This window comes from Sorghum bicolor, chromosome 2 (assembly GCF_000003195.3).
Source record: "Sorghum bicolor cultivar BTx623 chromosome 2, Sorghum_bicolor_NCBIv3, whole genome shotgun sequence".
NCBI lineage: Eukaryota > Viridiplantae > Streptophyta > Magnoliopsida > Poales > Poaceae > Sorghum > Sorghum bicolor.
Genome location: NC_012871.2, coordinates 76,779,411 through 77,061,868, shown reverse-complemented (window position 1 = coordinate 77,061,868; position 282,458 = coordinate 76,779,411). Strand labels below are relative to the sequence as shown.

At 44.2% G+C, this 282,458-nt stretch overlaps 28 protein-coding genes, 1 long non-coding RNA gene and 1 pseudogene across 36 annotated transcripts; 14 read left to right on the top strand and 16 right to left on the bottom strand.

The window, feature by feature from the left end:
* LOC8078584 (transcription factor MYB2) lies at positions 10,315–12,346 on the top strand. Its single transcript, XM_021452816.1, has 2 exons — positions 10,315–10,794; positions 10,918–12,346. Exons 1-2 carry the CDS (start codon positions 10,629–10,631, stop codon positions 11,778–11,780), a joined length of 1,029 nt encoding a protein of 342 aa, XP_021308491.1. The 5' UTR covers positions 10,315–10,628; the 3' UTR covers positions 11,781–12,346.
* On the bottom strand, positions 20,813–25,272 carry LOC8074473 (importin subunit alpha-1b). Of its 2 annotated transcripts, none has more exons than XM_021452178.1 (10): positions 24,900–25,272; positions 23,895–23,991; positions 23,724–23,815; positions 23,479–23,604; positions 23,211–23,393; positions 22,953–23,116; positions 22,779–22,857; positions 22,036–22,164; positions 21,729–21,856; positions 20,813–21,641 (listed from the first exon to the last, which is right to left on the bottom strand). In XM_021452178.1, the coding sequence occupies exons 1-10, from the start codon at positions 25,194–25,196 to the stop codon at positions 21,245–21,247; spliced, it is 1,692 nt and encodes a 563-aa protein (XP_021307853.1). In that variant the 5' UTR covers positions 25,197–25,272; the 3' UTR covers positions 20,813–21,244. The 2 variants fall into 2 exon arrangements, with proteins under 2 accessions (XP_021307853.1, XP_021307854.1); XM_021452179.1 differs by having other exon boundaries at positions 23,724–23,810; positions 24,900–25,053.
* LOC8074472 (nuclear poly(A) polymerase 3) lies at positions 28,620–33,767 on the top strand. Its single transcript, XM_021452892.1, has 10 exons — positions 28,620–29,141; positions 29,243–29,320; positions 29,442–29,540; positions 30,271–30,333; positions 30,406–30,567; positions 31,239–31,352; positions 31,650–31,712; positions 31,817–32,113; positions 32,805–32,969; positions 33,096–33,767. The coding sequence occupies exons 1-10, from the start codon at positions 28,863–28,865 to the stop codon at positions 33,432–33,434; spliced, it is 1,659 nt and encodes a 552-aa protein (XP_021308567.1). The 5' UTR covers positions 28,620–28,862; the 3' UTR covers positions 33,435–33,767.
* On the top strand, positions 35,942–37,711 carry LOC8078583. The gene has a single exon (XM_002463368.2). It carries the CDS (start codon positions 35,954–35,956, stop codon positions 37,427–37,429), a length of 1,476 nt encoding a protein of 491 aa, XP_002463413.1. The 5' UTR covers positions 35,942–35,953; the 3' UTR covers positions 37,430–37,711.
* On the bottom strand, positions 40,413–44,252 carry LOC8078582 (zinc finger BED domain-containing protein RICESLEEPER 2). Its single transcript, XM_002461193.2, has 2 exons — positions 44,066–44,252; positions 40,413–43,072 (listed from the first exon to the last, which is right to left on the bottom strand). Exon 2 carries the CDS (start codon positions 43,032–43,034, stop codon positions 40,836–40,838), a length of 2,199 nt encoding a protein of 732 aa, XP_002461238.2. The 5' UTR covers positions 43,035–43,072; positions 44,066–44,252; the 3' UTR covers positions 40,413–40,835.
* On the bottom strand, positions 51,630–52,585 carry LOC8078581 (annotated as a pseudogene).
* LOC110432330 ((+)-neomenthol dehydrogenase-like) lies at positions 52,432–56,368 on the bottom strand. 2 transcript variants are annotated; one of them, XR_002449751.1, is made up of 7 exons: positions 56,088–56,368; positions 54,592–54,633; positions 54,232–54,478; positions 54,043–54,120; positions 53,365–53,550; positions 52,814–53,256; positions 52,432–52,570 (listed from the first exon to the last, which is right to left on the bottom strand). XR_002449751.1 is itself a non-coding variant. In XM_021452502.1 (6 exons), the coding sequence occupies exons 1-6, from the start codon at positions 56,276–56,278 to the stop codon at positions 52,876–52,878; spliced, it is 1,125 nt and encodes a 374-aa protein (XP_021308177.1). In that variant the 5' UTR covers positions 56,279–56,368; the 3' UTR covers positions 52,620–52,875. The 2 variants fall into 2 exon arrangements, 1 of the variants encoding a protein (XP_021308177.1); XM_021452502.1 differs by lacking the exon at positions 52,432–52,570 and having other exon boundaries at positions 52,620–53,256.
* LOC8074471 ((+)-neomenthol dehydrogenase) lies at positions 59,592–62,373 on the bottom strand. The gene is made up of 6 exons (XM_002461191.2): positions 62,170–62,373; positions 61,565–61,612; positions 61,241–61,487; positions 61,071–61,148; positions 60,640–60,825; positions 59,592–60,509 (listed from the first exon to the last, which is right to left on the bottom strand). Exons 1-6 carry the CDS (start codon positions 62,223–62,225, stop codon positions 60,129–60,131), a joined length of 996 nt encoding a protein of 331 aa, XP_002461236.1. The 5' UTR covers positions 62,226–62,373; the 3' UTR covers positions 59,592–60,128.
* LOC110432911 lies at positions 62,501–63,222 on the top strand. The gene has a single exon (XM_021454120.1). The coding sequence runs from the start codon at positions 62,567–62,569 to the stop codon at positions 62,864–62,866; it is 300 nt and encodes a 99-aa protein (XP_021309795.1). The 5' UTR covers positions 62,501–62,566; the 3' UTR covers positions 62,867–63,222.
* On the top strand, positions 62,759–64,263 carry LOC8074470 (triphosphate tunel metalloenzyme 3). Its single transcript, XM_002463367.2, has 2 exons — positions 62,759–63,524; positions 63,883–64,263. The coding sequence occupies exon 1, from the start codon at positions 62,856–62,858 to the stop codon at positions 63,498–63,500; it is 645 nt and encodes a 214-aa protein (XP_002463412.1). The 5' UTR covers positions 62,759–62,855; the 3' UTR covers positions 63,501–63,524; positions 63,883–64,263.
* LOC8078580 (ETHYLENE INSENSITIVE 3-like 1 protein) lies at positions 67,833–70,103 on the top strand. Its single transcript, XM_002463366.2, has one exon. It carries the CDS (start codon positions 67,995–67,997, stop codon positions 69,834–69,836), a length of 1,842 nt encoding a protein of 613 aa, XP_002463411.2. The 5' UTR covers positions 67,833–67,994; the 3' UTR covers positions 69,837–70,103.
* Positions 85,676–87,832, bottom strand: LOC8074469 (probable lysophospholipase BODYGUARD 4). Its single transcript, XM_002461190.2, has 4 exons — positions 87,098–87,832; positions 86,640–87,013; positions 86,339–86,541; positions 85,676–86,257 (listed from the first exon to the last, which is right to left on the bottom strand). Exons 1-4 carry the CDS (start codon positions 87,600–87,602, stop codon positions 85,897–85,899), a joined length of 1,443 nt encoding a protein of 480 aa, XP_002461235.1. The 5' UTR covers positions 87,603–87,832; the 3' UTR covers positions 85,676–85,896.
* On the top strand, positions 102,011–113,565 carry LOC8074468 (nuclear pore complex protein NUP214). Of its 2 annotated transcripts, none has more exons than XM_021452477.1 (18): positions 102,011–102,400; positions 102,478–102,695; positions 103,082–103,250; positions 103,890–104,039; positions 104,803–104,927; positions 105,478–105,590; positions 106,105–106,247; positions 106,346–106,508; positions 106,635–106,810; positions 106,918–107,684; positions 107,901–108,053; positions 108,183–108,240; positions 108,591–108,724; positions 108,804–108,928; positions 109,393–109,708; positions 110,022–110,229; positions 110,349–112,292; positions 113,182–113,565. In XM_021452477.1, the coding sequence occupies exons 1-18, from the start codon at positions 102,190–102,192 to the stop codon at positions 113,289–113,291; spliced, it is 5,283 nt and encodes a 1,760-aa protein (XP_021308152.1). In that variant the 5' UTR covers positions 102,011–102,189; the 3' UTR covers positions 113,292–113,565. The 2 variants fall into 2 exon arrangements, with proteins under 2 accessions (XP_021308152.1, XP_021308151.1); XM_021452476.1 differs by having other exon boundaries at positions 110,343–112,292.
* LOC110432320 lies at positions 113,699–116,209 on the bottom strand. Its single transcript, XR_002449746.1, has 2 exons — positions 115,785–116,209; positions 113,699–115,678 (listed from the first exon to the last, which is right to left on the bottom strand). It is a non-coding gene; the product is annotated as an uncharacterized LOC110432320 (long non-coding RNA).
* LOC8074465 (myb-related protein 1) lies at positions 116,406–119,431 on the top strand. The gene is made up of 7 exons (XM_002463362.2): positions 116,406–116,640; positions 116,743–116,944; positions 117,063–117,139; positions 117,238–117,295; positions 117,389–117,476; positions 117,558–117,627; positions 118,487–119,431. The coding sequence occupies exons 2-7, from the start codon at positions 116,743–116,745 to the stop codon at positions 119,048–119,050; spliced, it is 1,059 nt and encodes a 352-aa protein (XP_002463407.1). The 5' UTR covers positions 116,406–116,640; the 3' UTR covers positions 119,051–119,431.
* Positions 127,292–131,034, top strand: LOC8078579 (cyclic dof factor 2). Of its 2 annotated transcripts, none has more exons than XM_021454031.1 (2): positions 127,292–127,514; positions 129,278–131,034. In XM_021454031.1, the coding sequence occupies exons 1-2, from the start codon at positions 127,428–127,430 to the stop codon at positions 130,643–130,645; spliced, it is 1,455 nt and encodes a 484-aa protein (XP_021309706.1). In that variant the 5' UTR covers positions 127,292–127,427; the 3' UTR covers positions 130,646–131,034. The 2 variants fall into 2 exon arrangements, with proteins under 2 accessions (XP_021309706.1, XP_021309707.1); XM_021454032.1 differs by having other exon boundaries at positions 127,339–127,469; positions 129,275–131,034.
* Positions 133,998–136,581, bottom strand: LOC8074464 (WUSCHEL-related homeobox 11). Its single transcript, XM_021452828.1, has 3 exons — positions 135,815–136,581; positions 134,739–134,914; positions 133,998–134,543 (listed from the first exon to the last, which is right to left on the bottom strand). The coding sequence occupies exons 1-3, from the start codon at positions 136,395–136,397 to the stop codon at positions 134,529–134,531; spliced, it is 774 nt and encodes a 257-aa protein (XP_021308503.1). The 5' UTR covers positions 136,398–136,581; the 3' UTR covers positions 133,998–134,528.
* Positions 153,627–158,550, top strand: LOC8078578. Its single transcript, XM_002463360.2, has 3 exons — positions 153,627–153,970; positions 155,166–156,610; positions 158,148–158,550. Exons 2-3 carry the CDS (start codon positions 155,524–155,526, stop codon positions 158,186–158,188), a joined length of 1,128 nt encoding a protein of 375 aa, XP_002463405.1. The 5' UTR covers positions 153,627–153,970; positions 155,166–155,523; the 3' UTR covers positions 158,189–158,550.
* LOC110432174 (thioredoxin-like 1-1, chloroplastic) lies at positions 162,028–163,776 on the bottom strand. Its single transcript, XM_021452123.1, has 4 exons — positions 163,308–163,776; positions 162,898–163,074; positions 162,630–162,794; positions 162,028–162,528 (listed from the first exon to the last, which is right to left on the bottom strand). Exons 1-4 carry the CDS (start codon positions 163,530–163,532, stop codon positions 162,253–162,255), a joined length of 843 nt encoding a protein of 280 aa, XP_021307798.1. The 5' UTR covers positions 163,533–163,776; the 3' UTR covers positions 162,028–162,252.
* LOC8078577 (NAC domain-containing protein 79) lies at positions 175,697–177,990 on the bottom strand. Its single transcript, XM_002461188.2, has 3 exons — positions 177,627–177,990; positions 177,166–177,443; positions 175,697–176,928 (listed from the first exon to the last, which is right to left on the bottom strand). The coding sequence occupies exons 1-3, from the start codon at positions 177,832–177,834 to the stop codon at positions 176,413–176,415; spliced, it is 1,002 nt and encodes a 333-aa protein (XP_002461233.1). The 5' UTR covers positions 177,835–177,990; the 3' UTR covers positions 175,697–176,412.
* LOC110432974 (ricin B-like lectin R40G3) lies at positions 200,628–201,702 on the bottom strand. The gene has a single exon (XM_021454370.1). It carries the CDS (start codon positions 201,598–201,600, stop codon positions 201,010–201,012), a length of 591 nt encoding a protein of 196 aa, XP_021310045.1. The 5' UTR covers positions 201,601–201,702; the 3' UTR covers positions 200,628–201,009.
* On the top strand, positions 205,806–207,773 carry LOC110432973 (protein IN2-1 homolog B-like). The gene is made up of 8 exons (XM_021454367.1): positions 205,806–206,048; positions 206,143–206,290; positions 206,405–206,460; positions 206,677–206,707; positions 206,811–207,122; positions 207,204–207,311; positions 207,428–207,508; positions 207,593–207,773. Exons 1-8 carry the CDS (start codon positions 206,011–206,013, stop codon positions 207,611–207,613), a joined length of 795 nt encoding a protein of 264 aa, XP_021310042.1. The 5' UTR covers positions 205,806–206,010; the 3' UTR covers positions 207,614–207,773.
* Positions 207,738–212,280, bottom strand: LOC8074463 (protein NETWORKED 2B). Its single transcript, XM_002461187.2, has 3 exons — positions 211,658–212,280; positions 208,138–211,539; positions 207,738–208,050 (listed from the first exon to the last, which is right to left on the bottom strand). Exons 1-2 carry the CDS (start codon positions 211,749–211,751, stop codon positions 208,139–208,141), a joined length of 3,495 nt encoding a protein of 1,164 aa, XP_002461232.2. The 5' UTR covers positions 211,752–212,280; the 3' UTR covers positions 207,738–208,050; position 208,138.
* Positions 213,753–220,954, top strand: LOC8078576. Of its 2 annotated transcripts, none has more exons than XM_021454369.1 (7): positions 213,753–214,189; positions 215,881–215,952; positions 216,051–216,123; positions 216,205–216,256; positions 216,336–216,436; positions 216,577–216,632; positions 217,458–220,954. In XM_021454369.1, the coding sequence occupies exons 1-6, from the start codon at positions 213,894–213,896 to the stop codon at positions 216,628–216,630; spliced, it is 648 nt and encodes a 215-aa protein (XP_021310044.1). In that variant the 5' UTR covers positions 213,753–213,893; the 3' UTR covers positions 216,631–216,632; positions 217,458–220,954. The 2 variants fall into 2 exon arrangements, with proteins under 2 accessions (XP_021310044.1, XP_021310043.1); XM_021454368.1 differs by having other exon boundaries at positions 217,441–220,954.
* On the bottom strand, positions 220,694–222,348 carry LOC8078574 (ricin B-like lectin R40G2). The gene is made up of 3 exons (XM_002461185.2): positions 221,984–222,348; positions 221,154–221,880; positions 220,694–221,042 (listed from the first exon to the last, which is right to left on the bottom strand). Coding segments are annotated over exons 1-3 (1,014 nt in total). The 5' UTR covers positions 222,269–222,348; the 3' UTR covers positions 220,694–221,040.
* Positions 226,715–229,805, bottom strand: LOC8078573 (ricin B-like lectin R40C1). The gene is made up of 6 exons (XM_002461184.2): positions 229,438–229,805; positions 229,206–229,328; positions 228,423–229,073; positions 228,154–228,276; positions 227,226–227,454; positions 226,715–227,063 (listed from the first exon to the last, which is right to left on the bottom strand). Coding segments are annotated over exons 1-6 (1,305 nt in total). The 5' UTR covers positions 229,615–229,805; the 3' UTR covers positions 226,715–227,061.
* LOC110432802 (extensin-like) lies at positions 240,930–241,469 on the bottom strand. Its single transcript, XM_021453636.1, has one exon. It carries the CDS (start codon positions 241,467–241,469, stop codon positions 240,930–240,932), a length of 540 nt encoding a protein of 179 aa, XP_021309311.1.
* LOC8078572 (NAC domain-containing protein 102) lies at positions 254,862–257,322 on the top strand. Its single transcript, XM_002463358.2, has 3 exons — positions 254,862–255,217; positions 255,315–255,634; positions 256,220–257,322. Exons 1-3 carry the CDS (start codon positions 255,022–255,024, stop codon positions 256,868–256,870), a joined length of 1,167 nt encoding a protein of 388 aa, XP_002463403.1. The 5' UTR covers positions 254,862–255,021; the 3' UTR covers positions 256,871–257,322.
* On the bottom strand, positions 262,204–266,405 carry LOC8074461 (probable apyrase 2). The gene is made up of 9 exons (XM_002461182.2): positions 265,555–266,405; positions 265,344–265,472; positions 265,199–265,255; positions 264,982–265,074; positions 264,253–264,458; positions 263,705–263,799; positions 263,060–263,274; positions 262,738–262,927; positions 262,204–262,654 (listed from the first exon to the last, which is right to left on the bottom strand). Exons 1-9 carry the CDS (start codon positions 265,858–265,860, stop codon positions 262,542–262,544), a joined length of 1,404 nt encoding a protein of 467 aa, XP_002461227.1. The 5' UTR covers positions 265,861–266,405; the 3' UTR covers positions 262,204–262,541.
* On the top strand, positions 270,794–277,996 carry LOC8074460. 3 transcript variants are annotated; one of them, XM_021452215.1, is made up of 10 exons: positions 270,794–271,646; positions 271,766–272,089; positions 272,480–272,620; positions 272,810–272,992; positions 273,281–273,447; positions 274,319–275,373; positions 275,476–275,595; positions 276,258–276,484; positions 276,801–276,982; positions 277,100–277,996. In XM_021452215.1, the coding sequence occupies exons 1-5, from the start codon at positions 270,999–271,001 to the stop codon at positions 273,389–273,391; spliced, it is 1,407 nt and encodes a 468-aa protein (XP_021307890.1). In that variant the 5' UTR covers positions 270,794–270,998; the 3' UTR covers positions 273,392–273,447; positions 274,319–275,373; positions 275,476–275,595; positions 276,258–276,484; positions 276,801–276,982; positions 277,100–277,996. The 3 variants fall into 3 exon arrangements, with proteins under 3 accessions (XP_021307890.1, XP_002463402.1, XP_021307889.1); XM_002463357.2 differs by having other exon boundaries at positions 276,801–277,996; XM_021452214.1 differs by having other exon boundaries at positions 276,788–277,996.

Genomic DNA, 282,458 nt, shown 5'->3' with positions numbered 1-282,458 from the left:
TCGCAGCATTTTGTCTCCATGAGCAAACAAAATGCTGTCTCGCGTCACTTGTTTTTTTGACTCGAATTACCCTGTTTGTTTGAACGATGTCGCCTGCATTTGACTGCACATATATAGGTACTGTATCGTGTAGTACTGGTTTTCTCTGAACTTGTTGGTGTAGTATATACCAGCCTGTTCCAAGCAAGCTTCTAAGCTGCTGGGGCCCACATGCCAAGTCTAGATCGAGCTGCACCAGATCGATTGCTGCTGCTTGCATTGCATTGCTGCCGATAGATGTGTTGGAGTATTAAACTGTGCTGGACATGACCCTTCTATCTACGCATGCATGCATTTGAACATGGAATGGAAGGTCTAATTCTAAAGATGTGAAAGCAATTCGGGTCAAAGACGCTTGCAACTTGGAAGCAGGCTGCACACCACTGTGGCGCTACTTGGGAGTTAGGGCACTCATCCATCCATCGCCCATCATTTTCCATGCCTGCTTTGCCGTGGTAATGTTGTTTAGTTTGGATTAAGCAGCTAGCTATTATAGCTGATCAGTTCCATGCGGCTCGGTGCTTGTCGTTCTGAATAAGATACAGTAGGTTGAAGTTGAATTATATGCCGTATAAGTATAGCCACCAGTGGCAGTAGGACTACAGTCAATGGCAACGTGTGCGCAGATATGTGATCTATCAACTCCAAACCCTAAGGTCTTGTTTAGTTCATGAAAATTTTAGGGTTTGACTACTGTAGCATTTTCGTTTATATTTAGTAATTATTGTCCAACCATAAATAATTAGCTTAAAAGATTCGTCTCACAAATTACAGACAAACTGTGCAATTAGTTATTTTTTATTTATATTTAATGCTATATATATGCGTCTAAAGATTCGATATAATTAAAAATTTCAAAAAAATTTAGAAACTAAACAAGGCCTAAATAAAAAAAAAAAGAATCGGTGCAAACGGTACATGTCCTTATTGAGCAGCCGTTGCCACTTGCTGCGGATTCATAAGGCGTGTCCATAGGCAAGCATCCAACACCAAGTATCTATTTTCTTTTCTCTTTATTTCCAACTGCTTCTTTTGAATTTATGTTGGATGCTTGCGTACAGACACCGAGACACGTGTCCCCCCTCCCTCCTAATAAACAATAGTCACCATCAAATTAACATATAGGTAAAAATTGGCGTATTTCTTCTCGGAACTGTAAAAATGACTAAGGATTTCCTCTTTCTCCTTGTGCACCAGTATACTAGAAGCCCAAGCTGCTGACTGATGAGGAAAGAAACCTAAGCTGATGAGGAAAAAACTGTCAGTTCACCTGTGGTTCAGCACTACTCTCCAACAGGCCGCTGCCACTTGTTTTGCAAACCAATGGAGGAGAGCACCATCATACTGCCAATAGTGACCAAGGATAGCGTGGCATCCACTAATAATATCTGCAAGGAAGGGCTACTAGCTAATGATAGTGGATGGAGTAGAATGCTGAACAAACGCTGCTTATATTACATATGCATGTTAGCTGATGGTGCCATATCAACTTCACAGTCATCATTGGTGGTCTCACTCGCTTATCCCTTGTAACTTTGGAATGCTTTGCAGGGTTATTGTAGTTGCCAATCGTGCAGACAGGACAACGGTGAAATTCCACATGAAGATAAGCCAGTAGTACCTTTTGCTTCCTCGATTTCTTTGCACCACTAAATAAAATGTATGTGCTTTTACTAGCCCATGAAACAGAAGCAAGACTATATATACGAACATTGGGGCTACTTTTCACCACAAGTGGACTGAACAATCGAAACATGGTAGTTACGAGCTTTGTTCCCAGTTATTAATTGTTTTCCATGAACCCAAAATGATGGGAGAACACCTAGCTTAATAAACAATAATAAAGGAATAATTTGATATTCTGGGTGGAGGACTAACTAACTGTATGTGGTTCATCATAAATACTCATGGAAAGATCATATTATCCATTCCATGCATGAACCAATTCATTGCATACAAAAAGTGCAAAGTTGTAGCAAGACAGGGAATATAGATTCACGATTCATTGTTCTTGTTCATTCATTCATATATTGCAGTGCTGATTGATCAATAAACGGTAATCATCAGTCGTCACCTATCGTTTAGCCATTTACTTAAAGCTTAAGAAGGTTCTTCAAATAGACATGGTAGGCCACCGTGTAGCATTGTCGTCTCTGTTTCGAACAGGGTGTATTGATAATCACCTAATAAACTAGGGGTTTACAAATAAAGTTACTATAGTGTTGGCGCTTTCAAGAACACGTATGGAACCATTGTTTGCTTAAGTTTCGCCGCAATTAGCATGGCTTTTCAGACAGTGTAAGCATCAGAATACTAATTAGTCCAGGTTGATGCTTGCTTAGTAGTGCTAAACTTTCTCACCCAAAGCGTTCCGATTCCTTTTGATTTAATCAGAATATGGAATCCCATGCAATCATGCAATCTGCTGCATGTGTTGCTCCATTTCTTACAACATGAGTAACTAAGATGCTTTAATTTGATGCAAAGTACGTATATATAAACAGATATTCAATAATCACATGGTGTTAAGAAGTTTGTTTACATATATAAATAAACTTGCCGTCATGTAGAAGCATTGCTAGCTTTGCTTTAGCACGGGAACTTGAAACATGCATGGTGGTGAAAGTAGGAACAACTAAGAGGAAGTTTCTTGCAAAGGTAACTTGAGCTTTGTAATAAAGCTAGCTAGAGATAGCAGCATGATGGCGACTAACTAGGAGATGAAAAGGTGACGCCGCACTAATTCTTATCTTGTGCTGCAGTTCCAACCCCTCTAGTTGAGTTAGCATTATTTATATATATCACTGCTGATTCTGGCGAACTGCACAGTTACACGCTCTTTGGTTTGGGGAGACGAAAGCAAACTTAAATTGAGCTTTGCAACAATCTGCCCTGAGGAAGAAACTGGGTGATGTTGGGAATATGTTCTGTCCTTTATTTTCTGAGAGAGAAGAAGCTACTAATTAAGTCTTTTCATGGTTTGGACAAAAGTAGGACGATGAGCATGTACTAATTAAGTCTTGTCATGGTTTCCGACATGTGTCATATTACTTCCCGCCTGTTCCTTTCACTTGGAACTTGGAACGAAGTACTATTTGTATAAACAATTCGAGATGAGTTGTTAGGAGAAAAGTCTTCTTTACTTCCACTCGAATCGAAACAAAACAGAGAACAACAACACAAGAAACCAAAGCATGCATGCCATGATGGTACAAATTAAACAAGCCAAGGAAAGCAACTCTAATGTTATTGTATTGTATACATAGGAGTATGATCATCGTATCAGTAATACGTGTAGGATATATAGGAACCACATCTAAGAACACGTTGCCTTGTCTTAAGTGAGCGCTAATCATACCAACAAACATGTTGTTGCTGCTTTAAGGAACATGTTCTTGAGCCTGTCCTTAAAATCAGGACATGCTCTTTTCAGCAACGTGTGCATTTTTTTTTGTGTGTGTTAAGCTAATAATAAGCAGGCTACGGCTCCCTCGTGTGTCAGATGATGTCTGCCTTTTTCTGTCTCTGAATGTTCATATATTGATATATGCATGGTGCCAAAAGACTTTAGCTTAGTATGTGAGTGAACTTCATCAGTAGATGTGGTGTCCGAAAAGATGGTTTGCTTAGTGAGTAGTAGTGACTAGTATATATATACTTCTTGAGTAACAGTAACAAAATTTGTTTCTAATCCAGTACTAGTTTCACTGACCATGGAGATATAGTCGTCCAGTTAATAATTGTGGATACTTTTGTTTCAGAGAGTTGCTTTTCGTTAAGGGGGGCGATTGATCTATATCATATATGTTACTTTCTAACTTGACCGTGTTTTGATCGATCAGTACTATATATTGTAATATAATCCATCTATGTCTATCCAGCAGCCTCCAGATTTGGAACACGTCTGAAAAAGCGGCGCCGGAGTTGAGCACACACAAGCAAGCTACCTCGCATGCATTGCAGGTGCGCGAGGTGCATGGGAGAGAACTTTATTTCTTTATGCGCGGCGCGCTCTGTGACTGTGAGTCCTTTGAAGCCTACAAACACTGACCCACACGCATGCATGCAGATGCTTCCACGACCACTACAGCTTATAAAGGACAGCGCTGTTTAATCAAAATAAGTTAAACACTAAATAAACCTTAAACCCTAAACCATATTTTTCTAATGGCTTCTCTTAGTTATGTTTATTAATTACCACCACTCTTATTTGTATTTTTAAAAAGAAGCTAGGTTAGACTTGCTTATATATTTTTATCATTTTTTTACTTTATTTATACAGTTTCTCAAGAAAAAGTTTTCGCTAGAAAAACACAAAGTTAAGCAGGACAATTAGGCCTTGTTTAGATATACTCAAAAACTCAAAAAATTATAAGATTCCCTATCACATCGTATCATAGAGCGTTAAATATAAATAAAAAATAACTAATTGTACAATTTACCCGTAAATCACGAGACAAATCTTTTTAGCTTAGTTAGTCTATGATTGAAAAATGTTTGTCAAATACAAACGAAAGTGCTACAGTATCAAAATTTAAAAATAAAAATTGGATCTAAACACCCTCCTTAATAAAATAATTAAAAAGGTAAGGGGGGTTAGCACGCGTCGCACGAAGAAAGCCCCCGGTTTCCCACTCGCTAATCCGCATCATGCATGTGTCCCCACTAGCTAGGCCACTAGCTTAGCTACCTGATGACCCATCATCCTCCATGACCCATTGCAATTAGTAGCAGAATACAATGCACTATGAAAATACTACTACGCATGCTGCAACGGAAAAGCGAGTTAAGCTATGAACGACGACGTGCACTAGCAGCTAGTAGTTTGCAGCTTATTCTTCGTCCATGGATCGGCCGGCATGATTAGTCGTCAGTTTACTTGCTCATCACCGACGTGATCTCTGATTTATCTATGCTGTCTGGTGGCACGCACGCACAGCGCATGCTCTCCGATCCCCATGATGTCCTCCTGTCGGAAGTAGAATAGAAGGGTTATTAGTGGGTTTGGAACACACGTGCCTGCAATGCAACCATCTCAACTTTTGAGTATCAAACTGACCCGCCACGAACACGTCCGAAAGGCTGGGTGGATCGGCACGTTTCGAGAATGACGAAGTCTCCATAGATATATCGCTTAGTAAGACTTGTTTAGAAGAGCTCTAGTAAGTGAATTTGGATCGAAGATTCACCTAGATCTACCGTAGATCTGAGATTAACAAAAATGTTTGGTACAACTCTAGGTCTCTCTCTCTCACACTAGGGAAAAAAGCATGGGCTATTCTTCCTCCAGCTTGCTCGCACATAAGAGGCTGGAGCTCGTGGGACCTATGCGCTACGTGTGGCCGGCTAGGGTTAGGCACAACCACTAGCGAGGCGTGGCTGGCTGCACTGGGTGAGAGTGGGGTAGAGTCGGGGCTAGGTGAGCACGTGGCTCGTCGAGGGCGGTGCACGGCCGGCTAGGCTAGGGCGAGCATGAGGTAGGGCGGGCATAGCTGGGCAGGGTGGCTCGTGGCCAGGCACCGGTGGGGCGCGTCCTCTCGGGGTCGATGTGGGCATGGCGCACACGGCTGAGGACAAGGGTGACGGGGAAGAAAACGTGAAAGAAAATAACAAACCTATTTTTTATATGTAATTAGTGGCATGGTGGCTAATTTTCTGTAAGAATTTGGTGGACCACCCCTTGAGGTGCTCCACCAATTTAATGAATCTGGGGAAGATCCAACGTTTTGGTGGATCCCTCACTCCCACCTCTCAAACCTCTCCAGCCCCTCCCTTCCCCTACCCTCTCGCCCTCCCACTGCACTGGCAGCCAAGTTGGTTTGTGGCTAGATCCATGTTCGATGGGGCCACATCATATCAAGCTCGATCCTTCCTTCTAGGATCTATGACTCCCGTGACATTCGGTGCTTCCGCCGCCCTAGTTCATCTGGTCTTCTAGGACGAGATCTGGCTCTCTAGCCCTATGCGGTAGTGCGGGTTCATGGAGCTCCACAGGGTCATAGCTAGCGTTGATGACGTAGGTTCTGGACGAAACCCTGCCTTAGAATCCTCTAAGAACAGCGAATGTGGTGTCCACGATGGATCCTTAGGCATCACTCCCCTTCCTAAAGGTGTCGTTGAAGAAACACTTTGCGGCTCGTTGCTTGGTCCCCTCAGTCTCTTGGTTGCTAGAGCACGCCTTTGTCGCCTTATGTGGTTGCTACAGTCGTCTATGGTTTCTATCATGCCATCGTTTCGCAGAAAAGTTCCTTGTGTCCGTACGTGCTTTATATCCTTTCTCTTCATAATGGTCATGGATGTTTAGCCACTATGGCAAATGCATAGCTATCATTGGTCTCTTTTCTAGCGAATCCTTTGCCGCCGATGTTGTATCATTCTCCGATGAATGCTTTGCTGCTGAAATCATGTTGGTTTCTTTCATGGTGGACGATTTGTCACCAAGATTGTCTTTTTTCTGGCGAATAGTTTGCTCCTAGGACCGTTCCTCTTCTCTCTCGAAGATGTGTTTGTTGACGAGCCCCCCATCCCCTCACCTTTGTTGTTTTCTTTGGTAATTCTAGGATCACTTGAAAGCTCTTGTATATCTTTTTTCTAAACTCTCTTCTTATTTTTCTAATAAAAAACGTGTCTCATGATAAAATAAAATCAGTTTGGAGGCTGAGTAGCTAAAAAAAACTGGCTCAAATGGCTCATCGAACGCGAGTATCTAGCGATCGAGCGACACCGTGCGCGTATCACGGCGGGCACGTATTTGGAGGCTGGAGTAGCTAGGCCTTGTTTAGTTCCGAAAAGATTTCGAATTTCGATACTGTAACACTTTCGTTTGTTTGTGGTAAATATTATCTAATTATAGACTAACTAGGATCAAAAGATTTATCTCGCGATTTACAGGTAAATTGTGTAATTAATTTTTATTTTCGTTTATATTTAATGCTTCATGCATGTGCCGAAAGATTCGATGTGACAGGAAATCTTGAAAACTTTTTGTTTTCGGGGTGAACTAAACAAGGCCCTAGATTGTTTGGGTACATCTCACTTAGAAACCATTCATTCATCTTTGATTTCCTCTGGTTTGCTTGAGAACGAACAAGACAAGTGCCGTGCGTGCCGACAGCCAAGCAATAAACTTATCGGCCGAATCAGCCAGTTATTCAACAATATTTTTTTACAACAGATAAGCTAGTAATACTTTTTATCATGATTTATGCAGCAACGTACATACGTGTCTGAATATGATGGATGGGCATGCACGTCGTCCGAGACAGATTCCCATGGCCCGGACTGAGACGTCTCAAGCATGCAACTGCATCAGCAGCAGCCGTGAGCGATCGACCCTAGTGTGTTTGTGGTCAAATGAACTCGCGCGGATCCACATACATACATACATACATACATACATACATACATACATACATACATACATACATACATACATACATACATACATACATACATACATACATACATACATACATACGAGTACTCATCTGTGGATATTATATAGCTCTCGTCAGTACGTAAACGCATGATGGTTGAGGGAATATTTTGACCTTTGGAGGCAAAGCAATCAGACGTCCGTGTGGAGGTTTCATACTGATTGACACGCATCGATCGTCACACACCAGTTCGACAAGATCTGGTTGAGTGCTATAGTACGTAGGGACAAGAAGCGCGCAGCTGGCGCCGGCGACCCATGGCAATGGCAGCACAGGCACAGCACTGCACTGCACGCCGGCCGCCACACCGGATCATGATACCATGGATCATGGATGCATGATCCACCTCCAGCTCCAGCTCGCCAAAATGGAAAGATTTGCTGGTTGTGGTTGCTGCTGCCGGAGACGGGCCGGGCGGATAGATCGGCAGGGCAGTCGGCGTCAGAACTCTCAGAGGGGAAGACCAGAGTCCGCGCGTTTGACAAACAGGGCTCCCACCAGGAGAATAATCCCATCCCGTCCCGCATTTCAACGACTCCCGGTACCGTCGTGGACCACCACACGCCTCCGCTCTTACTCCATTGTTTACTAATTTGATTTGAATTTGTGGATGTTTTCGGTTACAGAATTGCCAAGTTGATCTGAATTTTCTGACATTTCTGCTCGATCAGGCTGATGAACAGAGGCGCTATACTCATTTGCTCAACCGCTTGACTTACTTGACTGCTACTAATTGATCGACAGCTTATCGTTGGATAGGATTGGATGGATTATATTCTTCATTATTCATTCGTATACCATATAGGATATGAGTGGTTGAGTGCCTATTTTCAGTAGGACGTCCGACGTCAGTATTATATTGACCAGTGGGTGTATATGCTCATATCATGTCCTGTCAGAATCGGAATCCTAGCCTGAGGATTGGAGTATATACAGTTCGTAAGAAATCTCAATTGTACTTCCCTAGACTTATGACAAGGCCTTGTTTAGTTCATGTTTTTTTTTGATTTGACTACTGTAATATTTTTATTTATATTTGATAATTATTGTCCAACCATGGCCGTCTAACTATACTCAAAAGATTTATCTTGCAAATTATAAACAAACTATATAATTAATTAATTTTTTATCTATATTTAATGCTCCATGCATACGTTCAAAGATTCTATGTGGTGGGAGTCTTGAAATTTTTAGAGAACACAAGGCCTAAATATTAGGTTTCTAGTTTCTGAGAAGGTGTCATTATTGACACCCTGAGTACGTACGCACCATTTGACAACATTTACTGTGTGTTAAAGGCTTTGTTTGGTAGATACTCTTTTTTAATCGAAGAATTAATGACCCTTCATTAAAAATAAATAGCTTCTTTCCTCTACAACATCTCTCACAAAACCATTTTATGAGGTAGCATTTGCTAGGGCTTCCCGAAGAAAGAAACTAAAGTTCAAGGCTATTATCTAAAAACGCTCCCCACCAAAAGTTGTACAGTGGCATGAACTATACTTTAGGGTGTATTTCGTTTGGAGGTGAGAGAAGACGAATAGGGATATCCTTACATCATCCTCATGTTTAACTTAGGGACATGGGGGAGGGGGCAAAGTCATCCCCAAAGTAGAATATTTCTCTAGATTCAGGGATTCTGCCCCACCCGTCACCCCGTGAATGTGAGGTACATGTGCGTTCCTCCCATGACAACGTCGTTTCTTTTTCTGTCTATATATCTCCCCCCTTCCTCTGTGTGTATATGAGGGCACTGGCATGGTGCGGGAGTTAAGCCATGACACCGAACTTGGCCTAACGCAAGCTGGTGGCCTAGGCATGGCGCGAGCTCAGCCTTTGCCCTATTGTGGATGGCTCTAGCCCTGACGCTGATGACCTCGCCTAGCCCGATGAGTTGGACTCCAATGAGCTTGCCCTAGTGAGCTGGATAGGGGTGGGTCGGTGGTGGATGAGGTGGACGAGGCTAGGACAAGAAGAAGGTGAGTGGAAGAGAGGATGACATGTAGAGATCCCACTAATGAATCACAAACGGTGATGTATCCTCTTTATCTCTATCTTGCTACTCAAACACAGAGGAGGGGCGTCCCCATTCTGCGGACCAAACACTAAGCTCGGCCCAGTGCAAGCGGGTGGCCTAGACCTAGGCATGGTGTGAGCTTGGCCTTTGCCCTATTGGGGATGGCCCTAGCCCCGACGCTGACGACCTCGCCTAGCCCGTCGAGTTGGACTCCAATGAACTTGCCCTAGTGAGCTAGATTGGGTGGGGTCAGCGGTGGACAGGCAGCCGAGGCTAGGATAGAAAGAAGGTGAGCGGGAGAGAAGATGCCATGTAGACGTCCCACTAATAGATCTCTAACTGATCACAAACGGTGATGTATCTTCTTTATCTTCATCCTGGCGACCAAACACGGAGGAGGGACGTCCTCATCCTACCGACCAAACACAAAAATAGAGTCATTCCATACGAGAAAACTAGAACAGATCCGTTGAGACCCTCTTATATCTCAATGGGGTCCTAAAAACACCCTTATAGTCAGATTTTTTGTACAGGCATGCAGTAGGGCACTGGTTTTATGATTTGAGTCAGGCAGGGGCCGTGGCGACGGGAAGTAGTATGAATGCAAGGATTGGAGAGGTCAAAGCAGTGGCATCATCCGTCAAAGTTGACGTGTGCCATGGGATTAGCTTAGCATCGCTAGTTAATCTCGCCTCTGCTTTCGGCTTTTTGGGATAAGAAGAAAAAAACGGAGAGCAATGGAGTGCGATGGCATAAACAATTTGTCCACCGTTGCGGCGTGCTCCCTCCCCTCCGATCCCTCACAACTCGCCTCTGCCTGCCGTTTCTTCTTCTTCTTCCTATTCGATCGTCTTTCCAAGTCCACGGCACGGCACACAACCAGCAGTCGATCGGTCACATTACAGCACAACCCAACCAAGCCGTCATGCTCATGCATCTCTCTCTCCTCTATAAAACCCAAGCCTCTCCCGCCCTTTTCGCCATAATCCTCCAAACTCCCCTCTCCCTCCTCTCCCAATCTCGTCGATCGGTGGATCGGCGCTATCTACCTTGCCGTTCTTGCTGAAGGCCTGAAGCTATATAACATCTGCACAGAGCTAGCTGTCTATCGATTAAACTAGTGATCAGTGAAGAAGATGGCGGCGCGTGATCGCCGAGAGCTGAGCAGCGACGAGGAGTCGGCGGCGGCGGCGGCCGGAGACCTCCGCCGCGGGCCGTGGACGGTGGAGGAGGACATGCTCCTCGTCAACTACGTCGCCGCGCACGGCGAGGGACGCTGGAACGCGCTGGCACGATGCGCAGGTATGTACGCTGCTTCTGCTTGCCATGTCGATCGCTGCCGACGAGCTAGCGGAGCTCTTGGCCGACCAAGTGACCAACCAAATTATTAACTAATGAGCTGCGTGCTTGCTTCCTTCCTTCCAGGGCTCCGGCGGACGGGCAAGAGCTGCCGGCTGCGGTGGCTCAACTACCTGCGGCCGGACCTGCGGCGGGGCAACATCACGGCGCAGGAGCAGCTGCTCATCCTGGAGCTGCACTCGCGGTGGGGCAACCGGTGGTCCAAGATCGCGCAGCACCTCCCGGGGCGCACCGACAACGAGATCAAGAACTACTGGCGCACGCGGGTGCAGAAGCACGCCAGGCAGCTCAACTGCGACGTCAACAGCCAGCAGTTCAAGGACCTCATGCGCTACATCTGGATGCCGCGCCTCCTCGAGCGCATCGGCTCCGACGACTCCGGGGACGGCGCCGTCGTTATCGACGCCGCGGTGCACGCCGACGCCACGCCGTCGCCGACGCCGACGCTGCAGCCGCAGCCGCAGCCGCTCCTCACGGCCGCGGCGTGGCCGGTGGACGACGTCGAGCTGTCCTGCACCACCGCCGTGTCCTCGTCGTCCGTGTCCACGGACAGCATGCACCACCACCAGCAGCTCGCCGCCGTGTCCCCGCCGCCGCCGCCGCCGCCGGCTGTGGCCTCCGCCGCCTTCGGCGAGAGCAACAACGACGGCTCCTACTACGGTATCGACAACAGCAACACTGCCATGTCCATGTGGGACACGCTATGCCAACCACCGCACTCGACGACGGCGCAGCTGGCGGGCGCCGGGACCTGCGGCTGGTCCGACGAGTCTCTGCTGGTCGTCCCTTCTGGCCTCCTAGGCGACGGCGGCGTGTACGCCGACATGGGGTTCCCGGACCTCTGCGACACCGACACCATGACCATGTGGGCCGCCGGCGCCGGCTCCAGCGCCGACGACCTGTGGTACACGCAGACAATGGGGCTGTGAAACTAAAGCAAGTCGCCGGCCGCTTGGATTTGACCCCTGCCCTGATGGATTTCTAGCTGCTAGCCCGGTGGAGACGACGGGCGGCGAGTTAAATTAATTAGTAGATGACAAAACACACACAAGCAGCAGCAAAACAAGTCTATACAGTCGTCGTCGAGACGGGGTGGAAGAAGGAGAAGGCCATTATTGGGGTGGCTTTTGACCTTGAAGACTGAAGCCATGCGTCTTCGTCTTCGTCCCACTTTGCCCGCCAATAATTTTTCTTCTCCAGTTCTTGCCCATCGTCTCTTCATTCTCTGCTATATATATACTTTTTCTAGCTAGCTTTATTTAGTATGGTCATGGAGTAGCAGCTAGCAGCACACTAGCTAGTTTACCATCAGTTTGTTTTTTTTTTCTCTTACTGTTTCCTCATCCTCACCTCCATTGATTCTTTGTGGGTAAATATCGGAGTGGTTATTGGTTTGTAACTTTGTTAAGTGTCTGATGATAATCCTAGAAAAAAAATCGATTGGAAATAAAAGCTGAATTGAAACACCACCACTGGTGGGTGTTTAGTTTGTTCATCATTAACAGTAGCTATGAACTGAACTGTATGAGCTAGCTGAATGATATATATATATGATGCAAGCTTGTTTTGTTTGTCGTCCTGACGAGATGACTATATGGTGACTACTGATGAGCGCAGAGAATTGTTTGCTACCGAGAACCGACGACTGCAGTATGCAGTTCTGCAGATATACACGATGAACGACTAGCATGAGACTGACAAGGACCGCATCAGATATATTCAGATCTATCGACGTTCGTATTTGTATATATTCTCCTTTCTAAATTATAGTTTTTTTAGAGTTTTCCAATTAAAAAGATTTCTCTGATTTTGACTTAACTCTATAGAATAAATATATCAACATCTGGAATATCGAATAATAAAATTAGCTATTTTCGCAAGTGTATTTTAATAACCCCACATGAAAATGACTTTCTCCGCCATGAAATAGTCTACTGTATTTTTTAGAGTGATATTTTTCATGGGAGTCAGCTTGCACACCACAAAATACGGTGCCCGCTGAATGTGAATTCATTTGTGAATGAAAATTATATATATATATATATATATATATATATATATATATATATATATATATTACATTTATTAAATCTTATGAATTTTTAATTCAATCTTATTAATATGATGGGTGAAGTACATATTTCAACTTTTAAGTTGCACGCTAGATTGATTTTCAACGTAATTACAAACCCGGTTAACAAACATACTCTCGTGGAAACCCGATAAATTTAGTCCTTTGGCTAGTCTCATTGATGGTATTCAGTATTATATTTACTAAAAAGAATAAAAAAAACTAGTTTGATCTCTTAGAATCCATAACTAAATTTTCTTAAGCCAGAAAATATGAAATTAGTGTCTTTTTTCTAATGATGTTGTCTACCTGTTTATGATCTACTCCCTCCATCTCAAATTGTAAGTCGTTTGACTTTTTTTACCTAAAGTTTGACCACTCGTCTTATTCAAAAAATTTATACAAATATAGTCAAATTTAAGTCATTCTTGAAGAACTTTTATTAATAAACCAATACACAACAAAAAAAGTGATATTTTGTACAAAAATTTGAATAAGACGAGTAGTCAAACTTGATATTAAAAAAGTCAAACGCCTTACAATTTGGAATGGATTAAGTATATATTATAGTTCTTTAAAATTGATTTATTTCTGTATCTATTGCTTTATTACTTGTAGTCATGTTCATTATTTATTTAAAACAAATAAGATTCAAATAAATCTAAATAGGGTATTAGCATATCGATAACATTTCTAAAAGAATTTTGGAGCTAATTTCATATTTTTTTTCTAATTTAAAATAAATTAAATATGAATATAGAGATCAAATCAGATTCTTCTTATTGTTTTTAAACAAATGTCATATATGACCTAATGTATCCGGTTTCAACAGTTAGAGGATGTTTGTTACCCAGTTTTATAGTTGAGGGTTTTGAAAATTAGACTTGCGTAAAACTTGAAGCTAGGTTGGAAAATATATTTTATCCTTTTATTCTTGTACAAAATTACAAAAATTCCAGACCACTTCCTGGTAGTGTAAACCAACTTATGCAATTTAGGACGACTCAGGTATATATACTAATTTGTACCGTTTTGAACGGAATTAAATTGCATGGACCCCAGGGTCAAATTCTCTTATATAGGACCTTTATCCTTGAATAGACGACACGTGTACCTGAAATTAATCATACGGTTGATCCACTTTATCAAAAATAAGGTAATGTTTTGTGGGACCATATTTGTGCATGTAATTGATAGATTTACTTACCACATGATTCTTTTAGGATGTCAGGCGGAGCTAGGTGGTATAGTAGATGGGTTTTTTAAAATTATAAAAATTACATATAGATTTCACTCTATAAATTGGTTTTACATCTAAAATAGATCACCTTTACTCTAGATCCAGACTACGCCACACATGCCTTTCATCAAGGTAGAGGTTTATGTAATTTTATTCCCCTTGAGCTACCTCTAGTGTACACCGTACCAAGTGGAAATTAACAAATAAGCCTAGCACAGTGCATATATGCTAGCTGTGACGACGACGGCACTGTGAGGAAAAACAGTGGTGTGGATCTGATGGCACGAGCATGCACTACCGACATGGCACGCGTACGCATGCATGATTAGCTTGGTCTTAGAGGCCATAATAACCACGTACAGTACGTACTACATATGTAGCATGGGAAACGGGACTAGTAAAGAGTAGGAAAAGGAAGGCCCTTTTTCATTCTCAATTCTCTGTCAGGTCCGGAGAGCAGGCCAGGGAATCTGAACTCTCATCACATTATTAGCCATACCATACATCGCCCGTCTCCATTAGAGATATATGCTGATGATGCATGACTAATTCTCACACGCATTCTCACTGCTGCTAGTGCTAGTGCTAACGCTGCTGCTCCGGCGACGGCGACGGACCCATCGATCGGTCGATGGAGACAACGAGACCGGCCGGAGTCACCTGAGGAAAGCGAGCGAGTGTGCATGCAGCAATGGCGGGCATGCATCGAGCTAGCATCGATTCCCTTTTTCCCTCTCGGCCGGGTTTCGCGGTGGCTAGCTGGGCCGACATCCAATTCCAATGCAACTGCAGAGTGCAGATGCAGATGCAATGCAAGTGAGAGAGTATGAAAGAAGTAGCTAGGTCGCCTGATGATTATATATATTCTTGCACTTTGCAGCATTTTATCCATGCCATGCATCCATCGCCGGGAGACCCGAGATACAGATACTGCAGTATATAGGAAAAAAAGAGAAGCATGCATGCAAGAAATAAAATTGCATTGAACGAGTCCAAAGTTTGGTGCTGCTGCAGTCTGCTTGATGGCGAAGCGCATTAGCCGACTTAAAAGGCTCCACACTAACAATATCTGTTACCAACACAGCTGTCTTGCTTCTTTAATTTTCCACATTATTATCGTTTCTCCAAACACTACTACACAGGCGGCTGCAGCCAGTGCAAGCTGAGGAGGAAGAAGAAAAATAAAAAACAAACAAGTAAATGCTGAATTGCTGATGATGGAATGGTTTTTGTTTAACTGCAACCAGCAATCAGTGCATGTATGTACCTCCCCCGGCCCCAATCAAGATACCAAAAATAGCAACCCATTGCAATCAAATTCATCATGTGAATGCACGGTAGTAATTAAGTAAAGTAGCTTTCATGTCATACATGCACGATCCAAGAGATGGATGGACCTCGTTCTACTCCTTTTTCTGGCATGTATATATATATATATATGCATGCCAGTACTTACTTACTGTAGCTACTAGGATGCAGAAGCAGAAGAGAGGAGGTAATCATCATATCTGTTGGACGAGTGACGAATCTAGAAAAATATTTAGAGAAGTCTTCTGCTACCTTAAGATAACTTCAGCCCATTCTTAAAGAACATCAATGATAAAAATTTGTAGAAAGGACTAAGGAGAGGCTATATAGGTTCTGCGGCCTTGGGCTACAGCGACAGACACTACACCTACACCAGCGGAGCGCCCCACAAGAACATCAAGATTGCAGGCCAGGTCCAGGTCACGGCCGGTCCGCCGGAAGAAGAAGCAGCAGCAGCACCACATCCCGTGACGGTGACTGTTGTGAACGCGCCTCATGCGCGCCCGCGTGCCGTAAGCACCTTTCCTTTTTTCTGCCTCCGGCCGGCGCTTCACACTGCACGTACGGGCTTCACACTGGATCTGGCCAGTGGTCACTGACGATCTATCCTAATCATTTGCTCCCGGCCCGCGTCAGCATTATAATCGTCTTGGCCTTTTTTTTTCTCCCTTTCGAAAGTTATTTTGTCACCGTGTGGCATTGTGTTTGGCTTGTAAATGTGTAGGTGTTGGATGCGCCAAGGTGAGATCCCTTTGCTGAGCATCATCAGCTAGCTAGTCTACCGAGGTTTACCCATTGACAATTGAGCATCATCAGCTAGCTAGTCTACCGAGGTTCATCCCTTCCTTCACACTGACTGCCAGCACAGCACAAGGAGCAGGAAAGAGCTCAGAGCACCCTGCACTGCACGTCTACTACCACCAGCTACAGCTAGCCGCCGTCCAAATGTCCAACGCAACGGCAGTGCAGTGGCAGTGCAGAGATCGAGGTCTGCGACGTGGACAAACTTGGCCCTTGTTTAGTTCCAAAAATTTTTCAGCTGAAAAGTTTTCAAACTGTTCAACCAAAATTTCAGGTACTGTTCATCCGAAAATCTGACAATGAATAGTAAGCTGCATTAATGTTGCAGTGGCATACAGTTGCAACAGCTGTGCATCTGAACATGCAAAACATGCAGCATCTTATTAAAATTTATGAACTTTCAAATGTCCAATTACAAATACATGTCCAAACTGTAAAAATTACATGTCCAATAAAAATACATTGTACAAATGTCTATAACAAATGTAAAGATACAACCGGCAAAAACTGATACATGCCAGCATGCAGTACAAACAAATTACATGTCCAACACTTTGAAATAGAAATCATACAAATCAAGACCTATTGAACAAACCATTTGCGATGGAGTCACGAAATGCATTCATCTGCTCACATTCCGCAGAGGTGGGCGCAGGGACACACTCCGGCTGATCCATATATGCTTCAGGATGCACAAAGTTTGGATGACGGTCAAGGTGATCGAAGTCACTATCAAATGCGCCACTCAATCTCATGAAATTATGGAGAGCACAACAAGCAACTATAATGTGTGTTTGGGTTTCCGGTGGATAGCTTGGGACACTCAACAACATACGCCACTTCATCTTCATTACCCCAAAGGCCCTTTCAATCACATTTCTTAGAGACGAGTGGGCATAGTTGAATACCTCTTTTCTACCTCGAGGTTCTGCGCCGTTTTGAAAGTCTTGCAGATGGTACTTGCTTCCCCTGTACGGTGCAAGGTATCCGGGTCGGTTTGGATAGCCCGAGTCCACCAGATAGTATTTTTCTAGAGCACCACCAAGCTCCTGTAAGCGTCAATGGTTTCAATTAGACAAAAATATTGAACTGTGTACAAGTTGTATACCTGTAGGGGGATGAGGAAACACATCCTTGTACGTTGTCAAAGCATCATCGAAGACTCTCATGTCATGCACTGATCCTGGCCAGCCAGCCAGGACAAATGTGAAGACCATGTCAAAGTCACATGCAGCCAGCACATTCTGTGTTGTTTTGCCCTTCCTACACAGGTGCTGAATGAACTTGTCCGATGGCACAACCATAGGAACGTGAGTGCCATCTATAGCCCCTATACATCCGTTGAAGAAAGGAAAAAACCTACGGTTGTGCAGCCTATCATGCATTGTTCTAAATAGTGGGTCCCGGGGCGCAATGATGTCATCACCAAGCTTAAGGACACACTTCAACACTCTATGAAACAGGTTGTGAACAGTTGCTAGTGATCTCTCAAATCTATCCTCAGCTTGCCTAACAGATTGTGGTGCACCTACCATCCACAGGAACATTCCTAGGGCTTCAATAGAGGTAGTTTTTGGGTTCGATTTCAGGCCATATCTATCTGTCAGTAAGGAATGTAGCCTAAAGAACATATCTGGGGTCATCCTAAACATGTTGTAGCATGAATTAGCGTTCGCAAGCTTCCTTTGTACCCATTCCAACCCAGTTATAGGTGGAACCCTATAAGGACCCCTACTGCAGTACTTCTCTAATTGTGAGGCATACATGTACGTACCAGTCATGAGAACAGTAACTTCCTCATCATCCTCGTCTAACATCAGTAATTTCAACAACTTAGCACGTCGAGACTCCTGACTACCACGGGTATTGCCAATATCTCCAACATCCTCGTGCCCTTCCGGTGTCTGTTCATGTGAACAACAACAACAAACAAATGAGTTCAAATTCAGGCGTTCAAATTTCATGCAGCGCACCCCAAATATGTCTTTCGAACTGGTAATCACCAATCGGCAGGCCAAGTGAAAATAAGATTCAAATATCATTCATGAAATAAAGGTTCAACAAACCTGATACAATACCATACTGCATCCCTCGGACTCACTACAAGTGCTACACAACATACATTAATAAAAACACAACACATGACTACTCTAATGCTGCACGACATATATGCATGCATGAGGAGGACTAGTTGCCGACCGAGGCATAGTGCTCGATGACGGCCAATCTGCCTTCTGGGGTGGAGTTGATGAAGAACTCCATGAGGTTGGGCACTAGGACGATCCTCATGACACCAAGCCACAGTCTTGGGTTGGCCTCCGATGCACCAGCTTCTCGTGCGAGCTGCTGCACTAGCTTGATCTTGTCGTTTTGGTCCTTGTCATCCTTGTCAATCCTAGCCAACAGTCCCTTAATAGTTTCATGTTTAGACTGCATGATAGTGCTCACCTTGCTAATGTCTCGCTGCATAGCCCGTACAGCGCTTTGCTTCTTGGACTTCTTGTTGGGGCTAGTGGCTGTGCTGCGTGAGCTGTTGCTCCTCTTGCTACTCAGGCTGACAGGGGTGAACTGCTCGTCTTCCTCGTCGTCATCGTCGTCGCTGAGGACAACCTCAGTGCGGCCACGTTGTCCCGTAGCGTACGATGTTGTTCTGTTGACTGCTACGCCACTGAACATGCGGTCCAGCTGTGGGAGGTACGTAGGCCACCCATCCTTGAGCTTCTTCCACTCAGGATGTTTCTGCATTGTACCAATCAGCATAAGTGTTGCAATTGTAGGTACTGCATGGATTGTAGGTAAATGGAAGAGCAGAGGCACTTACCCCACACTTGTCCTCCCACCATGAATCTGGTGCAAGAATGGAGCCATCGTTTCTGCGTCCGAGACCCGTGAATTTGGTTCGCAGGTCGTTAATGAAATGCCACATGGCCTTCAACTGCCTGACCCTACTACTGAATTGGTCATTGTCATGAACTAATCTCGTTGCTGCATAGTACCGTTCAGCAACATCCTTCCATCCCCATTTGCTCATGCTACCCCTAACACACTGGCCTAAATCTAATTGCATGCAATAAATATCACAGAAAGTGTGTGTGTTTTCAGAAGTCCAGTTGGCCCTGCTAGTTTCGTGCTGAAATGGACATGTGTAAAAAACATTCGCACAGGAAGAACACATAGTACATGTAACAGCGATAGTGTGTAGTAGACATGCATCAAAGGAATGTAAAGAAGCTTAGAAAGGGATAAAGGACACTTACCGGGATCCTAGGGTTTGGGTTGTCGTCGCTGTCGTCGAACGTGTCGGACGGAGGCGACTGCCGGAAGCGACGTTGTCTTCCACCTCGGGAACGCGGGGCGCTTGGAGGACCCATAGGAACAGGGCGCTCTGGCTCCACGGACCCGACACGACGTCGTCCGGGCCCTCGAACTGCCGTTGTCCCGCCGCGACCCGCGCGGAACACAGGTGCAGCACCGGTGTTCGGGGCCGGCACGCGAACGGGCGGAGGAGCGGAGGTGAAGTCGGCTCCGCCTTCTTCAGGACCAGATCTGAACGTGTCGCCATATGCGTCCACGCTGGGCCACCCTTCGCCGGCGTTGAGGTCGAGGTTGGAGAACCCAAGGTGGCTTGGGGTCGGGGTTGGCGCTGGGGCGGAGCGCTGGCGCGAGGACGAAGGTGCTCGGAACGACGGCGCTTCGGAGAGGAAGTCGCGGGCGGTGCGGTCCTCGACGTAGGTGCCGGCGTAGGTGTTGTCGTGGCCGAAGAAGTCGTCGGCGTTGTAGGCATCGCCGTGGTAGCCGTCGTCGTTGAAGCCGTCCATGAAGCCCTGGATCTGGACGTGTAGGCGGCGGATCGGCACGAAAACCCGATGGATCTGCTGGAGGAAGCGCTAATGGAGCGGCTCCACGGCGAGGGAAGAGAGGGATAGGGAGAGCGGCGGCGGCGAGAGGAGGGGAGAAGGGATAGGGTTTGAGCCGGGACGCGAGTGGGAGAGCGGCGGCGGAGGCGAGAAGGGTTAGGGTTCAGGGTGGACGCGAGAGTGAGAAAGGGGGCCGGTCCACGCTTTTATATTGGCAGGTCAGCACAGTATTTTCGGCTGAACAGTGCGGCCCGAAAAGTGAAATTTTGGCCCAGGCCCGTTTAGATGCGAAAAACGGAAAAGTGGCCCAAGGCCGAAATATTTTCGGTTTTCGGCCTGATCTAAACAAGGCCTTGCATTGCATGGTGGCTGTGCTGGTTGTGGCACATCCGAATCCGATGATCCATCTCTTGCTTGCATGCCACCATCACGCACGGAAACACACATAACAGAGTCCAAGCAAGCCTCGGCGCGTGCAGGCCCGCCCGGCCGGAGTTCCGGTCGTCACCTCAGGCCACTACTACGTACTATGTATGTCTTCGAGACAACACTCCAATATATATTCTTGCTCTTGCGTGCCAACGAAACATACATCCGATCCATTCACCCATGCTTTGCTTCTGAATCTGAATGTGTATCAACCAATCCATGACACACGCACAACCCAAACCACCAACAAAGAAATTGCAAGGGCAACGACGCAAATATGAGATTTCAGTACAACCAAGGAGCACTCCATTCTACAGTCAGCCCAACGTAAAACATGGGGCCATCTTCAACCTTTCAGCAGTACGCAACAGACAATTTTTCTCTTCTCCTAGAGTGTCCTAATAGTCACACACGAGCCAGACTTCTAAGTTGTCCAAGAAAAAAAAAAGGACTTCTAAGATCAAACCTCTCTTCTCATGGCTCAAGTTCTCCATTCAAAATCTGTCTAGTCAAAATGCCCCAATGTCGCCTACAGAAACGTGATGCGAAGATTCTGCACATAACTACCCGACCTTCACGTATTCCTCTCTACATCGACCTGATTATAGTAGTTTTCATACTATATGCCACTAAGAAAAGGAACAAGGCCTTGTCTCCTCAAACACACATCCAATACAATAACTGCCATCACTCGGCTTCATCTGCACCCGAGGGCGGCGGTACAGGTGGCTGAGGTGCATCTTCGGATGCTGCTTCCACGGTATCTGACGAATCGTTTGAACCTGGGATGTTCGGATCATCACTCTCACCTACTTCTTCCTCCCAGTAGCTCTGCAGCAGCTTCATGACTAGCTCGTAGATTCTGTCGCTGTCGAAATCCTGCAGGTCCTCTAGTTTCTCTAGACCTCCGCACTCTAGAATAAACTCGGCATATGGGTTCATCCCTGATTCCTCGCCCTTCTTCCCCGCCTCACCTGCCTGGAGTATATTCTCAAGACCTTCAAGACACGTATATACGAGGTCAGGATCGCTGTAGGTGAGGATGCTGCAGAGGGGCTCTAAACATCCCCGGCTGACCAAATACCTGCATCCAAATAGTAGGCCAGTCATTACAGACAACCATATCCAAAACAATTAAGAAACATTCAGATGACCACAGGCCAGAACATACTGAATTTGATCACTTGAACCACTAGATGCAGCATTTGATATAGCCCAAGCAGCCTCCTTTTTAATATCTGTCTCTGATGTCCTTAGCAAGACAACGAGAGGGGTTATGATGTCTGCATCGATTACTGCCTGTTGGAAGAATCAAGAGCCAATAAAAGTGAGGTAATTCGTACATGATTCAGTAAACATGGGAGAAGCATGATAATGCAACATATGTACATCTAGGTAGGACATATTCAGGCACGTCCATTTGATGGCACAAAAAGCACTTTTACATAGGGAACGCACAAAGATCTGGAATATACTACCTGAATCTGATTCTTGCTACCAGCAGCAATATTAGAAACAATTAGACATGCTTGTTTCTTGATGTTCTTTGGGTAATTTCGTGCTAGCAACTGCGCTAAGCAATTGAGAATGCCACTCTCTACTAAGACCTGCAAAATATTATTTCGTTGCAATTCAGAGGTTAGGTGGGAAAATCAAAGCAGAATGTAGAACTAATTCACTGTGTTAGAGTAGGTATAAAAACTTTTTGACAGACATGAAAACTTTCATTTTAGTTTATGTTCCCCTTTAACAGAAATTGCAGATACATGAGTATTTTTGCAGTGGAGGCTCGCAGAGCCCCTCCAAGAGTCCATTGGACCAAGGACAATACACAAGGCGATCATGATATGAACTTGGAAAATGGAAAGTATGAAAAAGGCACCCAACGTAAAAAAAGAAAAAGAAAAAAGAAAAAAAGAGGTACTGTTAGCATAGTTGCAGTTGTGATGATAGCCGATGAGGTTTATTGGGGGTATCACATGAGGCATAGACCTAATAAAGTAATAATAGCTGCAGTTGTGGCAATAAAATGTTACTGCAAACCAGGATATATGGTTTTGGGTCTTAAAAAGACCAAAGCATTATTACTGACAGCAACCAGCATTTCCATACTCAGTACTTTGGCCATTACATTCTACATTCTAGTGACTGCAGATCACTAGGAATCTGCATCAGTAAAGTAAAGGACGAGAGCAAAAAGAATGCATAGCTATAAAGCTACCTCAACTTGCTTATCATCTCCCGCTGAAATTCTTGCGAGTGCCAAAATGACAGGGAGAAGAACATTAGCTGATGCATGCCTAAAATCATGAGAACAAGCCCAATTAGCCACAAGGACTACCAAGTAGCCTTATAATATGTACAGTACACTAGGAAAATGAATCAGACAACTCACATCAAAAGATTTACAAGTTGAGGGCAGACCCCAGCATCTAATACATCTTGGACAGCATCACCTTTACCGCCACATATGTAGTAAACAGTCCAGCATGCATCTGCCAGTATCTTCTCGTCAGCAGAATAAATAAGCTGGCTGATAATTTCTAGTATTGGTTTCACCTACAGTGCCCAGTCAAAGCAGATTATCAGCAAACCCTTTCTTCACAAATTGAAGAAAAAAGAAGGAACAAAGATGGCAGTAACAAAAGCCTACTTGCACTTCGGCTGGCAATTTTCCAAAACAAAGATTTGAAAGGGCCCACATAGCAGTTCTCAGAACTGGAATCTTCATGTCTTCTCTAAATTGAGAAAGTAAAGGCGTAAGAGCACCATGATCAAAAAGAATGTCTCTGCAGCTAGGCAAGTCAGCAGCTATATTCCCAAGACACCAGATAGCCTGCTTAACATGTCAGAGCCCACAATATCACATACTAAACCATTAAAACAGAAATATTGATCAATATTCAATATAACTGCTTAACCTGATGCCTGATATTTGCATTTGGTGATCCTAATAGTTCCACCAACCTTGGAACTGCACCACATTCTGCAACCAGCAGTGTATAATCAGATGCAGCTATGTTGGTAAGAACCCAGGCAGCCTCCATCTGCAAAAAGGACACAAGGTTAACTACAAAATAAAATAAAATAAAATAAAATAAAATAAAATAAAATAAAATAAAATAAAATAAAATAGGAAATGAGGGGATAAAAGCAAGGAACATACTTGGAGCTGGGGAAGCCCATGTCTTGAAAGAAACTCAGCAAATCTAGGCAGGACATCCGCTCGGATGATTTTTATCACAGTTGAGTTCTTCTCTACAGACAGAGCTAAGTTCAGAAAAATATACAATACAATATAAAAGGAGCTGTATCTCACATTAAACATGTCAAGTACCATCTGAAAGAAGTTTCCTGAACTGGACTGTGGCTTCGAGCTGACTGGTGGTGTCATCTGAACATAGTTTGTCGACCAGCTCTGACAGGCCTTCAAGCTAACTGGATACAAAAGACAAACTAACGAAATTTGAAAAGAAACACAAGTACATGAATGAAACTACTGAATGAAGGCATTATGTTTTTCTTAAACTTTGAAATCTATATCTCTTATATAGATAAACCCCACTAGCTAATTCTCTTAACACGCAAAGCATCCACATCATCATCCAGTAGAGCATCCCACTAACTAATTCTCTTGCCATGCAAAGCGTCAACATCAACATCCACTAAATCATCCCACTAATACATTACCCCGCCATGCAAAGTGTTCACATCATTATCCAGTAATAAATCAAACTAACACATATCATTTATCTTGCATCTATGTTATTCACATTAGCAAACCACATCATTTTCTAACATATATTTAGTTGTCCATGCTAGAATACTAAAAATCATCCACTAACATATATTATGATAGTATAATTTTACCGGTAATTCCCGCAGCAACGCGCGGGGTATTCTCCTAGTACCAAAACATCAGATTCCTTATAAACTACCATAAGCCATTTACCAAGCCATACAAGAAACATGGTATCAGATTGGTCCACGTTTTCAATATAACTTTCCCACTGAGAAGGTAGTGTAAACAGTGTTTTGGTGGAGAAAAGGGCACGATAGACATCTAATTATTTTCAGAACTTCCTTCGGCATATTAATCACGGGATTCAGTAAATTTTGAATGTTTGTGCTTCAAACTAGATTCATCATGCTGAATTTGAATTGTTGGACTCTAAGCCTCATGGATTGATTTATTATGATAGCATGGCATTGTTCGCAAGTTACACAGGAGAATTGCATTAGTGTCATTCAGTTCAAGATGACCTTTGCCCTTTGGCTGCTTTACCGAACTTTTAAAACACTCGAAATAAGTTGAGCGAACCCTAAGCAAGGCTTGCCGCACCTCTGTCTCGGCGGCATTACGGGGAGCCGCTACGTCTGGCGGCGAGGAAGGAGTGAGTATCGGACGGGTGATGCCTGCAGGTGGGGCTGCTTCGACGGGTACAGGAGCCGGATCGGAGGCAGGGACAGCAGGACTGGGCTCGTCGCGGCGGCGCTTGAAGAGCCCCGCGTCGCGGTCGAGGCGGCGGAGGGCGAGGAGGTCATCCTCGCGGCGGCGGCGCGAGCGGCTGAAGTCTACGCGCGACTTGTAGGCGCCCCGGCGCGCCTCGCCGGACTGCCGGCGCGGGGCGCGCGGCATGCCGGAGATGCGAGGTGGATCTGTTCGTTGAGAGAGCAACCGCGGCAGCAAATTCGGCTCCGGCGTCTAGTTGGACTGTTGGAGGGGCAGTTCGGTCACATGTGCTAAATGATGATTTGTGAACTCGGGCCTTGTTTAGTTTCTCACCAAAATCTAAATTTTTTCAAGATTTCATATCACATCGAATCTTTAGATATATGCATTAAGCATTAAATATAAATATAAATAAAAACTAATTATATAGTTTATTTGTAATTTGCGAGACAAATCTTTTAAGCCTAGTTAGTCTATAATTAGACAATATTTATCACATACAAATAAAAGTGCTATAGTGCTCATTTTTCAAAAAAAAAAAAATAGAACTAAACAAGGCCCACCAATTTGGCAGAGCTTCCAAGAGTACAAGTGTCAAACAGATTTTTTATTAAAAGTATTTTTTTTTGCTGATTCTATAAAATAATTCTCTAAATAAACTAGGTGAATGGAACCTAAAAAAACAGTTCCTCTTAATTCACTTCACATACATAATCAGCATGAAATCATAGAGATTTAATTCTAGTAGAATCACTTCGCAAAGAGAATTAGCTTCTACAAAAAGTATGAAGTAGAAAGATCTCTACTAACCTGACCCTTACATTGCTGCAGTTTAGGGCGTTCCTAATGCTAGGTTTCGTTGGACTTTTTTAAGAGTAGGGCGTGAGTGATGAGGTGAAACAAGACATATAGTGTATATTTTTTTTTATTTTACATCTATGATTTAAATATTATATGGCGTTATGAAATAAAATATTTTCGGTGGAGTTTCACTCAATTTTCAATGTGCGAGGATAAAACAAAAACTCTTTTTTAGGACAGCGGCTTCCATGTCAATGTCCTAAATAGCTAATATTTAGATTAAAAGGTAGTACTTTTTTGGTGTTAAAAAGTACTATGACAGTATTCCATCAGTTTTAGGCCACAAAAGGATGAGTATTGATCTTTTATGTGCACTGTGCTTGTGTAATTGATATGGATCGGAACTACTCACCCTCACAACCATCTTTATGTGTGCACTGTGCATCTGCGGAGCAGGACTTGCTCAGCACAAACAACGCACTACCAAACACGCTTTTCCATGAAAATCGATGCACGAGCGAATGCGAAACCTCGCAATTTGGGAAACCAAATACATAGAGAACCGCTACATTATACGAGGGCGAAATAACTATATTCGTCCTAAAACTTTTATCCAAAGCTTAAATTGATCTCTCAACTATTAAAACGATCATTTTAGTTCTTGAATTTACAATTTCGGTTCAATATTGTCCTTTGTCTGACATCGTTAGCTCACACCGTTAACACATTTGTATCTGAGACGATATTTTCATTAGTTCTAGAGAGAAGCACAACTCGACTTGGTTTACACGATAAGTAGATTTGGAGAGAGCGGAACCTATACACTATGAACAGAACCTACTTCACTTAGACGTGGATCAGCAGTAGAACAAAACAGCTCCTCTCGGTAAAAAAAAATAGAAAAACAACTTGATGCCTCAAAAATGAGCATCGTGTAATTTCAGTAGACGTTGACTGTCATGGTTAATCCATTGTGAACAACTTTTTTATGTAAGCTGATAATGAGACACAATACATTTTATTTTCTCGTAAAATTTCAAAATTCTTACATAATTATCTCGGGCCTACAGCCACTTACAACAATTGTGCTCGTGCAGAGTACATGCATTATGCTGACGGAATGAGTTGTAGCAGACGACGTCAGACAAAGGATGAGATTGAACCAAAATTGCAACTTCAAGGACTAAGAGCGCGTTTGGATGCCAGCCATGCACTGCCACGGGCAGTGTGGCGGCAACTCACTTGTGGCGATCAAAATGGCCGCCTAAGCTGCGGCAACTTTTTGAACTGCAAAAGACTGTGGCGGCCACACTTAAATGCTAAAGCAAACAACAGCCATTCATCTGTGGCGCGCCGCAAATTGGACTGGTAAAGTGTGGCGGTCATCCAAACACCCCCTAAAGTGAACGTTTTGGTAGTTAAAGGATGAATTTGAGCTTTGGATGAAAGTTTGAGGATGAATATAGCTATTTCGCCTTATACAATTGCTCTTTAAACCTAGGCACAATATGTTTTATGGTATATAATTAAATGGGTAATGTCTATTTTTTAACTTCAAACTTACAAGATAGTTCAATTTTAAATTCTGAACTATTATTAAACTACTAGGCACAAGACACCCTTCAACCGTCAAAACTTCCACCAGGCTTCGAAGGTGGTTTTCTATTTTCTAAACATATATTTTTCGTTCTTCTTTGGTACACGATGTTTTGTAGTATTTAATGTTTTTCTAAACACTAAATGATAAATAGTCGGTCACCTATGTTTAGCCATTATTCAGGCTAAACAATCCATTATAAGATTAAACGGACAATTAAACGGACTAAATGGGTGATTAAACAGAAACAGAGTACCACTGTGTAGCGTTTACACGGCGTTTAAATGGTCTAAAAAGGTGTTTAGGCAAACAGTAGTAGTATTAAACTCATTTTTATTATTTCTTTAGTAAAAATAAAAAAAAATCACATTTGAAACTAACTAAAGGACCACTTTTCCTGGTTTATATAATAATTATATAAGAGGTGTCCGGTATCTAATTTTGTATTTTAAAGTTTAAAATGGACAAGTTAAAGGTTTTAATAGATTTTTACCTAATGAAATTAATCTACGTTATATAAATGTTGATTCACTTTTAAAAACTAGAAGATAGCTGGGTTTCAACTTTAATTAAAGATATATAAGTTTTAAATAAATATAAAAAAAGAAAAGAATCCCAAATAGCATTCCGACTAGGAATGGCAACGGGTACGTACCCGATGGGTACTTGCCACCTATACCCGCACCCGCCAGGTCAAAACTATTCCATCGGGTTACCCGCGAAAGCAGACGTGTAAGAAATTCATTCCGTACCCGCACCCGACGGGTATTCCATACCCGAAAATATACCCTAGTTCAATAAAAATATAATAACTTTCAGCAAGTTAAATATCACAACTTATAGGAAATTAAACATAACAACTTCCAGCAAATTAATAGTAGCACTAGTAGCACACCAGCCGCTCAACACTTCCCACGTTCAGTCAATCAGTTCATGGGCTATATGGGCTAAATTGCTTAGGTTGCTTACTCATTTTGCGGGTATTTCTTACCCCCAGATACGCGGGTATGGATACTACTATTCCACACCCGTACCCACCATACCCGATGGGTAAAGGATTTCACCCAACAACGTACCCGCGGCTACAAAATCCATTCCATACCTACGTCCTTAACGGGTAAAACCCGTCGGGTTTCGGGTACCCCCGTCCGCCGCGGCGCCGCATCCCAATCCCACCGGAGCAGGACCGCGGGAGCCCAGGAAAGCAACCATTGATCAACAACTATACTACACGCGGCCGCGATCCGCGAGCCGCCGACATATTTAACCGCCGCCCCGCTCTGGCGCTCTCGCCTCGTCGTCGTCCCCTCCTCTCCCCGGCTCGCGGCTTCTTGGTTCTTGCCCATCCCATCCCCTCTCTCGCCTTGCTGCCCAAACCCAACAATCTCCCTAAGAAACGGCCGGAAGTCTCCTCCGTTTCTCCTCGTCCACTGCGACCGTCGCCGGCGACGAGCATGGCGTACATGGCAGCTGTCGCGCCCGTGCCCTGGTGGCCGCCTCCACCGGAGCTGGCGCCTGTGGGCTTCCCCGACGCGTCCTCTCCCGCCGGCTATCCAAAGCCCCAAACCCTACCCTTCTTGCTAGCGCCGACCCCTCCGCCACCGCCGCCGCCGCCGCCGCTGCCTGCGGGGTACCCTCTTCTTCCTCCCCCAGCCCCGATCATCATCCAGCTCCAGCCCGACCCCAGCTTCGTCGCGGAGGTGGATCAGCGTCGCAGCAGTTCCCTTGTGCAGGTGAGCCTCGTCCCGGAGGTTCAATCTTGATCCGGATTCCCCCGCATTCCGAGTTTCCAACTTCTTTCTGACTAATCCCTGCGCTCTCTGCCATGACACAGTTCTTGAAGGATGAGGGGGCCGTTCCGTCGCCGGAGGATGAAAAGAAGAGGGAGAAGGTGATCCGAGAGCTCAAGAAGGTAATGCCGCTCGCCCGCTCGGGGTTTTGTGTCAAAGAAAGCATCTTGTGATTGTGCCGTACGGCGTACGCCCGTACCTGGATTCCTGATTTTTTTGCGTTCTCGCGCTTCTTCCCCTCAGATAGTGATGCATTGGGCCAACGCGGTGGCCTATGAGCAGAGTGTGCCCCAGGGGCTGGCCACTGCTACGGTCTTGACATACGGCTCTTACACCTTAGGGGTAAGCAAGAGCCGCACAACTTTAGAGTCTTGATTTTTCTGAATTCTGGCGCACTTTGTTCTTTGTAGTTCATGTTGTTGACGTGCGGTTATTACACATTGTGTCTAAGTGAGAGATAGGTGAATTTGGACTTTTGATGTGTCTGAATTGTTGCGCTGTTTATGTTCCTCGTTCATGTTGTTTATAGGGATATCCCCAATTTCATGTTTTGAATTCTTTTATTTATATCATTACATTTGAGCTATATATCCTAGGTTCAATGCTTAACATATTTTGTCTTTTATTAAGCTATCCTACATTATAACTTAAGTGCATCCCTTGGGTAGTGCTGATATAAAAGGGTAGCAGATGATCTGAAATATTTTTTTTCCAAACAGCTTTACTGCACCCTCAATTGTTGATATTGCATTGTACATGTTACTGCCCAACACAGTTCTATTTTACCTTCTATTTTGACATAGTTTCTGCTAATGACACATTAATTCCATGAATCCAAATAAAAGAAAAGCATCAGCAGCTGCATTCCCCCCACACTAGCCTTTTCCTTTGAATGAACGCATTGGCCTTTGCTAGACTTGAGTTGTAATGTTTATAGAGGAGATGAGTTGTAACCACTGCTATTCAAGCTTAGGGTCTACGGATAGAAATTAATGTCTATGCTTATATAAAGTAGCATCTAAGATGACATATCTCCACTGGATTTGAATGATCCTTCTTTCTCTTTCTCAAGGCTCATGGACCTGAATCTGACATCGATGTACTTTGCGTTGGACCTTGTATTGCAACACTGCAGGTGGGTATGGTTCTTTCTGTTCCGTATCTTTACTCTGACGTGTCGACATAATAACTTCTCTCCATTTTGTAGTACCATTTCTTTGTTGTTTTGAGACAACTTCTTGAGGGCAGACCTGAAGTATCAGAACTGCAAACTATTGAGAAGGCTAAGGTTCCCTTGATGCGATTTAGATTTACTGGAATTGCAGTTGATTTCACATATGCCCAGCTCCCTGTTATTGATGCATTAAAGGCAAGCAGATTACATTTATACCATAACTTGTCCCCCCCCCCCCCCCCCCTTTTTTTTTTCCTTTTGTAATGCCTCTTATACTATCATCCCAAGTGATCTGTGTTTTCTACTTCTCATGTGATCTGTTGTTATGTGGTATTCAACATAGAAATGTTATTATCTTCTAAAGAATACGAAATGTGCTTGACTAATGACTAACAGCCTCCTCAGCTGCAGCTACAGTGATCTGCGAGAGGGAAAACCCTCACAGATCACTGTAGCTACAGCGCTGCAGGCTGCAGTCGAGCAGGCCTTAAACTTCTGTTTGTAGCGCTATGGAATAGATTAACCCTAGTATTATGGTTTCGCTGTCACTGCATCTTTTCCTTATCTTTGATATATATATACCTCTTTGCTAAACGTGCGGCATATCAGTCAACTGCCATCTGAACTATGTAGTATTCCCATGTAATTTTTCCAGTTAATAGATTGGGTCATAACTGTTTGCAGTACTTATGCATTTCAACTGGATATTCTACATTACAAAACTATGTTTTTTCCAAACGATCCATGTTATGATTGTTATTACTTATACAAACTTAGAACCATATGTGAATATCTTGACTTTGGCGCCCTTCAGCTTTGACATACACTTTACCCAATACAGTCTTGACTTCGCTTTGCTCTTGCAGGCCATAAATACATTTAGCACTCAACTACTACAGAAAATAGACACACGGAGCTGGAGGAGTTTATCTGGAGTTCGTGTCAATGAACAAATTGTTCAGCTAGTACCAAATGCGGAGGTTAAAAACTAATCTAATGAATTTTTTTTTTTTGAGACCATTGCACGACAATTTTATCTTCCCATTGAATTTACTCTGATCAGTTTAGGCATGTTCTTCTGTTTTTTCTGATTTTTCCCCTTGAACTCGTATCATTTTGCTTTTAAGGTCCACTTGCATTGCTTTCTTCTCTTGAGTTGATCTGTGAGCATCTCAACTTGCTCATTATGATAATATCTACCAGACGCTTTAAGTTTTGTTTTTTTTTCTCAAATTCTGTTTCTTTAATAATTTTACTTTACTTGAATTACAATACAGAAGTTTCAAGCTCTGTTGCGATGCATCAAACTGTGGGCTAGGAAAAGAGGACTTCATTGTCATGTATGTGGTTTAATTTTCTCTGCTAACTGTTCAGTAGTCCAACTATATGAAATTGAGGTCATCATTTTGGTCTAACAATGTACTTTTTGTGCCGTGTCATTCAGTATCTTGGCTTCTTTGCTGGGATTCATTTAGCGATCCTTGCGGCTTATGTCTGTCGGAAATTTCCAGATGCCAGTGTCAATGGTTTGTTCGCAGTGTTCTTTCAGACTTTTGCTCACTGGCCTTGGCAAGTTCCAGTAAGTCTACATGATGAGCCAACTACCTCCTTGCATTCAGAGGGGCTTCTCATGCCCATAGTGATGCCTTGTACCCCGCCAGAGTTTTGTGTGTCCAATGTGACAAGAGGCAGCTTCAAAAAAATAAGAGAGGAACTTACACGTGGTTATGCTTTGACAAGGGTGAGTCTAAAATCAATTTAAGTTATTTTGGTAGTAAAGGATGGATTCAATTAAAGTCAAGAAATTCTCTATTTTCCAAGTTCATTGGAGCCTGATTTCCAAACCGGAGTGTCATTTGATGAATTATTGATTTCCATACAGATCTAAATTAGAATATTTGTTTTCATACGGATGATTATATTATTCAAGAGCACTGGGAACTGTTAACTCTCAGTGCTGAATACATAACTGGAAATATCTGTACAGAATTATGTAAGGCAAAGCACTCTTGCATATTTGTTGACATTATTCCTGTTCAAATAATTAGTATTCATTCACCCTAGTGTTAGTCTGTACTTCCTTGGCACGTGAGACTGACCATGATTTCCCTCGTTTCAGTCCATTTTGTATATGGATTCTCTTGGAGGTTTAAACAATTTTTGTAGTTTATTCAAATTTCGGTGTGCATGATCATTTCGAAGTGAGATTGCAGTTTTATTCTGGGAACTTTGTTGGTGGCAAGGGAATCCAGCCCCTTTTTGCAAGTATGCTTTGAGCATGCAACTAAAAATTCTCTCTTGTTGCGCCATGCTGTATTTCTTTTTATGATTATTAGCATACATGTGCATATTATTATGCACAACTGTTTATCACTTAAATACTTGGGTGCTAATATTTGATCAAGTAACAAGTCCATATATCTTTGTTTCAGGATTCATTGAGACATGATTTCCAGTGGACCTGGCTTTTTGAACCCTTTCCATATGATAAAAAATATCAACAGTTTCTTCGCATTGCTTTATGTGCGCCAACATTTGCCGAGCTACGAGACTGGGCTGGATGGGTGAAATCTCGATTCCGTCTCCTGATTCTAAAGGTACTGACTGATGCGACTGTTTTGTTCTTTCATCGTGCTCTTGCTGCACAATCGCATGATTCTTTAATTGCTGGAAATGTTGAACAAGAACATACAAACTCAATCAAGTTTCCTTTGGTTCTGCAGCTGGAAAGAGCTGGCATTGAGTGTGATCCATGCCCCTCGGAGGAAGTTGATCATACAGACAATGACCCTAACGTAGTCTTCTACTGGGGCCTCATCCCTGAAAGAATCATTCAGGTTGACACTAGCTCCCTGAAAGAAGATTTCATGGAAAGCATCACCAATGATGTCTATGGCACGGTGAAGTGCACGCATTCAGATGTGACAATATCTGTGGTTGGGCTGCCACAGTTGCCAAAGAGTATGCGCAGCCATGTTCACTGGCAGTACATGCAGCGTTGTATGATGGCCTACGAGGGCACAGATGAAGGCCAGAGCGCAGGTTGGCTAGGACTTGGTTAGATCGTAACCAGGACTGAGAGGGACATGTTCCCATTTTCCACGGCAACCGTGTACAGAGTTGATGAGGTTTTTTTTTCTTCCCCTAGCACAGGGATCCAAGATCATGGGCTGGGTATTCTTTTGAGCTGAGGGGGGATGCATGAGTGCTTGTGTGCTCATGAACATCGGATCACTGACCAGTAAAAGATCAAAGAGTAGGTGTATAGCATTGGCATGTAAAAAAACTTAGGTCTGTCGGCGCAAGTGTACATTTCTTCTGTGTTCTAACTGTTGCTGGATCCTGATTCATTGAAATTTTGCAATGGCTAAGATGTGTATATATAATTCTGGGTAGCGCTGCATCGTCTCCTATCCGTTTCTTCCTCTCAACGGGAGTTTATCGGAATTCTGTTATCATCAGAATTGGGTTTGGCTGGATGCCATCTGCTGCAATAAAAGAGATTTGCCATTATGAAACCCTAAACCCTCCGTGAGACTGAACTGAACGGTAATACGTCTGCAAAAACGGATCGGCAGAAACAAGGTTTGCAGTAGTCATTCAAAAGCCGCGCGGCGCGTACGTGGAGGCCGGCCGGCCGGCCGGGCCGGGGATCATATGATATGGCGGGCTAGCTCGCTTTTAGCCATGCTTGTCGCGCGTGTGCATGCTTTTGAATAAACATGCTTGTCGTGTTATGGGCATAAGATTTCACTCACCAGCCGGACACAATAAAGTAGTGTCACAAAAATGGTCTTTTTGCCAAAGTGTTCGATGCAAAGCCGTCAGCTCATCAGCGTGGATCGCATATAAAAAAAAGTACAGTACTGGCGAGGTCGCGTACCTATATATTCATAAACTTGTGTACATACGTTCCTTGTACTATAAAAAAAATCCTCATATGTTTCCTCTCCATTCTCATCTACAAGGATCCCCATCCAATTGCATGCCGGCCCCACTGCTCACTTTCCCTCTTGTACCAAACTACCAGTAGGAGCTCGAGCGGCGGGAACGATTCCCTTTTCTTGTCGTTAGCGCTTGATAATATTAGATCATGGTGTCTCCGGACTCCATTTCTACATCTCACCTGCATTAACAATCTTTTTTAGTTAATCATTTTTAAGTGCAATAAGTTAAACGGGTGGTATCTAAGTTGTTCTTTGCCCATAAAAAATTAGACTTTTTAAATCATACTTTTATGTATATATGATTTTAAAAAAAAAACAAGTTTTTTTTAATTAGGATCAAGTATACCAACCAAACGGTTGTGTAAAGTGATTTCCAATATAATTCAAAAACCTTTATGAGAATCTAAATCTAAAACATTTATTTAGACAATCCGGATCTTATACATTTAAGAGAATTTGGATTTGAGGCGCCCGGAGTCTACGGGCTGGGAGCGAGGACATTCGAAAGAATCTGCATTAAAGATTTTAGGAATTTGTATTCTAGTTAGAGATTTTAGGAAGTTGAAAATATTTGTATCTATAAAAATGAAAGCGAAGCAGTTCCAAACACCACATAGGTGTCATTGGAATCCATAGGAGATTTTAGGAATCTATATTCTAGTTAGAGATTTTTTTTAATCTGAATTGTAGATAGTAATAAACATATATAGTTGTTTGGATGCTAGATTCTAGTTAAGATTTTAGTAAGTTGGAAACATTCGTTTCTAGAATAACTTTAAGCTTTTTTAAAAAAAAATGTCACAGAGGGATAAACTATTTCCACCTGAATTTTTATTCCACGGATGCTGGGCAAGCCGTTTTGGTGATACTGTTGCACTGTAGTTTATCTCAAGTTTGTGAACGTGAGCTTTTTAGCCGCACCTGGTAGAGAATAGGGACTTGTCTTTTGATGTGCAGGTCAGCAGGGAGGAGAAAAATCCGGTGTCACTGTATTATGTTAGGGCTTGTTAACTAAAAGTTTTCAAGATTTTCAGGCCTTGTTTAGTTCCCAAAAAATTTTGCAATTTTTTTCAGATTTCTCGTCACATCGAATCTTTAGACGCATGCATGGAGTATTAAATATAGACAAAAATAAAAACTAATTGCACAGTTTGGTCGAAATTGACGAGAAGAATCTTTTGACTCTAGTTAGTTCATAATTGGACAATATTTGTCAAATACAAACGAAAGTGTCACTATTCATATTTTGCAAAAAATTTTGGAAGTAAACAAGGCCCCAGTCACATCGAATCTTGTGACACATGCATGAAACATTAAATATAGACGAAAACAAAAACTAATTACACAGTTTAGCTGTAAATCACAAGACGAATCTTTTGATCCTAGTTAGCCCATAATTAAATAATATTTGTCACAAACAAATGAAAGTGCTACAGTACCGAAATCTTTTCACTTTTCGGAACTAAACAAGGCCAGTATAGGGATTTGGTTCATCATTCATCACCAGCTGATTCCATTATTATATACGTATATAGCTAGCCCAACCCCATTTAGCCCTATATATATACATCATCTGCCTTGCCTTGCCGAACCGAACCAAACCTTCCCCTTCCATCAAACAACCGTCAGCGACGATGGGGAACACCAAGGGTCCTGCGCCGCCGGCTGGCGAGTACCAAGACGACGAGCCGCTGGAGCGTCCGACCGCCGCCCCGGCGCAGGCCCCCGCGTCCAACGGCGGTCTGGTCCTCAGCACGCAGTGCGAGTTCCCGGCCCTCGCGAGGGGCGCATCCCGGGACAGATTCGCGGTGCTCGTGCACGCCAAGGCGCCGTCCGACGTGGCGCGCGCGCCGCTCGACCTCGTCACCGTGCTCGACGTCAGCCTCAGCATGAAGGGCCAAAAGCTGGAGCTGCTGAAGCAGGCCATGTGCTTCGTCATCCACCAGCTCGGCCCGGCCGACCGCCTCTCCATCGTCACCTTCTCTCGCCACGCCACCCGCCAGATCCGCCTCGCGCGCATGTCGGACGTGGGGAAGGCCTCGGCGAAGTTCGCCGTGGGGGCGCTCTGTGCCGTGCGGGGCACCAACATTGGCCAGGGGCTCCGTGTGGGCGCTCAGGTGCTCGCCGGCCGCCGGGAGAGGAACGCCGTCGCAGGCATGATCCTCCTCTCCGACGGGCAGGACACTTCCGGCTGCTGGACGACGGTCAGGCCCGACGGCACCAAGACCTACGCTAACCTCGTGCCGCCCTCGACCTCGTTCAGCAGCCGGCCCGCGCCGATCCACACGTTCGGCTTCGGCACCGATCACGACGCCGCCGCGATGCACGCCATCGCGGAGGCCACGGGCGGCACCTTCTCCTTCGTCGGCAACGAGGCGGCGATCCAGGACTCGTTCGCGCGCTGCGTCGGCGGGCTCCTGTCGGTGGCCGTGCAGGAGGCGCGCGTCGCCGTCACGTGCCTGCACCGGGGGGTCAGGGTCCAGGAGGTCAAGTCGGGCGCCTACGGCAGCCACGTGGGCGCCGACGGCCGCGCTGCCTCCATCGACGTCGGCGAGGTGAGGCGGTTCCTGGTGCTCGTGTACGTTCCCAGAGCCCGGGCGACGGAGGAGGTCACCCGCCTCGTCAAGGCGAGCTGCACGTACCGAGAGGCCGCGACGGGGCATGCGCGCGTGGCTGCGGCGCCTGCCGCCGTGGTGCAGAGGCCGCTGGAGCTGACGACACTGCCTGCTCCGTCCGTGGACGTGGAGCGGGAGCGCGTCCGCCTCGCGGCGACCGAGGACATCGCGGCCGCAAGGGCGGCGGCGGACGGCGGGCAGAACGCGGGCGCCGCGCGCGCGGATCCTGGAGTCCCGGCTCAAGGCCGTGGAGCGGTCGGCGCCGGGGGCGGCCGGGGACGACCCAACGTGCGAGGCGATCAAGGAGGAGCTGCGCGACCTCAGCGCGCGCGTCGGCGACCGGGCGGAGTACGAGAAGACGGGGCGCGCGTGCCTGCTGGCCGGCATGAGCTCGCACGCGCAGCAGCGCGCGTCGGGGATGGACGTGCAGTCGACGAGCAAGGCGAGCGCGTACCTGACTCCCAAGATGGAGGAGATGGTGGAGGTCTCGCGTGAGAGCAGCGGCAGCGCCAAGCGTGGGGGTTGCAGCACCGGGAAGCAGCCAAGCAAACTGGCCAAGCAAACTGGCCAAGGGTCCGCAATTTCAAGACGGCATAATCCAAATTAGCTCAAGTCTTCGACTACCTCTGTTCTGTATGTGTAGGCCTTTAGTTTGTATCTACTCCTACATCTCAATTTGGCAATGCCTTTAGTTTGATCTACTCCTGATGTCGTTGTTATAAACTTGGCATGTCATGTTATCTAATTATTTATCGTCAAGAGAAGGGAAGTTGGTCATTTGACTCAATTGTGCTCATGCTCGTCTATGTTCAAAGTAATGCCTTGTTCTCTTGAACTTATCCACGCATTAGCACAGCTCACGGCTTATCAGTCAAGTGTATTTTTCTCTTATAATAAAAATAAATCAGTAAAGAGCAGTTGTATAAGCCAAATTCCAGTCTTAAACCACATCTTTTAAGAAATACGATTCTCAATTTTGAAGGACTTAAAACAGATTTTAACCAAATTTATATAAAAAAAATACTAGCATTTAAGAGTATAATATAATAAAAATAAGTGCCATTAAGAATTTTAAAATATGTTTTTTTAAGAGCTTTGTTACGGTGCTTGGGTGGAACCACCGGTTCCTCCTGTTTGTAAAAGTATCTGCCGCAGGTATTAATGAAATACTGTAATTAAGGGCAGTTTAGTACTTTGCCTAATATACAAATACTCTAACAGCCTGACCCAATTCCACGAAAGCTGCTCTGTGTGCCGCGAAATCTCTCTGCTCCTTGCGTTGCCGCTTGTTAGCTCGCCGCCTCAATGCTGCAGATTGACATAATCAATGCAAATGACCTTGAACCATTCGGCCAACGGCAAGTGATCCCCATTCCACTAAAAACTACTCTGCAACGGCAGAAGACGCGTTGAGAATGAATACAATCAATCAGTTAAATCGAGAAGCATAAAGCCTACTGGAGAACAATGAGAAGCATTCTTGGGCCTTGTTTAGTTCATCCCGAAATCCAAAAAGTTTTCAAGATTCTCTGTCACATCGAATATTGCGGCACATGTATGAAACATTAAATATAGATAAAAACAAAAACTAATTACACAGTTTGACTGTAAATCACGATATGAATCTTTTGAGCCTAGTTAGTCTATGATTGGACAATATTTGTCAAATAAAAACGAAAGTTTTACAGTAGAGAAATTCAAAATTTTTCAGAACTAAACAAGCGCCTTGTTTAGTTCCCAAAAAATTTTGCAAAATTTTTCAGATTCTCCGTCACATCAAATCTTTAGACGCATGCATGGAGTATTAAATATAGACGAAAATAAAAACTAATTGCACAGTTTGGTCAGAATCAACGAGACGAATCTTTTGAGTCTAGTTAGTACATGATTGGATAATATTTGTCAAATACAAACGAAAGTGCTACTATTCATATTTTGCAAAATTTTTTGGAAGTAAACAAGGCAGTGAATGTAATGTAGTAGCTAATCTCAGATGGAATAGTACCTTCAACGAGACGAATTGCAAGGACAAGATATAAATGAATGTAACAAACAATACAAATCGAATAGCCGCAGAAGGGTCACCCGTTGCTGCTGAGATCCAATAGCCGCAAGCTCAGCTACTGCTTCCTTTCCTAACACAGCCTTGTGCCTTATCATTTTTAGCTTCTGACTGCTGAAGCTTTGTAGTGTGCTCAGGATTTGGAGCTTCTCTTACCCGTGCCTTTCTTCTAGCAATTTCAGCCGACTATTGAACAAACAAGAAGGATCAGGGTAAATGGAAGTAGCAGCAATTGGAATTTGCTCATTTCTAGCGAAGGATTAAAAGCCACTAGTACATACGAGAATCTCAGCCTTCATGTCTCATCCGGCTATAGCGCTGTGCAAGACCACGAGCATCTTCCAGGGGTGCACCCATAGACATTGACCTCAATGGGTCTATAGTCTGAAATGTCAACGAATGTAAGAAACTTAAAATGTATCTCACACACACAGAGAATGGCATATATAATATCTTTCAGAAGGCTTGGACTCAGACTCGCACAGAAAAGGGCTGTTCTAAGCAAATAAACAGAAATTATGCATATGGCGATCAATTCAATATACCATACACAAGCTACTGATATCATATGAATCGGGAAGTGAAAAGCAAAGCAGAAGCAGAAGCAGAATGATATGCTTTGGTAACTTGGATTATTAGTAACAGAAGAGAGTTACCGCTAAGGAGAGTTTCAACATTTTGGTTTTCACTAGAACAAGATGGACTTGTGAAAAATTTACTCAAACAAAAAGGCGTCCAACACCTTGGGTATTCTAGGGTGTCACCACACTCTCCAGTTGCCAATGGCTTCTTTCAATACAAATTCACATCCACCAATAATATCTTCTAGAAATTTCAGGAAGTAAAGCCATGCTGAAAATAAGTCACTTTAAACGCCTGCCTCAAAAAGTTAATCAAATCCATTCCGATCTGTAACTCACTCCATGAATGGTAACTGTACCCTGAAATATGCATTCCTCATAACACCTATACTCCCTGCCTGACAAACAGATAACCAACCAAGAGCCTTCAAAAAACCCCTTACACATAAATTCCTACGAGTGATCGCCAACTAAACAAACCTCATGTGGGAAACTAAGGCCTTGTTTGGATCTAAAAACTTTTTGGATTTTAACACTATAACACTTTCGTTTGTATTTAATAATTATTATCCAATCATGGACTAACTAGGCTCAAAAGATTCGTTTCGCAAATTACAAGTAAAATGTGCAATTAATTATTTTTTATCTATATTTAATGCTCCATACATGTGTCGCAAAATTCGATGTGATGGAGAATCTTAAGAAGTTTTGGATTTTGAGTGAAACTAAACAATGCCTAACTCAAAGATCAGTCAGCACTTGCCTGAGAAGATAAAATTCATGCAGCGCAGCCATCACACCACGACAAGCATCTCAAACACAAAAACAGCAATCATTCAGTAAAACTGGCCACAGGGAGCACACACTTAAATTAGACAATTTCTACAGCTATACAAGAACATGGACACTAATTCACAGTACAAAACAAATTGAACACAAAACGGGGGTTCAAACAAAATACACAGCAACCAGCTGATGCATCCCACGGCTTGTACACGTACATAGCCAACCATGCAAACTCCAACATCAGACGATACCAGAAAATGATACATAAACTATTACATGACAACAGTGACAAGTTCAGCAGAGTTCAACACAAGTTACACACCTTTACGAGATAAATACCAGAATAGATCACAATCAGTTCACAATCTCAGCCTACAATACACCTACAGTTAACTACACTCATAGATACGACAGATGGATAAATAGATTCTTGCTTCCACAAGGCAGGCAGTGATCAGTGGCGACGACAAACCTACGATCCTTCAGCCTTCACCAGTGCAGAACTCGGTGCCTCGGTGGCAGGTGGTGAATACTGGAGCCAGTCTTTTGCACAGACAAGTGCTTCCACAATCTCAGGTCGGAGAGAGCTTCTGTAATCATCGAGCATGTGACTTCCTGTTCCAGCAGAGAATATAGAGCTGCCACTGCTTACCATGGACATTGGAATGGCCAAGATATCACGGGCCATTTTAGAGAGGGTTGGAAACTTTACTGTGTTTAGCTTCCACCAGTTCAGGATATCAAACTCCTGGATACGTGGAGTGAGGGATTCATCCAGGTACTGTTCCAGCTCAGATTTCGAGGGCTGGCTACTTTGGATCTCGGAAAGGTACATATCAAAGTCTAGAAGCCCATCACCAGTGGAAGCAGGCGGGCCTTGACTGTTATTCGCATTGGCTGGTCCATTATTCCCTTCACCTTGCTCAACATAAGCTGGGGTCAGTGGGAGTGGCTGAGCCACATACTCCTTATACAGCTCATGTACAGCATCATTGACCACCTTAACATACTTTGCGGCCTCAGCCCCATAAATTTTTGAGTAACTGAACTCAACAAGCTTCATCTTAAAACGTGGATCCATGACAACAGCAATGGCTAACACGAGGCTGCAATCTTTCCAGTACTTGTCAAACCTCTCATGCATATCCTTGGCGATGCTACTGAAAGCGGGATCTTCATGTCCTGTGCCATTTGCTAGCTCTAGCTGAAGTTTCCAAGCTTCATGGAAAAAGATGTTTGCAGTTGGGTTTGCTGCTGCCATGATGCTATGTGCAGAATCGTATAGCAGTTTCAGGTAATTACAGGCAGCCTCAACTTTCTTCCAATCCTCTGCTGACGGAGCTTCATTGTAGTTATCATCACATGTTTCTAGTGTAGTGAAAGTCTGCTTATAATCCAAGGCAGCTAACAACATCAGATAAGTGGTGTTCCACTGGGTTGTAACATCCAGACAGAGGGTCTTAGTACTGGGAATCTCCAGCTGCAGAGCAATCTCGGCAAACTTCTCTTCACGGGCAGAAGAAGCTTTTATGAACTTTATGCTTTCACGGATGCTGTATACAACACCATGAATCGAAGCAATGACATCTTGTGCAACAGCATTAAGGATATGGGCGTAGCACCTCACAACAAAGAGCTGTCCCTTAAGCATGAGATTGTTCTTGTTGGAGAGATGATCTCTCAAATTTGCACTGTAGATATCATGTGAGGAGCAATCATTATCCAATGTGATGGTGAATAGCTTGTCCTTCATATTCCAGTCAGAAAGGCTCAGGCTAATTGCCTCACTAAGTGCGTTCTCTGAATGAGGAGATGACACCATCATGAAGTTAAGCATCCTTCGATGCACTTTCCACTCGGAGTCGATAAACTGCCCTGCAAGTGAAACATACCCAAGAGTCTGACTAGTTGTCCACAATCCTATAGTGAGACTGATCCTTCCAGGCATAGTGCTGAATGATTGTAGCAGGTTCTCCTTTTCTTTCTGATAAACAGCATACACCTCTCCTTCCATCGTATCAACATCCACAATCTTGAAACGTGGCTGCAGACTTTCAATAAAAATGGAAAATGCCGGCTGTTGGACAATGTGAAGTGGGTAGTCATGCTGAATGATCATCTTTGCCAAGTGTGAGCAACTGCGGTCCTGATCAAAAGCAGCATTTGCATAGCCAGTATATCTGTAGCGTCTCTTGGTTGGGCGCTCGATAGTTCCCTCACCATCATTGTCAGTCCCTCCGGTTGAAGGTAGTGCCAGCCTCTGCTCTTGATTCTTTATCTTTGGACAGGAGCCCAAGGTGATGTGCCTCTTGAGATGACTAGTCCCAGCAATTTTTGAACCAGAGCTGTAAGCAAAGGTTTGCTTGCAGAGCTTGCAGCAGGCCCTTGTGGCCCCACCGGCGACGGCTTCAATAGTGAAGTGCTCCCATACCAAGGACTTTTTTCTCCTACGTCTGGTTCCAGTAGTAGGAGGGGTTGCTACCTCAGAAACAACCAGCTCATTTCCTTGAACCAAATCATCACCTTGGGGCAGCTCTTCACCATGAGCCAACTCTTCGCCTTGGATCAACTCATCACCATGGACAAATTCATCGCCTTGGATTGCCTCATTGCCGGGGACAATCTCGTTATCTTGTGCCACCTGAACTTCATTGGCAGTTTCCTCAGCCATCCTGATAGGCTAGCAGGAGCTGAACTTGTGAGATATATCTGTCAGATATGGCAATGGTAAAAATCAGAACATTGTGAAAGCGCAAAAAATGGCAGGGATTGAGTTGTTATGTTGAGCATAATAATTTCACGATAGGAAGTCCTAGTAATCAAAGGAACTAGAGCACAACTCGGAAGAATAAGTTGTATTAACAACTACGCACGAAGTTCCTTCCTCCACAGCTCAGATTCTTGCACAGGCTCGTAAATAAATCACCAAAATCCTACACTTTGTTTTCCTTGATTATTAGAGAAAATACTTTGGTATTCAATTCGTGCATGAGATACTGGAGCGCCATAGAGCTTAGGTTATAGAGCTTCAAAGCTGCATGGCATGGTTAAGCTACACAGCTTGAGACCACGTTCGCAGTTAAAACGCGGCACATGATTATGCATGTACAAACTTGTGAATCCAATTCACCTACTGGACATGTTAAGCGTTTCCTAGTCGGCACAGCTGAACTACCTGAGAAGCGAAGTCCGCTCGCCACAGAATCCGCCCGAATTCCTGCCATGGCGGGCGCATGAAAAGAGGGAGAGAGTATACAAATCTGGCCCGCGGAAGCGGAACAGAACCTCGTTTTCCCAAATTCGGAATCCTATCCTATTGAACAGAAACCACGGGACGGGAGGGAGCTCCTCGACGGCCTGGAGTTGTAGAGCGCAAACCGATCGACGGGTAAAAATTTCAGAAAGGAAATCGAAAGAAATCCTCGCCGCATGGCCCACTACGTAGGCCCAAATTCGGACGGGCAAAACGCTTTCAAATCGCGCTTAAACGAAACAGAAAAGAAAAGAAGCCCACAAATTTAAACGCCCCCGCACAGATCCGACGGAATCTAGCCCAAACCCGCGCAGATCTATCTATCTATGTATGAACTCGCGTCGCAAGAGGAAAGAAATTATAACGCGAAGACGAGACGAGACGAGGTGGAGCGGGAGGGAGAGCGGACGAGGAGTTTGGGAGGAGGAGGAGGAGGAGAGCGAGCTTACAGGGGAGGTGGAGGTGGTGGTGGTGGTGGCCGAGATCGGAAATCGGGACTAGCTGCTAGGGCTCGGCCCAAGAAGCGCCGAGCAAGGCCGAGCAGGCGTTGTGGTAGATCTGCTGGTGTTTTTGGGGCGGGGGGGGAAGGTGGGTGGAAGAGGAGTGGCAGGCAGGTGGTGCCGAGCCGAGGGAAGGGAGACTTTCCTTCCCAAAAGCAAAGCAAAGCGAAGAAATGAGGATGCGGTGCGGGGGCCGGCGGAGGAGAGCCGGCCAGGGTCGTGACGTTTCAATGGGCTCACCGCTCACGGGTCGCGGCCCATCCATCCCCCCCTCCCTTCCCTTCCCTTCCCTTTCCTTTCTCCCGTGCGCGTGCGGAGAGGCTGCCGGGCCGGCCATGCGTGGCGTGGCCCCCGGGTATTTGATTGACTTTTTTTTACACAAAATTCGCAAGTTGGGAACTACTATCTTTTCCAAAATTTGTTGAACCGTTTGGGCCCCGACCGATCTCAGTCCCCAGCTGCCCTACACTACACCTACAGATCCCACGAACCGAGCCCACCAAAACGGAGCCCAACTCCAACGCGCGAATTAAACCACTCCAATACCAAGGCCAGCTACGACTACCAACAGCGGTGGATTTTTAGGAGGAGAAGACGGAAAATGCTCGCTCGCCGGATGAGAGAGAGAGAAACCGGAGGAGGCCGGTCTTGGTTGCTGCGGTGCGCACGTGGATTGAATGGGCTAGCGGCCCACGTCGATGGGCCTCGTGACCTGACGCGTCCGTGCTGTGAGGCTGCCGGTACGGTAGACCTGGGTGGGACACTCTGCGCGCCAAGTAAAGGCCTGTAAGCATTACATGGTCTGCGTGGAGCATCAATTTCACAAAGGGATGAATCATCTACAAGAAGATTATTGCCGCCAACGAAATTTATTGATTGATTATTCCTACTAGGAAGAAGTCCACTTTAGGTCCCTCAACTTTCGCAAAAGTCTGTTTTTCATCCCTAAACTTTAAAACCGGGTAAAATACATCCCTCAATTTTTGAAACCATGCATATTACGTCCCTGACATGGTTATGAGCGGTTTTGAAGGCAGTTTTATCTTTTTCATTTTTATTTATTTTGGCTGAATATTTGTAAAATTATAGTAAATCACATAAAATTCATAAAATAGTAAATCTGATTTTGTTGGACTCCAGATAAGTAGATCTACATAGTGAACATATAATATAGTATGCTTTAGTACAAAATTTTTATTGTAGCGTTAGAACTGTTTTTTCTATAATTAATTAGAATAATTCATAGCTATAGTTTGTATGGTCCAATTGTGGTGAATTTTTTATGTTAGACTAATTATTATATGTTTAAACTATGGTAAAAAAATTCATACTCATTAGATCATGTATAACTTAGTTATAGATTTATTATAATTTAACAAGCATAAACTTAAATAAATCTATAACTAAGTAATACATGATTCAATATTTTTACTATAACTCAAACATAGAATAATTAGCTCACTATATAAATTTCATCACAATTAGACCATAGAAAATGTAGCTATAATTAGTCTAATTAATTACAGAAAAACATAGATCTAAAGATGTATCAAAAAAATTTGTACTAGAACATACTATATTATATATTCAATGTGTAGATCTACTGATCTGAAGTCCAACAAATTGAGTTTTCTATTTTATGATTTTTATGTGATTTACTATGATTTTTCAAAAAAAAAATCAACCAAAATAAATAAAAAGAAAAAGGTAAAACCGCTTTCAAAACCAGGTCAAGGATGCAATGTGCATGGTTTAAAAGTTGAGGGATGTATTTTGTCCGGTTTTAGAGTTCAGGGATGAAAATCCAACTTTCGCGAAAGTTGAGGGATCTAAACTAGACTTTTTCCTTCCTACTATACCAAACTATCACCTAGCATTTTAGGTTGGGAAATAATTAAATATCCAGATCATCATGACCATAATCTGCGAGATATCGATAAAAAAAAAGTATATAGGAAAATGTAGCAAACCTAATGACAGTAACATTATCAGGGGAATGTGGGGATTGCTGGTTCAAGAAAAAGACTAAGGCCTTGTTTGGATGCATATGTTGTATCCACTTCAATCCACACACATGTGCATCCAAAACAAGTCCTAATGGGGTTTGAATGACACAATTGGGTGGTGACGACTCCAAAAAAGATAACAATGATCGTCCACATTCAGACTCCACAAGGTTATATGTAGTTCTGTCTCCAAAACTTTATGACACCCCGCCTCAAATCATCAATAAACTAATAGCAGGGTGCCAGTAAAACATCATGTCTGAGACACACACACACACACACACACACACACACACACACACACACACACACACACACACACACACACATATATATATATATATATATATATATATATATATATATATATATATATATATATATATATATATATATATATATATATATATATATATATATATATATTTGTTCAGGACGTCGTCGTCTCACTCATACCCATAACTTACGAGGATTCATGCACTGACCAATCTGTACCTGAAGAACATGAACCACGGCTTAATCGAGATGGCTATTAATTCTCGACGATCAGACTTAAGAAACCGGGTCAAAAGTCACAATCAGGAGATTTGCCACACTCAGCAGCATAAAACAAATTAAAGAACCAATACGCTATAATAATGTGTTATTGTTACCATACCAAGCTGACACATTCAGTTAGCTGTATTACATCTTAGATAGAGAGCATAGAGATGTACTAGTTTCTTCCGATCCCACAATTGTTGCACCACCATTCTCCTCCTGCCGTTGCGCGTCGCTAGGTCCCTCCGATCCGTCCTCCACATCGCCGTCGTCGTCGCTGACCTCGATCTCCTCCTCAGCGTAGCCCTTGGCGTAGTACTGCTGCACGATGGCCTCTTCCTGGGCGCGGCATGCCTTGACAGTGGCAGCGACTGAAGCCGTCATGCTGCGGAGCAGCTCCCTCTTCTGGGGATCCTCAATAGTCTTCTCGAGTTCTTCTGGATCACAAGGGAAGGGCTTGAACGGATACACCTCCAGGATCGCGTCAATGTACGCCTGACTCAGCCTCACCATCTTCATCTTCTTCTTCTTCTTCTTGGCCTCCGCCACCATGTTCCCCGCTCCGGCCACCGTCGCCTTGTTACCCGCTCCGGCTCCGGCCACCGCCGCAGCGTCCTTCTCCTTGGCCTCCGCCATATTGGCCGCTCCGGCCACCGCGCGCGGCAGCGTCCTTCTTCTTGGCCTCCGCCGCCGTCGTCGAAACCTACTGCGCCCCTGGAAGAAGCTCGTAGCTGCAGGCGTCCAGTTGTCCAGCCGCGATTCCCTCCCTGGGGGAGGCGCTGGGGCGTCGCCGTATAAATAAAGGGCCGCAGCGCAACCCTAGGGGGTTATCGTGTCCCGTCCCTTCTCCACCTCGGACTCTGCATCCGACTCGTGGACCGCTCCTTCTCACACGGAAACAGCGCCCCGGCAACCAGTGCTACCCCGTCCACCACTCGACCTATTTCGGCCAATTGGGCTGGACAAATGTTTTAAACAAGTTTCACTCTCATTTAATATTGTCACATCACCAAATTTGTTGAGTTCACAAATAGGGGCTTGTTTGAATGAAGGTGGTAAATTTTACCATTCATCACATCGAGTAATTGGACATATGCATGAAGTACTAAATATGACTATTTACGAAACTAAAAACACAGTTAGAGAATATTTTGTGAGACGAATCTTTTGAGCCTAATTAGTCCATGATTGGACACTAATTGCTAAAAAAATATTACATGTTAAACTTTAACAACTCTAACCAAACATCTTCCAGTTTATATACTTTTCGTGTGTTTCTGTTTTGTAGAGAAAGGGTTCTCCGTTAAAGCACTTGCTATTAGAGCATCTCGAGAGTACCTTTTTTCTTTTTCCAATTTTTGTTTTTTGTAAAATAAAAAAATCTCTCTCTGACAACTCATAATCCTTCTAAAATTTATGCACTTAAGGAATCTTCTCCCATCGTGCGTAACTTTGCATGGAGTCGTGGACTCGTGGTCATGCAGATACATGAGTATTATTCGGCTAATTAAAGATGGAAGGGAAGAAAAAAAGACAAAGGATATGAAATAGTCTAGATGCAAATGTATAAAAAAGAAAGAATGTATACATTAGTTAAAATAATTTAGAATTAATATATTATTTTTAATGTAAAATTATATTCTATATTTAGAAGTGAATTATAACAAATTATTGGAGATGGTATTTTTGTTCCGGTATAAATTTTATGAGTTGGAAAACATAATTTTTTCTGGAGAGAAATTAGGATACCCTTGGAGTTACTAGTCTACCTTTTACTCCGTTAATTTATTTTTACTAATTTTCGTTCTTAAATTATTTTTTGTTAGAATAAAATAATTACAAAGTACCAGTCGTAGCCTCTTTTAAATAATGAAATCCATAACGCTTAGTCCGAACCAAAGCTTAATCTGAAATTATAACTTCCATTGCACAAAAAGTAAAAATGTTTTTGAGTAACATACAAAGTTCTTAGCTTCCAATCGAAGTTTTTTCTCTCCTAATCCAAGTTTTTTTTTGAATGAAACTGGAGGGGTTTACACCCCTACAGCACTTTACTAATAAAAAGAAGTTACAGGAACAGAAACTAAGAGAAAAGGTAAAAAACCAAAGCTAAAGGAGCAGAAGAAACAAGAGTGAGCAACTAGAGCTCACGCACCTCAACACCACACCCTTACTTAATTCTAGGGAATAAAGAAAGAAAAAAAGAAGAGCAGTATCAGGACTGCCCAAAACCTTGCTAAGTTAGAGATGCAGTCCATGTTTCAATTTCTGGGAAGTAGCTTTGCTTTGCTCTTAAAAGCAGCATCTTCATTTCAGTCTTGAAGGTAGCCAAAGTCAGATGCACCGCCGGGTTGATTTGCCTGAAGATGAGGTCATTCCTTGCTATCTAGAGTGCCCAGAACATCAGAATGATTATCTCTATAAAGAACGAGACTCCCAGCTGATCTTTGAATTGTTGTAGGATCTAGAATGGATCAGCGTCCAGGTCCACCTGCAAATTCAGATTTGCCCAACACTGTTGAGCGAAATTGCATTCTAGCAGCAGGTGTGTCAGAGTTTCTTCAACCGAACTGTTACACAAAACACATGTGTAATCTGGCAACTGCATTCTCTTCCTTTTTTAGCAATTCTCTTGTGCTTAATCTGTCTCTAAGCACCAGCCAAAAGAAAACCTTATGCTTGGCCTGACAGGAAGATCTCCATATCCAATGAAAAGCCGGGTGAACACCTTGATGACCTTTTAATTGTCGATAGGCCTTCTTAACTGAGAATTTGTTGGTATTCCAGATATATGACCACCTATCCGGTCTATCCTCTGAGTTTAACTGTTGTAGTTCATTGTTTAGTTGCATGAATTGGTTGTGGGCTTGCTGTGTTAAAGGTAAATAGAACATAGAGTGTAACTGGGATTGATGCATGGCATCATATAAGGTGATATTTTCCTATTTCTAGCAAAAGATCGGTGCTCAGGGAATTTTGTACTCATAATTTCAGTTCCCCAAAGATCATCCCAGAGTAGGCAAGTTTTTCCATCCCCAGCGTTTGCTCTGGCCATGCCTTTAAATTTGCCTAGCAGCGAAACTAATCGAAGTTGTTTAGAATGAATGTATAGTTTATTTGAGTGGAATCCAAAATGCTTTCTTTTAAAATTAACTGGAGGGGCTGATCCAAAGTGCTTATATATAGATTTAAAAGGATCCATACATGCATCATATACGTACACATCAATTCATACATTTTTTAAACGTTACTGAACCTGGTACGTCGTGATTTTGAACTGGAGAAAACGGAAACGGGAAGAAGATGCCATGGAGGCATGGACTAGACTAGTCTCTTCAACGCTCAGGGCAAGGCCACACCGGCCGGGGACTGCTCCGCCGCGTGTCCTGGGCATTCTTGGTCTTCTCTGCCGCCGACTCCTCCGTCCGTCCCCTTGGCAGCCTGGCCGGGCTCGTCCTTGGACTCGGCGAGCGGCCTGTGCCTCTCCGTGGTGGGGCGACGCCCACGCCGAGCGTGCGGCTGACGGCGCTCACCAGTGACCTCGCGCCCTGCTGCACGGTCTCCATCTGCTCGCCCGCGCGCCGCGCCTCCGCCTCCTCGCTGCTCCTGCCTCGACGTCGACATGGCTGCGCCGCGCTCACTGGCTGCTCTGCTTGCACTCGACTTTCTCCTGCTCTCCTACTCGCCGCCGATGATGATCCGTGCGTGAACACGTACGATCCAAGTAGGCTCTCTGCTCAAGCTCAACTCGTCTCCGTCCGATAGACACGACACGTACGTGATCCTCAGACAATGGTACACGGCCGGACTGGGCGACACGTACGTACGTACGTACACCTGTACCTGCTGTGACTTGCCACGACACGTACGTACACCCAGGACCAGGAGCGACCGAGCTCCGTCTGATGATGGAAGCAATAACACCCGGTGGGGCCGTCGTGAGGGAGCAGCGCGAGCTGGAAGGCTCCCCTGGCGCCCTCCTCCGGATCCGGCGACCGGCGTCATGGTTAATTACTTCGACACGCTGTACGCCGGCAGCATCGTCGGCCACCCCCTCCTCTTCCAGCTCCTCGCGTTCGGCATCCTCTGGTGTGACCGTACTGTGGTGTGGTGGCAGAGTTGAGTTCGTTTCTTGTGCAGGGCACACAAGACACAACACAACATTAGCTCTGACCCAAGTGAGGTGGTGTTCACAGTCCTTGCTCCTGACCAAGATTGTTTCAGCAGGGGAAGGAGACCTTCTGTCACCCGTCTGATTCCGTACTAGTTTGTGTTGACACATCCTACAGCTCCATCATTGGTTTGTATGACCACACCTTCCAGCAACTGATAACTGCAATCACAAGGGCATTGAACAATGAAAAGCTCGCTGCTGATTTGGGTTGGCGGCGGTGACCAGCGAAAGGTTGTTAAAATCGCTGAACCTGAATATTATGGTACCGAAATTCAGATAATTGCAATCATACATCTTAACCTTGTACTACTTACTATCCAATGCCTGAAGATGCGGGAGGAAGAACAACTCAACTCAAGAAAACATGCTTCAAGTCAACAAGAGTCTACACACCCATGTGCTAGGATCAATATTGTGCGCAGCCGTGTGCCGCTGCTGGCGACCGACGCGAGCGGCGTCAACTTGTAGGGTGTTATTACAATCACCGCACCGGTCTGTATTTTCCTTCTTCTTTTTTTCAAGGCAAGGATATATACAATGACAGAATACGCAAAAGCCAGAAGGAACGATGTACTCTACTATAGAGACGAGTATTATGCACCATCTAGTCATCTACTGCCAACAATCTCTTTTTTAGGATTGTATACAATGACAGTATACAATGACAGTATCTATGCACCATCTAGTCATCTACTATAGAGACGAGTATTATAAGCCAACCTCAACATAAGAACGCCAACAATCTCTTTTTTAGGATTCAATCTGATTGGCTTTCGATGAGGACAGCTCTTTATTGGTGCTTAAAACACAAAACACTGAAAAATTATTCCAAGTGGGAACAGGAACAAAAACAACAACAATAAAAAACAAATGGAAACTGCACCAACAATTCAACAAATCATATCACACGCCCTCAACCATGAGGACATATTACCGTGTGTATGTGGTGTGATCATGAATTCAGGATGTTATAAATGGACCTGAAGGTGTCATTATCGTCTCACAAATTCTGGAAAATAATACCATACAAAACCGGAAACGACGGCCATTCAATCTGATCACCACACATTCACCATTTCTGTCTGATCACCCAGTTTGTCCATCATCAGGGAGCAGAACTCGCATGACTGGCCCTCTTGCACCTTGTTCAGGCGTCAAGACACCAAGATTCCAGTTCATGTCCCATCTTGACAAAGCCAGGTCGCACACAGTTGATGCGCATCTCCGGATACCTAACCTCCTTGCCATGATCCTGGTGTAGAGATTGATGACCATTTTCGATATACTGTAGGCTGGTAGCATCATAGTGGTCATGGCCACCCGGCCTCTTCTAGCCGCCCACTCTTCAGGTCCATCAAGAATGTGTTGAGCACTGCTTCTATTCGGTCCTCGTCCCAGACGTCAATGTTGCTCTAGCTTCTCATTAGGCATTCTCTGGCCACAATACCAAATGCATGAGCTACGATGAATGAGGGTGAGTAATATAGATATCTTCTCTGTTCGTACTTTAAGGGTAGGGGAAAAAAATACAACTGATGCACCTTCAGTTCCGACGCAAGTGAGGAGGCATTGACAATCCTCGCTCCTGATGTAGATAGCTTCAAAAGGGGAAGAAGAGCATCCGTTACCTGTTTGCATCCGTAGTAATTTGTATTGACTATTGAGACAGTTGTATGCCTCATCATTGGTATTCTGGAATACTTCTTTGAGAAGATTAGCAGCCCTGCCAGATGTCTGAAACACAAACATTTATGAATAACCGAGGCACTCATCATTGGTTGTATACCAATAACCTGGTATTTATAACCATAATGAGAAAAACAAACAGTAATTCCAGTGACACAACACAATACAAAAAAGCAAGAAGTAATTAAATCATATAATGAGATTCTGGCTCCTAAAGACTGCAGATGCATTCTGAACCCAAAGTAAACAGCATCAATAGATAAGCACTGGCATTCTCCGATAGACACATACGTGATCCTCAGATAATGATACACGCACTGGGCGACACCTGTGTACGTACACCTGTGACTTGGTCACCAAGCGATCCCAAGCTCCGTTTGATGGAAGTAACACCCGGTGGGGCCATCGTGGGGGAGCAGCGCGAGCTTGACGGCTCCCCTGGCGCCTTCCTCTGTCGTGATGACGCCTGTGTTCCAGTTGATCTCTGTCCTGACAAAGCCTGGGTGCACGCAGTTGACGCGCATCTCCGGCAGCCGCCTCGCCAGGATCCGGGTGTACAGGTTCACCGCCATCTTGGACACGCTGTACGCCGGCAGCATCGTTGGCCACCCCTCCTCCTCCAGCCGCCCACGCCTCAGGGCCTCCAGGAACTCGTCCAGCATAGCTTCGATTCGCTGCTCGTCCCAGGAGCCAGCGTCGCGCAGCTCCTCCCGTAGCTTCTTGTTCGGCATCCTCTGATGTCAGTGTGGTGTGGTGGCAGAGTTCGTTCGTTCGTTGTGCACACAACACAACATTAGCTAGCTAGCATGTTTAGTTTAGAGAACCTAGTAGGGTATAGTTACCTTTAGCTCTGACCGAAGTGAGGTGGTGTTCACGATCCTTGCTCCTGACGAAGATTGTTTCAGCAGGGGAAGGAGACCTTCGGTCACCCGTCTGATTCCGTAGTAGTTTGTGTTGAGACATTTTACAGCTCCATCATAGGTTTGCAGGACCACACCTTCCAGCAGATTGGCGGCTGCACCTGATAACTGCAATAATAGTGGCATTGAACAAATGAAAAGTCTTAACTGTGGTGTAGTGTTAAGTCGTCGCGGGTATGTTTACCAAGGGTTGGTGATACTCTGGTAAACCTTCTTTAGCTATCTCGATCTACAAACATCGCAAATGCTGATGTATTTACGTTATATTTCATAATGGAAATGGGGGATCACCCTCGTTTAGGGAAAAATTTTTTTGAAGGAATGAAAAGCTCGTCAGAATTTGGATTGGTGGCGGTGACCATGTTTGCTAAAATCGTGATCCTGAATCAGATTAATAGAATCGTAGAATCAGCCTGATAAATTAAGATCGTAAAGCCATAAAATCACACCATAGACTCTCAATTTTAATCTAGGTGACTAATGCTATTTGTAGGTCTTGTGGACAGCAAACAACTGGAAGTGTGTATGGATATTATGGCACCAAAATTCAGATATTTACAATCATACATCTTAATAATCAAGAAGAGTCTGTCTACATACCCATGTGTGAGGATCAATATTGAGAGCTCTCATGCCATCCTGGTCTACGACAACTCCTCCCACTCCTGCATTGTTCACCTGCATGCATCAACGACTTCACACTCATTCATAAGTTCTCAAACCAAACCAGTAGGATAGTGAGAGAAACTTGATATGTGCTCGGCTGCTAACAGAAAGACTTCATTTTACCAAAATGTCAAGCTTCCCATATCTGCTCTCAATATGCTGGGCTAATGAGGCAACACTATCATCATCTAGGACATCCAGTGGACGGTAGATAATGTTGGAGAGGTTGCATTCGTGCCTGAGGAATTCGACTGCGTCTTTTCCTCTTTTCTCATCCCTTGCTGTGAGAATGACCATTATGCCCTGTGCAGCAAGCTGCCGGCATACCTCCAGGCCGATTCCCCTGTTTCCACCAGTGACTACTGCAAGCCTGAGGTACAGACCACAATGAGTCAATTTAACATCCTTGTTTATATAGAGTTTTAGATTAGAAGGGGAAAATGGAATGTCATTTACAGAATTACAGTGCATGGAAAAAATCACCTTTCCAGTTTTGTTTCATGCTCACGGCTCACTGGATCAAGCCTGAGGAGTATGAAGTTTGGTTCATCAGATAATAATAAAATAATAAAGGCTCATAAAAATAAAGTTACATCTTTCAAAAAAAAACTGTGAGATCCACGTACATTACAAAATACTTCCCCCATTCCAAATTATAAGATGTTTTGGTTTTTCTAGATATGTAGAAGGTAAATTCAAAAGTTGTAAAAGGTACTACTGTAATAGTAATGAATATCTAAAAATGTACACTAATTTCTAACTCAATACTTGCAGAAAGTCATCATCAAATCACAGATTTGATAGTTTTTTTTTCCATCAAGGGGAGTAGAACAACTTGAAATAACTTGACAATGATAAAACAGTTCAAAACACCTTTTTTGGATGAATTCCGAAAAAAACACTTAAGAGATGCAAATGCAACTCAAGCATGTGGGGTAATGAGTTTTGATGCATCAGATAAAACCATAAAAGGAAACAAAATAAAATAAAATAAGGGTCATAAAAGTGCAGCTGCGGGCTGTGCTATCATGTGAAGAAAATTGACTAGTAGGTAGGCATGCAACTTTAATTATGTGTTTCCCTTATAACATAAAGCAATAATAATATTAATCTAGAGCACAAGAACCATGTACTTAGCACAGGCAGATATTTAGTTTATCTAGTACTATAGATAGAAGTTTATAAGATGGAAAAAATTAATGATGCTGCACTTATCCCTCATGGCTACATAGGAGATAAGTTATACTACAAAATGACTCCAAGTCATAAAAGAAAATAAAATGGCTTTTCATTAAGAAAGCAAATGTTCAAAATTAATTAATTTTTAAAAAAACTTTGATTTGCACCCAGTGCCTATATGCTTACAAATTCAAAAGTAAATAAATGTAAAATGTCTCTAATTTGTAATGAATCTAGAATGGCACTCTAATTTGTGCCCACTGTGGCAGTGTCTCAATGCTTACAGAAAACCATCGCCAATTGTCTATTTTTTCCCATTGAGGGGAGTGGACCAAAGCTGAAATAACCTGACAAAAAAGACATGGAAAGATTAACAACTGCTTGTGCCTAACCGACTGAACACTCCAGTGGCAAGAGTGGGCGACATGTATGCACTGGCAAATTAGGCAAGATAGCAAGAAAGTATTCATGTGGAAACATGTGTTGGTTACATTACAGGATGGATGTACATTGTACTCAACAGTCTCCCTTGTCCATATGTGCAAACTAATGACCGAAATCTAAATCCAAATTGCAATTTATCTTATCCAAAAGCCATGTTCAGAGAGTGCAGACATTTGTATAGGGAAATAGCACCATCTTGTTCAAAAGAGAATCGACACTACATAGCGTGAGGAGAGTACATGTGCAGGACAATAGAATGAATAGATCCATGCGGAAATTAACAAAACGGGGCATAGCCATAGCACATATAGCGACGCGCGCGCGTCAGGGATGTGACTCGGAGAGAGGACGCAAACCTGCGATGCGGAGGCGATGCCCTTGTCGTCCGCACGGCCGTTCGCGCGTGCCGTTCCAATGGTGTGGCAGGGAAGGTGACCAGTTGCTGGAGCTGGACGCAGGAGGGGGATAATGGCGGAGCCAGGCCGCAGGGACGGACGCGGACCGTACATGGCGAGCTCGCGGACGCCCCGACCCCGATGTGGCGCATATCTGGGTCGCCCGTCGCCGGTTGGGTTGGGACGACCGTGTGCGGGAGTGTGGTAGTGGTAGGCTAGTCGAGCGCACAATTGACGGCGAGTTTAGCCGCCGGATCTTCGAGTGTTTATACTTGCAGATATATATGTTCGTACGTCATACGAAGACAGCTACGTCTACATTGGTGCAGGACCAGAGCTGCAAACATTACTCCTTAACAGAAATAATAAGACCTTATTTAGTTGTGAAAAGCTTTTTAGATTTAGCCACTATAACACTTTCATTTATACTTAATAATTATTATTCAAACTATCTAGACTCAAAAGATTTATCTCGCAAATTACAGATAAATGTAATTAGTTTTTGTTCTTGTCTACATTTAATATTAAAGATTCGATGTGGCGTTTTAAAAAAAATTAAATTTTAGGTGGAACTAAACGAGGCGTAAGCACATGTTACCATACCTCCCGCATGTAGGCCACCTATAGTAGGATTAGGCTGCGGGAAATGGGCATTGATGATAGAATCGTTTCACCGTGGCCGTGCCCGGCACCATCTTTAATCGTCCAAGAAAATTAGATTTGTCACCACCAAGAGTGGCTTTGTAAAACTATCATAGCTTTGCAAAACTATTATCGCTCTTAATGTTTTCACAAGAAGCCGCTCATTAGGTGTCTCTCTTATTCCTACCCTTGCACTCTTATTCCTTACTGTCTTTTTTTATTTTCCTTATTATTTTTATTCTTTTTTATTTTCCTTTAAAAGTTATTTTTATTTTTTTCTGTTTTCCTCTTTTTATGAAAACAGTCACTCAGTTAATGTCTCTCGTATTCCTGTCATTGCACTCTTTATTTTTACTACCAAATATGCCAGTGCGTTGCAACGGGAGGAAAAAAACTCTCAATTTTTAATGAAAAAAATAGAATTTGATAGTTCATATCTATTTGTTATCCTTAGTAGGAAACTTAATAGCTATAATCTATTGTATGATCACTATGGCATCCATAATATAAGAGCCCATTTTTTTGGATAATAAACAACTTTATTATTAACAGCAAGAGGCTTTTAGCAGAGATACAGAGTGCAAAGTTATAGAGAAGAGTGCTTCTCTGAGAGAGCACTGAACATGATTTGTATGAGAGCAGGTACAACTAAAAGTAGAAGAAGAAGTGGATTGATTTAGCTTCGTGCAAAGTGCTCTATGATTGCAGCCGGAGTCAAAGGCCTACAAGTGGACTAACTTTTGGTGGTCTAGCTGCGGCCACTAAAATAGATTTAGCTTTGTGTATGGAGGCCAGAAGCGCTCCTTTGTGTGATCTTGTTAACGTGGCTTTGCTTGCTCCATTGAATTAAACTACAACCTTGATACCATTTTTCTCTATTATAAGCAAAAAAAATCTTTACATGTAAATATGTTATAACTTTATTTTTCATATTATGCATATATTAGGTATCAAGTTATTTGGTTTTAGGATCCATAAAAATATGTAATTTTGATATATGATTAAAATATGCAATGAGCTAGTTGTTGTTGAAGACCTTTGACTTCTACATGGCATTATAAAAAATATGTATTCCTAATATTTCATTAGAGTCACAAGGAGTTAGTTGTTGTCAAAACCTTTATTGGTTAAATTGTGCATGCGTACAAACCTGAAGATACATTTGTTTTGATTAATTTAATAAACTACTTAAGATTTTAGTTCAGGGTTTAATTAGACCATCCATTGATCTAGATTATAATAATAATAAGTTTTATTCCTAATCAAAATTACATCAATAATTTAGTGGTGAGAATATTTATTTATCAGAAATGGGAATAGAGAATGGTCAAAGTTTAAATACTCATAATATTGTATTTATTTTTTATTTATTTTTTTTGATGTTTATATAATAAAACGGGAGACCCTAGAAAAGAAAAAAAAGAAAAAAAATCATGGGAATCTGCCAAAGTCACTAGAAGAAGAGTTGCGACATGGAAAAAAAGAGAACGCAAAAAAAAAGTCCTAATTGAGTTACAATTTTTTATTTGGATTAGAAGTCCTAGTTTCTAAAATTTTTCAAGATTATTCGTCACATCGAATCTTACGGCACATGCATAAAGCATTAAATATAGACGAAAATAAAAACTAATTATACAGTTTGCCTGTAAATCGCGAGACGAATCTTTTGACCCTAGTAGTCTATGATTGGATAATATTTGCTACAAACAAATAAAATGATACAGTAGCGAAATTAAAAAATTTCACGAACTGAACGAGGTAACAAATCTTACATGTATGTCTTACATACTGTTCCATGTCTGTCACTATAAAAAAGCCTACAGTTAGTTAGGGAGGCTAGACCAAAATAATGATACCAAAAAAAAGGAAGAGCCAAAGTTTTTTTACAAGAAGTGCCAAAGTTCAAATTCTCATAATATTGTATCTATACCTATATTTTTATATAATAGCACGTGAGATACTTTAGAAAAGTAAACAAAAAAAGAAAAGAAAAAAAACTTGAATGAAAGGTAGTTGCACACGAAAAAAAAAGACGTGGGGATCCATCAAAAAATCTTGTACGAAAGGTTGTTTCACAATTATATATTAGGAAAAAAAATTCTTTTTTATTGTTCCTTATTGTACTTTTCTTAATTCCTTTTCTCTATATTTTTTTTTGAAAATAGCAGCTCGGTACGTATCTCTCGTATTCCCGACATTGCACTCATTTTCGTTATTTTATTTTTTTATTTCCTTATTTTGTTTTTTCTTACTTTTTTCTATTTTCCTTTCTTTAGGTACGTGATGGCTGGAGCTCCGGAACGTCGACGTGTTTTTTTTCACGGAGAATTTCCTTTCTTTTATTTTCCAGGGGAAACGGAACGGGGCTCGGACGGGGCTAGAGCTACGTAATCCCCCTGTGCTCGTAGAAAAGTTGTTTTTATAAGACTTTGGGTCAAACATTAAAAATATAAATTATGAACAACTTTTAAATTGTTGAATTTGAAAATATGAAAACTATATAAATAGATTGTTTTGAAAAATAGTTTCATAAAAAAAATATACCACTTTTTAATAAATATTTTTATAAAAATAAAGAGTTAGAAGACTTTGGAGACCATATTATTATTCTAAACGACTTTTTTTTATGGATACGAAGAGTATTATTTTGGTTGGAACCGGATAAGAAATAAGGATAAGTGCGCACAAACCTTATTTAGTTTCCTCCTCTAAAATTTACTCTATCCCATTAGATGTTTGGATAGATGCATGAAATAGTATACGCTAAGAATAATTAAATACACAGATTTTATAATTTGATAATATGATGTTACAGTAAAACTATAGTAAACATATGCTAATAATAGATTAATTAGGCTAAATAGCAACGACAAAACAGTGAAATACAATCGGGTGCAGCATCTACCTAGGAAATGCTTAGCCAATCCCAACATAAGAATATATCGGCACGGTTTATCAAGCCTGATACAGTGTTTTTCTCTCACAACAAATAAGTATCAACCATCTTGGCTTGTTCGTTTGAACTTATCTGCCGATTCTGTCATCAGTACTTTCAGCTATAACTTTGTAGCCAAACGAACAGGACATGGCGCCTCTTTATTGGTGTTTAAATCCAAATAAACACCCACCCCCACCCCCTGAAAAAAAGGTTACTCCGACTGCAGCATCGATATATGGAAACCAAACAACACTAATTGCTCCAGCAAATCATTAGCATACCCTGAACCATGAGAAGATTTTACCGAGCGTCTGGTTATCTGATCATGATGTCCTAAACTGATCTGAATATGCCTCTTCTCACATAATCTGGGAAATAATGTCATACAAACTGGGAAACAATGGGACCACTCAACCGTTTGATCACCACACGTTCACCATTTCTGTCTGATCAAAATAGCACCCAGTTGGTCCATCATCAGGGAGCAGAGCTAGCATGACGGGCCCTCTTGCACCTTGTTCAGGCGTCAGGACCCCCAGATTCCAGTTGATGTCCGTCTTGACAAAGCCAGGTCGCACACAGTTGATGCGCATCTCCAGATACCTCCTTGCCATGATCCTGGTGTAGAGATTGATGACCATTTTCGATACACTGTAGGCTGGTAGCATCATGGGCCACCCAGCCTCTTCAAGTCGCCCGCTCTTCAGGTCCTCCAGGAATGTGTTCAGCACTGCTTCTATCCGGTCCTCATCCCAGATGTCGATGTTGCTCAAATCGTTTCGCAGCTTCTCATTTGGCATTCTCTAGCAACAATATCAAATGCATGCATAAGCTACAATGAATGAGGGTGGGTAACATAGATATCTTCTCTGTTCGTGCACAAATTCAGGAGTTTCAGGGTAGAAAAGAGAAAAACAAATATAGATGATGCACCTTCAGCTCCGACGCAAGTGAGGAGGCATTGACAATCCTTGCGCCTGACGTAGATAGCTTCAGAAGTGGAAGAAGAGCCTCTGTTACCCGTTTGCATCCATAGTAATTGGTATTGAGACAGTTAAATGCCTCATCACTGGTATTCTGGAATACTTCTTTGAGATGATTAGCCGCCCTGCCAGATGTCTGAAACAAAAACATTTATGAGTGACCGAAGCAGTCATCATTGGTTGCAGTATTACCAATAACATGGTATTTATAACCATAATGAAAAAAACAAACAGTAATCCCACTGACACAATACAGAAAAACAAGAAGTAATCAAATCATATAGTGAGATTCTGACTCCAAAAGACTGCAGATGTATTCTGATCCCAAAGTAAACAGCATCAATAGATAAGCTGCCAAAAGCTAAAGAACAATCTAAGTACCCATGTCTCTGCATCAATGTTGAGAGCTTTCAGGCCTTCCTCATCTGCTACAATTCCTGAAATAGCTGCATTGTTCACCTGTATCACCCATCACATCATCAATTATGTGTGTACTAAAAAACACAAAGTGATGTCATTTACTTCAAAAATAGGAGTAGACTACGATTTACCAAGATGTCGAGCTTCCCATATCTTCTTTCGACATACCGGGCCAATGTGGTGACACTATCATCATCTCTGACATCAAGCTGATGGAAGATTATGTTTGGGAGTTCGGATTCACGGCGAAGGGTCTCAGCAGCATATTTTCCTCGTTTCTCATCCCTTGCTGTAAGGATAACTGTCACACCCTTGTGAGCAAGCTGGCGGCATACTTCGAGGCCAACTCCTTTGTTTCCTCCTGTGACCACCGCGAGTCTGGCGTACTGACCAAATATTAGCATCCATGTTCATTCACGAAAGAACAGCATGGCTGTAGAAGTAAATAGAATTACCTTTCGGGAATCAATTCAGCTGAGTCGTTATGCCTCACTGTGTCAAGCCTGCGGACGAATGTGATTTTTGTTGCTGCATTAGATGAAGCGGCAAAAAAAAACCTAGAGATTTCGTCAAAAAAAAAAAAAAAAACCTAGAGGCTAGAGATGCAATAGCGGGAGGTGGGAACGTAGAACGTTAATCTTGGTGTATGGCCCATGGTCCCAAAATTGGCACAATGTTACATGGATCCTTCTCTCTATTTTCATCCATTTTATGTAAAAAAAATGTTTTGTTTTAGGAAACAAGGATGTGAATGTGTTGTTGTCGACTTGTCGCTAAGAGATCTGAAAGGAAAACAGAATGCTGAACTAGAAAAATTGGCACTGCAGATTGCTATACAACTGCTTTTGGTTGACCTATATGACCTGGCACAACAATTTGCACACATATATGACCATTCAAACTGCACATAAACCATTGGGTCAGACCACGGAAAGACTGTCTTTCGCCCGTATATACCACAGAAAGAATGTATAAGAGTGCCGTCTACAGCTACAGCTACAGCATGAACTGAGGATGAAGCAGAGGGTGAGGAACTGAGGATGGGGGCTCGGGCTACGACCTGTGCGGACACCAGTCCTGCGTCGCGCCGGCGGCAACGTGCGCAGCTTTCTCCATGAGGTTGAGGTGGGATCGGAGCGGACCGACCCGTGGCTGCTATGGGGGAGGAGTGGAGCTCCGTTGAGAGCGGCGGCTGACACATTCGTTGACCAGTGGTGAGGTGGAAGGGGGTAGAGGTGAGCAGAGGAGTGTTGGGCCCAGAAGTCGCGGTTCCTGCTCCGTCCCCTCCCCTTGTATGGTGGTGGGGGCCCAGAAGTCGCTTTTTTTTTTCTCTCTTTTTGGCCCTGCTCGCTATTCCGCCAAGGGCCCAGAAGTACAGTACTATATAGGAAAAATAGGAGAGGACCAGACCAGTGCGGGGAGCCTCCTCGCCCTTCATCGTCTGGATCTATCCGCCAATGCTGCGCCGCAACCCTACCCGCATCGAGCTCTGCTCCGACGACCGCGACGAGCTCGAAGAGCACCGCCGCGCCGCCGCGGGGAGCACCCCAGCCGCCACCATCAAGGATCCGCCCGGCTACACCACTCCGTCCCCGGTCCTTGGCCCGCAGACCTCCAACCCCCTACTCCGCCTCCTCCACCCACCGCCCGACGGCGCGCCGTCCAAGGCGCAACGCATCGGCATCGGCATCGGCCTCTCCACCCCGCCAGCCCCGGGCCCTGCCCCTCGACCACACAATCCTCCCCATGGAGGTTGAGATCAAGCTCCGCCTCCCCGACGCCGCCGCGCACCGCCGCCTGTCCGCGTTCCTCGCGCCCCGCCTCCGCCGCACCCACGCCCAGCGGAACCTCTTCTTCGACGCCGCCGCGCGCACGCTCGCCGCCGCCACCGCCGCGCTCCGCGTCCGCCTCTACGACGGGCCCGACGACCGCAACCCCTTGCGCGCCGTCCTCGCGCTCAAGCGCCGCCCGCGGATCGACGCCGGCGTCAGCCGCGTCGAGGAGATCGAGGAGACGCTCGACCCCGCGCTCGCCCTCGCCTGCGCCGACGACCCCGCCCGCCTCGGCGGCCTCGACTCCCCCATCATCCGCCTCGTCGCCGCCGAGTACGGCGTCGGAGGGGACGACGCGCCCTTCATCTGCCTCGGCGGCTTCAGGAACACGCGCGCCGTCTACGACTACGAGCTCGAGGACGGCGGCGGCGGCCTAGTGCTGGAGCTCGACGAGACGAGGTTCGACTTCGGCACCAGCTACGAGCTCGAGTGCGAGACGGCGGAGCCTGACCGGGTCAAGGAGGTGCTGGAGCGCCTGCTCACGGTGGCCGGCGTGCCCTACGAGTACTCCCAGAGTAACAAGTTCGCCTGCTTCATGGCAGGGAAGCTGCTTCCTTGACTAGGCATACCTAGTCCGTGCTTGGTATTCCCTTGGCTCTGCATTGGCCAACTTCAATTCAATTGGATGTCTGTGACGCTTTGATTATATAATAACAAAATATAAGTGCGGCTTCTCAGATAACCTAACTAAAAGAAGAGTTGATTGAATGATCCCACTTGCTTGTTCTGCAATGAGAACACTTGTTTTTACAGTGCTGTGTTGCAAGTCATGTTTGGGAAATATATTTCTGGTTGGTTGGACAAAGTAGTGGGGACTGATTCTGATTTTGAATCTGTGGCTTCTTTGTGGATAGCTAATAAAAATATATATGGTGTGCAATATTGTTACTTCAGCAGTTATTTGGGTGATCTGAAAATTATGTAATTCCTTGTGTTTTCAGGGAGTACCATGGAGCGGAATGAAAAAGGTGTTTGCTATGGTGGTAAGGTTGCTTGAGAAGTTGGTTGCCGATGTACAAACTGGAGATTGTGGTTTGTCTGGTGGAGAACGAAGCAAGCTTAGCACCGCGGATCAAGTGGAATGTGGATTCATCAGGATTGGATCAATCAATTGCTCAGCCTTTGGTGGTTCAAGAGATGCTTCAATTTTGCAATGTAATAGGGATTAGATCGTTAGTTGTGGCGTTTCTGGTTTGGTGGCCTTGTTTGGCTTGCCTTGCGTTCTTTGAACCGGTGTCCTGGCGTTTGGAAACGCTTCTTGAGCTGTTGAATGCATCTTTGTTTTGTGGCAAATGAACTTAATCCTGAGCCTTAAAAAAAAACTGAGCATCATCAAATTCACCTAAAATCCTTTGGGGCAGATACGGATGGGGATGGTGCTTCAAATGGATATTCGTAGTTCTTCTCTAGCCTAATTTAATGAATCAAATTGATAATTTCTTCTCTTATTTTTTTCATTTAGTTCATTAAATTGCATCCTTAGCGGCAGAGCAACCCATCTAGTGTAGTCTACCAATTTGCTATTTCAGTACAAGAGCCCTTGTCGCACCATGCCACCACCTACTACCTTCATTTTGTAGCTCACAATTGTTATCTTGTGAGAGCAAACTTCGTCTGATGCTAATCTGTTGTTGTGAGTGAAAATACTATTCTTTCTCTGAAACATAGTGGTGATAAGTTAGTAGCTTCATGAGCAATATTATATTGATAGGACATAGGAGACGGATAATCATGGACCGAGATAGATGTAGTTTGTTTAACATAGCTCACAATAGTTTCATGAGTGATTTTTTTTTTACCAAACACTTCTTTTTCAAAACAGCTTCATAGGGAAGCTATTTTTCTTTTCTCACAAATACGTGGGTTGGAATGAAGCTGAAAAAAATTAGCTTATCTTAACTCTTTTCTCCATTTCTTTGCTTGGGTGAAGCTGTTTTGTCAAATAAATTTTCTAAAACAGCTCAGCTTTATTTAAAAAGTTGCTCATAAAGTAAAGCTGAGCTTTGTCACACAGGACCTAAGAGTCAATGCTGCAACCAAAAGCAAGCAAAGTTTGTTAATACACATCTCAGCACCTCATTTGGAAGCTATACACGTTCTTCCGTCGACTGGAACTGCTGTGTTTGACAGGTTTTTTCTGCTGTTGGATTTGACAAGTTTTTTCTGCCGGGGAAGGGAAAGGAGGCCCCCCGAGCCCGTCAACGTTTCTGTAGGAAGCGCTCCATTTCGGGCCGTGTCTCGGCCATTGTATTATGGGCCAAGCCCACAGCAAATGCTTGGCTCGTCCCGTGCTGCCGCACTACTTCAGCAATAAGTTGCAATACTCTCTCACAGCATTTTAGCATAAGCCAAAATTCAGCAAAACGATCATAGAGTTTTTTTTTAACCGAAAGATCGCTCTCCGTGACATTATTACAGTTAATGTAGAAATTCTCTTCAATTGTTGGGTCGAGAAAAGTCCTTGAAAGCTACTAGCGGTTTTGAACGTGCCTGGAGTGCGTGTCTCTGAAGTCTGAAGACAGGGTACGAGATGCTTCTCTCTCGCACAGAAAAAGAAAGAGCTGGTCCCAAATTATGTGACCATGGACAGGTGAATGCTGATGATGATTTGCCACCGGATCCAAGCAACGGCAACGGAGCTCGGGTTTAATTTTTCGTGCGCCCGCACTGCACGCATGGCAACCAGTAGTAGTACGTCCTACTACTTATTCAGTCATGCAGAACTGCAGATGCAGTGCACTGGGAGCTCTGAACGAACTCGATCTGAAGCAATGCAAATGCAAGCAAGCGGGATCGAGGTCCCAAAGGTTTCCCGACGGGAACCGGATCCACCGTGATCCGATGAGATCCTGGCGTGTCTGACGCCCAGGGAGCACGTCCGCCACTTCCTCCGATCCTACACGTGCCCCCGGCGTTCACTGAACCTGTGCGTGCGCTAGCTCCGGGAGCAAGGCGAAGGCAACGCATGCATGCATGTGCGTGCCTAAACGGCCAGCGCTGTTCTTGTTCTTGGGTGCACCGGGCCGGCCAGCCATGGAAGCCGCAAGCGCATGGAAGGAAGGAAGGAAAGGAATAATAGGGCTCCGTTATCTGTAAACTGAACTGAATTCCATCATCATCGGCATGCATGTCAGCATGCATGTGCAATATCTGCAGCGATCGAGCGAGCTGCATGCTGCGCTGCTACATGCGTTGATCCCTCCCAGGAAACATGGCGTGGGTGGGTGAGAGGATTATATATATTCGTCGTTGACAATGTTATTATCAAATGTTGGTTTCAAACAAAGGGAGAGATTAAGAAATGTTATCAAATTAGTGTCAGCTGAGCCTTTCAAGGGAGTCAAGTTGGGCTAAACAAATCAGTGCTCATACTATAGTGTAGTACAGTACATCAGACGAGGCATCATCAGCGAAAAGACTGATAATAATATGTAAAGCATTTGACCTGATCATTGCTGCCATTTATTTATTAACTTTATATATATACTAACACTTAATTAGAGGAGTATATAATATATGATTTATTAATAGTTGATTACAACTTGCAGCAGGCTCTGGTCTGCTAGTTGACTTGAATGAATGAACAAACACATCAAAGGATGGATGGAGCAGACACGCACGTTGGTGCAAATCTCCGTCCTGATCTCTTGCAGACTAGTTTAATTATATCCACTTGGCATGGCCGCAGCATATATGCATGGTTCAACTCAAAGGTAATGTATGTTGCTTAAGGCCTGGGGTTATACTATACTATACTATACTATATACCTTAGGAAGGCTGCATCCAGATTAACTAAAATTAAAATTGCACCGGTGCTAGCTAGCTCTTGAGAATTGATGAGGCAGCTCTCTACTCTATCTGCTGGTTGCCGTTGGCACTACTACTGAATACCGATCGATGGCCGACTCGATCGACTCGACTCCTCAGGCTGAAAGCGATGTTACTTCTGCTGCACATACCCTACACCGTACCACGCACAGCTGGCTGCACTGCCCTGCTGGCCCTGCCGACACCAAGGCAAGGCAAGGCAAAGCAAGCAGCTTCACACTTCACAGGCAGGCACGCACGTCGACGTCCTGATGGTACGTAGGACGGAAAGGGAGGTGGTGTTAGATTAGTGCAGTGTGGGCCTGATCTGCTCAGACACAAACAGATAGAATAGGCCCATCATCAGACCAACCAATAATAGCCATGAGATTAAAAGCCGATGGAGTTAACGTGTGTGGCCTACAGTACCTGGATAATAATTCGAGATCTCCCACAATAATCCAGTCCTTCGCACTTCGCAGGACCCAGGACCGCAGCTTCTCCGCCAATGGCCATGGGACACATGCATGTGGCCGTAGGACCTGCCGTGTATTGTTTTTTATTTATTTATTTTAAAAACAACAACACAATAATACCCTCTTTGTCCTTGTCTACTCTAGATGACCAGCTTTGTTTCATTTTTTCCACTGGCACATGCATTGCTGCGTGTTCGGTGTTCATATATGTATATATAATCTTCTTCTCGGTTCCAGTCCGTGGCCGGTGCTGCAGGTTGACACCCACGGACTGCTGTATATATGCTTATGCTCGCGGGCGGCTATGTTACTACCTGAGGACTGCACGATGCTTGCAAGATTGCGTTTATTACAACCGGCGGACCCATCATCATCACAACCTTGCTCATGGTATAGCTGATATTTTTATGTCAGTAATTAATAACGGCGCTAACATTTCGTCGAACAACAACGGCTTGTGAGCTACTTGTGAATTCGGCCATGGTGAAAAATGTGGGAGAGCACACGTCATTTCAGTTCCTATTACCGCGGCCCATGCAATGCAAATTTGGGGACGTCTCCTTCTCCTACCTCCTAAAAAATACACAGCTTTCACACGAGTCACCTTGCGCGTCCTGCACCGCGGCCGATCGATATATAGATCCGCCGCGCCCGTGACAACTCCACATCTACTACTCGCAACCAACAAGTAGCAAAGCTCCCGCGCGCGCCCGTGTGGCGTGCGTGCCTGCCTTCCCCTACCTCTATAGCTACCTCTACGCTCGGCGTGATGATGGCGGGAGGAGGGGGAGCGCTGATGCTGGATCAACGCATGGCGGCGGCGGGTGACAAGGCCCTGTTCGGGTTCGGGGCAGGCGAGTGCTTCTTTGGAGAGGGCGACCTCGTCTGCCCGGCGCCGGCGAACGAGGAGACGATGGCGATGACCTTCCCCTTGGACGAGATGATGATGATGATGAGCGACGACGACGCGGACGGCATCGAGGAGCTGGAGCGACGCATGTGGCGGGACCGCGTGCGGCTCAGGCGCCTCAAGGAGCAGCAGCAGCAGCAGATCAGTGACCGCCCTTCCGCCGTCAAGCAGGAGGCCAGAGGCGGCAGCAGGCAGGAGCAGGCGCGGCGCAAGAAGATGTCCCGCGCGCAGGACGGGATCCTCAAGTACATGCTCAAGATGATGGAGGTCTGCAACGCGCAGGGCTTCGTCTACGGCATCATCCCGGAGAACGGCAAGCCCGTCACCGGCGCCTCCGACAACCTCCGCGCCTGGTGGAAGGAGAAGGTCCGCTTCGACCGCAACGGGCCCGCCGCCGCCGCCAAGTACCAGGCCGACAGCGCCGCCACCGCCGCCGCGGGAGACGGCGGCGGGGGCATGGCCCCCAACGCGCTGGCGGGCCCGCACTCCCTGCACGAGCTGCAGGACACCACGCTGGGCTCGCTGCTCTCCGCGCTCATGCAGCACTGCGACCCGCCGCAGCGCCGGTTCCCGCTCGAGAAGGGCCGTTCGCCGCCGTGGTGGCCCCAGGCCGCCGTGCCGGGGGAGCTCGGCCCGCCGCCGTACAAGAAGCCGCACGACCTCAAGAAGGCCTGGAAGGTGGCCGTGCTCACCGCCGTCATCAAGCACATGTCCCCCGACGTCGACAAGGCGCGCCGCCTCGTCCGGCAGTCCAAGTGCCTGCAGGACAAGATGACCGCCAGGGAGATCGTCACGTGGCTCGCCGTGCTCAGGCAGGAGGAGGAGCTCTACCTCCAGCTGCACCCCGGTGCCCGCCCGGCACCGTCCTCCGCCGCGACGATCCCGTTCTGCGCCAGCTCCGGCGAGTACGACGTCGACGGCGCCGACGGCGAAGACACAGGCCGGAACCACCAGCCACCCTCCAACGCCGCCGCGTCGTTCGTGGACCTTTCGTCGTCGGCGGCGGCCATGGACGATGATGCGGGCCACACCAAGTTCGTCATGCCCGCGCCCGCGGCGCTGATGAAGGAGGAGGCCGCCGACGCCGAGTTCTTCCAGAAGAGGAGCGCCGTGGAGCCGGAGCTGATGCTGGGCAGCAGCTTCCGCGCCTACACCTGCGGCAACGTGCGGTGCCCGCACAGCAGCGGCGCGCACGGGTTCCTGGACCGGAACGCGCGCAACGCGCACCAGTACTCGTGCAAGTTCAACAACAGCGCCGGCGCGGCCGTGCCGCCGCCCGCCGCCGCGACCGTCTTCCCGGCGCCGTTCGGCCCGACCGGCCAGGCGGCGGCGCTCAGCGGTTTGGACTTCGACCTGCCCGTGGACGGCCAGAGGTCGCTCGCGGAGCTGATGGACATGTACGAGGCCAACGTGGGCGGCGCGCCCAGGAGCCTGGTGAGCAACGTGAACACGGCCGCCCCCGGCGTGCAGGTGCCCGGTCCATATCCGACGCCGTGCCTGTTTGGCGACGCCATCAGCAACGTGATACAACAGGGCGCGGCGGCGTTCTACGTCCGTGACGACGCGTCGCCGGAGCTGAGGTTCGGCTCAGGCCTGAACGTGGCGGGAGGCGCCGCGCACTACGGCGGCGCGTTGCAGGTGCAGCAGCAGCAACCACAGCCGCACAAGTCCACGGGATCCAACGCCAATTGGTTCTACTGACTGCGGCAGAATCATGGATGATGGATGGAATGGACAATGGAGCTTGTTAGTTTAATCTTAATCTTAGGGATTAGAATTCACGAGCAGACCCCCTCGTGAGTTTTCTTCAGACTTGTATTTTGGGTATATTGTATAAGCCTGCAAATGGGCAATGGCTCATGCCACCGTCCAGCCATAAACCACCGCATTCTTAATGGGAGCTTCCATCTTGCTCAACCTATTTAGCTTAATCAAATTCTATCCAGGACCAGCCGTTTGAATTGAGTATACGTATGAGTGTTGAATGGAAATTCTCCATTGGAAATGAGATGGGATGAGCTCAGAAAGCCAGAAGATATCTAACAATTTTAGGACCACATAAAAGTGTGGCAAAATACTAATTTTTTTCTCACTAATTAGTTAATTCGGTTATCAACTAGCTTATTTTTTTAATAGGCAAAGACTTTGTGTTAGGCATTTAACGGAGTGCACCCAGCTAGCCATGCCACCCACCCTTTCTCCTCCGGCACGCGCAGTCCTCGTCTTTCTCTGACCTCTTTCTTCTTTTTTTTCTCGAAAAACCCATGAGAGTTGCGCATCATTATAAGAAGAGAAAATAATAGAGAAGAACTCATACAACACATCCCCAGGCCAGCCAAAAAACCAGCGAGCACGCTCACACTAACTCAACCAACTCACACGACTCTCCAACTCTCTGATCCTTAGGATACAAACACGCCTGTGTCAGAAAAGGGCGACCAACATAAGCTCTAGGATCCTAACTTTCTAAATGGGGGGTAGTCAGGAGGGAAATTCATCGAGCCCTAGCCAGCCTCTCACACCCTCAAAAACCATGGCAGCCAAGGATCCATCGGTGACCATGAGCCCTTCGACGATGATGAATTGAGCAAATCTAACGAGTCGTGCTAGGTTAGTGGTTTGGGTTTCGGGGTTTGAGATTTGGTGTGTTCTCTAGCTGTAAAGGGGGCTTTTGTGGAGGTCGCCAACTGGCGGCAGTGGCCATTGAGATGACAGAGGACGAGGGATGTCATACTTCGGTTAGTGGGACCGGCTAGTTGGACGGTGCCTGCGATGAGTGAATTTGGTAGTGGAGGAGGAGGAGGAGGGGATTAACATTAGCGAGGGCGGCGACGGAGGTGACATGGCACCAGCCGAAACCAAATTAGGAGGGGCGGTTGCGATGGAGCGCGAGAAGTTGAAGACGATGCGGGGAAAAGGAACCATGTGTGACGTGTCACAAGTCTAGCTAAGTACTTTTTAGGCCCTATTTAACGACTGAAATTGTTTGAGCTATTTTATGTCAAATGGGATAAACAAAACATAATCACCCAAAGATCCCCTTATTACAAAGGATATGTGGAGGGGGGAACTGAAAATAGTGGCTTCACCTGCCTATGTGGGCCCTACATGGTTTGTTTTGTGAGAGTATGTTTTAAGCAACGTGAAGCTATTTTGGCAAACGATCTATTAAACGGATGCAACTCTATAGATGAAGCCAAAAATGATTTCACTGATGAAGTGGAGCTATGCCACATAAGATCCATAGTTTTAAAGTAGATATCTATGGATGAACAGTAATCTAGAGTACTTTGTAATTTAAAACATTTAAATATTAGATTCTTTGTTTTTTGAACGTGTCATCGAGGAGACCCCTACCTATATTTTTTTTTTGCTTTTCTATTAAATGAAAGAATGAGCTCTGTACAGGTTACAGGGCCTCCAAGGCCAAATAAAGAAAAGAAAACAAAAGGTAGTAAACTTTACACAAGGCTATCTCTCCAAAGATGACATAGTAAAAGGTTTTTCTCTTCTTTGGCTTTGGCGCATACTATGCCAATTTCTCCCCTAAACTGCAATTTCCAATTGGCGACGAAGGCTTGTGCATTGTCGAAGATGACATGATAGTTTGGGCCTGTTTGGTACAGCTCACAACAGCTTCATGAGCTGTCGTGAGCTGTTTTTTTTTTTTGCCAAACACTTATTTCCAAAACAGCTTCATGGGTGAAGCTGTTTTTTCCCTCCTCTCACAAAGACATAAGTTGGATGAAGCTGGAAAAAAGTAGCTTATTGCAGCTTCTCCCTCATTTCTCTCTCTCAACTATGCATGAAGTAGTTGGTGAAGCTATTTTGCCAAACACTTTCTCCAAAACAGTTCAGCTTCATCTAGAAAGTCACTCATGAAACTATTTTCTAAAAAACAGCTTTACTAGTGAAGTTAAGCTGTGCCAAACAAGCCCTTTGTATTTGTATTTCAGTACTAATAAGGGAGTAGATAAGATTCGAGATTTGGATGATTCAGAAAATCGTTTGCAGGCTAAGTGCCAATGGTTGTTTTTTAAAGTATGATTTCCTGTGCAGCCTCGAAAGGGACTGAAATAGCGTTATTATTATCTTTTTATTATTGGTCATCTTTGCAGCTTTGTGATCTGTCAAAGGAGAGCACAAAAGGCCACGGCGCCTTTTCCTGACGTAAAGGCCGTCCCTTCACGAGCACAAAAGGGTCTCCTGTGCTTGATGCAGGTGCTCGACGAAATGGATCGACCGTCGTGTTGGACGCTCGCCGTCTAGCCGCCGCCGCCGCCTCGCTTCGCCTCCCCACTATCATGGAACAGCAACAGCAACAGCATAGCGAGAGGGACGGTGACGGTGACGAGGAGGACCTTTCACCTGACCTGACTGACACGACACGACAGGCCACCAAAACAGTACGGTGGCGCCGCAACATGGGATACCCTAGGCCAGTCCAAAAACTTTTTCAAAATGGATACAATGGTAATTTTGTTTGTATCTGATAAATATTATATAATTATAAATTAACTAGACTTAAAAGATTCATCTCATAAGTTACATATATAAATCGTGTAATTATTTATTATTTATTTCTATTTAATGTTTTATGCATGTGCCGTAATATTCGGTGTGACGGAAAATCTGAAAAAAATTATAATTTTTTTGAAAACTAACAAGACCCTATATGCTGATTGGGAGGCCTGCTCTGCCGTCTGCCGAAACCTCTCGGATCAACAGCACAACACGCACTCCACGATGCAGCGACACAACGTCAACACCTATGATCGAGTTTGGAGACTTCAGGGAGTTAGGAGTTTGGAGACTTCAGGGAGTTACAGTACTTGATCAAACAAAAGTGCTAAACAAAAGTATTATAGTAGCTAAATCTAAAAAAATTCTGAACTAAATAAGGCCTTAGAGTTAAAAGCCAAAAAAACAATAAATTAGTACATGGTCATAAATGGTGTAGCTTTTCAAAGAAAACTTCAAAAGTTCATTCTTGAGGATGAGATGCCATGCCACCATTAGGTGAACATGGATCGAGATTCTAAGATGATGAAACTTTAGATGATGGTAGCTACTAAACCTTTTGTCTAATTTATGATTCAGTCCACACACACCATACTCACATTGTGCCGATTTTTGGTATGGATGTACATTTTGCCTATCTATGTCCATATTTTGACATAGCTACAAACCAAACAACTTATTTTTGGTCTTGTTTTTATATTTCCTCAGACTGGCTATGGCCAGTATTTGGCTTGGTTCCTATAGGCCACAGACCAGACACGACTTTAATCCTCTTTGTTCTATTTGTCTTTCTTAATCCATCTCCAATCCTCACCAAACTGAACAAAACCTTATTAATAAAAAAGTCCCCAAAGAAATTTTGGTGCCCACAATAACAAAGGAAAATGGTGAATGTGTGGCGTTGGTGCCCCCACCAAGGGATAGTACATCCCAAACTGAATCAATACCCCCTAATCAAGCCAACTTTCTTTACCATGGAGTTATCGTTTCTACTATCACATGATGAAATGAACCTAGGACTAGCGGAAAGCATCTGGTGCTATATGATCATATGAAAGCAAGGACGTCAATTCCTAGACAATAGCTTTTGAAATAAGACCTCAAAACTCGAAGAAAGGGGTTGATTGGTTGACTGAGTTGCTTAAGTCATATCGAACTCTGTCAAATTATAATTTGTTTGAAAAAAGACTATAGCAACTCAAATTTATTTCCTTGATTAGAGAAACTGTCTCCATGCTCATTTTGGAAGGATGAAGTTGTATCTCTCCTTTGCTTTATGCATGGTTGCGTGAGCATGGAAGAATTTTGTTCCTACCTCTCCCTCTTTGATCCATTTTATTTTTCCTCTTTGCTTCCAATAGAGGCTTTGATGTTTAAAAGAATAATTAACTTGCCACGTGGTATGTTTCTGAGATTCCATTCTTAATAGAGAGGTCCCTAAATAGTGCTAGTGTTTCATGTAAGGTTATTGTTAGTTAGGAGGAAAATAAAAAAAAGAATTGGTACATGGTCATATGTAAAGTTATAAATGAAAAAGCAACTCCAGATGAAAACTTTTGAAAGGAAACATCCAAAGCTCAAGTGTAGGGTCTTGGAAACACTTGATTACTTGGTTGATCATATTCCCTATGTCTATAAAATGATGCAACTATGAATTTTGTGTGAGCCAAAGCTTAATGTCGACCAAGCTTTTAGTGAATAGTATTAATACTTAAGTCTCCAACTAGGTTTACTATAAAAAATATTTTATAATTAATTTAACGATACTTATTTTATATCATAAATATGTCAGTATTTTTATATAACTTTGGTTAAACTTCAAATCATTTGATTCCTCGAAAAATAAGAATTGTGTTCTCTTATGGACGAAGGGGGTATATAAGAAAGTACGCACCTACAAAAGTCCTTTTTGATGAAACAAAGTAGCTACAAATTCTAACACTCGCATCATCTTCAAATGCATGACGATGATTACAATTGAATGTGCATAAGAAAACTCATGAGAAATAAAGCAAGAAAATACGCAGACGATTGCAAATTTGCAATAACCATTCACTCATGCACAAAAACCCAAGAAATTAAGGGTGGAGTAAGCTGCTTCCGCGCACAAGAATTCCCTCGTAACTTAGATTGGGTTAGGATATTTGGGATTTCATTGAGTGGGGGGTTGAAATTTTAGACTGAGAATTTAAAGCTTTAAGACTTGTTCAGTTAGTCTCCTTCTTAAGTTTATTTGGTTAATCTCAGGGGATAACTTGTAAGAGATCACCGAATAAACCATGAGACGATAGGAGGGGATGAGAGGGGTTCTACTATAAGGCCTAGAAGACCAAGCAAATGTTGGCTAGCCCTAAACATTTGTCTGATATTTAGTTATGGGTCAAAAATAATGAAGCCAAGCCAAAAAAAAAGTTGACTAAGGCCTTGTTTATTAGTTCCCAAATTTTTTTGGTTCGGGGTACTGTAGTACTTTCGTTTTTATTTGGCAATTATTATCTAATCATGAACTAACTAGGCTCAAAAAATTTATTTCGCTGTGCAATTAGTTTTATTTTTGTCTATATTTAATGCTTCATGCATATGGCGTAAGATTCGATTTAACGGAAAATCTTGAAAAGTTTTTGGTTTTTGAGGTGAATTGAACAAAGCCTAAGAACCAACAATAATGAATAGAGAAAGTTAGCACTGGCATGGGCGAGAGATTTGGCTTGGTATGTCGATCTGGAAAGCCATTCAGAGGATGCATGATGTGTCATGGCACCATTAGGTGCTCATGGATTGAGATTCTAAGATGATAAAACTTCAAATGCTAATAGCTACTGAACCGTGTATGTAATTGCAATTTGTTTTTAGCATGGTATTACTTATGATTTTATCTGCAAAATAATAAGATCCCTCATGACTACTATAGTTCAAAGAAGAAACAATAATGATATGTGAGCCCCACACGTTTTACTCATAGTTATACCGAATTTGGCATGGTTTTCATCAAGCACAACACTTTGCCCATCTAATGTTTATATTCTGGAAACTTTTTTTTTGGCTACGTTTTGACATTGCGCCATTTTGGTTATGACCAATGCAATATCTAGGTTGCATGGTTCATGCAAAGCACAAACCAAACTTGTCCTTAATCCTCTATAGTAATCAGTTTCAATCCTTTGTAATCCATTTCCAATAATAATCCCCATCAAATTGAACATAACTTATTAAACAAAATAAGTCTTGAAAGAAACATTATTGACACCTCATGCATTGACCTCAAAGGATAGCACACCCCAGATCGAGCGAATCAAGCCGACTCGATCTCAGTAACTCTAACCCACCTCCTAAACAAGTCCCTATTCTAAATCTACGGACTTGATTCAAAAAAATTAACTCCAACTCACCTCCTACTTAGACTCTCATTTTTCATGCCCTCCTAAATTATAGTTTCAGCCCCTTACATGTAGAACCCCCTATCCTACTTGTTTAGGAGGTGGGTTAGAGTCACTACACCACAACACCATAATTAGCGTCCGATGATCTGACGCTAAAAGCGGCTACAACGTCAGATGGTCTGACGCTAAAAATATATAGCGTCAGACTTCTGCAGACAGTGTAAGTGCTGACGCTAAAAAGATACAGCGTCAGACCATACTTTTAGCGTCAGACATCTTGTCGCCCTAAATATATTTTGCGTCAGACCATCCATTGCTATTTTTCAGCGATAGATAGTCTGTTACCATACCTACAGCGACAGATGATCCAACAGTCTATGCAATTTTAGCGTCTGACAGTCTAACAGACAATATAAATACAAAAAAAATAAATATAATTACAAACCAGCACATATATGATACCCAGACTCAAACTGAAGTTTCATCACATAAAGATACACACATATATCATATGGAGTTCAATCCATATATAACAATACATTGTCTTGCACACAGTTTGAACCATCCAACAAAGTTTGGTTCCAAAAGGTTACATGAGTGTACATCCCAAAAGACTACTAGTTCATGTCTGAGACAGAAAGGTTTGTGCAGTCACTTGTACAAACTAAAAAACCAAAAGCCATGGATCAAACAACATAGCACATCCATCAAGTTAGGTGTGGAGAACCATTTTCCATGAACTCAAGGCAAAGACTTGTGGCCAGCACTTCCTAAAAAATAAACCATAATTAGGCAATTGTAGGAAAATATGCAAATTTGTACAATACTAGTTTGTAATCAACAAAATGATGCTGAGAGAAAAGCTAATTCAGACTTTAGAAAGATTAGTTACTTATTAACTCAAAATACTTGGTTTTTAACAAAGCCATTACATATTCTGTTCCTAGATCTTTACAAACTATGCATACAGTCTAATATTTCAGTTTACCAAGTGAAACTAAGTCATGTTTTCAAAAAAGATGAAATATATATATTTGTGAGCTAGGTGTCACTTCGCAGTCAAAGTTGAAAGGTCCAAATGGCTAGAGGGGGGGTGAATAGCCTATTTAAATTTTCTACAAACTTCAACTAGACAAGTTAATTAGTAAAACAAAAGGCGAAGCTATTCTAGCACTAGCACAACTAAGCTATGCAAGCCACCTATACAAGTCTAGTACAAGGCTAAACACTAAAGCACAACAACAAGAGAAGGCTAGTTACACTCCTAAACAAGAAGACTAAACTAAACAAGCTAAACAACTAGCAAGGTAAACAAGTAAGTAAAGGAGTGGAGAGTGATTGTTATACCAACGTTGTAGAATAGAGATATAACCAACCAATCACTCACAATTACAAGAGAATCCTCAGCAAGAGATGACACAAGATTTTTTACCGAGGTTCACTTGCTTCCCGGTAAGCTACTCCTCGTTGTGGCGATACACCCACTTGATGGATCACGAGCTAATTGGCAGTCCAAAGCCAAACCCTCAGCGGGTGCCGCACATCCACTCACAAGATGGGGATCCTCCAAGCCACGAGCAATCCACTAGAGTAGCCAATTGCGATCTCCCGCGGGGAAGGCTCAAGAACCCCTCACAAATCACTTGGTGAGGCTCGAAACAATCTCCAATCACGAGCTCAACACCACCGCTGCTCCAAGCCGTCTAGGGCGTCGGGAAACACCCAAGAGTAACAAGAAATCCGCAGCAAACTCAAGAATCAAGTGCCACTAAATGCAACTCTCAAAGCAATGCACTTGAATCTCACTCAATCTCACTAGGATTAGAAATCAAGCAAGGAGATGAGTGGAGGGAGTGTTCTCTAGCTCAAAGTATGTCTCAAGTAATCAAATGTGCAAGAGTGAGCCTCCCAAAGTCGGCCACCTTCTATTTATAAGCCCCTCAAAGAAACTAGCTGTTGGCCACTTTCACTGGGCTGAAAACGGGGGCACCGGACGCTACCAAGTGAGCACCGGACGCTCGACCCCCTGCGTCCGGTGCACTGGTGTTGGCCACGTGTCCTTCTTCGATTTCGCGTGTCAGTTTCTAACGGCTACCTGCAAAGCACCGGACGCTCTGCAAGTCCACACCGGACGCGTCCGGTGCACACCGAACTCATGCGCAGAGAGGGTCGCAAAACGCAGGGTCACCGGACGCTAAGCACCGGTAGCGTCCGGTGCTCACCGGACTCATGCGCAGAGAGGGTCGCAAAACGCCCTCACACCGGACGCTAACCACCGGACGCTCTCAGAGTGCGTCCGGTGCTCAACCCTAGCAGGGTTAAGCACACCGGACTCTGAGGCCAGCGTCCGGTGCCTCCGCACTCAGCGTCCGGTGAGTGTTTCTCACTGAGAAAACACTCCCGCGACTTCTCCAAATTTCCCACCGGCGCAATAGAAAAATATACACTTATGTTTCTCAAAAGCGCCGAATCCCGCCGAGCTTGCAACCTTGGGAACCCAAACCCTTCTCAACCCTGGAAACTCCACCTCCTTTGCAAAAGTGCTAACACCAACAAGTGTCCACCACCAAAGTGCATGTGTGTTAGCTTTTCACAAACATTTTCACCAAAGGAGTTAAGTCAGCACTTTACTAGATCCTAATGCATATGCTCAAGACATAGACCTAGTAGCACTTGATTCGAGAGATGACCGTGATTTCCCCTCTTGATAGTCGGCTATCTATCCTAAACCCGGTCAATCACTTCTCTACTCATCTTAGACCGGCAAAAGTAAAACCCTATGTTTATACCTTTGCCTTGATAACTTTTGCTCCTCATCTTATCATCATGATCTTCACTTCATGCTTCATCCCTTTGTGATCATGTGGCCACCTTTTTCAAGCCACCATGCACCTTCATCACATGTGTTGCTATGCCTAACTCAAATCACTTAAACACAAGGCATTAGCAACTTGGTGTCATTAATTACCAAAACCAACCTTGGGCTTTCAAAAGTATATGCCAATTCAAATCATGCAGCTTTTTCCTTGCACCAATAGCATGGTGATAATACATTTATGTACTATTCCAAATTTTACCATAGACACAAGAGCAATTCAAGTCAATATAGCTATTCCAGGTATATAGCTATGAGCCTCTTAAGCATGAACTTTGGATTTTGTACTACTATGAGCCTACAGTTCATGATCTCTGATAAAATGTAGTGAGTGCCTTCCAAATACAATCTTGTGTGCTTAATTTAGTCACTAGGTTTTTACAAATGGTCACTTAGTTTGTACATAGTCAGATGAATGTAAATTTAGGAACATACCTGCAGTGCCCTTGAGAGGTGTACTAGATGCCTTCTTGCCTTCCCTCTTCTTGCATTCCTTTACCTATCACAGATGGTTTAATTAGGAACATTGGCCATGCATCATAGGTAAAACCAAAATGAAAATTATATAAGTATAGTCTATTACTTTATTGAATGGCCATGCAATGTTCATGTTGAGAGCGCTAGCCATAGACAACATCTCGCCATAAGTCCGAGGCAGCATAGCCTCCCTTTTCATCACAACATTAACTACTACTTCACAGTATTCATTACCAAGAGGCTGTCCTCCTACAATGGTGTTTGGATTAGTTGAAATGACTGTCCCCCTAGCCACAGGTGACTCAGATCTCAATATAGCATATAATATCACATCCTTTGCAACCTGGAATAAATGATGCACCCATAAGAGTGTTAGAGCAAGGCCATGTAGATGAAACCACAGAATAATGTAGGAAGATAGAACAATTACAAGGTCATCATGTAGGCGAGGGACATCATTTGTTGCTGTAGTTGTCTTGTTTATAGGTGGATGGGCTGCATCATGTGTATGGGGGAGAAAGCTCTTGTCTGTTCCAACCTAAAGTAAAGATACACTCATATGAGAGCTGAAAAACATGGATCATCTTTAAAATCACAAAGAAACATTGGTGCACCAATGCAAGATTACATGTGTATTATTTGCAAAGCGAGGGGGCATATCATTTGTTGGTGCAGTAGTCAAGTTCTTAGATGATTGGGCTGCAACAAGCCTAGGGGGCAACAAGCTCTCTTCTGTTCCAACCTAAAATAAAGGATGCACTCATAAGAACTAAGGAACATATTTGAAATCACAAAGAGATACATTGCAGCAGCATGGCAATATTACATGTGTATGATTTGCAAAGTCATCATGAAGGTGAGGGGTATCACTAGGCACTGTAGTCATCTTCCTAGCTGATCGGGCTGCAGCAGGCCAAGGGGGCAGCAAGATCTCTTCTGTTGCAACCTGAAATAAATGATGTACTCATAAGAACTAAGGAACATATTTGAAATCACAAAGAGAAACATTGCAGCAGCATAGAAAGATTACATGTGTTTCGTTTGCAAAGTCATCTTGAAGACGAGGAATATCACAAATGGCTCGAGAAAAACATCCATATCACTACCAGGAGCCTTTCTTCCAGGAATTAGGAAAGAGAGTATGAAATTTGATTGCTTCATGCACATTGATGGTGGAAAATTGTAGGGAATACATATACCAGGCCAAATGCTATAGCTAATAGTTTGGGTTCTATAAGGATTAAAACCATCAGTGGCAAATGCAAGACATATATTTCTGCTATCCTTAGCAAACTCAGGATTTTTAAGATCAAAGTCTTTCCATAGAGGAGAATCAGCAGGATGCCTAAGAACATCATCTTTGGTTCTCTCCTCATCATGCCATCTTGTTAGAGTAGCTGTTTTAGAACATAAAAACAATCTTTGGAGCCTTTTCTTTATCGGAAAGTATCGAAGTACCTTCTTAGGAACCTTGTACACATGTTTCCCATCTAGACTCTTCCTAACTGATTTCCATCGTGAAGCCTTACACTTTGGACATGATTCAGATTTTTCATGTTCCTTCCAATATAGAATGCAATCATTATCACAGGCATCAATACTAGTGTACCCAAGTCCTATGGACTTAATCAATTTCTTGGTTTCATAGTAGTTTTTGGGTAGTGTTGAATCCCCAGGTAAGACATCGTTAAATAGATCTAGTGCAAGGTCAAAACTTCTATCAGTCCATCCTCCAAGGAGCTTGATGTGAAGAAGCCTAATCAGGAAACGCAATTTAGTGTACTTCTTGCAATAAGGAAATAATTCTTGACTATTGGCTTCTACCAACTTTTGGAGGTCAACTAGTTCTTTAGGAAGCTCAGCACTGTTGTCTTCTAATTCTCCTCTATCATCTAAACCACAGGCTAGGTCTCTAAGTAATGCAGATATGTCATCTTCTTCACTAGACTCTTCCATGGGATCAACACCATCACCATTGTTGGTATTCATATAAGAGGAACTGGCTTCTCCGTGCAAGTTCCAAGTTGTGTAACCTTGTAGAAACCCATCACATATCAAGTGCTCACGTATATCACTTGAGTCTCTCCAAAATAAGTTAACACACTTTCTACAAGGGCATAAAATCTTCTCCCCTACTGCTGAATTTCTAAATGCAAAAGCTAGGAAACTGTTGACCCCTTGTATGTATTCCTTTGTGTGCCTAGCATCACTATGGATCCATAATTTATCCATGAGCCTTTGTGGGGACTGAGAGTATACCTACAATACTTGAATCTGTTGGCTGCAAGCAATGAGATCAGGATGGCGTTGATGCAGCAGATCTGGAACTCTGTTGGGTTTAGTGGGCCAACTCCACAATACTTTAACCTAGGGAGCTGAAATAAATCAGAAAGAATAAATCAATTATGCCTGCTTGTAACACTGAAAAACAACAATCTCTTTAAAAAACTGAATATATCAAACTTTGGTAATATGATCTCTTGAACTTAAACATGCTGCATGTAATCAACTATAAGTGAATGTAAGCATGTTCAGAAAGCAAGGAAATTGATTTCTTCAGTAGCTACAGTACCTAGATAAAAAAAGATGCACACAGCTGCAGGAGTTAAATTGGGACAAAGATTTATTGGGATGGTTGTTCAGTAAGAAACAAATATAGGAGCCCAAAAAAGAGTTCCCAGAATGGTTTCCGGATAACAGTAAGACCAATTATATAGGCCCCTGATTATTTTCAGAATGGTTTCAGTAAGAAGGAAACATGAAATTCAATATGTTAACCTTAGAATTGCAACGATAAAAGAAGAGCACAATCCCATCAAATTGGCATGCTCTACAACCGCTTACAGCCTACTCGAGAATGGAAAAATGGTCTAATTCACAAATTGAGATGCTTATGAAAAATACTATTTCTTTTGCGGCATTTGCCAATTACCAATCCAAACACGTCTCTACTTGAACCATAGCCTCGGCTAGAATACAGCTAGCGGAGGGAGAGCTGCGGCCCTTGCTTTGCAGCTAAGCAGCTAGCATGTATGCACCTTTGGGATTCGGCTGGCTTACCAGGACAAGAACCAGCAATGTGGTTTGCCAGGAAATATAAGACCAAAAATTTCTTTTCTTTTGGTGTGCAACAAATGGATGAATTTTCAGCATGCTTGTGGCTATGGTTGGTGACCTTGATGATACACGTTCTATTGTTAAATAAGCTTCCTTGATTAGGCCATTTCCAAAACCGAAACCCGCGGATCCCCGAAACCCGACGGATTAACCAAAACCCAAAAACATTATAATAAATCAGCAGAGACAGTAATGCAATACATGATATATTAGCAGAATAGCTTGCTGATGCCAAGTAGATATAGAACATGGAAATAGAACAGGACTGCATATACTCCTTAAGTACCTAGAACATGACTCCATATACGACAGTACTCAACTACTCATTTGAAACGGCCAGATGAGCTAAACACAAATGCTAATTAAATTTTGTAATAACGCATTGATACAGCAGCTTCAGATCTAGGAAAGGGATGTGTCATTGTACTCGTACGTTTGCACTACTGGATTCGTCGGCGAGGTGCGGAGGTCAGCGAGCCTGTAGGGGCGAGGTCGGGGGAGGCGAGGCTGAGTGGCTGACGATGTCGATGAGGTTCCCGTCGCCCGTCGAGGTGCGGAGGTCAGGCGCCGAGGCCGGTGAATCAACGAGCCGGCGAGGTTCCCGTCGCCCGTCGGGGTGCTGGATGGGAGAGGGCGTGCCGCATACGCTGCCTGCTGTGCGGTCGCTAGCCGCCGTGCCCGTGCGGCCGTGAGGCCGTCCCTGCGGTGGGAGATGGAGCTGTCGGCTGAGGATGCGGAGGTCATGGAGCCAGCGGCGTGGAGACGCTAGCTGGGGGCGGCGCGAGATTTGGAAGGAAGGAAGCAGGGCGGCGCTAGATTTGGGTCAGGGCGGCGCGAGAAGGGAAGGCAGAGGGCGGCACGGGCGGGATTTAGGGCAGCGCGGGGAGATTTGGGAGACACGGCGGCGCGAGCGTGGAGGCTGAGTGGGCGGTGGCGGGATTTGGAATTTGGGGAGAGAAATATCTAGGTTTTCTTACCCGCGAATGCAAAGAAAGCAAGCGAGCGAACACCAGGCTCGTGAGGTGGTGCTCATTTTCTTTAGCGTCAGACAGGCCAATGCTATATCCAGTTTCAGCGTCAGATCGGCTAACCCTATAGATCAATAATTATAGCGTCAGACAACAACTCGCTATATATGACTTCAGCGTCAGATCGTCTCTCGGTTTGCTTTACCGTCAGATCCTCCAACGGTTAAAAAAACATTTATCGTCAGATGTCTGACCCTAAAAAAGTGTTGTGGTGTAGTGAGTTGGGTCTTAATTTGAGCCCTTACTTTTTTTATCATAGCATGTAAATAAAAATTTAAAGGCTTAATTTAGGAACTTGGGCTGGAGTTGCTCTAGCGTGGCATGTTCATGTTCTGATATGAAATGAACGTAGGATATATATAACGAAAAGCACTTGGTACCATATGCATGGTCACATGAATCATGTGACCATTCCTGGACGAAAGCCTTTGAAACGAGGCCTCAAAAGTTGAAGAAAGGGGCCGATCGATGGGTCGGCTATACGAGGAACAAATGAATGTAGACGCAAAATTCCTCTCGACGCACGCCGAGTCGACGACGTAACGAACTTTTTCCTTTCAATCGAATTGAGAGATGAAACAAAGCAACAAAGCATCTAGGTACAGCGGAATCCCAACGTACGTCCAATCACATCGTTCATAATTTAACATGTCGACCGCGAGGTGCTGAAGCTAGACCACGACGACGAGGAGGCTGGGCTAGCTAGCGGAATCTCGATCAGGCATTCTCCTATGGGGGCTGGGCTCCCTGGCAGCTGCATGCATGCACATGCAACAAGCAGGCGTAGTACGTAGCTAGTAGCTAGTAGCAGCTTGACACGGAGCGTCGCCGCAGCAAATTAAAGGACCATATTGACTGGCTTCTCAGTCACTGCATGTGGCCCAACACGTAGTACAACCACGCGGTGTGCGGCAGAGGGCTGCGGCGGGCTGTCCCCTCCCCTCCTCTGGAAGCGACGGCGGCGGCGCCGCGTGGCAGGGCGTGTGCTGTGCTGAGCGCCGCCGTGCCACTGCGCCGGCTGGTCCGCCGGTGGGTGCCTGCCTGCGGACCTGCAGCTCTTGCTCTTCCTCCAGTGGTTCTTGCAAGCTCACACGTCTCTTGCCTGTGATTGGCCACAACATCAGCTTCATGGATCTCGAGCACTGCAGCATGCCTTGCCCCGCAAACACACACGGTAGCTGGTTGCCAAATAACATATCTGTTTGGCCTTGTTTAGTTTCCAAAAATTTTGCAAAACATATCTGTTTTCATGTATATTTAATGCACCATGCATGTGCCGTAAAATTCGATGTGACGGGAAATCTTGAAAAATTTTTGAAACTAAGCAAGGCCTAACATATCTGTTTAGGCCTTGTTTAGTTCCCAAAAAATTTTGCCAAAAATTTCAAATTCCCCATCACATCGAATCTTACAGCGCATGCATGGAGTATTAAATATAGACGGAAAAATAAAACTAATTACACAGTTTATCTATAATTTGCGAGACGAATCTTTTGAGCCTAGACAGTTAGTCTATGATTGGACAATATTTATCAAATACAAACGAAAGTGCTACAATACCAATACCCAAAATTCTAAAATTTTGTGAACTAAACAAGGCCTTATTAGTTCCTAAAAAACCCAAAATTTTTCAAGATTCCATGTCACATCAAATTTTCGGACACATGCATGAAGCATTAAATAAAGACAAAAATGAAAACTAATTACACAGTTTACCTGTAATTTGCGAGACAAATCTTTTGAGCTTAGTTAGTCTATAATTAGACAATATTTGTCATATACAAACAAAAGTGCTACAATGCTCATTTTCCAAAAAAAATGAAACTAAACAAGACCTTAGTAATACCGAACGCCCAGGCTGACGTTAGAGAGGTAAATTGGACTATGCTATAATTATAGAGATAAATCATATTAGAAATATTAAGAAAAAAACTATCCAAAAAATCATAAAAATACCTTTTTTACATAAAAATTTAAATATAATGGCCGGAACCTGTGTTGTCCGTGATCAATCGTTTCCGTCTGATCTCAGGGACTTGTTTAGTTCCCAAAAATTTTGCAATTTTTTTTAGATTTCCCGTCACATCAAATTTTTAGACGTATGTATAGAGTATTAAATATAGATGAACATAAAAACTAATTGCACAGTTTAGTCGGTATTGACGAGATAAATCTTTTGAGTCCAATTAGTCTATAATTAGACAATATTTATCAAATATATAAACGAAAGCGATACTATTTCTATTTTACAAAACTTTTCGAAGTAAACAAGGCCCTTTAAGAAAAGGATCGGAGAAGCCTTTGGGCTTGGCCCAAGAACGCACTCTGGCCTGCTACTACTTGGCCCGTGGCCCTGCTAACAATCAGCATCCTCTGAACCTCCGCTTCGTTGAAGGAGTTGCTGACCCCCAGACCCAGAACGCCTTGAGCTCCTCGGCGAAGTCCCTCTCCCTGCCCAGAACCACCGTCGCGTGGTCGCGCCTGTCCATGACATTGACACGGAGCTTGGCGCGCGGGAGCTTCGCCTTGAGATGGCGGCTGCACTCGACCGGAACCACCTGGTCGTCGGCGCCGTGGACCGCCTGCACCGGGATGCCGGCCGCCGCGACGGCCTCCAGGTTCGTGTCCTGCAGCGCCGCCCCGCCGCAGATGACGTTGTGCATGGTGTGCCACGCCGAGTGGTGGGTGTGCTTCGTCAGATCCCTCACCCTGAAATCCACGCCCCTGCATTTGCGTTGCATGCAGCACTGTTTTCAGACTCTGAACCGTGCCTACGCTACGAACGAAGTGTACGTACGAACGTACGTGTTGTTTCCCGTGAAGAGGCTGAAGAGCCACTCCCAGAGCAGGTGGTTCTTGCAGACGACCAAGCAGACGGTCCTGCCGACGTGCTCGTACCACGACATCACCGCGGAGCCGAACAGCAGCGGCGGCCACAGCTTCTTCTCGGCCAGCCTGTTGAGCGCCACCTGGCTCGCCTGCTTCTGCTCGCACGCCAGGAAGTACGGCTGCATTGCATGCATGTTGCAAGTGTTGCAGCAAACGAACACGGTCAGTCTCAGTCATCATTCTCACTGACTACTGGTGTGTGCTGTGCTCTGCTCACCGGTGCAACGAGCGTGATGGATTTGACTCGGGTCGGGTGCTTGGCAGCCAAGGCGAGGGCGATGATGCAGCCCATGGAGTGCGCGACCAGGTGGAAGGAGCCGCTGCCGCTCATCAGGCTCTGCGGCGGCTCGCCGAGGCTCCTCTCGATCGCCTCGACGTGGTCTCTCACTCTGTACTTGCAATTCGCAGGCTTGGGGCTGCGGCCAAAGCCGAGGAGATCCACCGCGAACAACCTGTAGTCGTGGAGGACGGAGGAGGACTCCCGGAACACCGTCTCCGCCCAGAAGGACGACGACGACGTGAAGCCGTGCACGAAGATGGCGTTCTCGGGGTCACGAGTGGTCGTCGTCTCACTCTGTTTTCTTCCTGCATCTGCAATGCAAACCGGTACCAGCGTTAGAAACAGAGCGCTTCCGTTTTATGTGTTTCTGCCATGGCAAGGAACGAAGACATTGCCTTTTCGATACGGCTGCGGCTCTTTGACGACGACGTGAAGCCGGCCGCCTTCGCCGCCGCCGCCGCCGCCTTCGCCTTCGCCGCCCCGCCATGCGACGCACGACTTGCACGCGCAGTCTGACCACCTGGGGCTGCGCCACTTGCACGGCGCCACCGTCTCATCTGGCGGCGCCCGTCCCCTCCTCCCGACGACGTGTCGCAGGAGGTACAGGATCGCGTCCCTGACGGCGCTCCTCCGGCCGCGCGCGTACAGCGTACCGGAGACCTCCTCGTGCTCGTGGTCGCCGCCATCCACTTGGTCGTCGTAGCTCCTGTGGCAGTAGCAGCGCACGGGGCTGTCCTCGAGGATGCCATCCAGGAGGGCGTACACGAAGCACAGGAGCGCGTCGGCGACGTCCAGGACCGCGAAGACGGCGGCGGCCAGCGCCGTCGACGCCGCTCCAGCGGCCCTCCGTGGCCACGCGGTGGACGACGACCACCGGCTGGCGCTCGGGAGCGTCGCCATGGTAGGTGGTGCCAGAAGGCACGGGACAGGACGGAGGCGTGGCGGCGAGCTGAGGGGGGACAAGGGGCGAAGCGGATGGGATGGAATGGATCGATGCGAGCCGTGCGTGGGGCTGGAAGGCCGTGCACTCACGTGCGCTGGCCGTTGCTCCACGTCGTCGGTGTGCGCGGACGATGGAATCCGCAAGCAAACGCCGGCCCGGGACCCTGGGACTGGGAGCCAAAGCCAACCAGGCAACCATCTTTTTGACCCGCTTGCATTGCGTCCTGTTGTGCCCTTTTTTTTTTCCCCCCACACCGTGTGTTTCTCGTACGTGCCGTGTCCAGGCGTGCACATCGTTTCGTCCCGTCGGAGTTGTCTTGTTTTTTTTAGTCGAGTTCTCGTCGGAGTTGTGCTTTTTTTCTCGTATGTTGCTTCCATGCTAAAAATGTTGGGAAAATGCTCTTCGCACGCCCCAGCAGTACAGTAGATCGAGAACCTTCTCACTCGGTGCCGTGAGAGGCTTGAGCAGTAACGGACAGTGGGCTCAACAGTAGGTGAATACAGTGAATGCTCTCTCTCTCCCCTTATTAATGGCGGTGTCACGCCCCTTATATAGGGCCTGGAAACCGACCTAATGACATTTACATAAATGCCCCGTGACGGTGGGGGAATATTCCAGTATATCCTTTCATCGCAGTCTACTGACCCTAATACACTTGAGTAATTTCACATTGCAAACCCTTCGTCCATCCTTTGATTGGGGCCTCAGCAGGTCGGAGGCTTGGATCCTCCGCCCAATTGCGGATCCTCCGACGCTTTGGTGTCGGAGGTTCCGCAGCCCGGCTGGTCGGAGGTTGCTTCACCCGGCCACCCTGGGAGTCCCTCCTTGGCTTGGCTCAGTCGGAGGTTCCTTGGCCTGGCTACGTTCTCCCGCCATCCTCCGACCCGGGAGGGTCGGAGGTTCCAACCTTTCCTCACTCGTGGACCTCCGCTGGTGCTTCAGTCCCTGCACACACTTTGCACGACCAGATGAGTCGTCAACATTAGCATTTCCCGTCGAAGGATATCCTCCGACGTTTCAGGCGTCGGAGGTTCCTCAGGTGAAGGATAACCTCCGACGCTACCCGGGGGAAGGATGCAGCTTTTCCCCAACAGTTCCCCCCTTTTTGGGCTAATGGCACTCCTGCGGTCCATGTGCTCAAAAACACGCTATGCTGCGGAGATTACGAGCATGGTTGCTGCCTTCCCCCCTGGTGCGCAGGATGTGTTTGTTAGCAAATGTTGGATAACTGTTTCTTTTACTTAGTCATAATTTTTCTTGTTTCTTTATTTGCCGGGATCCTCCGATCATTGCTGCTAAGTATCCTACGCGCGTTAGATTGCGGAGGATTGCGGAGGATTTTATTGCCGTTGGAGTTAGCCGTTGGCATTGATGAAGCGCAACGGTCTGGCCGATTCCTCCGCTTATAGCCGTTGGGCGCGGGGAATCGCAACGGCCGCGCGGTCGCAGGCCCCCCCCTATAAAAGGAGGTGCTGGGGAGCTTTGAGCTCTCACCCCTGCTGCTCATTGCCTGCACACCTTCCTTCGCTATGTCTTTCTCTCTGAGCTGCTCGCGTGCGTTTAGTTCTAAAGTGTTGTCGGAGGTTTTACGGTGGCTCAGCTTCCTTCACCGCGTCCTTCGAGATCAGATTTTTCTGGTCCTTTGCGCAGTTTACTTAGCGTGAGGTCAGGAGGTTGGTTGCGGAGGTTTGAGGAGTGGATGCTTGAGGTTGCTGCAGCTCAAGATCTGGAGGAGACGTTGTCTGACGTCGAAGCTTCTGTCGGTGATCTGATCAGTGCGAAGGAGTTTGAGGGGATGGCGGCGATTACTTTTGAATTCGGGCAGTCGACTGTGAGGGCGGAGGATATCGCTGACATGGTTGAGGCTAGATTTTTCAAGGAAGGTCGTGCTGAGGCTCCTCCTGCGGGTCAGACGGTGCCTGCGCCTGAAGAGGGGTATGCGGTGGTATTCAGGGACTTCTTCACTTGCGGACTTCGGATGCCTCCGTATCATTTCCTTCGCGAAGTGATGGAGAGTTTCAACGTGGAGCTGCAGCATTTCAGCCCTAATGGGATACTGACCCTCAGCAAATTTGCCTGGGCGTGCGAATCCTACGGAGCTATGCCCCACATCGACACCTTCTGCTCGTACTTTGAGCTCCAGCGCCAGCCTAAGAAGGTGAAGGATGCCGAAGGTGTTGAGTGTATTGCGCAGTTTGGAAGCTGCGCGTTCATGCCGCGCCGCACAATGCCTGGGCCAAGGTGCGAGATCTCCTACTGCCAAAAGGGGAAGTGGGAGAAGGATTGGATGAGAGCCTGGTTCTACGTGAGGACCCCCGCTGCGTCGAAGACTTTGGATGACGGCAGCGTTGATAAAGTTTATCCTTACGCGTCGTTGATGAAGGAGTTGAAGCCTTTCTCGAAGGTTGATCCTTCGCAGGAGATGTCGGAGGAACGACTTGCTTGTGACAAGGCATTTGCGCTGGCATGCCGATACTCCGGAGGTCGGGATTTGGTTGAGGAAATGGTCGCTGCTGACTATTGGCCACTTGGCCGCAGGACCGATGAGTTCACCATTGAGATGGTGCAAGTTCCCGTGTTTGGTCCTCCGGAGGGGTTGCCGTTTCCCCGGTTTGGCGCGGGTATTCCGGAGGATGAGACCAAGGAGTCCTTCCTTGATCGCGTGGAGGTTTCTGCGCGGAGGATCGTCGGGAAGATCTCGGAGAAGGAGTATCTCCAGCGGAGGTCTGCGCTCGGGACGATGCCCCGGTTTAACCGCGTTTTTGAGGAATTGGGGATTGAGTATGAGGATTATGTTATTCCTCCGGATGTTTTGCTTGGGTTAGAGAAGAAGAAGGACTCCTCGAAGGCTGTCGCCTTGGCGGAGTCGAAGAAGAGGAGAGGGGGTGGCGCAGTCAAGCAGCTTGCGAAGAAGCGGAGGGCTGAGGTTGTGCTAGAGACTCCTGTGGAGTCTTCCTCCGCCCGTTCATCTGGTGCCGAGTCGAACTCGGTAGCTTCTGCGCCTGCGGAGGCCGCTGCTGCTGGTGGAGCTCCTGAAGCTGAAGCTTCGCGTGCGGTCTCCTCTGTGCGCGCGCCTTTCGCGTCTCTTCTTGGGGAGGAGTCTTCCGACGCGGAGGCCCCTGTGGCGAGCCCTGAGCGGGAGGCGAATCCTGCAGCGTCTGAGGGGCCGCGCGTTGCTTCGGTTGGCGGAGGATCTCCGCCTAAGGAGGTTCAGGTGGAGTCCAGCGACGAAGCTGAGTCCGCCTCCGTTCGGAGGATCAGGAGGGCGGAGGCTCCCCTTCGTCCGGCTGGTGACGGTATTAACTCGTTATACATGGGTAATGATTTTTTATTGATTATTTTGTTTTTATGCAAGTTTTGATTGAATTGTTCTCATGTTTTTGGTTTATCTTTCAGCGGAGGTTTTTGCTGGGCTGGCTACCGCGGAGGAGATGGCTAAAGGCGCCAGCGTTGCGCAGGAGGGGCTTGCCGTTCCTCCGCCGCGTGAGCCTGCGCCTTCTGCGTTGGCCAACAGGCCTTCGCCTGCTGATGTTCTTGGTCCCGGTGAGTTTCCTCTTTTTTGGTTTCAGCGGTTTGGTTTGTTTTTGGCATTTTATTCTAAGGTTCGTTTTTGTTATGTGCAGGTGCTTCTGAACCTTCGATCACAGGTTGGACTGATGCCTTGCGCGAGGTTCATTCCTTGGTCGGAGGTTAGTGTTCTGGCCTCCGCCAATGGTTTTTTGTTTCTTACGATGGTTTTTCTTAATTGTTTTTGGTTTACAGATCGTTTTCGTCAGAAGCTTCGCGGCATGGACTTTGACACGCTCCTTCGCGTGCAATATGAGCACCATAGCCTTGTAAGTTTGCGCTTTGTTGTATCTTCCTTCGCGGTTTTTCACTCGGAGGTTTGTTGTAATTATTTATTTTTGCGCAGGGTCATCACATGGCTGCCGCCTTAGAGGAGCGTTGCTCTCGGGAGGTTATCTGCCGTGATGAGGCAATTGGTGTTCTGAAGAAGGAGAACGAGACCTTGGAGGCTGAGAAGGCTCGTCTGTCGGAGGAGGTTAGGGAGTTTTCCTCCGTCAGGAGGGAGGTTGACTCCCTGAAGAAGGAGAGGGATGACTACAAGGCTGGGTCGGAGGCTTTAAAGAAGGAGAAAGAGGATGCCGAAGCTTCGGTGGCGGTCCTCCGCACAAGTGTTGCTGAGGTGGGGAGAGTTAGGGATGTAGCCCTGCAGCGAGCTGAGAAGGCGGAGGACATTGCTGAACGCCTTCGCAAAGAGCTGGACGCTGAGCGGACGTCTGCGGCTGAGCTGCAGACTCGCATACGGAAGGCGGAAGCGGAGGCTGCAGCTATTGTCGAGCTCTATGCCGACTCGCTTGCGAAGTTTGGGGGAAGCACCTCTGCTCCTCCGCCCGGCGGCGATGTTGGGGCTGCCCTCGCGTGGCTGAAGTCTCATATCCGCATGCTCCCCGACTTTGTCGGAGGTGCTGTTGATTTTGGGGCTTTGGCCGCGGTTAGCTCCTTCGCTAGGCTTTTGCGCCGCGGAGGTTGCTCTCACGCGGAGGGAGTCGCCAAGGAGGATTTTGCCGCGGCGGAGGATGTTGGCGAAGGGACCCCTTCCCTGCGCAAATCTGTCCGGAACTTTATCAGTTCGTTCTGGATTAGGTTTGGGCGGGATGAGGCGAAGAAAATGGCGGAGGATCGTCGAGCTGAGGTTTGTATTATTTGGTTATTTCTTTTTGCACTTTGCTTCGCTGCTTTGCAATGTTAATTAAGATGGGTATTTTGTAGGAGATTGCGAAGAAGAAGGCTAAGGTTGTCAAGGCCGGACCTTCGCGTCCACCGAGTGAGGCGTGTCCTCCGACCCAGCCTGAAGCGGAGGCTCGTGATGCTGGAGCCAAAGCTCCGGAGGGATCTGGCGCCAAGGTTTCAGAGACGACCGAGGCTCCTGCTCCTCCTCCGCCTCAGGTGTGAGGCTTTTTAGTTTTTAGGTTTTTCTTAGTCTTTTTTGCGTCCAGGTGTGTGACGCTTTTTTGTAAGTAAGGCCGGAGGTTGTGTTTTATTTTGTAAAGACTGTTGAAAATATAATATATTGAGTTGTTTTCAGATAAGCCTTTGTTTTACACTTTGATCCTGCGCAGGTCTCTGGCGGAGGACCTGCGCAGGATCGTTTCATTACTCCCCTTTCGTTTTTTTACAAAGGGATTTATATTTCTGGTGAATTGTGGGAGTATTGGCAAGTTGCCTTCCCTAATATGAGATTGGTGGATATGTTCGAGTTTGTTGGATATGATATTGATGGCGGAGGATCTGGATTTATCCAGTCGCTTGCGCGCCGAGGTTCATGGCCTCCGGCTTAGGTGGATGATTTTGTTTTTCTTTTCGTTTATCGTAGGTTTTGGTTATATATTTTTTTATGACATGATTTGATGTGTTTATGTAGTTGTCATATCCTATCCTTCGCATTTTTGGCGAGAGAGATAGGGTACGTTGGGTGGCGGAGGCTTCTGAGAATGTTGCTGAACCTTTTCTTCAAGGTTTTCCGGAGGTTCGAAAGCTTCGTTTGGCTTTTTAGTTTTATCCTTCGTTTTTGTTGGATTTGAAGTTATTATTTTCTGCGCGCAGGTTGTCAATTCCCCTCCGTTGGAAGATCTTCCTTCGAGCTTTGTCGAAGGAAGTTACGTTACCCCGGTGACGTTCAAGCGTGGAGATTTGTACGCGAGGGGTTATCTAATTGACTGGTGGCGCCACAAGTATCCTACGCGTAGTATAGACGACTTAGTTGATTTCCTTGTACGTGATTACTGTGATGATCTTAGGCTTTTTCCAGATTCGTATGTTAGAATTGTGCGAGGGTCTTAGAACCTTCGGAGTTTTACGGTCGGAGGATGTTTTTCATTTTTTGTTGTAAGCTTGTGTTATGTACATTGTATACCGTTAATAAAGATCAGATATTTTTACTACATGGCCTTCGCACCTTTTAACTTTGACAGCCTTCGCGCTATAGTTTGTACGTGACTCATAGATCCTTCGGTTGTTTAGTTGCAGGAGGGTTTGAAAGATGATCTTGTACAAGCTTCCCATAACCTTCGACTTTTTATGGGTCGAAGGATGATTTTATTAATTTTTTGTAAGCGAACTTTTGTAATGATTTCTTCATCGATAATAAAGTTTTTAATTTTGCTACAACCTTCGATCTCATTTTTATTACAACCTTCGCGTTACAGCCTTTATGTTTCGCAACGTTACGGTGGTGTTGATCCTAAGGATCTTTGTTTTGCTGTGGCTTGCTTGTTCTTGATGTTTGTTGTTGCGAAGGAGTTCTTGATTTTTTCTTGCGCGGAGGATCGTTGCTTCTTGGGCTTGGAACCTTCGAGCTTTTTGACGCGAAGGATCCTTCGCTGAATTCTGCTATTTTTTTCCTTTGCTCGACTCCCGTGGAGTGTTGTCGAGGAGAACCTTCGGCTGTTTAAGTCGGAGGTTCTGAAGGGATGTTACGAGACTTCGTGCGATACCCTTCAGATACCTCTGAGTCTGACTTCCATTGTTTCTGTTGTGGCTGTACGCGACTTTGTGGTCGATGTTCATCACAACGCCGTAGTTCTAGTATTACGAGGCTTCGTGCGATACAAAGTTTTGTTGGTGTTGTGAGGCTAACTCCTGCTTCCATGGTGTCCTAGGATTTTGCTTTTTGACTGCTAGGTTTGCACTCGATGCTCGGGTCTTTGTATGCTGATCCTGATTGAGGGTGGTGGTAAGGTGAGCCTGGTTTTATAGCCTTTTACGCATTTATATTAAGTACTCCGTTAGGTTAAAATTTATTGTCGGGTTATTGATGGTTGTTGTGGTAGTTGGTTTTGTTGTATCTGACAGAGGGTTTTTGTAGTTTCGTTTGAATTTTACGGTTTGTTTGTTGGGGGTCTGCTTAGAGTAGCAGGATACCTTCGACCTTATTTTGGTGAAGGTTATGTGAATTTTGTTGAGGTGTGTCTTGTGAATGTTAAACCTCCGCTGACTTTTGGCGAAAATAATATAGCTCCTGATGCCTGATTCTCCTCAGGTCTTTGTCAGGTTTGAAGGTTTTGCTCCTTCTGGCCATGTTGTGATGCCTGAGAAGGACAGGACTTTTTCACTTTTTGGCCATGTTATCCTTGCTGCCCGGCTCTTGGCTAGGTCTTTTGCTAAGGATTTTTTGTTTTCTTTCACCTTTGAGGACGTTCCGAGCTTTCTTAGCTTTTGGATGAAAGCTACGGAGGGTTCTTGTAATCACGTGATGTTTTGTCGAATGCTGCAGCCTCGTTGCTGGCTGTTTTTCGACTTTTTGGGCTTTGGTTCTGGGGTGGATTCCTCTTTATATTTCAGAGGTTTTTACATAGGTTCTGCCTCGTTAAAAACCTCACCTCCTGGTAGGAGTACCCCTGTGAGGAAAAGAGTGCAGACCTTGGAATGCGAAAAAGTAGAGAAAAAAGAAAACAAGCGTATTTAGGGATGTGGATGCCGCCGCTTGTTTTGCAGGGATCATCCTTACACTCAAATGTAAAATCTACGTAGGTTGTCGACGTTCCACGTGTGGGTGGAGGTTCTTCCTTCGAGGTCTTTCAGGTAGAAGGATCCCGACCTTCCCGCTTGTATTGCTGTGTAAGGTCCTTCCCACTTGGGTTGCAATTTACCAGCGTTTGGGTGATCTCCTTTTTTCCTGAGCACCAGGTCCCCGTTTTGTATGTCTTTTCGTACTACCTTGCGGTCTCTCCAATTCTTGGTTTCTTGTTGATACCTGGTAATATTCTCCACTGCCTCAAGTCTTATTGATTCTAAGGTTTCCTTGCAGTACTCTTCATCTTCAGCCAACTGCTGCTTCATGGAACGCAGGCTTTGGTGTTTGATTTCTTCGGGCAACATTGCCTCTTCCCCATACAAGAGCTTGAATGGAGTGAACCCAGTTGTTCTTGAAACTGTTGTGTTATGTGACCATACAACTCTTGGTAGTTCTTCAACCCATTTCCCCTTGCGTAGGTTGAGTAAGGTCTTGGAGATTGCGGAGAATATTGTTCTGTTTGCTCTCTCCACGGCCCCGTTTGACTCTGGGTGATACACAGATGCGAAAGCAATTTTGGTTCCTATGTGATGGCAGAATTCCTTGAAACTGTCTGAATCAAACTGCTTCCCGTTGTCTACTGTGAGCAAGCGTGGGACTCCGAATCTGCAGACTATGTTCTGCCAGAAAAATTTCCTGATTGTTTCAGAGGTTATGGTTGCCAGTGGCTTAGCTTCGATCCATCTTGTGAAGTATTCGATAGCCACGACTGCAAATTTGTTTCCCCCCTGGGCAGTTGGCATTGGTCCTACCAGGTCCATTCCCCATCTCTGCAACGGCCATGATGCTGGTATGAGCTGAGTTAGTGCTGAAGGTCCTGACTGAATTGGTGAGAAGGTTTGGCAGGCTTTGCATGTCTTCACTATTTCTTCAGCATCTTTAATGTGAGTTGGCCAGTAGAAGCCTTGTCTTAGTGCTTTAGCAGACAACGCTCGAGGTCCAATGTGAGACCCGCACATCCCTGAGTGTATCTCTTGTAGGAGTTCTCTGCCCTCGCTTTGTGATATGCATCTTAGCAAAGGTTGGACTACGCCTTTCTTGTACAGGATCCCGTCAATGGAGGTGTAATTCCTTGCTCTTGCCTCCATCCTCTTGGCTGTTGCTTCGTCATCTACAGCTGTCTCGCCTTTGAGGCAATCGGCTATTGCCTGCCTCCAATCTTCGCTTTCTGTCAGCAGGACTGAGCGAAAGGCTTTTGGCAATGATTCGGTTGCGGGTGTTGCAACAATCTGGTGGAAGGTTCCTTCTGGCAAGGGGGTGTTGTTGGCTGCTGCTTTCGCTAGCTCGTCTGCCTCGTAGTTTTCGGCTCTTGGAATGTACTGCAGAGTGAATCCCTTGAACCTTCTCTCCAGGCCTCTTACGACGGCCAGATACCTTGCCAGCTCCGGGTTGTGTGCTAGGTATTCCTTCTCCACTTGCCCTGCCACCACTTGGGAGTCTGTTTTGATGAGTAGTGTCTTTGCTCCCGAAGCCTTAGCTTTGTTCAGCCCGAGGATGAGACCTTCATACTCAGCTATGTTGTTTGTTGCTTTGAATTCGAGTCGTATAGCAAACTTTAGTTTGAGTCCAGATGGTGCGATTAGAACGGCTGCCGCTCCTGCTCCCGCTTGACCCCAGGCGCCATCCGTATACAGCGTCCACGGCTGATCGATTACCTTCTCGTCGTTTTTGTTCGAAGGTGTCCAATCTGCCATGAAGTCAGCCAGGGCCTGGGATTTGATGGAGGTTCTGGGGACATAGGTGATATCAAACTGTGATAGTTCGGCCGCCCATTTTCCTATACGTCCGGAAGCCTCTTTGTTCCTAAGGATATCACCCAATGGCTGTGATGTGGGCACTTTGATTTCATGGCTTTGGAAGTAATGCTTGAGCTTCCTCGATGCACACAGGACCGCGTACGCGATTTTTTCTATCTCTGTGTAGTTCAGCTTTGCTCCTGACAGAGCTTCGGATACGTAGTAAACGGGTCTTTGCATCGTTCCCTTAGTGTCGCTTGTCTCGTGCACTAGAACACCGCTGACAGCGTGCTCGGAGGCAGCCACATACAGTAGTAGTGGAGTGTCTGGCTCGGGCACTGTTACCACCAGGTTGGTTGCAATGTAATTCTTGAGCTGCCTGAAGGCCTCTGATTGTTCCGGACCCCATTCTGTTTTACCTTCTCCTCTCAGCACTTTGAAGAATGGGAGGCTCCGTTCTGCCGATCTTGATATGAATCTGTTGAGGGCTGCTATTCGGCCGGTCAGTCTTTGGACTTCTTTCTTGTTTGAAGGTTCTGCCATTGACATGATTGCTTTTGTTTTGTCTGGGTTAGCTCTAATTCCTTCAGAGCTGATGATATATCCCAGCATTTTTCCCTTGCTGACCCCGAACACACACTTCTCCGGGTTAAGTTTCAGCCCGGCAGATCTAAGATTGACGAAGGTTTCCTGTAGGTCCTTGATATGATCTTCCTTGCGCTTGCTCATGACGACAACATCGTCGACGTAGGCTATGATGTTTCTCTGTAGCTGACTTCCTAGAACCTTCCCCATCATTCTGGAGAAGGTTGCTCCAGCGTTTTTGAGACCTTCTGGCATTCTGGTATAGCAATATGTGCCGAATGGGGTTGTGAAGCTTGCCTTTCCTTCGTCTTCTTTTTTGAGCCAAATTTGGTGGTAACCAGAGAAACAGTCCAGCAGTGAGAATCTCTGACAACCAGCTGCTTTGTCCACAGAGGTATCTATCCTTGGCAAGGGGAAGGAGTCTTTGACACAAGCCTTGTTAAGATCCGTAAAATCTATGCACATTCTCATTTTGCCATTTTTCTTGGGGACCAAGACCACATTTGCCAACCATTCCGGGTATATGACTTCTCTAATGACCTTTGCGTCCAGGAGTCTTTGTACCTCTGCCTTTGCGGCTAAGGTTCTTTCTTCAGACATTTTTCTCTGTCTCTGCTTCTTCGGCCTCATTCTCGGATCAATGTCCAGCGAGTGCTCTATTATGTCTCTGCTGACTCCTTGTAGGTCAGCGGCACTCCAAGCGAAGATATCTTGGTTCTTTTGCAATACGTCTAGCAATTCGAGTTCCTCCTCTCTACTAAGGGTGGCGGAGATGGTGACCTCCTTATCTGGAACAGCTTCCTGCAGAGGGATACACTTCGTTTCCTCCTGATCAGCCAGGTTTGTTTTCCCCCTTGGCATGTCTGGTGGCTGGGAAGCTTCATGTTGCGTAGAGTCTACGGAGTTTATGTTCCGGAAGGACTTGTAGATTGCTTTCTCTATGTTCCTTGCCTCCTTTTGACTTCCGTGAACCGTTATCACTCCGTGCAGAGCCGGGATTTTCATGCACAGGTATCCCATATGAGCGGCTGCATTGAACTTGTTCAAGAACCCTCGCCCGAATATGGCATTATATGGGTAGTGCAAGTCTACCACATCGAAGGTGACGTACTCTGTTCTTGCGTTCTCTGTTGTGCCGAAGGATACGGGCAATGCGACCTTTCCCAGAGCATGTATCTGTTTTCCTCCGAACCCGATCAAAGGTGACTCCGAAGGTTGTAGTTGGCTTCTGCTGAGCTTCATTTGGTCGAAGGTTCCAGCAAATATTATGTCTGCGGAACTCCCTGAATCCACTAAGATCCTGCTTACTCCCCAACCCGCAACATTTGTTGTTATGACCAAGGCGTCTGTGTGAGGGTAGCTTTCCAATCTTAGGTCTTCCTCGGTGAAGGTTATTGGGGTTCTGGACCAATCAGTGCATCTCACTGGTCCTTGAACTGCAACGTTGTTGACGAGCCTGAGGTGATCCTTCTTCTGTTTCTTTGTCTGGAACTCCATTGAGGACCCCCCGGCTATTGGTAAGATCATTCCAATTGTGGGCAGGGGTGTATGGGGGCCGATCTGATTATCAGGGTGGGGTTCGGTTTTTGGTGGTGGTGGGGCTTGGAGTAGCTGTAGCTGGTTTGGGGGAGGAGGTAGTGACTGCTGATGGGGTTGCGGGGTTTCGATGTACGTGATATGTGGAGGTCGTGGAGGAACATAGTTTGGTGGAAGGTTGTGGTCCGCGGTTTGCTGGGCTGGGCGCCAAGCTGGTAGGAAGCTGGGATAGTAAGCGGAGGCTAGCGCGCTGGGCTGAAGTGGAGCTGGGTGCTGCTGGCTTGAACCTCCGACGTATGAATGGTAGAAGGTTTGAGGGAATGTGTGGTTTACTTCCCGAGGCCGAGCAACTGGTATCGGAGGCTGCGGAGCTGACCTGCTCTTGATCCTCTCCTGAGTTTCTTTTGCATCTGGGCAATCTCTGGTGGAGTGACCCTTCTCCTCTCCATGGAAGAAACAATACTGTTTCCGTGGTCGCTGACTTTGATTTTTTCGCCATCCCGCATTTCGACCCCCTCTTCCGGCTTGATTGGGTGTGCGTCCCGAGCTTCGTGCTTCCGCTGGTGGACGGTTATTTTCCGGCATTTCATTTTTCGGTTGCTCGATATTCATCATCTGTCCACCAGCCTCTTGCTGTGGCCGGCGTCCATCCTGGCTGAGGTTCTTTTTCTGTGAGTTTCTATCCTTGTTCTGCCTCTTCTGAGAGTTTTGGTCTTCCAACCTTTTGCGGTAATCGTTGTCTGACCTGCAATACTTCTCAAACTCGTGGTACAGCTCGTGCATGGATGCTGGCTTTTCTCTGGCCAAATGAGCCGCGAAGGGTCCTATGCGGAGACCCTTGATGGCCGCTTCAATGGCAACCTCCTCCGGCACGCCGGGTGCTCTCGCCTTGGTCTGCACGAACCTTTGGAAGTAATCCCGCAGTGCCTCTCCCTGAGTCTGGCGACACTGGAATAGGTCCGTGGAGGTTAGTGATTCAACTGCGAATCCCTGGAAATTCGCTAAAATCTTGTCTCGAAGGTTCTCCCACGAATAGATCGACCCGGGCCTCAGCATCGAATACCATGCCAAGGCATCTCCCTCGGCTGCGATCACGAAGGATTTTGCCATCACAGTCTCGTTCCCTCCAGCTGAGGCCACGGCTGCCTCAAAACTCATCAGGAATTGGCGCGGATCGGCCTTTCCGCTGAATTTAGGGAGCGTGATTGGTTTGTAGGTTGTTGGCCAAGGCGAGGTCTGCAATCCTTCGGACAGAGGGGAACGAAGGTCCAACGTGCCCCGCGGCATGCCGCCGTAGTTCATCGGTTGCACATCTAATGTTGGGCCGGCGCTGTTCAGAACAGCGGGCTGAATTGTCGGCTGAGCTGGAGGTTGCATGCTAAGGATTTCTGCCTGCAGGAGTGAAAGCTGCTGCCTGATCTCGGCTGCTTGCGTCGCGGCTACCGCTGCCTCTTGGCTGGCGGCGTAGGCAGCAGCGATCCGGTCTCGCTCTTGCTGAAGGTTCCGCAATTGCGTTTGCAGCTGCTGGAGCTCTTGCGCGGCGGTGGGTTGCGCCGGGTCTGCGGCGGGAGGAGGTTCTCGGCGTGTTTCCGGCTGCTCGTTCTCTGGCTGCTCGTCCTGAGAACCTTCTCCCTCCACGGTCGCGTACGCGCTCCGCACGGCCCTCCTCGGCCTTCCTCTCCTGGAGGGCTCTGCCCGAGGTCTCGTGGTGCTTGTTCTCTTTCCAGCCATCGCAGGTTATACCTCGAGCCCCACGGTGGGCGCCAATGTTGGGAAAATGCTCTTCGCACGCCCCAGCAGTACAGTAGATCGAGAACCTTCTCACTCGGTGCCGTGAGAGGCTTGAGCAGTAACGGACAGTGGGCTCAACAGTAGGTGAATACAGTGAATGCTCTCTCTCTCCCCTTATTAATGGCGGTGTCACGCCCCTTATATAGGGCCTGGAAACCGACCTAATGACATTTACATAAATGCCCCGTGACGGTGGGGGAATATTCCAGTATATCCTTTCATCGCAGTCTACTGACCCTAATACACTTGAGTAATTTCACATTGCAAACCCTTCGTCCATCCTTTGATTGGGGCCTCAGCAGGTCGGAGGCTTGGATCCTCCGCCCAATTGCGGATCCTCCGACGCTTTGGTGTCGGAGGTTCCGCAGCCCGGCTGGTCGGAGGTTGCTTCACCCGGCCACCCTGGGAGTCCCTCCTTGGCTTGGCTCAGTCGGAGGTTCCTTGGCCTGGCTACGTTCTCCCGCCATCCTCCGACCCGGGAGGGTCGGAGGTTCCAACCTTTCCTCACTCGTGGACCTCCGCTGGTGCTTCAGTCCCTGCACACACTTTGCACGACCAGATGAGTCGTCAACATTAGCATTTCCCGTCGAAGGATATCCTCCGACGTTTCAGGCGTCGGAGGTTCCTCAGGTGAAGGATAACCTCCGACGCTACCCGGGGGAAGGATGCAGCTTTTCCCCAACAAAAAAGATCATTTTTTAGTTCAAATCTATTCTTTTGACAATAGATTTGAGTAAAAGATACTTCCGCCATTTCGAATCATATAATAAGACGCTGCGATCAGAATTCGTTTCGTGAATATGCAATTTTGGATCTGAATTGAACACCAAAGGGTTGTGATCTGACATGGATCTAGGGATTTTTGAAGATTGCAAGCACTCTATTTATTTAGTTTCTAATAAAATGAAAAAAAATATGTGATTCTTTTGTTGCATTATTTCTTCTGAATAATTTATTTGTTTTCCCTCATGTGCTTAGTTTTGTTTTTAAACTTTTTAGGGTGAAAATCCTTTCAAAATTTCCCTTTATAGAAAAATAGAAAATTTCCCAGCAGGCCCGCCTCCCCCTTCCCCCGCACCTGCGCCGGCCCAAGGCCCAGCCGCAGCAGTAGCCCGCGCAGGTCACCACCGTCGCCGCCGGTATTCTTCCACCTCCGCCCCGCCCCGCCCCGCTGCGGCCTGCGGCGGTCACTCTGCTTACACACCACGCCAAGCCGCCCGCTAAAAGCGTCGCCGTGAAAAATTCCCAAACTCCTCCACCTCCCCTCCCGCCCAAAACCCTAACCTCCACAGCCACCGCCTCCGCGCGCGCCCGCTGGCCATGGGGGCGCCGCGCGAGCTCGAGCTCTCCGACGAGGTGGAGGGCGAGGAGGAAGGCACCACCGACTTCGTCTTCCGCCTCGCTGGCGACCCCATCCCGCTCCTCCCGACTGACTCCAACCCACTCCCGCTCTTCGACCTGCTGTCCCCTCCCGCTCGCCCGCTCGCCGTCTCCGACCGCCACGCCACCGTCTTCCTCGCCCACCCCAGCGGTATCACCGAGCCGAATGTTTAGTCCGCTCGGCATTCCCGTCTCGATCTCACCGAGGGCTTCTCATTCGGTTTACAGGGTTTATAGTTGTGAGGACGAAGGAGTTGATCGAAGCCAGCAAGGAGGCGCGCGAGAAGGGAAAGGCGAGCACCCGCTGCGCGCAGGACTGCTGCGTCGCCGACGTGCCCCTCCCTGGTGTATCCCTCATCGCGCTCTCCCATGATGAGTCCGTGTTAGCAGCCTGCACGGATACAGAGATCCAGTTCTTCTCTTTGGCGTCTCTGCTCACACATAAGGTTATCAGTTGTTTTCAGGGTCTCTGCAAAATTTGTGCATGCTGGATTTCTATATAGGCTAGTGCAGTAGTACGTGAAATGAGAAGACTAGTTTTGCCGGGACTGATTAATTCAGTTTCTTCACAAACTTGAGTGACTTTTCATGTAAGAGCACTATACTCAGTAATGGACTAGGGGCATATCCATGTATGCTTCTCTCAGAGTAGTAGGACTTGTGGGAGTTCAGCATTGGTTACTCCTTTCAAGCTGCTGCATAAGGCCTGCATTGTGCTGTTTATCAATCTTATCTGTTTTCAGTGTCATTAGCTTCTTCACAAGCTTCTGTTAGAGAAGGTGTTATGGCTTTTGTCAAGATTATAACATTTATTAACAATTGTGCTGCACAGGATGTGGTACCATCGTCATCATGTAGCTTGGGACGAGCTGGCACTGTGAAAGATTTCAAGTGGTTAAATCATGCCTCTGCAGCATATATTGTACTCTCAAATGGTGGTTTGCTGTGTCATGGGAGTTTGGGTGAAGGCCTGAAGGATGTGATGGAAAATGTCGATGCAGGTCTGTCTTTTTTAATATTATTCCTACTGCATTTGAATTTGAGGCACATATCATGAAGTGCTGCTATGACATTTTGTGTGTGAGATATGTCATGTACTTCCCTAGAGAAACTAATTAATTCCACTTAAGTGAAGTTCAGTGGTACGAATGATGCTTTGGTGTTTACTGGTGAGAATGTCATTGTTCTATGATGATTCTGTAGTTTCCAAACATTATAGCATAGATGATACAGGCAAATGAATATCCATTACTTACATGCTACAAGTTTCAAAATAAAGGAAATCACAGTCACAACCAATAGAGTAATCTTGTGATCTTTTTTTCTCTAACGGCTACTCTTAACAACACCTCAACAACAAGAAGAAATCCTTTACCTTAACAAGGCTGACTACATTAAATTTATCAGAGGTCTGTACAAGTGTACATAAATAGTAATGCAAAATATTATATTTATCTTCAGATGCGTTCTCTGAGGTCTTTATGCATTCTGCTCTGAAGCATTAGTGTGTGTGTGTGTGTGTGTGTGTGTGTGGTGTAGTTCTTTGCTAACCATCACTGATGCAATGTTATAGTTGAAGTTAACCATCACTGTCTTGGTTCTCAAGCTGAAGTAAACTATCTTTTTTGAAATGTATATAGTTGATTGTTGCAAGGAAGGAAATCATATTGCTGTTGCAAGAGGGAACAAACTTACCATATTATCACCAGATTTTAAGGAAACATGCTCCATGTCCCTCTTGTTCCAGTTGTGGTCTGATGAAAGTGATTCAGAGGGCACTACCATCAAAGGTAACCCATACACCTTTTTCTTGTGTAGTCTATATTACAATCCCTAGATACAGAATGAAATGCTCTAATTTTAATCTTATTTTTGTTTTTGTTCATGTTCTTTCTTCATAGCCTACCCCAGCTTGGCAGCTTGCTAGGGACTAAGGCTTTTTTGTTCTATATTTTTCATCAGTCATGTAAGGCTGTCGGTTGATCGAGATGGTCTACTAGTTAGTTGAAACACTAGTAAAATGGAGGTGATCATCATCATATACTATAGTTGATCCTTCTCTGTCAAAAAAACAGCACCGCGCTTACACTGAGTCACTGATATGTAAAGTTGTTTAGGTTTGGTTCTCGTCAGGCCCTGAATTCACGAGTGTCACGTGTTTCTTACATGTTTTTACCCTTTGACCAATTGATTTCGTCTTTATGAAGAAATTGCGAGCACCAGAGGCTGTATGTATGATGTCCACTTATTGGATGACCAGGGATTCTTGGAACAAGTTTATGTCCACTTGCTGTACCTTAGTCATCATGTACAATTATATATTGAAGAACCTATGATAAAATTGATAGCCCCTAGGAAACTGAGAGATATCTTGTCATCCAGAGCCCTTAGAAAAGTATTATTTTTTGACATTTGCTCCATAAACATTGAGATGTATACATTGGACATAGAGTCATCCGTTTGTTTTGTATGTTACTGGTTTACTTGCAGCTGAAATTGCATTTAGTATGCACTTTTATTGTTCACTATTGATGATTTTCTATTTGCGAGCAGTGGATTCCATTGGCTGGGTACATGGTGATAGTATTGTTATTGGGTCTGTTCGATTGAATGAAGATGACAATGAAGAAGGCTATCTTGTTCAAGTTATAAGGACTGAAGAAAGCACATTTTGTGAGGTTAGTTGGTCCTCTAGATGCTTTTTTTGCTGTCGTCAGATTCACATCACATGCTATGTGCTATTTAGCCAAAGTTTCATTTTCATATATTTTTAGCAACATGCTTGTATAAAGTTGCTTCAATAGCTAGAGATATCTCTTTGGGCACCTAGGCAAAGTTTCATTTGCATATATTTTTAGGAACATGTGTGTATAAAGTTGCTTCAATAGGTACATATATCTCTCTGGGTATAGTTAGGTCATGACCACAGCAAATGACAAGTCATGTTTCAAGGATATAATCTGAATGTTTACCAAGATCATGTTCTTGGTTAGGATTTATGCAAGTTAAATTGTGTCTATGTTTTTGTGTTAATATCCAAGATGTATAACCTTCCATTGGATTCATACGGAACTCTTGGATAACAAAAAGTAAATCCTAAATTTGGTTTATTGTCATATCATTTATTGGCAAGGGTTAATAAAATATATTTATGTAATTTTTGCCTTAACAAATATCACAGTACTAATTGGTTGAACTGAATGCGTACCTTTTGCAATGTGCTTATAGAGCCCAGGCAAGCCAGATGTTTATACCTATGTCGATTTTTTCCACGGCATTATGGATGATATTTTACCATCTGGAGTTGGACCTAATCTGCTTTTGGGTTATCTGCATCGCTGGTATGTGAACCTAAGCCCTTGAAAAGTTCTATTGAGTATTCTCACATGTATGTTGGCAGGTTGTTATTGGACAGATTTTATGAATGCTGAAATGGAAAATGAAATTTCTGCATGGATTTCACCAAAAATCTTCAGAAGGAAATCCTTGATCCATCAACTAACCTGATTAAAAACATGCCACTGTACACAGTTACTAGTCATGCTATAGGTCCCATTTCTTAGTTTCTCCTGAGTTACACTGAGACCGTCAAAGTCCATGGGTCAATGGTATGTCTAAAAACATGCCACTGTACACAGTTAGTACTTAGTAGTCATGCTATTAAATCTTGAAAAGCCTAAATGTCTTATAATTTGAAATTGAGGGATTAGATAAAAAGAGGGATACGGTCAGGTGAGGTCCACCCCTTTTGGCTAGCCCGTCAGTCATGGTGATATTTGCTTGCTAGATTCTGCTTGCATTTCTCTTCTCTGGTGGAACTTTTTAGTAGGGATTTTTTTTAAAATACTTTTTTAGGGATCTCATGGTGGCTTCCAATAAAAAGAGCATTGATGACCACATTGCCCTTCTGAAGTGGCCATCTGCCCATGATGATGAAAAAACTGTAACATATCTTGAAATGTTGGAGGATAAATACAGTCCTAGGATTGACTTGCAAGGTAAATCCTATCCCAGGAAACATGGCTTTTATGATATGCTGTTGCTTCTCTTTGAAAATGAAGTCTAAACAGTTCAGTCTTCTTTTGTGTTTTTTCAGAGAATGGCGATGACAACGTCATACTAGGGTTTGGTGTTGAGAATGTTTCATTATTTCAAAAGATCACTGTAACAGTTGGACCTGAACAAAGGGAGGTTGCCCCTCAACATATTCTACTCTGTTTGACTGGTGAAGGCAAACTAGCTGTGTATTACCTCGCCAGGTAAATATTGTTTGTTGATACCTGTCAGCGTAATATTGTGAAAATTTGGTCACTTTAGCAACTTTAACTTCTAATACTGAACTTTGTTGGCAAAACATTTTTGTATTGACACTGTATATTGTTTAGGATTTCGGACCCTTCTGATTTACCTCATGCTACTGTGTCTACCAATGAGGACTACGGTGAAAAACATATTTCACCTGCAGCTGTACCTGGAAAGAAGTTGACTCCAAGTGTTACAGGCTCGGTATCTAAGAGTACTCTCACTGAACATGGTGCTGAGGCCTCTATTGCACAAACAGGTAAGAGGATGCTAGCCAAGAGCTTCTAAGTTGCATTTGATGAGCTATCTTTTTGTTTTTCCAAGTGCTTTCGAAAACTAAAGTACCCTTATGTTATATCCTTGCAGGTAGCAATCAGCATGAATCAATGAATGTGAAAAATAGTAGCTCAGCTTCAAAAGAACAGGAAACAACTGGCAATTCGTTGCTTATCTCTTCCAATAAGAAGCCCATAGTAGACACCAAGCAACTGAATGTGACTGCTCCACCTGCAGCCTTGCCTAGCTTAGAATTAACAGGAAACACAAAACCTACAATATCTTCCAGCTTTTCTACTGTCAATAATGAAGGCATGAATCCAACAGGAGGCAATGCACCTAATGGATTAGCTCCTTCCTTGCAACCAAGCAGCAGAAGTTTTGGAAACAGCCAAACTGGTAAAGAAGGCCTGGATTCAGCTCAATCAGTGGGAATATTTGGTGGATCTCAAAACTCCAATAAAGATGGCGATGTCTATGGTTTCAAGTCTTCAGGGTTCACCTCTAGTGGATCTGTCCCTGCCAAGATCGGAGAAAGGAACGAGGTTGGTTTTGGAGTTCCTTCACCGCAAACCAGCTACACCATTGATAGAAAAGTTTTTGGTGCTCCAGTTGCCTTAAGTTCTGTACCTTCACCATCGATATCTCCAGCTAAATCTGCCCCAGTTGGATCTTCAATTGGATTTCGGACAGGAAACTCAGAAGCTCCTCAATCATTGCGTGGATCACCTCCGTCACAGCAATCTATGGGCAAATCATATAACAGCAGGACACAAACACCAGCAGACTATTCTAGAAACTCCAAAATGGGCACAAGATTTGATTCTGAACAAGACTTATCTAAAAAGTTTTATAGTGTGAGACAGCTGAACATGTTTAATTATTATATTAATTTTTCTACCTTTATTTACTTTCCTTAGACCTCTAGGAAATACTATCATATCATCAATGCAAGGAACTTTTAATTAATAAGTGCACATCTTATTTGTTGCCTCATGGAGCATCACCTACATACTTATATACTTTGTCATCTTCTCTGTCTCAGACGCTAAAGTTTGTCCTCTTTGTTACAGATAAATGAAATGACGAAGGAGTTAGATGCGCTACTAGCATACATAGAAAAGGATGGTGGTTTTAGAGATGCCTGCATAACCTTCCAGCAGCGTCCTCTTTCTATGTTTGAGGATAGCTTGCAAAACTTTTTGGAGTTGTTGCAGGTCTTCAAGGTATATCATAATTGCGAGCCCCCCCCCCCCCCCCCCCAACTCTTCCTCCCTCAACTGTCTCTCTGTGGTGCTGTTCAGTTCTCTCTTATAAAAACTTTACTAAATGTATATGCTTGTTTTAATCCCCAGGGCAAAGTAGAGGAACAATGTTCAAAAGTTGAAGATCTGAGGAACAAGATGTTTCAAGGTGAGATGAATGTTCTTTTGGCTCTCTTTTAGTAAGTAGGTAGAACAGTGCCCCCCCCCCCCCCCCCCCCCCTCTTCCTTACATACCTGAAAGAAATCATTTGATCAAAATGATATGCTTTTGCAGGATAACACATCATGTCATTTTTGCCACTGTTTGTAATGTATATAATCAGGAAAAACACATGCAATTATGCATACCAACATGGTCTGGGCATAATTTTGACAAAATACAAGTGATTATTCTTGATTAATAGCTATGTTTAATTTGCTTTATTGGATCACTTACAAATCAACGAAGCCACCAGAAAACTTGGGCTGATATGTTGCATTATTTTTTGTTCTCTTCAGTTTCTGCTAGGCAAACTTACATGAAAGGAATTGTTAGCCAGTCTTCAGATAATCAGTACTGGGATATATGGAACCGTCAGAAATTGAGTCCAGAATTCGAAGTGAAGAGACAAAATATTCTCAAAGCTAACCAGGTATCAGTATCTGACATTCTGACTAACTTCATTTGTTTGTATGACATCGGAGGAGAATAATAAGTCCTTTGTCATGCAGAATTTGACAAATCAGTTGGTTGAGCTGGAGAGGCACTTCAATAATCTGGAGATGAACAGATCCAGTGAAACAGGAAGAGTAGCTTCTAATCGAAGAGCTGTTTATTCTAATAAGACAAGGTCTAGGTAATTAACTGAGACCATCTTGCTACAAATTTCATATACATTTAGTGATTATCATCAATTGGATGACAAACAACTGAACAAGTGGCCTTTTTATTCTCCGCTCCTTTCAAAGCAACTATGCAGCTCATAAATGCATGTGATCTTTCACTTTAATGTTTGTTCTCATCAGAATATTTTGATGAAAATACTCTTTTGCTTTGTATTTTTTTTTGTTTGTAACAAATTCAAATTCTCTGCACATTGTATGGCTAGCATCATTCATATTGATTAAGCTATATAGTATGCTTTGCTATTTTTTAGATGCTCTTTCTGGGTAATAACTAAGTTTGTCGTGTACATAGTTCTATTTCTCGGTGCTATTCTCTATATTCCAATAGTATGTGTGTTTTGTTTCACCTTTTCTTTTGTGGATCTTTTCATGGATACAATGATTTTTAACCTATTTCTCGCTTTTACTTTTTCAGTCAGACACAATTATCCAGTGTATATAATGCACTGAACTCGCAGTTGGCAGCTGCTGAGCAGCTATCTGAATGCCTTTCAAAGCAGATATCTGTGTTAAATATTGGTTCTCCTACTAGGAAGCAGGGGACCGTGACCAAAGAGTTGTTTGAGTCAATTGGTTTAGCCCACACAACCGATGCAACCAAATTTTCAGGCAGCACTCCTAAGCCAGTTAAGCGGTTTCCATCAGTGAATGAGCATTCAAAGGGAATATTAGGGCCTTCCAAGAGTGGTGAGCCCGAGACCGCTCGAAGGAGGAGAGAATCACTGGATATGGTAAGTTATTGAGCCTGAGACCCAAAACATCGCATTTTCTCATGTAACATCACATGACTTGGAAGGAAGGTGTAGGTCTTTGTTTTTTATTACATACTCGCTAGTCACTCCATTCCAAATTATAAGACATTTTGCCATTTCTTGATATATTGTTTTTTCTATATATCTAGACATAGTATATATCTAGGTGCATAGCAAAAACTACGTATCTAGAAAAACCAAAACGTCTTATAGTTTGGAACGGAGGGAGTATTGTTATTCATGTGGTGGATAATCAATAAATCTGACTACAAATTATTTGTCAATTTTTTAGAGCCTGGCTAGTTTGGAACCTCAGAAAACAACTGTTAAAAGAATAGCACAGCAACAACGCCTCAAAATCAGCAGTGATCTACCATTCAGGTCAAACAAGAAAATTTTTGATTCTCAAATGGCAGCAATATCACAGGAAAAGTCAAGCGATAGCTCCAATTCATCTATAGTAGAATCATATGTAAGCAGACTGCATTCTCTGAGTGAAGGTAAAATTTTACAAGCCTCAGACATTAATTTTCTGGGGTTTCTATTAAGATCACGAAGAGTCTTTTTATATCATCAGTCTTTGTAATTCTTAACTTGGAACATTTTTTGACAGTTTCAGATGTAAAAGAAAAACCGTCAGAACCCCAACAGAACCCTTTGTTCAAATGGATAAAGGAATCAACTGGGTCATCTCAAATCTCAGAGCAAAAGCATATTGAGTTACCAGGGCAAATGAAAAGCACTGCACATTCTTCAAAGTTGACACCATCTTCACCACCATCATTCAGCTACACCCGTATGGGTGCACAAGATAGTATCAACCCATCCAGTGTTCCATCCTTTGGAACAAAACATACTGTGTCTAAGCCAAATACTTTAACCTTCAAAACCACTATAACCCCTAAAAGTAATGCCAGCACAGAGCCAAATATATTACCTTCCATAACAGCGTCAAAAACTTCTCAGAGTCCACTGTCTGTGAAAACTACTGGGGAATCTGGAGATTTGCCTACATTAACTATGAAGAACAGACAGGATAGTCAGTCAATGAAATCTTTGGGGAACATAAAAGGACCGGGTGCTTCTCTGCAGAACAAGGGTGGCATATTTAGAGATCTTGGCAAATCGTCTTTTACTTCTGAACATTCCAAGCCGGCTGTATTACATGAGAAGACTGGCCAGCTTAGTGGGGTTGGCGATGCTGTGCAGAACACTGTGAAAGATACCCCCAAGATGGCACCTCAACCTTCTGCATTCTCGTCAGCTCCTGTTACTCAGACTGATTCATACTCCTTAAGGTCGACTGTTTACTCTTCAGCCACATCAGCCTCGTCAGGTGCGAAAACTTCGGAAGTTTTATCTAGCTCAGTGCAGAAAGTTTCTCCAATAGTAGCCAGGGGTACTGTGTCTAGCTCAATCCCTACTCCTGCTAAGGATTCGTCAACTGGCTTGAGTCAAAATGCTTCCAAACCAGAAATGCTAATATCGGAGGTAACTAGTACCATACTTTCTGCAAGTTCGACTTCAGTCATATCAACCACTGAAAGTAAACCTTCTGTGCCTCCAACAACTGGTGCCAGCTTGCCTTCTGCTCATGTCTCTGTTCCTAAAACAGCGCCAACAACATCAGAATCAGTTGTCACTTCCACAGGAAAAGATGGAGGACCAAACACTGACACCATCGCAGCCGATGAAGATGATATGGAAGAGGAGGCGCCTTCTGCAAGTGCCGAACTCAACTTTGGAGCCCTTGGTGGATTCAGCCTCGGGTCCCAGCCTTCTTCAAGTCCTCAAAAGTCTAATCCTTTTGGTGCCTCCTTTGGTACATCTGACAATAAAAGTTCAGGCACACCATTTACTTTGACAACCAGTCCAGGACAGCTTTTCCGACCAGCGTCGCTAAGCATTCCTTCAGCTCAGCCAGCCCAACAACCATCTCAATCAACTAGTTCTAGTTCTTTTTCTAGTACATTCTCAAGTGGGCTTACTGGATTTGGACAGCCTGCACAAATTGGATCTGGCCAGCAGTCAGCATTTGGGAAGCCTGCACAGATTGGAGCTGGTCAGCAGGCAGGATTTGGGCAGGCAGCACAAATTCAATCCGGATTTGGTCAGCCTGCACAAATTCAATCTGGTTTTGGTCAGTCAGCACAAATTGGATCTGGGCAACAGTCAGGATTTGGGCAGCCTGCACAAATTGGGGCTGTCCAGTCAGGATTTGGGCAGCCTGCACAGTTTGGTGCTCAACAGGCACTTGGATCAGTGCTGGGTTCTTTTGGACAATCGCGCCAGTTAGGAGGCGTAGGTTCTGGAGGATTTGGTGGATTTGCTAGTGCTTCTACATCTGGGGGTTTTGGTTCTTTATCTTCAAGTAATGCTGGATTTGCTGGTGCTGCAACAGTTGGGGGCTTTTCAGCACCTGCTGCTTCTGCGGGTGGTGGTTTTGCTGCTGCTACTGGTGGAGGTTTTGCTGCTCTTGCCTCCAAAAGTGGTGGTTTTGCTGGTGCAGCTTCATCTGGTGGTGGTTTTGCTGGTGCGGCCCAGGGAGGTGGCTTTGGCAGTGGTGAGATTTCTGAAGTCGTGTTCTGTTTTGAACAAATACTTACTTTTGGAGGGAAGTTTTGGATAAATGCTAATGTGTGACATTGCAGTTCGCTTATGGTTTGCATACGTGTTTAATTAATCATCCAACATTCCAACCTGTGGTCATATCAATTTAAAGTTTTGCTAGTTGCACGCAGTTAAATACACCTAGATTGATTTTTTGTTCAGTTAACTATTGGTATTTGGAGTTGGAACTGCTAGGTTGCATTACTCATTTATTCTAGAAAGAAGATGCATAGGTTCCATTAGGCTTACAGAGAATTTTTATGCTCTCCCTTGTCAGCAATTATCACTGATCAGTTCCTAATAGATTTACTCATTGGCTGTCCTGAAGAAGTGTATATAAAGTATTTGTCCTTTAGCTTTAGGAATACTATATATTGATTTTAAGTCTCACAGACAATTTTTCAAGCAGTAATCCTTAAACCATTTCAATCAGTTTGTAGTCTTAATTGTTAAGTGTATTAATTATTGATTAATCTGAATTACCATCTGCTGAGACATGCTCTAACTCAAATAGTCAGATATCAGCTTTGTTGTCTGCAAGTACTTGTTGTCAAATTATAAGTCGTTTTGGCTTTTTTAGGTACATAGCTTTGCCATCTCGGTGCAAAGCAAAAGCTATGTACCTAGAAAAGCCAAAATGACTTTGATCATTTGGAACCGAGGGAGTACAATCTCTGGAGCTGAATTATTGTCTTACTGTTCTTTGATGGCAGAAATACTTGGCACTAACATATAAGCAGTTTGGGCTACCGAAAGAATAAATTTACAGTAACAATATTATCTATTTTGTCTGGTGCCAGCTGCCTGTTTTTGGCAACTAACATAATTTGGTTGGTTTGAAGGTGGTGGATTCGGATCCTTTGGTGGTAATCAAGGAGCTGGGTTCTCGGCATTTGGAGCAAGTGGAACTGGAAGACCGCCAGCTGATTTCTTGACACAGATGAGAAAGTAGGCTCCAGGCAATCCCCAGACAAATTTAGGCATTAGCTATGGCCAGCTGCAAGAGGCCTCGGAGATAAGTTCAATCGTGATGTCACAAAATTATTTTTATGTTCCACTCTTCACCTGTATAGACTTGTTAGGCAGGCCTGATGTGTGGAAACCTTCCTCCTGGTCTCACGCGGAGCTGTTGCACACACATGACCGCAGGATGCGCTGGATGAGGCCCTCGCTTGGCTCCATCAATTGCTGATGGAGGCTACGGTTTGGGCACCTTATTTTTTTTACCTTGTTTGGCAAAACACAGTAGATGCGCTCAGCATCGTCGGTTGGTCTTGGATTCCTGCGGGTTTCTCTGCACTCCAGGGCTACCAACCTGCTAAGCTCAGGCGGACCATGGCTGGCTGCATGAAATGAAAAGAGGCCGTGTAAAGTCCCTTGCTTGAACGTGATTCCTCCTCCAGCTTTGTCAATACAATTCCCGGCCTCTTTCCCATATTCCCTGTCACGAGCCGGCCCGCGCAGCAAGATGAAACCGCCACCACACCAAGAGCTAGCAGCAGCTTGCTGCAATTTGCAAAGACATGGGGGAAAGGGGATCCAGAGAAACAAGAGCATATGATACCCAAACGCTTAAACAAGTAACGACCGAATGTATTCACGCAATCTTTCGCCAAATATGTATCTATAATAATATATAAGGATGGAACAAGGGAAAAGGGAGAACAGCAAAAGTTACGGCCTTGGTCGATGAGCTGATTAATTCCACTCCACTCTACGGAGGCATCTGCAATCAAACTGTAGGCGAAGGAACCCCAACTAATGCCCGGCGAATATATACGACGTGGTCTCCATCGGTTTCTTCTTATGTTCATCGGCCGGCCGGTCATCTTTGCTGGCAGGGCAACTCATCGGAGCCAATGCTCAGGGAATCATGTACTACTCCTCAGCAGCTATTTGGAAACGGAACATATGCAGCGCACACATGCCTCGACCTCGCTTCAATTCCTCAACAGTGAAGTACTGTCATGGTATAGATACCATATATATGGATCGATCGCTCAGGATCAGGGGCCGGCCTCGTTGCTTATCGTAGTATATAGGATATATATATATATAAGTGCTGCCCGTACCCTGGTGGTGGCTATATATATCGCTTGGTTATTAGTCGCAAGGATTATTCCCTCACCAACTTATTCGAAGAGAACACATCTATTCGGGCTCCTTGTCAAGCTTTTCCAGTACTTGAATTGAACGCAGTACGCAATGACATTATCGTTCTTGGTGCACGTGTCGCCTCCGTAACTTCTTCACACCTGAAGCAAACAGTATGTGTATATATTAAGTGAGCACACACTGCTGTCTTACTCCCTCTGCCGCGGATTGCAAGTCTGTTTTAGTTTTGCCCAAGTTTGAAGAAAAAAAATTAGCATCTACGGTATCAAATAAATGCAAAATATGTTTGATGGTGTATCTAATTGATCTTATTTACCAGGTGGGGAAAATTCCCCCCCTGCTGAGCTTCAAAAAAAAAATCTTATTTGATATCATAGTTGTCTGTTGATTTTTTTCCATAAACTTGGTTAAAATGAGAGAAGTTTGACATATAACGAAGCTAAAAACAACTTGTAATTTGAAACCTAAAAATGAGCCCAATAAAAGACAAAAAAAATTCTCTAATAAAACAAAAGAACAAAGAAGCAAAAACAAAACAATAATAGGCCACCTTTTACTCTTATCAGGATAGAAACCGGTCACTCTGCTCCCAGAAACAGCAGAGCCTAGAGATGCTGCAGCTGCAGCTGCAACTAACCCTGCTTTTCCTTTTTCTTCTTCATTCACATGCGTGCCCTGGCCAAGGAGACTAGAAATTACGCTGATGCAATCATGCGTGCTCACGACGTATGCATCATAACTAGATAGCTATGTGGGACACACGACCATCTGGAAGGCAAAGGCCAAAAGCCAGAGCCCATGCAGTTACTCATGTAAGAAGAAGCATCTCTGCATCACAGCATGGAGGACATATCATGGTCAGAAACAAGTGCAAGCATAAAGCAAAAGAAGAAGGATGCAGGGCAATCCAAGAACCAGGGCTCCATTTTAAGCTCGCTTTTGTGTGCCCTATGTACAACAGTGAAGTTACGGCATCGGCTTCAAAGTTCACACGGATACAGCCTATGACCATTGCCTTACCATCCCTTTGGCCTGGCTGCCTAGTAGCTAACCTAAACAGGTGCCAAACTTACCAAAGGAGACAAAGGGGAATTCTATGCTTATTCTGTTATTCCATTCGTTGCCTTTGTGCAGTCCCAATGCAAGAAGGCATCAAAGAGTTATACAATGGCCACCTCCGCTTTATCTCTATGCAAAGCTTTGTGCAATTCTTCTTCCGGATGCCTGCAGTCAAAAGAAGGAAGTTTCAAGCTTTGTCCACATAACCGATATTCTTAGCTTATTTTTTTTAAATGGAAATATTCTTAGCTTATTATTATTAGGGCCGTACTGTGTCCCTCCCTTGCTTCTCAATGCATACAGCCCAACAGTGTAAGAGGATGAAACAATATAACTCATGTGATCACGGACCGCAATGGATCCTGAGTTCCTGACAACAACTGATCGACCGCCAATGTTGCCCGCCCTTTCATTTCAGCAAACTGGAGGCCAGAAACTCAGTGGAGACTGGAATTGGTTCTCAAACTAAGATATCATTGAGGAATCTGAGAGAGGAGGCTGGCAAGTTCTACGACATCAGAATGCAGACCACAGCCCCCAAAAGGTCCTCATGAGAATAAGGTGCTCCATTCCCTCTATTTTTTCAAAAGAAAAGAAAAGAAAAAGAAAAGAGGAGAAAAGATTGTGCTTCGCTTTCACCCTTCTCATGTGGCAAGTAATTTCAACCAAAAGCTGGTACAGGTGTTTATGATCACAACACAATGCAAGAGCTACAAGAGGGTTGCTGGAATTGACAAAGAAAAAGACTGGTGGCGATAGGGTCCACGGGTACCCCAGGGGAATAAGGATAATATCTCTTTTCAGTTGCTGCAAAGATTGGGCAGTCAGGGTTGAGTGCTTCTTCAGATGATTCGACATTCTCCCTCTGCCTTATAAGACAGGGACTCTGCGTAAGGTCTCGGCAAGAGGAGAGGAGAGGAGAGGGGAGGAGAGGACAGGACAGGAGGTAGGTAGTTTAGTTTGAGAAGCCAAAGGTTGTCTCACTCCCAGAAGACCACACAACAACTCTTTGGTTACTAGAAATAGAGGCACTGAGGCTGAACACCGGTAAAGCTGCCAAGGATCCCAGCAGTCAGGAATGTGCAGCCTGCAAGCAGACATTTCAGTACATAACAGGAACTGAACAGGTGAGATGTGCTTCTACTCTTTTGTTTACTTGACTGAAGGAAGGCATCGCCTAGGATGTATTCCGGGTAAGAAACGTACTGACATGGAGTTCTTGGTGACAGATGTATCATCAGCAACAGCTCCATAACCATAACCAGCACCTGTCCTCGAGGCCGGGCTTACCTCCTGAGAAGCAGTTCCTCCTGCAAGGAGGAGGAGATGCAGGGCTGGTCCTCTCCACCGATGCTAAGCCTCGGTTGAAATGGACACCCGAGCTGCATGAACGTTTTGTGGAGGCAGTACATCAGCTAGGAGGGCCAGACAGTGAGTATACATACGATCAAAACACTCATGCATCAATACATGGCACATGACAGAAAGCCTGAAACACAATGATGGTAGATTACCTTCTAAACTCCGCATGCATGCGAAACACTTGCAGAAGCTACGCCGAAAACAATCATGAGGCTCATGGGGATCCCTGGACTCACCCTGTACCATCTTAAGAGCCATCTCCAGGTACACCTTGAGTTCTTTGCTACTGCTGTATGGCATGATAAATGGCTTGCCGTCACCATCACAAAACTGAGCTAGATGCTTTTCTGTTTGTGTCATAGAAATACAGACTCAGCAAGAATCTCCAGGCCCAAGCTAATGCTGTCAACGCAAAGAATGGTAGGCTACTACATGCTTCTTATCTTAAAGCTGAAGTAACTAATATCCCAACCGTCCGTTGGGTGAGATACTAAACTTGCCTTTGTTTCGCAGCGTTAAGCTGCAGGACAGGAACAGACAACCCATGCGAAGGGAGCGGATCACCACCACCACACTTGAACCTAGAGCCCCAGATAAACAGGTGAGAAACGAGTAAAATTTGTTCATTACAAACATTCCTCTCCAACTTCCAGAAGGTGGCATTAATTCAGAAATTTATCAGGTCAATGCACATAAGCGAAGCCCTCCAGATGCAGATCGAAGTTCAGAGACGGCTTCATGAGCAGCTAGAGGTATACAATAAACTCTGTAATTTAATTAAAATCTATTGCATATACCCTATGTCTAACTCGGTGTCTCCATATATGAATATATAAGCAATGCAGCAGCACTCCTGTATAAAGTCAAGAACACTATAGCGAGTTCATTAACAGGCAGTTGCTTCCGATCGTGCAAAATTAAAACTGCTGGGGAAAATAGAAAAGGAGAACACTCTGTAAATAGTTACCTAGAGCAGTAGAGGCTATATCTTATAGGTCATTTAAAACATAAGGAGAACACTCTGTAAAAACATTCCCATGTCAGTTACTACTTTAAAACAATCTATCTATATTTCTGAATTACTGAATTACCTTATAGGTTGAGTCAAATACAAACTGTCATAATTCGACCGAATTCATAAAGAAAAGTATCAACATTTATGACTGTAAATAGGTATACTATAAAACTATATTAGAGGCTTAACAACCAATCTAAATAGTTACCTTACTTAAGAGCAGTAGAGGCTAGAGCCCATGGGCGTCCAAGAAAAGAAATGGAAGTGCTAAAAGAAAGTGCAAGGGCATGAGAAGCCCTCTGGTCGGATCGCGTGCTGCGAACTGGCCACCGGCGATAGACGGCGCCGGCGGCCGGAGTTGGACCCATCGGCCGTGGCCTGCCATTCCGGCCATCGTGCCACCGTTGGATCTTAATTAGTGAGTAGGAGTACGTCATCCGGCAAATGGGGTATTGGGCCCATTCCAGAGGCACGCAAGATTTATTCAGAGCCCACTTTGCCTTGTGCTGCATCTGCACAGCTCAGCTGGGCTCCGGCCCATTACCTCCACTTTCGGCCTGTTCACATTTTTCATTTTCCATTGATGGCGCGCGCAGGTTCAGAGACACCTGCAGCTGCGGATCGAAGCGCAGGGCAAGTACCTGCAGTCCGTGCTGGAGAAGGCGCAGGAGGCGCTGGCCAAGCATAGCGGCGTCCACCTCGACGGCGGCGAGACGTCGACGCAGCAGCTGTCCGAGCTCATCTCGAGAGCCACGGCGACGAGGCGCGCCCATGTCCAGCAGGATCACCAGCACCAGCACCAGCACCAGCACCAGCGCCACCTCGGCGGCGATGGGTCGGTGGACAGCTGCCTGACCGCGTGCGAGGGATCCCAGTGCCAGAGGGAGAGGGAGAGGGACCAGGACCTGCTGTCCATCGGCCTCTCGTCCGCGACGCCTCCCACTCCCAGCAGGAGAGGCTACAACAACGACAGATGCGGCGCCATCTGCGAGGAGTTCCTGTTTCTTGACGAGCCCGGCAGGAGAGAACGAGGAGGAGGAGGAGGGTCCTCGGATGAGCATGGCCAGCAGGAGCTGGACCTCAGCATCAACGGCAGGAGCAATCCACCAAAGCCACGCGACAGCCAAAGGATCGACCTGAACGGGTCCAGCTGGAATTGATTATCGTCGTTCAGCAAGGAGTTTCAGAAAAGACAGGTCTTCTTCCTCGTAGCTTAGCTGCAGTACTGAAAATGGCCAGGGGTCACAGATGTGCTGTTCTGTGCACTTCCATGCCTTGCAGCCGTTTGCAGTAACAGTAAGATCTGGGGTACTAGCACCGACAGCCTGCGCGTTGTCGTCCATGCATCCGCCATGGATCCATGGTGCAGCAAATAACTAAGAAGTGACTGATGATGATGATGATGATGGATTATTGGCGGTGAAATTTAGTTTATATGAGGGCATGCGAGAAAGAGAACCCAGATGTTCTCCTCTGCCGTCTGATTAGTTAACTCTGTAGATCTATGTGTATGATATATGCTACGTAGTACATTTTTTTTTTCATATTCGCTGTCAAATATTTTTGCTTCAGCTTTACTCTACTTGTCATATATGGCTTCACCTGATGGGGCAGAGCAAACCGCTGCTGCCGATGTGGAAGCATGAATGTGGTAATTACTAAAACATCCACATTTTGCTAATACGTACTAGGCAAGTTTTGCTCATGGACACCTCCATCCCCAAGAGATGTAATTATAAGTTTAGAATGAGTCTATAATTATAACTCTAAGTAAATTTACTATAAAAATATGTTTTATGATTAAGAGTAAAATACACTGGCGGCCCTTTAACTTGTCAGCCTGTGCCACTTTGGTCCATGAACTTGCAAACCCGAAAAAGTGACCCCTGAACTTGTCCGCATGTGCCACTTTGGTCCATGAACTTGCAAACGCAAAACAATGGCCCCTGAACTTGTCGGCCTGTGCCACTTTGGTCCATAAACGTGTAAAGACTCTTTCAACGCGTCAACAAATATTTATTTATTTCATAACTATTTATTAATGATATGCTAAATTCATGAAATGTTTTGTGTAGCCTCTTCATGTGTACTCTGCCTAGGAAAAATATGAAACCTAGAAAACGAATAATTTTTGCTTGGTTTAAAATTATCTCTTTTAATTAATAAATGCAACGAATTGATATATTATTTGATATATTTGACGCTACGAATAAAAATATATCAATTTCGTAAATTAAAAAAGAAGTGCTGACATCATCGCTGACGTCAGCACCATAAACGGGGCCATGCATGGCCTACCAGAGGCGGTCACGTGGCAGAACAGTGCCATGCAGCCGGTGTTATTTTCGTATTTGCATGTTCATGGACCAAAGTGGCACACGTCGACAAGTTTAGGGGGCACTTTTTCACGTTTGCAAGTTCATGGACCAAAGTGGCACATGATGACAAGTTTAAGGGCCATTTTCGCGTTTGTAAGTTCATGGACCAAAGTGGCACAGGGCGACAAGTTAAAGGGCCGCCGGTGTATTTTACTCTATGATTAATCTAGCTATACTAATTAGTATAGTAGATTTGGTCAAATTTAAAACTGTTTGACTTCTAAGAAAATGAGAATTGTATTTTTCTTCGGCCTTGTATTTTACACCTAGAATCTATTTTTTTTTCAAAATTTCCCATAACATTAAATCTTGCGGCATATGTATGCAGCATTAAATAAAGATAAAAAACTAATTGCATAGTTTATTTATAATTTATGAGACGAATCTTTTGAGCCTAATAACAATTACCAAATACAAACAAAAGTACTATGATATAAAAAAATCACACGGGGAACTTAATGAGGCCTTTGATCTTTTTTTTTTGACAATTGCAATAAGATTTATTACCCACAGTAAGAAGCTGCTAAGATGGATACAGAGTTGAGGTCTACTTGTAGTAGAGCCTGAAACAAAGTATAAATATGGCCACATAGAAGTCTAGTACAATTACAGTTTTGAAATGTAAGCCATTGAGCTCGGGCCGGTTTTTGCTAAAGAGGCCTTTGATCAACGGCCGGTTTTAGGAAAAGGAGGCCTGACGGGTTGTCGCCGCAGCTGCAGCTCCTCAGCTTGCGTTGTCCTGTAGCACTGAGCTGCAGTCGCTGCGGTTGCAAGTTATTGCAGCGAACGGAGCCATGAAGCTTGAGCAATCGCCGTTTTGGATTCAGGCCTTGTTTAGAGAAAAAATTTTGGATTTCGCTACCGTAGCACTTTCGTTTGTTTGTGGTAAATATTGTCCAATCATAGACTAACTAGAGTCAAAAGATTCGTCTCGCAATTTACAGTCAAACTGTGTGATTAGTTTTTGTTTTCGTCTATATTTAATGCTTTATGCATGTGCCGCAAGATTCGATGTGACAGGAAATCTTAAAAACTTTTTGGATTTCGGGGTAAACTAAACAAAGCAGCCTCAGTTAGCGATGACTCTATTCAGAGTTGATCCGAAAAGTCTGGCCAGTGCCCTCTGGCTAAACTTGTCGCTGAGGTATAGAGAACAGTAACACATGATTTTGCAAGAGGAAGGGCAGTGAACAGTAGTGTCACCTTGTTCAGAGTTCAGACTTCTTCTCTCCTTTTCTTTTCCTTTTTTAATTAATTTCAGACTTCAGATAGATGATTATGATTATCCAGAGTAAGCCTCTTTGGTTAAGAGTAAACCAGTTAACAAATCCTCATAAAAGTACACTGAGTGAAACAGTGAGTGAGTAGTTACTGATGTCAAATAAGCCATCTTGTACTGAGATGGATTCATCTTGGCTGTGCTCAAATCTAACTACTCCCACTAGAGTGGATTAGGGCTTATTTAGTTCACCTCAAAACCAAAAACTTTTCAAAAATCCTCGTCAAATCGAATACTGCGACACATGCATGAAGCATTCAATATAGTCAAAAACAAAAAGTAATTATATAATTTGCATGTAAATCGCGAGATGAATCTTTTAAACCTAGTTAGTCTATAATTAAAAAATATTTACTACAAACAAATAAAAATACTACGATGCTTCGAACCAAAAAATTTTGAAAACTAAACAATGCCTTAGTTTATCTCAGGCAGGCAGTAGACTAGTAGTACTACAAACCCCAAGAAAGTCGCGTAGGCATGAACCATGCATGACCACTTTTGCAAACATGGAAATTCTGGTCTTGTTTAGATGTGAAAAAATTTTGGATTTCGCTATTGTAGCACTTTCGTTTATTTGTGGTAAATATTTTTTAATTATAGACTAACTAGGGTCAAAAGATTTGTCTCGTGATTTATAGTCAAACTGTGTGATTAGTTTTTGTTTTTGTCTATATTTAATGCTTTATACATATGTTATTCGATGTAACAGGAAATCTTGAAAACTTTTTGAATTTTGAGGTGAACTAAGGCCTTGTTCAGTTGGCAAAAACTGGTGAAAAACGGTACTGTAGCACTTTCGTTTTTATTTGACAAACATTGTCCAATTATAGAGTAACTAGGCTCAAAAGATTTATCTCGCGGTTTACAGATGAACTGTGCAAATAGTTTTTGTTTTCATGTATATTTAATGCTCTATGCATATGCCGTAAGATTCGATGTGACGAGGAATCTTGAAAAATTTTGCGAACTAAACAAGGCCTAAACAAGACCTCTGCATTATTACGAACGAGATACGGAAACTAGTACACTGTATGTGACCACACTTTTTTGGGCCTTATTTAGTTCACCCTGAAAACCAAAAAGTTTTCAAGATTCTCTGTCACATCGAATCTTGTGGCACATGCATGAAACATTAAATATAGACGAAAACAAAAACTAATTACACAGTTTAGCTGAAAATCATGAGACGAATCTTTTGATCCTAGTTAGTGCATGATTGGATAATATTTGTCACAAACAAACAAAAGTGCTACAGTTCCGAAAAGTTTTCACTTTTCGGAACTAAACAAGGCCTTGCTCTATTTGGAATGGTCTAGATCCTTCCCCTCGGTTTCAGGAATGGACAAAGCTCGCAGCGGATGCACACGAATCCATGGTGCAACTTGCAGTTTTCCAAATCCGTGTTGCTGCCTTGGCCAGCTAGCTGTTGGCCCACCAGTTAGTACGCTATTCCTCGGCCAACAAAGGCTTTGTTTAGTTCCGAAAAGATTTCGGATAGATTAACTAGGATTTAAAAGATTCATCTCGTGATTTACAGACAAACTGTGTAATTAGTTTTTATTTTCATCTATATCTAATGCTTTATGCATGTGCTCCAAGATTCGATGTGACGAAGAATATTGAAAAGTTTTTGGATTTCGAGGGAAGGCCAAAACTGATGAAAATATCCAGCTCGCTGCCACTGTTCATCTGTATTTTTTAATTTGTCCATGGCCATCTTCCCCCCACTAGTCCCTTTCTGGTCATCTGTATTTCCCCCTTTTTTCATTTGGTCACTGCTTAGGCCTTGTTTAGTTCACCCTGAAAACCAAAAAGTTTTTAAGATTTTCCATCACATCGAATCTTATGGCACATGCATGAAACATTAAATATAGACGAAAACAAAAACTAATTAAACAGTTTAGCTGTAAATCACGAGACGAATCTTTTGATCCTAGTGAGTCCATGATTAAATAATATTTGTCATAAACAAACGAAAGTGCTACAGTACCGAAAACTTTTCACTTTTCGAAACTAAACAAGGCCTTATTTGACAGACAACGCTGCTCTGTATTTCTGGAATAAAATAAATGGGGCAGTACTTTGTATGCAGTAAATATAATAATATTTTTGTGCAAACATGAGGTCGAAGCATGATATTTCAACAGCACCATTTTCTTTTCTTCTCCTTTCTACGTAGTGTAATTAATTAACTGTTCCATACTTGGTCACATTTCATCCACTGGTCTCTTTCTCACCTTTCTCATTCTGGGCATTCTTCCCTGACACTTACACGATAACTGTTCTGTTGAATTGATACTAGGCGTGACGGAATGATGGCATTTTTGCAAGCAACACCTATGAAAATTTTCACTCTGAATAGCTAAATTAATTGTCAGGTCTTGAGATTGCAAAGTCATCCGTCATGGTTTTCTGTTTTCATAACATCATCACTATAATCATCCCGTTGTGTCATCTGTCGCTGAAAAATAGCGAGCATCTACGCCCAATACTTCAACCCTCCGTAAATAGGTTTCATCATAAGTAGGCCGTGTTTACTTCCTGAGCTATTTTGCAAAATAACCAACATTCTTCGTCACATCGAATCTTGCGGCACATGCATAAAGCATTAAATATAGATAAAAAAAACTAATTACACAGTTCGTCTGTGATTTGCAAGACGAATCTTTAAGCCTAGTTAGTTCATGGTTGTACAACAATTGTCAAGTACAAACGAAAATACTACAGTAGCATTTTGCAAAAATTTTCATGAACTAAACAAGGCCCAGCTGAGCTAGCTCTAATAATAAGTAATGAGACACAAAGTACAAATACTGCACCTATCTAAATTGCATCTTGCTATGCAAGTTTCTTTTGTCTTCAACTAAAAAAAAAATCTGCAACTATATTTATTTACTTTATAAAAAAGTGGTGGGCACTATATTGCCTCGGAAAAAAATTTCTTATCTACAACGAAAAGTGCAAGATGGACCACTGTGTACTCCATCTGCATGCACCAACACCATGGTCCATGTGAGAGTCTGTGGTCAGTACATTTGCAAGTGGCGCATGATCTTTATATTATAGTAGAGAGTAGTCGACAAATGGCAGCACAGCAAAAGATCTTTATTGTGTGGCTGCAAGGGCAGCCAGGGTGGATTGTGGATAGATATCATGCCTACACGCAGCGAGTTGTGCCAAAAAGTTCTCAAATGATATATTTTGCATGCATCGATCGAGCAGACTAAGGAACGAAAGCCCGCGTCTACTTTGAACATCTGAGACAAGCGTGGCCATGTCGCCTGCTCCCTACTCCTACACTACATGGGTTGGGTTATTAGTTGTAGTTGGGGCTCCCAGTCTCAGGATCACCAAGCTGGAAATGTGCTGCCTTTTCAGCCAGAGCTTGGAGCTTATTGCCGTCCATTCATCAGGACCATAATGTCCAAGGTTTACGAACATTTTGCCGCAACATTCTTGAACCCTTACACCCGTCTTGGTGTTGTTTCTCTGCCTGCATGCACCATACCAAATACGCCCATAGTGACTTTGAGGAGCAAATATGTACTGCCAAATAAATCAGCCACAAGATCCTGCATTTTTCTCCTATAGTCTAAGGACCTATTCGACTCAAATTATTTGCAGTGGCGCCGACTGAGAGTTTGAGACACAAAACACTACCTAACCTACCTCATCCCCCCCCACCCCCAAACAAAAAATGCAACCATCTATGCCACGAAAAGTGATTCATATTTGATTAAGTATAGATCCAAAATAATGATCATTTCATAATTAATCTAATGATATTTATTTGGTATCATACATATTAATACTTTTTTGTCTATAATTGGTCAGACTTATAAGGTACTAAAACGTACTATACTAGAATTGTATTGTTTCTGGATGGACGATGGAGGTAGATATATGCAGTTGCAGTGCTACCAAGAAGGACAACAGAATATACCCGAAGTTGATGTCTATTATATTGTCTAAGATTGAAAACACTCGGTGTTCAAACTAAACATGCTTCGGTTAGTAAGATCATTGCATTTTGGGCCGATGATTCTCCGGTGGGCGGTGCGTTCAATGACGCAGGGCCGATTATGATGGCTTCAATTTAAAAACTTATGTAGTACGTACTCCGCCGTATGTACATAATCAATAACATCATCTTTTTATTGTGCTATTGGACAAAAAGAAACAGTAACATTGTGAGCATTTGCATGACTTTCTAATAGGTCTTTGTTTTTATTTGTTTTTCTTAGTACCTAAGGTTAGATGAAACGCGTAACTAATTCCGAAAAGATATGATCCGCGAGAAAGAATAATAAAGAAATACTAAATTCTAAAGAGAGAGGGAGAGAGGATGAGGGCAAGAGTGGCCCATGTGTAGGTCCATAACCAAAAGCACTAATAAAAGCGGAAAGCTCCTTTTGCCGGCCTCCATTACTTTTCTAGCCCAAACCTGTCCACCTCCACAGGGGCATCAATGCACCTCCTCCTCACCGACATGTGGGCCACAAGAACATCGGGCCCACCTGACATCGACACGCGCTTTTCTCGTGGATGCGCACGGCTTTATTTATCGAAAGGGAAAATCTCTCTAGCTGGGGTGTGCTACGTGCACCCGGCGTTCGTGCACCTGGGCCCGCCTGAACCACCGGGTGATTTGGCGCGCGTGGGCCCCGCGCCGCGTGAATTTCGTGGCCCAGGATTGCGCTCCGCGCGCTGACTAGGACCCGACCGGCCGGGCCGGTCGCGGGGAACCGGCCGAGCCCGGTAAAGTAAACCACTGGCGCCTCTTTTGTTAAAAACACCCCTTGCCTGTTCCATAACCACAGCTCTGTACTCCTTAATTTGCAGTGTGTACAACGGCACAGAACTTTTTTTTTTTTTGGGATGGTAATGCATCCTTTCATGAACGACTCTGGACCAATTTCTTCTATGTCAAGTGCCAGGTATCATCAACTCTTGGTAATTCTCCTATCAAAAAATAAACTCTTGGTAATTCTAGTGGAAAGTTGAGTTTTACGGCAAAAGGATAAAATCTTATACCCTTGTAAAGCAAAATCCAGCTATTTATTTCTCTCAATATGCAAGCTATTTAACTATGCAATCCAGTATCACACCCACTACCTATTTTTCTCAACATACAAGCTATCTAACTAGACAATCTACTATTACACACAATTAAAATCTACTAGCTCATGCAACTGTAATATCCACATCAGCAAGTCATCTACTGTCTGTCCAAATTATGTAATGCACATTTTAACTTAGTTATAATCTTTCTTCATACTCGCGGCAACGCGCCTAGTTAAAGAGTAGCATGAATTTTAAATCATCAAGAATGCAATAGACATTTATCATGTTATAACGTACACAATTTCTAGTGGAAATAGTTAGAACAAATAGGAAGATAACACTAGCATATGATACGCCCCTATGTTAATTTAACACGTCTTTAGATCCATACTACTTGCGAGACAAGTTTATTTTTTTATTATCAATAATTATAGGGACAAACTAAGCATCAGGTCCATCGGTATCAATGTGTTTGCGATAGTTTTGTTATAATCTCAAGAAGATGCTTAGAAGTCGAGTGTATATGTGTTCATGTTTATGAGCATTTTGCATCTGCACTACTATTCGCAAGAAATTTGAAAAAAAAAACTCGACATTTTGGATCACCACATTTTAACCCAAAAAGAAAGGAAACATTTGGATCGCACCCGTTGGTATTCATATTCACTACTGTAGACAGGACCAGTATGCAATTAGAGAGGTAGTGCGCGGGCGTGGCTGCACGAACGCGTGACACAAATTGGGCAAAATCTTTTTCCCCTTCCTGGGCTCCTGGCGTCGCCAACTCCACTTGTCGGATCTTGCCCGTATGGTATGGAGCTCGCCGGAGCTGCGTCCCCTCGCCCGCCGCCGGAATCCCACGTGGCGACGCCCCGCCCACCTCCGCAGCCGCCGGAAAAGGTGAGCTCGCACCCTCTTCTCTCTCTCTCTCTCTCTCTCTCTCTCTCTCTCTCTCTCTCTCTCTCTCTCTCTCTCTCTCTCTCTCTCTCGTCAAAACCTGTTCCTGCCCCCTCTCCCCCCTGCTTCCTCGGGACCATCTGCCCCGCTGGCCGCGTCTCCTCGTTGCTGGGGGCGTCCAGAGCCTCTTCTTCATCAACTCGCCGCCGCCCATCGACTTGTCCCTCCCCGCCCATATCCTCCGCTGCACCGAGTTCGGCCGCCTCTACCTGCAGATTCTGGGAGGAGTTCCCGGACAACAGCAGCCCCCAAACGGTGCTGCTGTCTTCAGTCTTCCCCATCAGTTCATGATGTTCTTTATTGTTCATTTCGACTATTTGATTTGAGGATAAAGTTACGGCTTTCATGATCCAAGCATATCGCTTTTCCCCCCTTTCCCAATACTTGCGACTGCTCTGTGCCGCTGCCCCTGTTCTTGTTACTTTGTTAGAAGTTTGCAAATAGTTCTAATACTACTGCAAGATATGTCTGATTGTCCCTCTAGCTGCCGATTGTTGTTTCTTATTCTATGGAGACTAGGTTAGGTTAGCTAGACATCATGGCAACCTACTTTTCCGTTAAGCTGGTTGGTGCAATTGCAAACGGCTGATTTTGGGGCTGTGTTTTGTAACAACTAATAGCCGTATGACTTATGAGGGCTCAGTTTGTATCTGAACAACTGATGGTTCAGGTTTCATGACAATATGCAGAGAGAAGATCAGCCTCTTTAGTGATTTCCCTCCACCCCCCCCCCCCCCCCCCCTGAGTACTCATAACTCATCATTAAGTATGATTTCTTGATGTGGCTACCCATCTGGTTCTGTAGAAGGAGTGTTTCTAAACAGCCTGAATTAGTTAGGGCTCTATTCTATCCCTTGTCAAGACTACTCTTGTGATGCAAAATTGCAAAAAAACTGCTATAGGCTGATGTGGATCCTCTATAAAGTTTTTAACCTTGATGCTACTGCTTCTCAGAGCCACAAAATTTGTGATCATAGAGCTAAAGCTACTGTGAAATCTGGGTTTGGGTCCACATGCAGTTATGGTGCCTTGGACACAGTTGTTCCTCAGTGCCGATCTGATTGAGCTCAAATTTCCCAAGATACTGAAACAAAATGGGCCTACCCACTATGCGATTACTAGAGTTAATGATTTTTTTCCTCGTAAAACGAGTTAATGATCCTATGCCAGAGAAATAGCAATCATAAGATGTACTAACACTGTCAAAGTACTAAACATCAAAAGTACACTGTAACCAAGCAGAAGTTTTGGCAATGATACCATACCAGAGAGATTAGTTAACTGCAATAAGTACAGTAACATCATCATCGCCCAGATCTTGATGGAATATGATACACCGCTGAAGATATCTGCTTTCACCATCTTAGCAAACTAGTCTGTTCTCTGAGAACATGCCGATTAAGGTGTTCCTGTTTTACAAAATAAGATGTCAAGGCTTGCTTAGCTGCCAAGAATTTTAGCTTGTGCAAGGAAGGAACAAAAGAAAATTACTGACTGTAGTGAAGAGGATATATAATTATGTGTCTTCTAAGCAAACACTGAGTAAATGTATATGTAAGCATTGAGTACTTGCTTGACTCCTTGGATTTCTAAAGTTCTGTTATTTGACCTATTTTTCTTGCATAAACATATTTAGAGCATCTTACAAATCATATTTGCTGCCATCTCAAAACATTTAGTTTACTTGGTCTTAATGTATTTGTCAGGATGTATGTGAAGATAGAGAGGACATGAGGGTCACCGGGGAGAAGCCATGCACACATCAGGAATTAGATGTTGACCAGACAAATAGTTCTTCTAGCTTTAACAATTCCAGTGAGTGTGAGAATCTGGCACCCAGCAATGACGAAATATCCGGATCAGAGTCCAATTTGGAGATAGCCAAGACGGAGGGTGATGTACCGAGTGGAGAGAAGGTTCTGAAGAAGCCAGACAAAATCCTGCCATGCCCTCGTTGCAATAGCATGGATACAAAGTTCTGTTACTATAACAACTACAACATTAAGCAACCAAGGCATTTTTGCAAGAGTTGTCAGAGGTACTGGACTGCAGGTGGAAGCATGAGAAATATCCCTGTCGGTGCAGGAAGGCGCAAGAGCAAGAGCTCCAGTGCGAATTGCCGCAGCATATTGATTCCAGGCAGCAGTGTAGCTACTCCTGGGGGAGAGGCTTCCCTTTTTCCATTGTCCATAAATGGAAATCAAGCGGCAGTTAGCTTCGGGCCTGATTCCCCTCTCTGCAACTCTATGGCCTCTGTGCTGAAGATTGGAGGAGAGCAGATTAAGAGTTCGAACCCTGCCTCAGCAGCACAGCCCAGAAATGGAGAAAACCAGATGTGCCCACCTTGTACTACATCATCAGATGGTCCAAGGAATGAATCACAAAAGGAAACAGCGAATGCACATCAAAATGGAATCATTGGGCAAAGCAATGGAGTCACTTCTGTGCATCCTATACCATTCTTTCCTGGTCCGCCTTTTGTGTACCCATGGAGTCCAGCATGGAATGGCATTCCCACCATGGCAGCAGCTGTGTGCCCAGCTCCAGCCGAAGCAGCAAATTCTTCAGAAAATTGCACCACAAGCAGTAATGTTCAATGGAATGTGCCACCAATTGTCCCTGTACTGCCACCGGGATTCTGCGGTCCGATTCCAGTTCCTGTAATGCCGCCTTCGGTTTGGCCATTCATTACTCCTTGGCCTAACGGAGCATGGAACGCACCATGGCTTGGACCTAGCTCTACTGTGCCATCATCGTCTCCAACAAGCAGCAGCACATGTTCCGAAAGCGGCTCTCCTGTCCTAGGAAAGCACTCTAGGGACTCCAAACCTCAAGGAGATGAGAAGGCAGAAAGATGCTTATGGATCCCCAAAACGCTTCGGATTGATGACCCTGTCGAAGCTGCAAAGAGCTCAATCTGGACCACTCTTGGGATCGAGCCTGGTGATCGAGGCATGTTCAGACCATTCCAGTCGAAACCTGAAAGGCAGGAACAGATATCCGGCGCCGCTCGAGCCCTGCAAGCAAATCCAGCAGCTCTGTCACGCTCGCGATCTTTTCAGGAGACAACATGATAGAGTATTACTGAACTTGTGTGATATTATTCAAAGACGATGCTATATTAAGAAAAAAGAAAAGCTCTATATTCTGTACAATGATTGGCAACGTAGGTGCTGCTGCTGTCCAAGGCAGCAGGCACCCTTACTGTACCATTGGAAGAGTACATCCTCAAATTTTCTGTTGTTTCCTTGTAGAGCATGCACCAACATATTGGGTTCATGATCAGGTTTCCAGCGTGTGCTTGGTTGTACAAGAATAATTGTTAATAGCTTCCCTTGAGTCATTGTATTACGCTGATCATTCAGCTATGGCATACCCCTGTTTACTACACGCTGTTCACCCTCCCTGACGAGAGGATTCAGTCTGAAGAAATGATTAGCAGTTATGCACTTGATGTGTAAAATGCCAAAATCCTATACTGTTCGTTTTTTTTTCCTTTTGTTTTTGTTATTGGGCCTATGTGTACTGAAGGCTGTTAGTTCTCAGTTCTCATCCATAGGCCGTCTTGAGTGATGAGCACTGAAGACTGAAGTACAGTAGTACTGAGTAGGATTAAGATTTAAGAACATGCAGCCTTGGGCTTCTTTTTTTTTTCCTAGTAGAGCAGAAGCCGGCAGGTTACACTGCCGGATAATGTATGGTATGAATAGCAAGTATAAAGCCTTGGGTTTTCTAGAACTATGAAGAGTGCTTCGGTTGCCTTTTTAAGGAGACTCTACTCTACTATAGTCTGCGCTGCGATTAGTTGGGATGCCCCTGTGCCTTTTGCTCCATTGTCGTTGTGCTGCCTGCCTTTATAGCATCAGCATCCCCTACTCAAGTCTCACAAGTCGTAAAGCTAGCTTTGTTACCCTCTTTGCAGATGTGACAGCTGACTGGGTGCACCGAATTGAACTGCGTGCTCTGAACTCCGACCCTTCTCTTGTATGCGTGCTGGGTCATGCGGCACCCAACTTTGAGATTTTGGGTCACACACAACACAACATAAGCCGCTAGTTCCTCCACTGATTTTGGGTCACACACAACACAACATAAGCCTTGTTTAGATTCAATTTTTTTTTGGATTTTGACATTGTAGCACTTTCGTTTTTATTTGACAAACATTATCAAATCATGAAGCAGCTAGGCTTAAAAGATTTGTCTCGTGATTTACAGGTGCAGTTAGTTATCTTTTTTATCTATATTTAATGTTCCATGCATGTGCCGTAAAATTCGATGTGATGAAGAATCTTGTAAAGTTTTGGGTTTTTGGATGTATCTGATTCACTAGAGCTCGAACGAAATGGGAGTTAGGCCTTGAGAGCACCTAAAACTAATTGTGTTCTGCTCTAATGTCCCATGCCTTGAAGGCCAATGGCTGGCGTCTTTAACCTGGGCCTTGGGCCTTGTTTAGTTCAAAAAAATTTACAAAATTTTTCACATTTCCACCACATAGAATCTTGCGGTACATACATAAAATATTAAATATAAATAAAAGAAATAACTAATTACATAGTTTAACTGTAATTTGCAAAACAAATCTTGAGTCTAGTTAGTTCATAATTAAATAATATTTATCAAATACAAATGAAAATATTATCGTGCATATTTTGCAAAAACTATTGGAAACTAAACAAGGCCCGAGACAGCAGGGAGCGGTCTTTGCGTCAGAGACAGTGGTTGTCGTCAAAGACATGAGACTGCACCTAAAACTACTTGGTCACCACTAAAGAACTCTGTTCCAGCATGTTTCGTTCATCCCAGAGCCAGAGCAGAACTTTAGGTTGCACCGTCAGCACTCTGTTTTTAAACAAAGGTCTTGTTTAGTTGTGAAAAGTTTTTTTTTTTGACACCGTAGCACTTTCGTTTGTTTGTGACAAATATTATCCAATTATGGACTAATTAGGATTAAAAGATTCGTCTCGTGATTTACAGGTAAACTGTCTAATTAGTTTTTGTTTTCATCTGTATTTAGTACTTCATGCATGTGCCGCAAGATTCGATGTGACGGAGAATCTTAAAAACTTTTTGGTTTTTGGGTGAACTAAAGTAGTGTTCTACTAGGGATCACTCAACAGTGGAGATATGATAGTACGTATATAGCATATGTCTATATGGTCATGCATGAGTTAGGCAGAAAGGATATGTATATATCGACATGGGTACATCGTGCAGAAGCAGAGCAGAGGGGCCTGTGGTAGAGTATGTTCTAGTAATAACTTGTAATTCAGTGAAAGCTTGACTTTGCAGCAAATCTTGGCATTAAGACCAGTCTCAATGCATAGTTTTATGGTACAGTTACCAAGACTATAAACTAGGTAACCGAGCCACAAGAGTTTCATGGGGATGAAACTCCTCTCTCATCTGATGAAACTCTTTCATTTAATGACCCTGCCAAGTCAGCAATTTTGCTTATATGGCACCTTATTTAATGTGCATGACACTCTCATGAAACATGCATACAGTTATCAAGACTGTAAACTAGGTAACCGAGCCAGATGAGTTTTATGGGGATGAAACTCCTCTCTCATTTGATGAAACTCCTTCATTTAATGACCCTGCCAAGTCAGCAATTTTGCTTATGTGGCATCCTATTTAATGTGCATGACACTCTCATAAAACATGCATTGAGACTGGCCTAATAAACGGATCCGTTTGGCACCGCTCCAGCTCTACGCCTTGGTTCTTGACTCCGCCAACCAAATTGAGAAGGGATGTACTAGTATACTAGTATATATGTGATTCTTGCTATCTGAAACCGAAAGCCTCTCCTTGAACTGTCCTTCATCATGTAAAAGAAAAAAAGAGAGAGAAAAAGAATATTATGATCATTTTATCCTTTTATTATCTTCTATACAAAGAATTTTATCAAACATTCTTTTATAGGTGGTTCCCCGAGTAAAACGTAAAAGCTACTCAAAAATAAAAACCGTTGTACTACTGTTGTATTCTGCCAACATTTCGTTTGACTGTCATCGGTCTATGGCAACTACTAGTACCGTGAAAAAGAATGAAGGGTAGCTAGCTTCTGCGACTGTGTTGTCTGCTTGTGCGCTAGCTGATTGGTGAAGCTGGCGGCCGGTCGGCAGAGATTCATTCATTCATTCCAAGCAAGGTCGGCCGGCCGGAAGGAAACGCGGGACACGCGGTGGCCTCCTTTTGGTCGTCGGGGGCGGTGAGCTCGCCACTTGCGGCCGAGTGCGCTCGACACGCATGCACTGCACGTCGTCGTCGTCGTCGTCCCAGACCCACAGTGACCATGAGTCCCTGACGACGTCGTTGGATGGTTACGGTTACCTGATGTGTGACCAAACCAGAGTGGCAGAGCAGGATTGCATTTGCGTTCATTCAGATTTCGATTCAGAATTGAACAGAACACTGGGACAATGAAGAATGACCTCGATTGATAATGGCCATATATTAATTAACCAATAATAGTAAGCATGCAAATGGTTGCAATGGTGTGACGACTGGACTTATATGATTGATCTGAGTACACATAGATCGATGTGGATGCGTACTACTATTGGGTACACTCTTTTAACTGTATATATCATGTTGCTTGCTTTGATGCTATATTTATACCATATATACTGCACGTATCATGCACGCATGCTGCTCCAATTCTTTGCATTGCCTCTCCTGTCTATCACACTATCCATGTCATCAGGGACGACGACCAGACGGACGGCGAGCTAGATCGATGCAGCCTGCACGAGCACACACATGTAATTCCAGCTAGCAAGCTTCTGTCGGCATAGTACGTTCACTGACGACACACTGCTTAGCTTGCAGTATGTATGCATGCATGCATGCATCTCCGATCCGAGTAACATCCAATTCCAAGGTACTATACTAGAGCTAGCTAGCTCTCGATCGGCCGGTCGATGTCGATCGGCAATGCAATGTGCTAGCTAGTTAGCCCCTCGTGACCTGTCCAACATTAGGGAACAAAACAACAAAAACTGTCGGATCAATACATGCAGCAATGTTATATTATGTTTGTTTAAGCTGAAAAATGCATGCATATGAGATGTCATCATTGTAGTGTTGGTTCTTCATCATCAATCCATCATTCAGCTATCTAGCATTCTGGCTAGCTAAATAATCATGTGGAGCAGGACTGACCAGGAAGTAGCTCTCGCCCATCTGCAGGCTCTGCGTGAGGACGCCATACTCGTTGACGGGGAGGAGGCCGGCGGTGGAGTGCACCAGCATCACGTCCTGCCCGAACATGGACCGCAGGTCGATCGGCCCCCGCGGCACCTCCGTCGCCACGCCATTGATGAACACCGTCATGCTCGCTGCATATACATGCATGCACAACCGAGTTGAGGTTTAATTATGTCCATGCATGATCATTCCATTCCATTCCATATTTCCATGCAAAGGATCAGGGCTTCAAATATTAGAAGAGACAGGTTCCCAATTATCAAATTGTACTATATACTCATAATTATTTTTGACAGTGTATAGTTGTTTGGCGGTTTTAGATTATGAGCATGCATGTACTGATGAACTAGAATGTTGATGTGATTAGAAATTGGATCTCTTGTCTTAGTATAATTGATATCGTGTGTATATATAATGTTCAGCACACGGCATGAGGGGAAACATGTTATTTGTTTGCATGCACAGCAAGCCTAGCATATCGCATGCATGTGTGTTAAGGTAGTACTAGCTAGCATTGTATAATACTACTGCATAATACTAGTAGTAGTACAGCAAGCAGTCTTGTCTGAATTGAATTAGCAGATATGACATGGCGATGACGAGCTCTCGGTCAAACAAAAATGAACACCCGTCATCAAGAACCGTCCCTCTTGCAGTTAAGTTGCTGTGCATGCATGCTATGATTGATCTACCCATTATATGGATCTAATTGTTGTCATTGGCATGGCACAACTAAACAAAAGAGAACAAGTAGTCATCGAGCTAGATCGAGTCGATCGGAAAGAAGTCAAGTATGAACTCTCTGCATGCGTATAGCAAATAAATTATGGATCAGATCGACTGGCTGGTATTGATGAATATGATGATGTTGTGCCTTGCATGCCAGTACGGATATGATCCAAACGGGCTAGCAGTGAAAGGATTCAATTTCCCTGAACTTGGAAGTGAAGTCGATGAAAACCAAGCATCGATCGATCCTTGGATCGAGAGCACAAAGCATGCATGCATGGCGTGGCTTTTGGCGCGCTCACCTGGCTGGCACGGCGAGTAGTAAAGCTGCTGCTCGTGGTGGGCGACGGCCGCCGAGGACGCCGAGCCGGAGCCACCGCCGTTGGCGTAGCCCATCTGCCGCGAGATGGCGAACAGGTCGTCGCCGCCTCCGTAGTCCAGGTCGCCCATCATCGCGGCGGACGACGGCGGCGGCGAGGGCGGCCACGACGTGGACGCGGACGAGCCGTAGGCGGCGCCGTGCGCGAACATCCCCATCGTCGACGAAGCCGCCGCGTGTCCCGGCGCGAGGCCGGTCGTGGGGGGCGATCCGGACGAGGACGAGGAGCCTGCGGCTGCCGCTGCCGCCGCCTGCGCCTGCAGCTGGCGCTGGCGCCGGCGGGACCGGGAGCGGCGGTTCTGGAACCAGTAGAAGACGTTGGCGTCGCCGACGGCGCCGAAGCGCTCCAGCAGCTTGCGGATGCGGACGGTCTCGTCCTTGGGCGGGTTCACCATGCCGCTGTTGAAGATGGACTCGAGGATGAGTATCTGCTCCGGCTTGGGCGTCCACCGCGACCGCACCGGCTCCGCCGCCGCGTGCCGCTCCGGGCTCAGGCCGCCCTCCATGTCGATGATGGCCGGATGGATCGATGGGCTGCGCGCGGCTACTGCAGTAGTCTGCAGGCAGGAATTAATGGGATCGGGTGATGTTCTGATCTGGTGTTGTTTCGTCTGCCTGCAGGCTGCAGCTAGTGAGCTGCTTCTTTGGTCTCTGCTGGCTGGCCAGTGACTTGCTGCACTATATATATATATATATATATATATATATATATATATATATATATATATATATATGCTAGTACTATTCAAAGGAGATGGATCGAGCTAGAAGAGAAGAGGAGAGGGGACAGTGTTGCTTGCTGCTTCCACACACTAATGTGATTGCTGCCTGCGAATTTATAGGGAGATCCAAGGGTCTGCCTTGCTTAGGGGTGCAATGGAATGTGTCCCCTTTTGAGTGTAATGATTTTTATTTTCTGGACATGCTAAGGTTTGTAGCATGTGCGCATGTTTGCATGCTAGTTTTCCCTTGTTTTAGTGAAAGAAAGAAAGAAAGAAAGAACAAGAACAGTCATCATATGCCTCCTGCTGTACTGTACTTGACATGGCGCGATTGCTTGTCCTAACTATTGCTCTTAGCACAGTGTCTGAATTTTGCACGTTCTGGAGAAGGAAGTTTGACATGGAGAAGTATTGAAATATAAGTGACTGCTTGTTCACTTGATTAGTTTAGGCTTTGTTTTGAGTTTGAATCTTACTCCGTCCATTCCGAATTATAAGACATTTTTTACAAGTGTTAAAATATAGGTTGAATTGGTCTATGGATCAGATGTAAAAATTAATAGCATCTATCATGCTTGTCCATGTTGCATGTTATGTAATGTATGGTTTTAGATGTTACTAATTAAACTTGTAAAATCTTATTTCAAACCAATTATATGGATTAAATTTGTGATTGAAGGCAGTAGCTCTATATGCACTTATGTTGGTGCACCTAGGAGTGTTTAATTTGTAGGAGATGATAGTCATTTTTCCCTTAAGGACATGTGCATGGGATCCATAGAGAAATAGGTATGCGTGAGTCTCTCGTACGGTGCATCCCTGAGAAGGAAAAAAAACTAAGTCTGAAATGTTTCATTGAGGGTTTTGGCCAATCTCATTGTTGTGTTTCGTTGTGACTTTTAAAAAAAGGCCACATTAGCTCTATAGGTTTTGGTTAATGAATGAAACGAGATCTATATGCACAACTGCATCTCAATTTTATAAGCTAACCACAACATTAAATTGTTGCATGATCTTGTGATCAAATTTGACATATGAACTGTGTAGCCACTTGTAATATTATCCAAGTTAAACACTACTGTACAAACACATCGTCAAAAAATAGTTTTATTTACTTCAAAATTCATACTCGATCAAATAGGCCGCCAAATATGTGAATAAATCACTATTCTCCGTTTCAGTTTACTTGGTACGGCAATATAAGTAGCATGTTTTACCATGTATTTTTTCTACAAAATATGCATCACTACTTAAATGTATACAATATTAATAAGTATGTTTTGCAGTAAATCTATTAATAAGAAATTTCCAAGCATTTTCATTTTTTAGAAAAAAGAACCATCTTTTGCTTCTTTTCTCGGTCACACAAAAGGTTTACGCATCTTTGTATTAAGATAGAGAAATAGTTTAATACAACATGCCTTAGCGGTGCCCAGGGACATGTTTTGCTGGTGATGAGATTTTAAATTGTAGGATAGTACATATATAGAACATCATAATAGGGCAGGCACAGGTGCGTGGCGAAGAGGAAGTCGTAGAAGATCAGCTAAAGCGTGTGGGATGAAATCGTGAGATTTCAATGAAAGTTTTGTTAAGTCTCTCATTCCTTAGAAAACAATGTCGACTGCTTCATCCATTCCAAATTATAAGACGCTTTGATTTTTTTTTTATATATATCAAATTTACTTTCTATATAGACATATAGCATATATGTAAGCAATTCAATGTACCAAAAAAATCAAATTGACTTATAGTGAGGGAGTAGCTAGTTACTTTCATCTGTTCTCCTCTCTTATCTTATTTTGTGCCACGTCGTTATTTTTGTTAGTATACTATACCACGATAAATTAATGGGTATGAAACTTCGCTGAGGCTGGTTAGACATGCATATGTTTCCAGGTTATACTGCAAGCATCGAATTTCATGAGTCGAAGAAAAGAGATTTGGATGATGGATATTCATTGTGGGATGCTGCAGGCATGTTTTGTTAATGCTTTAGCTCCCGGATTCTCTAAAGATTGAATAGGGAAAAGTGAGAAACATGTTTTTATTAGATCCTAGATCTTAGTGTAAATGAAGAAATATTTTTTATCTAATCCGATAGATTATGTTTAACCTATAGAATAGCTGGCAGTGATTCAGTGAAGGAAGGAAATCCCACACCGTGTGATGGTCCGAATAAAACTGTCACGAATTAGCGGCAGAATATACACTGTGTATATGCTTTATATTACGGCGTACGTGTCCATGTGTTAAAATAAAGAAAAGCTAGGTAAAGATGGGGATGATCCTCCAAATGAATACTCACGGTTCTTCTCTAATCTAACTAAACAAACTAAATAAAAAAAATAAAAAAAGAAAAAAATTTAGAAGAACCACAGATATCCGTTTGGAGCACCGTTCCATTCTTAACGCTAGCTGATTGCAGTTATGGTTTTTAGTGTTATCCAGCAACTCCAAATAGTATTTCCTGTTGCGGAAGTGCATGACTGTTAGTTGACCTGAAATATAATGCGCACGAAGGATTAAGTTTGCGCTTGTCAGGTCACGGACCAAAACAGAGTGTTGTGCTGTGTTGGCATTCAAAGTTGGCTCGAACCAGTTTATATATATTTACCAGAGGATCCAGAATGCCTGCATGTCAAGCGTAGGTCGTGAGATTTCTTTGTCAGAACACAGTATGTGGTTAAATTTGTCAGATTTCTTTTTATTAACATGATCGACACAACATACAGCTGTAGCACAGATCTTAAAGCATAATTAATTATATAAAAATCTGACACCTAATAGTGTATGATTGGATAATAATTGATAAATAAAAACGAAAATACTACGACTCAAACCAAAAAAAAGTTTAGGATGGTAAAAAGGATCTAACGGAACGTCCAAAGCACATGTGCAGGTGGTGGCAGAAGGAAGCGCGGGGAACACATGTGCCCCACGGTTGGGCTTCCATTGACCTCTGCTTTGCCCGCCTTGTCGATGGATCGGCGCGCGCGGGCGTGCACCGGCCGGAAGCTGGCACAACGCGCACGACACGCGGCCCGGCCGGTCGACGCCCCAGCCGGCGGCGGCACCAGAACGTGGCTCCCCTGCCCGCGCTACTGTGTCACGCATGCATGTGTCCAGCGTTCCACAGTGCTCGTATCGTCGTACTCGCCTGTGAAGCCAAGCGGCCGGATAGAGAGACGGTATGCTCCCACGTCACCCTCACCGTCACCCAAGCATTTACAACTACTAGTAGTATATTATGCCATCGCCATTGCGTTGCAGCATGTGGCTTTAGGCGTTTTGTTCCGAAATTTTTTTGTTTTAGTTACTTTAACATTTTTATTTTTTACTTGATAAATATTATATAATTATAGATTAACTACACTCAAAAGATTTATCTTTTAATTTATACGCAAACTGTATAATTAGTTTTTATTTTTGTCTATATTTAATGTTTCATGTATATGCCATAAGATTCAATGTGAACTAAACAAGGCCTCAACATATCTCACCACCACCTGAACCGTGCAAGTACGTGTCTTTAATTCCATTTTCCCACTGAAAAATTAGAGAGAGAGAGAGACACACTACACTGACATTTTTTTTCTTATTCGTTGGACAGAAAAACCATAGTTAAAATTATTTTTCATTGATTTATTGTGAGAAAAAACATTACTGAATAACTGATAGATTCAGCAGATAAGGTCAAACGAACAAACTCCCGCTGAAGTACTCTCCATGTTTATGCATTTGGCTACCTGTGTAAATGTCGTGTGGACGGTAGGTGGACTTGCGCGTAAAGATGAGCAACGGGCCAGCCCGGTCCGATAGGGCACGGGCCCATATGGCCGCGGGGCACTGTGCTGTTCCTTCACAGGCCACCGTGCCTGCCTGACGGTCTAGGGACGACGGCACATGGGCCGATTTTGGGTCGGGTCGGCCCGAAAAGCACGAGGCCCAATAGTTCTTCGGGCCGGCCCAGTCCGCTATATGAAATACACCTAATTTAATACAGAATTCAACAAAGCATAAGTAAATCACATTCAAGTCACTGATATTGATATTTCATAATTCACATAACACAATATACTCACAGGATCATATTTCACATACCAAAAGTCACAAGTTTCACAAGTCACAGAACTTGATATTTTAAGTTTTACAAGTTTCCCGATACCAGGCCGACACCGTGCCTGCTGTTAAAAGTGTGTCGTGCCGTGCCGCTCGGCGGGCCGAGGGGTCAGCCCAAGCATGGCCCGCTACGTGCTTCGGGCCGGCACGAGCACGGTTGGGATCGGGCCACGCCGTGCTCGGGCCAGGCAAAATCATCGTGCTTCGGGCCGTGCCTTTAGCCCTTGGACTGCATGCTCAATTTTACTTGCACGCAGGAAGAGGCAGGCCACCAATGGAACGGGTCTCTTTCTCCCAGGTGAAGGAAACCCAGCTAGAGGGTTGCCGGTTCTAGCTTCAGTTTCTTTGTTGTGGCTATGGGCTCTGAGGAGCCGATGAATCCAGCAAAACCAGCTTCCAGCTTCAATGCAAGTTTATTTAAGCTATTAGACCAACTTCAACATAAACCCTCAAATCAGGCTATTTTTGCATCACAACGTTTTCATCTACTTATAGACAATAACATATGAGACTCGCTCATTATCCTGTGTCCCCTCTTCCTCGCTGAGCTACACATTGCGTCGAGAACTTGCTCGAGAAGGAAAGGAGCTGTGTCGATCGGGTCACTTGCCCGGAGAAGCAATCGTAACGTCGAGGAATAGGGAAGAGTGGTCGGAGGGGAGCCACATGCCCACAAGAGGGAGGTCGACTGAGCTATGCGCCTCTAGGAGAAGTGGAGCTGCATGACCGAAGAAGCTCATTGGAGAGCGAGGGAGCTCTGTCAAGGGAGTGGTATCTCGCTCGGAATGAGAGAAGAGGAGTCATGTTGTTTGGTGATAAACAACTTCAATATCTAACTTCATAGTACTCCCTCAGTTTTAAAAAAAATGCAATTATAGGAAACGTACGAGTCAAACTTGTCCAACTTTGACCAAATTCGAAGTAAATATTGTTAGCATTTATGTCTCGAAATAAACTTATTATAAAAAATAGTAACTAATCTAATAATACTTATTTTGTTTCAAGAACGTTAGTAGATCGTTAAGTTGATACTATTTGATCTCTCGAGATGTGATAATTGTATTTTTTTTAGACAGAGGCAGCAACTTTGCAAGAAGAGTCAAAATGGAGTGAAGTTCCACCAACCAGGCTAATTTAGATCTAAAAACTTTTAGATTTAAACACTGTGTTTATATTAGATAATTATTATCTTAACATAGACTAACCATCTTTAAAAAAATTCGTTTCTAGCGGATCCCCTGCTGTGTGGTGTCCACTCTCCTCCGCAGTCTCCAGGTTCCATGATGATGATTGGGCCATGGTTGGGTGGATTGGATTCCACCATGCCGCCTGCTGCAGCCTGCAGCTGCTCCCCTGCCGCTGCTTCTGCTGGCTCGGTCCTCCTCCCATCTCCAGGCTCCAGCACAGCAGCCTTCACTGTTTTTTACTCCTACTCATGCGGATGCGATGTATCAACCGCGCGCATGATGTTCACCGGCTTCATCCATTCGTGACGGACACGGATGGATGGATGCATGCATATTCCTCGGTCCCGCCCATGCAGGACGATGCATTGCACTGCAAAAACCGGCATGCTGCGTGGCCGGCCGGCCCGATTGTTGTTACCGCTCGCTCGCTCGATCGGCAGGCACCCACCGTGGTCTTCGTCTACGTGCCAGCGTCACAGGACAGACAGACAGACAGACAGACAGATAAGCTCGCAAATGCTTTTCATCATTGCACTGCATGCGCACATAAAATGAATATTACTATGATATATGATTGTGGCCTCCAATTCCAATTCTAATCAAACGACGGACGTGTCCTCGCCAGCCCGACTTGGAATACTATGATTGCAGAGCCCATGCCTGAAACGCTAGCCGCCAGTACTACGTTACTCCTACGTGTCACCGGGTCTAAAGTAGCAGCGGCACCGGCACCGGCAGCCATCCATCCATCCATCCATCACATCGGCCGGGTCGGGCAGACGGATTTCGGCGCTGATCGAGTGCGATTGGCGAGTGGAAAGGCCCGGCCGGGGGTGGTGTTGTGGCCGGCCGGCAGGCGGCGGCAGACCGACAGCGCGGCCAGCCGGAAAGCAAGGGATCGACCTCACCTTGTTCCATTCCAGTACTCCTCCGGTAGCCGGCCACCACAGCATCTAGTATGAGAGTTGCTCCATCCTCAGGCTCACCAATCATGTAGACCTGCCTAACGCCTTACCTTTTCGTTGCTATAGTAAGTACAATTTACTCCACAGATTAGGGGGATAACGTACGTAGTAAATCATCATTTCACCATGACCTACGACACATCGAAAATGACGGTAGCAGCTCTCTGCATTATAGTATTGTCTAGACACTTTCTTGACACGTATACACAGACAGATCGATATGATACAGTACGTACAGGGCTATAATTTCCCTATTTAACAGGGCAACGGTTCACGTACAGGCAGTGACGGGTTGAGCTTGGGTTCAAACTTACCTTTTTTTTTTCTAACATGTACTTTGAACACTAATGACTCCATTAGTACATGTGAGTTATATGTGACACAACATTGGTAAAGTGATATCCATTTTTAAGTTTTTTTAAAACAAAATCAAAATTTATTATAGGAAAGTTATGACGATTTTAAAGAAAAATAATTTATACAGTCCAATGTCATGTTGGGATGACAGCCAAAGTACACCTTATAAAAATGAAACGTGGTATTTCCTCCAATTGAAAAAATATGGTGCCGTCTAGATTTCTCTCTAAGTCCAATGGATATAATTTTGGCATTGAATTTTTAAAATTTTGTATAGCGGGCATCACTTGACAATATATATTCGACATAGATATTGGTTGTTAAAGTTTTTTTTTTTAAAAAAAGATAACTACAACAGATGTATTTGTATTTCCAAACGGCGGAAGTAGCAGCTTATAATATAGGGAAAAGAAATCTCATGGGACAGCAACGTTAACATAGCACCTTTGGTTGTCCTTGTGCCCAAATGGAACATTTACACATCAGATTCGTCTTTTTGTCACGCAAAAGCCCGCCACGATTGTTGTTAATCAGCTAGTTAGGTTTGTCCAAATCCATTGTATCTCCTATAAACGTTCTTTCTTGTACGTGCGACAGCTTGGAATTGTATTATGACACAGGAAAGGGCCTCTAACCTACTGATTATTAAAAGATCCTCAATAGCACATTACGTCCCAGGTTCAACTCTTTGTGGGAGCGAATATTCTAGGACACCTCGGGTACTGGGTTTGACTCCCATGGAAGCGCATATTTCACGATTTAACGTCGTTTGTGTTTTCTGCTCTGGTGATATCGTGAATCTTGAGGATTTGTTGGGTCAGTCTTCACAGATGCTTATAAGGTAGGATTTCCTTGCGTGCGTCATGAGCATCTATGTTATAATATGATTTTCTTACGTGTGTCGTGAGCGTTATTGTGTAATTTTTTTTAAAAAAAAATGGTTGTATGACACACTTTTGGTTGCTATGGACGACAACACACTGTCGGGGCCCTACTTTAAGATCTATTGTGTATCATGTATCACTCCGATACACAAGTCATGATGAGATCTGATAGTGTGTTTCACGGGTATTGTAGAGGATGTTTCGGACGAGAATGTGTAGCTTACTTGCATTTGTCTTTCCAAACTAACAAATAAATAGCTACAAATTCTATAGACAAAAGACAGATTTCGTGTTTCCTTGAATTACAATTGTTAATCTAGGTCGAAGAGAAGGCAAACATCAATAGATAGGATCATTTTCGTGTTGTGTACTCCATCGTACCAAGATTCTAGCCATGAGATGATTAAAAAATATCATGTAGTGTTAGGGCACTCACAATGCAGACTCTATCATAGAGTCTAAAGTTATTTATTATCTCGAACAATGTGGACTTGGAGTCTAAATAAGATTTGGAGTCTTATTTTTTCTACCTCTTTCTTCAACTAGTATAGTGCCCGTGCTAACGCCACGGTTTTTTCTAGGGAATGTTATAGTAATTTTTTTTAGAGTTCTAATTTTGGGTAATTGTTTTTAAGTCTATATATATTTTATGAATCATCAGTACATAAAGACATTTTATATTTTCCCTAACTTTTTAATCAAATATTGGATATCTTCACGAATGTTGTCGTAGCACTCATTTGCAGGACTCGCCAAAATTTCAGCCAAGAACTCCGTCCTTAGTGATCTTGATAGCTGTGAATGACAGATAATATTTTGTCAATATTTAATCGTTTATTGACGCAAATATAGTTGGATACTGCATGTGCTTACATTATTTATCGGCAACAATCTCACGTTGTTTCCTCTTGCTCTCTTCCGTTTCTTCTTCAATCATCCTCGCTCGACGATCACGCTGATACTCACGTTGTCTCCTATTTATCTCCTCCCTTCGTTCATTAGTAATCTTATCACGACGATTGCGACCTTGCGATGTTTTTGTGCGCACGTGTGATGGCACACGTGTGTGAGCGTCTGCCACATCAATGTAATTTATTCAGACCATGTCTTCCATAAGGGCAGTCTAAATAAGATTTGGAGTTTTATTTTTTTCTACCTCTTTCTTCAATAAATATGTTGCCACATCAGCAAAATACTATAAATAATATGTAGTTAATTGTCTTGGACTCTGTGATAGAGTATTGCATTGTGAGTGCCCTAAGAGCACTCACAATGCAGACTCTATTATAGAGTCTAAAGTTATTTATTACCTCGAACAATGTGGACTTGGAGTCTAAATAAGACTTGGAGTCTTATTTTTTCTACCTCTTTCTTCAATAAATATGCTGCAACATCAGCAAAATACCATAAATAATATGTGATTAAGTGTCTTGGACTCTGTGATAGAGTCTTGCATTGTGAGTGCCCTAAGTCTACACATAACCCCTCAGTATATATAACAGATGCTAGTAGTATATATATATATATATATATATATAGTTCCAATCATTGCTTCTCTACAATGACACTAAAAAAGAACTAGTAGTAAGAATTAAAGTAGATTGAATGAGAGCTTAACTATATATTGTTCCAACAGCTGGACCTCGCGAGCCATGCATGCATGATTGTCCCGAGTCCCTATCAGCTAAAACGATCGAAGTAAAATATTTTAACGCCGTAACATGTTGCGACTTTGCAAAGCATATACCATGCATGGACCCTATAATAAAGATAAAAGAATGGACGAAGTTAACTACTACTATGTTTTCTTTACCTTTTGGGAGTAAAATTCGTTTACTTGTAAAGCGGGGCGCCACAAAGCACGGCAGTAGTGGACTTGCCACCACCAACCTTATAGATATATATAAGATATATCATACTACATGGTTACCGCCAAAAAAACAAACATAGACACATGGGCGAGATGAAATGAAGGACTTTTGGCTTGGTATTGTAGCTAGTAAACCAATAATAATGTTGTAGGCTGTCACTTGCAAACACACTAGCTCCTGATGATGAAACCCTTGGGGGTGCACAATGATTCCAATTCAGAACAATCGGTGCCTAGCTAGCTAATGCCTTTTAGCTACTTACTTAGCTACTACTCCTATCTGTTAATAACAAAATTTCAGTATCGTTTGTCCCCTATGTATATGTTAATTAGGTGGTGTTAGAAAACGACGGAACGCACTAAACACTCAAGAAAAGAAGCATCCATCTCGTGTGTGTCGTGACAAAGCTAGTAAATAATAGGTCAGCAGGAGACAAGTCCAAAATATTGAAGTGCGCACGCGTGATGTCGCGGTACTGCCCAACTCAATAATTCGGCAGCAGGTTTAAGCAATTTGACGAATTCTGGAAGGAATTTAAAATTGCGTTTGGAGTACTAGCTAGTACATGAATATAGGAAGCTTTATTTGGCTTCGCCCGTGTGCATACACGCATGTGTACAATTAAAAAGTTAATTAATACTAGAAAGAGAACACCAGCAGACAGAAAGCGGCGAAGACCACGTACAGGGAGGGAACCTAACATTGTGTTTAGCAACACACTAATATTGTACTATAGTCAATGGTGCATAGTACGAATTTATAGTGTTAGCATTTTTTAGGAGAATTTAATTTAATTATTTACGTACTGTAGTAAAGGTAAAGGTGAATGCTAATACTGTCTACACGTGCAAGGAAAACGGGATCGGATGGGATGGATTCATTCGGGGCGAACGATCGCCAAACTGAATCAGCGATTTTTGAGGAATCGACGAGTCTGTCAAATTACGCTTGTAGGGAAGATTGCAAAGGATGGGTTGAGGACAGATGGCTTCAACTCATGATGCAAGCCAAACAGATATGATTCATATTTAGGTTTGGTTGATTCTGGATTGGTATATATGTCCGTCAATCCAAACGAGCCATTAATTCTAGATGAAGTTAACACTAACATCATGTGATGGATCTACACGTAGTTGCAAAGAAAACGAGATATAATCTATTTTTAGGTTCAGTAAGACCATATAGAACATTTACAAATCTCATCCAGATAAGACACTAATAACTCTTTTAGGCAAAATAGGAGGGGGAGGATGGGTTTTGTTGAATATATTCTTACACGTTATAAAGGCCGACTTCTGACGGAGCGAAGCAGAGGCCGTCGCCGGAGGCTTTGCTGGCTGGCGCCTATGGTTTTTCCCCCTTCGCAATGGAGGGGTTTTCCATGTTAAATATTGTGGCTCCGCTATGATTTGATCTTGTGTTCTTTGGAGTTTATCCGCCATCATTCACAACAGGCTTTGTCAAAACCCATCAAATAGTTCAAAATTTACATCATCTCAAACAACCAGAAGGTTGCATTACACCAGACATCGTCACAGAGACTCTCGTCCCGGCAGCCTCTTCATATGTACAAGGTGAGATGATGCTATCGCGTTAGGAAATGTTTACAACTTGAAAATCCTTATGGATTCTAACTTGATTCTTCTTGGTTTCACTAGGGGGACGCAGGGCCCGGTGACCCTAGGCCTTCGTTCAGGCTCATCGGCGTTTTGACTCCAGTAAATGTAATTACTGTGCAGCTGTATAAAGGGGATAAGGTCTAATCAGTTGCTTAGCCCACTAATCTGTGTGGCTCTTAGAAAGCTCTGGGTCCTGTGTTGCTGAGTTTGTACCAAATAAACGTGTTCGGCGAGAGTCGGTGCAAAATCGCATGAAAACGGGGTTTCGTCGAACTTGGTCCGATTTGGCAGTCAACTGGTGCATCGTCGTGGGGGCAAGCAGGAAACTGCTGCATGCGTCTTGTCTCGTCTGGGTGGCATGGCATGGCATGGCATTGCATTGCATTGTTGCAGGGTCGAAGGAACCTGGAACGTGAAGGCAACAGGAGAGGAGGGAGGGACTGTCATCACATCAGGTGCGTTGGCGTTGCGATGGTGGAAAGCAAAAAGAATACAGAAAGGTTTTTTCTTTTTTTGTTTGAGTACGGTAAATTTATCGTCTCTCATATCGAATATTTTGATATATATATATATAATAATAATAATAAATATAGATTATTTATAAAAATAAAAATATAATTAGAATTACTAAATAAAACAAAAAAATATTATTATTATATCTAGTGTTAAACTTTATAAGAACTCAAACAAGGGAGCGCGCAAGACGGACACGGCACGAGGCGCTGTCTCTCCCCTCTCTGTGTGTGTCGCGTCGGGACACTTTGGTCGCCCCGGGCCGCTTGGCGCTTGCGATGGGACGGCCGAGCATGCACCTTGGACTTGGAGCTGTGGCGCGGGGTACCGGCCCGGCCGGCTGCACCCCAAAAGATGCCCCCCATGGCATGCCATGTCGGGATGGACGGAGCCGGAGGAGGAGATCGCCGGCGCTGCGGATCGATCGCGACAGGCAGGCCACCGGTGGTAAAGGACGGGGCACAGAGACAGGTGCACAGGTGCCTGCCTGCCTGGCTGTTGAGGAAAGCCAGCAGGAAGCTGGCGCGAGTGTCAGTGTGCGTGCAGAGAAGCTGGGGGCTTTCAAGATTGCATAAAACACTAAATATAAACGAAAATAAAAACTAATTATACAGTTTGTCTGTAAACCACGAGATGAATCTTTTGAACCTAGTTAATCCATAATTGAATAATATTTGTCAAATAAAAACGAAAATGCTACACTAAACAAGACCCTCCGCACGTCGCCCGGTCGCCGTGCCCGTGCTCGCGGGCCGACGCCGACGCCGCGCATGCATACTATAGGATACTTTGGGTCGGTCTGAGTGTCTGGCGGACACACGATGGCAGACAGCCACAGCCGCAGCCGCTATCTGCAGGTAGCATCTAGGCTCTTGCCGTGTCTCCGCGCCGAGGAACACGCTCAGGTCCACATCAACAGCAACTCACACACCTACTACCCGTACCAGGGGTGTGGGCAGAGCCTATTTTTTTTTTATACTCCTGAAACAATTTTACATTTATTAACCCTTTAAATGAAGTAAACTGATCTTTAGACCCTAGGTTAACGCTGTAACTTATGGTTCTGAGTTAACATATCTCAACGTCATAAATCTTTGCCTAAGATGCCTCTCCACACACAAATAGGTCATCCTAGTTGGCACTAACGTAGCTGGTATCTCAGAGCCATAGATTTTGACGTCGACTTAAGAGCTATGGATCTTGGCGCCGAGCTTGGATTTAAAACCACAACCAAATTTTACTGTTTAAGCCCACTCTTATTTGTTCATTCTCCCTCTCTAATTCTCGCCTTCTCTAGAAGCAACTACATAGGCCTTGTTTAGTTCACCCTCAAAATCAAAAACTTTTTCAAGATTCCCGTCACATCAAATTTTAGAGCACATGCATTGAGCATTAAATATAGACGAAAACAAAAATTAATTGTACAGTTTGTCTGTAAATCATGAGATAAATCTTTTAAAACTAGTTAATCTATGATTAAATAATATTTATTAAATAAAAACAAAAATTTTCGGAACTAAAGAAGCCCATAATGTTGAGGTCTCAATCAGTGCCTGCAGCAGCGCAAATCATGCATGTCAGACGCCTGGCTGCTCTGCAATGCTCTGCTCTGCCACCACTGTGCTTGGGTTTTGGCCGTACTCTTCCTTTTCCGGTTATCATAGAATATGATATCGGCGGCGTAGGATAGCAATAGCATACTCCGGCCTTGTTTACCTAAAAATCAAAAAGCACATCGAATTTTACGGTATATATATAAAATATTAAATATAAGTATAAATAAAAAAATAATTATATAGTTTAACTGTAAATCGTAAGACGAATCTTTTAACTATAGTTAGTCTATAATTAAACAATATTTACTATAATCAAATAAAAATGTTACAGTAGCGAGATATAAAAAATCATATCTAAACAAGGCCTGACCTTGTTAACCTGTTAGTTGTAAAAATTCTAGCTTTGGTTAATATAGCAATTTTATTTGTATTTAGTAATTATTGTTCAATTATATATTAAATAGACTTAAAAGATTCATCTCTTAAATTACAGATAAATTGTACAATTAGTTATTTTCTTTATTTAAATTTAATGTTCTATGTATGTGTTTAAAGATTTAATATGATAAAAGAATTTGATTTTTTGGAAAATAAACCAGGCCTAGACTATTGTGTGGTGTGCGCTCTGGAACGTGGACGAAATGAAGGATCCAGTGTACGCACATGTCTGTGTGCAAAGGTGGGTAATGTTGGAGAGGGATGCATGTGTCTTATGTGTGCAGGGCCGTCTCAATAATTTTAAGGGTCTTTGGGCAGTGAGATAGTAAGAGTCTAGTAATCTAATTTTTTAATACGGCGATTAAAACATAAACACTAATAATAAGAATTAACTTGTAACATAGGTTTGAGGAAGTTAGGCCTGTCTCTCATTGTGTGCGAATGAGTGGTGTCACGTGTCGTGGCTTCACAATATCTCGCCGCACGAAGCGATATCACCGTGTTTGGCAATTGGGAGGCGAAACGGTCAACTAATCAGGATTGATGGGCGATCATAAATAGCTAAATATCTTAATAGAAAGTGATGACAAGCTAATTTCTTATTTTCAAGACTCGTGCTAAGTGTATGAACATGTAAAATTCTATTTCAGCATTCTGCATGTGTGCATGTGCATCGGACATGGGTGCCCATCGCCAACGTTTCACTCCTCGTGCCCTCCCTCTTTTTTTTTTTGAGACTGAAAAACTGAGACCGAGTCACAGGGACAAAGAAAAAAGCACAGCAAAAGGACGTGGTGGTGTCACGGCAGTGCGGGTGCGGCGGCCGGCGCGGGAAGATGGAGCTTGTTTAGTTCAACCTGAAAACCAAAAATTTTCAAGATTTTCCGTCACATCGAATCTTGTGGCACATGCATGAAACACCTCCGTCACATCGAATCTTGTGGCACATGCATGAAACATTAAATATATACAAAAATAAAAAACTAATTACACAGTTTAACTGTAAATCATGAGACGAATCTTTTGATCCTAGTTAGTCCATGATTGAAAAATATTTGTCACAAACAAACGAAATGCTACAGTACCGAAAACTTTTCACTTTTAGAAACTAAACAATGTTTGAAGAAAATGCATGGCAGTCAGTACGACTGACACTTTATAAGGTTGGATCCCGTTTGGCATGGCTAGTGAAACTTAGGCCTTGTTTAGATGCAAAAAGTTTTGGAATTTTGACACTGTAGCATTTTCGTTTTTATTTGACAAACATTGTCTAATTATAGAGTAACTAGGCTTAAAAGATTCGTCTCGTGATTTACAGGTAAACTGTGCAATTAGTTATTCTTTTTATCGATATTTAATACTTCATGCATGTGCCGTAAGATTCGATGTGACGGAGAATCTTATAAAGTTTTGGATTTTTGGGTGTATCTAAAGAAGGCCTTAGCCGAAGGCTTTTTTAATAATTGTTAAGCAAAACAGCTCCACGTATAAAGTTTATTAAAATATACTCCCACAAAATATCACCCAAAATAAGGTGGATTTACTATTTTTGGTTTCATCTCACCAACAACTTGTTAAGGATTTGTTCGCTTCAGCTTATCTAAAAAATTTGTCATCCATTCAACTCTAAATCTTATCAAACGGGGCCTTGTGTCTCCAGCTCGGTGCCTTCAACCTAAATCTAGCTGGCCGGTCAAAGCACGCGTGTGGATGTTGGATGATGGAATCCCCACGATTCCATTCCATGCCACGCGCCATGCCTCCATGGGATTGATTGGGAGATATTTACCTGTTTGGCACCGAAAAAAATATATCTTTCTTATATGGTTTGATTTTTTTTGAATTTACCTATATGGTTATGAACTAAATTTTCTTCTTCCTATGGCCTTTCGTCCATTTTTTTATTTAACGGTGTTAAGTCAAGATTAAAATAACTATTTTACCCTTGACAAAAAAATACATTGCAATGTATTTGTGTACTCGACTATTATGTGCCTAATATATGAACTTATTGGCGTAATATTACTCCAAAAGTACAGCAGACAAACGAAACCTATATTTTTATAAAGGCCGTGTTTAGTTAGAGAAGGTGAACTTTTTTTAGGGTACTGTAGCATTTTTGTTTCTATTTGGCAATTATTGTCCAAATATGAGATAGACTCAAAAGATCATCTTGCAAATTACAGTCAAACTATGCAATTAATTATTTTTTAAATCTATATTTAATGTTTTATGTATGTGTCGCAAGATTCGATATGACAGGGAATCTTGAAAAGTTTTTGGATTTTGGGTGTAACTAAACAAGACCTTTTTTGCTAGGGTAAAAGGGTTATTTTACACTTGACTTAACGCCATCAAGTGTAAAAAATGGACAGAAGGCCATAGAAGAAAGAAAATTTTGTTTTAGAGCCATACAGGTAAGTCCAAAAAATTCAGACTATATAAGAAAGATGTATTTTTTCTAAGACCATACAAAGTAAATATCTTATTGATGGGAGTGCCAACCATTTCTTTCTTCCTTCTTTTTTAGACATTCTTCCTTCCTTCTGGGCTGCCTGCACCTGCTGCACGCCATTGGTTGCGGCTCCGCTGAAATACCAGGCCTACCACACCGCAATCCGCCCCAGCAGCGGAGAGGGAGATAAACCTGTTGATTGGGCCGGTCCGTTGCACTTGCACGCACCCTCTGAAGCCCAACCAATTCGTTCGTTCGTTCGTGGGAGCCCTTCCCCAAAGCGTTCGCGGCCCTGTCAAGACTTTTGCGATCGGCTACCTATTCAGGTTCAGCTTGTTTTCTCAAAAAAAAAAAAGTAAAATCAAATGGCTTGTTTGCCTACCGTACAGGGATATTTTATCCACTCCATCTGCAGTCTATTTCTATCCCATGGCTGTTACTGAAAGTAAACCAACCGACCTCTGAATGATTTCCCGCCACGCCGTTCGCATATTCTCAGGTCAATCTGTGCGCGTTTCTAAATATTCTGTTGATGCTTCGGACAAGCTGTTGTGCCCCGATCCAAGACAATCCAAACCATCGAGCCTGAACGGTTCGACCCACTTAGGGCCCATTCGATTAAGCTTTCCCGGCTTGGAACGGCCTGGAATAATTCCAGCTCAATACAATTTATCGAATGGTTACAGGTCTATAATAATTCCAGGCTGCAAACGAACGAGCCCTTAAAAAGTTGATTGGCTCCTCATTTTAGAAAATGGAGCAATTCGGTTGCAGTACTGTTATCGGATTCTCCACCAGCGTATTTCTTCGTCCAATCGCTCTAACAGACCGGGCGGCCTCGGATCCCCGCATACCAACCATGAATGCTGCACTGGTGGAACTTATTAGGCAGCAGGGCATCTGTGCAACTTATTAGGTTTTGCATTGCATTGTTCGGTGTTGGGCTTCGGCTTCGGTCTAATAACCACTTCCCAGACCCCAGCCCGCCAGCCCACCAAAGCCCATCAAGGCATCAGCCATTCCTGCGAATCCCCAACCCCCCACCCCACCCCATCCGTAGCCGCCCGCGCCCTCATTCCCAACAGGCCAACACGGCAGCACCAAAACGAAACCCTAAATCCTCGTCCTCGTCCAGGCGACAGGCAAGGCCGCGGCACCCAGCACCGCGGCGGCGGACGGCCCAGCACGAGTAGAGCGCGGTGGACGCGGACCGGCGGACGGCCTCAGCACGAGTAGAGCGCGGTGGCGGCAGCAGCAGCAGACGGTCCAGCACGAGCAGAGCGCGGTGGCGGCGCCGACGGACGCCCCTAGCAGAGCGCGGCGGCGGGCAACACCCTTGTCAAGTTCTCCGACCAAGACAACGGCGGCGCGGACCGAGCAGTCCTCCAATGTAAGTTTAGATTGAAATTCTTCTGGTCTTCTCTTGTTCTTCACTTCCCCTGGCTGTTCTTAATCAGTCCTGATTTGGAATCATATATGTTGTTGCTTGTACTCATTTTCTGTAATTCTGCATTGCTGCTGCTGCTGCGCAGTCTGTTTCGGTTAATTCGATTAAAACCGAAAACCGAAATAGAAAAACCGAAACTGAATTCTACGGTTTTCAGTTTTGTTGAGAACCCATCGGGTGATGTATGTTGAAAACCGAATTTTTTTATAACAGAATAAACCGAACCGAATTGACGGTTAAAACCGAATGCCCAGGCTGTGACCTTTACTGGGTCCGCTCCTGGATATATGTTTGGGGATGAAACCGGATCTAAACCCATCACCATTCTTGGTTGGTTAATTGAAACGACTGATGATCTAAGATAAAGGCACATGGGGAGCGGTGGGGTTGGGGGGTGGGGTGGCTTCGGATCAGAAGTTAATCTAATGAAAGAGACGCTGCCAGAGATAGCCAGTAGTTCGTAGCAAGGAATTGAACTTAAACAGTATCATGTCCATATTTCACTGCAAATTAATAACGTAGCCTAAAGGATACTCTATCCCTTGTTTTAATATGTTTTTTAAATATTAGTAACAATTAATTAAAATAAGTAGATCACTAGCTAGCCTATCCCTACATACATGCAAAATAAGGAACAGATGCTGCCATCCTACATGTCCCGTGGGCATGACTTTTGCATTCCACACCTCATCTCATCTCTGTTTTTCACGTTCAACTCTCTCCCTCCCTCTCTGTGTTCAGTTCTGTGGTTCACAATAGCCAAAAGCCCGAAACTGCGTAGTAGCTAGTAAAAAATAAGTTGTTGGCTCAGAATGTATGTTCTTTGCTACTGTTGAAAGGGTTGTTAAGTTGCTTTAGTCAACTATGTTTCTACCTGGGCATCGTTATTGTTGAAAGGGTCGATAACTTGCATTAGTCAAATATTTCTACCTGAAGCAGATAGTACATCCATAGTTCGTTAAGGGTAGTTTTGTTCTAGTTCTGTTCTGTTTCTGGGTAACGTACTTATGTATTTCTGTTCCCGGTTAATGGAAATGGGGTCGAGTGTTGCCTACAAAAAGAGTGTATCTTTGTCGATTTTGCATTAAGCACTGTTGGTACCTACTCGGTAACAATTGCAGAATTTATCTATGTGCAGTTCTGACTTTCATCAAGAAAGTGGTACCATTAGTTGATGAAGAGGCTGAAGAGACTATTTTTGTGTTTGTCAATCAATGGAAATTGAGTCAAGATATATCAAAGCTCCAACAATAGGTGGAACCGTCAAGCCTCTCTACACTATCACTGCCTACTACTGCCAATTTAATCACCTTGATTTTGAACTTTGAAGTCAAGGGAAGGTGGTGAACCATCTTGGTTCCTTGGTTCTTCTGGCAACAGGTGTTGTCAACTTCATATCAGCATTGGCATTGTGTCTTGTTAGCAGTGAAGAAAATGTTATCTGTCTCCTAGGATTTCGTTTTGAGGAAAGCCACACTGCCCTTTCCTGCATCATCATGACGCTACCAGATGATTTGCTCATCAGCATCTTTCTCTTCCTCCCTCCACACCCCTCCTACCTCCTTCGTTCTTCCCTTGTATGCAAGCATTGGCACTCCCTCATCGTCGACAATCGGTTCCTCCATCGCTTTCAGGCACTCCATGGATTACCTTTACTTGGTGTCTTCACCAACTCCACTCGCATCCCTCGATTTCTCCCTGCTGGGGATCCTCCTAACCGTGTTGCTGCAGCATCTTTCTCTCTACCTGATCTTTACTGGAATGTCCTTGGCTGCCGCCATGGCCATGTCCTCCTTGTTGATTCAACATGGCATCAGGTCTTTGTGTGGAACCCTATAAATGGCCGCAAGCGCTTAATACAAGCCCCATCTGATTTGGATCCTCGTTTTAATTATGGGAATGTGCCTGAAAGCAATGCTGCTGTGGTTTGCGCAGCAAACCATGCTGACCATGGTTACTGCCACTCTTGTCCGTTTTTTGTAGTATGGGTTTTCACCAGCACCCGCTATGCTTATGCCACTAGATACTCATCAGAGAGTGGCAGGTGGGACATGATGAAATCTTCACCAATACCATCTGATGTTGATTTCAGGCCTAGCATCCTTGTCAGGAATATCTTGTATTGGCCGTTGAAGTCAAAGCATATCCTTGCATTTGAGTTGGTCACACATAGGTTATATCATATTGAGTGTCCACCAGAGACACATGATATATACAGGAGGAATGTCCACATCATGAAAACAGAGGATGGTGGTCTAGGTCTTGCTGCTCTGGCAAAATTTAACCTGCGCCTGTGGGCATGGGAAACTGATGCTGAGGGTGTTACAGGATGGGTACTGCGCCGGATCATTGAGTTGGATAGATTCCTGCCATTGGATGTATCGTCTCTGCCCTCACCAGAAAATGGTTCATGTGGAAGGCCTCCTGTCAGGATGTTGGGTCTTGTTGAGGATGATGATTTGGTTTTCTTATGGACAATAACTGGGGTCTTTGCGGTTCATCTCAAGTCAATGAAGTTCAAAAAAGTGTTTGAGGCTGATGTCTCCAAAACTGTTTATCCCTACAAAGGTTTTCACATTGCAGGTGCTTACATCATATGATTTGACATCAACCTATGCCCTGTTTTCTGTTTCATCTTGATTCACCTTCATGAGTGTTTTATGAAATTTGTATTAGTAAACTTTGCTATTTGTAACCTTTGAATTGGGTGGCTGCACTAGAATATTTATTGAAATATGTGTTTTATTGATGAAATTTTACCTATATTTCCTAGAATGTGTCCTTGTTTTGAACATAGAGGTTTCAGGTTTGTTATTTGTATTCTGTGATTAGTAGTTTAATACTCCCTTGTCTTTAAATATTCATGGGTCATTGACATGGTCTTCATTACTGATTTAATTCCTAATTTCTACTCACTCACTGCGTTTAAAATTAGAAGGCTTATTATGTTTTGTTAGGACATGCCTTTGACCAGAAATTATACTCTATCAACACATAGATTTTGTGACCCAAGACTGATGTTGAATCCGTATTAAAAATATGGTGTCGTGTGTGTTGTATGGGGTTTCTTCCCCCTTTTTCTTCTTAATAATAATAAAGCGCAGTTCTCCTGCGTTTTCAAGAAAAAAAAAGAATCCATATTTAAAAATACTGTATCATTGTTATAATTTTGTATCACATAAATTAATATATTAATGGAGTACTTGCATCTGTTGTATACATAAAAAATAGGCGGAGATATTATGAATTTAGAGATACTGGATCTATGTGATCAATGAGAACTTAACAGTTCTATTCTTGTTCCTTGTATATATGTTACAATGCTGGAAAGAATAATTTTGACTATTGTATCCAAGAGAAGAAAGATATAATCGTTAATTCTCTTGTCAGATTATCTCATTTTGTGTTAGTGAATCATGTTAACGATGGGCCATCTTATTTTAATCCCAGTTAGACTTATATGAGCAGTGCTTATACAATTGATAGGATATAGTTGTTGATCATAAATCAGTGCCAACTGTGATCAGCGTTTAAGATTGCTTGAGTCTTTCAATTTTAAGTTAAATAGCTTATGTTATCTTATATTGAGGGGAAATATGTGGTTAGGAATAAATTTTTTGTTGCTCTAGTGTTTAATATTCCCAGTTTCTTCCCTTTTGTGTTGCCTCACTTGTATATTTTTTAGGTGTCAGGCTATTGTTCTGATGTTCTCTGTTGCACAACTGTTTTTATTCTGTATTATTTAGCCGAGAAAACACAAAATGCTGCTCACTGTTTAATAAGAACGACAAGGTGCTTGTTCTCCACCATGATGAACAGATTTATTTTCGTTACAAATATATAATTTTTTTTGTATTCCTGGTTATGCAGATCCTAATGTATTATACTATTATCTTTAGCAGGTCTGAATGCTTTACTGGTTTCTATTTCATTACATCAGGGGAATAGATAAATCATACATGCCATGTTTAGTTGTAGGAATGAAACCTTGCTTCAACTTCGAATTGGTGGTTATGCTGAAGTGAAATGCAATTGCTAATTTTGCTTCTGTAACCAATGACTTTGTATCCGCTTTTCTGTGAAGTTATGATAGCATCTAAACATGTTTGTCTGATGATAGGTCTTGTTGGATGTGGCGGTGGAAATGTTGCAGCTGAATAATTGTAGACTGGTATCTGCTGGCTTCCTTTCGTCAACTGGCAAGCAGATAATAGCAGATGATATCTGCCGACTTCTGATTGTCGTTCCTGCATAATAAATTATAAGCAGTGACCCAGTGACATAATGGTAATCCTAAGAGGTGCCAACGTGAATCTCTAGTTCTTTGGTTTCATATATTTTGTTGTGTTGGTTGTGTATCTACCTTATTACGACTTGTAAGGATCGTTTGGTGTTTAAGGTCGTAACGGCTTAATGCTGTCGTGATTCATGTGGTCGTGGTCTTGGATTATTTGAATATTTATCCTTGTGTTGTTTGTTGAGTGAGAGAAATAGTCATGGCTATATATTCCGTCGGGCTGCTCCACATCTACTCTATATTTGAGAGTGACGTCGACGTACACACCATGTTTTGAAAGAGCTAGGCACTGGGCAGGCGGGTATCCGTTAGTAGCTGTTGTAGGCTAATGACATGTTTTAAATAGAGGAAGTTAGTACATTACAGGAAATGACATCATTTGGCAATTCTTCATCTTTCTCCGCCAGCAGAATAAATAATTGTTTGTAGTGTTCATTAATCAAAGTTTAGCAACGGCACAGAGCAATATTAGTCGTGGACTGTTATTTTGCAGAAAAGATTTCAGTCTGGTACCTTGCTGTTGGTCGTTTCATGAAGTAGCATATTAGGAAGGAAAACACAACGTTTAATAAATTCTTAGCTCATTGGCTAGCCATTCGTTGGCTTGGAAGCTAAGATTTAACAATCAGAAGTGAAATACTCAAGGCATATGAAAGCAGTCACTTTGATGAACCACATAAGGATGAGGATGGCTCTCCAAATGGATATCCATGGTTCTTCTGTAGTGTATCTAAATGAACTAAATGAAAAAATGAGGGAAGGAATTGGCTATTTAGAGAAGAACCGCGGATATCCATTTGGGTTGAGTCATAAAAAATATTGTGGTGGCCTATCGGGTGGAGTAAAAAGGGGCAGATCGAATTGTGCAAAACATCACTATATTGCTGCAAATTATGTGGAGTAAATAGGGTGATCTAATTGTGCAAAATATCATTATATTTTTGTAAGCTTACCTGTAATAAATCTGTAAAAAAATAAATAGTCCTAGCTTCTTGCATAGCATGCTAAAATATTATTTGGCACAGCCTGCTAGGCACATACATGCAAGAGGAGTCATTAGCCGTATGTTTTTTCCTAAAAAGAAAGCTGTATATTTGCGTTGAATTTAGTTGCGGTTGGTTGGAACACGTTGAAGCCAGATAGATCCGTGTTTGGATGAAAGATTGAGTGACCCAAAGTGGAATATTCCATATGCTATTCATTAAATAGATGATTTCTTTTTTATCTCTTTTTTTATTTATTTATATTAATTCGATTTTTTAAGTATTATTAAGTAAGCCATCCACAATGCATAGGACTACCCCTCCCCATTTCCTAATTTTGAATGGAATACTTTATTGATTTTTTAGTCCCTTTAATTGACATAGATGCAAATACTTTACTAAGATGATGCACAAGAAAGGGTCGGGATAGCTCAGTTGGTAGAGCAGAGGACTGAAAATCCTCGTGTCACCAGATGTGGGTCAGCTTTGTCCATCTGTCAAAACGAGTGGACTGTGTTGACCCACATTGTGGGTGCGTGGAGGGCAAAGGCAGGTCAACCTGCAAGGGGCGCGGTTTGATCCACTTAAAAAGTCGATCCGCTTCTCATTTTAGCAAGCGGAGCAATTCGGTTGTTCGACCTCAAAACCAAGAGGAGCAACACGGTCATGATCCGTCCGACCCTTGGGGTTGATCCATGAGGTTGCAGTACTGTTCTCGGACTCTCCACCAGCGTATATCTTCGTCCAATCGCTCTCGGGCCCGTCTCCTGAGCGCCCTCTCTCCGCATACAAGCCGTGATGCTGTACTCCTGGAACTTATTAGGCGGTAGGGCATCTGTGTTAAGGATACAACAGGTCGACCCAAGGACTTGGCAACTGCAGGCGCTAGGGTGCGCGGTCACCACGTCCACCATACGCAAGAGTAGCGTAGACCAGGAACGATTGCTAAAGATAGAAACCTCATCTGATGTAATACATATATATTCATCTGAGATTCATACCGATTGTGTTGGCTCCTATCTCTTTTCTACAATCTGCTCACCGATGGAGCTGCCGTTCACGCCCTTCTGGCCACTAGCTAGGTCGTCCACGTCGTGGCAGATGGACTGCCAGAGCCCTGGCACCGGCAAGTAGATGCTATGGTTTCTATGATGCGTAGACGTAATAAGAGGTTCGAACCTCGGAGCACCGCAGATAGTTAACATCTGCAGCAAAAGAGGTTGGGGTCGACCCTGATCCTTCTTTAAACGAGAGCCCCCGTGCAGGTATAATCGAGCCCCTTTCAGATTTTTATTTTCCAAAACCATCGAGCCATACATGAACCGGACCACAAATCGACGCTCAAACTATGCAATCGGATAGCTCTTCAGGGTGTTGTTGTTTGTTTCTCTGCCCGTCGAGATTTTTTTTTTAGTTTATCCACTTCGTTCATCTGCGGTCTGTTCAATCGCTGTTACTGAAAAAGGGGGAAAAAAATATCTTTGTGGTCATGGATGTGACCATCTCTGTGACGTTGTCTTGTGATTCTCATCCGGAATCTTCCCCTCCTATCAGAATCGCCTCCCACGGATGCTGAAGCAGTGCCGTGAAGATGTTCGTTTTGCGATTGCTGCAGCAGCATCCAGTAGCAACTGTTGCCCATACACAGTCAGATCAAGCAGCTGCAGCTCCTGCTGCCAGGGGAGACGGAAACTCAACTCTGATGATGCTAACAAATTGGCTGGAACTGGAACTCTAAAACAAATTCCAGCACTGTGCTCTTTTACTACTTCAGTGCTTCTTGTAGCTGTATTATTGAAGTGAACGCCTGATTCCCTGCAGTTCAATATCATGACCACCACTATCGGCTGGCACATGCCAAGATAACACAAACACACGCCTTTTCCGTCTCACGTGCCAAGATCATGACCTAAGACCTACCCAATACCATCAGCAATGCCCATTGCTTCTGCCGTGGATATACAAGCTAAAAGACAGGAACCATAGACTGCCTTATCCATAAAACCTCTGATAAGATCATTGCCCAAATGATGGAGCGAAACAAAACAGTTTTTGGCCTTTCGTCTGAACATTCATCTTTAACGATTATCCTGACTCATAGCGCCAGCATAGCAATACCAAACGGACAGACATCTAGATTAAAAAAAAAAGAATCCGGACAGACATCTGTTTCAGAACAATGTCGCACAAATAAATGAAACTGCATGCGAGTTCAGATCAAGGAACAAACAGGTAGGTTGATTACGGTTGAGGCACCAAAACTTCACCATGAACACATACAAAGGCCAAAGTTCAACCTTTCAAGTTCCCCATTAACACACACAAAGACCAGAATTCAAGCTCTCAAGTTCGCTATGAACACACACAAAGGCCAGAATTCAAGCCCTCAAGCCCTAAACCTTGCAGCAGCAGCAGCAATACGAACTGCATGAATATATATTAGTATCATCAACCATGCAGAAATGACTTCTCGCTGCATAGAGGATTGGAATGACCCATACAGTTTCGCCAAGCAAACGATTTTTCATGATGGCCTTGTTAGTTGGCAAAATTTTGGCTTTTTGGCTACTGTAGCACTTTCGTTTTTATTTGATAAACATTGTCCAATCACGGAGTAACTAGACTCAAAAGATTCATCTCACAAATTTCAGGTAAACTGCGTAATTAGTTTTTATTTTTATCTTTATTTAATGCTCCATGCATGTAACAAAGATTCGATGTGACGGGGAATCTTGAAAATTTTTGCGATCTAAACAAGTGAGCAAAAGGTCTAGATGCAACAAATACAGACGCAATAGTCAGAGCAGAGCAGCAGACTTTCCAAAAGCTTCAGCCTGCGCATCCGCATCTCAATTTGTCTGTCACTTCAGAATCAGACCACGAAAGAATCAAATCTATACAAAGATGGACGAACCACCTCCGATGAAACTAACTAGTACTACGGTCTATCTTCCAGATGATAGCAATGAGTTATCCGATCCATGATGACCCAGCAATTGTTGAGTCGCGGACGCAGGCAGAGGAAGCCACGGGCCTCCCGGTGCAGCAGCCTCCTTGGCAATGGCTTCCGCAAGCGGGACGAGGCCCGGCTTCTGGTAGGTGAACTGCAGGTCTCTGTTCGCAGCCAAGGCCATGAGCTCCGACTCGTCCAGCCCCCGTGCAGGGCCGAGGCTGCACCTGTCAGCCCCGTGCTTGGCGAGGGCGTCCTTGAACTTCTTGATCTGAAAACGAACACAGTTGTACCAGACACAATATTACAAGACTCATTCATTCATTCATTCATCTGCTGGTTCTTGAAGTTGGAGAGGTGGTCGATTCTTACCGTTGCATTGGTGCAGCTGAAGCTGCTGACCCGTCCCTCGGCTCCCCTGTAGAACCTGAAGAACGGGAGGACATGGACGTGGAGGCTGTAGCACATGGACTTGTGCGTCTCGTAGTTCACTTGCAGGAACAGCACGTCCGGGTTCTTCTCGGCGAACTGGGCAATCTGCGCGGCAGAATCCATCGGTCCCCGTCAGCACAGAGAAGAGAATCGAGCAAATCTTTGGGTGTTCTAGGAATCAGACACGAGCTGCGCTGCGCCTACGTACCTTGGGGTGGAGAGCGCGGCAGCCGCCGCAGCCTGGGGAGAAAAAATCGACGACGACGAGCTTGTCGCCGGCGTTGAGGAGGGAGTCGGCGAGGTCCTGCGCGGACTCGATCTCCCGCATGTTGGGGTGCAGCCCCTTCTCCCACCACCGCATGGCCTTGGGAAACGACAGGTTCATCTGCAGCAGCAACGGAGAACAGATTTTATTTTAGCACGAATCCAGCAGCCTCCAACCAACAGCCAAAATAAATTCCGGCCGAGTAGAAGGGGAAAAAAAACAGAGCTCCAAATTCCCACTGAGGGAACTGGTTCTAGAAAAAAAATAAGAATCTTTTTTATTTGAGCTCTTTATTTGAATAATTGCAAGTGAAACAAGAACACAGGAAGCGCATGACGAAGCGACCGACCAACCTGTCCAGGCGCGGCGGCGGCCTCGAGGTTCCGAGACAGGGGCCTCGGCTTCCTGTCCGACACCGACATCCTCCCGGCGGAGAAGGAGCTCTTGGTGGCGTACCCGCCGACCGGCAGGGACTCCGCGAGCGCGGCCTTGGCGGCGCCCCTGGCCCGGCCGGCGACGCCCACGTCCCCGCCGCCGTACGGCGACGCCACGACGCCGTTGCACAACGCCTCAGCCATGCCGTCCGAAATCGAGTCCCACACCTGGCGCAGGGAGCAGCAAGCGAGGGAGTGTGCTGCAGCAGCGGAGAGAGCACGCGAAGGGTGAGGACAGGGTGAGGTCGACGAGGCAGAAGACGCTTGCTTGCTGCAATGGCGAGGAGAGGAGAAAAGCAGCGCCCTTTTAGAGGACAGAAAGGGAGGACCCCACCCAGGCGGCGGCCACGCCTCTTCTCCCCTCCGCTGCAACGGCTTCCGCGGTCGGGCAGGGGGGCCGTCGGATCTTCGCTGGCCGACGGGCCGATGCGCCCCGGCTGCGGTTGCGGGCGGCTTTTACCGCGCGGTTAAAGGCGGAGCGGAAGTGGATATAGTGGTGTGGATAAGACCGAGGCTGGGGGCCTCGCCATCGGTAGGTACAGGCAGTTGAACGTGACACGTATTTGTCGTGGCTGCCGGGTACGCTGCTCGGGTGGCGCGTAGCAGAGGGCTGTGTTCCATGGACGGGCGGGCCCACTACAGCGAAAAGCGAACGGAACGGGTGACCCACCCACTCTTGCGGTTTGTGAGAGAGTGTTCACACTCTATTTACTGTATTTTGAAAAAAAATTAGGCCTTGTTTACTTCGGTCCAAAACTTAAAATTTTTCAAAATTTTCGGTCATATTGAATTTTTAGACGTATGCATTGAGTATTAAATATAGATAAAAATAAAAACTAATTGTACAGTTTGATCGAAACTTATATGAAGAATCTTTTAAACCTAGTTCATCTTGAAAACCAAAAAATTTTCAAGATTCTCCGTCACATCGAATCTTGTGGCACATGCATGAAACATTAAATATAGACGAAAACAAAAACTAATTACACAGTTTAGCTGTAAATCACGAGACGAATCTTTTGATCCTAGTTAGTCCATGATTGGATAATATTTGTCACAAACAAACGAAAGTGCTACAGTACCGAAAATTTTTCACTTTTTCGAACTAAACAAGGCCTTACACTCTGTTGATACGGTCTGAATTTTGATAGAGTACGTACTACGCAAATCCAGCTTTGATTTTGTGTTGGCGCTGACAGTGCGTAGCGCTGTCAGTGCACTGTTCTAACGGTCAGAGGCGAAGCTAGAGCAAATTAGCGGGGGTGCTTTTCTCTTATAGTCGTGAAAATTTAATCTATAACCATGGTGAAAATTTGTTTCTAATAGTAATTTTTCAAATTTTGATGAGTGTCTGGGCACCCACAACCTTCAACGTAGCTTCGCCCCTGCTAACCGTTGACCACTTAGCACAGAGTCTGAGAGTCAGTACAATAGTGCTTTTTTTATATATAAAAAAGGCTATTTATATTTAATGCTAATGTATAAAAAAACTCTCAATATGATGAAAAGTTTTTTGAAAAAAAAAAGATTTTAGGTGCAACTAGCAGTTCCGCTGCAATGGGGTGCGGCACACTGCATCCTACAGGTTGCATTGCATTGCATGCGCTGATATTATTATTTGTGTTTGCTCCTTTCATGGGATATGATTCCCTTGCCTTGCGATGCGAAGCAAAAGCAGCAGCGGTCGGACGGCAAACCGCGGCGCCGCTTGTAACACCCGACCACGGATTGGATTGGATTGGATTGGATTGTGTGTTGGGCGGCAGTCGGCACGCAGATTGGGAAATAATGGATGAACAAGGAAACAAAAAAAGCAAATGGAGATGGGCCTCCATTGGAGATGAGGTTTTTTTTTTTTTTTTTGACAAGAATTTGGAGATGAGGTTGACGACACGACACTGCACGGAGTTGCTCTCGGTGCCATGTGAGGCGACGAACCGGAGCTGGGCTGGGGGCATGCTGCCGCGGTGCGTCGTCGCATCGCATCACATCATATCTGTGGTCCGTCTGAGGCTGGCAGGCGGGACCGTGCGAGAACGAGTCACATCTCTCTCTCTCTCTCATCGTCAGCATTGACTGGAGGAGTGAGGCGTCAGGCCCACCCGCAGAGATCCACCCGTACTCTACACCCTGTCACGATTGGACTTGTTGTCTGGACGAGGGTGCGAACCGGTGCGGAGAGGACCCGGACCGGGTGGGTGTGACTCGGACGCCAGTCACCCCCACCTGCCAAACCAGTCGGCGCCTGCTACCACACCACGGTAACGTACTGTACGCAACGCAAACCGTCGTAGTACTCGTGTCTACTACTGTCACCAACTCGTTCGTCTACCTCAACACCAGGCAACAAAACCAAAAATCGTGTCTACTACTGTCACCAACTCGTTCGTCTACCTCAACATCAGGCAACAAAACCAAAAAGTTTTAAAGATTTTTTATGACATCGAATCTTACGACACATGCATAAAACATTAAATATAGACAAACATAAGTATTAATTACACAGTTTGTTTATAAAACACGAGACGAATTTTTAACCCTAATAAGTCTATTTGTCACAAACAAACGAAAGTGATACAGTAGCTAAATCTAAATTTTTTTCACATCTAAGGTCTTGTTTAGTTTCTAAAAAATTTCAAGATTCTCTATCACATCTCATCTTACGGCACCTGCATTGAGCATTAAATATAGATGAAAATAAAAATTAATTACACAGTTTGCCTGTAAAATCACGAGATGAATCTTTTGAGGCACTGTAGCACTTTTGTTTGTTTGGCAAACATTGTTCAGTTATAGACTAACTAGGCTCAAAAGATTATTCTCAAAAATTACAGACAAGTTGTGTAGTTAGTTTTTATTTTTATTCATATTTAATATTACATGCATGTGCTGAAAGATTCAATGTGATAGAGAATATTGAATTTTTTTTTTTGGTTAGTCTCGCGCCGTGCAAACGCTACTAGTGTGCCATGCTAATGTTGAAACAACTTTGTTGCGGCTAATCATAACAACTCCGGTCAATGCCATGGCTAACAAAAAGCATTGTATTAGACCCGAAATTTCATTTCATTGCACATATTTTTGTCTGTAGTATATCGTTACAGTTGTTAAACTCAAAGACGTCAGACCTGATTGAAATCATAGCACAGCCGAATTAAACATAACTATAGATGGGGCTCCATCCTAGATCAGACCAGAAGGATAGACACTTGCAGAAGAAAGAAGCAGCTGCTGTTTACATTAACAAACGACACTAGTAGAATACACAGTCCCTTGGGTGGCCAGATTCTGTTTTGCTTTGTGGATCAAAAGGTATAGCGTGCCGCGGGCATGCGTCTCGGCCCAACGCCGCAGTGGGCCGTGGCCGTGGCGTGGTCCTCTTGCCTGGCGGGCCGAACGCGGCCGGCGCCAGGCCCCAGAGGAGCGTGGGCCGTGGCATCTTCTTTCGGATTCTCACGGGCCTGCCTGCCTGCCTAACTATTTTTTGCGTGAAAAAGAAAGTCATTTGGGCCTATGAGCTGCTGGGTTTGTGCCTGCCCGTCCATGGACATTAACTAGGTTTCCTTCAGTTGGAGGAGTTGTTGCTGTCGGGCTCAAGCTCAGCCGTCCCCATCTGGTTTCTTGTATCTCGGTACGCTGCTGCATCACAATGCACAGAGCTACATACTCGTAGTCGTAGGTAGCAAGTACCTCACCATCTTATATTGTGTTAAAACTCCAAATAAAGGACGTAGGTGAACCGACGATGGAGCAGGCAATTAAACCTAGCTAGCATTAGCAGGTGGCGTAACTGTGCAAGAGATTGGCGCGCCCACACCACGCACACGCTGACACGTACGTATATATGCTTGCGTGAGTCGCCATGCACAAGCGTGCACACAACAGTACTACTGTATATGCGCACGCGTTGCGGTGCGGGCATATATAGATTCTACCAGTGCTAACCTAGCTAGCTGGTGCTTTCCAAGTCGATCCGATCGAATCCAGCAAGCTTGTCGATCATCTGCTGCGGCCGGCCGGGCATCTTATTATCCATTCTTGGACAAGCTAAACTAGCCAGCTAGTACAAGCTAGCTACCTAGCTTTAGCCCGGATGAGTGACCTCGATCGAGAGCGGTCCGGTGTGTGCGTGGACTGTGGGCTGGTCTCCGGTGATCTCATCATCACATCGATCCATCAGCATGCAGAGATATATATATATATATATATATATAGCTCATCTGCTGACTGCTTATGCATGGCCGGCCGGAGCCCCCAGCAAATCGAAGCTCGCTTTACGCTCACTTGATCACCTAGCTAAGGCTAAGCTTAGCTATTCCGCGAATACGGGATGTGGTTGGCGGTTGCACGGCCACACCACACACACACACACACACCAGTCCACACGTACGCCTGCGCGCGATCCCCAGCCCCGGCCCCGCGGCCCCATCTGATCGATCATCGATTGCCATTTTGACTAGCTCGCAAATCTCCGGCAGGCAGGCATATATATATATATATATATATATATATATAATCAGGACGCCTCCTCCCTCGATCGGGCCATCCCATCCCACCGCTCGCTCCGCGTTGCCGCCACTGTGACTACGTAGTACAGTGCGACGCACTAGCAGTCCGGCCGGCCACCACCGCCGCCGCCGCCGCCTACGAGTGACTGCCGGCCTGTCACCTGAGAGAGCGATGATCGATCCACAAGTTAGGTATCCGATCCGATATATATATGCCCATCGAAAAGACGGGTAACCAACGAACTCCCAGCACATAGCCCTCCAGTGTTGCCGAAAAAAAAAAAGGTTTCCCTTGTGTCACTTCTGCCTTGTCACTGTGTGTGGTCATCTTCATCTCATCCGGTCTCATGACCATGACACCTGCACATGCACAAATTAAACTACGACTACTCCTAACGCTGCTTTCGAGATCTTTCTCATCAATTTTGTGTGCTTTGTTGTTAATTTAATATCTCCAGCTAGCTAGCCCCATTTTCTTTTTTTCGCGAACAAGGCTCAAACAGCCTGTATTTCATTAAGAGGTGGAGAAAAGTTGGTATTTAGTACAACTAGAGCTCAAAACAGATGGCGAGGCGCCAAACGAATTGAGCACCTAAGCACCAGGAAGACGGTGCAAACTAAACTATTACATGATGACCAACTAGCCCCATTTTCTGACCTGCTTTGCATATGCATACATACACGCTAGCTTCCTTCACTCATGTCCACACCACCTTTGTTCTTGTACTCGTAATTTGCATTGCATCTATCCCATGGTACGTTTTTGTGTGTGATTGCATTATCGCGCGCACTCACAAAAATAATATGCATGTCCATCAGTTGCTTCTTCTTTTATAGTATAGAGACGTCTCTCTGGCGGCCGGTCCCTGATCCACTTGTTTTGCTACTGTGTTTTCATCACCAAGATATTCCTCAACATATATATGCATATGCTTTCGGCCAGCCCAATGGGAACTGAGGCCCAGCAAAGGTTGCTGCTGTCCATTTCTGCAAATAAAGCTTCCAGAGCTGGTCCAGTCAAGCTGTCAAGGGCTAATTAACCCTCGCCAACTTTGCACTTCTTGCATTGAGTGCCTTCGCTGAACACCTCTCTCACACACTCACACACAGGCATGTTTGAAGACAGCCATCAACGGACAGGAAGAATATATGGATCACTATTCCCTCATCAGTCACCAGCCAGCGCATGCATATCCTAATCCTAATCCTATTGCATGTTTCCCACCACAACACTGCATCACCGAATTGAAAGGGATCTATCACGCCACATCCACACACACACTCGTTTTGTGCATATACACTATTGTTGCATCCATCATGCGCATGTTTTCCTCGCTAATGGCTGCTGCTAAAAAAAACCCCCAAAACCCTTGCTTGTTGCTTCTAAAACTCTCGAAAGGATTTGCATATAGACACCGCTGCACCTGCACGCTCATGTCCATGCGTGCGCGCGCCGCTTGTTCACCAAAGAGCCAAGCAAGGCGTACGTGCTAGGGCCAGGAGAGGGCGCCATCAGGAGTGCCCTGGTGGCACACTCAACGTCACACGTGGCACGCCAGCAGCAGACTCGATCGACCACATCTCCCAAACTCCTTGGATGGATCATGCATGCATGACGATGAGAAATCAAAAGATTCCTTGCCCTTTGCTTTATTTTATCCCCGAGAGGAGATATATGACTACTAGCTTAATTAGCTAGCAGCAGTTCACATCAGCTGCAAAGAAAGCTTTTGGTATGCTTGTAATCATAAACAGGTTACTACTGTAATCATCAGTGCTAACTGATGATTATTATATGCATGATTGCCATATCCTAATAGTGCTCTTTGGAACGGGTCGTATTCATCAGAGCAGTATATATGGAGATCGATCAGTACTGTCTTGTTCGTGGCTACTGTGGCTCCAACTTACAGCAGAAACTCCCTAGCTAGCTTATTAACACCTTGGAAACTCTTATTTCATCAGATCATCAGTTATACTAGTTCAACTAGAAAACACAACTTTTTACACGCATGACATGGGTTTTCGTGGTCGCACACAGAAGAGTAGGAGAGGTAGTTTTCAGAAGCCTTGGACCCTATATCTCAGACTGACGAGTTGCTTTCGCCATCTTCTTCCTTCTTCCTGCTTGCGCGCCATTCTGACTGGGACACATGACAACCGAATAAACTAGCCGTCCTTGAATCCATATGGACATGGACGACTCGCATGGCCCATGGCATGGTTATTCAGAGATCAAGCTAGAATGCATGGACAAAAATAACACTAGTCTAAGTTTCGTTTCCTTCATCTAATCACTCGCTCACTGAGATAATGACAAATGCACACACGCACCAAACATAGGAGAAAAATATGAGACACGGTAGGTTAGTGATGTACCAACCCCTGAATAATCCTGATCAACTTGGTGCTAGCGGAAAAAAAGGCCTAAACGGGCGGCAACGTACTAGTACACAGTACACACGGCCATATATAGCCAGTGTGTACGTAGGGCCAAGGACAAATACAGTACATATTTTTCGAGATCACGACTTCACGTGTTTTTCATTAAGAAGAAGAGCCGAAAGAAACGGCAGGTAACCGACACAATGAGTTCGCAAGTAATCCAAAGATTACCATTGAAACCCAGAACACAAACAAAAGCAAGAAACATGAGGGGGGATCCTCCACCTAACAACCCCAACAGCTAAGCCAAAAACAAGAAGAACAACTCAACACCTAGGTAGCCAGCAGTGTTCGGAGCCGCAACAGAAAGGACAACTGACGGCCATGCATCCGTCCCCACCTCTTCAACCTCAACGACCAACCCAGCCGGAGATGCGTCCTCAGTGGCAAAGCGAACCAACCGACGGCCAAGCATCCGTCTCCACTTCAGCAACCTCGACGACCAACCCAGCCGGAGACGCGTCCTCAGTGGCAAAGCAACCATCCGACGGCCAAGCATCCGTCCCCACCTCAGCAACCTCAACGACCCACCTGCCGGAGATGCAACCTTGGTGGCAAAGCAACGCACCTCGGCGGCAAAGCATCCGTCGGAAACACCTCGGTGGCAAAGCATCCCCCGGAAAGAGCACAACTGCAGCTTCAACAAACACTAGCCAGCAAACCTGAAAAGGCTCGGCACGACGCCCGAGGGACTATGCGGGCAGCAGGCCACGCGTAGAAAGAACTTCGGCGGCAACGCCTTCAAGAAGGGAAGCGACGCGGGGAGCGCCGCCGTTGCCGGCCCATACGGGCGAGGCGCCCTAGTTCCTTGCAACCATCAAATACTGTACATGGACTTTGGGTACACTCTAAAGTACACTAAATTTGGTCATGGTCCGTGGCAAGCTTCATCAATTCTCTAATGTTGCAGGGCACGTTTTGCTTTAGTGTGTGATGCAATGGGTGGCCCTGATTTCCTGCCAGATAATGGGAGGCATTCAGACATGCATGGTTGCTACTTGTCTACTTATGGCTCATCAAGTGGACTAGTGCTTTATATTGGCAATAAGCCATGTGAAGCATGCTCTATGGTAGCTAGATGTTTCATGCAAGCCAAGCATATGCATGTGTTTATGGTGGTGTTGAGTCTAAGTTTGTAAATATCCTGGTCGATGCTTTGCACTTGTCCAATGTCTTGCACTTTTGGCTTTGCATTCATTGCAAAAATATCTTTAAGATGAGGTGTGTCATTCAAGATCAGGAGTGCCAAGGACATGTTAGGTACTACTTGCAAGATGTACTGTACTTGTATGGTTTTTATAAGAAAAATCACCTGCTGAAAATGAGTCATTGTTTGGTGATGTGTATGATTGATGGTTTTAAACAACAAACTGAAAATTTGTATTGTTTTGCTAATTTTAGCAATTTTCGGTCGTATCTATTACCTAATTAATAAGGTAAAGCACGCATGGTGTTACTGAATTTTCTGGCTGTCTTTGACTCCTGTCATGAGCACTGAAAATGAAATCTACCATCCAATGAATGTATGTATTGGAATGACAGGGCTCCACATAGGCATATATACTAGGAAGGAGTAGATGTACGTACACATCTCTATCCGTAGGCCGTAGCGTCATAGTTACTAGTAGTATACATTCATTCCCTTGTCTTTTCCTGTAGATACAGTGACGCCCCCGTACGTGTCATCTAATCATCTGCTGCAAATCACGATCGCGAGAGAAACTCTTTTTAATTTTCTCGGACCCAGAGACCAGTGGGCCAATAGGACGCGACGCCGGATGACGTGGACGCAAGTGGGGCCCTAGCTGCTGCAATAAACTACACGCGTGGCGTGACGACAATCGGTGATGCGTCCAGGCCTCAACAACTTGTTTTGTTGCATTGCAATTGCTGCGATCCATTCCCGTGCTCGGTAAACGGATCTTGCGTTGCGTCGTCACATCGTCTCGTCAGAAACCGTTTGGTTTTGGTTTTGGTTCTGGTTGTGACGACAGCATTTGCAAGAAACCGTGTTCTCGCCATATTCATTATATTCATCTCATCACGTCCTCGTGTGGTTTATTTATATATATATAATGATGATGGATGTGCCTCAATTTTAATGAGCACTAGGAAATAATTTGGTTTTACAATATATATATAGCGGCCACGCACCAACATCTACGGATTAGTATATACGTACATGAAACGTGCAGAGTTACCACTTTGAGGTACTAGCAGCCGCTGTCTCCGAACATGTGCTGACATGGTACGTGTCCTCCCGACTCGATCTGTCAGGACTCAGGACATGTGGTGGAGCCTTATCTGTCTGTCTACGTGGCTTGTGCGTGGACAGTGGACTCAAACACGCGAGTATTCTACTCTATATTCTTGGAACGAACTGGTTAGGTGGTGCGGCTGCGTGTACGTAGCGTATAGCAGCCTTCCTTGAGTCGATCTATACGGTATATTCCGTCACCAGACACCATCAGGATCATTGAAGAGGTGCTGCCGGGAGGAGAAGTACCATTACATTGATTGAAAGACACGTCCAAATGGCAGCTGGATTTCCTTGCCAAGCAATGCGATGCAATGCAAATTATGAAAGGATATGATATGAATATGATGATCCGTCAGGATCAACAGCAGTACGGTTCAGGTGAGGAGAGGAGAGGAGGATGGAGATGGAGTGCCTTCAACTGTTTGCCGGCCTGCACTTCACTGTACTACTACTGAATTCCAGTTGCCCGCAGAGTACAGACATAGAAATATCTCCCTCCGGATATCTCTGCATTGCACTGCTCCAAATCTGCAAGATATTTGCATTGACAGCACGAGCGGCAGCTGTTTCATTAATCCCCTCTCGGATTTGCCGGAGCAGTAGTAGACCCTACTCTTCAGCATGCATCTAATGATTTGTACTAACAAACACTCAAGCAAGCACTAGCGAGTACCATGCATGCAGATCCGAGCTGAGTACAGCACTTCGTCAATTCTTCTGGAAGGGCAGGCTGCAGGCGCATTACGCGTCCTAATAATAATAATAATAATGTCGTGCTGCTAAGTACTACTACTCCGTTATACATACGTAAATTAAAAGGCAGATCGAGAAAATCTAAAGGCAGGGTGAGATGAGAATGCATGGATGCATTAGTTGTGGTCGTGGGCTTGTGGCACTGCTGGAATCCAGGCAGAAATCCTCTGCTTCAAGACACCAACTCGATCCTCGATCGCTGTTTTCGTCTCACTCTACCTTCCACGTGACGTTAGGTTAATAGCAACCGGCAGCAGCAGTAGCTTAATGGCATTTACTACTCTACTACGCGTTGAGTTGACAGTACACGCGGATCAATCTACAGGGGTACTAAAAGTCTTGAGATTATTAGCTCACCTCGCAATCGACCGTACGGGCGTCGAAGCTGACATGTGTGTCTGTTTAGGTGACATAGTGTCTGCAACTGCAAGTATACTTCAAGGTGTTGTTTTCAGGGGGCTGCGTCGTTACCGAGTCATGTACTGTACTGTACTGTACTGTACTGTACTGTACTGTACTGTACATATATCACTGTTGAAGTTGAAGCCATGCATGCAGCAAGCAGAGCCTTCAGTCACGGTTTTTTCATTAATTTGGTTCAGTCCTTCTCCTGTGCCGTCAGGAGCCATGCCGACGATGATGCCATGATGCACTGCACATTTCCATGTACAATATGTAGGGCACTGTCTTCGTTTTGTCCCCGCGTACGTTAATCATGGCACACGACATATCCAGGGAGGGGTACCAATCTCCGTGTCAATCATGCATTCCAGTTGGGACAAGGAGACAACAGGCAGTGGGGCCCAGCTGCGTGCTTGCGTGGCATATCTTCTTATATTATTGCTGTTGTACCAGTACTCCTCCTGATGTAGGACTACAAGCAATCAGAGATAGATTGAGATCTGATCATGCTGTCTGAATGGCCTGAATACGCACACGGTCCGCATGGTGCATGTTTGGTTACCCACGTACGATTTATTCACGAACCTGATCCTTTATCCCAAATGATATCATTATTAGTACTACCCGTCCCCCATCTCATCAAAATACATATGTTTTAAGTTGTTTATGTAGGCCCATATTAATGGTACGTGTTAATTATCAATGTACCCGTCCCCCATCTCAAAATACAGATCAGCGCGCATTCTCTCGCTGACATTTGGACCCAGCTGCTACGCCAAGTTTTTTCTTCGTATTACTATTATTACTGTATATAATATTAATATATATACTAGTATTGCACAAAGAAACTGCGTGTGCACTGTGAACCTGTGACGACGGTCCGATTCGAGGAGAGCGAGAGCAGGGCTGGCAAGGATGGGACGATGGGACTACAGTAGGGAGGAAGATCTGGCCCCACCCGGCAGTAGCTGTCGCCGCCCAGCTAGGCAGGCCGTTGCGTTGCGCGCCCGGCGCCCCATGCCACACGCACCAGCAACGGACGGCCGCGCAGGTCAAGGCCCAGCCAGCCACCTCCGGACCTCCCCTCCCCTCCCTGGCTGCCTCTAAAGTTGTGACGTCACCCCTCCCCATGTTGCGTGCGATAGAGACAGGCATGAGTTTTGGCGCCGCCGGCTGGGGTGTGGTGTGGCCGGGGGGGCCTTGGTGCTGCGCTGCGCATCCCACCCGGGTTTCGTGGTCGTGGCCGGGCGCGCGGGCGGCAGCGGAAGCCGGCACCCGGCCCCCCCATCCCCCCGTCCCCTGATCCGGGCGGCTCGTCCGCGCGCCAAACCCGGGTAGCCACGGTGATGGGCGTGGGCGTGGCCCGTCGCCGCAAGCATCGTTGCGTCCGACGGAAAGCAATAGCGGGCCATCGATCCCAACTTGCCAATTTCCCCCGCGCCTGGAAACAGCAGGGCGCTCGCTAGTGCCAGCACCAGCAGCAGCCAGCGCCGCCCGCACCACACCGTCCGTCCACCGCCACCGCATTTGCTGATCATCCCCTGCGACCGCGCCAACGACGTCTACGACTGACGAGGCCCCATGCCTGCCTGCCTGCCTGTTGCCCCCGATTTCGTCGGAACCGTATCCAACATCATGCATGTTCATGCATCATCTCGTCTCACCTCATGGGTGGTGTTCATGCATCACTCATCAGAAGATCAACAGCACCCGCGGCCCGTCCGTCTACGACGACGTCTAATCTATCACTCACGCGCACACGCCCGGATCCGATCCATCAGTTTGCATATTGTGCCCCAATCAATGACACTGCAGCACTGCAAGTGACGGGGAATTAATTCACTCAGGTCTTATTAGTCCAGCCCCTGCTACAGTAGTAATAGTAAATTATATCACCACGTGCACCGCGTTCCTATACACAATTCACATCACTCCAGAGAAAAGAAGGGGAACTGATCAATTCATTAGATTGATGCAAGGAGGAGTACAGTAATTTACAGAGTTAAGCAGCTCGATCACTCCGTCGTCGATGCGATGCGATCGAGCCACCTCAGCACACAACCATCAGACAGTAATAATCAATCAATCAATCAACAACATGCTTCATTTCATTCTCATCACTCAACTACGACTCCTATACTACTAGCTAATCAGCTGACAGATGGTGACTATATATGTACACACATGATTCTACCGATCGATCGACCAACACTAGACGCGGTTACGAACACACACTGCTGCTGTTCTAGCGCCTAATCAGTAGCTATAGGCTCTACATATGTATATCTATAGCTAGCTAGCTAATGAAGATTAGCCAACCAATCACCACCAACCTGGAGCTACGAGAGACCACCGCGCCGGCGAGGTCTGGAGACATCTTGATCGATCAGACCTCGTCCATGCCAATCAGCGCGGCCGGCCGGACTTCATTCCAATTCCTCTACACCACGATGACGACCATGCTGCATCCATGCATCTCGCAGGCCGGCTGATGATGCACTCGAATCAAACCTCTCAACAGCTGTAGTAAGTTAATAAAATCAACCAACTAATCGATCCGGCAGCCAACGCGGCGTCAACCGATCGAACCAAATAAATCAAACTAGTACTAGTACTACTCCGGCCGGGCAGCCGCCGGATCGGAGCCTAACTAGAACTAGAACTTCCACATGTTGGAGTAGTCGTCCATGAAGCCGTCCAGCTGGAGGAGGTCGTCCACATGGAACATGTCTGTGCTCGACTCGCCGCCGCCGCGCGACGGGCTCAGCAGCAGCGTCGCCGGCGCCTCCGCCTCCGCCTTGCAGAGCCTCCGTATGGCCTGCTGCTGGTACTCGTACGAGTACGACCCGCCGCCTGCGGAGTTGTTGGCCGCCGCCGGCAGCTGCGCCTCCGCCTTGATGACTTGGTACCCGGCGCTGTCGTTGGTGCCCGCCGCGGCGATCGAGGAGCTGGAAGCCCCACCGCCGGCGATCTTGTTGAAGTCGATGAGGCCGCCCTCGGCGTACGGCGAGTCGATGAGCGGGGGCAGGTCGGCGTTGTCGAACACCAGGTCGTCGAGGAAGGCCAGCGAGTCGCTGCGCACCATGCCACCCCCGACGGCGTGCGCCGGTGCCATTTGCCCAGCCTTGGCCGCCAAGTCTTTGTTGAACACCTTGCAGACAGCCCATTCGTCCTGCACGCAACGCAAACACAAGACAACACAGCACGTTGAAAACAACCTCGATCAAGAAAGGGGCGGATCTTGACATGTGAGCGCGCGCCCGGCCCGGGCACGACGACCACGAGGCTTGGCGGCAGCTCATCATTTGGATCATGCATGATCAGCTAGCTAGCAAGCAAGGCCGCAGCATCATCCATATCGACAGAGAGAGAGAAAGAGAGGGGATCTTTTGCGTGGGTACAGACAGACCTTGGCACCGCGGCGGAGGTTGGACGGCAGGCTTCCCTCGAGGCGGTACTCATGCATCACCCATGGCGTCTTGCCGCCGTGCGGCGCGCGGCCCGTGTAGAAGACGAGCGTCTTCTTCATGCCGACGAGCACGCGGTGGCCGCGGAAGATCTCCTTGTCCTTGCCCGTCGCCTTCCAGTACCCGCTGGCGGTGGCGCGGTTGGTACGCATCCCCGTCGGGTACTTGCGGTCCTTGTGGCAGAAGAAGTACCACTCCTTCTCGCCCATCTTCGCCTTGCCTGCAGACATAATTAAGAACCGAGAGACGACCGCCGTTAGCGCAGCGCTCTAGCTATCTATTTAATTTCGTCGCTCCCGAATCGATCGATCCAAGGACGGAGACGGAATCAAACGAACCCACGGAGCTAGCTTAGCTAGTAGAGAGAGCGCGCGAGAGGGAGCTGATGCTGCAGTGTGCTTACTCGGTAGATCCCACGGCTCGATCTTGTTGAGGTCGACGTCGGCGATGACGAGGCAGGAGAAGCTGCTGTTGAGCGCCTTGTGGGTGAGGTAGTGCGACACTACCTCCTCGTCGGTGGGGTGGAAACGGAAGCCCGGCGGGAGGTCCAGCCGCGTCTCCTCCTCGCCGCCCTGGTTCTGGTTGATCTCCGACGACACCTCCGACGCCATGGCTAGCTCCGCCAACAACGAACTTGTCACTAGCGATTACTGCTAGTCTGCCGGAGGCCGGAGCGGTGAGCTCGCTGGACCTCTCTCCTTCCTTCCCTTGTCAGCTTCTCTCTCTGGTGTGAATCGGGAATGGTTGGGTTTAGGAGAAGCGAAAGGGGGAGGAGCCCCGGGGTCTCGTTTTATAGGGGCCGGGCCTTCCTCCAGTGCCGTGCGGGAGAAGGCAAGCTTCCCGCTGAAGCTCCCCGCCCGCGCGCCCTCCCTCTCACTTCCGGAGCAGCAGCAGTTAATTAGCTCCTCGCACCGTAATTATCTTTAGTTATAAATAATCTCCGCGTGTCTTAATGCTAGTAATAATTAATTACTGCTCCTAATGATGCCGCCTAATTATGTGATTAATTAATCTAATTCTAGTACTACTACTCAATTAACCGCGTCCCTTTTCCCACTGCTAAGTTTGTTTGAAATATAATAATTCATTTCTCCATCACGCACCACAGCTGCTGTTGTTCTGTACTATTGGGTTGGAGTTGGAGCATAATCCTGGCAAGTTTGGCCTTATTTAGTTAGCGAAAATTTTTAAATTCAGCTACTATAGCACTTTTGTTTGTATTTAGTAATTATTATTCAATATAAATTAATTAGACTTAAAAGATTCATCTTATAAATTATAGAGACATTGTATGATTAGTTATTTTTTTATTTATATTTAATACTCTATACATACGTTTAAAAATTTGATCCGAAAGAAATTTTGAATTTTTTTGGACAAGTAACATGTCCTTTGAAAGGACCCGTTCGTTTCAGAATATTCAGGCGCTCCGCAGGTACACAACGGCGCTTACGGCTTTGTTCGGTGGCAAAAACTAATTTTTTACTCCCGGAGTTCTCGCCTCGCCCGGAGTTGAATTCCAAGGGGTTTTTTTTTTTTTGCGAGGTAGAATTCCAAATGTGCTGCTACTAGTAGTGCTTATCTTTGCGGCGAGAAAAATTCAACACATGACTTGAACTGAACTGGAACATCATCTCAACATAATTGTAGTAATTTCTTACTAGCAACTTGCCATTTTTGTGCGCTGGCGGTGATTCAGCCGTCCGCGAGCGAGAGACGATTTTTGTTTATTAGATTCCATGCATGCTGTGGTCGTCATCACTACTGCTCGATCGTCTGAAAGATACCGGTGGCTAATAACAGCGAGGTTTTAACGTGTAGCGGGTTTTTTTTTGCGGTGGAGGCCGTATGTGGGCGTGTGGCTGAACCACAAGCCTCGAAATTTTGGTTTTGGAGTTTTATCGTTTCTGCTCATGTATACCGCTGATGAGGCGGGTGTGAGTGAGTCCAAAGCACATATCCTTTTCTACCCAAGACTCCCTGTGTCCTATCATCGATATATATACTGCTGTCCCTGGACGGAAATTTGTGCTCGATCTCTCCGGGTAAGGAAACATTGTTTATGGCAAGATTTGAGCAAACTCTAAAAAATTATAAATGTGAATGCCTCTTACATTTTTTTAGCTTGGAGATGCATATCAAATGTGTATAGATTTGTGTTAGAAAACACTTGCGCGATCTCTTAATTTTCAGGATTTTAATAACATAGTTTATACAAAAATATGTTAGCAGTCAAACGTGAAAGAAAATTTTGAATGAATGACAAGTGAAATATTAATGTCATTAGACATGCCTCCATTTAGGCCGACGGTTACGCCCTTGCCGTAGTGCAAATCGATGAAGCCCTTTTTTGCCACGCCAAACCATAAATTCAAAGTCAAATATGAAAGAAAAATTTGATTCGATGACAAGTGAAATATTAATGCCTTTAGACATGCCTCCATTTAGGCCAACGGTTACCGCAAATCGATGAAGCCCTTTTTTGCCATGCCAAACCATAAATTCAAAGTCAAATATAAAAGAAAATTTTGAATTAATGACAAGTGAAATATTAATGCCTTTAGATATGCCTCTATTCAGGCTGATGGTTACGTTAGTTGGCGTAGCGCGTATCAATAAGGCCCCTTTTTTCGACGCCAAAGCGTAAATTCAAAGTCAATATGAAAAGATTTTTTTGAATGGATGCATGAAAGTGAAATATTAATGCTATTAGATATGCCTCTATTTAGGCTGATGGTTACACCATAGATGTCAATAATGCCCTTTTTTACCAACCCAAAGCGTAAATTAAAAGTCAAAAGTGAAAGAAATTTTTGAATGGAAGACAAGTGGTTACACCACTTGCCGTAGCGCATATCAATAAAGCCATTTTATTTCTCATGACAAAGCATAAATTTAAAGTCAAATGTGAAAGAATATTTTGAATGGATGCATGACAAGTGAAATGTTAATGCTATTAGATATGCCTCCATTTAGGCCGATGGTTGTGCCCTTGTTGTAGCACAAATCGATAAAAACCCCTTTTTTCCATGCCAAACCATAAATTCAAAGTCAAATATGAAAGAAAATTTTGAATAGATGACAAGTGAAATATTAATGCTTTAGACATGCCTCTATTTAGACCGATACTTACGTCAGTTGTCGTAGCGTATATCAATAAAGCCATTTTATTTGCCGCGACAAAGCATAAATTCAAAGAATTTTTTGAATGGATGCATGACAAGTGAGATGTTAATGCTATTAGATACCTCTATTTAGGTCGATGGTTATGTCAGTTGCCACAACACATATCAATAAAGCCCTTTTTACATCCCAAACGTAAATTCAAAGTCAAATGTGAAGAAACTTTTGAATAGAAGATAAGTGAAATATTAATGCCATTGAACTTGCCTCTATTTGGGCCGACGGTTAAGCCGGTTGCCATAGCACATATCAATAAAACCTCTTTTTTTTTGCCACACCAAAGCATAAAAGTAAATTGTATGAAATAATTTTTTTAATGGAAGCATGACAAGTGAAATTTTAATGCTATTATTAGGCAAACAATTATGCCTCTATTTAGGCCGATAGTTATGCTAGTTGCTGCCGTAGCGTATATCAATAAAGCCCCTTTTACCACCCTAAACATAAATTCAAAGTCAAATGTGAAAGAAACTTTTGAATAGAAGACAAGTGAAATATTAATGTCGTTAAACATGCCTCTGTTTAGGCCGAAAGTTAAGCCAGTTGCCATAGCACATATTAATAAAATCCTTTTCTTTTCCCACACCAAAGCATAAATTCAAAGTCAAATGTGTGAAAGGAAGCATGACAAGTGAAATATTAATGCTAATATAGACATGCCTTTATTTTGGCAGACAGTTATGCTTCTATTTTGGCCGACGGTTATGCTAGTCACCATATATTAATAAAGCCAAGTACCATCCCAAAGTGTAAATTCAAAGTTAAATGTGATTTTTTTTGAATGGAGGTTGTATCTGGTTGAACCACAAACCTTGAAATTTTAGTTTTGGAGTTTTATTGTTTCTACTCATGTATGCTGATGAGGCGTGTGTGAGTCCAAAGCACATACCCTTTTCTCACCAAGACTCCCTCTCTGATCATTGATATATATACTATTGTCCCTGCAGGGAAAATGTGATCCCTCCGGTTATGGAAAAACAACATTGTTTATGGAAAAATATGATCCTTGCAAATGGCTTACATTTTTTAGCTTGGGGACACACATATTTTATATGTATGTGTATATGTATATGTGTAGATTTTGTAGTAGAAAACACTTGGATGATCTCTTAATTTTCATGCAGTGCTTGCGGTTTGATCTCGGTAATCATGGGATTACCGTGATCATGGAGACTTGTAACAAAAACACTACTTATGCTTAATAAAAAGGTGTTAGGGCGCAGTCGCGAAAAAAATCTCTTAATCTTCAGGATTTTAATAACACAATCTAGAGAAAAAGATATGCTTAATGAAAAGGTGTTAGGGCGCGGTCACGAAAAAAATCACTTAATCTTCAGGATTTTAATAACACAATCTAGAGAAAAGATATCATGATATGCCATTAAGACCATGCAAACTTAGAAGTACTAATAACCTGGACGTATAGCGATTGAATAAGTGAATATTAATACCATCAAGAGACATGAACTAAAAATCATTCAAAGTCAAATGTCAAAGAAATTATTGAATGGATGACAAGTGAAATGTTAATGCCATTAGATATGCCATCCCTTTTTCTGCCACATCAAAGTGTAAATTCAAAGTCAAATGTGGGAAATTTGAATGAATAAAAAGTGAAATATTGATGTCATTAGGCATGCCTATACTTAGGATGATGGTTACACCAATTATCGTAGCATGTATCAATAAAGCCTATTTTTTTCTCACACCAAAGCATAAATTCAAAGTCAAATGGGAAATAATTTTTGAATGGACAGCAAGTGAAATATTAATGTCACTAGACATGCCTCTATTCAAGCCGACAATAAGCGTAAATTCAAAGTCAAATGTGAAAGGATTTTTTTAAACGGATGGCAAGTGAAATATTAATGTCATTAAACATACCTTTTTTTAGACCCATGGTTATGCCAGTTGTCGTATCAATAAAGCTCGTTTTTTGCCATGCCAAAACATAAATTCAAAGTCCCTAAATATACTAATCTGTAGAATTAGATAATGTGAATACACAAAAAATAAATGGGATTTGACTATGCGGAAATCTCAACAATAATAGAGGACTCCAATTGTTATAATGTAGTATTCTTGTATAGGAACATACCTAATATACTTAGTCGTGAAGTACCAAGCTTAAGATACGTTCATATAGGATATGTGTGTATACCACACTCTAGGTTATATATATAATATACTCATAATATAGCTAGAATGCATGGATAATATGCAGTACATGGCTTGCACAAAAAAAATATTAATACTATAGATCACCCTTAATTGTTGTGATCTAGTCTCAATGCATAGTTTCATAACACAGTTACCAAGACTATAAATTAGGTAACCGAGTCACACGAGTTTCATGGGGATAAAACACCTCTCTCATATGATGAAACTCCTTCATTTAATGACCCTGCCAAGTCAGCAATTTTGCTTATGTGGCACTCTATTTAATGTGCATGACACTCTCATAAAACATGCATTGAGAGTAGCCTTAGAGCAAGTTTAATAATACAGCCCACTTGCTGGCTGTAAGGTTTCTTGCAGCCTTCTTCCAACCCACCCGTACAATAGTTAGTTATTTACTATTAATACATGATTATTTATCTCTCTCACAAAGTTTCTTGGTATCTAAGCTGGCTATAATCTTACAACCTGTTTCTTCTCTCTCCTCCATCTCAGCATTTAACCAGCTTACAACTCACTATAATACTTGCTTTTATTCTATAAGAAGATACCACAAACTACGAGGCTTAAGAGTTGTTCATATAGGGCATATGTATATACCACACTCCTAGCGGGCTATATATATAGTGTACTCATAATCTGTGGTCAAACCACATATTTACTCATAATATGTGGGCAAGCCACGTATTATCATCGGGACAAATGTCATGTGGCTAGACCCCAGGAAAATCTAGTTTTGTCTGGGAATCCAAAGGCCAGATCCTTTCCTCACCCTCCCCCCTCCCCTCCCCCCCCGCGGCAGTATCATCGACAGTATTGCCTCCACAAGAGAAAAAGTAATGAGATTATGAAGGCATAATATATGCTCAGTTTAAGCCGAACAATTTAGCTCACTTGATTGAGGATTTAGATTTTTTTTTTCCATGCCACGTTTTTTTTTCATTGGTGTGATGCCGAATTTCCAGGCCTACTTATTGTTACTAAAACTCCGCCAATTGCTCGTAAATTTAGGTCAAAAAAAGTTGCTCGCAAATTATTGTTTCTGGCTTCCTTTAAAGCAGACCTTGGTAGCTATCTATTTCAAAGGATACTAATCTTGCATAAATATTCAAGTGGAATATACACCTAAAATACACGGTAATTGACTTAGACCAAAGTTCAACAATAACAGAGCACTCTCTATATAGTTGATAGCATCCGGCCACTTGTAGTATTGTTACACAAGAGTATTACTATTGTACTTGTACCGGGGAAGATATTCACATGGACTATGGACATGTGTATAGTACTATAGTATATATATTGTTATCAGGACATATGTCATGTCGTCCATTTAATAAATACAAAAAAAGGGCTTATATTTCGTGTGATTATTAGTTTATATGGAGATGAGCCAGAAACATCCAACTCAATCTTTTATTATGCAAAGACTATATCTTGGAAAATAATGTCATTCATGACCTCGATCGCTCACACATTCTTATCTGATATCTGATACATTCGAAGATGCAGTGCTCGCTAAGAAAAGCTGTCATCAGCTCCATTATGTGACGCCACGAAATTCTTCTTGCGTTGCGTCACTCATGACAGGATTGGCATGCATTGTGTGCCTCTACCTTGTCAGCTCCAGTCAGAACAGAGAGCACCTCTTAAGAATGGAATGGAAAATTAGCGCGTGCCTGATTAATTACTGTACTGCACAAAAAATTACTAGTGTTGTGCCACAACATATGCATGCATGAGGGCATGAGGCCATGACTCGTGAAAGTGTCATATGAGCGAGCTAGGTACAGTTTGAAACAGGTAAATGACCCTGAAATTTCTTCATTGGTCATCAGCCGCTTCGATAATAGTATACCTTTAAAGCTAGAATACTCCTATCATCAACGCCAGTAAGCGAAATGCATAGAATTTTTGTTTTCTTAATAAAGTGGAGGGAACGGTCATCTGTGTATATTTTTTTTACAGTGGAATCAATATTAAAATAATTTTTAATTCATTATATATTATAGCATATGCAACCCAGAAATTTCGCCAGCTTAGCACAAAATCAGAAGGCAACACGTCGTCGTTGACGTGTTCCGAACTAGGGCCCAGGTTAGAAGATGATACTGTATTAATGAGCCTTCTAATTTTTTTTAGAGTTTCAGGGCAAAAGCCCGGGTCATTGCATTATCATAAGTCTGGGTCCGTTGGAAGGGTTCCTGGTTGGATTTCACCCAACCGAATGAGCCCTTAAGCGTTCAGTGTTCATCACCCAGATTTATCAATACAGCTCCAACTCAAACACAAAACATCTCACCCTCTCAGCAAAGGACAAGAAACGACTGCAGCTAAGCGCTTACATATTCCATTTCTTCTCAAAATTCAGAAAACTGATATAAGTATAAATAGAGGGATTGTTAGAGCATATTATCATTAGAAGATGAGAACGATCCTTGTACATTTTCTTTTCTTCTTGATATATATATCTCGAGGGATCTGCTGAACCAAAATTGAAGGTGAGCCAGCCCTGCTGCTGAGTACTGAGAATGAAACACTTGTGTGATTTACAGGGTTTTTTGTGAGCAAGGTCTTTGAGATATTATAGCTGCATATATACCTTTTATATATATATTTAGATAGTAGATTATGGCTCTGTTCGCTTGAGCTTATATATTGAATCTGTCAGCTATTCAGTAGTATTTTTTTCTTACAATAAATCAATGGCAAACACTTTCAACTATAACTTTTTAAACAAGCGAACAACCCTTATTACCGGCACGCAGTGTATATGACTGGAAGGTTCGTGCGAGAGAGAGAATATGATCTCATCTGTGGTCAACTGTCAGCAATCAGGTCGATGATTATCGGTTTCCAATAAGGGCGGACAAGTCCGGCCCATCATTCTTCGACAGCAACACTGTACCTGCCGTCGCCAATAAACTAAAAAAGCTAGCGCCTGTAGTATTCAGTGTTCATTCGTCTGTCAGGATCCCAATTGCTAATACATTATATTATATTATATTATATTACAGATATACATATTATAAAATTGGCAATGTGGCATTGAGAAACGAATAAGCTAAGCCCCCCGGGGGGAACTGAACTGGTAGATGAGGAAGATTCCGTGGAAATGTTTTACTCCAATGCAAAGGCCGGACAGACGGACGGACAAAGGATTTAAAAAATGGGGGCAAGATTTGGTTTATGTGGCTTGGCATGATCGTCGCAGAGGAGAGGATGGCAAGAAATTGCTTGAACTCAAAGGGCAGTAACAGAGAGAGAGAGAGAGAGAGAGAGAGAGAGCCTGGGAATATATGGCTGGTGAACAAGCCTTACTCCCTACGTAGGTAGGAGTATGTAGTGCTTGTGCTAGTGCAGCACCGCCCATTATTGCTTTTGCTTTCCTTGATTGACTGGATGATGTATGCATGAGCACGATGATTGCCGCCCTTTTGTCTTCCGATCCGGTCCTGATTCCTGACCATGCAAAGGATAATAAACAAGGATTACTACTACCATTGTTCCTTTTCAGAGGCTTCATGACATGAGCATTATTGGCATACTATTGACCACTGCAGACAGGCAAAGAGGCATGGCATCATTCTTGAGGGAAATTAAGGCAACTGTAGTATACTAGTAGTAGTAAAGCAAGAAGCCAAGAAGGATAATTAACAGCAACCATCCATGCATAGAGAAGTGTAGCTGATCGCCCACAGACTCTCGATCGGCCAAGGCGGTCGACCACACAAAAACAGGAAGGCGTTGGTTTGTCAGTTGAAGGCATGGCGAAAAAGGAGATTTATCGATGGAGTGGAGAAACAGACAGCAGCGCGCGGGGGCGAGACGACCTTTTCCGTGGCCGGCGCGCGGGGGCGGGGGCCCTTCCCTTGGTGGCGGTGGCGGTGGCGGTGGCCGGGCAGGACTGGTGGTGCCGGTGGTGGCTCACGCCTGGCTCGGGGGGATTCCTCTGCACGCGGAACGAACGCGGCGTCTGGCGCACTCCAACATGCCCCTTTGGCTGCTGTTCCATATCCGTGTGTTTGGTTTGGTTTGGTTTGATTTGAGGGTAAATTTAGAAAGGATACAGATAAGATAGTTATGAATTTATTTATGATATACTATAGGATCATCTACGGTAACTGTTTCATTGAATGGATAGAACAAACTATCCTTTTTTAGTTGGATGGATAAGAATGGATGCGATGAGACTAGTCGACTAAATGTAGTGTTTTTTTTATTTTTATTTTTATAAAAACAACAACTAGCAAGTTATATACTATTTGTAACATATATGCATTAACACTATTTTTCATAAATATGATATGTTACTTGGCACTACTACATTGATTGGGACAGCACCTTTTCAACGTACTACCACTTATCAAAACTAATTTTATCATTACAATACTAAGCGACAATACAATATATTAGTAATCCTTAATCTAGTTAAAAAAGATACATCAGAAAATGTGGATGAGTTCGTCTGGTAGTAGATTTTTAAGAATATATTTATCTAGCATCTCCAAAGAATATATTTATCTAGCATCTCCAAAGGATATTCTTTCATCAGACACCTTTAATTACTTGGCAACGGTTGAGTTCAGAGCTATAGCAGCTTGTAGATACTGACACCTTGCGAGCTACTGTATCATCTTTTCTCTAGCTGACCTCTGATTTATCTATCCTACGTTTTCTCACCAGGCCACTTCTCCAGCCAGGGAGGGAGAGGGAGAGGGAGGCGAAGGCGATCGATCCCGATCGATCCATGGGAAGGAGTCCACGGCCACGGGTAGTGACGCGCGCGCTGATGCCAACTACAACTGCCACTCGATCTGAATGCCAAGGTCAACGGCGCCGCACGAGGAAAACGACGTTGGGTTCATTCAAAGCTTTTACCAGGACCACGACTACTTTTTTTTAAAAAAAAAAAAAATTGTTTGTGCAATTTTCTCCCCTTTCTGATGCCATTTTGTATCATTTTTGTTCGTTCGTGCAACTTGTGATGGCGAGCCTCGCTGACTCAACTCTCTCATCTTAATTTCGGACTTTTTTTTTTTTGGTTATGCATTGCTCTCCTTTACAGGCTGGCTTGGCTTGATCAGTCAAAGCCATGACACTGGCCGCAGCAGGACGACACGAGTAATGATCGGAGGGATGGCTCCCCTTCCCCTCATTATCATCTGTTCTGCTGCCGCTAGCTGATGGGGAGTCAATTGTTTTGGTAAACCCTTGCAATCATCGTCCATCTATCAGACTTAATTATTCCCACACATGCAGCTGACAAAATGACACAGTAAGTAGCTAGCTGACTTTGTCATCAACCAAGCCAGGTTCAACGCCATCCCGGCCGTTTCCGTACGTGCAAAACAATTCAGCACCGACGTTATTAATTCAAGGTCAATTCAAAGGGAGAGTTTTACTGCATTACTATTTCTACGGAATACCACCACACATAATAAATGGTAATGAAACCGAGCTATAAAAAAGTTTATCTAGAGGTACGAGCTATAAAAAAGTTGGTTTTATCTACATCAAACTCAATTCTTCTTCTTTCTTCGTTTTAAAACGTCGAAACAATTCGGCAGGGGAATGGTAATGAAAGTAGATCCCACTGAGATTAGGCTTATATAAAAAAAAAAGAAGAGAAGAAATTAAAGTCACGCTAATCTCAGCAATGCAATTCGGCAGCATGCATGGTGCAAGTCCCAAGGTTAGGCTAATCACGCATGATTGTGGCGGCGTCTCCCGCCTCGTGCTCAAAATAATTTAAAGGCTCGAGTTCGACCACGCCGGCCGGTGATAACTTTTTTCACCGACCTTTGAAACGTTAGCAGCAGGTACAGTACTCGTAGCTTTTTTTCTACTCGTTCGATCCCATGCATCCCTCTAGAAGTACAGTACTCCAGTACGTGTGTGGAATGCGCGCGGTAACTTTCTAGTAGGAATAATTAATAATAACCGTCGTCACGTACGAAACGAACGGCGCGCGCCGTCCGGGGCGAGGTGGGCGGCGGTCTCGCGATGCCCGGCCGGCCGGCGTGGCGCCGCCGCCGCCACCTCGTGTGCCGATCGATCGTGGAGACGACGACGAGACGACGCCTGTACGAACAGACTAGTTAGCTAGAGCTAGCTCGATCGCCGCACAAAAAAAATACTACTCCGGATAACTAGTCATGCATAGATCACATCGAGTCCACATGCATGCATGATATGCATGCTGCGCCGGAGACGTTGTTGAGGGAGTCAGAGGACACAGATATTTGTGGTGTGCTGCCTTGCATGCCCTGCTGGGTCGTCCATCCATCACAAAGGACACGTGCATGCATGCATGGTTTGGCCTGTAAAGGTCGTATTCGTATCAGCCTTTGCATACTACAGTCTAACTATACTAGTAGTGCTACATATCCGATTAGGTGAATGTGAATCAGCATCGTGCTAGTTTGGGAATAAAATTTAACAAAGCGATCGATCCGTCGTAGATGATCGAGCTAGGGGATCTGGATATATAGAAAGGATGCATGATCCTGTTGGCCACTAGTACTACGTATCAATGATATGATGGGATCAAAGAGACAGGATATAGAGTAGTATACTAGTACGTACGTGATATGATTATTAGGTCTCGTCTCGGAGACTCGTGCATGCTATGCTATACTCACTACTGGAATAATAGGTAGCTTTGCCGAATGTCTCAGGCACTCAGCAAAGTTCAAAAAACACTCAGCAAATTCTAAGTGCGTACGACAAAAAAAAATACGAAAGTTCAAAAAACACTCGGCAAAGTGCGTACGGCAAAAAAAAAAACACACGGCAAAAGACTACTACTAAGATATGATTTTTTTTTTAAAGGAAAACTGGAGGGACTCGCGCCCCTACAGCACATCTATTAAAGAAAAAGAGTTACAAGTACAGGTGAGCACTAAGATAGGATTAATTAGTAGTTAGGCATGATAAGGATCGAATGATGGGCGCAGCTGATGTGTCCTGCTCATGCCCGTTTTTTCGGTACAAAGGGACTGCATGCCTGCTGTGTGTGTGCCGGCTTGTTGTTTATACCCATGCATATACTCCTATGCAGGTGCGGCAGGTGGTGGTGTTTGTTGAGACACTCTCACGCCGAGTAGAAAAGTAGCCGCCCGCGGTCGACCGTGCCAGGATGCTCGGCACGCGCCGCCCGACCGGCCTGATGCCGGTCATCTGCAACGCAACTTGCATTGCCCGGGCAGCTCTGCACGTACGTACGACAACTCCATCATCAACACAACACGTGTCGAACAACCACCCTCGAGTATATATGAGAATATTTATATATGTATATATCGATAATATATGCGTACAAGTAGCGCATCCATGAAATGGAATGGAATGGAATGGAATGAATAATCCATCCACGCACATGCATCATCTCTGTGGCAGGCGGCAGGCAATAACGCGAGATCACAGATGTTTGTCCGGACTCTGGACGGGATATCAGATATGCCTTCCGTCCTGCATGCTTGCGTTGTCTATCTCTGGTGGTGGCCCTTCTCCTTCGCTTGCTTGCCAGCCTGCAGCTCAATCAAAGTGAAGAAGCTACTAGTGATCCATCATCATATCCATCCATGGACGCATGCACTCGATCGCTCTCGATCTAACTGTGCGCATGTATGCGCACCTCCATGCAACATGCATGTATATACAGTACTGTATCTATCTATAATTATTCTCTCTGCACGTCTTCTAGCTCCGACGGCCACGGACAGGGGTACGGTAGGGCCACCTCCTTAATTTCGTTCCTGCATCAGGTTGCTTGTATTAATTAATTAATTAATGTGAGTAATATAATGGACGGTGAACAAACTTGGAAGCCATGCACATCTAGCTGCATGCCTATAATATGTGTTTTCGGCGATGAACTGAACGCATAACAATAATGATATGATATATATAGTGGGCCGGGGCCGGTGATCGCGATATGGTGACGGCGACCGCAATTCTCAGAAAGAAGCGCACGCATGTATCCGAGAATCTGCAAAGTATGTACTATGCATGAATGGTTCCTGGCTCCTTGCTTGTAATCATCATCGTCTGATAATGCTCGGACATATATATATACATATTTGTATGTCATCACAGAATTCAGAGTGCGTGAGGAGGCTGTTGCGTTGCAATTCTCCAAAGCATCATAGATAGATATATTATTCATCAGTGTTTGTATGGTGCGACATCAGTGTCCTGAGATTCCTTAGTTTGTATATATATACACTACTCATACTTTTTATATAACACAAAATAATTAAGAAAAAGTTGCTGATCCGTCTGTCCATCCGGGCCGGCGGGCTCGATCGATCACTCTGCCATCCACTGGGCGCACACTAGCTGGATCAGATCGAATTATATTGAACCACTGGCATGTTGCCAACATATTGTACACTGTTCTTGTTGCAATTATATATTCCAAGGACCGGGAGAACTATATTCCAAGCAATGCAAGGGAGCAGATTAGCAGAAGCTAGCAGAGATCGATCGATATAGGAGTACAGTACGTATATGATATGACGTCGAAACTGATCGAGCACATACAGATACATACAGCAGTACGTGGCGTCGGAATCCGTCCAACGTCCGCCGCATGCCAACATATTTTCATCGTTTCGTTTCGTTTCGTGATTCGGACACATGTTGGTGAAGGCCCGCCGCCGCCATGGATCACATCCCATCCATCGATGATCGATGTACATGTGTCATCTCTTTTTTTTTTTTGCACATTATAATGTGTAGATAAATTGTTTCAGTTGCTGACCTAGGGCGGAGACAGGGCCGGCCGGGAGAGGGGGGGGGGGTTTGAATTTTTTGAACTTCAAATAAAATTTTAAAACTAGACACTATTGGCCTCCTCCCGACGCATGCAACGCAACTCGACCATTCGCGACCAGAGAAGCCGCGCCAAAACGCTGGCCGGCCAAAACGCTTGCCTTTGCACACACGTCTAGGCCAGCGTGTATAGATGTACGTGGTCGTACGTAGACGACCTCGAGCTAGCTATAGCTGTTTAATTTATGACTAGAACTCGATCGTCGATCTCTACTTTTGTTGCACTATTTTCCTCTAGCTAGCTACACGTAACAGTAACAGATCTAGCTACTTCAATTCGTTGTGGTTGGCGTCGTCGTCAGCTCGATCCGTCCTTATTAGCAATGTACTACGTACCATGACTTTCGAAGTTTTTTAGACAGAGTCAGAGATGTACGTACGTACGTTCGTACAACCATCCATTTAAATTCACGGAACGAAACCCTGAACATATATACGCGAGTACAGGCACACATCAGGTCGTAAGCTAGACCATTAAACAAAAAAAAGGGAGGATTATATCCATGGACAAGGATCCAAATATATCGTTGTTGACGATGGATGCATGACATGTCCAGCGCAACTGTGCAAGCAAGAATAACACGTACTACCACTACGTACGTGCGCTTTGTTCAGTACTCGTGACTCGTGAGACAATCTCCGCCAGCTCATCTCGTCATGACCGAACGAACGTTCTCGAGGGAAGGGAAACTTGCTGGTCTCTCCATATATCTATATGTGTCATGGATATGTGAAGTATATTGCTAGCTACAGTACGTAGGTAGGTTCTGGAGTCCAAAGTCTACGGAAATGTCCAAATCAATGTATCATTGGGCAGCATTATTCAAAGATCTTTGTGCCTAGAAACATCAAAAGGGGTTGTAACTACATACTGCATGCATGCGAAAGTACACATTTTAATTTTCTCCTTGCATGTTAAGGAATGAAATGATTAGAGACAAGTACATATATACATGAACATGTGGATTATCTTCTCGCCACAGAATTAAATCAAGATCGATGCCAGGAAAAAAAAAGATAGTACTTCAATATGTGTGTACTCCAAAATGGTAGTATTACATTATTTATTTTGCTTTCTAGGTTGCCCATATGCAACGCTTTTCCATAGGTTTTCCTCTGTGCAGGTGGCACCGTGGCAGTGTTGTGTGCTGCTGGTTTTTTTTTTTTTTTGTCATCCCATTTTTCTTTCTGTCCCCACCTTAGCTTGATTGCTTAAATAAATATTGAAAGTATAAGGTCAACGTTTTGTACTGGTTGGTTGGTTGTACGCCTGGGATCGATCGGCATCCTCGCGTAATAAGGCTAATCTCACTAGCTAATGTTCACAACCGTAACTCAATCATCATATGACTTGCGGGCTGTCAAAAAAAATCATAATATGACTTAATAAGCGATGCATAACATGCGTTACGCCACTACATACGTGGCGTTGATATATACTCGCTCCATCTATAAAATGATGCCATTCTAACATATTGTATCAATTTTAAATCTGATCAAATTTATATTTATATATAAAAATACTGACATTTATAATATCAAATAAATAACATTGTATGTTTTATTATTAGTAGTAATATATATATATATACTTATTTGGTATCGTAAATAAAGATATTTTTCTATAAAATTTGTTTGAAATTTTGTAAAACAACGTTATATGATTTGACCATGGAGAGAACTAAAACTGCATCCATATTTTCAAGACATATGTAGTATACTACATTTGTTGTAGCCACGCAATTAATATTCCGTAGTACTTGTACGATTTAGTTGAAATTAAAGAAAAATGTCTGTCGATTCAACAAGTTGCAAACTTGCAATGCATACATAGGGCAGCCTAACTTGACAATTCTATTAAATAACTTCACTAACAATAATGATGAATCAATGGATGGCAAAGGTCAGCTGGTCACCGCCTTACCGGTACACTGGTGCCACCGTTGTGTGATTAGATTGTTCATGACTTGTATATATTTATCTATTGGAGATGCAGGATCATTTCTCCTTGACTTTAGTGTAGCCGTACCAGTCGATATATGCTAGTGCTGCTAGCTTAGGGCCTGTTTAGATTGGAGATGAAAATTTTTTAGGTGTCACATCGGATGTGTCGAAAGGATGTCGGGAGGGGTTTTTAGAAACTAATAAAAAAATAAATTATATAGCTCGTCAGGAAACTCCAAGACAAATTTATTAAGCATAATTAATTTGTCATTAGCATATGTGGGTTACTGTAGCACTTAAGACTAATTATGGAGTAACTAGGCTTAAAAGATTCATCTCGCGATTCTCAACTAAACTGTGTAATTAGTTTATTTTTTTATCTACATTTAATGTTCCATGCATGTGTCCAAAGATTCGATGGGATGGATGAAAAATTTTTTGGTGGGGAACTAAACAGGGCCTTAGCTAGTAGTTGGTGGCCGGCCTGTGCATTGGATTCTTTTTTATGAATAATGAATTGTTCCCATCTCTTGACTATGGGTCTGATTGGCATAGTTTTTTTTTGTCAAACATTTATTTTTAAAATAACTTAATGAGTGAAGTTGTTTTTCTCTTCCCACAAAGATATTACTTGAGATAGGTTATCCTAGTTTCATCTCACATATTATAATCATTCTATTATTTTTTCCATCTTATTAAGTTGTTTTATCAAATACTTGCTCCAAAAAGGTCGACTTTAATAAAAAAGTTGTTCATGAAATCATATTGCAAAAAAAAAGCTTACATGATGAAGCTGAGCTGTGTTAAATGGAGACAGTGTATTATTATTTGCCAAAATGGTTTGGATATTATTTGTTATAAAATAAAATGTCGTGGAATGGAACAAGCTAGCACTAGATGTTGGACCTAGAGCCTGTTTGCTTGTCTTATCGGTTGTACTTTTTATGTTTCTCTTACAATAAATCAGACAATAGTAATTTCAATTATATGATTTTTCAGATCAGCGAAGAGGCTCATGGTTTTACTTGATTGATTGTTTTCGTGCTCTCTACGGAACGAGGAAGCCAGGGTACGAAGGTAATATGTAGACACGTGTACTCGCTGCACTTTTAGGCCTTGTTTAGATTCAAAAACTTTTTAGATTTTGACACTGTAGCACTTTCGTTTTTATTTGACAAATATTATCCAATCATGGAGCAATTAGGCTTAAAAGATTCGTCTTGTGATTTACAGGTAAACTGTGTAATTAATTATCTTTTTTATCTATGTTTAATGTTCTATGCATGTGCCGCAAGATTCGATGTGATGGAGAATCTTGTAAAGTTTTGGGTTTTTTTGACATTTTTAGGTCATTGCGTTGGATCCATTTGCCAACAACGGGTCGAATAGCATGGCGGTGCGCGTGCGTGTCCTGGAAAGCGGTAAAGGTAGGAACGGCCCGTAAAACCGTGGATTCTGCCTCTGACCATGTAGCAGTAGGATCGTCAGGTTTGGTCGTTACGTTTGGACGGCTAGCGTGCGCCGGCGTATCACAGATTGCGCCACGTTTCCGGCCGTGAGCAGATTCTTGCCGGGCGGAACTGAAGAACTTTCTTGCGACACTACAGCCGTGGAGTAGCGAAACGAGAGTAAAATTAAGGAGGATGCATTTTGGCTCATGAATGCATAGATTTATGTTATTAGAGGTGTATATATATATATTGAAAATCTAGAGATTGTTTTCACAAAATTTACTGATCTAGGGAGTACATTCGCATCCCGTAATTACTTCGCCACTACACCATGCTTGATGTTTTTTTTTTTTTTGAGCAAATCTTGGACTTTAGGTGGAAGCAACAAGAGGCACCCAATGCAACCCAACTCGCCACCGCGAGCAGACGTACATGGATCCTCAAAGCCCACCGACAAGGAAACCGCACTTGCAGCCCAGCCCAAATAAACCTTCAGGCCTTGCTGTTTCCAATCCTTGTTTACGCCATATATGTGGCCCGTTCATTGGGTGGACGCGAGCAGCTTATATTCTCGGTTCTTGGCATCTTCTTTATAAAAACTAGTATAATGTCCGTGCTAATGCCACGACTTTATCTTGGCACATAAAAATAACTAAACAATGATTTTTTCCATACTTCAATTTTTACAAAATTATATTTTTAAGCATGTATTCCATTCTATTAGCTGGAACTTGAAGCCTGGGAAGAAAAAAACAATACGAGCATGAGGGAACTTGTAGAATGAAAATATGGGAACTTGTATTGCCAATAGTATGAGGGCCAAAATTACAATGCTAACGGCTGGAGCATAACATCTCAACATGCTGCTTTGCAAATGCAACCTGTTTTATTTAAGCTGAATTCTTCAGTTAGTGTCTTGATTCAGATAACAGATTTCAGTTACAGAATTCGTCCTTCCCCTAAGCACACCTTTGTACTACCCTGGCCTTAGGTCCAAGACTGATACAAATTTCTAAGTTCACACTCCCTCCTCGCCGGCCATTAGGCATGCTCCATTACTGTCTACATGACTGTTGTCAGATGTGCTACAAAAACCTGCCTTTTCTTCCATTTCTTCACAGACGCTTTCAGAACAGTCGAATGAACCTGAAAGTTTGGAACCCAAACATTATATAAGAGACAAATAGTACTCTGATGCTACACAATTAAAATATCAAGCACACGACCAACAATATAATGTTATATGAGGATTGATAAAATGGGTTGAGTACACACATCACCAATTTAGGACGTCCTTGTAAACTATATTCTCAGTGCTCTTCTCTGTAGGATCCAAATCCTCTTTTGGTTTTACCAAAATTCTTGTTGTTGCTCTTGAGTCTTGACACCCCCTTGATAAATTCTTTTAGCTTTCTTCCTTGCTCGGTACTCACGTTGTTTCTTATTAGCCTCTTCTCTTTGTTCAGTGGTCATTTCAGCTCGACGTTTTCGTTGCTGCCGGTTCCTTTCGTCCCTTTTCCGTGCCGCCTCATCTGAAGTGTTGGTTTGGACATATATAATCAATAAGCCATCGCGAATAGTGTTGCATACCTGAACATCGATGTTGAAGCGAACATACCTATGATATTGGTGATATCACCTAGCTCCTCGCGTGTATCTCTTGATGTAGACGTTGTCAACTATGTATATGTGACAAAAATTATCATTCTTGCTGAATTTTTTTAAGAAACAAACAGGTTGTGTAATGCGAACTGAAATGCATGTCATCCTCAGTCAATTAGATTCAGAAGTCTTGAACCCATTGGAAATCAAAGATTCCATATGTGTGTATGGCTGCCGCTTGCTTTCTATAGGATGATCATATATTAAGAACTTTAAAAGTTGCTAATAATATAGTGTCAAATGTCAAGTTTCACTGCTGAAAGGTCCAAATGGCTAGAGGGGGGTGAATAGCCTATTTAAATTTCTACAAACTTCACTAAGCAAGTGAGTTAGTAAAACAAATGGCGAAGCAATTCTAGCACTAGCTCAACTAAGCTATGCAAGCCACCTATACAAACTAGTACAAGGCTAAACACTAAAGCACAACAACAAGAGAACTAAGCTAAACAAGCTATACAACTAGCAAGGTATGCACAAAAGTAAAGGAGAGGTGAGTGATTGTTATACCGACGTTGTAGAGTAGAAATATAGCCAATCAATCAATCACAACAATAAGAGAATCCTCTGCAAGAGATGACACAAGATTTTTTACCGAGGTTCACTTGCTTTCCGGCAAGCTAGTCCTCGTTGTGGCGATACACCCACTTGATGGATCACGAGCTAATTGGCAATCCAAAGCCAAACCCTCAGCGGGTGCCGCACATCCACTCACAAGATGGGGATCCTCCAAGCCACGAGCAATCCACTAGAGTAGCCAATTGCGATCTCCCGCGGGGAAGACTCAAGAACCCCTCACAAGTCACTTGGTGAGGCTCGAAACAATCTCCAATCACGAGCTCAACACCACCGCTGCTCCAAGCCGTCTAGGGCGTCGGGAAACACCCAAGAGTAACAAGAAATCCGCAGCAAACTCAAGAATCAAGTGTCACTAAATGCAACTCTCAAAGCAATGCACTTGAATCTCACTCAATCTCACTTGGATGAACAATCAAGCAAGGAGATGAGTGGAGGGAGTGTTCTCTAGCTCAAAGTATGCCTCAAGTATTCAAAATGTGCAAGAGAGAGCCTCCCAAAGTCGGCCACCTTCTATTTATAAGCCCCTCAAAGAAACTAGCCGTTGGCTGTTTCCACTGGGCTGAAAACGGGGGCACCGGACGCTACTAAGTGAGCACCGAACGCTCGACTCCCTACGTCCGGTGTACTGGAGTTGGCCACGTGTCCTCTTTGAATCCCGCGTGTCAGATCCTAACGGTCACCTACGGATCATCGGACGCTCTGCAGGTCCACACCGGACGCATGCGCAGAGAGTTCCGCAAACCTACGGATCACCGGACGCTCTGTAGGTCCACACCGGACGCATGCGCAGAGAGTTCCGCAAACCTGCGGGTCACCGGACGCTAAGCACAGGTAGCGTCCGGTGCTCACCGGACCCATGCGCAGAGAGGGTCGCAAAACGTCCGCACACCGGACGCTCTCAGAGTGCATCCGGTGCTCAACCCTAGCAGGGTCAAGCACACCGGACTCTGAGGCCAGCGTCCGGTGCCTCCGCACTCAGCGTCTGGTGAGTGTTTCTCAGTGAGAAAACACTCCCGCGACTTCTCCAAATTTTCCACCGGCGCAATAGAAAATATACACTTAATTTTCTCAAAAGTGTCGAATCCCGCCTCGCAAAGTGTCCACCACCAAAGTGCATGTGTGTTAGCTTTTCACAAACATTTTTATCCAAAAGAGTTAAGTTAGCACTTTACTAGATCCTAATGCATATGCTCAAGATATGGACCTAGTAGCACTTGATTCGAGAGATGACCGTGATTTCCCTTCTTGATAGTCGGCTGTCTATCCTAAACCCGGTCAATCACTTCTCTACTCATCTTAGACCGGCAAAAGTAAAACCCTATGTTTCTACCTTTGCCTTGATCACTTTGCTCCTCGTCTATCACCATGATCTTTACTTCATGCTTCATCCCTTTTGTGATCATGTGGCCACCTTTCCATGCCACCATGCACCTTCATCACATGTGTTGCTATGCCTAACACAAATCACTTAAATACAAGGCATTAGCAACTTGGTGTCATTAATTATCAAAACCAAACTTGGGCTTTCAACTGCGCACCTGGACAAGCTTGAGACAGTTTTGTATTTCTGAAGAGTGGCGAAGAGTGGACTGCACAAATTAAATACTGAAGATTACATTAACTGAATGGGTGCCTGCACGTTGCTTGTCGGCGTCTAGCTATAGGATCATGAGCACGGCCGTGGCACCGTTGCCGGTGATGGGCCAGTACAGTATGGTTACATCCCATGGTTTCTAGCCGCAGGACGATCAGGATTGTTAATGCACTCTCCACCAAACCAAAGCGGACGAATCTAAAAAACAGCCCATTATAACCATTTAATACCAAACCATGGGATTTCAGGCGATTAATTAAATTCATAAGTCTCCAACCCTTCCTCTGCTGTGTTTGTCAACAACTAAACAACTGAAAATTAAGAACAAATCACCTGATGACATAAGAAGTGCAAAATCATAGTCTTCCAATCAGTTTCTGAGTTTTTACACTCATGGCAAACATTTAGCAATCTCTATGTGCTTCATATTTACGGACTCTACATATTCATGCCATCCTCAAGCAACTAAATTCAGAAGTTTGGAATCCATGCGTGTGCAAGGATCGAAATTAAAAGCTAGAAGGTGACCCAACCTGGAACTGGATAACTGTTGCACTAAGCGAGACTTGTGGTGGCTTCACGTGACGATGAAGACAGTGCTGGATGGCTTCACGAGACGTGTGGTTGAGCGTGACGGCAGCGATGCGGAGGTTTGTGCTCGCTCTAGGCCCAGTTTGAAGTCGGCGATCGAGTGCTGACGTCACCGCCGCTGAGGACGCCGCAATCACGGGCGCGGGGGCTTTGGGCTGCGATCGTCATGGTGCCTGCGATGTGGCTCTGGACACAATTCCGGATGGCGCGGTGGAGGCAGTGCTCGCTAGAGGCCCGGTGGCCCCGACACCGCAATCGCGGGCGCAGAGGCTTTGGGCTACGATCATCACGGTGCCTGTGATGTGGCTTTGGACATGATTCTGGCCAGCACGGCGGAGGCAGTGCTCGCTAGAGGCCCGGTGGCTGCGACGTGGCTACGGCGCGATTATGGCTACGTCGGGGATGACCGGCAACGGAGGCAGCAGCCGAGGAAGTCGAGGGCACGGAGTATGTGGCCTGCGTGCAAAGATCGTGGTATCCCGATGTTTAGCGGCCATTTTTTTGTTCGTAGATTTTTTCTTCCTAGATGGATGGCTACGGTGTTTTTTTCCGGCGCTCCTAGGTATCGAACGCGGCTCCTTTTGCTTTGACCACGATGAAGCCTGTGCGGCGTGTGCGTTGAAGCCTCATCGTTGTTGATACAATCAATTGTGACCGTAGGATTGTGATGAAGCCTGTGAGATGTGGGTTTTAGCCATTGATTTTAATAGAAGCGATTTCTTGTGTACAATTTTCTGGGTGCATTATGGTTGGACTCTCTCAGTAGGGGACACAACCTTGGGTGGATATAGTATTGTTTTGATTGGTCCATTATAGTAGAGATGATACAATCAATTGTGGCCGTATGATTATGATGAAGCCTGTGAGATGTGGGTTTTAGCCATTGATTTTAATAGAAGCGATTTCTTGTGTACAATTTTCTGGGTGCATTATGGTTGGACTCTCTCAGTAGGGGCCTTGGGTGGATATAGTATTGTTTTGATTGGTCCATTATAGTAGAGATAAAACATGTGCTGATGAAGCGTTGACCACTAGCAGGCACCCTTAATTTGTGGAATCATCATATGTGTTAAACAAACGTTGAGTCTGCCAAAATTTAAGCGTTGGACACATTATTTTTTTTCAAAATACTCCCACTATCCCGTAGACAAAGGAGGTATGAGAACAGTTTGCAAAAGGTTGGGCGATCCAGTTCAATCTGTCGGACCATGTATCAGTCTGCGGGCAGCAGAGGAACCCAGTTTGACACGCTTGCGGCCCAGCCCAAAATACTTGAGGCCTTGTGTGTTTCCCTAAGCCATATATCTAGAGTGGCCCGTTCATTTAGGTGGACCCAAAGAGTTGAACTAAATCCCGGCGCATCTGGAAAAAAAAACTCAATTAATCATAATTATAATAGGCATATACGTATATGTTAATACACCCGAGCAACTTTATTATGTATGTAGGAGTACTTCCATAATAAGTATGTGTTGTATCGCTACTTATTGTTGCAAGGTACATATACATGACCATGAGTACCCCTCATCTCGCTCCTGCTGCTTTATCTAATATGCACACATGCTGACAGACATGCGTGCAGAAAGACGAGCAGACGGCATAGGAGATGATCGAGGCTCAGTTATTCTGCTAGTGCGTATACATGCGTACATATATAGATACATATACATAGGCCATACGTACATGCACGTCGTCTCCATGCATGACGACAGGATCGATCGACGCGACGATGGATGATCATCGATAGATCTCATCATCGATCAGTTGGTTCAGTAGTAGGGCTGGATCTTCCAGCGCTGGTTGTCGCCCTCGCACCACTTCCAGAGCACGATGTCGGTGCCGTCGCGGACACCGCCGTGCCACTTGTCGCCGTGGAGGGCATCGAAGTTGAGGTAGATGTTGTTGACCATGCGGATGCATCGGAATCCGTTGCCGACGTCGCGGCTCTCGGTCCAGAGCACGGACTCGTCCAGGAAGTCCGGGTTGTAGGGCACCAGGCGCACCGGGTGGGACTGCCCCAGCGAGTGCTTGATGGCCTCCCCGGTCGCCTTGTTCACCAGCGCGAACGCCGGGTAACCTTCCTCGTCCTTGATGCTCGTGCTCCACCTCATGTCCTTGATCCAGTGCTGGTACTCGTCCTTGGGGTTCGCCGGCGCCAGCACCACCCTGCCGTCGCGGATGGTCATGGCGTAGTTGGGGTTGGCGCGGCAGTACACCTTCACGGTCGGCTGCGGCGGCAGCGGCCGACCGCACCCGTTGCCCTCGATGTTCACCTGCGACATCCCGTACGGCACCGGCGGTGCGTACCCCGGCGTAGCGATGCCGCCGCCGTACCGCTGGTCACGGCCGTTGTATGCCATGACGCCGACCGACTTGCAAGCTGCAAACCTCACCTCACGTCACCTCCTCGATCTCCTCTCTGGTGATGAGTCTCTCCGACACAGACAATGCAGCTAGGGCGACGGCCGGGCCGGCGGATTTATAGGGCACTGCGCCGCCACTGCCGCCGGATTCTCCCGGCGGACCCAGTGGTGGTGCATGTGGATGTGGCGGTAGCATCACGCCGTCTGCGCAAGTATGCGCAGCATCGCATCGGTGTGGCGTGCATGGGCAGCGCAGGAAGGACGATGCCATGCGACACTAGCTGATGGAAAGGCGATTCCGTTTCTAGTTGTTTTGGGAAGAAGAATCATGCAGCTATATATTATTATATTGTACAACATTTCTCCAAAAAAGAATGTAATTCTCATTTTTCTAGGAGCCAAAACAATTTCAAGTTTGATCAAATCTATACAAAAGAAGACAATTTTTTATGATTCAGTATCACTGATATGAAATGCATTTTATAGTAAATCTACCTAGAATTGTATTTTTGTGACAGAGGGAGTATAAATCCTGGCAAGACGAGGATAGATCGTCGGAAGCAGCGGTGTCCCGAGGTAGGCTGGAGAATCTTAGCAATTCGATCTACTGCGTCGCGTCTAAGCAGAAAAATCAAAAACGAAACGCAGAAAGGAAAATGGACAGCATCTCTTATTGTTTAAAAAAAACAAGGAAAGAAAAATGGACGGACGACGATAAAAAAAGGGGCCGATCGGAGGCATCGAATGCGAATATATGGAGTGGAATGCCGATCCGTCGTTTTCTTTCGATGCATGATAAGGGTAAACCGGAATCGTTTTATATATCCAGCTGTGCCGGTTTACGTACCTTCTGGATGCTCCTCAAGTTCCTCCAATTTCTTGTGCTTACCATTTGCAATTCTATATATGAGAATGTGTTTAATTGGTCTTCAAACCTGGCTTTTTGCTTGGATGGGTTAGGTTTGTGCTGCTTGGTTGCCTGTCCAACCCCTGAAGCCAGGCCCTATCTGACCTGCCGTATAGATAGAGTCAGATCCAAGTAGAAACACTGAGTTGGTGTTTCTTTTGGAGCTAGACCCGAGCTAGCCGCTCATCTTGTTGGCGTCACCTCCTGTGGTATGGTGCGCCACCGCTCCTCCTCGCTCGTGCCCGCTCCTCCATACGCACCGCGTCCTCCTTTCCCTGCTCCCTCCCCTTCCCATGGCGGATCAAGCTCCTTCCCCTCTCCATCCCCTCCCCGTCTTGTGCGAGCTCCTTCCCCTCCCAATAGCGGCGCAAGCTTCTTCCCCTTCCCATCCCCTCCCTGGCCGACACGAGCTCCTTCCCCCTTTCCATGTCGGCGTGCGGTCTCTCCTCCCTTGGCATCATGGCATGCATCTCTTGCTCTGGATCTGGTGGTCTTGAGCGTGGGCACTAATTCGCCTCCATCTCTAGTGGTCGCCAGACGCAGGAGTGGCACCATCGACGCACCCGACAAACTTGGAGGTCGCCCTGCAATTCGCCTCACAGCGTATCGCCGATGAGCTCCAAGTATCGCTGCAGTACGATAGTTCGCCTCACCGTGAGCTACGTCTTCTCGCTGCTACCCAAGCTTGAAGGAGCTCTTCCTCAAGGAGGACGTTATATAGGTCTAAACATTTAATGTGCCAGACGGTAAACTTTACTGAGAGCAACCAAACAGAACGTTATATAGGTCTAAACATGTCTGTTCTCTTTTCTTTTCAACCGTACTTTTTCTGCCAGTCAACAGTGTTTTTCTCTCACAATAAATCAGCCAACAATAATTTTAGCCTTGATTTTCAAACATTGTATTATTTTTCATACGATCTCAGATGAAAATTATTTTTATATGGAAATTGTGACTCTCGATGGGATCTATAAATTTATAGTTTTGATTTTTTTTAATTTTAGATCTTTAATATGTTAAAAAATAATATAAAGTTCTAGCATATGAATTGCATACAAGGGCTTGTCACCTTAGAAAAATCATATCATTCTTATATGGTATTGGATAAAGATAATATGTATATGAAAATTGTAGCTTTCGATAAGATCTATAAACTACTAGTTTTGCTTTTTTATACTTAAGGTCGTTAAGATGTTCAAAAATAATAAAATTTCAGTAGTATATTAATTGCATATCAGGAATTATCGCCTTACAAAAATCTTATCTTCCTTGTTTGTTGTTAGATAAAAATGCTTTATATATAAAAATTATAGTTTTTTATGAGATCTGCAAATTCCTAGTTTTGAGTTTTGTTAGTTGAGGTCGCTAAGATGCTTAAAAGTAATATAAAGTTTTAGTAGCATATTAATCAGGGACCAAGGCTTCGCCTTAGAAAAATCATATTTTTCTTGTATGGTATTGGATAAAGATACTTTGTATAATACAACTTATAGCCCCTGATAAAATCTACACATTCATAGTTTTGAGTTTTGTCATTTGAGGTCATTAAAGTGCTCAAAATAATCATATAGAATTTGAGCAACATATTAATCGTGTTTTATCTTTTTTAAAAGAAAATCTAGAGAACTACAAATAAAAAAATCTCCAAGTAGGAAGCTGTAGATTTCGTTGAGTGCTATAACTTTCATATAAATATCTTTATCAGACATCATACAAGAAAGATATAATTTTTTCTAAGGTAACAAGTTCTGGGATGCGAATAATATTATGTGGAAAATTTATATTATTTTTAGAATTTTAAATGAAAAAACTCAAAACTATAAAGTCATGGCTCTCATTGAGGGCTTAATTTTTATATAGAAATCATCTTTATCTGAGGTTGGATTGAAAATATACAATTTTTCCTTTGGTGGAGGCTTGTTGCTGCTTATGCATCTTATATACAGATTCGTTCCACGTGGGATAGCAGGTCGGGTGAATGCCCATTTAAACCTAGAAGAGACCCATTACAACTTTAGGAGCAAAAGAAAATATATTTTATGATTTTAGAGACCTAAATGATACCTCAAGACAAATTTGAGGACCACTGCTGAATTTTATCCATCAAGATTTAAGACCGGAACAATGATTGACAAGGATATATATGTTAGAAATTAGCTCCCACAATGGTAACATATTTGCTAACCTCGCCACGTGCCAAAGTGTTTATTAGATCTATCAAGACGAATATATAAGTTTAAAGACGACGCTAGAAGCACGATATTTATTAATAAGATTTATCCTAAGCCTATATCCTTAGGATATGACCACAAACGCTCTTCTAACAACATTTGGCCGCTCTAGAGTCTCGGTAACATATCAGCGCCCTCTTGTGAGCACGTGGCTACATCGTCCTGATAAGAATACAACATTGCTCTTGTATTTACGAGAAGACTGGATCACATAGGCCTTGTTTAGTTGGGCCTTGTTTAGTTCACCCTGAAAACCAAAAAGTTTTTAAGATTCTTCATCACATCGAATCTTGTGGCACATGCATGAAACATTAAATATAGACGAAAACAAAAACTAATTACACAGTTTAACTGTAAATCACGAGACGAATCTTTTGATCCTAGTTAGTCTATGATTGGATAATATTTGTCACAAACAAACGAAAGTGCTACAGTACCGAAAACTTTTCACTTTCCGGAACTAAACAAGGCCTTGGTAAAAATTTTGGATTTTGGGTACTGTAGTACTTTCGTTTGTTTGTGCCAAATATTGTTTAATCATAGACTAATTAGGGTCAAAAGATTCATCTCGCAATTTACAGGCAAACTGTGTAATTAGTTTTTGTTTTCGTCTAAATTTAATACTCCATGCATGTGCCGCAAGATTCGATGTCACGAAGAATCTTGAAATTTTTTTGAACTAAACAAGACCATAGTCTAACTCTACTTCTAGCCTCACTTGACAATACAATCCAAAGTATATATATTTTTTAAAAAATCTATATTATTTTCTCAACGTATTTTTTTATCATAAATTTACTTTGTTTCCAAGATTTTTCTAAAAAGGATGTATATATATGTAGTGTAAATTTACTATTTTTCAATTCACGAAACTAGAGTTACAAATTACCGCAGCAACGCGTGAACCTAAGGATTGGACCCAGAGTAGCCGTGTCGAGTGGTCCAGGGACGGTTGGTGGTGTCAAGAAAATAAGAAATGACATGATTTGCGTTTGAGTGTGACCGTGAGTGGCCTCAGCATGAAACGCGTGCGTTATAGCGTGCATGGGTTGATTGCTTACTCGGACAATTACTATTACAAATAAAGAATACAATATTCCGTGGTATCGTACGGTGCCACATCCACATGTGCTGATCCTGATCTCATATCTGGTCGATCGCCTTGCCTTCCTCTTCCTTCCTGTAACTACTACTACATCTCATAGCTATCTTGTTCCACTGAAAGCAAAGCAGGAAGGGAGAGGTACCTCAGCTGAGCTGCTAAGGGGTATGGCGACGGCGGCGGCACCCGATGACTCCACCGTCAGGTATGTGAGAGAGAGGAGGGAGATGGCTCTGCTTCCTGCTGACGGCCGCCGGATCTGATTCTGATCTAGTAGTATCTGCATGTTATGCATGCAGAGAGACGACGAAAGCTTCTGAGGAGGTGCTGCCCCCAACCCTGGGTTCCGGTTCTCAACCACCAAACCTCTTCGATGGCACAACAAGGCTCTACATCTCCTACATATGCCCATATGTGCAGAGAGTTTGGATAGCTAGGAACTTCAAGGTAGGTAGCTAGGCGACTAGGCGCCACGCCAATTTGTGCTTGATCACCGTACTGTACCTTTCGTCCATCTCCCAAGGATTTCCTTCGCTATAAGCTTGGTTTGTTGTTGGGCAGGGGTTACAAGACAAGATTCAGCTGGTTGCCATAGATTTGCAAGACAAGCCTGCTTGGTAATATAACTATTAGCAGCTTGCATTACTCGATCAGTATAGTTAGGACTAGGATCGTACAGTATTACATTGCATGCTACTCTATCAAATCTTACATACGGAGTACTACCGGCTTTATATATGTTCATATATATAATATCATATCAGTTCCAAACTCAATCCAACCGACTAACCTGTCTTTCACTTAATCCATCTGAATATGATGATGAATTGAAGGTTCCTCGAGAAAGTTTACCCGCCGGGCAAGGTCAACAACCATTTCCTTTGAGGAACACATGACAATTGTTTTTCTTTTCTTTTTCATCAATCAAAAATTACTAATCAAATCAATATGCTGTGACGCAATGCAGATCCCCGTCCTAGAGCACAATGGCAACATCATAGCAGAGTCCTTGGATCTACTCAGCTACCTGGACGCCAACTTTGAGGGCCCTAAGCTGTTTCCTGGTGATCAGGACCCTGCCAAGCAAGCTTTTGCTGATGAGTTGATTGCCAACAGCGATTCCGTCATCACAGCCTTCTTCAAGGCAGGCCGTGCCTATGCCCAAGGACAAGGAGATGATGATATTAGTAAGATACTTGCTCCTGCTCTTGACAAGGTGGAGGAGTCCCTAGGACGTTTCTCTGATGGGCCATTCCTCCTGGGGCAGTCCATGAGCGCAGTCAGTAAACTCATCAATGACTTATTAGTTAATCGTTTTTTAATTAGTTTTGAAGACAATAATCGAATTGCATATATGCAGGTCGACATGGTTTATGCGCCCTTTGTCGAACGCTTCAAGGATTTCTTCGCTGCAGTGAAGCACTACGATATAACACAAGCAAGGCCTAAACTCAAGGAGTGGATAGAGGTGTGTCACTGCCACTGCATGCACCAATCAAATTCAACCATCATTTATAATTTCTTCTGTTAACTCCGCACATTACATTACATTACATTACATCGTGTGCAATAACATAACTGCAGGAGCTGAACAAGATAGATGCCTACGCAGTGACCTGGGGGGATCGCCGTCTGCAGCTTGCTGCCTTGATGAACAAGTTCGGGGTAATATTGGTGCTCTTTTATTTATATAGTACAGTATTAAGTAGTAACAGATCGGGACTGACTCATCTTAATTTGTATTTGCAGATACAAAGCCCAGTAGCCTGATTTGATCATCCCCAGGGGAGGACATCTTCTTGTCAGGCGTTTCATGTTGTATGAGTTGGAATAAGTCTCAACTGAATAAGATGTGTGTCTGCTATAATGTGATTCACACTGTACTCGTCTAGTATTCTCCAAATAATTTGCCTTGTTTATTTCTCTGAAATTCTCAATCAAATGAAATCAACAAATTACCATTCCAAACAAATACAAGCTAAAGTCAAACAAAACCTGCTCTTAATTGTACCCTGGGAAACAAAACTACCCCCAGGTACAAGGAGATCAACGGTGATATATACGAATATTGTTCATTTTTGCCCAATGAACAGTGGTGAGCTTTTCAAAACAAGGAAAACTATGGTCATGTTATCCCACCCAACTGTTGATTGGAGATTAGCCAAATTCTAGCTGCTACCACATGCATCCTTCGACATCTTTTTTCACTACAAGTGCAAACAATAGAATCATGTTAGCTACTGAAATGAATACACTTCTGGAACGAGATGCAAAAAGAGCACACTCACACACACCTCACAAATCGCTGAACTGTTTCTGGAGTGTGGGATTGATGCATGTAAATATTGATTTCTTCTTTCGCTTTGTTCCAAACAGGAAGTTCCGCAACGGTACCCTTGTCCTACTTGGAAAATGCTTGAACTGTTTCCCATAACTACTTTCAGTCTCTGGCTGCGACAAGTGTTGGGATGAAAACTCAAAACTCTCACGTAGCTTCTCTAGGGCGTGGTTAACCTTGGCTTGAAGCCCCCTCATTCGTTCTGACGCTGCCTGCAGCTCGTTCTCAATCCTGCTGGTAGATTGCTGCATGTTTAGGACCTCCCCTTGAAACTTGGCAGCTTCATATGGTGTAAACAACTTGGCTCTGTCCATCTCCAAGCTACCACGCAGGGCTTTGGCTATCTCCTCTTGCAGTCTGCAAAGAGATGCAGACTTAAGCTGCACTTCTTGATCGAGAAGTGTGTTCTGCTCAAACCATACATCCAGTTCAGTTCGGAGCTCTCTCAACTTCTTTTCAGCTGGTTCAGGCTCTGGTCGAGTTTCAGGTTCTCCAGTCTTATTATCGTCCATGTTCTCCTTTTCTTTCTGTACTGCCTCGTATCTTCTGTCAAACTCCTCCATGTGATGGCAAGCCATGCTATACCTTACCATGAACTGCAAATTTTCCTCCACCAAAGTGTCAATGTCATTTCTGAACCTCGCTTCAAAAAGAGACGTGTTGTTAGGTGCATCAATGTTGCTAGAACTGCTTTCCTCCATAGTTGAAATATCTCTACCCAAAGTGCCATTTGATCTGTCAGCTTCTCTAAAAGATCTCACACTTAAGAAACCGTTTGAGTTACTACCCACTTTACTGGGAGGCATCTCCGAGGAATCCAGGAGATCTCTTAGTGACCGAATCTCAACATACTTCATGGAATTTGCATTCCTTAACTCCCGTATAACTGCTTTTGTCTCTTCAAGATGCTCCTGGTTTTTCTTTTCCAGTTCGGTAAGCCTTCTCTTTGTTTCTTTGTAGTTCCGCAGAACTGAAGTATAGTCAGCTAGTAGGATTGCTTCTCTACCTTCAAGCCCATCAAGAAGAAATTCTTGCCAACTAGGTACAAATTCCTCTCCCATCAAACCAGAATTTTCACCCTGACTCCTTCCTTCATGGTTGTTCGAGGTAGTTGCATCGCTTGCAAGCTCTTTGCCATGTGAACTCTTCTTATCTAAGTTTGTCAGAACTTGCTCAGAATCTCCAGCTGGCACACAGAGAGAAGTTTCATCCCTCACTTCTGAGGAATACCTGTTCTTCATATCTTGGATATTATCAACATGACCTAATGAAATACAATCATCCTCTTTAGGCAATCCAACTTGGCTGCATTCGTTCAAACTTTCAATATTTTCTGACCCATTTAGTTGACCACCTTGGTCTGGCAATTCTTCAACAGATTGTGCTTCATTTGCATGCCCCAAGTGTAGGCTCTTATCGGCACCACTGAAACACGTAGCTTCTAGCAATGAGGATTCTTCTAGGGAATCTTTTTCCTTTAAACTGTACAACTCTGAGGAAGCAATTGGACTAATATGCCCACTGGTATTTTGTGATTTACTATCTCCAAGTCCTTCCTCCTGGATTACACTATTGCTGGTAAAAGAACTTCCATCACCAATATTTCCCTCAGCAACTTCCATTAGTGACTGAGAAGCTTCATTAGAGCCATATTTCTTGTCAGAAGTATCCATACTATCTGAGTGGAGGAGATGAGTCTGTCTGACAATTCCCAATGGATATTCGCCTCTCACAATTTCGCCTTTAGCGAAGTTTCTACTTCCATTCTCATTTTCTGATGAACTCTGGAATACTTCTCCTGGTGAGCTATCAACATTGCCCTCACCTGAATCATGAACTCTGTTTTCATTTTCTGAACTGACAACCTGATTAATATGGTTCTCAGAATGTGTAGACGATTTGTATCTAACTTGCTGCATTAAGCAACTCCCAGGGATTTTTTCCTCATTAGCATTCCTTGAGCCATGGATGCCATCGTTACCATTATCATTAACCACTTCCGAGACATCTTCTCTATCTTGGCCCAAACTATGACTTAGAGTTGGTGCATCTATGTCTCTGAAATCCCCACCCTTGCTCTCTTCTGTAGAGTGCTCCAGAACCACATCTTTTAAAACCGTTGCACCATCCCCTACCACAGTTGACAAATTATGCAGGTCTTTAGGACCAACAGATTCAAGTGCCTTTGAGATATTAATTATGCAGCTAAAAACTTCAGAAAAGCCTACGCTGACAGAGGCTTCTTCCTCAATTATTGATCTTTCAAGAACTCGGACTGTGCTAAACTCATCCTCTAATTTCTTAATCTGTTCATTTAAGTCACTTTGGTCATCACGAAGTGCCATCTCATCTTGTAACTCATCCAGTTTATTCTTTAGGTTCTCATTCTCTTGTATGAGTTGATTGATTTGTGCTGTTTGTTTTGGGAACTTGAGCTCCAAGTTGATGACTTTATCAACAAGTTCATCAACATTCTCTGCAATCTCCTCTGCAAAGGATTCAGAACCACTGGCAAAAAACTTTTCAAGTTTCTCATATATGGGCTGCAACTCAAGTATTGTCTGGGTAACCGGGTAAGACCTTGCGTTCACCGATGTGCCTGTGCTGCTTGCCTCTCTTGAAGATGTGTCAGTATTGCCATCCATAGCATGCAGCTGTGCTCGGAGAGACTTTGTTTTTTCCAACTCCACAGCTGCAAGCCTGATCAGCTCCTCAAAATGACGTATAAGCTCAGAAATGGTTCCCTGACAAGATCTAAGAGCTGTTACTGTCATCAAGACACGGGCTTCATCGTCACCAATGGCTGCATGTGCATCAAATTTGTCCTGAATAACACAGATTTCCTTTTGTGTATCTGCAATCTGCTTCTCGATCTCCCAGTACCGAGCAATACCACTCTCGTAAGAACTCTTAACATACTCTTTCTCAGTTTGCAGAACAAGTATAGACTTCTGAAGTCTGTCGATCTCTTCTCGTGCCTCCTCAGTGCTTATGTCTGGATCGGAGGGTAGCTTGTTCCTCCCTGACGGACCTTGTCTCTTTGCATTGAGAATCTCTTGGCCCGTGGACTTGTGCAAGTTGATTGGTGTGATTGCTTTGGGGAAATCCTGATCCTCCTCTTCTAACATTGCATATTGCACCTCTTCTGGACAAGCAGTAGCAATGGTGTGGTTGGCCTTGTGGAGCTCCTTGGATATGTGGTCATAGCGTTCGACGAGAGCTCTGTAAGCCCTGTAGAGTTCCTCCACATGGCTTATCACCACTGGTCTGGTGTGGTAATACATCTCGGCCCTCTTGCCAAAGGAATCGGCCTCCTGTCCGAGGAGTTTAAGCATGATCTTGACTCGATTCTCCATATCTGCACACGACACAAGGTCGGTCATCAGAGAGTTGAGGTCTTGAGGACAGGACAACAATAATTCAGAGCAGGAGATAAATGAAGAACATGTGGGAATTAGAATTGGAACCGAACTGACCCTGCAGGTTTGCGTCGAGCCACTTGGACTGGGTGGTCCTGATGTGGCTCGCCCACCACCACGAGTAGGCGTTGCTCGCCACCCGCTGCAGCATCTTGACATGAATCGCTCCGAGCTCCGGCGCTCCTCAATCGATAGGATCGGATTCGGATCCCCTTCTTCGTCTTCTTTCCCTGATACCCGTGCTGATGCTGCTGATATTGGTTGACTAGCTTGAGCTGAGTCTTGGGAGGATCGGAGGATTCGTGGTTGTGCAGAGAGGAGACTAATCTTCTTGGCTTGGACCCTTTTCTCTCTTTCTTGGCCGGCAGGCAGTGGAGATGGGATGGGATGGGATGCCTTCACCGCGTGCAAAGCAAAAGGTAAGCTAAAGCTGGAGGCTGTGGGTGGGCGGTGGCGGCTGCGTGCTCAGCACCAGTGGTTGAGCTCTTCTCTTCCTCAGGAGGAACAGGAAGCAGGCATGGGGCCATGTGCTGGTGGCAGATCTCATCTCATACTCAGCAGTCAGCATACACCATTGGCACTTCAGGGAAGAGGGAAGACAGGCCCCGCCCGCGCCCGGCGCCCCCAAGGTCCAAGGAATTGACCTTGACCGCCGACGCGCAAGCGCGACGCGGATCGGCTCAGGTTTCACCTTATTCGCCTCACAAATTCTACTTTATAGACTTTTCCGTGATACGACCAAGATAATGTTTAATATCGGCAGAAAAAAATCTTCGATATCCATTTCTTTCGTGTGCTAGTAAATCCACAAATAAGTTCCGCCGCATCTCCATACCATCCTGTCACACATTTGAGTATATATATATATATATATATATATATATATATTTTAGTGTGTCGCATGGATAATACTACGTTTTTGTGAAAAAACTTTCACAAAAACTTAGACAAAGTGTTATACTCACGGTATAAATATGTGTGGCTTGTGGCCTATTCCATGTAGACATATACGTAGGATGAGAAATCCACTTAAGTACTTGTATCAAGATTCACGATCAGCAATATATAGAAATAGTTAAACCATATGTATTTGTTATTGTAAGCGACGGTGATTTTGAGTTAGTTACCCATATATGTCCTCTGCAATGTTTTCTGCCCGTTTAAATTTTCATTTGAAAACATCCTCAACCCATCCAGGAATATGTTTATTTACTGCGGCCGTGTAGTTGTAGCTAAATCCAAGAGTGTATTTGGCATACATAAGCGCTGGTGTGTCTTTACACCACTCTTCCACAGGTCTAGAGTCAATCATGATAAACATTTTTTCCCGCTGATCGAAAACATAAAGCATATATTTTCGAAAAGATAGCCATGGCAAAAGAAACTGCAAACACGGTAACGATTAGAATAGTCTATAGGAAACAATCAATCTGTACTCCATATCCTCACATATACCAATCACAACAGCCATTTCTCTCGTAGTGTATTTTTTACGATATTCTGGCATCTTTGTTAAAGCACACATTCTCTGAAAGCGAAGGATATCGAGAGTCAGTATTAGTATGACTTGCAAAAAAATATATAATATAGCATCTAACTTGTCTTGTGTTGAAGTTAGACTTTATGCAAAATTGTACTTACGCAAAATCTCAGATCTATGTGATGCTTCGTATTATTATTATTATATTTTTTCATTATATTGTATTCTCGAGCTGCTTGAAAACGAACATCTAATTTGAAACAGTTCTCAGAGATGTCTCGATTACTCATTAACAATTCTTGTAGATCCTAGACACTTAGAGCAATCATAGAGAGATGAAAACCTTTGACCCAAGGCTTCCTTCAAAAGCATTAGAGATTGATGATTATTTCTGTCATATAAGAGGGCACACTATTATTAGAAAATAAAGTAATTAAAATAAGCATGTAGCTTACTTCAACATTGCTTCATCCTGAATTACCATTACGTAATCACATAGTAACTCACTCATATCTTTCTTACTTATTGGCATTTCTTTCATGACCTCAAATGTCCAAAATTTTTTTTTGGAAGTAAACACAAACATCAAAAAAAAACTACACAGGGCCATATTGTATACTTTTTAATTATTAATTAAATAAATAAAATCAAATTACTAAAATATACTAATCCACGACGGTCTCTATTCCCCATCCCCACTCCTCTCTCTGTCTCCGAAACGCACGGACACTCTCAATCCGCTGCCGTCCCTCCGCCGCTGCTTGAGTCTACTGCGAAGCTTGCCGCGGCCGCTCCCTCTCCTCCGACCCGGCCATGGCCCTTCCAGCGCATCTCGAGCTTGAACACGGGTCGCATCACCCATCAGCACAGATCGAGGTCGCCCCCTGCCAGCAACTCCTCCGCTTCTGCTGCTTGAGCTCGCGAGCCGGAGCTCCATTTGCTTGTGCAGGAGCAGATCCACCACTGCTCCAAGGTCTCCTGCTTTCCATCCTCCTCCTCGTTGCTCACACCGGCATCCGCTGCTGCGCTGTATATCCCCAAGCCCGCTCCAACGCTCCGGTAAGCAGGGACGTCGTGGGAGATTCACCTTCCCCATCTCTCTCAAGCAGGTATTTTGGTTCCCCCTTCCCCCCGAACTCTGAATCTCTATTATGTGTTTGTTATTCGTTTGGTGCTTTGGAAAAAGTTGTTTGTGTCACCGGATTCTTTTCACCTTGATTGAGTAGTAATTGTCAGTGATGGTATTTGCCATACTACATTCATCGTTTCTAGGGTCAAAGCCTCCATACTGTGTTCATCGTTTCTAGGGTCAAAGCCTCCATGGTAATATCTGTAATATCTGTAACTTTGCCATATCTGTAAGTTTTGTGGTACATGTCTGTATTTTCTTGAAATAATTGGAATCATGGTATTTACTACTACCACGCAAAAAATTCAGTTATTTTCCCAAGGTTGGAACAAAACTTACAGATATCTTGAGGAATTTTAAGAAATCCATTTCTTTGGGGATAAGCCCTACAAGGTGACATGCCTTCCTTACTGGTATTTAAATCCTATAAAACTCTTGAATTTTGTTTGTGTGGTGGATATGTAGCTTCTTCTTAGGACCCAAAATAATTTGCGTGTATATTTTTATATTTTTTGGTTAGTAACCAGCAGCTTAATTCTAACATGCAGAGATAATAAGAAGCTTAGACAAAAAGCAGCTTGAGCTCATGCTAGATATTTCAGCGATGATAATGATGATGCTATTCTGATTTTCAGTAGTACAGAGGAGCACATTACCTCATTAGTTAGTGCCTGCAATGTCGTAGTATTATTCTAGTACTTTTTAGGATAAGTTTGTTGAGTACAAAGTGTATGGGTTTCTGATCGTTAAGCTATGCGGAAAGCCATTGTGAAATTAGCTTCTTCTTTAATTTCTTCATTGTTTATGCATGGAAAATATTTGGCTCATGGAATCTTATGTTTCTATATTGGATTTTTTCTCTATAATACATATCACTTATCGATTCCATGAAGACAGTATCAGTTAACAAAATGTAAGGTCTCTCATATATCTTTACAGTACATGCCTCTTTAGTATTCATTCCAAGTAATGGTTTCTCCATTTTGTACCTGATTACACTTTTCATAATTTTTAATGTTATATATGACCTTTGTTCCTAAATAATCGCTCTTTCGGAATGCATCAAATTAAACAGTAGTTGGTTAACTACGCTCTTGCTGATTTGGTTAATTCATTTTGTACTTTGGTGATTTGTGCCATGGTTTCAAGGGTCGCTGCCCTCCTACCTCCTAATTAATCCAAAGGTGCCAGCTTGATCTTGGCAACCTTGGCACTTTGGTTCTTCCTCCATGTGCACTCCACTATTTTTTTCAAGAGTAGAAGCTCTTCCTAATTACATTTCAAGATCCCCAAATATTGAGATTTAGCTGCAATACTAAAGTATGGGTCACTATATATTTGTCCTCTTAAGGTGGACAGCAGTTAGCTAGCTACAGGTTCACAGTTCTGGAATATTGAATCAAACTGTGCTTTAACCTTGTTTCTAGGATCTGGACAAAGCATGGGTATCAGCGTATTGCTTCAGTCTAGTATTGGCAATTGGGATATTCTTGTCATTCTGAATATGAGAGCAATTTTACAGTTTATATCTCAGTAAAGCTAAGGAAAGAACTTCAAATATTGTGTAGGAAGGACATTGGCTTTATTGAACCAATTGTGTGCAGAAGCACTGTTCAGGGGCGGCATCTATCTGACAACAATCTCTCACTGATAATACACTTCCCTTTGCAGGTTAAGTATGTTCTGCACTTTCAATCAATCCATGGTCTCACTGCTGCCCAACACTGGACCGATTTTCCTGCCGTGAGTTTCCTGTTTTCATTTTACCATATTATATGCAGCACTCCATCAAAACTGGTTACCCTGCAAAGCCTGACATAAGTCTCCGTAACATAATCCAGGGGCTGCAAACTCGATTTACAGTGCTGCAATTCATATGAGTATTGTGTTTCTTGCTGTTTGAATCCTTCTAAGGTAAATCCTAATAAGTAGTACCAGGTCTGGAAGGTAAAAAACGAATTGTTTCACGAACATTTTACTCTGCCTTTTTGATAGATCAAGAAAGAAGATGTGCTGAAGCTCAAGGAAGCTAAGCCAGTTACTGCTGGTAAGATGCTTGAAGTTATTAATTGCTAATTGGTGAATTTGGAATATGGCAAGTGAAGTTTACCGTTAATTTTCTCCAGGAACATACACAAATGTTTTCGATTTCTGCATGGGAAGATGCCGCCATAGCTCTGCAAGTGTGGTACACTGGTACTGGTTTTTCTTCCCTCTTAGAGTGCCGGTACGATAATTCTTCTACTTTCTGGCATATCTTTCTTTTTTTTTTTACAAATTTGTTCAAGTTACAGTAAAGTGAATACGATGACGGACTATCCCTTGATATTAAACAATATGTTTGAGTATTTTTTCTAATTTTTTCAGGCCAACAAAAGAAGAATGTTGCATGCTTATTGTCACTGGAGATCTACAGAATAGTTGTAAGCTACAACTGTCTCACTTGCATATATCCTATAATTTTTGAGTTGTAATAAGTACTGTCAATTTCTCTCCAACTCCCGCATTTTAGTCATGCTGTTAACAGAACACTTGAACATAGTGAGGAAATATACTTTTGGGAACAGAAAAAAACCAATACAATAAATCTAATAGTGGTGTAGCTTGGATTTCTGGCTAGGGTGACTACAGTTAAAGTGAACATACAAACATCATAAAATAAATGACTCTACCTGCTGCACAAAAAGTCTAATGCTGCAGAAAAAAAAATCCTACAATTAAATGAAATAGAATGTTCGTTAAGTTAAGATTGTGACTGCTAGGTGGCAGCATGTGAAATGAAGAATCAAAGAAAAAAACCATAAATTACAGGAATTAGCATGTCTCTTTTGGCCGCTAATTTATAGGGAACAAAACTATGTACTGATCTGAAAACAAAACAACTGAGCATTATTTTAAAAGTTTTTGTATAACTGACAATTTATTCCCTTGCCTACCAACCATTATTACATCATATTTTTCTCTGCCTGCAAGCTGTCAAATAAAGAGCTGATTTAAAATTTTTATTTCCAATAGCTGCACCCCCAGTCTAAAATTTTACAGGGTATATTTGTTACTTTTGAAACAAAATGATGTGTATAATATAAATGCATAGTACTTATATTTTGCGTCACATACATGGCATATTAATGAGATATAATTGTCAGTCCAAAATATACAGTTTTGTATGTGCTTCAAGAATGTGTAACTCCAATCAACATAATTTCAGTTGTCTAACTCACCTTGTTTTAGGGTTGTGGATTGGCCAGGAAACGCAAGGGCGAGGGCGACTCCAGGACCTGGCAAAACGCAGGATTGACGGCTTCAAGGACGGTCGCAGGGCTGAGGTGGGCAACGCAGGTCGGGCTCGGGCGTCGGGCGATGGCGTCGGGCGAGGGCGACCTGGCAACGCAGGTCGTGCGAGGGCGAGGCGCAGGTCGGCGAGGGCGTCGGGCTGCGGCGTCGGGGGCGAGGGCGACTCTCCAGACCAGGCAACGCGGGCGTCTGGCGTCGGGCGTCGAGGGCGAGGGGGACGGTGTCGGGGGCGAGGGCGAGGGTGACTCTCCAGTCCTGGCAACGCAGGTCGGCCGTCGGGCGAGGGTGACAGCGTCGGCGAGGGCGAGGGCGGCGGGGGCGAGGGCGATGGCGAGGGCGACTCGACGTCGGGCGAGGGCAAGGTCCTAGGACGGCGAGGATGGTCGAGGGTGAGGTCGGGCGAGGGAGACGTCCCAGGATGGTTGACGGCGAGGGAGACGTTCCAGGGAGCGTGCGATTCTTTCCTTTAGAGCGTGCGATTATTCTTTTTCAATTTTGACCCTTCCACCTCCTAGCACGGGTAGAAGGATCGCACACCTAGGGGAGGGGGGAGCGACTCAAAAAAAGTCGCAGGTGGTCTTACTTTTGTTCTTTTTAGTTGTAGGAGATTATCCAAACTAATGCTATGATGGCATCTAAAAAAAATAAATCAAAAAAGTAAAATTAATTATAAAACTTAAAAAAATCAACTGACAAAAAAAACACATATTCACTGTCTCGTGGAGATCGGTCATTTCTCGCTTAGGAAAAAAAGACGAGCCAAGAAAGATCTTAAAGTTCATCAACATATTATAATCATTGTATATATTAATTCTCTCAAAATTGATTAAAATAATAACGATAGCCCTTATTACCTCAATATCTCCATGCTAAATAAGACCATGCATTGTTGTGTGTGCAAAGATATTAATGGACATAAGAAATAAGAAACTCAAAAAATAAATAAGAAAAGCGAACTCTTCAGAAGGATTAGGAAGCTACAACCAGGTATATTTTGATACTTTTGTTTTGTGACTAAAAGAAAGGCTAAGTAGAATTTCTCATAAAGCTCCTCGAGTTTCAGATGAGCATGGAGTCACCATCAATTAAGAGAGAGGTGCAGTGTCAAATACAATGTGGCTAAACATGTTGTATTCTTGTGCTTCAAGAAATTGCATAACCTGAGTGACACGCAAAATAGAGGTGACAAACTACAATAAAAATTCAGAAGAATGGAAGCAGGGATACCGCTCTCTATGCACATGTATTCTTACCTTAGAAATTGCAATTGCTTCATCTAGGCAAGGTGATGGTCTGTCCAACAATTTCCCTAATGTCAACTCTTGAAGATTTACTGAAAGATAGCATCAGCCAAATACTAAACTAAACTAGGACAAAATGTTTTACACTGATCTTTTTTTTATCAAATATACCTGTATTAACAGAGTTAAGGATACCGTTCATAGACACGTACACATACAGGTACATTCGAGAAGGATATAGAAGACAGCTGCACCGACCATTTTACAAAGAGATCTCTAAGGAATAAAACAATACAAATAAAGCTCTAAATCCTCTGTCGGTCAAATCCTCCCGACTTCGTTGCCGCCCAAAGAGGTCCCTAAGGAATAAAACAATACAAATAAAGCTCTAAATCCTCTGTCGGTCAAATCCTCCAGACTTTGTTGCCGCCGGCCGTAGCCGGAGGTCCTTAGACACGAACCCCAGGTCGGAAGAAGCCCCATCGCCGCAAAGCTTTGGAAGTAGCCGCAGTATACACTCACATCAAAGAGCGAGATGAAGCAAACACTAAAATAGCATCGGGCAGGGGCGCACCCCGAGCTCCCTTGGCCATGGACACGGACTCGCTATCAACGACAGAAGCCGCCACGGAAAGCTCGAGCCTTGTCCACTCTCCAACCATCTGCATAACCCAAAACGCTGCCTCTTTATCGTCGAACCAAGATGCCAGAAGACGCACTTCAAGACGATGCGCCGCCATGTGAAGACTCCTAAGCAGGTCTTTGTGACCTCTCTGTTGATGCTGGAGCTGAGCATCACTAGGGTGAGGAAGAGGCCGAAAGAGCTTATTCCCCTACGCCGTCGTCGCCTCCGCCTCGTCGATGCCGCTAGGAAGCAAGCTGACGAGGATTGACATCCCCCTAGCAAAACCCAGCTCCACCGACAACAAATGACGACGAGCAAAACCTAGATCTAGATAGGTAACTAGCTAACCTATGTACATTTGCACGTCAATTATCCGATCCATCTCCATCTCCATCTCCGGTAATTAGGTAATTGTTGATTTGAGATGGATCGGGTAAATCGACACATCATCAGGTAGTAGGGTTTACTTGATCGGCACGACAGCGGTCCGCAGGTTTCAAATGGTGTTTTTTATTCGGTGATGATTACAAGCTTAGATCATGGTTGGATGAGTCTTGAAGCACGGTCCCTGGTAGCAAGGCGTGAGATCAAGGGCATAGGGGTGATAATCCTTGCATCACACGTCAAAGCTTGGTCCTTGGATAGATTTTAATGTTTTATTAGCTCTTAATTTTAATGGAGATAAATTCTTGTATGTGTTTTTCTGGGTATACAATGGTTAGAGGCTCTAAGCGGAGGACATTTTCTGGGTGACCTAGTATAATTTTGAGTGATCCATTATAGTAGAGATAGATATGAGTTTAACTAAATTTACATAAAAAATATCAATATTTATTATATTACATAGTTAAATCTTGGTGGTTGAACCTCCTGAATCATATGGCCCATATGTGCTTGTCATTGTCCTTTAGACTTCTGATGGCGGCACATGGAAGCTAGACAACTTCAAAAGTCAAGTAAACTAGGCCTGAGTACCAACGCTACTTAATTTTTCTTGCTCAATGAAATATACCCAGAAACGAAAAGAACGAAAGACTAGACTATACACTAATATACCATGCCAGAAAAACGGAGTAGCATATCTTTGTAGTCCATGTCTTTTTTTTGGGGGGTAATCTAAAACTTGTGAAATCTAAATCGACTAATTTCAAGAATTGTAAACAGCACAAGACTTGACCGTTTTTCTTTGTACTAATGGTGAACATCTCTCTTGGTGCTATCCTGGTGCCAGCAGGCCGGATTGGGGGGTAAAAGAGAGAGTGGGTATCTGGGCCTCCCTGGAGCAGTTTTGTCCAGATCACACAACAGTAAAACGGAATGCAGGTGAAGCAAAGCAAAGCCAAATGGTTCATTCATTCGGTAGGAGAAAGGAGATGAGATCTCATCTCATACAGAGTTCATTCAGAGTACAGACATAAGACATGCAGCAGCTTATGGCCCGGCCCTTCTCCTGACTCTGTCACTCCCCTTGCTCGAAAACGGGCTGACAAATGTTGGAACACTAGCCATACAGATACAGTGACTGACAGTCTGACGAAAACACCACTCCACTCGGAAGTCCGCGATGCATCGCTATCGCACCCGGTCTCTTTTATTTGGGGATCGCCGCAGCCAGCAGAATTATTATTAGGTAGGAGTAGCAGCTAGTAGCTCCTTTGGAAGATCCTTGGTCTCTGCAAACGCAAGCAACAACAACAATTTCAAAGGATGTAAGGGCAGGCCATCAATGGTGGTTGTACAGAGTACTAGGTGGAACTGTGGAAGAGGAAGACATGTACACTTACACCATGGGAGGATCTTCCAGCGCTGGTTGTCGCCCTCGCACCACTTCCAGAGCACGATCTCGGTGCCGTCGTGGACGCCGCCGTGTGCCTTGTCGCCATGGAAGGCGTCGAAGTTGAGGTAGATGTTGTTGACCATGCGGACGCAGCGGAATCCGTTGCCGACGTCGCGGCTCTCGGTCCAGAGCACCGACTCGTCCTGGTACTCCGGGTTGTAGGGCACCAGCTTCACGGGGTGGCCCTGCCCCGTGGAGTGCTTGAGCGCCTCCCCGGTGACCTTGTTCACCAGCGCGAAGGCCGGGTACCCTTCCTCGTCCCGCACCCGGGTGCTGTGCCGCATGTCCTTGATCCAGTGCTGGTACTCGTCCCGCGGGTTGGTGGGCGCAAGGCACGCCGTCCCGTTGCGCACCGTCAGGCAGTAGTCCTCGCCGCCGGCCTTGCAGAAGACGCGCACGGTGTGCACGCCGCCGTTGGCCCCCGCCGCGGCGTTCGCCTCGGGTCCCCACGGCAGGATCTTCCAGCTCTGGTTCTCGCCCTTGCACCACTCCCAGAGCACGACGCCGGTGCCGTCGTGCACGCCACCGTGGTCCTTGTCGCCGTGGAAGGCGTCGAAGTTGAGGCGGGTGTTGTTGACCATGCGGATGCAGCGGAAGCCCTTGCCCACGTCCTTGCTCTCCGTCCACAGCACCGACGCGTCCTCCTGGTCAGGGTTGAAAGGCGCGAGCTTCACCTGCACATGCAGCACAGCCATGGAATGGATGGATCGATTCATCAGCCAACAAGCCATGGATCGTTGACGAACGCAGCACACATCTAGAGCCTAGAGCACTCACCGGGTGGGACTGGCCGAGGGAGTGCTTGATGGCGAGCCCCGTGGCCTTGTTGACGAGCGCGAACGCCGGCATCCCTTCCTCGTCCTTGACCCGGGTGCTGAAGCGCATGTCCTTGTACCAGTGCTGGTGCTCGTCCTTGGGGTTGGTCGGGGCCAGCACCACGGCGCCGTCGCGGACGGCCAGGCAGTAGTTCTCGTTGGCGCGGCAGAAGATCTTGAACACCTGGTTCGGCCCCGACGCCGGGGGAGCCGGCTGGTTGTGGTGGTGGTGCCCGAACCACGACATCCTCTCCTCTCCTCTCCTCTCCTCTCTCTCCGGTACCGGTGCTGTGTGAGTGACGGTGGTGCGAGGAGAGGCGCTGCCCGGCCGCCGCGTTTTATAGGACAACAAAAGGCTAGCGAGCGGCACCCACACCGGCCACCCCCGGAAGGTCCACCACCCCAACGTCTCGCTGGATGACCAGGAGATGACTCACCCGGTGTACTGTTGCTCCGCTTCGCTCATCTCCTGATGCTGTAATTTGGCAACCAGTAGTAAATGCCTGCCTGGCTTCCCTTTCTCACTGAAGAGTGGGCCCAGTTGGTTCTCTGCGTTGGTTCCCCCCCTCGTGAGTTGTTTACCTACCGTAAGTATGATCTGGTGGTGAAGAAAACAAACTTTGGCAGGTTTTGATAATGGTATATAGCCGTTTGATATCTGGGTATGAGTGTACTGGCAGCAGATTTGGTCCAGTGAGATGGAGGCTCATGCCTCTAGTGTGAATGATTAGTGGTGGAGCACACAATTCATGATGCATGGTGTCATTACCCCCCAACGTCTTTCTGCATTATTAGCTGTGTACTCGATGGTGGATACTCCAACCAAATGTGAACTTGTGAAGGGTTACTGAATTCTAGTTTCAGTATCTAGGAGAGGAGATTACTGTTGCTTGTCATTTGTCAATCGGTCTCGACTGAAGAAATTCAGAAGTTTTGCACTGAAAATTCAGAAGTTTCTTTCCTTGTTTTCAGAGAACCAGAGACCATGCATGCTGAGTCACCGGACCGGTCCTAACCTGTAGAATTTCCTTTTGCCGACACGAATGACAAATTTCCTTATATGCAGTGCATTATGCGTCTTTTCCATGTGAGGAAATTTGATTCTTGTCTGTTGTCTCTGCAGAATTTCTCGAACGAAGATGTTCTCGTTTCACATTCATTCACCCACCAGATCAGTGGGCGTACACAGACGCGTGAGCTCGACGCGACGCTGCCTGCCCTGCATTATTCCCGCGCAAATTAACAACGCTGGCCGCTGGGATTCCTGTCCTGTCCTGCTGAGATGAGTGATGGCCGGGCTTGTAATCTTCTGCACTTTCTGGTACACTAGAAACACCACGGCTTTACTTTGTGAATCGTGGTCACTTTGTGCCCCCCCCCCCCCCCCCCCTGTGTCCACTGTATTGATCTACGTGCCAGGCTTAACGTAGATATGCTACTCCGATGCTTGCTAGGAAACGTTGTGCAGCTTCTAAGCGCAGTGCTTAGTGGTACAGTAGTGATTCCCCATGTTGAAAGGGACAGCAACCGGCAAGTGAAGTTGCACTGAATTGTATTATCCACACCTGATCATTCACTGCATTTCCGGTGCATAGGATTCAGAAATAGCCGTTTTTTCTAGTTATTTAGTAAAAAAAAAAAGAGAACATTCCACTCATCATCATGCATTGGAAAGCTGCTGCTACTGCATTTCTCTCCATTCAGTGGATCGATTCCGATGAGCACATCCTGATAAGAATGTTCCCGCCGATCATCTGCATCAGGGTCGTCGCCATCTCTGAACCGTTTGGCATGTCTAAAGTTTTGCTGTCACCCTTGTGCATACTACTACTACTACTACAGTAGTTTGTTTGTACTGCGTACAACCACTGCAGTCCAACTAGAACATTAACGTTGGTTGGTGCAAGCAGTTTCTTTCGTCTCGTTGTCCACAGGGCTGAGGAGGCTGCAGTGGTTGTCCACAGAGTCCTTTCAGCTTGTTCTGTCATTACTGTTCCAGCTAGTTTCTATAAGTGGGAGTAGGTGGAATTTGTTGTCTTGTACTACTAAATGAGAGGTCTGGACTCTAGAACGCGTTGGGAAAGGTCGTACGACACGTCACGAGGAGGTGTAATAATGCATGGTAAACCCGACTGTCGCCGTGTGATTAGGTGAAGGCTAGCCTTTTGTTACCAATCCAATGGGTGCATGGACCAACAACTCTGTTGATGCAAGAAAAGAGCTTGCTCCAATCTGTTCGCAATGCTTGGCAGGGTTCATTTGGACGGTGACGGTGGTGTGCAGATCAGGTAGTTTTTTGCTTGGCTAGACATTGGCATGCGCTGCCAAATGACCTCGATCTCCCTGTCAATGCTTGGATCACAACGCTTGCTCTATGCTGGAAGAGCTTGCTCCAACCGTGCCTGTGCCGGCCCGAATCACGTAGCGGGCCATGCTTGGGCCGACCCTCGGCCAGCCGGGCAGCAAGGCCCGACCCACTTTTAACAGCAGACACGGTGTCGGCTCGATATCAGAAACTTATGAAACTTAATATCAAGTTCTATGACTTGTGAAACTTGTGACTTTTGCCATGTCAAATATGATCTGTGAGTATATTGTGTTATGTGAATTGTGAAGTATCAATGTCTATGACTTGAATGTGATTTATTTATGCTTTGTTAAATTCTGTATTAAATTTGGTGTTTTTCATATAGCGGGCTATGGGTCGGCCCGAAGGGCTATTGGGTCTCGTGCTTTTCGGGCTAGCCCAACCTGAAAATTAGCCCACGTGTCGTGTCTAGGCCGTCAGGCAGACACGGTGGCCTATGAAGGCACGACCCAGTGGCACACGGGCCATACGGGTCCGTGCCCTATTGGGACGTGCCTAGCATAGGCTCGTGCTGGGCCGGCCCGGCGCGTTGCTCATCTTTAAAGGGAAATGTGTGCCTATCTCTTTATTAGGGTCTTGTTGTATCTTCGTGATAGAATAGGCTTTACCCTCAGGATAAAAGATTTGGAGGATAAAATTTTGTACTGGAATAGCTTCATGTGTTCCAGGTCGAATGAAGGGTTCAATCCCTGTTGAAATTTTCCTTCTATGGAGCGTCCATGACCTGGGGTGAAAGTTGACATCAATGTGTGTTGTACTTTGAAGTTTGAAGAATGACGAGAACTTTTACAATGCACCATATTGCAATATATTAACAGTTCCGAACTTGTGTACTAGTCTTGTTTAGATTCAAAAACTTTTTGGATTTTGATACCGTAGCACTTTCGTTTTTATTTGACAAACATTGTTCAATTATAGTGTAACTAGGCTTAACATATTCGTCTTGTGATTTACAGACAAACTGTGTAATTAGTTTTTGTTTTCATCTATATTTAATGTTTCATACATGTGCCGCAAGATTCGATGTGACGGGGAATTTTGAAAAGTTTTGGGTTTTTTGGGTGTAGGGCACTCTCAATACTAGAAACTACATATAGTTTCTATACTCATTCATTAATTTTTATAGACACTATATATAGAAACTATGGTCCGAATGGATATTTTCTATAGAATATTTTTATAACCAATCATATTCATTCTCTTTCCATTCTTAGCCAATCATATCACTTCATGTCTTGGATTTTGTGTAGACATGGTTTCTATCTTAGACCAGTTTCTATGATTTTTACTCTCTCTCTTCAATAACTACATTGTCACATCAACAAAATACTTAGGTGGCCTTGTTTAGTTCATCCCAAAACCAAAAAGTTTTCAAGATTTCCCGTCACATCGAATCTTACGGCACATGCATGAAGCATTAAATATAGACGAAAATAAAAACTAATTACACAGTTTGCTTGTAAATCGCGAGACGAATATTTTGATCCTAGTTAGTTTATAATTGGACAATATTTGCTACAAACAAACGAAAGTGCTACAGTTGCAAAATCCAAAAAAAAATCGCATCTAAACAAGGCCTACTATTTGAATGTAAAATTTACAATCAAAAATTTTGGGATATAAAAATTTAGGATCTAAACAGGCCTTAGAACTCTTGGTGCCTAACCTGTAAACGAGACGTGAATGAACGACACCACCGGCCTAGTACAGCTAGTAATGTTAGACTTGGTTTTCCAGCTGGTGTGATTAGATTAGGTGAATTAAAGGCTGTTTTGACTGGCATCTGAATAGCACCAACAACTCTGCTGACCTGGGAAAAGGAAAACACAGCCTCATGATCTCATCTGCTCTCCTGTCGATATCCAAATGTAAACCGTCGTCCAGTTCATTTTTTTTAGAAAGGCGGCAAAATTCAGGTGCTTTCAGTTCATTTGACAGCACGCACAAAATGTTTTTCAGCGTGTATCGTTCACCGACTCTTGTTATGTTCTACCATGCTTTTCTTTCTTGTTTGCCTGGAGATTATAATGCATCTGCTTTGTTAGTTCCACCTGCGAAGACGTGCTTGGTAGGCTTCGGCGTTAAGAATTGGCTGTACTCCGTATGTCCGAACAATACAGCGACGTACGCGTGGCATGGAAACTGACTAACATGTACTGTCTGTACCAATAAGTACCAACAGCATCGTTTAGTCCGTTAGCAGTCGTCGACGTAGTTGTCATGGGCAGAAAAAACAAGTAAGTACTAGTGGTGGTTTGCTGTTGTAGGGACTAGCAGGGGAGAGGAGGAGCTGGCACGGTTCATTGCACGCGCGAAATATCAAAATGCAGCAATGCAGCTCGGTAGATCGATTCCTCATCAGAAACTCAGAATCACTCAAAGTCTGAATGAAACTCAGCATCAACATACTCGAAAGTCTTTCAGAACACCAAACAGAGAAGTAGCAGCAGCGCGCAACCAGCAAGATACGATCAGATTCAGACATGGTCGCACGCTGATGGACAACAACTAGTACTCCTATATTATTACTGTTCATTCAGGAACCGACGCGAAAACAGAAAGATAATAACTAGAACGACTCGATCAACGACATGGAGCGGAGGACGGAGACGGCAGCAAGGTAAAGTTTCTCCGGTCGATCTTCTCAACGCCGCGATTGGATGGCTTCATATCTCTGCATACACGTAATAGTACAAAACTAGTCAATGTAAAGATCGGAGCATCCGAAGACATAAACTGCCAACGGATCGGAGCATCCGAAGACGGATGTGCTGTTTGTTCAACTCTGACGAAATGGACTGGAAGGCAACTTGTATATTATTGATGAAACACTTACACCAGGGCAGGATCTTCCAGCGCTGGTTGTCGCCCTTGGCCCATTCCCAGAGGACGACGGTGGTGCCGTCGTGGACGCCGCCATGGTCCTTGTCGCCATGGAAGGCGTCGAAGTTGAGGTAGATGTTGTTCACCATGCGCACGCAGCGGAAGCCGTGGCCGACGTCGCGGCTCTCAGTCCACAGCACGGACTCGTCCACGTACTCAGGGTTGTAGGGCACCAGACGAACCTGCAGACGATGGATCCATGTCAATTCATATGCCCATATATGTTCGATCACGTACCCATCCATCCGTCAGATACATGCATCAAGAATTATTCAAGATAGGATGGAGTTACAGCTAGCTATCAGTTGAAAATACACACACATAGGACTACCTACTTAGGAGTACATAGTAATAGCATTGCTTCAATAATGTCGTTACTATCTACTCCTCCTAATTTAGGCCTTGTTTAGTTCACCCCAAAAAGCAAAAAGTTTTCAAGATTTCCCGTCACATCGAATCTTATGGCACATGCATAAAGCATTAAATATAGACGAAAGCAAAAACTAATTACACAGTTTAGCTGGAAATCGTGAGACGAATCTTTTGATCCTAGTTAGTCCATAATTAAATAATATTTGTCACAAACAAACGGAAGTGCTAAAGTACCGAAATCCGAAATCTTTTCGGAACTAAACAAGGCCTTACAAGCAAAGTTCAACACGGTGTGACGACGCCCATTGATCGATCAGGAAAGTAGACAGGTACGTGGCAACAACTACATTGACTGACTCACTGACTGACTGAACTGACAAAACAAAGAAAGTTGCATTGCATAGCATTGCACACACGCACGCACGCAAGATTGTTTGAAAGCAGTTTTCCAGTGTATGCATTGGTTGGTTAGGTGAAGTGAAAACTGATGAGTGATGGATCGTTCGTACCGGGTGGCTCTGTCCCAGGGAGTGCTTGATGGCTTCGCCGGTGACCTTGTTCACCAGCGCGAACGCCGGGTACCCTTCCTCGTCCTTGATGCGAGTGCTGTGCCTCATGTCCTTCACCCAGTGCTACACGAATAACCACCACATTTTACTCCTCCGTACATTAGTAGTCATCAATCGATCAGAGATGATCATCCTATATATAGCTGTTAACTAGGATCTTATCATGACATATCATAGAGCATCGATCTTGTTGCAGTAGTAGTACGTACCTGGAACTCGTCCCTGGGGTTGGTTGGTGCCAGGCACACGGTGCCGTTCCTGACGGTGAGGCTGTACCCGTCGCCGGCCTTGCAGAAGACGCGCACGGTGGGCTCAGACGCGAGCACGCGAGGCAGGTTGCCGTACCCGTACCCGGCGGGGGGCCCGTACCCCGGGGCAGGGTTGCCCGGAGCCGGCGGGTAGCCGCCGTAGCCAGGCTCGTGCACAGGCGGCTGGGGACGGTACCCGCCATAGCCTGGCTCCTGCTGGGGTGCAGGCGGTGGGTACGGCCCTGGTGGTGGCGGCGCGTAGCCACCGGCAGCTGGGCCGCCCGGCGGGGGCCGGTACCCGCCGTAGGCTGGCTCCGGCTGGGCTGCAGGCGGTGGGTACGGCCCTCCTGGTGGTGCGCGCGGCGCGTTGTAGGCCTCGTCGCCCCAGGGCAGCAGCTTCCAGCTCTGGTTGGGTCCCTTGGCCCACTCCCAGAGCACGACGGTGGTGCCGTCGTGGACGCCGCCGTGGTCCTTGTCGCCGTGGAAGGCGTCGAAGTTGAGGTGGATGTTGTTGACCATGCGGATGCAGCGGAAGCCCTTGCCGACGTCGTGGCTCTCCGTCCACAGCACCGACTCGTCCAGGTAGTCCGGGATGTAGGGCACCAGCTTCACCTGCAAATAAGTATATACGTACATAACACGGTGCATGCCCGGTGGGTGAGAGAGACGATCGAATCGCATCGCATCGCATCGCATGAGAACGAACGATCGACGCCCGGGCGGGCGGGCGGCGGACTAGCTTACAGGATGGGACTGGCCGAGCGAGTGCTTGATGGCGAGGCCGGTGGCCCTGTTGACGAGCGCGAACGCCGGCTGGCCCTCCGCGTCCTTCACCTTGGTGCTGTGCCTCATGTCCTTGTACCAGTGCTGCACAAGCACACCGCGCGCCGGCCGGATCCATATATGACCACCATGATGGATATATCCATGACAGAGAATTATAAGAGAATAATAAAGCAATAGCTAGCATGCATGCCTGGGATTCGTCGCGAGGGTTGGTGGGCGCGAGGACGACGGTGTCGTTGCGCACCGTGAGGCAGTACGCCTCGTCGGCGCGGCAGAAGATCTTGTACAGCGTCTGCTCATGCGGCGGCGGTGGCGGCGGGGCCTGGCCGTGCCCGCCGTGGCCATGGTGGTGGTGGTGCCCGAACATGCTTTCCTTAATTTTCCAGAAGCTGATCGAGGGATGGAGGTTGGGACGACGACGGACCGGCTGATCGACCGATCCGAGGATGGATGGATGGCCTCGCCCACTGCCTCGGGTTTTATAGCGCGCTCGGCGGGCCTGCGTGGTCTGCACCGCCGGCTGCTCACTCTATCAGCAGCAGACCAGACCTGCCCTGCAGCGTCTCTATCTCTATCTCTGCCTAATGAGCAGCAGCCCCCTGTCCCAGCAGGTATGCACGTCTTCTCGATCTCTCAAGTCCGCACAGCCTACCTACCCACGCTGCACGTTCAACGTACCAGCCAGCAGCTACCGTCTGCAGCCAGAGCGCCGGATCGGACTCGGAGCCGCCCGCGGCGGGTTGTTTTTTGTTTTACACGCGCGCGCGCGCGCCTCCGACGACCCGCGTCACGCTCTTGGTCTTGTCGCCGTTGCAGGCGTGGCCCCACCTGTCGGTGGGACTGCCACGCTTGTTTGGTGCCAAGGATGCGTGCTGCCGTCCGGTCATCCGGTCCGGTGCCCACAGCCCGCAGGCACCGAACGATTTCTTCCATGCTAAGGAAATAATACACTACACTAATCAATTTTTGTGGTCTTTGCCAAGTGGCGAACATGGAATGGAAGGATCATTCAATGCAACGTTCGTATTCAGAATAATATTTTGTATATTAAATTTACATATCAAAATCTTCTTGCGAGGGATTTCAAATAATTTTGTGAGGATGCAAAAATTAAGAGACAATATTAGTATCCCAATCTCTATCTCTACAAATGTTTTAACAAGCTCTAGATATTTTATTTATATTTTCGTATCTCAATCTATCCTTAGCATTTATTGTTCAATTTGTGTGTGTGTGTCTCGAAATCTTCTTGTGAGGGATTTCAAATCTTTGCGAGGATGCAAAATTTAAGGGACAACATTTAGTATCTCACATCTAACCTCTTCTATCTAAAATGTTTTCACGATCTCTACATATTTTATTTAGATTTCTCATATCCCAATCAATCCCTAGCATTTATTGTTTCATTTTATTATATTAAATAAATATATATCAAAATATTCTTGCGAAGGATTCCAAATTTTTTGTGAGGATGCAAAAATTAAGGGACATCATTTAGTATCCCAAATCTAATCTCTATCTCTAGAAATGTTTTCACAAGCTCTAAATATTTTATTTAGATTTTCTGTATCACAATCTATCCCAAGCATTTATTGTTACATTTTATTATATCAAATATATATATATATATATATATATATATATATATATATATATATATATATATATATATTGAAATCCTCTTGCAAAGGATTCCAAATCTTTTTGCGAGGATGCGAAAATTAAGGGACATCATTAAGTATCCTAAATCTAACCTCTATCTCTAGAAATGTTTTCACAAGCTCAAAATATTTTATTTAGATTTTTCGTATCCCAATCTATCCCTAGCATTTATTGTTCCATTCTATTATATTAAATAAATATATATCAAAAACTTCTTACAAAGGATTCCAAATCTTTTCCCGAGGATGCAAAAATTAAAGGACATCGTGTATTATCCCAAATCTAACTTCTATATCTAGAAATGTTTCATGAACTCTAAGTATTTTATTTAGATTTTTCGTATCCCAAACTATCCCTCGCATTTGGTGTTCCATTTTATTATATTAAATAAGTATATATAAAAATCTTCTCGTGAAGGATTCCAATTTTTTGTGAGGATGCAAAAATTACGGGATAACATTTAGTATTTCAAATCTAACTCTATCTCTAGAAATATCTTCACGAGCTATAAATATTTTATTTGGATTTTTGTATCGCAATCTATGTCTAGGATTTATTTACATACTTTTTAAAAGTTTAGACATATTTTTTTGTGGTTTCAAAATTTTATGAAGTATCGTTGGATTTTCTTAGCTAAAAAAAGGACGCAACCATTTCAAACAGGTAGAGAAGTAATTTGAATGGTTTTCAGAGCTCCGGGTGTTGTAGTCCGAGAAGAAAAATCAAACTATAACGATAGTTAAGTAGACCTTTTTTAGAGTTTAATAAGCTTTTTCTGAGAGCCTAATAATACAAGGTGGGTTGAAGTAGTTAGGTGAATACACATATGTAGACATATATGATCACTGTAATTTGAGTTTCCCTATGTACTCTTCTTCGATTGAAGACTACTTTTTGCATTTTGCCTATACTTACATTGCTTGTTACATCGCTATTTCACTATAGCTACAAATGTAATTTTAGGTGAATGTCATGTAATTTTCTGATTACAATGCAAAATGGGAGATTGCAATTAGCTAGCTACACTACAGGATTCGGCTGATTTGCCGGGAGCCGGACACTCCCGGCAAAGGCTACTTTGCACTCGGCAAAGCCTTTGCCGGGAGCTGCACCCGGCAAAGAGCCTCCGGCAAAAATCCGGCCGGCAAAGATTTCTTTGCCGGGAGCTTTTTATCGGGCACCCGGCAAAGACTTTACCGAGAGTAAACACGGCCCCCGGCAAAGAAAAGTGACCGTCACGGCGCCGGTTCCGTCGGTCCTTTCTTTGCCGGGAGTTGTGTCAGCGACACCCGGTAAAGATTTTTAATTTTTTTTTCCCAGATTTTCTTTGCCGGGAGCTTACTGGTCAGGCTCCCGGCAAAGTTTTTTTATTTTCTTTTTCAATAATTTCTTTGCCGGGAGTTTGCTGGGCAGGCTCCCGGCAAAGATTTTTTTATTTTTTTTTAATAATTTCTTTGCCGGGAGTCTTCTTCTTGGCTCCCGGCAAAGATTTTTTTTATTTTTTTCCCAGATTTTCTTTGCCTGGTGTCCTAGCCCTGGCACCCGGCAAATCTGGGAACTTGAAGCTGGCACCCGGCAAAGCCTTTATTTTTATTATTTTATTTTATTTTTTTGATTCTGTATTTACAAACATAATATAACACATATTTATATCACCAACAGAACATATCACACATCCATTTCATCACAAACTCAATCCGGCATATATATCACATCACAAACACATGATCTCACATGCATACACGACATCGCAAACATAATAGTTCCAATATCCATCATCACAAGTCGATAGTGTTCACAGTGCATCACATGTCCATCAAGTCGTGAAAAAGAGAAACAAACTAGAGGTGGGGGAAAACTGAGTGCCCGGTGAAGGAAAAGCGCCGTCGTCTGCTTGCGCCTGAGATGGGTTATTTGAACCCGCCGACGGAGGCTACATAAAGGACAAGAGATTGCATGTGTGAGAGTGGTCAATTTAGTCTTCTATGTCATGAAAGAATATGAAAGCACTAGTCAAAGCAATTTGTTTTCATACTCACAGGACTAGCTAGAAGTAGCGGCGGTGGAGCGAACTGTGGCACAGCTACACCGTTGACTTGCCCAAAGCTCTGCAAAAACGCCGTAATCTCCGCTAGCTGCTTGGCTTGTCTTTCGCGCTCGGCCCGCTCAGCCTCTCTTTCCCGCTCGGCGAGCTCGGTCCTCGCCGCCAGGTCCCGCAGCTCCTGAGCCATCCTCTCATTCTCGGCCTGCAATATTTCAACCCATCTGTTTTAGTGGTGCAAAGGCATCTAAGTTATGTAAACATCAATGTATGGACAGTTAAATGGGAGAAACCTTAAGTTCATCGACCCGCTGCTGTGAAGGAGACGGCCGTTGGCGTATGACTGGGCCTCCGCTCGGGGTCTCTGCTCGGATCTGGAAGAGGGTGGGAACAGAGCTGGACTCAAAGGTGCCATCACCAAGCCAGTACCGTCCATGCTTCTTGCCTTGTCCGATCCTCATAACCATCGACCCATCAATGTCGTCGGTGCTCGGATCCCACTCTGGCCCATGGACCGACCTTGCCTCCGATGCATAGGAACTGATGCGGGTGTGGGAGCTCGGATTGCTGTATGACTCGGGCGGGTCATCCGGGTTGAAGGTGGCATCGGAAGTCGTCTTTCCCTTGCGGGCCAGTCTATATGCCATGAACGTGGACAAAGGCTGGCCACCATGCGACGCCGACTGTGAGAAAGACAACAAGATGATTAGAATAAACATGCAGAATGAAGCATCAAAATACTAAGAATGAATTTATGTACCCATGCTTGCTTGTATGCGGCGAGGCTTTGGCTGCCTTGATGGTGTGTGGGGCCTGTCGCCTGCAAAGCACGCTCCCGGCAGGCTTCGTGTTCCTGCATATAATCCTCTGTGAACCACTTGTCCACAATCATCTCCCAGCAGTCCCGATATGACTCACACCACCATGGAATCATCTGCATGTCATAAACAATTTGAGATATAAGATGACCAATTAGAGATACTTAATCTCAAAATGAATTAGTATTATTATTTTCATTTACCTCAAGGAACTGCTCTCGGGTGAGAAGCATTTGTCTTGCCTGTGCCTTGGTGATTTTCTGACCAAGTCGCGTGGCGTAGTACTTGATGATGCAAGTGATGCGCTCCTCATAGTGCATGTCAGAGAGGCGCTTCCTGACACATTTCACCAAGTTCTTCTCCGCCCTCTCCTCTTGTCCCTCTTCACACTTGAAAAAAGTCTGCAAACAGACACAATGTATCAATTCATCATGTCAAAAAAGTCAAATGAGTACGATGTATTGATCAAAGTTGTGCAAACAAGACTTACCCAAAACTATCTCCTGACCCGCTCCTGCTTGTCTCCATAATCTGTGTCGGGGGCAGATTTGTAGTGGTCCCATGTTTTGGCCGGCCCCACAGTCCCCTTGTGTGTGACAATGCCAGGGTAATAGTGCCTACACATAAGCCCCAAGATGTGGTTGGGGTTGCGTGAGTCACCAGGCGACACAACCTCCCAGTGCCTACACAAGTCATTAACAAACATTATTAGTTTATCTGACATTATATGAAGTAGCTGTGATTAAATCTAAAGTTAGTTACCTGTCCCCCTGGGGGCGAATCACTGGGCGTAGGGGAGGAAGCGGAGGCCCAGGGAGTTTTGAGGGACCTCGCAAGTAGGGCTTGGCAGCAGCAGTGGCAGTGGAACCACCTGCAGTCTCGCCGTCCTCCAGTGTGTCTCCCTCGTCGTCTGTCGCCCCAACCTGGTCATCCCCCGAGGAGTCCGTGGTACGGCACACCTCCTCCAGCACGGGGCGCGGCCTGGCTAGAGGAGGCCGACCCCTCCTGCTGCCGCTACCGCTGCCGCTGCTGCTCCTCCTAAGCCTCTGCCTCCTCTCATCCGACGAGTTCTCTCTAGCATCCTCACGTGGCCTCTGGTAACTCGAGTTCACGTTCCTTGGCCCACTGCCGCCCGCCATCTTTGTTTAATCACCTACAATTAAAAAAACAAACAAGACATATTAGTAGATGTATTAGAAATAGATGTATTAAAAAGAAACAAACAAGACATGATTATTACAAAATAATATAGTATTACATGTATTAGAAGTAATCATCATTATTGGGATTATCTGGATCATATGTCTCGTCATCACTATCAAAGTTGTCTAAATAAACAAGATTGTCTGAAGGTTCAATGTTGCCTTCATCGTCATCGTCTAAATGTAATCGCTCAAGCATTTCTATGTCCTTTGCATTTTGCACCTCATCTCCTTCTTCCTCGTCATTAACCCTTTCATTGTCTACTTCCATTCCGATCGCCTCGGTTAAGTCTATCATCAACCTCCCTTGTAGCCCATCTCTTGATAGAACTCTCCATCATAAGTGTTTGGGTTAAAGTTGTAATCTTCATCGTTTGGGACAGGACATCTACCATGTGGTGATACCTGGTGCACAATAGACCAACCCTGAAGAGCCTTGTTGTCTTGGCATGCGTATGGCAAATAATAAACCTGCACGGCCTGATCTGCCACAATGAAGACATCTTTTCCTTGATAGATGGAATCATGTCGAATCTCGACTTGACCAATATTAGGGCTCCGTTTCGTTAGTTGAGGATTGAACCAGTGGCATTTGAACATGACAAGACGAAGAGGTTCCTTTCCATAAAATGAAAGTTCATAGATATCTTCAATTATGCCATGGTACTCTTGGCCATCAGTGCCGGGAGTACAAACTCCGCTGTTTGTGGTTTTTCGATGGGGCCGAGTTTGCTCGTAGCTTCTTGTGTGAAAGCGATATCCATTCACATCATAACCTGAATAAGCTTTCACCTTATAATCAAAGCCATTTGCAACCTGTCTCAACTCTTGACTCATACTTGCATCGGTTTGGGCCTACAAGCGCGAGGAAAGATTGCCAGACTAAGTACGTGAAAGAAGGAAAGATTGCCAGACTAGATACAAGGTAAATTGGACAATACCTTTGTTTTGAACCAAGAAATGAAATCAGGCCTCCCTGCACCCGGACCCTGTGAAAGAAGGGTGTCGGTTTGGCGTTGGGTAGGTTCCCTTGGTTGATGCCAAGATACACGAATAAATTCCCTATGCAAACGAGAGAATTCAGTTGGATGCAAAATAGTAAGGGCATATTGAAACACCTCGGGAAGGCTTTGAGAACTTACTCAATGGATGGCTTCACCTCGGGAAGGTTGTGGAACACATATAGCATGATCGTGCACCACTCTGCATTGTCCAACCTCTTATTGGTTGATCCACTTGACTTACCGAGTTGCCCTTGGAAAAGGCTAAGGTTGGATTCATTCTCGTCAACATTGTAGCGAGGGAGTGGATTATGCATGCTAGGAAGGTTCTCCGTGTAGTATAGTTGTGTGAAGTTTGTCACCTCCTCTAGAATGGAAGCCTCTGCAATGGAAGCCTCAATTTTGGCTTTATTTCTACATTTTTTGCGAACGGCCTTTAGACATCTCTCGATTGGATAGCACCAACGACCCTGCACGGGCCCCCCCATACGTGCCTCATACGGGAGGTGCACAATCAAATGTTGCATCGACAAGAAGAAGCCAGGTGGAAAGATCTTCTCCAACTTACAAAGCAACTCAGGTGCCACTTTCTCCAAGTTTGCAACCACGGTCCGAGATAGCTCCTTGGCACAAAGCTGGCGGAAGAAATAGCTCAACTCTGCTAGCACTAGCCAGAGATGCTCAGGAACATAGCCTCGTACCATCGCCGGAAGAAGCCTCTCAATCCATACGTGGTAGTCATGACTCTTCATCCCGTTGACTCGCATAGTGAGTAAGTTCACTCCCCTGCTTAGGTTCGTTGCATATCCATCAGGGAACATTAACGCCTTCATCCATCGTAGTACTTCCCTCCTTTGTTCAGGTTTCAAGACAAAATCAGCCTTAGGCCTTTTCCAGTTCTTGCCGTTTGTAGGAGGCCGCATCACTTGCTGTGGTCTATCGCATAACGTCTCCAGGTCCACTCTAGCCTTAGGGTTGTCCTTAGACTTGTCAGTGTCCATGAGTGTTGCCCAAAGTGCTTCGGCGATATTCTTTTCAGTGTGCATTACATCAATGGTATGGGGCAGCAGTAGGTCCTTGTTGGGTATTTTAAACGCAAACAGAAAAATCCGCAAGCGCACGGATACCGATGTAGCTTTCACCCGGGAGTATTCCAGAGTATCGATTTTCCACAGGGAACGTGAGTGTACTAATTAAGAATCAAGATCGCCCAAGGATAACTATATAATTGTTTTTGGTGAGAAGAGAGGAAGTTTCCTGAGAGTTCTCTAGTTGATCTAAGAATCAAGAATTACTTCAAAGATTATTTATATCGGGACATCAGAGCACTAACCACAGAAAGAGATGAGAAGGGGGCTAGGAAGGTCTGACTACGGTCCTACAAACACCGATCCGAACGTGGTGGAATACGTCGACCGTTAGGGCTGTCACTACCCTAAGGCTACCACAACAATCCGTAGGATTGGGTGCAATTCCAGGTAATTGCAAGACTAAACACCACGTCTAATCTATTAATTACTACTCTAGCGTTATAAAGACTAGAGCACTTGATGCAAGCGTGAATCCAATAAATAACTTGAATGTAAATAAAAGTAATTAAAGAACTCAGGAATTATGAATTGAAGAACCTGGAGAACGATGAAGAACGAACCAGTTGCTGCAAAAGTACAATGTTGAGGAAGATCCGACAGATCCGGCTCCTCCTCCGCTCTCCTCTTCTCTCTCCCTATTTTCTAGATTACAACTAGAACTAACTAGAACTAGAACTAGAGGAACTAGAACTAGAACTAGATGAACTAGAACTAGATCTAGATGAACTAGAGGTAGAACTAGAAGAACTAGAGGGATCCTCTCTACTTGGATGAAGAATTGAAACCCTAGCTTTGATTCTGTAGAAGAGGTATGATCTCCAGGGGCCAGGGGAGTCTGGTTTTATAGTCCCTTCAAGTGAATCTGGGCCGTCGGATCAAACCGACATTGATCGTGTGGTTTTCCTTGAAGTATTAGGTCGGTGGAGCATTGTCCGCGAATTGGACTCTGTTTGGTCCAGGGGGGAGGGCGGGCGCCCAGTAAGGGAGGGCGGGCGCCCAGTGCCCGGCTCCGTTACGTCTCCGTTCGCTCCCGTGGCTTCTGGACTCTTCTAGATGGTAGATAATTGTGCGGTACGTTAATATCTCTATGTAAACCCGACGTGTGGGCCTTTCTTCTGTATTTCCTGATAACCCCCTGCAGAAATAGACAAACACCAAAACTTGTGGAATTCTGTCAGATAAAACCCTAAGTCTAGGTGTTGGTTGCATTTGGATCCTTTTCTATGATTAGTTGATGGTTAATTGTGAGCATTAAGGACTGTCAACAGTCCTTGTAATAGAGGAGCCTCGTCAAGCCGGACTTATGAGTCCACATGTGTTGCTCACCATATCCCACAAAACCACCTTCTTCATTGGGCACGAGAGCATCTATCTGAGCATAAACCTCAGCAGCAGTCTTCAAGTGCGGTCTAGGGTCCATGACTGCGACACCTTTCCTAAAATTCTTGGTGTCATGTCGAAATGGATGGTTGTCATCTAGGAATTGATGATGTTGATCGAACGACGAATACTTTCCACCCTTCTTCAACCAAATGAACCTCACAGCTTCCTGGCATATTGGGCACGGGAACTTCCCGTGAACACACCAGGCGCAAAATAACCCATATGCTAGGAAGTCATGCATGGAGTACTGGTACCAGACATGCATTTTGAAGCTTTCCTTTGTAGCTCGGTCGTATGTCCAAACCCCTTCATTCCAAGATTTGATCAACTCATCAATCACGGGCTCCATGAACACACCCATATTACTCCCCGGGTGCCCAGGAATTATCAACGTCAAGATCACGTTATGTCGTTGAAAAGCGACGCCAGGGGGGAGATTGAGGGGGATAACAAACACGGGCCAACATGTGTAAGGGGCAGACATCATGCCATAAGGATTGAACCCATCTGTTGCTAGCGCGACACGTACATTACGAGCCTCATCGGATTTCAAACGATGCTTGTCATCAAAGCTAGCCCATGCTTCACCATCAGCTGGATGCACCATCTTGTCAGGATGGTAGCGTTTGCCATTCTTGTGCCACGTCATTTGTTTCGTAGTTTCCTCAGTCATGAATAGCCTTTGAATCCTCGGCACGAAGGGAAGGTGTCGTAGGACTCGGGCAGGTATCTTAAGCTGGCTCTTCTGGCCACCACTGTCACCAGACTCTACCTCTAGGAACCTGGAGGCTTTACACTTCGGATAGTACTTTGCCTCCTTAAGTTCTTCTCGAAATAGGACACATCCATTCGGACAAGCATGTATCTGCTCATACGGCATCTTCAGTGCTTTAAGGAGCTTGTGCGCCTCATACATGGTCTTCGGCAACACGTGGTTTTTTGGAAGCAGGGTGCCAACAACGGTCAACACCTTATCGAAGCCTTCTCGACTCCAGTTCAACTCGGACTTCAACCCCATCAAACTACTTATGGCATCGAGCTGAGAGACCTCAGAATGAGCATGAAGGGGTTTCTGTGCTGAGTCCATCATGTACTTGAACGCATCTACGACTGCTTGCATCTCTGTCTCCTCACGTCCTTCAACAAACTGTGCTTGGTGAACGTCATCTACCATATCTGCTACCCCGACATCAGCATCGAAAGACTCGACGCGTTGTCTCACCACCTCCTCTCTCATACGATGCGCTTCACCATGATGGACCCATCGGGTGTAGTTCGAGGTAAACCCATTCTTGTGCAGATGTGTACCCATGAGTTCCTTGTCTAGCATTCTCCTGTTACCACACTTGCTGTAGGGACACAAAGCCATTTTCGGGAATTTTGCGGCCTTGCCGAATGCACGATTCAAGAAACGATCGGTCTTCTGCATCCATTCATAGCTGGCATCACCTTGACTTGTTCGGCCCGTGTACATCCACTGACGGTCCTCCATCCTCTAGCATATATAACATCACAACAGGTGACCACATATTGCATCTACGCGGTGTCCTTACTCTCTAATAGGTGAGGATAGGTCCTAATCCCACCTGCGGATGTGTAGTTGAGGTAAGTTTTCATGCTACACTCCTATTCGAGACGGAATTTCGACAGCACCTCCCCGCTGTTCTCCCGATACACGTCCTGCAAAGGAGAGTGTGTATCCGAAGAACAACAGAAAGGCAATGTCGAAACACCATCTCGAACCGGAGCGGAGCATGAAAACTATCCTCAACTACGCATCCGCAGGCTGTCCAAAATATATGGACAATCCGAAAGAGATACAGTCACAGATATGCAAAGGTCCACATATCTCTGACCGTATCTCTTTCGAACGGGAGACACCTAACTAGGTTACGCGACCAAAGACCACATACGGATAGAGGGGATATACCTAAGGTGGAGGTGAGGTCCGGCTAGCGGGGCGGTAAAGAGCCGGTGCAGTGGAGAGTTGACGCGGTGCAGGAAGACCCGCAGTGCCGACGAAGACGATCAGGGTAGCCGAGTCCCTTCCACAGGTCCTCCTGCAAAAAGGGCAAAAATGGTTAGTGTCGACTCAAAATTTCGGCAGCACCTTCCCTGCACGGAGAGGTTTGAAAACCTGCAAAAAAAACATGGCACGAAGGCCAACAACCACATATATACTAAATATGGCACGAAGGCCAACAACCACATATATATATATACCAAACATGGGCACGAAGGCCAACATCCACCAATATATCAAGAGGAGCCATGTACTTTAGTTCTCTTTCTATGCACATGAAAATATTGAAGTAGTATAACAAAATGAAAATAAACTACTAACTACACTACTACTAACACTACTAACTACACTACTAACGCCACACTACAAGGGTAGGATTTACCTTGACAGCAAAAATGGCAAAAGCGAAGGCTGACAACGACGATGGGGATGACTGCAGCAGCACGGGAACAATGGGTGGTTCAATCCAGGGGCGGCGAGAGAGGCAAGACTGGTCGCGGCTGCTGCCGAGCAGAAACGGCGCGGGCGTCGGCCACTGGGGCTGAAGGAGCACGGGCGGGAGGCGAGCAGCGCGCAAGCGGGCACGTGGGCAGGCAGCTAGCCGGCTGCGCGCGGGCGGGCGAGCAGAGGCGCGTGGAGTGTGGATTTGGCCGGTGACGCACTAGCGGCGGCCGACGATGCGTGGGGGGGCTGCTGCGCAGAGTGTGGGCAGCAGGGAGGCGCGCGGAGTGGGGGGGCGGCGCGCAGGGAGGCGCAGGCGGCTGGCGGCGAGCAGGGCGCGCTGGATGGCGCCGGCAGCAGGGCGGACGGCGGCGCGTGGGGGAGCAGGTGGCCGGCGGCGAGCGGGGGCCAAGCACCCGGCGGTGCGCAGGGCGCGCTGGGGCGCGTGGGGGCGTGTGGCCGGCGGTGCGTAGGGCGCGCTGGGCCGCGTGGGGGCGCGTGGCCGGCGGCGCGCGGTGCGCGTGGGGGCGCGTGGCCGGCCGGCGGCGCGTGGGGCGCATGGGGAGCGGAGGCAGGGTGGGGCGCGTGGAGCGGAGGCCGGCGGCGCGTGGGGCGCGTGGGGCACGTGGGGAGCGGAGCCAGGCGCCCGGCGGCGGCGGCGGTGGGCAAGGCACAGGGAGCGGAGGCAGGGTTAGGGCAGGGGCGGGCGCGTGTGACCGGCCAGCCACGCCGGCTGCCGGCTCTTTTTGGGCCTTAGGTCAAACCTTTGTCGGGTGTCGGACCCGGAGGCACCCGGCAAAGAGTTTTTAATTTTTTTTTAAAAAAAATTTGCCGGGTGTCTCTGACGTGGCTCCTCGCAAAGAAGACTTTGCCGGGAGCCAAACTAAGCTCCCGGTAAATTATTTTATTTATTTTTTGTTTTTTGGCTATATTTTTTTTGTGTGCACTTGATACAGTAAATAATTTTATATTTCAAATTTTGGCACAATTTTGAGTTTATAAACTATATTTACTTAATTTTTTTCATTTCGTTTAATTTTTCCGAATAATGTAAAATTGAACTACAGGTACATGAGATAATATAATTCGGTTATTCGAAAAATAAGATTCATAAAATTTAGGATATGTCGAGGCCGTATGTAGGAAGTTGCATGTATTTTGGCGCATCATATTATCATAACATGAGATTATACTCGCGAGGAAAGTGTATTTAAATTATATAAAATTAAAACAAAGTCCGAAAATCACGAAACTTGTTGATGTGTCTTGTTATTGCATGTGGGGGCCGAGGTAAAAAAATAAAAAAGTTTGGAGCAAGTTGTGACGTCGGATGTCTAAAATCCAGACATCTCCACATGTGATATCACATATATCATATGTGGAGATGTGTGGATTTTAAACATCCGACGTCACAACTTGCTCCAAACTTTCTAATTTTTTTAACTCGGCCCCCACATGCAATAACAAGACACATCGACAAGTTTCGTGATTTTTGGACTTTGTTTTAATTTTATATAATTTAAATACACTTTCCTCGTGAGTATAATCTCATGCTATGATAATATGATGCGCTAAAATTCATGCGACTTCCTAGATACGGTCTCGGCATACCCTAAATATTATGAATCTCATTTTTCGAATAACCGAATTATATTATTTTATGTACCTGTAGTTCAAATTTACATTACTCGTAAAAATTCAACGAAATGAAAATAAATTAAGTAAATATATTTTATAAACTTAAAATTGTGCCAAATTTTCAAATAATGAATTATTTACTCTATCAAGGCCCCACAAAAAAATGGATCAAAAAAACAAAAAAAGACAAAAAAAATTTGCCGGGAGCTTAATTTGGCTCCCGGCAAAGAAGTCTTTGCCGGGAGCCAGGTCAGAGACACCCGGCAAAGATTTTTTATAATAAAAAATAAAAAATCTTTGCCGGGTGTCTAACGGCGTGGCTCTCGGCAAAGGGTGACGACCGTTAGTCATCACCCCGCTGACCACCTTTGCCGGGTGTCGGCCTTCGGCAAACAAGGTTGTTTTGCCGATGATGAGACTTTGCCGGGAGCTTGGCCCCCGGCAAAGGCTGATTTGCCGGGAGTAATACTTTGCCGGGAGTCTCTGGCTTTGGCATTCGGCAAAGAAATCCTTTGCCGGGTGCCCGATAAAAAGCTCCCGGCAAAGGATTTTCCTCCCGGCAAATCGCCTGTTTCCTGTAGTGCTAGGTCATAGTGTATCTTTATGTTTCTCAAATTGAAGAGAACTTTCTACAATTCAAAGCATATTTTATCTATAGTTACACTGCTAGGAACATAGCGTTTCCACTGTAGTTACAAACATAATTTTAGATCTGTACTCAATTTGTGTTTAGTTTTTGTAGAGCATCTTTTTGTATGAAAATTTCAAACATGCTAGAATTTTTAATTTTGTGATTATGTTTGGGCCTTTGAATGGTCTCCGAATATAATTTGGGACCAAATATTTTATTTAGATTTTGAAATCCCACGATGGTGGAAGCCCAGGTTATGTGCTTACCATCACACTGGGATAGCATCAGTTTGTTGGAGAAGAAAGAAGGAAACGGGACAAGAGCAGATGTGGTAGCCCAGCCCAGAGAGGACCCAGACAGATGAGCAGGCCTAGCCTCCCTGTTATGGGCTTGGGCAAAAGATGGATGCAAACTTCGATCCCATGCAGTTCCCACCACATGGTAGTCATAGTCATATATATGCACCACCACCACGTACGCCAGCGCCGGTGAGCGTGGTGAGACGACTGATGAGTGCTGACACCTGGCTGGACGTACTGGGCTGGTTAGACAGCAGGTCGATTTACTCTGGTACCACGCACGTCATTAAAATTTACCGCAGAAGTACGTGGAGGCGGAGGTAACCATGCATGCCTGCCGTGTGGATCCGGCCTGCTGTCGTTGTCTTGTTTCCCACGTTGCACCGTCCTGCATGCACCACTACACCATATAGATATTCGTATATATGCTTTCTTTTTCGATACATATCTGGTGGTTAAATTTTAACATAAGGAAAGGACTTTTCAAAAATGATAACTACACTCTTTCGCGGGACGGATTGTTGACCCATCGAAAATGGTAATTTACCCATCGAGTTCACCTGCATATTAGTTGATCGATATGGCTCCGATCCATCATAGAAACCCCAAAATAAACATCCATGCATATTGGTGTTGTACGTGTCGATTATTTTTTTTCTCGAATATACATGAGTTTTACTACGTACCATTATTGTATTTTAAGAGGAAAAGAGTTTTAAGATAACAAGAAATTGGGGCCGGTAAGCAAAAGGGCTACGCGTATCATCTGCACACATGTCTGTATGCATTATTTACTGAGCATTCCTATGAAGTTTCCTTCTACTCTGCTTCTTAGCTCAGCTATACCTATACTATACGTCCTTTTACCTAGGCAGTACTAGACGACCTTGACATGTCGCACAATGCAATACGTACGTACGTTGCCGATGCTCCGACTGAACATACGTACATACGTGGACAATTAACCAAGGAGACCCGGCCAGCCAGGTGGTATAGAACTAGATACAGCGAGGTGGGGACGAGACACGACTGTCCAAATCACGCTGGAACTGGATAGATTCCTAAGATTTGCATTGTGCGCGCGTCCTTTGCTTGGCAGCTAAGCTAGGATCAATAGGCATGGAACATCCATATCTCAAGGATAAAACAACATCATGCTATATATTAATTAATTATCTCCTAACTCCTATATACTCTCTCCATACCTATAAAACAAGTTATTTTGGACAATGACATGGTCTCCAAAGTCTAACTTTTACTTCTTGTTTTTATAAAAATATTTATCAAAAAGTGGTATAGATATATTTTTATGAAAGTATTTTAAAGACTAGTCTATTCATATGGTTTTCTTATTTTCAAACTCAATAACTTAAAAGTTATTCATGATTTATATTCTCAACATTTGACCCAAACCTTGTCAAAACAACTTGTTTTATGAGTATGGAGGGAGTACCTGTAACATTCTTCGTCACACATGTCAATCCCAAAATAAATGCCATGTTCGCTTTCCAAAAAGTCAATCGTTTTTAACTTTGACCAAATATATACAAGAAAATATTAATCTTTATAGTACACAATTAATATTATTCGATACATTGTTGGATCTATTTTTATAATAAATTTATTTGGAGATACAAAATTTGCTAACATTTTTTACAAATCCAATCAAACCTATAAAAATTTGACCAGCATAGTTATCATAACGACATTTATTTCGAGACGGAGAGAGTGCGTCGTAGCTTCTTCGCAGCTACTACTACTTTTAGCAGCTCGTATACCGCTTTACTAATTTTCAGTTGCAAAAAAGAGTTAACAAAAGCTAGTAGCTAGGTTTTCATAGCGCACCATAATAACATACTATATATGGCGGCAACCTAAATTAAAGAACTAAAGATGTTAAAGACGATGGGCTGTTTATCTTTCCATGGAGTTTAGTTTTTAAATGCCTTGACCTGCCGGTATGCCTGCCGCCACTGCCGGCCAGTAGTAGTGACGACGACGCTGCTGCGTAGTACACTCCTACGTGGTGTTGAATAATGCAGGCTTTCACGCACATGCCAGTTATCACTGGTTAGTTCAGTTCGTGCTTATCGTCTAACCTGCAGGAATCAGAAGCCTATCCTTTTACGGCAGTCACTAGCTAGTCAAGTCACGTAATGGACACATCATGGGTCAAGCAATAACGCTCTGTAATAAAATGCCAATGGAGCAGTTAACTTAGAGTTATTTATCAATTGTCATGGGTATATTGTCGGCCGTAATCCTTTCCGTTTTTTTGAGGAAACAATCCTTTCCTTTCTTCTTACTGCCCTAATTTATTCATTTATTTGGGGATTTTAGTTGATTCCAGCCGCCGCTAGAAGAACAGTTAGACGTACAACTGCATGGCCAGGCTCTTGCGTGTACTCATACATCACAAATAACCTGCAAAACTAGTGGAACGCAATCATTCGGTTTCTTTATATATACCTCAAGTGACATTCTTGACTTTCCAATTTCATAACATGTCGAATTGACAATTTAAATCATATATTATACACCGAAAATGACTTACTTTGGATTTCTTGTAAGTGTAAGTATATGTATATTCAATATTCTATTGTTGCGGAGATTGCCACAGAGACCAATTAGACATGTAATTGCCTGTCAACCTCTACTTTAATTGCCCACCAGGCAGCAGCCAGGTACGTAGCTAGCTAGCTCATTTTTCTATTTGAAGCTGATAGGAAAGAGACGAAGCAATATGGCGGGCAGACCAGGTCGGGATTCTGCAGGATTTTGGAAAAACATTAATGAAAAGAGAGGTGATGAACCAAATTTGTGGCTAAGGCCTGCAGGTAGACCGTCCAATGTTCAGCTTGAGCTGATGACGATGTGCGTGCTATCCTCTGCCGCCTCCAGAGGCATGGACGAAGCTATCACAACCTTTTCCGTTGAGTGCAACAGCACTGCGTCTGCGTCCACTGGGAGCGTTGCACGCCCTGTGAAGCTACCATGTCATTGCCATGCCACACCAGTTGCGTTTCAGTCAAAAGGAGCGGGCAGCCCATGCATACAGATACGGGGATATGCATGCCTGAAGATTGTAGCGCAGTGCCATACCACCTGTCAATCTTACATAGGCTCACAAGTCACGGTAGCTAGTCTAGTCTCTACACCGCCTACCTGTTCGCTCGAGCTTATCATCTGAATCTACCGGTCATTTAGCAGTCTCTCACAACAAATCAGTTAACAGTACTTTCTGTCATGGCTTATTAGTCAATCGAACAACGAGCGCCAAACCAACCTAAGCTACTGCAGACGATAGATATATATACAGCAGTCTGTCATTCGTTTCATGCTAGCTAGTTTTTCTTTATTGCTCATCTGAACGATAAACCGGCGACGTCGACGTCGACTGGCCTCTCTATCGCGCATGTGCATATCATCATCGGTCAGTTCATCACCAGTTGTGGCCACACATGCATGCATGATGAACACACTGCACGTCAGAGAGAGAGAGAGAGCAGCATACTACACTTGTTCCACGACAGTAGTATGACAGTATCTGCCCGCAGCCAGATGATCTCATCAGTCCGATATATAGACCCGTGTGACGAGGGGCAAACAAGAGGAGGATGTGCAGTGGGATATGCCTGCCTGCCTGCCGGTCTTGCTTGCACTTGCACGTGTGGGGTACAACGACATGTAGTAGTACTCCGGATAACCACGCAAGGACTTTTTACCATCGAACCTCGTCCTCCATCCATCGATCTAAACCCTAGCTATTTCGCGTTCCTTTCGTCTTCCGTTCCCCAAATAATATACTCCAGTCGTCGAATCGAATGCATGCATGCAGTGACCACCGATAGTAGTAGTCTTCATCGACGAAAATAACCCTAGCTTGCAGGCTTTTGTTTCGGTTGTTTGTCCACTACCTGCAGTAAGCAAACACACACTCTCGTCGTCCTCCAAGCTAGCTCACCCCATTGGCTCCAACCTTGTTGCTATGATAGCTGCCTAGCTGCTGCTCCTTGAATTTTGACCCAGATCGCGCTGGAGCTGGAGATGCATGCATGTTTGGTCGCTGTCCAGAACGCAGAAACTTATTAGCCGAACAGTACTCCATGCTCAAGTTCGGTCCGAAGGTCCAAGCTCAGCAGTTCTGACTTCAGAGTTTTGATTGATGACAGAACAATTCCACTGCTCAAGTTCGGTCCGAAGGTCCAAGCTCAGCAGTTCTGACTTCAGAGTTTTGATTGATGTCAGAACATTCAGACAACTGTGCATGTACCGGTAGTGCATCAGTTTTCTCTCTGAATTTTCATTCATGCAATAATATGATATATTTATTCTACAGCTGCCTTGCAGAATCTTGAAGGTTTTCTGTGATGGTATTGCACCAGGACCAGGTCACTTTGAATCCACTCGATCAGAGGCACGCATCGAGTTATATATTTTAGTTCAAACTTGTGTGTGGCTGGCGGCTGAATGAGAATGACTAGCAACGCATGCAACGAGGACGGAATGGTCAAGACATGACAGATTCAGGAAAAAATGGTGCTAGCAATCCTGGGCTAGTAGGGTCGTCGTCAGCATCGATCAAACCGCTTTCTTCATGCAATTGAATTCCATCTGGGTCACCCACATCCCATTAGTTTATTCCCACCTGCAGTGTTTATCCATTTCCTAGCTTTTTCCCTGTCCCGGGCATTATATTATACTCGAGATATATATACATCCACCTGCAGCATGGGCTCTACCAAACATGCTGAAAAAAGTTCAGATACATCGCTAAAAAAAGTTCAGTTATCTGTTATCTCCTCCCATCATGCATTTTGTGTGTACCAGTTGCACATATATATGCATGCTTCTCTGTTTATTTTTCCCTTATTTTTCGTTATCTGCTTAATAATTCTGACAAAGAATTAGGAAAAGGCCATCTTTTTCCAGGTACAGGAGTACAGGACATGAGCTCATCTATCGTTGCATTGTGTCCTACGTCACTTAGATGCATGGCCTGGGACTGGTGGCATGATGGATGGATGGATGGATGGATGTCAATTTTGGCAAGTGGAGTACCGAAGAAGAGCTCTTCTTCTGTGTGCGATGGAGTCCGAGTCGTCGATCGCCATCGCTCCGGCCGTCGCCTTCCGGCGATGCCTGGCTCGCAAGAACGACTAGCTATACCACCATCAGTTGCCCAGTATCCACAGGTGGCGGCCGGCGGCGCGCGCACGGCGACACGTACGTGCCGGCGACAGCGACGGTTCGATGACTTACCGCGCCCGCCCGCCACCCAGCAAGTTACTGCGGTGACGGCGATGCCGATCGACGCCGACGCGAGCGCACAGCGTACCTCGCCGGCTCGACGACGGTGTCGCTGTTGGATCGATCGGTACAGTGCGTCATCGTCGTCGTCGCGCGCGCGTGCCACTGTTGCGGCCAAGCGCAGCTTACCGACGATCGACGATGGGTGCTCGCCGGCCGCTGTCGCGCGTCCTCCACTTAATTAGCTACTAGCTAGCTTTGACGAGTCGTCGTATGCAGCTAATAGCACTGGACACTGCTGGAATGCTGCAGGCGTGGTAGCTAGCGACACGACGACACGAGCGCACACTACTGTCCATCGTGTGCTGCTGCAGTGGAATAGATAGCTAGCTTGTGCACGGATCTAATTAAAAGGCTAAGAAATCGCAAAGCTTTTGGCTAAAGATACCCTGCCTTTAACGTTAACAGTTTAACACACTGCTTGCCAATAATAAGCTGGCTAGCTAGCTAGCAGGGTCTTGTTGATGATAAGATAGTAGCTAGGTGCATGCATGCGTCGTCCTCGATCTCCCTCTCCAGTCTCCATCGACCTTACTAGATGGGATTCGTGTGCTAGCTAGCTTCACCAGCTACCTTTCGTTGTCATGCGAATCTCTTGGCATTCAACTACTGTTTGGCTAGTCGTTCAGCAGCAGCGCTTGCACTACCTAAACGTGCACGTATAATTTTTTCAGAGAGAGATAAACATATATATATGGAGTGATTTGGTCTGTCGTCGGTGTGTTCAGTTTGCTTTGATGCCAGACAGATGTTTGGTATGTGTTCTCTCCGATCCAGATGACATACCGTAGCTAATCTCGACTTACGCAATGAGCATGGACGCGCACGTACGTGTCTGTTGCCTCGCTTATTAGCCCTGTTAGCTCTGATGACACCACAACTTTGCATATGGTGCTATGCATGTGTGCGAACAGCTTGTGACTAAGTGAGCTGCAGGAACCAAACTTCAAACAGCAGCTAGATAAATGGACATAGATATTGACGAGCGTGCAAAGCCGCTGTTTGAACCTAACATTGGAAGTTTATAAATCTACAATATTTTAATATTAAAGAGCGAAAGCTTTTACTCCAATAATACATGCATTTTCGTTCTTCACTCTCTCTCTCTCTCTCTCCCGATTCGTCTCTCCCTCCACTCTCTTGAGCATAAAAAATCTCCTGTCCAGTTATAATAGGAATAGTATAGTACGTGAAGAATTAGGAGATGTTTGGTTGAGAGTGTTAAAATTTAACAAGTATTATAATATTTTTGTTTTATATGACAATTAGTGTCCAATCATAGACTAATTAGGCTCAAAAGATTTGTGTCGCAAATTATTCTCTAGCTGTGTTTTTAATTTTATAAATAGTATATATTTAGTACTCCATATATATATATATATATATATATATATATATATATATATATATATATATATATATATATATATATATGTGTCTAAACATTTGATGTGATGAGAGTTAAAAAATCCAAAGTAACTAAACAGGGCCTTAGAGATAAGCTTAGAGAACTAACTGATTTTACACTTTTACGAAAGATCTTTAGGCAGCACATAAGGCTCTATATAGAGAGACAGCTGAACTAGCTGACTCTACCTTTGCATCTCTAGGCATCAATGATTTCTAGATGCCTCCATATAAGGATGCCAGCTGTCCATAGAAAATCAATTTTCGAGGCGGGTTGGAAGACAGCCTCAAAAATAGATTTGTAGAGGTGATTGTTATTCTAACTACATCTAAAAATATGTTTTCTAAAAGTCATAATCCGTGCTCATATGAGTTCGCATCACATATCCAATCACGGTATAGAGTTTGATTCTAATAAGATGTATTCAAACAGATGATGCAAGTTATGCGTTCTCTTGCAAACGCACGGATGTGTTTGCTAATATTTTTTCCCGACCACGCCAAAGAGCGTTTTTTTATGTTTGCTAATACTTATATAAGAGATTTGGATCAACATGTGTAAACTTTTGTCTCAAGAGGTACATCCATGATATATTACTCAATCTATCCACCTTTTAGCACATGATGGTAATTTTAAGAGAGATCTACAAATGTCTTTTTTATAATGTTTAGAATCTATCTCTTTTTCCTAGTATGTTGAAGGTTAGCATGGATTATTTAATAAAGCATCTACTTAGTAATACTCACACATTTAAAGGATATATAAGGAAAATATAAGTGATTTAATTTTGTTTGGATCCCACAGGCTAACAGCTAGTTAGCCCTGCCTATTCTCAAATGTCATGTGCCAAAAAGGATGATATCTATTCTCAGATGCCAGATGCCAAACAGGAGGGAGACAAACATGGGCTAATAGACAAACATGTGAACTCGAGGCTAATTGGCAGCTAGAGCACATTAATCCTTACTATCCTGTAATTAGCTCATGTCTAGCCATTATTGTAGGCGGATTTTTTCTACCAGCCATTATCATAGGCTAATTGGCAGCTAAATTACTGTTGCCTGATTTATTTTGAGAGAAAACCACTGCTGTCTCGTAGAAAAAGTACGGCCGAAAAAAAGAGAACATGTGGAAAAAGAGAACAGAGCTGCATGTTCTTTTTTTTCAGCCATACTTTTTCTACCTCCGAGAAATGTTTTTCTCTCAAAATAAATCAACCAACAATAATTTCAGCATTAATTTTTCAGACCAGAAAATATGTCGGAATCACAATGCTCTTACACAGCACCACATATAAGGCTGACTTAATAATCATTTTTTAGTGTGTCTCGAGTTATTTTTGTTCTTTAGGTCTTCTAGCTCCTGCCCATTATTATTACTAGATGGGCTAATTTTTAGCCATGGATCCAACAAGCACCCTCTTAAGTGGATCAGGGTTGTACGTTGTATGACCTTACGTGTCGAAAGAACGTCACTTGTGACGACGAGGAGAATATATTTATCCACCCATGAACAGAGTCCTGTCCCACACGTCATCAGCAGCGAAGTTCCAAGTGAGTTGCATATATAAGTGGTTGGAGTCAAGAGTTTGGCCTTTCGACGGAAAAGGACCATTCACGTCCATGTATGTGAACCCGCCAATGAATTCATATCTCAAAACTAAGGCCTCGTTTAGTTGGCAAAATTTTGGTTTTTTGGCTATTGTAGCACTTTCGTTTTTATTTGACAAACATTGTCCAATCACGGAGTAACTAGGCTCAAAAGATTTATCTCACAAATTTCTGATAAACTGTGTAATTAGTTTTTATTTTTATCTTTATTTAATGCTCTATGCATGTGACCAAACAAGGCCTAAGAGTGATATCCGGTGCAACACCCAGCGCTAGGGCCTTGTTTAGATGCGAAAAGATTTTGAATTTTGCTACCGTACTACTTTCGTTTATTTGTGGCAAATATTGTTCAATTATAGACTAACTAGGATCAAAAGATTCGTCTCGCGATTTACAGTTAAACTGTGCAATTAGTTTTTATTTTCGTTTATATTTAATGTTTCATGCATGTATCGAAAGATTCGATATTACAGGGAATCTTGAAAACTTTTTGGTTTTTGGGTGAACTAAACAAGGCCTAGGTATGTAGCAACAAGCACCGCTGCCACTGGATCAGATGTGACGTATAAGACCGGTCATCCTTGATGCTACTAGTAGTATATACTGTATTATTTTGTTAATTATCAGTCGGAAGAACAACGCGCGCGTGCATCCTAGCGCTGAGAATTCGTTGCCTACTATACTACGGAGTAGCTTAGTACTGTACGTACTGTGCTCAGTTTTCGCATGGGCACAAATCTAGTAGTATTTGCGAAACCACGTACTACCAAGAGTAAAATCCAACGCCGGTCCTTGAACTTGGCCGGCGGTGTCATCTACGTCTCTAAACTTCTAAAGTGATATTGGTGAGTCTGTAAATTTGGCAGACTGTGTCATTTAGATCCCTGAACTTTTAAGGTAATCACCACATGTTCCTAAACTTGACCGGTGATGTCATTCTAGTCCTTGAACTTTCAAAGTGATCATCACATGTCTCTAAACTTAGCAAGCGGTATCATCCGTATCCAAACATAGTCTAACCTACTCTATATAAGCTAACGTGAATCCAACATGTGTCAATTAATCAATCATTATTTATCTCATATTTGTCAGGAAAATATAAATTATATAAAATAATTTACATCAATAAAAAACAAATTAAAGTATTAAACTAATTTACAATAACAAATATATTAGCTTTAAACTAAAGTATAAAAATAGTAAAATTAATTAAATATTTGTGTATCATTGATAGTATTACAAAATAATATTAAAATTCCTATAGTATTAAAAGTTTTCTCTATTAAAAGTTACTTCTAATATTAGTATTATTTTAAAACTTTTAATAATGTTATTATAGAAGTAACATTTAATAGTAGTATTATAGTATTAAAACTTTAATAGTAGTATTATGGTATTAAAATATTTAATAATATTGTGATAGTATTAATAACAGAGAAAAGTTAACCTTTAATAGTAGTATTATAGTATTAAAACTTTTAATAGTAGTATTATGGTATTAAAATATTTAATAATAATGTGATAATATTAATAACAGAGAAAAGTTACTTTTATAATAACACTATTAAAATTTTAAAAATAATACTAAAATTAGAAGTAACTTTTAATAGTGAAAACTTTTAATACTATATATAGGAATTTTAATATTATTTTGTAATACTATCAATGATATATAAATATTTAATTAATTTTACTATTTTTATACTTCAATTTAAACCTAATATATTTGTTGGTGTAAATTATTTTAACACTTTAATTTATTTTTTGTTGATATAAATTATTTTATATAATTTATATTTTCATGATAAATATTAGATAAATAATGCTTGATTAATTTACATATAACAACTTATAGAGTAGGTTAGACCATATTTGGACAAGGATAATAACACTTGCCAAGTTTAGGGACCTGCAGTCATCACCTTGAAAGTTCAGGGACTGGAATGACACCACCTGCCAAGTTTAGGGACATGTGGTGATTACCTTGAAAGTTCAGGGATCTAGATGACACCGTCTGTCAAGTTTATGGACTCATAGATATCACTTTAGAAGTTTAGGGACCTAAATGACACCGCCAGCCAAGTTCAAGGACCGGCGGTGGATTTTGCTCTACTACCAATGAGAATGAGCTAGTTTGTGTGCGCACGAACTTGCAATTCTTTGGCTCATCAATAAGTCGGATGAAATATCACCCCGTACGTATGTAGTACACACATGCATGTACAGAGAGACTTATATGTATATATACAGTCCTATATGTCAAAAAAAAAAAACAATTTTAGATTGGAATTCGAATCAAGTCAAATATTATTGAGTTTGACTAATAATTTATAGAAAATTATGTCTCTAAGTAGGTTTGTTATACAAATACATTCAACAATTAATTTAATAATATTCAATTGAATTGATGCAATTTTTATATGAATTTAGTTGAATTCATTTAAAATATTGTCCGATGACTCCTCAAAAAATGAGAATTATATTTTTGGAAGGGAGGGAGCGGTAGGCTAGCTACAACAGCCAAATAATATAATGCATGCATATTTGACTAAGTATTTTATTTCATTTTCCAGAGTACTAAAAAGCTAATTAAATGCAGATATGCAACCTTAACATCATCACCACTCCTGTAATCCTGTTCGTGTAGTGGCATCTCCAGCTAGCAGCGCGGCTGCCTGCAATACAAACGTACACTAATATCGTGGAGGAGTGGAGATAGATATCACACGAGATTGATGAGCAGATCTGCATATGGTGGCATGCCGCAAGGGCGGCGGCTGGGCTGGGGCCGGCCAGCGGCCAGGCGTCACCGGCCGCTGCCCGCGCGCTGCAGCTGCAACGACCTCCCTCCCTCCCTCTCTCACGTGGTGACGATGCCTTGTCATGCCGGACGCGAGGAATAACGAATCGGACGACAGCCCACGGGTGCCGATGCCGCTTCTGCCCTCGGAGTCGGAGTCGAAGGCGCCCCGCCCGCCCACGGAATGCCGACGCCGCCACGTCACGCGCGCGCTAGCGGACAAGGCGCGCGCGAGCATATAAGCGGCCCACCCCTTCGTCCCCGAGAGGTTCAGGCTCAGTTAGCTCCATTCAGAATCACATCCATCCAAGGACCCAGGTCTAGCTCCCAACTCGATCGATCGATCGATCGATCGGTGCACGTACGATCCATCATCAGATTACTATTAGTTTAGTCGTCCTGTCCTATATATATATATGGATCACCATCAGACGATGATGACGACGACGACGATGTCGGCGGCGTCTCAGCTGCCGCCGGGGTTCCGGTTCCACCCGACGGACGACGAGCTCATCCTGCACTACCTCCGCAACCGCGCCGCGTCCGCGCCGTGCCCCGTGCCCATCATCGCCGACGTCGACATCTACAAGTTCAACCCATGGGACCTCCCCGGTATGCCTGTGTGACCACATGAACAGATCGAGACGACGACGACCTTGCTGCTAACTAATGACGACGTTTAATTTATATATATATATATATATGGCAGCCAAGGCGCTGTACGGCGACGGCGAGTACTACTTCTTCAGCCCGCGGGACCGCAAGTACCCCAACGGCATCCGCCCCAACCGCGCCGCCGGGTCCGGCTACTGGAAGGCCACCGGCACCGACAAGCCCATCCACGACGCCGCCACCGGCGATGCCGTCGGCGTCAAGAAGGCGCTCGTCTTCTACAAGGGCCGCCCGCCCAGAGGCTCCAAGACCAACTGGATCATGCACGAGTACCGCCTCGCCGCCGCCAACGGCTCCACCAGCCCCCTCGCCGCCGCCTACCGCCCGCCGTCCAAGTTCAGGAACGTCTCCATGAGGGTATGTATGTTCATGGTGATCACTCACACACACATGCTGACATGCATATAGGCCGCTTTCATTTGATTCGTTCCTAACGACTTGAACAATATTCTTGGGTCACGCCGGTGGCATGCACACGCCACCCACGCGCGCGCCGGCATATATCTTCTCTCTTCTCTGTGTGCGCAGCGCAGGCATGTCGTTCAGTTGCACCGCCAGTCGCCGTTGGTTTGGTTACCACACTAGCTCCGCTAGCTGCTTTTCTGCGGGATGACCAAACTGCCCTCACTGACTGAATCCTTCTTCTCCAATTCTCCATGCATCGATCAACTGTGAGACTAAAAGCGATATAACTAGCCATCAATCATAGCCATCAGCCAAACCAGCGTCACATCTACCGGCAAGCAGGCACTAGGCCACTAGCTAGCAAGCATCATATCGATCGATCGCGCCGTGAATGGCAGCTTGCCGGTGCACGCAAATTAAACAAAGATGCATGCATTACATTCACACTCACGACTAACGCGCGCGCGTTGACAGCGATGGGCATGACGACACGACGACGGTGACGATGACGATGACATTTTGCCTTGTTGCGTGCAGCTGGACGACTGGGTGCTGTGCCGGATCTACAAGAAGTCCAGCCAGGCGTCGCCGATGGTGCCGCCGCTCGCCGACTACGAGCACCTGGACCACGACGAGCCTTCTCCCGGCGGCACCTCCTTCGACGACTTCTGCACCAGCTTCTACGCCGCGCCGGCCGTCGGCGACATCGGTGCTGCTGCTGCTAGTAGTACTACGACTACTACTACTACTACGCCCGTCATGCACCCCCACCACCACCACCAGCCGGCGGCGGCGGCGCTGCCGAGGCTCCCCAAGATACCCTCCATCTCCGACCTGTTGTTGGACGAGTACACGATCGCGCAGATCTTGGACGCCCCGACCGATATAGCCGACCACCACGCCCCGCTCGCCGTCCACCCCTCCCTCAACCAGCTCCTGGCCGTCGGCGGCGCCGACGCCTCCGACCTCACGATCTACTCGACGCCGCCCCCGGCCGCCGCGGCTGGCGGGAAGCGCAAGGCGATGATGATGAGCCCGGACGAGTACGCCGCCGGGATGATGATCACCACAGCTGCTGGCCTCCACCATCACTCGCCGCCGCCCAAGAGGCTCAACGGCGGCTTGCCGGCCACGACGTCGCCCGTGCTCGGCGGCGGCCTCAACCATCACATGCTTCCTCAGTTCTAGATACACCTTTTCTACTAGTAGCTGACTTTGTTGGGGGCATGCATATATCTTCCATGCATACGACGCCATCAACTGATATGCATGATGGATCGTCTAAGGAATTGCTAGCAACCTGCGGCGACATGGAAAACAAGGGGATTGAGCTCGTTGGTTATTGGATGGGATTAATTGGAGGCCATTAATAAGATGGGTCGTACGGTGAAGAACAATTGTAGAAGTAGCAGCACTACCGATTGTACTGGAACCAGTATTGAACATTAGGCGTATGGTATATGTATCCCATTTTTTCTCCTATGTAGAGTACTGTACTCTGTACTCTATATTCATTTCAGGCACAGTGCAAAGGTAGCTGGAGCTTGATGGATCCATGTACTAGTACGCTACTTTTATTTAGTCAAGAGTATATTGTCTTTGCTAGATCGATCAATAATACTACAATGATCATTTTAATTGCTTCCGAAAATTAAATACCACAAAAGAATATATATATATATATATATATATATATATATATATATATATATATATATATGGCAATACAACAGTTGCGATTTCTGGAATGAAAATAAGGTGCTGTACACAGTCTTGTGGATGGTGATAGTACACAGTATTTGAGTGCTGGAGTGGATATATTGACCTTTCAGCGCTTATTTTTACAGTGGTAAAATAATAACATAAAGATGGCCCCCTCTCCATAGCCGCCGTTGCCTGATGAATTCGGTGGATTAAAAAAAAAAGGAGGCTGCGGAAAATGATGGATAGAATGAAATGATTCTCTGGCTGGTATGAGGTGAGGAACTGAGAACTTCAGGAGATTAGGATTCCAGATAGACAGGTTAGCTTCTCAAAGTGGAAGAGAATATAGAATATACCCGGAAGAGACCAAATATGAAGCCGTACGTGTGCGCTGCATTATTTGTGTTTTTCAAGTTATATCATTGATGAAGCATGTGTGAGCTCGTAGTACAAAATAATGGCACTAAAAATAGTCAAATATCGGACAACGAAGCTACTAGTGTAGTATACTACAGCACATGATTAATCTTCATTGATTCGTCCCACCAAAATCTATCGATGGATAAACATATATATATATATATATATATATATATATATATATATATATAAAATAAGAAACAAATAAACCATGGTGTGACGTCCGGTGTCACCTGACTGGCATTAAGCTTTGCTTCCACTTGACACTACAGCTCCATTTTCAGGTGAGTGGTGACGCTGACACAATGGTTTTTTTACTGGCCGGAGTTTATCCACATGTCCAGTTTTTCCACACGGTCAGCAGGCACTCACAAAGTCATGGAACGAATTGCACTTGTTCTAGAGCCTGTGCCACGGTCCAATTCAGCGTTTTACCCCACTAGGTGCTCAAATTTATACTAGTAGTGTGTGTTTTTACCTCACCCGGCCTGTCACCCATGACGGAAGCATCACGATTGATTATCTGAACACAGATTAGTTAATCCTTGGTGTTGCTCCTCTAAGAAATCAAATCACAGCAGCACCACTGTACTTTGGTTTACGTAGAAATGCGACAAGCAAAGTTAGGCAACTGCCGTGTAGGAAGCCCATGTTTACAGCGTCGTCTAGAGCTGGTAGCTGGAGTGCACAGCCACAGCAACAAGCGGCTCAAGCTCTCTGTAAGTCTTTTCTGGTGCAACCATGAAAAGGGCAGCGAGCAAACACACACCGAGATAATCTGAATGGTTTTAGAGTGTGTTGGTGTTCTTGTGTTATAATGTTGTTTGCTTTTCATGTTTTCATCATTCGTCTTCTCTATCAATATATAGACTCACAGCTAACCCGTCGGTTCTCTTAGAAAAACGAAGGGTTTCAAACCCAGAGGGCAATGTGTCAGGAGAAGAACCCCGGACACTGTGACTAGTTGGGCAGCAACGGTTATACATGACGATAGTGGCTAGGTGGGCCGTGTTTGGAGGTTGACCGGCCTTCTTCCTTTGTGGGCCGAAGGCCTTGTAATGGTAGTATAAAGTCTCGTATCGCCTGAGGAGACATGCATCGAATACCAAAACATTGTTTCTCCCATTCTGTTACATTGAAATTACATTTAGTTACAGAAAAGATAGGTTAGATTGCATATTCTGTTCGTGCGCGTTCTTGTTCAGTTCTTACTTTCTTCGATTAGGAGTAGATCCACTCAACCAAATCCATCAGGCTTGATCCGTAGCCTGACAAGTGGTATCAAAGCCTTCGATCCTTGTCGCGGTGGCGTCTTCCTCAACTCTGGCGCCGACGAGGCGACTAACCAAGTTTCAGCAGGAGATGACGAAGACCGTAGATGATCTCTTGACGTAGTTCGAGGCGATGGCGAAGCAATTTGCGAGATTCCAGGACATGATGCGCCAAACTCTGGACAAGCTCGACGGACTGGAGTCATGGAGATCTACCGCAGACAAGTCGCTTGACAATTTGCTGCAGGGCGAGTCAGGTGGACCAGACGACATCATGAGTGCAGACGTTGGAAGCATCTACACCGCCACCACTGCCTCCACCGCGCTCGATAACGCCAATTCCTCACGCTATGTTGCCGGGTCACCAGTTTCATCCTCGAGCGGTGGCTGCGACACATCACCTGCAGATGCTGCCTCGAGCGACGCCGGGGTGGTTTGACTGGAACGCTCCACCAAACCCGTTTCCTGCCGGGGTGTTTTGATCACCGGGATGACTGCGGTGGGTTCCCTGGAACTCACCTGCAGCACCCGGTCACGGGTATGTCCATGAGACCACCTCCTTTTCTGTTTGTTCATCGAGATCATGATTTTGCCTTGTCTTCTCGCTCCTCTCCATTTCCTAAAATGGAGTTTCCGAAATTTGATGGTTCTAATCCCAGACTTTGGCGTGATAACTACGAGATCTATTTCGAGGTATACATGGTGGACCAATCTCTGAAAACCAGGTTTGCCGCCCTCAACTTTCAGGGTGCGGCTGCTTCGTGGTTGCAGACGGTTCAGAGGCGGGGAAGAATCACGGATTGGGCATATCTGTGTGAGTTGGTGATGGCCAAGTTTGATGGGGAGCACTACTGAATCAGTTTGAGCAGTTGAGGCAGACATGATCTGTGTTGGAATATCAGGTCAAGTTTGAACACTTGGCTCATGGATTGTTATTGTACAACAATGGGTATGATGACACGTACTTTGTCACCCGATTTGTTGCGGGATTAAAAGAGGAGATTAGAAGGGTGATAGTTTTACACCGACCAAAGAATGTGGACACAGCTAGTGCCCTTGCCTTGATTCAAGAAGATGAGCTCAATAAAGTGCGTTCTAAGGGGTTCAACAAGGATGTGGCCAAGTCCAGTTTTAGGAATCTGGGAGAGAAATACAAATTTCATGAGGTTGATTCAGTGAAGCATAAGTCCCAGAAATCTGAGCTTGAGAAGTTAGCTGATTTGAAGGACTTTAGGAAGAGGAATGGGCTATGTTTCAAGTGTGGTGAGAAGTGGAGTCATAACCACAAGTGCCCAGCTCAAGTTTTGTTGCATGTCATTAAGGAGTTATTAGATGCATTTATGGCTGTGGGAGGATGAGTGAAGAAGTGCTCTCAGAGGATACAATTATGCCTGTGGGACATTCACCTTTTGCAGTACTCCCTCCGTCCACGAAAGAATCAATTCCTAGGATCCGTGCCAGTCAAACTTTTTAAAGTTTGACTAACTTTATAGAAAAGAATAACAGCATCTATAATATAAAATGCACATTATATAAAAATATATTCTATGATGAATCTAATGATACTAATTTGATACCATAAATCTTAGCATTTTTTTTCTAGAAATTTGGTCAAAGTTTAAAAAGTTTGACTTAAGACAACTCTAGAAATTGACTCTTTCGTGGACGGAGGGAGTATACAATCCAAAAGGACAATGAAACTGTGTGGCATGGTTGATGGTTTGCAAATTCTGATTCTGGTGGATTCAGGTAGTGTGGGATCATTTGTCAGTCGGCAGCTACCTCAGTACATCTCTCAAGAACCAAAAAGCTCGATTTTCTGCCTTCCGGTGCTCCTGTGTTGTCGGTGAAAGAGAAAGAAAGGAGAGAGAGAAAAATGACTTCCATAAACAGTACAACTACAGTAGCACGAGGAGCCGGAGCGGGCCGGAGCCCTCCCAAACAGGCTCTTAAGGCCATCCAGAGTCTGCACTAAGCGACCGTCTACTCGTGGGAGTCAGTTTGCTTGTTTACCAGGCAGAGTTGACACCTGCTTAGCGCCTTAGCAGGGTTGCAAACGGGCTCTTAAGGCCATCCAGATTCTGCACTAAGCGGCCGTCTACTCGTGGGAGTCAGTTTGCTTGTTTACCGGGCAGAGTTGACACCTGCTTAGCAGGGTTGCATTGCAACCAGCCCCTACATCTCCCGTTGGCTTCAAAATGGTGAATTCAGCAAGCCAGCAGATCAAGGAAAACTTTTAGAACAGCTCGCGACAACCACGACAAGTAGCTCTTTTATGCAAGGAAATATTCAACAACTTTTCAGTTGGCGATCAGATCAAATGTGGTTGAAGAGTAGCCGCACGATCCTATCCTTGTCGATGTTCAGTTCGGCTACCTGTTTGGTGTTTTAGTTTTTGCCTTTCCAGGCTGTCTTTCTTTTCTACGTAGTTGGAGTTGCAACAGCGGAGGTGCCGCAGTGGCGGGAAGCGGGTGCGCCCCAGCCCAGTCTGTTTTATAATTGCCTTTTCTTTTCACTGTATTCTTTTTCATCGTCTAATAAAAATCCGGCGAAGTTCTTGCCGCTTTGTGTGTGTGCGAGGGGGGTGGGGGTGGGGGGGGGGGTGGATCAAGGAAAACCTCCTGCCCCAAAACTTTCGTGACGATAACTGTGTTTCCGGCCTATGAAGAAGATGCAATATCGATGGCTCCTGTTTTTACCTCACTCATGACGCATCCTGCATTTCTCAGAGGAGTTGCACCTCTGAAAGCTAGACCGTGCCCATTACCATTAGCAGCACTGTAGTAGGCTGCATGTGACTGGCAAAATTGCGTAGGCAGTAGCAGTACAGTAAAGGCCATGTTTACCGGGCCGAAGCCCAATACACCATCTAGCCCAAAATTGCCGCAGCATCGTCTGTACCTGATGGATGTAGAGGAGCAAGCCAGCAATAGATAAGCAGTTCAGGCCAACACAGTTAATACTCTTTTACAACAGCAACCATGCAAAGGGCAGCCAGTAAACTTTTTTTTTGTGTGTGTGTCGAACAAGCTCGTAAACACAATGATGGTCATAATGATTTCAGATACAAAGGGCAAAAGATGAGTCAGATTTCGGTCAATGGACCATACATGTATGCAGTTTCAGTGAGAGAACGATGGCACTTATATCATGCACATCCCAGTATATTAGAGGTCAAAAAGAATGATTGAGGCTCTCATCTTACTTGCATTAGTAGTATACAAATATTAATAACAATAATAACAATAGGCCTTACAATGGCCGCTGGACTGGAACCAAGTACAACACTACAACAGAGAATTCCCTTATGTGTAGAGCTACCGTACCGTATAAGAGGATGAATGGATTGAGTGACAAAATGGTGTGAATTCAGTAAGCGATCAAGGGAAAAATAAAACCTCTCAAAGCAAAACTTCATGACAACAATGTCGCTCGATGTTACCTTGCTAAACTGTGTTTCCTTCCTATGATGAAGATGCCACCTCGATGGCACTGCCAAGTGGCCATGCAGCTTCAACATATGCATCACTGTAAGGGACCTTCTTTACCAAGGTCATCTCATGGTTTGGATCAACGCCTGCAAGAATGTTTGCAAAATGAGTGAGAACAAACTTAGAACCTTTATGCTGTTCTGATTTGTTTCGTTTGATCAGGTCATACCGAATCCATCAACAAGTAACGTGTATTGATAAACAAGGTCCATGCAGATATATGGAATGTTATCCTTTGGAACACCAGGGAAGGTAGCCTCGGCATTCTTGACGCTCAACGAACAAGCACGCTCGGCAGCTTGTCTGAAGTCCGAGGGTTTAACTTTAGCAACAGCTGCATTGGCGTTCACAAATCCAGCCTAAAAAGACACAAGTAAATGGTTACAGACGTAACAAGGATAAAACAAGGACTGGCAAACAAGAGAATTAATTTTAAAGTTCAGATGAGACACGCCACGAAACTACTAGAATCATTTGTTCTATAACCTTACCTCAGCAGCCCTATCAAAGAAAAAGGATGCTACAAAGAGATTCTTTTGTCCAGCACCACCACCACCATTCCAAATGCCACCAAAAGAACACTTCATGTGGGTGCATGCTTCATCAACTTTAAGAGCTTTCACTGCATCATCCTTGCATTTTGAATAACTAGCACCAGAAGGTGAAGCAGATGCTTCAAATGAATCATCACCATATTTGTATTGCCCTACAATCATTACACAATTATATATCAGGTGTTACTGAGAGAAGTCAACAAAACATCAGATGATCCGCGAGGAGCCAAGGAACATAGGAGTTAAAAGAAATGCTATCTAACTGGGACCATAATGTCTATTCTGTCTGTATATTAATCAGGTGTCTATAAGCATAGTTGTGGCCAGAACTATAACTAGCCTATCAAGGTAATATAAGATAGACATAGGTTTTATTTATCATAGAGTGATTGCTGACATGTAATTAGTTTGTGGGACATCAAGCAATGACCCTTTCCAAAACAAAATATCGCAGTGACCTGACAAAGTTCACCTATTTAATGATGATGAAAAGAACATTCATTGGCAGGGAGGTATTTCAAGCCTGTATACACAGACAGGAAACATATAAGATAGGAGAGACCAGGGAAGAAGCAACCACACCTTGAAATCCCTCTAACATACAGTTGCTGTAACCATTGCCATTGCCAGCTTTTAAGACCTCTGCTCTAGCTGCCAGCAACCCGTAATGCAAATAACTGCAAAAAAAAAACGTTTTCAGCATTTTTTTATGATGGGAGTGGGTATAATCACACGATGCCATTTCCAGCAGACTACCAAAAAATATACAAATGACCAGTGCATGACTCTAAACCAGGAAATAATACTAAAATACTGTTTTTTAATGTCGCTCACCTAAGGTTACTCTACCCATGAGTAGTGTTCTCTTTCTGTTTTTTTTTCTATTAGATAACAATTCCCTTAAGTTGCTACTTCCAGAACTACAACAATTTTCAGCTTTGTTGTAAAATATGACCTATGAGTCAAAATATGAGAACCAAGGGATTTACAGGATTGGAACCACCATCAGGTGCTTAAATAGATTTCACACTGTTAGTGTCTGTTACTATGCCTTGGTTGTCGCAGGTGATGTAAATTAGGACTTCAAAGCAGTAGCAACAATTCAGAGCTCAGTAATTTATAACACTAACCTATGAACATAAAGATAATATGTGGTTCCTTTGAGGAACAGTTTCTTCACATATGCATCTTCTCCATCGGATGGTTTAGGAGCCTTTTCTGCATCCTTCTCTGCAATAGCATATGCCATTTGGACAGATCCACCACCAAGATCAACTACTCCAACCGTGTCTGCATAAGTCTTTCCCAAGTTTCCCAACAGATAATTGATAGTAACCTATAAGTAGATAGAAAAATAATAATTGTTACTTGTTGCAGGACTAAAGTGTGAATATCGAAGCACGAATCATGAGCAATTCCTGAACACTCTCACACAACCCGTGAATAATACCTAAACCTCTCAGTGATATGGGTAATCAGAATGTTTGATTTGGAGATGTCATTATGTCAAAACAAAACCTCTATCACACTGACTAATTGCATTAGATTTGGATAAATTAAAACTAATTAGATTCTATGAACCTGAATTGGTTTGAACTATCACTTATATGATATTATTATTATTATTATATTGTGCAGCCTGGCAGACAGCAGTTCTGAAAGGATTGACAGATAGATTGCACAAAGAAGCATTTTTTTTTTGTAATAAAGGATGCACTTTTGTCCAAATCAAAGAATGCTGGTACATTAGCTAATCTTGTCAATCTAGAGCCTTGGCAACATTGGATAGTGCCAAACATTTCTGAGAATCAGTTGGACACAGTGACGAGAGCGACAGATGGATAAGAACAGCATCATACCCACTCGTATGCGCCTTCCTGCGTTCCATCAAGAACTGTAACCCAATCCTCTTTGTTTTTAAAGGAACTCTTTTCGCGGAGAAGGTCCCTAACCTGCACCAATTGGGTATGTCAGCAGCCAAATCCAGATAATAGAAAGCTATGATCAAGCATGCTACATGCGCTGATTAATGCAGTGATGACATCACTGATCGGTTATACTAGAAGAACCATTTACCGCTTGCAATATCGCCTCGGACTTTTGTGCGCCCAAATTTCTCAGCCCTGCGGTGGCCTGCGCATGGATCGACAAGGAAACTAATACAGTAAGAACGTCATGAAACACCAATTACAAAAATCGACTGCTGCGATGTGCCACCCACCCCGACTCTGACAGGCGTTTGATCGCGCAATTCCACGGGCACCACTCGCTTGGCTTCATCAAGGAGAGAGACGAGCGACTCGGCAGCTTCCCGGGGGTCGTTGCCGTAGGCGCTAAGTCCCGGTTTTTTCTGTAGGCGAGAAGGGGAGGGAGCTTTGAGATCACGAGACGCGGACCAGATCCAGATCCCATTGACGAACGGGTAAGTGTACCTGGACGAAGAGCTCGATCTCGCTGCCAATGTGGACGAGATCCAGGTTAGAGTCGAAGCGGAAGACGTGGACGCGGCTGCCGGAGCTCCCGGCGTCGAAGATGACGGCGTACTTGTCAGCCCCCGCGGGCCCGGACCTCCTGGCGACACCCGTGGCGCCGGAGGGCGAGCGAGGCATGAGGAGGAGGACGAGGGAGACGAGCGCGAGCGGTGCGAGGACGACGAGTAGGACGCCCCGGTAGCGGTGCGCGCGGTCGGCCAGCGTCTCCTGGCGTCCCCCGTTGGGGAGCGCGGAGTAGCGGCGCATCTTGGCGGCGTCGGTGGGTAGGAGCAGGAGGTCCGGGGACGAGGGCGTGCGGTAGCGGACGCCGCGGCCGGCGCTTGCGGTTGCGGCGGGTGTGGGGGCCGGGGGCGACGGCGACGGGTTGGCCGCCTCCTGCTGCGCGGGATCCAGCGCTCCGCGTCGGGGCGCGCGGCGCGCGCGTCGGTGGTGGATCTGCTGCTGCTGCTGCGACTGCGTCGTGGCGGGGTGAGGAGGAGGGGGAGGGAAGACAAACGTTTAAGGCGGGCGGGCGCGGGGGTACTTTGAGTTGACCTCGCTCGGGCTTGGGAACTGGGATCGCGTGTCGTCGGGGCGGAGCGGGGCGTGGGCAACCGGCCGTTGGAGGCGGGTGGGCGGCGGACGGAAATGCGAGCCGCCTCGGGATCTGCCGCGGGCGGGCGGGCGGACGGACTGTGGTGGGAGATGCAAGCGCGGCTGCGCGGGGAGGGGAGGCCGGGTCGGGAGGGGAAGTGCTCTGCTCTGCTCTGCCTTCCGAACCGCCCGGCTGGCTGTGGGGAAACCGGCGGGTTTTGGAATGGGAACGGCGTTTTTATACTGGCCCTGGCGCGCGGCGACGGTGCGTGCCTGTGCTGTTGCTCTGCCCGAGTTCGCCGTGCCGGTGCCGTCGCGTTGGGGGGGGGGGGGGTTGGGGGGGGGGGGCCGAGCGGGGGTTGCTTTCAGAGTTTGGCCGGGCACCGCACCGGGGTTTGGGAAGGGCTGCGGCGGCGTGGAACTGGAACGAACGAACAGGAACCCGGAGGCTCCAGCCTCGTCGCTAGCAATTTCGTTTTTATTTGACAAACATTATTCGATTATGGAGTAACTAGATTTAAAAGATTCATCTCGTGATTTACAGTAGTTTTTATTTTCGTCTATATTTAATACTCCATGTATGTGCCACAAAATTCGATGTGACGGAGAATCTTGAAAAGATTTTGGTTTTTTTTAACTAAACGAGGCCTCCGTCCGTGTCCACTCCATGCTGGCTGGGTCCACGCGCGCCCCCGCGTGTTTTGGTAGGAAAACTTGGTTCACCGCGTATACGCGATTCATAGCTTTGTCACGTTGATGGATTGCGAACGTTGATGTTACAGTACCTTTTTCTATACGTTGACTGGCGTCGCCGTGACCGCAGATAGGCTTTGTTTCTGTCCGAGGCCTTGTTTAGTTTCTAAAATTTTTCAAGATTCTACATCATATTGAATCTTTCGGCACATATATAAAACATTAAATATAGATGAAAACAAAAACTAATTACACAGTTTACCTGTAAATTACGAGACGAATCTTTTTACCCTAGTTAGTCTATGATTGGATAATATTTAATACAAACAAACGAAAGTGCTACAACTGAACTAGGCCCGAGAATCATCGGGTGCTCGAGAACTCCACGCCTTGTGTAATTAAGGAGTTAAAAAGTTTTTAGACACTGTAATAAATTTATTTTTATTTAGTAATTATTGTCTAACCATAAATTAATTAGGTTTAAAAATTTTGTTACGTAAATTACAGATAAACTATATAATTAATTATTTTTTAGTTATATTTAATGTTTTCTACATGTATTAAAAAGCTTTTGAGTTTTGGGTGAACTAAACTGGGCCTTAGAGCATCTCCAAGAGCTTAGCTAAAATTAATAGCCAAATTTTAATGTTTAGTCATTTTGTAAAATAGACAACTTCTTAAAAAAGAAAAGGTCCACAACAGCCTTGCTATCAGATAGCTAGTGTCGATGGTTGGCTATAAATGGCCAACGAAAATCAAAGAATAACAAACTTTCTATTTTACAAAACCAAATAGCACATCTGTTGGAGCCTATTTTTCTGCTATACAAGTTCTAAAAAGCCTTCATAATAAGAATAGCGAAGCTGTTGGAGTTGCTCTTAGAGCAACTCCAAGAGCTTGGCTAAAATTAGTAGTCAAATTTTATTGTTTAGCCATTTTATAAAATATAAAACTTCTTAAAAAAGAAAAGATCCACAACAGCCTTGCTATTTTACAAAATCAGCTAGCTCGTGTCATTGGTTGGCTATATATAGCCATCGAAAATCAAAAGATAGCAAACTTTCTATTTTACAAAAGCAGATAGCATAACTGTTGGAGTCCACTTTTTGCTTTGCAAATTCTAAAATAGCCCCCACAACAAAAAATAGCCAAGCTGTTGGAGTTGCTCTTAGATGGGAAACTGAAAAATCGTTGCACAAGTTTGCGGACTATCGGATGGGTTACGCCAAAACGTTAAAAATCTTCCAAACCTTGCATACGGCATCGGCAAGAAGTGCCCCTCACGACTTTCTTCTTTTAAAAAGCAAAGGTTAGGCAGATGGTGTGGACTCGCAAACTGTAGAAAAACGGCACGCGAATGGGCAGTGGGCCGTTGGTCTTTTTTCTTTTCCTCCCATTTTTAAAAAATAAAATATCGGTAAGGGGGCAGCTAGTCTTGAATTGGGCCAAGACTTATGTCTCAGCAGGCCGGGTTCTCAAAGTAGGTTCAAGCAGCACGCCTGCTCGTAACAGATTTTGTTGGGCTCACCGGATGGCATGCAGCGCAAAGTTAGAGATGGAAACAGGAGATTACCGTCGAGGAATGCCTAGGCCTCACTTTTATTTGTTTGCGACAAATATTATCTAATCATAGACTAACTAGAATTAAAAGATTTGTCTCGTGATTTATAACTAAACTGTGTAGTTAGTTTTTGTTTTCGTCTATATTTAATGTTTTATGCATGTACCACAAGATTCGATGTGACGGGAAATCTTGAAAACTTTTTGGTTTTCCGCATGAACTAAACAAGACCCTAGTAACAGGCTTTTGCTACAGTAAATTGTGAGAGGACATTTCTGCACCTGCAGATAAGCGCAATCCCTATGTGCTCATATCTAGCTGCTCACTAGGATGGCATCACTAGAATCCACTAAAACTGTTACGCTTTTTTTTTTTGCTTTATTGGACCACGACACTGAGGCGCGTGTTTGAATGAGCTAGAGCTAGTAATAACTAGTTAGGCTAAAAAAAATTAAATTAGCGCTAGCTAATTGGCTAACATCTACCTAAAGATTTTACTAAAAAGTTAGTCCACCTATTAGCCCTCATGTTTGATATATAGATTTAATTTTGAGCTATTTAGCAATTAACTATTTATATCAAATATGCTCTAAACACTGAGTATAATGTGCACAACAATGATCACAAATTCCACCAACACCATCACATTATTGCCACGTTAGCAAAGTTTCTTGAATCACCACACAATGCAAACTAGAACACCCATGCGGGAGGAATCTCTATCCTGAAGGCCTCACACCGATCCCTAAATGGTTCTCTCCAGATTCGTTGATTTGAGGTGAATCAAAGGTCAAACTTATTCGTCACGACAACGTTACGTCCCCAAAGCCTGGAGCTGATGCCTCTTGCCTTAGGGTCTGATTAGATGTCTTTTAAAATTCTAAAAGTTTATAAAATTCTCCATCATATAAAATCTTTAAACACATGTAGGAAATATTAAAGAGTAAAATACACTGGCGGTCCTTTAACTTGTCAGTCTGTGCCATTTTGGTCCACGAACTTGCAAACGCGAAAAAGTGACCCCTGAACTTGTCCGCCTGTGCCACTTTGGTCCATGAACTTGCAAACGCGAAAAAGTGCCCCTTGAACTTGTCGACCTGTGCCACCTTGGTCCATGAACATACAAATACGAAAATAACACCAGTTGTATGGCACTGTTCTGCCACGTGGCCGCCTCTAGCTAGTAGGCCATGCATGGCACCGTTTTATGGTGTTGACATCTGCGATGATGTCGGCACTTTTTTTAATTTACGAAATTGATATATTTTTATTCATAGTGTCAAATATATCAAATAATATATCAATTCGTTATATTTATTAATTAAAAGAGATAATTTTAAAACAAGTAAAAATTATTCGTTCTTTAGGTTTCATATTTTCCTAGGCAGAGTACATCATGAAGAGGCTACACAAAATATTTCATGAATTTAGCATTTCACTAATAATTAGTTATGAAATAAACAAATATTTGTTGACGCGTTGAAAGAGCCTTTACACGCATGGACCAAAGTGGCACAGGCCGACAAGTTTAGGGGCCACTGTTTTGCGTTTGCAAGTTCATAGACCAAAGTGGCACAGGCGGACAAGTTCAAGGGTCACTTTTTCGGATTTACAAGTTCATGGACCAAAGTGGCATAGACTGACAAGTTAAAGGACTGGCAGTGTATTTTACTCAATATTAAATATATATATAAGAAAATAACTAATTATATAGTTTACCTGTGAGATAAATTTTTTAAATCTAGTTAGTTCATGATTGGACATTAAGGTCTCGTTTGGTTCCCCTTGCTAAATTTTAGCTAGCTAAAATTATTTTAACTACTCTTGGATAAGTAATGGAACTAAACTATTTTAGCTTCTTTTAGTCAATGTGTTTGAAACTTTAGCTACTAATATGACTAAATTTTAGCAAGGGGCCCTAATTATTAAGTGCAAATAAAAGTGCTACATATCCAAATGCAAAGAGTTTTTTATCTAAACCCGCTCTCACTCTGCTCTGGTTGACTTCATCAGCCTCGCGCAAAAGCAAGGCATAGTAGCAGTCCTCCCGATCGCACGCACTCGATTACCGTTGACTCGTGGATCCCATCCCAGCTCCCCACGTGGCAACTTGGCACGTGCCATGTGGTGCCGTCACCGTGCGGTTTTGACCTTGACGGACGGGTCGAAGCCTCACGGCTCACGGGCCTTTGGGCCTACGGCAGCACCCGAGAGAAAAAAGAGGAGGGCCCCACTCCTAGACCATAGTTGACGCACGATGATCGTGATCCCGGTGCGGCGCAATAATGGAATTGGCAGGCGTGGCGGTGGCCTCCGTCCTCTTCCCCGCGATGCCGCAAGCCCGCAACCGCAACGCCCAAAATCGCTTCTGGCCTACGCCTCTTGCTCTCACGTCGCCATCGCCCTGCCCGAAGTGGCGACTGGTTAACATGCCACCAGCCGCCGCCCCCTCCTGCCGCTGCCCGTCCACTCCGCAGTTCCCCCGATCTTCTCACTTCGAGCCCGACCCACTCCACTTCACCTCCTCCTCGCCACCCACCAACCCCCGCCATACCCAATGGCGGCCGACGCCGACTACCTAGACGACGACGAGTTCGACGACTACAACCCGCACCCATACGCCGGCGGCTACGACATCACCGCCACCTACGGCTCGCCTCTCCCGCCCTCCTCCGCCACCTGCTACCCCGTCGCCTCCCGCGCCGCGACGCCCGCCCCCACCGCCCCGCAGCCGGTGCCGCGATCTCCGCTCCCTCAGCCGCCCACATCCGCCCCGGCGCCAGCGCCACAGCCCCCTCGGCCGAGCTCGCCACCGGCCCCCGCGGCGGAGCCGTACTACTGGCCCAAGCCATACGACTACGGGGACGCGCCGCGCCACCAGCCGTTGTACCCCACGCCAGAGGTGTTCCGCGGGTGGCCGTTCCTGCCGCCGCCGGTCGCGCCGCACTGCCACTGCCGCTCCACGTGCGCGTGCGCCCGCGCCCGCGCCCGCGACTACTGGAGGCACTGCATGCGGGGGCTTGACTACCTCTTCGGCCACTGCGACGGCTACGGGGAGCGCCGCATCGGGGTCGACTCCCTCGGTGTACCCGTCTACGCCAACACGAAGGGGGGCGTCGAGGACTCCGTCGTCGTCGAGGTGGCGCCGCCGGCCACCGGGACTGTCCAGTGGCACGACGACGGCGAGGTGCAGTTTCAGAGCAACGTGAGCAGATACATGAACGCCGTCCCGTTTTGGATTTTCCTCAACTCTCTCCAGTGCTGTGCTGCCATTCTTACTGACGGATGGGGGATTCCCCTTCTATTTTGTTTGTTTGGAAACAGCGATCGTCTTGGTATGGTAATGCAGAAGAGGAGACGCATTCATATGAGCAGCCTACCTACATTTCATATGATCGATCTTATGAGCAGCCTACCTACATTTCATATGATCGATCTTATGAGCAGCCTACCTACACTTCATATGATCGATCTTATGAGCAGCCTACCTACACTTCATATGATCGACCTTACGAACAACCTACCTACACTTCATATGATGGATCCTACGAACAACACAACAGGTTTCATGGTGTTCCCGATGAGACTACTTGGTTTCCTAATCAGAGCTATCAGGATGTCTACAGAGAGGAGGAATCTCAATACCAGGTGGTTATCATGCCTGGATCTGTCGCTAACATGGGCGCTTAGCTCAATTATGCGTCAGCATCACTGCATTGTCAGTTTAACCTTGCTTTTCAGTTATGTGAAGTATAATTGTTTAATTTATCCGTTAGTGAACGACTTAGCCATCTGTGTCCCAGTTCTGTCTATAACAAGGCACTTTTAAATTATACACACACATCTGTTCCACCTCACGTGATTTGTGCTATCTTTAATAGTAAAGTGTGGCTTGCCTCATAAATAAAAGAGTTTTATCTGTAGCTTCCAAAATAAACATAACCATTCTTTATGTTCTAGGACCAACTACTTTTGAATCTTTCAAACTGATGTATCATGTTTTCTATCCTTCTGATAACCACTGAATATTACATGCAGGAATTCTTGCCTTATGATGAAGACAGTAAAATTTCATCTCAGCCTATTTTTAGCTACAATCAGAATTTTGGTGAACAACCGCTGCACATTCAAGTTGAGCCTCCAGAGACAGTTTCTTCTCACAAGTTGGAGTACTATGAGGTTTGTTACTGATCTGGCAGCCCCATTGCTTTGTGTTCCATTTGGGTTTTCAGAAACATACTTTCCTAGATTTTCTTTATTGATAACTTATATGCTTCTTCAGGAGAACCTACTTATGTATCTGTAACACATCTTGTGTTTATCAGTCCTCACTATTTTGAACTAAGTTATATTTTGGTCCTGGTGTAGAACTTCTCGACATACAACCACCAAAATGATGTTGATAATTTGGAGAGTTCAAGACAATCATATGAGATACAACCCTATGTGCACATACCTTATGATCAACTTGAACCTTATAGGCCTTCATGGTCTCTGAATTCAGGATACTATCAGGCCTGCACAGAAGGGATAGCTCCTGAATATGACAATGTAAGTTGGATAACTTCATGGGTTTGGCCCCGCTATGCATATTGTTTGAATTTCACGCCTAGTTTCAATTGGGAGGAAGTTTTCAATAGTTTGCGTGATTAATTTATGCTATCTTTTAAACCATTCTGTTTTAACCCATCCAAACATTATTTCTATCTTATCCCTGATGTTACTGATACGTTTTTTCAGCTTTCCCCAATTTTGGATGCTCACTGTTCACTTACATTGTTAATTGTTGCATGCGATATGTCTATGGAATCTAATTATTCTTGGTCGCTTTACTTACAGCATACACTGGCATCTGATGAATGCTGGGATATGTCAAGTTTATTTATGTCTCCATTCTATCCTCAAGAAACACGATCTTATGAGCAGTCTCATGGTGATGAAAATGTCTAAATTGGAAGAGCAACTGGAACGTGCTTTCTGAAGATAATCAACAGATAGCTAAATTGGTATGGACCTTATGGTGGAGTCGGACATTTTATTTCTTGGATCGCTAAACTAAACAGAGAAAATTGTTTTCTATTCTGAAATGTGGTAGATCGAAATGTCATAATATCTATTATGGGAGCTCTCCACATTTCTCACAAAGTTCCTTGCTGAATCAAATGGTTGTCTGGAACAGCAAAACCTTTTCGTTTTTCCATCTAACCAGACAGAATCACAGAACTACCACTATCTCTAACTTTGGATACCATGGGCACCTAGTTCTACTTTACTTACATAGTGTGTCTCCCAGACATCATGAGCATTATTGTTGCAAACAGATCTTTAGCCTACTAGTCACAGGAGCCTTAGTAGCACCTAGGTCCTGGGTTCGACTCGCTGTGGGAGCGAATTTAAACAGGCCTGGGTTAGAAAAACACCCGTCGCAGAGACCGTGTTCCTGAGTTATATGTGTAACGACCTGAGTCGATTTCAGCGAGATGCATATGGCTGCAGGCGTGTGTTCCGGGCACTTGGTGCCATATCTCGGCCAGCGCGTGAGAAGTTTCTTCTTAATGCATTGCCGTGGGGTAGTCTTTCCCCCATAGGATGCGTTGTTTTTTTGTTGGGTTTGCCAAGACATTTGTTCACATACATAATTGTTTAGTGCTCCAGTGGATCATTTTTTCTTTACCTTTAACATAGCTGTTTTCTTTCAGACAGTGGCACAAAAGAAAAGTTAGAAAGATTTCAATTGGCAATTTCAATGGATTATGTTTTTGTTTTGATCAAATCAGGATGTAGGAATTCTTTTGGCATTTTACATGCCTCTTTTGTGCTCGAATATTTTTCGTCTTCATCTTTGTGTAACAAAATTCTGTGATATGTAACCTGCAGGGTGACGAAACTAACCATATAAGTCAATGCTGGAACTTTGGACTTTACTCAACATATACTGAGTACTCTGTATTGTAGCAATGTCACTTCAGGTTCAGTTGTATTTATATAATTGTATTCACACGTGATTTAAATTTACTGGCTATGTATAATGAAAATTTTACATGTAAGATATTATGTTCCAAGTATATGGGAGACCAGTTGCAGAATTGCTGACCAGAGATACATTCACCCGATGTTAGATTTTCGGTTTGCCTAAGGCTGAAGCTGATTTTGTACATTTCTTCTTCATTACCAGAGTATTGTTTGTACCAGAAAATTCTGTGTTCCTGGCTGCAAATAGCATCAGATATTACATTCTTCCTTACATGAGTGCAATAGCAGTCTTTTCATCTTGCTTTACCCATAAGTTACAAGGCGGCTTAGTTCACACCTCAGTCTAATTTACAATTTTCATCTTGTTTGACGTAAGCCAGGTTTTGCTGCCCTGTTTCTGTATGTATGTCTTTTCACAATGTCCTGTGTCAAAGTTATTAGGTAGTGTAAAACCGAACGATCATTTCAGGATCTTCGTAGGGCTCTACTTGCTCTGCGTGTCATTTGATACCAGAGACATCCTTTGTTCCTCACTGAGAGTTACTTTCTGTTATGTAGTTCTTAAAATCTACTTATGTGGTAATCATCAGCAAGATGTTCTATGAAACATTTTTTCATGGTACTAGGTACTTTTTTGGTAGAACTGTTCCATGTTTCTTTTGTTTCAAGCTACGCTGTGCGAATTTATGGGCAGCAGTTTGTGACATAATAATATCTGGGACAGTGTTGTCTATTATGAAGAAACTATTTGTTCTTAGCTCTTTATTCTATCATCATTCCTAGGCAGTGACAAAGTTTGAAAAGCCCAAAGATGCACTGTTTTGAGGACTTGTAGCTTCCCTGAAAACTTGGTCATGAAGCAACCAAAGGTGGGGACTTTGATGAAGCTACGGCTAAACCCGGTTACAGCATACAGCGTACAAAGATGGGCCCTCATTCCAAGCATGATCTATTGGCAGGTAAGGTGTCACTTCTGTGTATCTCCTAGGCCCATAGTCTGCTGGTGCCCAACAGGAAATCATTGGTGGTTAACACTAGAGTTCGTTGCTATCTATTTTCAGGTCAAATCTTTGCTGCTATCCTGGGCCTCCATGGCCTGGCCCAACTGGTCCTTTGGTCCACTTTGGTATGGATGGAGGTGGATAGATGATCCAAGAATAGAACTAGAGATGTTTTAAAAGGTACGAGTGAACTAATAAATTTCTGAACTCTGTAGTGAAGTGCTACTGAACAAAGTGTGAAATAATATCGAAGACTAATGCACTCTTTGTTTCCTGGTACCACTAATAACCCACTTTTGTTGCTTGTACTACCTACCTTTTTGCTTGTCCAGTGGATGGTGAACAAACAAACAATTATCTGTGCACACAATTGTTTAGCCACAAGACTCTTTTACATATCTCTGAATTGCTTTTGCTAGTTCCCTGCTCGTGTAAAGGAGCATCAAAAGGCCCATCTTGCTCCAGCAATAGGACTGATAAATGCCAGACCCACTCACTGGGGATAGATATTTATACATTGGATACTTGTTTCTTGTCAATCATGATCCTTGAACAAGGCTACCTTACCCTGGGGAAGATAAAAAGGAAACTGAAAGATGCCCTTTGATATCAAGGCAGTCTAATCTCCTTCTGCCGAGTTGTCCAGTAGAGCTGCCGTAGAAACAAGAAACAGTAGAAAAGTGGATGACTTTTGCATCACTTCCTATTTGACTGAACTTTTCTCGCAACTTGTAAAACACTAAAAAATTTAGCAGGACACAATGCAGCTGCTCTCATGTTTCGTTCTGTCTCCAGAGCACTTATCAGACGAGTGCTCACAGCTTACTCTTCTGTGTGCACAGTGGACTGGTGGCGCAAAAGGAAAATTCCGGCAGACCTGAAACCAATTGAGATACTAGTTGCCAATGGATAGCCTTTACATCTTGAAAAACATATATTTTACAGGGTAACTTTCCCAGTATTGCAGCTTGCAGCATTCAAATCCCAACTTGCATCAAGTTTCGGCACTTAAGTAATAATGTGTTCAACGTCCTATCAGTCCTAAAATGCTTGCCAGGGTGGAACTAAGGTATGACAAAAGCAAGTGCATTGACATATATTATGCTCCAGATTGCCTTTTATTTTTCTATAGTATGATTAGCCGCTTTTAGTATTTGCTAGTGGTGTGCATATGTCATGTAAGCTTACATCCTTTTCCTGTTTCTGATGAGTTTTTAAGGCTGGTGCATGTAGACAAGGACAAGTGGCAATATTTTGTGAACGCATAGGCCCATATGATCTGATGATCCTGAGCAGATCCTACTATTTTAATTGCATTCTGTATTATTCAAAAGGTACGGTCATAGTCTCAGAGGGACTCATCAGATTATAGTTTATATATACAGGTCGACCAAAGTTGCGACTTGGGCATAGAGAATGGCAAACTGGAGCATCTCTAGGATGTGTAGTATATTGTAAATCTCTAGTGGTTGGCTCGCAAATGCAAGGACCAAGGAGGCCCTGTGTCACTGTCACCTCTACCTGGAAGCCGTCCACAGCTCCGGTGCCAACCACCTGTCTGTATCGGGTAAGTGTATTTGGTTATGATGACATGCAGCTTCATTCTAGTCATTCTAACCGCGTGCACTGGCAGTTGTTTACATGGGAGTAATAAGCTTATCACTGGTAGTACTTGCTTGCGCAGTCAATCTCAAGATGATTACTAGTTGGCCTGCTGTGTGTTAGAAATTTGGTCAGGAAGAACAGGTAAGTTGAGCATTTCTTGCTTGCAAGTACTCGTAGCTTTCTTGGAATAGAGAAGGTTATAGTAGTACTAGTGAAGAAGACCCGTATGCAGTAGCACTGATGTCACTGATGTGTGTCTGCACTCTACTCCGCCCGCTCTGAGATGGATCTCCGTCCACAGTCCACAGTGCAGAGGTGGTCTCGTCCCGGAAATTTCGGCCGTGTACCAACAAGAGTCCAAGTGCCAGCCACATGGGGTTGGGGCTAGTGGCTACTACTATTCCCTCCATCCATCTCCTGCTCCTCGACTCCCACATGGCCACATGAGCCAGAGTGAGTGAGCAGGGGTGCTGGGAGCTATGGCGCCCAGATCTGCGCTGTATGGTACAGTGCTGCCTTGCACAAGCACAATTCTCATCAATGGCGAACCGGAACCAGAAGCAGAGCAAGGTCTGATCCTGAGGGGTTGCTGCTCGGAGGGAATGGATGCAAGTATGCAACTTTGAGTACGGAAAGGACATCGTCGGCTCGGCGACTCGCAAGCGCATGTTGAGTAGCGGTGCCATTCATTGTAGTCCGTCACGGGATCACACACAGAAATGAAGCTGTGGCTGCCTGACCCGACCTGACGTTGTCAATTCCGAATAGTCGTGTTGCCTGCTGGTGCGGGGCCATGCCCTGCGCTGCGGCGGTATGGCACGGGCGTCCTCCGGTTCCGGTCCTGATAGATTCTGCTGTCGTTCACGCTCGCCGTCGCCCATCTCCGGTTGTGACCTTTGTAATCTTTTGCGGCGGCATGGCAATGGTTGCCCATCCACCTATACTATTAGGGTGAATATGATTAAAGGTGCTGAAAGGCGGAGTGAGCCGACGGGTAGGTAATCCTCGTCGTCGTCGCTCGTCAGATGAGATCCGGCCTTGCCCTCGTCGAGCCGGACCGCCATGGCACCCGTCGTGGTCACGGTCGCGCTCGTAAAAGCAGGCCAGGCAGGGCCACCAGCGAATTGATGGGGGCCTTCCCCGTGCACTGTCGTACGTTTTAATGTCTGAGATTTGCAGACAGTGGCGCTCGTCAGGATCCGCATCAGGCGCCGCTTCACCTTCACTCGGGGTCGGGCACCTACAGCTGCAATGCAACATACCAACCGTACCGTCACCATTCCAATTCACTCGCTGGCTCGCTCGTTCCCTTAAAACAACAATCGGCTGCTCTTGCTTTCACGGAAAGCGTAGAGAAATTCTAGAGATATTCACGTCTTGTTTAGTTCAAAAAAATTTGTAAAACTTTTTAGATTTCCCATCACATACTATCTATGATTGGACAATATTTATCAAATACAAACAAAATTGCTACAGTAAAAATTTGTGTATTCCAAATAGCCATAGCGTTGAGGTGGACGGGGATGAAGAATGCGCTGTGTACGTGAACTGTCCTTGCCAAGGTTGGTGCCAGCAAGGCCTTAAAAAATATTGCAAAATTTTTCAAATTCCTCGTCATATTGAATTTTGCGGTATATGCATTAAATATTAAATATAGACAAAAAATAACTAATTATACAGTTTGACTGTAATTTGCGGAATGAATTTTTTGAAACCTAATTAGTAGTTCACAATTAGATAATATTTCTCTCGTGTCTATTTTGTCAAAAAAATTTGGAACTAAACAAAGGCCCAATAGCAACACACTACTACTATATATTACTCGCAGAGTATTCGACTGTTGTTGCATCCAGCACCTAGCTAGAGTAGCAAGCAATATTAGGGCCTTGTTCACTTCCTAAAAGATTCTGCAAAATATTAATGTAACATTTTTATTTGTATTTAAAAATTATTATTTAATTATGGACTAACTAGATTTAAAAGATTCGTCTCGCAAATTACATGCTAACTATATAATTAGTTATTTTATCTATATTTAATGCTCTATACATATATCGTAAGAGAAATCTTAAACATTTTGCAAAATATTTGGTAAGTAAACAAACCTGCAACAAGGCACTTAGGCCTTGTTTAGTTTTAAAATTTTTTTGGAAAACGGCCACTATAGCACTTTTGTTTGTATGTGACAAATATTGTCTAATTATAGACTAACTAGGCTTAAAAGATTCGTCTCACAAATTACAGTGTATAATTAGTTTTTTTATCTATATTTAATGCTTCATGTATGTGTCTAAAGATTTGATGTGACAGGAAATCTTGAAAAATTTTGAGTTTTGGGAAGGAACTAAACAAGACCTTAAATTTTGGCCTTAGCCTTGTTTAGTTCCGAAAAAAATTCGGATTTCGCTACTGTAGCACTTTCGTTTTTATTTGACAAATATTGTCCAATTATAAACAAACTAGGATCAAAAGATTCGTCTCGTAATTTACAGACAAACTGTGTAATTAGTTTTTGTTTTCATCTATATTTAATGCTTCATGTATATGCCGTAAGATTCGATGTGACGGGGAATCTTGAAAAATTTTTGGATTTCGAGGTAAACTAAACAAGGCCCTTGTTTAGTTCCAAAAAAAATTTATAATTTTTTTTAGATTTGGTCACATCGAATCTTACAACACTTACACAGAGCACTATATATAGATTAAAAAAATAACTAATTATATAGTTTATCTGTAATTTATAAGATGAATCTTTTAAAGTTAATTAATCTATAACTAAATAATATTTATCAAATATAATCTAAAATGCTACTATATCTATTTTGTATTTTTTTAAAAAAAAAACAAAGGCCTTTGGTGATTGCCATCTGAGTGTGCAAGGACAAGACATGACAGGGCCTGACACCCGGCACATGCCCTTGAGAATCGGTGGCGAGTGCCTGCGCTGCAGCCATGTCGCAGCTGTCCATTGGACGGACGGAGATACACATGCACATGCTGGCTGGGGCAGAGCCCTGGCCCTACACACGGCCAGGCTGGCTACGAGGACGACGAGTCGACGACCCAACCGAGCCGGAGCCGGAGCTGGAGCCAGTCTTCTTTCTGCCAAAAGCCGAAAGGAGGCGAAAGGAACAGCATATGCAGCTCGGGCTCTTCCGGCATTGAGCATCCAGCGCGCAGTGAGCTGGGAGCCGCTCTCCTCTCCCCGGCATTCCTCACCAAACTTTTCCAGCTGCTTTCTTTAACCGTACTCTCTCAGTCCTACAAATAAATACATTTTTTTACTGTTATGATTCATGTTTAACTATTCATCTTATTTAAATTTTTTATACAAATAATAAAATAAATAAATAAATTATTATAAAAATATATCTAACAATAAAATAAGTTATGAAAAAATAAATAATATTTATTAAAAAAATTAAATATGACGAACGGTCAAACATGAATCATAGAAGTCAAAAAATACAATTATTTGTGGGACGGAAGGAATAGTATTTTGCAAAATAAATACGGTAGTTTTTCTTTTATATTTGATAAATATTGTTTAATTGTATGCTAACTATATTAAAAAGTTTATATTGTAAATTACAGATAAATTATATAATTATTTATTTATTTATTTATTTATATTTATTATTTCGACAGCGGATTCCTTTTATCTGGTGCACGCCGATCCGTGCTGTGCACATCCAGGAGTAGGCTTTGTTTAGTTTCCAACTTAAAAGGTTTTCAAAATAAATTAATTATATAGTTTAGCTGGAAATCACGAAACGGATTTTTTAAGTTTAGTTAGTCCATAATTAATCTTAAGTGCTACAGTAACTTACAGATGCTAATGTAGATTAATTAGACTTAATATATTCGTCATGCAGCTTCCAGTCGAGTTATATAATTAATTTTTTATTAGTATCCAAATATCTTTTCCTACATTTACAAAACATCTATGTGGCGTAAAAAAATTCTCTCCAAGGCCAGACTTCCCGCAGCTGCAGTGTGCTCTTGTTCTGTGAGGTAACGGGGAGAAGTTGCACTCCCATTCAGATTATTTATATTGTACGGCCGCTTTCAAAAACAATTATGCTATAGTATTAGTAGTTACTGTGTAATATATCTCCTATCTGCCTTGGTTTTTCTAGGTTTACTATGGAATCTAAGAGCATCTCCAACTATTCCAAAAAAATAATTAATAAATCAAATAAATTAGCCAAATGACTAAAAAATTGAGATCATATTTATTAGGAACCCCCTACTGATTTGCCTAAAAAAAGATAGAAGATAATTTTGCATCATTAATCCTGGACAGATTCCAAATTATCCCAACCATTTTTATACAATGTTTTCTCTTTATAAATTTGTATTGGGAACCTTGTCCTTATTCTTTCTCATGTGATTCGTCAATTGATACGCGCATGTATATCTCCGTGCAATTAGATCGATTTTCCCAAGTTCGGAAGAATTGTGAGTTGAGAAAAATAGTTGTTGGAGAGTGTTTTCTTTCAATTTTCCAAAAAAAATCATTAAGGTTGGGGGTACTCTTGGAGATGCTTGAAGGATGTGTATTTTCAAGTGGTAGATAACTTACAGTATTCACCAACAAAAAGACGTTTGTCGACTTTTTGAAAGCTAGGTTTTGCATACTCTCTATCCCAAAATAAATTCACTTCTAGGATTTTTGAAGGAGATCAATGTTACTCGAAAGTTACATATTTATCTCTATTAGGAGCTATTTCAACATATAAGAGCATCTTCAGAAATTTGACATAGTAAACTAATAAATCTAGCAAATTAACAAAACAAATAGCAACCTTACATTTTGTTTTTCTCCAGCAGTCTTCTATAATAGCTTTCTAAATTATTTTGCATTGGGAACCCAAACAATTTTTAATCAACCAAAATTTTTTTAATTGTTTCTTTGTCTCTTACATCTTTGTCATATGAAACCCTTTTTTTAATTGTTTCTTTGTCTCTGACAGCTTTGTCATCTGAAACCCTTAGTTTATTCGACAACCTTTTGTTTTTATACCAAACTGTTGGAGAATATTTTCTTTCATATTATTGTTCAAGAAATTAAAATAGAGTGTTGTTTTATAAAACTCCTGGAGATGCTGAAGATTACATTTTGGATGTTGAGAAAGTAAAGAAAAAACCACTGCAACTTAGAGGTGTATTTATATGTTGAAATATTAGCAACATTAATCTTCTCTGGAAAATTTTTAAAAAAGTTTATCTATGTTTGGACTGAGGGAGTACATTATTACGTTTGCTTAAGGCCTAACTAAACAAGGCCTTTTGGATTTTTAGGTGAACTTCTCCTAAAATTTAAAAACTTTTCAAGATTTTTTGTCACATCAAATCTTGTTGCATGGAGCATTAAATATAGATGAAATAATAATTAATTGCACAATTTTTCTATAATTTACAAGATGAATCTTTTG

Bases quoted from the DNA above. Each gene is read 5' to 3' on its own strand.
- LOC8078584 (XM_021452816.1), top strand. From the start codon at position 10,629: ATGGCGGCGCGTGATCGCCGAGAGCTGAGCAGCGACGAGGAGTCGGCG. The intron at 10,795-10,917 runs GTATGTACGCTG...CCTTCCTTCCAG, and splicing joins CGCGCTGGCACGATGCGCAG to GGCTCCGGCGGACGGGCAAG.
- LOC8074473 (XM_021452178.1), bottom strand. From the start codon at position 25,196: ATGCCGCGCGCCCCGCGCCGGCAGTCCGGCGAGGCGCGCCGGGGCGCC. The intron at 21,857-22,035 runs GTAGTATATTCC...TTCTTCCAACAG, and splicing joins GTAGCAAGAATCAGATTCAG to GCAGTAATCGATGCAGACAT. The intron at 21,642-21,728 runs GTATGTTCTGGC...ATTTGGATGCAG, and splicing joins GGTTCAAGTGATCAAATTCA to GTATTTGGTCAGCCGGGGAT.
- LOC8074472 (XM_021452892.1), top strand. From the start codon at position 28,863: ATGGCGTACATGGCAGCTGTCGCGCCCGTGCCCTGGTGGCCGCCTCCA. The intron at 31,713-31,816 runs GTATGTGGTTTA...CGTGTCATTCAG, and splicing joins AAAGAGGACTTCATTGTCAT to TATCTTGGCTTCTTTGCTGG. The intron at 32,970-33,095 runs GTACTGACTGAT...TTGGTTCTGCAG, and splicing joins TCCGTCTCCTGATTCTAAAG to CTGGAAAGAGCTGGCATTGA.
- LOC8078583 (XM_002463368.2), top strand. From the start codon at position 35,954: ATGGGGAACACCAAGGGTCCTGCGCCGCCGGCTGGCGAGTACCAAGAC.
- LOC8078582 (XM_002461193.2), bottom strand. From the start codon at position 43,034: ATGGCTGAGGAAACTGCCAATGAAGTTCAGGTGGCACAAGATAACGAG.
- LOC110432330 (XM_021452502.1), bottom strand. From the start codon at position 56,278: ATGCGCCACATCGGGGTCGGGGCGTCCGCGAGCTCGCCATGTACGGTC. The intron at 54,121-54,231 runs GTAAAATGAAGT...TGATGCATGCAG, and splicing joins ATGGGAAGCTTGACATTTTG to GTGAACAATGCAGGAGTGGG. The intron at 53,257-53,364 runs GTAACTATACCC...CACTGACATCAG, and splicing joins CACTTCGGTCAGAGCTAAAG to AGGATGCCGAACAAGAAGCT.
- LOC8074471 (XM_002461191.2), bottom strand. From the start codon at position 62,225: ATGGAGAAAGCTGCGCACGTTGCCGCCGGCGCGACGCAGGACTGGTGT. The intron at 61,613-62,169 runs GTCGTAGCCCGA...ATTCGTCCGCAG, and splicing joins CAGGACTGGTGTCCGCACAG to GCTTGACACAGTGAGGCATA. The intron at 60,510-60,639 runs GTGCATCATCTA...TATTGTTGCTAG, and splicing joins CACTTGCGTCGGAGCTGAAG to AGAATGCCAAATGAGAAGCT.
- LOC110432911 (XM_021454120.1), top strand. From the start codon at position 62,567: ATGCTGCGCCGCAACCCTACCCGCATCGAGCTCTGCTCCGACGACCGC.
- LOC8074470 (XM_002463367.2), top strand. From the start codon at position 62,856: ATGGAGGTTGAGATCAAGCTCCGCCTCCCCGACGCCGCCGCGCACCGC.
- LOC8078580 (XM_002463366.2), top strand. From the start codon at position 67,995: ATGATGGCGGGAGGAGGGGGAGCGCTGATGCTGGATCAACGCATGGCG.
- LOC8074469 (XM_002461190.2), bottom strand. From the start codon at position 87,602: ATGGCGACGCTCCCGAGCGCCAGCCGGTGGTCGTCGTCCACCGCGTGG. The intron at 87,014-87,097 runs GCAATGTCTTCG...TTTGCATTGCAG, and splicing joins GCCGCAGCCGTATCGAAAAG to ATGCAGGAAGAAAACAGAGT. The intron at 86,542-86,639 runs GTGAGCAGAGCA...CATGCAATGCAG, and splicing joins CCATCACGCTCGTTGCACCG to CCGTACTTCCTGGCGTGCGA.
- LOC8074468 (XM_021452476.1), top strand. From the start codon at position 102,190: ATGGGGGCGCCGCGCGAGCTCGAGCTCTCCGACGAGGTGGAGGGCGAG. The intron at 102,401-102,477 runs GTATCACCGAGC...TTCGGTTTACAG, and splicing joins CTTCCTCGCCCACCCCAGCG to GGTTTATAGTTGTGAGGACG. The intron at 108,725-108,803 runs GTATCAGTATCT...TTTGTCATGCAG, and splicing joins ATATTCTCAAAGCTAACCAG to AATTTGACAAATCAGTTGGT.
- LOC8074465 (XM_002463362.2), top strand. From the start codon at position 116,743: ATGTATCATCAGCAACAGCTCCATAACCATAACCAGCACCTGTCCTCG. The intron at 117,140-117,237 runs GTACACCTTGAG...TTTGTGTCATAG, and splicing joins ATCTTAAGAGCCATCTCCAG to AAATACAGACTCAGCAAGAA. The intron at 117,296-117,388 runs GTAGGCTACTAC...TTTGTTTCGCAG, and splicing joins TGCTGTCAACGCAAAGAATG to CGTTAAGCTGCAGGACAGGA.
- LOC8078579 (XM_021454031.1), top strand. From the start codon at position 127,428: ATGGAGCTCGCCGGAGCTGCGTCCCCTCGCCCGCCGCCGGAATCCCAC. The intron at 127,515-129,277 runs GTGAGCTCGCAC...TGTATTTGTCAG, and splicing joins CTCCGCAGCCGCCGGAAAAG to GATGTATGTGAAGATAGAGA.
- LOC8074464 (XM_021452828.1), bottom strand. From the start codon at position 136,397: ATGGAGGGCGGCCTGAGCCCGGAGCGGCACGCGGCGGCGGAGCCGGTG. The intron at 134,915-135,814 runs GTGAGCGCGCCA...ATGTATATGCAG, and splicing joins CTACTCGCCGTGCCAGCCAG to CGAGCATGACGGTGTTCATC.
- LOC8078578 (XM_002463360.2), top strand. From the start codon at position 155,524: ATGACGCTACCAGATGATTTGCTCATCAGCATCTTTCTCTTCCTCCCT. The intron at 156,611-158,147 runs GTGCTTACATCA...GTCTGATGATAG, and splicing joins CAAAGGTTTTCACATTGCAG to GTCTTGTTGGATGTGGCGGT.
- LOC110432174 (XM_021452123.1), bottom strand. From the start codon at position 163,532: ATGGCTGAGGCGTTGTGCAACGGCGTCGTGGCGTCGCCGTACGGCGGC. The intron at 163,075-163,307 runs GTTGGTCGGTCG...TTGCTGCTGCAG, and splicing joins CCGCCGCCGCGCCTGGACAG to ATGAACCTGTCGTTTCCCAA. The intron at 162,529-162,629 runs GTAAGAATCGAC...GTTCGTTTTCAG, and splicing joins TCAGCTGCACCAATGCAACG to ATCAAGAAGTTCAAGGACGC.
- LOC8078577 (XM_002461188.2), bottom strand. From the start codon at position 177,834: ATGGCGTCGGAGGTGTCGTCGGAGATCAACCAGAACCAGGGCGGCGAG. The intron at 177,444-177,626 runs GTAAGCACACTG...TTATGTCTGCAG, and splicing joins CGAGCCGTGGGATCTACCGA to GCAAGGCGAAGATGGGCGAG. The intron at 176,929-177,165 runs GTCTGTCTGTAC...CGTTGCGTGCAG, and splicing joins ACCTCCGCCGCGGTGCCAAG to GACGAATGGGCTGTCTGCAA.
- LOC110432974 (XM_021454370.1), bottom strand. From the start codon at position 201,600: ATGGCATACAACGGCCGTGACCAGCGGTACGGCGGCGGCATCGCTACG.
- LOC110432973 (XM_021454367.1), top strand. From the start codon at position 206,011: ATGGCGACGGCGGCGGCACCCGATGACTCCACCGTCAG. The intron at 206,708-206,810 runs GTCAACAACCAT...GACGCAATGCAG, and splicing joins AAGTTTACCCGCCGGGCAAG to ATCCCCGTCCTAGAGCACAA. The intron at 207,123-207,203 runs GTCAGTAAACTC...GCATATATGCAG, and splicing joins TGGGGCAGTCCATGAGCGCA to GTCGACATGGTTTATGCGCC.
- LOC8074463 (XM_002461187.2), bottom strand. From the start codon at position 211,751: ATGCTGCAGCGGGTGGCGAGCAACGCCTACTCGTGGTGGTGGGCGAGC. The intron at 211,540-211,657 runs GTCAGTTCGGTT...TGTCGTGTGCAG, and splicing joins GCTCGACGCAAACCTGCAGG to ATATGGAGAATCGAGTCAAG.
- LOC8078576 (XM_021454369.1), top strand. From the start codon at position 213,894: ATGGCCCTTCCAGCGCATCTCGAGCTTGAACACGGGTCGCATCACCCA. The intron at 215,953-216,050 runs GTGAGTTTCCTG...AACATAATCCAG, and splicing joins ACTGGACCGATTTTCCTGCC to GGGCTGCAAACTCGATTTAC. The intron at 216,124-216,204 runs GTAAATCCTAAT...CCTTTTTGATAG, and splicing joins GCTGTTTGAATCCTTCTAAG to ATCAAGAAAGAAGATGTGCT.
- LOC8078574 (XM_002461185.2), bottom strand. From the start codon at position 222,268: ATGTCGTGGTTCGGGCACCACCACCACAACCAGCCGGCTCCCCCGGCG. The intron at 221,881-221,983 runs GTGAGTGCTCTA...CTGCATGTGCAG, and splicing joins CCCTCGGCCAGTCCCACCCG to GTGAAGCTCGCGCCTTTCAA.
- LOC8078573 (XM_002461184.2), bottom strand. From the start codon at position 229,614: ATGTTCGGGCACCACCACCACCATGGCCACGGCGGGCACGGCCAGGCC. The intron at 229,329-229,437 runs GCATGCATGCTA...GTGCTTGTGCAG, and splicing joins ACCCTCGCGACGAATCCCAG to CACTGGTACAAGGACATGAG. The intron at 228,277-228,422 runs GTACGTACTACT...TTATTCGTGTAG, and splicing joins ACCCCAGGGACGAGTTCCAG to CACTGGGTGAAGGACATGAG.
- LOC110432802 (XM_021453636.1), bottom strand. From the start codon at position 241,469: ATGCGCCCCACGCGCCGCCGGCCGGCCACGCGCCCCCACGCGCACCGC.
- LOC8078572 (XM_002463358.2), top strand. From the start codon at position 255,022: ATGGATCACCATCAGACGATGATGACGACGACGACGATGTCGGCGGCG. The intron at 255,218-255,314 runs GTATGCCTGTGT...TATATATGGCAG, and splicing joins CAACCCATGGGACCTCCCCG to CCAAGGCGCTGTACGGCGAC. The intron at 255,635-256,219 runs GTATGTATGTTC...TGTTGCGTGCAG, and splicing joins TCAGGAACGTCTCCATGAGG to CTGGACGACTGGGTGCTGTG.
- LOC8074461 (XM_002461182.2), bottom strand. From the start codon at position 265,860: ATGCGCCGCTACTCCGCGCTCCCCAACGGGGGACGCCAGGAGACGCTG. The intron at 265,075-265,198 runs GTAAATGGTTCT...CAATTGGTGCAG, and splicing joins CCGAGGCGATATTGCAAGCG to GTTAGGGACCTTCTCCGCGA. The intron at 264,459-264,981 runs GTATGATGCTGT...ATCTACTTATAG, and splicing joins AGGAAGGCGCATACGAGTGG to GTTACTATCAATTATCTGTT.
- LOC8074460 (XM_021452215.1), top strand. From the start codon at position 270,999: ATGGCGGCCGACGCCGACTACCTAGACGACGACGAGTTCGACGACTAC. The intron at 271,647-271,765 runs GTGAGCAGATAC...GTTTGGAAACAG, and splicing joins AGGTGCAGTTTCAGAGCAAC to CGATCGTCTTGGTATGGTAA. The intron at 272,090-272,479 runs GTGGTTATCATG...TATTACATGCAG, and splicing joins AGGAGGAATCTCAATACCAG to GAATTCTTGCCTTATGATGA.